Source organism: Ranitomeya variabilis, chromosome 4 (genome assembly GCF_051348905.1).
Source record: "Ranitomeya variabilis isolate aRanVar5 chromosome 4, aRanVar5.hap1, whole genome shotgun sequence".
NCBI classification, from domain to species: Eukaryota; Metazoa; Chordata; class Amphibia; order Anura; family Dendrobatidae; genus Ranitomeya; species Ranitomeya variabilis.
In genome coordinates, this window is record NC_135235.1 from 289661467 (window position 1) to 289917630 (window position 256164).

At 45.6% G+C, this 256164-nt stretch overlaps 3 protein-coding genes across 3 annotated transcripts; 2 read left to right on the top strand and 1 right to left on the bottom strand.

Moving 5' to 3' along the window:
* Positions 1–91625: 91625 nt before the first annotated feature.
* On the top strand, positions 91626–158971 carry VWA1 (von Willebrand factor A domain containing 1). The gene is made up of 18 exons (XM_077250145.1): positions 91626–92150; positions 128545–129111; positions 132587–132862; positions 134856–135131; positions 135631–135906; positions 137283–137558; positions 138025–138291; positions 140767–141042; positions 141529–141795; positions 144064–144339; positions 144791–145057; positions 146331–146606; positions 147071–147337; positions 150372–150647; positions 151951–152226; positions 153429–153701; positions 155398–155667; positions 156837–158971. The coding sequence occupies exons 1-18, from the start codon at positions 92078–92080 to the stop codon at positions 156887–156889; spliced, it is 4788 nt and encodes a 1595-aa protein (XP_077106260.1). The 5' UTR covers positions 91626–92077; the 3' UTR covers positions 156890–158971.
* Positions 158972–160737: 1766 nt separating this feature from the next.
* Positions 160738–175019, bottom strand: LOC143764522 (uncharacterized). The gene is made up of 5 exons (XM_077250148.1): positions 174842–175019; positions 169091–169230; positions 165547–166363; positions 164400–164573; positions 160738–162738 (listed from the first exon to the last, which is right to left on the bottom strand). The coding sequence occupies exons 1-5, from the start codon at positions 174895–174897 to the stop codon at positions 162573–162575; spliced, it is 1353 nt and encodes a 450-aa protein (XP_077106263.1). The 5' UTR covers positions 174898–175019; the 3' UTR covers positions 160738–162572.
* Positions 175009–229870, top strand: ATAD3A (ATPase family AAA domain containing 3A). The gene is made up of 16 exons (XM_077250147.1): positions 175009–175406; positions 177142–177218; positions 180597–180698; positions 188630–188689; positions 191326–191395; positions 192849–193014; positions 193101–193170; positions 206858–207013; positions 207540–207596; positions 208579–208704; positions 209815–209939; positions 210308–210359; positions 212261–212331; positions 213527–213694; positions 215579–215687; positions 229322–229870. Exons 1-16 carry the CDS (start codon positions 175214–175216, stop codon positions 229499–229501), a joined length of 1782 nt encoding a protein of 593 aa, XP_077106262.1. The 5' UTR covers positions 175009–175213; the 3' UTR covers positions 229502–229870.
* The last annotated feature ends 26294 nt before the right edge of the window (positions 229871–256164 follow it).

Below are 256164 nucleotides of genomic sequence, written 5' to 3' on the forward strand. Positions count from 1 at the left end.
CCACGGTCAGGAAATGCGTACATCCGCAGAATCTAACCCGCAGCGACCAGATGTTACAGCATAGTGGATTGGATTTCAAGAAATCCCATGCCCACTCTGCATGCTGAGACGCCTTCGGCTCACCTATGGAGACGGACATGCGGCGCGTCTTTCCAGACTGCAGCATTTCAATTTATGTAGTGGAGATGCTCAGTCTCCGCTGCGTAAATTACCCATACACTTTCACTAGATGTGGTAAAACTGCATTATCTTCCTAGTCACATGCGTATTAAGTGCAGGAACGCAACTTACTACGCATGTGTACTAATTAAAATAATGATGTACCTTGTTTTAGCCGGAAGTACACGTGCACTGCACCATGTGGCAGCACACAGAGTCCATAATACAGACCTATATTATGATGCAGAATATGTTGGTACTAGATGGTGGCCCGATTCTAAAGCATCAGGTATTCTAGAATATGTATGTAGTTTATTTGTGAAGTTTTCAGAATAATGCAATTTATACACAGGATTCGGCCGGCCGGGCGCGACCAATTAGCAAAGCGTGGTTCAAATTCCGCGCCAATTCACGGCCGGACTGCACCTGTCGCTGATTGGTCACGCCCGGCCGCGAACAATCAGTGAAGCCAGGGCCTGCTCCAGGTTTTTTAGGGCCCCGGGTGAAGGAGTCTCAGTGGGCTCCCCTCTTTAACACATACCACGATTCATGATGCACAGATACAGCAGAGAAATATAGCACAGCCAAGTAGTATACATCCCATGTAGTATATAACACAGCCCACGTAGTATATAACACAGCCCACATAGTATATAACACAGCCCACGTAGTATATAGCACAGCCCACGTAGTATATTGCCCAGCCACGTAGTATATAGCACAGCCCCCGTAGTATATAGCACAGACACGTAGTATATTGCCCAGCCACGTAATATATTGCACAGCCACGTAATATATTGCACAGCCATGTAATATATTGCACAGCCACATAGTATATAGCACAGAGATATAGTATATAACACAGCCCTTGCAGTATATAACACAGGCCACGTAGTATAGAGCACAGCGATGTAGTATATTACCCAGCCATGTAATATATACCACAGCCACATAGTATATAGCACAGAGACATAGTATATAACACAGCCCACGCAGTATATAACACAGCCCATGCAGTATATAACACAGCCCACGTAGTATATTGCTCAGCCACGTAATATATTGCACAGCCACATAATATATTGCACAGCCACGTAATATATTTGCACAGCCACATAATATATTTGCACAGCCACGTAGTATAACACAGCCCATGCAGTATATAACACAGGCCACGGAGTATAGAGCACAGCGATGTAGTATATTGCCCAGCCATGTAATATATATCACAGCCACATAGTATATAGCACAGCCACGTAGTATATAACACAGCTCACGCAGTATATAACACAGCCCACGTAGTATAGAGCACAGCGATGTAGTATATTGCCCAGCCACGTAATATATACCACAGCCATGCAGTATATAGCACAGAGACGTAGTATATAACACATCCCATGCAGTATCTAACACAGCCCACGTAGTATATAGCAATGTGGGCACCATATCCCTATTAAAAAATAAGAATTAAAATAAAAAATAGTTATATACTCACCTTCCGTCGGCCCCCGGATCCAGCCCAGGCGTTTAGCGATGCTCCGGTCCCAAGAATGCATTGCGGTCTCGCGAGATGATGATGTAGCGGTCTCCCAAGACCGCAATGCATGGACCGGAGCATCGCGAGGAGCAGCGGGAAAGGCGACGGAAGGTGAGAATATAATGATTTTTTATTTTGTTTATGATTTTTAAAATTAGATCTTTTTACTATTGATGCTGCATAGGCAGCATCAATAGTAAAAAGTTGGTCACACAGGGTTAATAGCAGCGTTAACGAACTGCGTTACACCTTGGCATAACGCGGTGTAACGCTGCCATTAACAATGTGTGAGAGCTGACTGGAGGGGGCACTGACAGAGAGTAGGAAGGGGGCGAATTCGCGGCCGGACTGTGCCCGTCGTCGATTGGTCGCGGCCTGCTGGCTGCGACCAATCAGCGACGTGGGATTTCCGTGACAGACAGACACAGACAGAAAGACAAACAGATGGAAGTGCTCCTTAGATGATTATATATATGTATAGATTGTACAAATACTGGAGAACAATGGAAGTTACTGTAAAATAAATCCCCAGTGATATTGCCCATTGCTTCCCAGCTGGACACATACCCGGTTTTGTAAACGAAGAGTATTATTTCAGATTTACAGATCAGAAAACAATTAACAGTAAAAAAAAATAATAATAGGAAGGAAAAGACTAACAGCCTGGACAACAGATAACACAAATCTATTTACTAGAGCTATTTTAGTACCAAACTCGTAGAACTGATTAATTTACACAGTCTTATCCAGAAATTAAAAAAAAAAATTACTTTATTTTACTTATACTTATAGCCCAGTAGTCGTCCTCCTCTGTCAAACTGCTAAAACTCATCTGACAAAAAATAAGACCAATATTACATCTCCACAACAAGTCGTCACTCAGCTCCGTACTGCAGAGCCTTGGGAGACTCTGTACGCCACTGGACGGTTGTAGCTCAGCTTTCCTTACTAGGGATAGGCAGAATAGCTCGTTGCACCCCTTCTGACAATATTTAGCACTAGAGGCATATTATGCTCCATGCTCCAAGAAAAGTTCTTATGACTGGTCCTGTAGGTCTTATTCAGAACATGCTTTTTTTATTACCTTTTATATCTGAGCCACATATCAGAATCAGAGTAAACTTGGCCCCGCATTTGCACATGTATGGTCTTTGGTCAACTTAAAGGATAATTCCACAAAAAAAAAACAAGTTATCCCATAGCCATTGGGTTCAACTGCTGGAACCCTTAGCGATCCCAAGTTAGAGCACAAATTTAAAAGGAGCAGTGGTATGCTTCCTTGACCTCTGCTCATGGCATTTGGTCCCCTGGTATCTGTCTGTGCTCAGTATATAATGTGTTAATTAATTAGTAGCTTATCATGAAGTGTCATCTTTCCCTGATTCAAACTCGCAACCCAAGGCATGCAGACAGAAACTTTAACAGTGATTCATAGGATACATTGCTAAGTATAGGAGGATTTTCTCTGCCTAACCATCTAAATATTAAAAAAAAAAAGAGAAACAAGGAGCACACATGAGAAGGACCTGTTATGAAAAGGAATTAGGCAAACAAAGGACAGCCAATGGGCCACTAACCGCCTGGTTAAGAGAGAGACGTGAGGGAAATGATTGCCCTTGTTCAGCGTCTGTTCCTGTTGCAGACCCAGAGGTGACCACTGACAGACGTTACTGGATCCACGCCGGAAGCATGTGACCGCAGGTCCTAGAGTCACTTGACTGCAGGTCCTTGAAATGAAAAGGAAATACTTGCTGCACCCAGAGCTGCTCCTGCCGTGTGCCCTCAACAGAGGGATATGAAGGAAGAGGAAAATATATCGTGGTCTTAAGAAGTCTTGAGGCAAAATGGGATAAGGCAATTAAAAATTAAAAAGCACAGACCTTTATTAAAACACTCCACTAGTGGAGTGTTTTAACCCCCGGAGCTTTTTTCGTTTTGAGTTTTCGTTTTTTGCTCCCTCCTTCCCAGAGCCATAACTTTTTTATTTTTCTGTCAATATGGCCAGGTGAGGGCTTATTTTTTGCGGGCCGAGTTGTACTTTTGAGCGACACCATTGGTTTTACCATGTCGTGTACTAGAAAACAAGAAAAAAATTCCAAGTGCGGTGTGGATCGCCCCCAGGCGCAGGGCAGTGGGGTACTCGGTACCGGGTCCCTTCTGTCTCGGTTCTGGGGATGTCACGGTGGCCTGGCCCGGTCCGTGGCCCTGCTAAGGGGCGCCCAATTAAAGGTGCAGTTAGTTGTTTGTACGGTGTTCGTGACGCCACCTGTGGTATTCGGTCAGGATGACCGACGCTGCTAGGGGTCCACTGGGGTGATGGAATGGCAGCTAGATGGTATACCTTCCCACAGGTGAAGTATGTCCCCAGGGCTTCCCAGTAGGTAGATGATGATGGTGTAGGTCACAGTAAATAACGAGGACACAGGGTTGCAGTTTCTTTACCTTTTACTGTAGACTTCAGCATCCACAATCCAGAGCACTGCTAACAGCGCTAGTTGAATCCGGACGGTTCAAAGGCACATCCAGAGTTCCCTTTGCAGGTGGAAATCAGTAGCCTTCCTACTAGCGCCTGTGTGTTGTAGTACTTCCCTGCTGAGCACCATGGGATAGTCCTCACAACTGTGGTGTATGTTTCTGATATTCTCTCTCTCTACATCCCCCAGATGATATGGATAGGATGACCCGTATGATGGGGTAGGCCTGGAGCTATTTTATAGGGACCCTAGAGATGCCCCTCTCCCACAATTTGTCTCCGTTGTCTTCATTAGGTTAAAGGTTGGTGTTATGATCCTGGTGGTTAGAACACATGAACTGACCTGATAAGTAAACCCAAAAATAAGGACAAGCTCTGGGAATGTGGGAACTTTACTGACCGCAATCCTGATCCTATAAACACACACTATAGGCAGCCGTGGAGCGTTCCTAACTAGGCCTAGACGCCTCGTTCACAGCCTGAGAAACTAGCTACCCCTAGAGAAAAACAAAGCCTCACTTGCCTCAGAGAAATTTTCCCCAAAGTGTAAGCAGCCCCCCACAAATAATAACGGTGAGTTTAAGGGGAAAACACAAACATAGAAATGAAAATATGTTTTAGCAAATGAGGCCCGCTAATAACTAAATAGTCAGAAGATAGCAAGGAATCTGTGCGGTCAGTATAAAATACTACAAAAGTATCCACGCAGAGAATACAAAAAGACCCCCACACCAACTCACGATGTGAGGGGCGCAACTCCGCACCCCAGAGCTTCCAGCTAGCAATCAAATAGCATATAAGCAAGCTGGACTGAACTCATAACATACTGAGAAACATTTTCAAATAGAAATGAGCAAAAATGGACTAGCATGAACTTAGCTTCTCCACGAGGAGACAGGTCACAAGGGAAGTCCCAGAGAGATCTGAACCAGTACTGAATACAACGACAGCAGGCAACAAGTAAAGGTCCAGATGGAGTTAAATAGGCAGCAGGCCTAGCAGGAAACGAGGCAGCTGGAGTCCAGCTACAGATCAGCCGTAACACTAAAAGCCACCAGAGGGAGCCCATGAACAGAACTCACAAAGTACCACTCATGACCACAGGAGGGAGCCCGAGAACGGAATTCACAACAGTACACCCCCCTTGAGGAGGGGTCACCGAACCCTCACCAGAGCCCCCAGGCCGATCAGGATGAGCCAAATGAAAGGCACGAACCAAATCGGCAGCATGGACATCAGAGGCAACAACCCAGGAATTATCCTCCTGACCATAGCCCTTCCATTTAACCAAGTACTGAAGCTTCCGTCTCGAAATACGAGAATCCAAGATCTTCTCCACCACATACTCCAATTCTCCCTCGACCAACACCGGAGCAGGAGGGTCAACAGAAGGAACCACAGGCACCACATACCTCCGCAACAATGACCTATGGAACACATTATGAATGGCAAAAGATGCTGGGAGGTCCAAACGAAATGACACAGGATTGAGGATTTCCAAAATCTTATAAGGACCGATGAAACGAGGTTTGAACTTAGGAGAGGAAACCTTCATCGGAAAATAACGAGATGACAACCATACCAAATCCCCCACACAAAGTCGGGGACCCACATAGCGACGGCGATTAGCAAAGCACTGAGCCTTCTCCTGTGACAACGTCAAATTGTCCACTACGTGGTTCCAAATCTGCTGCAACCTATCCACCACAGAATCCACCCCAGGACAGTCAGAAGGTTCAACCTGACCTGAGGAAAAACGAGGATGAAAACCAGAATTACAAAAAAAAGGCGAAACCAAAGTAGCCAAACTAGCCCGATTATTGAGGGTGAACTCAGTCAATGGCAAAAAAGTCACCCAATCATCCTGAACAGCAGAAACAAAACATCTCAGATAAGTTTCCAAGGTCTGATTAGTACATTCAGTTTGGCCATTCGTCTGAGGATGGAAGGCAGAAGAAAAAGACAAATCAATGCCCATCTTAGCACAAAAGGACCGCCAAAATCTGGACACAAACTGGGACCCTCTGTCAGACACAATGTTCTCCGGAATACCATGCAAACGGACCACATTCTGAAAAAACAGCGGAACCAAATCAGAGGAGGAGGGTAACTTAGGCAAAGGCACCAAATGGACCATTTTAGAAAAACGATCACAAACCACCCAGATGACAGACATCCTCTGAGAGACTGGAAGATCCGAAATAAAATCCATGGAAATATGCGTCCAAGGCCTCTTCGGGACAGGCAAAGGCAAAAGCAATCCACTGGCACGAGAACAGCAAGGCTTGGCCCGAGCACAAATCCCACAGGACTGCACAAAGGAACGCACATCCCGCGACAAAGAAGGCCACCAAAAGGACCTAGCCACCAAATCCCTGGTACCAAAGATTCCAGGATGACCCGCTAACACTGAAGAATGAACCTCGGAAATAACTCTACTGGTCCATCTATCCGGGACAAACAGTCTCTCCGGTGGACAACGGTCAGGTCTATCGGCCTGAAACTCCTGCAGCACCCGCCGCAAATCAGGGGAGATGGCAGACAAGATCACCCCCTCTCTGAGGATACCAGCCGGCTCAGAAACTCCCGGAGAGTCAGGCACAAAACTCCTAGAAAGGGCATCAGCCTTCACATTCTTTGAGCCCGGAAGGTATGAAACCACGAAATCAAAACGGGAGAAAAACAGCGACCATCGAGCCTGTCTAGGATTTAACCGCTTGGCAGACTCGAGATAAATCAAATTCTTGTGATCCGTCAAGACCACCACGCGATGCTTGGCTCCCTCAAGCCAATGTCGCCACTCCTCGAATGCCCACTTCATTGCCAACAACTCCCGATTACCAACATCATAATTCCGCTCGGCAGGCGAAAACTTTCTAGAAAAGAAAGCACATGGTCTCATCACCGAGCCATCAGAGCTTCTCTGTGACAAGACAGCCCCTGCTCCAATCTCAGAAGCATCAACCTCGACCTGAAAGGGAAGAGAGACATCAGGCTGACGCAAGACATGAGCCGAAGAAAACCGACGTTTCAGCTCCTGAAAGGCCTCAACGGCCGCAGAAGACCAATTAGTCACATCAGCACCCTTTCTAGTCAAATCCGTCAAAGGCTTAACCACACTAGAAAAATTAGTGATGAAGTGACGGTAAAAATTAGCAAAGCCCAAGAACTTCTGAAGGCTCTTCACCGATGTAGGTTGAGTCCAGTCATAGATGGCCTGGACTTTAACTGGATCCATCTCGATAGTAGAAGGGGAAAAAATAAAGCCCAAAAAGGAAACCTTCTGGACTCCAAAGAGACATTTAGAGCCCTTCACAAACAAGGCATTGGCACGCAGGACCTGAAACACCATCGTGACCTGCTTCACATGAGACTCCCAATCATCAGAAAAGACCAAAATATCATCCAGGTACACAATCATGAATCTATCCAGATACTCTCGGAAGATGTCGTGCATGAAGGACTGAAACACGGAAGGGGCATTAGAAAGCCCAAAAGGCATCACCAAGTACTCAAAATGACCTTCAGGCGTATTAAATGCTGTCTTCCATTCATCGCCCTGCTTTATACGCACAAGATTATAAGCTCCTCGAAGATCTATCTTGGTGAACCAACTAGCCCCCCTAATCCGAGCAAAAAGATCGGACAGCAGAGGCAAAGGGTACTGTAATTTGACCGTGATTTTATTTAGAAGGCGATAATCTATACAGGGTCTCAGAGAACCATCCTTCTTGGCCAGAAAAAAGAACCCTGCACCCAAAGGTGACGAGGACGGACGAATATGCCCTTTCTCCAAAGACTCCTTTATATAGCTCCGCATAGCGGTATGTTCTGGTACAGATAAATTAAAAAGTTGACCCTTAGGGAACTTACTACCAGGAATCAAATTTATGGCACAATCACAATCCCTATGAGGAGGTAGGGCACTGGATTTGGGCTCATCAAATACATCCTGGTAGTCCGACAAAAATTCAGGGACTTCAGAAGGAGTAGAAGAAGCAATTAACACCAAAGGAACATCGCCATGTACCCCTTGACAACCCCAACTTGACACAGACATTGCTTTCCAATCCAGGACTGGATTATGAACCTGCAGCCATGGCAGACCCAACACGACAACATCATGCAAATTATGTAACACCAGAAAGCGAATAACCTCCTGATGTGCAGGAGTCATGCACATAGTCACTTGAGTCCAGTACTGAGGCTTATTCTTGGCCAATGGCGTAGCATCAATTCCCTTTAGTGGAATAGGGAATTTCAATGGCTCCAAGATAAAACCACAGCGCCTGGCAAATGACAAATCCATCAAATTCAGGGCAGCGCCTGAATCCACAAAAGCCATAACAGAGTAGGATGACAGAGAGCAAATCAAAGTAACAGACAAAATGAATTTAGGCTGTACAGTACCAATGGTGACAGACTTAGCGAACCTCTTTGTGCGCTTAGAACAATCAGAGATAACATGAGTGGAGTCACCACAGTAAAAGCACAACCCATTCAGACGTCTGTGATTTTGCCATTCAATTCTGGTCAGAATCCTGTCACATTGCATAGACTCAGGCTTCTGTTCAGAAAACACCGCCAGATGGTGCACAGGTTTGCGCTCCCGCAAGCGCCGATCAATTTGAATGGCCAAAGACATTGACTCATTCAGACCCGCAGGCGTGGGGAACCCCACCATAACATCCTTAAGGGCTTCAGAAAGACCCTTTCTGAAAATCGCTGCCAGGGCACACTCATTCCATTGAGTGAGCACAGACTACTTCCTAAACTTCTGACAGTAAACCTCTGCTTCATCCTGACCCTGAGAGAGAGCCAGCAAAATCTTTTCTGCCTGGTCTACTAGATTAGGTTCCTCATAAAGCAATCCAAGCGCCAGAAAAAACGCATCCACATTTAGTAATGCAGGATCTCCTGGCGCCAGGGAGAATGCCCAATCTTGAGGGTCACCACGTAACAAAGAAATAATAATTTTAACTTGCTGAGCAGGGTCACCAGAGGAATGAGGTCTCAGAGAAAGAAACAATTTGCAATTATTTTTGAAATTCAAAAACCTAGATCTATCTCCAGAGAACAGCTCAGGAATTGGTATTTTAGGTTCTGACATAGGACTGCGAACTACATAATCCTGAATGCTTTGTATCCTTGTAGCAAGCTGATCCACACAAGAGGACAGACCTTGAATGTCCATATCTGCAGCTGAGTCCTGAACCACCCAGAGATTAAGGGGAGGAGAGAGGCTAAACACACTGCAGAGGAAAAAAAAAACCTCAGAGCTTCTCTTATCCCTCTTTTGCGATGCATTACCACTTTACGGGCCTGCTGTACTGTTATGATCCTGGTGGTTAGAACACATGAACTGACCTGATAAGTAAACCCAAAAATAAGGACAAGCTCTGGGAATGTGGGAACTTTACTGACCGCAATCCTGATCCTATCAACACACACTATAGGCAGCCGTGGAGCATTCCTAACTAGGCCTAGACGCCTCGTTCACAGCCTGAGAAACTAGCTACCCCTAGAGAGAAACAAAGCCTCACTTGCCTCAGAGAAATTTTCCCCAAAGTGTAAGCAGCCCCCCACAAATAATAACGGTGAGTTTAAGGGGAAAACACAAACATAGAAATGAAAATAGGTTTTAGCAAATGAGGCCCGCTAATAACTAAATAGTCAGACGATAGCAAGGAATCTGTGCGGTCAGTATAAAATACTACAAAAGTATCCACGCAGAGAATACAAAAAGACCCCCACACCAACTCACGATGTGAGGGGCGCAACTCCGCACCCCAGAGCTTCCAGCTAGCAATCAAATAGCATATAAGCAAGCTGGACTGAACTCATAACATACTGAGAAACATTTTTAAATAGAAATGAGCAAAAATGGACTAGCATGAACTTAGCTTCTCCACGAGGAGACAGGTCACAAGGGAAGTCCCAGAGAGATCTGAACCAGTACTGAATACAACGACAGCAGGCAACAAGTAAAGGTCCAGATGGAGTTAAATAGGCAGCAGGCCTAGCAGGAAACGAGGCAGCTGGAGTCCAGCTACAGACCAGCCGTAACACTAAAAGCCACCAGAGGGAGCCCATGAACAGAACTCACAAAGTACCACTCATGACCACAGGAGGGAGCCCGAGAACGGAATTCACAACAGGTTGGGCAGCCAACTTGGAATTAACTGTCCTGCCGTAGTTTGAAGTAATGAGTAGAGCCTATTACTCCCTCGGTGTTCCGGCCACCGGCTACGCGCCTCAGAAGGATGTTGCCGATCTTAGGGCAGGACTCCTCCTGGTATTATCTCCTTGTGCTCTGCTCTCGTTTCTCACTTCTCCACAATATACTCCACTTCTTGTCCTTTCTTAGGATGCTGCCGCAATGGAGTGCAGGCGCAGCTCCGTAACGTTCTATCTCTTGCTAAGTCTCTGCCAGAATCCCACCCCTGACAGGGACCTCTGTCTGCAGCTCAGATGTTCCTTCTTCTCCCCCTGTCTGCCTGACAGGTCTTTCCTGCGTCTCACCCAGTAGCGTTCTGACTCACTTCCTACCCAACCCACCAGTTTTACCCGTGTGTGAGGAGTGGCCTAGTAAATAGAACCTTTGCTCCCCCTGGTGGACTGGAGTGTGAAGTGTAGTGTGTGATTGTGATACCTGGTCAGGTGAACTCCTTTAGTGCCATCAGACATACCATCGCTCCCCCTGGTGGAAGAGCGACAATACTGCAACGACCAGGACTCTGGGGCGCTGCACTCCCCCCCCCCCATGTTAAATCCAGTACTCCCGGACTGGGAAAAGAAGAACAACAATACATGTTAGCAAAAGACATACAAAATTTTTGGAATGCTGTAAACAATTAAATATAACAGTGCTTCCCTTTATGGGAGGTGAGAACACTTGAACATTGCAAACAAAAACATATTTACATTGTGCTTAAGATTTTAAATAACACTTATTAATTAACTAACTATAAATAACTGTTATTACCCAGCCGGGCATACTATCTACTAAATGCAAATACAAAACGGTATCTCTCCTTTAAGGGAGTATACCCACTAAAGGCATGCTATAAAACTCACAAGTGCAAATTAACATTTTCTTTATTTTCTCTTTTACTTTCACATATGCAGGACTATCTGTCTACCCCTACGGGCCTACTGCATCTTTCTTCAGCTTTTCTCTCATAAAATCCTAGTAATTACTCTAACTTCAGTTTTATTCAAAGAACATTATCAACATTTCTATTCCTTATCACTATCTTTCCAACTACATACTACTACTATGTAAGAACATTATTACTTATCTATCTATTTAAGGCAACATTATCATGTTTTAAGCTAAGTGCAACAATTGAACATCCCCTTTTAGGGGAAACCAAGTCTCTTCTGAGGTAGTGCAAACCATCAATTTGCAAGTCAGTTTAAAGCAAGAACTTTCGCGCTGTAATCAGGAACATTCTCTTCAAAAAGCTCTTCTTCTTGTAAAACCAGTAGAGGGCACCTTTAAGAAGGTGCAAACTATGTACAGCAACAGTTTGTGAATCATTCACCGTCCATGATTCGGCAGTCTTTGATAAACGTAGAAAACTTGTGCAAAAACATCAAACAATAGGGATCCCGGGTCAACAACGGGATCCCTTTAAAAAAGTAACCCTTAACGGGTTTAGCAGCAAAACAATAGGAAAAGTTTTAAAATAACTATATACATACTCAGGTTTCCGAGGTTCATCCTCATAGTAGGTTGCAAGGCATCAGTTGATAGGGAACACTTCCTGACTGGGGAAGCTTCGGTTCCGTGTTTTCGTCTGATGCGGTGTCAGTGTCATTGGTTCATCTCTCAGGTGCGGCCAGGTCACTAGGAGTCTGGATTCGAATGTCAGTTTTGGTAGCCAGTTCAGTAGCGGCAATAATGCACACAGTGGTGGTAGTAGTAGGATTTGTCAATTCGGGGTTAGTCGTAGTCAGGACAGCAGGTGGCGCTACAGGAGGTTCACACTGCTTAGCATTCCGAGCGCACCAGCCTTGCGCACTCCAATGGCGAGTGTAGGTCACCTGGTCCCCTCTGTGTAAGATTCGGTTCCGATACCCATCGCGGTATTGGACCTCCACGTCATAGCTGGTAACAAAGACTTCAGTCGGTAGTCCCGGTTCCTGTATAAAGCCCCAACCCCGTTTCGGGTGAAAGGCTAGTACAGTTCCCTGTTTTACAAAGTTCTTAGTACCGCGTTCGGCCTTTGGTTTTTGTACTCTCGGTGGGTCTCATTGTTCTGTCTCTTTTCGTTTTTTCCAGTGTGAAATTAGGCATTGTTGGTACTGCTCCCAGGTGAGCGCAGCAATATAGATCCCTTCTTCCCGGGACCCGTCTGGTCTAGTCCTTGGTGCATCCCATTGGAAGATCACCCCCTCGGAGCTCACGTCTAGTGATTCTCCCATAGCTGTTGGTAACAGAGGCACTGTCTTCTCCACGGTGTCATGGGCTACTACGACGAGCTCAGCGGCGGGGAATCGGTCACTGCCTGGATGGGGAGCGGTCACGGGAGCAGGATCGGTCGGTAGAGCAGGGGCGCTTCCCATACCTGCGTCTGATGTGGTTCCACCGATGTCGATCTGTTCCATTGATGGGGACACTGGAATTGGCTGCGGCTCGGACCACGGGTCTTCCAATGCGACCCTCTGACACAGCTCCGACTTCCATTGCTTCACATCTGCTGGCTCCGCGTTCGGGATAGGTTGACTCGGCTCTTCTGCCTGCAGCTCCAAGAGGTTCGGATCCTGCAGCGGCGGTGGGTTCGGATCCGCCTCCGGTCGGCGGGGACAGTCCTGGATCGCTTCGTCGTCGTTCAGGTACTCGCTGGTCGCCCTCGTTGTTTCGAGGTCGGCGATCGCACATACACGCTGCTCCTCCATTTTCTGAGGGTGGAGCTTCTTCTTGTCCTTGTTCCCGCCATTTCAAATCAGGGGGCGGATCTCCTCCACTTCGGGGCACGTCGTTCTCTTGCAACAGTAGTCGGAGGGGGCGGTCGTCACTTTCGCAGCCACTTTGGTAGTTTCCTCCCATGGCACGCCCTTCGTCTCCTCCTGCGATCCTCGTGGCGCTACAATGGCGGTGATTTTGGCGGGAATTTTTGGTGGCAAGTGACAACACACAGTCTTTGCAATAAATCACAGTTCAAGCACAATTCAGACACAGTTCCAAGGCACACATGACCTGATTTTCAGGCTTAAGTAGATCCTGTTCGTGACACCAAAGCTGGATCGCCCCCAGGTGCAGGGCAGTGGGGTACTCGGTACCGGGTCCCTTCTGTCTCGGTTCTGGGGATGTCACGGTGGCCCAACCCGGTCCGTGGCCCTGCTAAGGGGTGCCCAATTAAAGGTGTAGTTAGTTGTTTGTACGGTGTTCGTGATGCCACCTGTGGTATTCGGTCAGGATGACCGACGCTGCTAGGGGTCCACTGGGGTGATGGAATGGCAGCTAGATGGTATACCTTCCCACAGGTGAAGTATGTCCCCAGGGCTTCCCAGTAGGTAGATGATGATGGTGTAGGTTGCAGTAAATAACGAGGACACAGGGTTGCAGTCTCTTTACCTTTTACTGTAGACTTTAGCATCCACAATCAAGAGCACTGCTAACAGGGCTAGTTGAATCCGGCCGGTCCGAAGGCACATCCAGAGTTCCCTTTGCAGGTGGAAATCAGTAGCCTTCCTACTAGCGCCTGTGTGTTGTAGTACTTCCCTGCTGAGCACCACGGGATAGTCCTCACAACTGTCGTGTATGTTCTGATATTCTCTCTCTCTACATCCCCCAGATGGTATGGATAGGACAACCCGTATGACGGGGTAGGCCTGGAGCTATTTTATAGGGACCCTAGAGACGCCCCTCTCCCACAATTTGCCTCCGTTGTCTTCATTAGGTTAAAGGTTGGGCAGCCAACTTGTAATTAACTGTCCTGCCGTAGTTTGAAGTAATGCGTAGAGCCTATTACTCCCTCGGTGTTCCGGCCACCGGCTACGCGCCTCAGAAGGATGTTGCCGATCTTAGGGCAGGACTCCTCCTGGTATTATCTCCTTGTCCTCTGCTCTCGTTTCTCACTTCTCCACAATATACTCCGCTTCTTGTCCTTTCTTAGGATACTGCCGCAATGGAGTGCAGGCGCAGCTCCGTAACGTTCTATCTCTTGCTAAGTCTCTGCCAGGATCCCACCCCTGACAGGGACCTCTGTCTGCAGCTCAGGTGTTCCTCCTTCTCCCTCTGTCTGCCTGACAGGTCTTTCCTGGGTCTCACCCAGTAGCATTCTGACTCACTTCCTATCCAACCCACCAGTTTTACCCGTGTGTGAGGAGTGGCCTAGTAAATAGAACCTTTGCTCCCCCTGGTGGACCGGAGTGTGAAGTGTAGTGTGTGATTGTGATACCTGGTCAGGTGAACTCCTTTAGTGCCATCAGACGTACCATCACTCCCCCTGGTGGAAGAGCGACAATACTGCAACTACCAGGACTCTGGGGCGCTGCACGGTGAAATTGCAAAAAAGAGCAGTCCCACACTTGTTTTTTGTTTGGCTTTTTTTCCAGGTTCACTAAATGCTAAAACTGACCTGCCATTATGACTCTACAGGTAATTATGAGTTCATAGACACCAAACATGTCTAGATTCTTTTTTATTTATTGAATTAATTCATGTGGCTATAATATATCTAAAGGCTTTATGCCTTTAGATATATTATAGCCACATGAATTAATTCAGTTATTTCTGCACTATGCACTTTATATCTTGTACTTAATTTTATCCATATCTTGATTTATATTGATCTGTGGTTTCTTATATACGGCATACCTTACATCCTATTTACGGTATAATCTGATTACTTAAACGTCCAGCATTTGCGTTTTTTCCATCACATGTATGGTTTACTGGCATTTCCGAATAACTGGTGGTCTGACTGCTGGGGGCCCGAGGCCCTCACCAATCCTAATAACTGGGGGTCTGACTGCTGGGGCCTTGAGCCTTGACCGATCCTAATAACTGGGGGTCTGACTGCTGAGGGTCCTGAGGCCTTCACCAATCCTAATAACTGGGGGTCTGACTGCTGGAGCCTTGACTGATCCTAATAACTGAGGGTTTGACTGGTGGGGGCCTGGGGCCCTCACTGATCCTAATAACTGGGGGTCTGACTGCTGAGGGTCCTGAGGCCTTCACCAATCCTAATAACTGGGGGTCTGACTGCTGGGGGCCTGAGGCCTCAGGCCCCCACCGATCCTAATAACTGGAGGTCTGACTGCTGGGGGGGCCTGAGGCCTTCACCCATCCTAATAACTGGGGGTCTGACTGCTGGGGGCCTGAGGCCCTCACCGATCATAATAACTGGGGGTCTGACTGCTGGGGACCTGAGGCCTTCACCGATCCTAATAACTTGGGGTCTGACTGCTGGGGGCCTGGCGCCCTGACCAATCCTAATAACTGAGGGTCTGAATGGTGGGGGCCTGGGGCCCTCACCGATTCTAATAACTGGGGGTCTGACTGCTGGGGGCCTGGCGCCCTGACCAATCCTAATAACTGAGGGTCTGAATGGTGGGGGCCTGGGTCCCTCACCGATTCTAATAACTGGGGGTCTGACTACTGGGGTCCTGGGGCCCTCACCGATCCTAATAACTGGGGGTCTGAATGCTGGGGGCCTGAGGCCCTCACCAATCCTAATAACAGGGGGTCTGACTGCTGGGGGCCTGAGGCCCTCACCGATCATAATAACTGGGGGTCTGACTGCTGGGGGCCTGAGGCCTTCACTGATCCTAATAACTTGGGGTCTGACTGCTGGGGGCCTGGCGCCCTGACCAATCCTAATAACTGAGGGTCTGAATGGTGGGGGCCTGGAGCCCTCACCGATCCTAATAACTGGGGGTCTGACTACTGGGGGCCTGGGGCCCTCACCGATCCTAATAACTGGGGGTCTGAATGCTGGGAGCCTGAGGCCCTCACCAATCCTAATAACAGGGGGTCTGACTGCTGGGGGCCTGAGGCCCTCACCGATCATAATAACTGGGGGTCTGAATGCTGGGGACCTGAGGCCTTCACCGATCCTAATAACTTGGGGTCTGACTGCTGGGGGCCTGGGGCCCTGACCAATCCTAATAACTGAGGGTCTGAATGGTGGGGGCCTGGGGCCCTCACTGATTCTAATAACTGGGGGTCTGACTACTGGGGGCCTGGGGCCCTCACCGATCCTAATAACTGGGGGTCTGAATGCTGGGGGCCTGAGGCCCTCACCAATCCTAATAACAGGGGGTCTGACTGCTGGGGGCCTGAGGCCTTCACTGATCCCAATAACTTGGGGTCTGACTGCTGGGGGCCTGGCGCCCTGACCAATCCTAATAACTGAGGGTCTGAATGGTGGGGGCCTGGAGCCCTCACCGATCCTAATAACTGGGGGTCTGACTACTGGGGGCCTGGGGCCCTCACCGATCCTAATAACTGGGGGTCTGAATGCTGGGAGCCTGAGGCCCTCACCAATCCTAATAACAGGGGGTCTGACTGCTGGGGGCCTGAGGCCCTCACCGATCATAATAACTGGGGGTCTGAATGCTGGGGACCTGAGGCCTTCACCGATCCTAATAACTTGGGGTCTGACTGCTGGGGGCCTGGGGCCCTGACCAATCCTAATAACTGAGGGTCTGAATGGTGGGGGCCTGGGGCCCTCACTGATTCTAATAACTGGGGGTCTGACTACTGGGGGCCTGGGGCCCTCACCGATCCTAATAACTGGGGGTCTGACTGCTGGGGGCCTGAGGCCCTCACCGATCATAATAACTGGGGGTCTGACTGCTGGGGGCCTGAGGCCTTCACTGATCCCAATAACTTGGGGTCTGACTGCTGGGGGCCTGGCGCCCTGACCAATCCTAATAACTGAGGGTCTGAATGGTGGGGGCCTGGAGCCCTCACCGATCCTAATAACTGGGGGTCTGACTACTGGGGGCCTGGGGCCCTCACCGATTCTAATAACTGGGGGTCTGAATGCTGGGAGCCTGAGGCCCTCACCAATCCTAATAACAGGGGGTCTGACTGCTGGGGGCCTGAGGCCCTCACCGATCATAATAACTTGGGGTCTGACTGCTGGGGGCCTGGCGCCCTGACCAATCCTAATAACTGAGGGTCTGAATGGTGGGGGCCTGGAGCGCTCACCAATCCTAATAACTGGGGGTCTGACTACTGGGGGCCTGGGGCCCTCACCGATCATAATAACTTGGGGTCTGAGTGCTGGGGGGCCTGGCGCCCCGACCAATCCTAATAACTGAGGGTCTGAATGGTGGGGGCCTGGGGCCCTCATCGATCCTAATAACTGGGGGTCTGACTACTGGGGGCCTGGGGCCCTCACCGATCCTAATAACTGGGGGTCTGAATGCTGGGGGCCTGAGGCCCTCACCAATCCTAATAACAGGGGGTCTGACTGCTGGGGGCCTGAGGCCCTCACCGATCATAATAACTGGAGGTCTGACTACTGGGGGCCTGGGGCCCTCACCGATCCTAATAACTGGGGGTCTGAATGCTGGGGGCCTGAGGTCCTCACCAATCCTAATAACAGGGGGTCTGACTGCTGGGGGCCTGAGGCCCTCATTGATCCTAATAACTGAGGGTCTGACTGCTGGGGACCTCACCGATTCTAATAACTGGGGGTCTGAAGAGCAGCTGAATGGAGTGGTAGTCGATCATTCATTCTTTTGTGAGTGCTGAAGATCAGCCAAGTGCAGCACTCCGCAATCTTCAGCTGTCGTATTAAGAATGAATGGAGTAGAAGTGCACATGAATGACCTCTGCTCTATTTTTCTGGGACTCTGAAGATCTCAAGTTTTTGGAATCGGTGGGGGCCCCAGTGGTTGGACCACCAGCGATCAGGAAATTATCCACTATCCCACAAATAGGAGATAACTTTCAAACTTGATGTTAATGAATTTGGCGCATCTTTTCGCTGCTGTGTACTACTGACAGAAATGTACTCCAGCTACGAACTAGAGTAGAGTTTCTATCAGAATTTACTACCCTTTTGTGGCGCAAACTATGAAGAATTTATCAGCACTTTCCGGCCCATCTCTCTCTTTTTCAAAAGGTTGGCAGAGCTGGAGTAAAAAAACATTAAAAGTTGCAACGTTTTTGCACAACTACGAGTTCAGCAATGAAATCGCAATTGTAACACCCCAGGTAACCGGTTGTTACTGTGATGTTGCCTTCCTTTCGGGAAGGGTAATATCATACTTGGAGGCAATGGAGTTCTCTTTACCAGGTAAGGCACCCACACACAACACATTCCAAATTAAGGCCAGAAGGGGGAGATCAGGACCCGGATTCAGGGGAGCTTCCCTTAGCTATAGGCATCCTGGTCAGTAGGCAGGAGTCTCCAGGAGGGAGAGATAGAGAAGGACGTTTGGGAGAGATGGGAGAGGCCGAGCAGCCACGTGGAAGCTGCAGCCTCTGGAAAGAGAGATAACCCGAGGGGTTGAATGTGGTGGAGCAACAGAGGAAAGGAGCAGAGGAGAGATAAAGGGCTCAGAGGGGAACTGTGCCCGGGCACCCTCAGAACCAGAGCGCATCAACCGGGCACCGGGAGCCCGAGGCTTTAGTGGGACTCTAGGACACTTAGCAGAACCGGAGTGCTAAAAACTTTAAGTGATCGGCCTGCACCACACCTGAGACGCAGCAGCACCTGAGGAGCCTGGGGCATAATAGAGTCCCGGTAAAATGCAGCGCCCCAGAGTCCTGGTCGTTGCAGTACCGTGGCTCCGCCGCTATGGGGAGCTATGGTGCGTCCGATGGCACTGAAGGAGTTCATCTGATCAGGTATCACAGACACCAATACATTTCACAGCCGGGCCTCCGGGGGGAGCTAAGGGTGCTATTCATTAGGCCACTCCCCACCATAGTGGGTTAACTGGAGGTCAGGCAGGAAGTTAGATCAGAAAGCTGACTGGGTTGGAACCAGGCAACACCTTGTGGCAGAGGGTGTTGTAGGGGAAGATACAGTAGGGTCTCTGTCAGGGGTGGGATCCTGACAGAGGCTTGGCAACGAGAACGAACGTAACGGGACCGTGCCTGCTCCGGGTAGCGGCGGTGCCCAAGAAAGGATTAGAAGAGAGATAGATTGTGCTGAGTGAGAAACGGGATCACGCAAAGGAGAAATACCAGTAGGAGTCGTGCTGTAAGACCGAAGCAACATCCTACTGAGGCGCACTACCGGTGGCCGGAACGCCGAGGGAGTAGAATAACATTCAGCTTCAAGCAATACTCCAAACAGCGGCAGGACAGTCAGTCTCAGGCGGGCTGTCTAACTCAAATCACCTATGAAGTCTTGGGAGGCAATTGTGGGAGAGGGGCGTCTCTAGGGTCCCGGAAGAACTCCAGGCCTACCCGTCAAACGGGTGCCGTTCCTACCCGAACCTCAGGGAGGGACGGAGGATTAGCAGAACATCATCTAATCGAGTTGTGAGGGAACATCAGAAACAGACACAACAGTTGTGGGGTACTTTCCGTAAGCACAGCAGGGAAGGACTACAACACATAGCGCTAGGGGGAAGGCACAGATTTCCTCCTGTGAAGAGAACTCTGGAAGTGCCATTGGACCGGCCGGACTTGCACAGCCTGGTGAGCCGTATTCTGGATTGAGGACTCAGAGATCTTCAGTAAAGAGGTAAAGAGACTGCAACCTGGTGTCCTTGTTATTTATCGCGACTTGCACCCCACAACTGCACCGTTACAACACCACTTATTTCACCGGACGTCCCCCACTGACAGACAGGGCCACGGACCGGGTCTAGCCACCGTGACAACCCCAGGACTGAGACCTAGAGGCCCGGCTCCGGGTACCCCTAGGCCCTGCGGCGGTGTGGGGGCGCTCCAACTTGGCGTCACGAACAGGATCTACTTAAGCCTGAGGAATCAGGTCATGTGTGCCTTGGAACTGTGATTTGTTGTGCTTGGACTGTATTTTATTACAAAGACTGTGTGCTGTGCCACTTGCCGCCAAAATCCGCCGCCATTGCAGCGCTGAGGAGAGCGCCGGAAGAGAAGAGGGGCGTGGAGTAGGCGTAGACAAGCTAGAGAGCGCGAAGAACAATGGCCGCCCAGTCTAAACATTTCTTGGTCCTGAGGACGTGTCCGTCAACAGCCGAGGTCCGCCTCCTAATCCTGTTTGGAGGGTGGAGACCATGGAGACGGGGCCGCCCACGAAAGAGACCGCGGGAAGAGGATACCGAAGGAGGAGAAAAGATGGCGACACCGAGAGCACCGCGTGGGACTGATCCGATCCAGCCTGAGGCTGCACCGCCCGACACAGCCCCAGATGCGCCAGCGTTGCGGGAGCTGACCCTTACGGAGCTACTGATGGGCCGATCCCCCTTGCCGCCGTCGGCGGAGTGTGTAGCTGCAGCCGAGGCCCGCCAGCTAGCGCGCCACGTGGAGGCCGAGGCCCGCGTGCTCGCTCAGCTGGGCCAACCCACGGAAGTCCGTCTAACTCCGGTGTCCCCTGCTCCTCCTGACCCGGCCGCGGCTGAAGGTGCGCTGCAAACACCAGGCCTGAAGATTATGCCAGAGGCCGAGCACCTGCGGCGCTTGATGGCTGCATGGCGGAACCGACCGCAATCGGCAGCCCAGATTGATTTGGCCACCGTTGCGGAGATCCCATCGTCCCACTGGGGTGTAGTAGTCTCCTTCAACCCCCGATATGGACGAGGGGTTATCCAGGAGATCGGGGAGCCGCTACAAATCCACGTGGACCGGAAGGAGGTCGAGCACTGCGGAGGAAGGTGTGCCCGCGACCTGGAGCCCGGTGATGCCGTGACTTACACCCGGTGGAGGAGAGCGACAGGTGAAGCTGGCTGGATGGCACGGGGCGTCCAGCGAAGCGTTGCGCTCCAGGCCGCCGCTGAAACAGCTGATGATGAACCTCCTGCCGAAAAGGCCAAAGAACCCGATCCGGTAGAGCAGCAGAGAACCCGGACCCACCATGTGCCGTGGGGGCGAGCAGGATCCTCGGTGAGGAGAACATCACGGCGGGGGATCTTGTCGTTGCTGGGACCAGAGCCACTTCCTGGTGAGGCAGCGCGGCCCGTTGGCCTGGTGAGGCCCGGAAGAAAACCACCTGCTGCGCCAAAAGAGTAAGCATGACTGCTTTAAGAAAATGTAAATAGTTCTTTCCTATAACTGTTTGTTTACTGTTGCTGCTAAACCCGTCCAGGGTTAACTCCTTATGGATCCCTTTGTTGACCCGGGATCCTTGTTGTTTTGTTTATTTTTTCTAAGTTTTTGCACCAGTTTTAAGAACTGCAGTAATCATGGACCGTGCATGATACAAACTTATTGTAAATAGTTGGCACCTTATTAAAGGCGCTCCCTACTGGTTTTACTTCAAAAAGGACTCTTTGTGAAGATACCACACTGGAACCTTTGCTGAGTAAGGACTGGTAGCTTGAGAAGAAATGCTACCTCGTAGAGACTTGGTCCCTTCTTAAAGGGGATGTTCAATTGTTGCACTTAAATGGTGATATTGCTTTAAGACGAGTAGCAATAATGTTTGATGAAAGAAAGTGATGATAATGTGTACATGAGAAAGTTATATGTATCCAACCAGTTAATTGTGAAGAAATGATGATGATGTTTCTCGGAAGAAAAGGAATGATTGATAATGTTGATAGAAACTGGGGATAGAAGGTAAACCCTGAGTCCTCCATAGAAAGTTAGTTTATTGTAAAGAAAGAGTTAATAATGTGTTACAGAGGACAGAAAGTGAACCCGTAGGGGTTAGGTAGTGAGTCCTCCTAGGAGCTATACGTAGATGGCTCAGTGCTTCTAAAACTGAAAGTAATGTTATGATCTATACTGTGTATAGAAGTCGAAAAGGCAGTAGGCCCTGGCTGAACGGGGCGGTCCTGTAACAGAAAGGAGAGGCAGTAGGTCTGGTGCCGATAGGGCCGGCGGTCCTGCAGATTTAAAGAAGGAGAATGAAAAAGTTAAAATTACCTTATAATGTGATTATAGGAAGGTCTTTAGTGGATACAGAGTGTATGTCCTTAAAGGCAACGTTAAAGTATTGTTCAGCAGTTTTTGCACTTAGTAGAATACCCGGTTGGGTAAGAAGAGTTATTTATAGCATGTTGCTATGTTATCTAACCATGTTTGTAACGTTCAAGTGTCCTTACCTCCCATAAAGGGAAGCCTGTTCAAGTATACTTATTGTCATTTGCACTCAACAAAATTGTATGTCTTTTTGCTAACTTGTATTGTTGTTTTCTTCCCAGTCCCGGAGTACTGTGTTTAACCAGGGGGGAGTGCAGCGCCCCAGAGTCCTGGTCGTTGCAGTACTGTGGCTCCGCCACTATGGGGAGCTATGGTGCGTCCGATGGCACTGAAGGAGTTCATCTGATCAGGTATCACAGACACCAATACATTTCACAGCTGGGCCTCCGGGGGGGAGCTAAGGGTGCTATTCATTAGGCCACTCCCCACCATAGTGGGTAAACTGGGGGTCAGGCAGGAAGTTAGATCAGAAAGCTGACTGGATTGGACGAAGCAACACCTAGTGGCAGAGGGTGTTGTGGAGGAAGAGACAGTAGGGTCTCTGTCAGGGGTGGGATCCTGACAGAGGCTTGGCATTGAAAAGAACGTAACGGGTCCGCGCCAGCTCCGGGAAGCGGCGGGACCCAAGAAAGGACTAGAAGCGAGATAGATTGTGCTGAGTGAGAAACGAGATCAAGCAATAGGAGAATTCCAGTAGGGGTCGTGCTGTAAGACCGGAGCAACACCCTACTGAGGCGCACTACCGGTGGCCGGAACGCCGAGGGAGTATTATAACATTCAGCTTCAAGCAATACTCTAAACAGCGGCAGGACAGTCAGTTTAAGGCGGGCTGTCTAACACATATCACCTATGAAGTCTTGGGAGGCAATTGCGGGAGAGGGGCGTCTCTAGGGTCCCGGAAGAACTCCAGGCCTATCCGACAAACGGGTGCCGTTCTAACTGTAACATCGGGAAGGGACGGAAGATTAGAAGAACATCATTTAATCGAGTTGTGAGGGAACTTAAGAAACAGACACAACGGTTGTGGGGTACTTTCCGTAAGCACAGCAGGGAAGGACTACAACACATAGCGCTAAGAAGGAAGGCACCGATTTCCACCTGTGAAGTGAACTCTGGAGGTGCCATTGGACCGGCCGGACTTGCGCAGCCTGGTGAACCGTATTCTGGACTGAGGACTCAGAGATCTTCAGTAAAGAGGTAAAGAGACTGCAACCTGGTGTCCTCGTTATTTACCGCGACCTGCACCCCACAACTGCACCGCTACAACACTACCACCTACATTTATTACTGTACGCCCCTCAGCAGGGTCACGGACCGGGCCTAGCCACCGTGACAACCCCAGAGCAGAGACTCACAGGCCCGGTACCGGGTACCCCTCGGCCCTGCGGCAGTGGGGGCGCTACACTTCATTCATCGATAACCACTGCAGCTAATCACTGGCCTCTCTGTGGTCATCTGCCAACCATGCTAGCATGACCGCTGAGTCCAGTGATTGGTTGTTGTGCTTAATTGCACATAATCATCACTGAAATGGGATTAAAATGGTAAGTAAAGGTTTGTTCTTCAATTTTATACAGTTTCTTTCTCAAATGGCAATTTTCTTGAAACACCAAAAATCCTCTTTAAGATCTTGACTTAGGGACCAAAATGAAAAAGTAGCTACAGATGAACTCCGGGACACCCTCTATAACTCCTTCTTCCTGATAATATATCATCTTCCTACTAAACTTGATCTTCAAGTGATAAGTCAGTGTCCACATTAAATAAAGTTATTGTTATTGCACTCAACAAAATTGTATGTCTTTTTGCTAAACTTGTATTGTTGTTTTCTTCCCAGTCCCGGAGTACTGTGTTTAACCAGGGGGGAGTGCAGCGCCCCAGAGTCCTGGCCGTTGCAGTACCGTGGCTCCGCCGCTATGGGGAGCTATGGTGCGTCCGATGGCACTGAAGGAGTTCATCTGATCAGGTATCACAGACACCAATACATTTCACAGCCGGGCCTCCGGGGGGAGCTAAGGGTGCTATTCATTAGGCCACTCCCCACCATAGTGGGTAAACTGGGGGTCAGGCAGGAAGTTAGATCAGAAAGCTGACTGGGTTGGAACCAGGCAACACCTTGTGGCAGAGGGTGTTGTAGGGGAAGATACAGTAGGGTCTCTGTCAGGGGTGGGATCCTGACAGAGGCTTGGCAACGAGAACGAACGTAACGGGACCGTGCCTGCTCCGGGTAGCGGCGGTGCCCAAGAAAGGATTAGAAGAGAGATAGATTGTGCTGAGTGAGAAACGGGATCACGCAAAGGAGAAATACCAGTAGGAGTCGTGCTGTAAGACCGAAGCAACATCCTACTGAGGCGCACTACCGGTGGCCGGAACGCCGAGGGAGTAGAATAACATTCAGCTTCAAGCAATACTCCAAACAGCGGCAGGACAGTCAGTCTCAGGCGGGCTGTCTAACTCAAATCACCTATGAAGTCTTGGGAGGCAATTGTGGGAGAGGGGCGTCTCTAGGGTCCCGGAAGAACTCCAGGCCTACCCATCAAACGAGTGCCGTTCCTACCCGAACCTCAGGGAGGGACGGAGGATTAGCAGAACATCATCTAATCGAGTTGTGAGGGAACATCAGAAACAGACACAACAGTTGTGGGGTACTTTCCGTAAGCACAGCAGGGAAGGACTACAACACATAGCGCTAGGGGGAAGGCACAGATTTCCTCCTGTGAAGAGAACTCTGGAAGTGCCATTGGACCGGCCGGACTTGCGCAGCCTGGTGAGCCGTATTCTGGATTGAGGACTCAGAGATCTTCAGTAAAGAGGTAAAGAGACTGCAACCTGGTGTCCTTGTTATTTATCGCGACTTGCACCCCACAACTGCACCGTTACAACACCACTTATTTCACCGGACGTCCCCCACTGACAGACAGGGCCACGGACCGGGTCTAGCCACCGTGACAACCCCAGGACTGAGACCTAGAGGCCCGGCTCCGGGTACCCCTAGGCCCTGCGGCGGTGTGGGGGCGCTCCAAAAACATCTCAAGCTGCCCATCATGCAGGTACCTATTCCAGGACAGGGGAAAAGAGGACTTTGCCAGCAAGCTTCAGGCAGCTCGGACTTCATACAACAGCGTAAGGAGGAAAGGCTCACGGACCTCAACTGGGAAGGAGATTCTGGCATTGCCTCTGAGCCGCCCGGACCACAGGACCCCTGTACCTGGTACCCTGACTACCTGTGGACTACTACCACCAGTAAAACAGGTAAAGACTTTACAACTCTGTGTCCTCCACTTATTCGTCAGTATACAACATCCTTGCCACACACCTTGGGAGCCCTGGGGACCCCGCTTCACCTGTGGGAAGTGTCACCATCCAGTCGCCATACCATCACCCCAGAGGACCCCTTTAAGTGGCGTCGGTCCCTACTGACCGAGAACCACAGGTGGCGTCACAAACAATAGACTTTATTCACAATTCCCCTTAAAAGACCATTCCTCTTTAATTGGGCGCCCAGGGCCACGGACCAGTCACAGCCACCGTGACATCCCCTTTAAGACAGGACCCGGCACCGAGTACCCCACGGCCCTGGCAGGCGACTCACAATATTTTAAACAGTTTTATGGCATATTTCTAATGTGGGATCAATTGTCCCTCAGGATAATGTAGGAAAAACTAATGTGGCAAAAATGAAAATTCAGCAATTTGGGAAGTGTTTTTCTTTATTACCGTGGGGGGTTGGAATCAGTGATCAGAGTGGGGTTGATTCCGAGTCTTGGGTTTGCCTGATTTCACACGTCTGTGGGAGTTTCCTTCCCACTGCCGTAAAACATTATGAGAATCAAGTATTCAATCTGTCAGAGAAAAATTCCAGATGGTTTCTACTTGAAATTCTTATCACTTAATAACCTTGTCACAAATGTCACAACACAATATTTTGCTTAAATCTGAAATGACTGGAAAAATTCCAAATCATGTAAAGACTCAACATTTCTTCTTCACTGGCAGCTGATAAGGATTAGGGCTCATGGACGAGGTAGAACCTGGTGCTTGAAACACGTACTGCAGTGCACAGAGACTATAAGGCTCCTCAATACAGAGTCACCACGCGTGTCAAGATGTTCAACCCAAGAAGCCTAGCATAGAGGCTCCGTGTACATCTATGGAAACTTGTGTTCTGTATAAAACAGACCCATGATAGGACCATGTGCATAAAACCGCCTAATAAATTTTGTGCATCTTTGGGCTGCCCATGTCCCAAAAAACAAAATCTAAGCTCATAGCCAGCTCATTTTTTACATTTAAATGGGCTATTCCGGTTGGAAGAAGTTATCACCAACCACAGAATAGGTGATTACTTCTAGACCGATGGTTGTCCGACCGTTGGGACCCACCAATTGCCATTGCAGGACATTTTGTATCCCAGTTAGAATGCAGTGCTTATGCTCAATCACTGCTCCATTCATTCTTCCAGTCATTTAGAGTATGAATGCCCAATTTTTCTTGGTCTCACCAGTTGGACCCCCACCGATCTAGAAGTTATCACCTATTCTATCAAACCAATACCCCTTTTAAGCCAGCTTTCTCCCATGCTAGGACTCTCCCGACCTTTGCATGACAGCTTCCTATATTTCTATGCAGCTGTCACGCTCGGGTCGGGAGAGCCGGTGGCCAGTCCTAGCATTGCTTTCCGATCTCATTTCAATTTGTATGTTTTTCCAGGAGTCTTTTGGAGCATTTCCTCATGGAAAATGCTCCAAACTAAGCACTGTCCAATCGAGAGATGCCAAAAAATTACGTTTTCAACTTGGGATTTTGGAGAGTCTGGAGCAGAAGCTGTTGCAAAGTGTCACGTGATCGATTGCAAACAGAGATCGGTTTGGCCAGCTCAATCCAAATGGGTTGAAATTAGCACTTTATTTCAAAAATTTTAAATTCACAGAAGATGGGTGAAAGAATAATGATCATCGACATGTTTCAAACGCTGTATGCGTTTTTAAGCATGATGAAAAATAAATGGTAGAACAAAAAAAACACCATCAACTGTTTCAACACCATTTTCAAAACAGCTTTAGGGCTACATGCCTACAGAGTCTTCTTGCAGAGTTTTTGGAGCAGAAACAAAATGGAAACGCCAAATTTTTGGGGAGTTTTGAGATTTGAAGGAAGATTTGGAGAGTTTCTGCTCCAAATACTCCCTAAAAAATTTTGTGCGCACATACCCTAGGAAAGAACAACTCCAAAAAGCCCCCAAGAAGGAGCATAAGTAACCTTGCAAGTATATGTCCATCAAAAGAAGTTGACTCTCCCCAAGGAGGAACGTTACCCCTTGGATACTGGTCAGACGCCTTTCGCCCAGCCAAACTAGATCTCACACTTTGCACTGATGAAGGGCAGTACCCCAAAACACAGTTTCTGCAAATTGAGATTTTGGTTTTGGCTTTTATCCTCAGTCAAGGCTCCTTAGAGAGTCGATATTGACTTTTAGGATTGACACTTCTTCTAGGTGGTGCTTGAGTTCTAGTCCTCCTTAGGGTACCGTCACACAGTGCCATTTTCATCGCTACGACGGCACGATTCGTGACGTTGCAGCGTCGTATGATTATCGCTCCAGCGTCGTAGACTGCGGTCACACGTTGCAATACACGGCGCTGGAGCGATAATTTCATGACGTATTTGCGATGTAGAAGCCGTAGGTTACTGTGCGCACATCGTATACAACCTGTGTCACACGATGCAATCATGCCGCCACAGCGGGACACTAGACGACGAAAGAAAGTTTCAAACGATCTGCTACGACGTACGATTCTCAGCGGGGATCCGGATCGCAGTAGCATGTCAGACACAACGATATCGTAACGATATCGCTAGAACGTCACGAATCGTGCCGTCGTAGCGATGAAAATGGCACTGTGTGACGGTACCCTTACTCTCTGAAGAGACAATTTGCATCAGAAGAGCAGAATGGATTTTTATCCCCTGGAAGTAACCCATAAAGATTCCGCAGCAGAACAGAGATTCTAGAAAGTGTTAATGATTGTTCCACAAAGTACATTGGCCAATAGAACTTTTCATAATAAAAATAAATAAATCTTTCCCAATCATTTTTTTTTTCTTGCTCTAAAGATACCATTTGTCTTAGCAGAAGTGGAAACTAACTTTGGACGATCCAATTTTCTTCAGCCGGCAGAGTTTGTTCTCGTCCTGTACGCGGGTTGTAAATTATAATGGAGTGTTTTATTGAACTCTATTTCATTCTGATTGCATTGTGTATTTAATTTAAAAACTTGAATGTCAAAACTGCGGCGCGAGACAAAAACAATCTATTCCCCCATAAAGAAGGACGTTTTAATAAGCCGGAGAGTGAGAAAAATAAAAGATCTAATAAATATAATGGCAGTTCAGCTTATTTACCGAAGTATGAGTATGTAGTCACCTAAAAAAAAACTAAAAAAAGTCCTCCAAACAAATAACATTCTCATATTCTATATGTTTTTATATTCAATCCTCCATTAAAATGAAAAAAAGATAGATAATTCCACAAATCCACCAGAAAATCCTTAAAATAACAAGCACACCGCAGGTTTGGAAATCCCCAGCTGTCCTAATTTGGAGCTTACTTTCTCCATAAAAAACATCAGTTTAGTTGATGTTGATGATAAAACTGTAAAGATGGACCTGTGAGAGATTTACTTTGTCAGCTCGCTACAAAGGTAAGAAGGCATTTTCATTTGATCAGAGTGTGAGAATAGTGTGATCCAATTTTCTCAGATGAGGAGAAGATGGCAAAAAAAATTTCTCCAATGTGTCACTCCATGAAAATTGGACCGCCTTGGGGTGTCATTCAAGTGCAGTCCAATTTTTTTGACGGACCCGTTGACTTGAATAGCTGAGTGCGATCCAATTTATGGATGCAAACCATGCATACTGCGATTGTGTTCCTCAGACAGACTTGACAAATATATCCATGGCCCCTTCCCCGGGTTACTAATATCAGCCCACAGCTGTCTATTTAGCCTTTGCTGGTTAGAATTTATAGGTGGACCCTACGTCATTTGTTTTCTGAGGTTCTCCTGTAAGCTAGCCAGTAAAGGTTAAGCAAACAGCTGTGGGCTGATATTAATAGCCTGGGAACATTTAGGGCTAATAGTCCCTTTCCAAGATTATTAATGTCAGCACCCATGGGTCAGCTTTCCCTTAGCTTGTTGTGGGAGCCATTTTCTTTTTCATTTATTTACACTCTAGACACACGCCGGCCGCCGATTACAACTATCATCAGCATCGCCTGCTCTCGCTGATCGCAGGGAGAGCAGGTGACAATGATGATACTTGTAGTTAGCGTTATGTACACACGCTAACCGCTGACTACAACAATCATCAGATATGCCTGCTACCGCTGATCGCAAGGAGACCAAATGGCAATGATCCGAGCTGTCTTCAGCACCTGGCCTGGGAACAGCGCAAACTGTACGGCTCTTCCCAGGTGCCGGTACGTGTCACATGGATGACATATGGATGTCATCCTTGCGCCATCAGTGTGCACATGTGCATTTTTTCAGTGGTGCTGGTTAAAAACGGACATGTCTGCGGGTTTTTCACAAGGACACACAGTTCACGTTAAAAACCTGACATGTGTGCACCACCATTGAATAAAATGGGTGTGCATGTGTCCGTACTTGTGTTCCTTAAAAACGGACATGTGAAGGAGGCCTAACACATGGATAACATCCAAGAAATATCCACCATTGGCAAAGTGTTGACAGACACCATAATAGCAGTCATTTTCATCAGTTAGATATTTGCAGGTTTCTGCATATTCTCCATAAATCAGTGATTGCAGGTCCCTGCATATTCTTGCTATAGGCTTCATCCATTATCTTCTTAATGTTCCTGCCAACAGAGCTGTGCCCATCCTTCATTGCTATAATGGATTAATAGAAGTATGCGATCTCTACCTAGCAGGCTGCCAGGATTATACATGTAAATTGCACATGAGCCCCTAGCAAAGTTTGTTCTTGTATATAGGAAAAAATAATTTCTTTAATGAAGAGCTAATGAGTTGGCGTAACGCCAGCCCGATCCGATTTACCTAAGATAACCCACAGCCCCTGGTGAGAGTCATTATCAGCAACAAGATCGGGCCTCCAAGGTAAATGTGCGCATTTTAGTTATATAGGGGCTGATTTGTATGCACAAGCTTATGTACTCATTATGATATATTCTCCAAAGCAGATTGTACTTTCTTTTATTTAAGAAGCACAAGACAGAAAAAAAACCCATAATTGTGTAGTAGTTTAATCTTTTTTTTTTCTTTGGAGATGAGATACAGCCTTAAACGTAACATAACGGGAAAACGGAAAATACTCACTAGATTTTATTACCAATAGGAGTAAAAGAAAACACAAAACTAAATAAAAAATAAACAACAGAAAAAAATGGAAAATTGGTCCATTACAGCAAATAAATTGATTTGAAAGTAAAGTAAGTTAAGGTAGACTTAAGCCATCTACCGGTAATTGGATAATAAGAAAAGTTTTTTACCTCCAGCAGCTAAATCAATGATTGCAATTTCGGGAGACCTAAGTGATGGCTCATCTCTTTATTTTTTTTTTCAGCAATATACATCCCCGGATGGTAGCTACACTGTTTTCTACAAAGTTCCAGAAGTTAGCTACTTCTTCCTTCACTTATATATTTCCAGCATTGCGGCTCAGTGGTCAGCACTGGTGTACTGTGCAGGAACCCTGGTGTCAAAAAGGACAAGGACAATAAGTTTGTATGTTCTCCATGTAGTTGTGTAAGTTTTGTTACAGGCTAACCTGGAGAGGTGGATTCTCTAAGCAGTAGGTTTGGGAGAGCAGCTCGGACCAAAGGCGACAGTGCAGTGGAGGTCTTGGAAGACAGCACGTGTATCAGCAAGGACCAGCACAGTAGGCAAACAAGGAGAGCAGGTAGCGTAGATGAAACATAACCAAGGGTGTGGATACACACAGGAACAGTAAGGGCTCATTCACATTTCGAAATTTTTCCATGTATGAGAAAAATGAACCAATTATGCTGATCGGAGTTTGATCAATGTGTGGTTTGAGGGACATCTGTTTTTCTCATAAATGGAGAAATAAAAATGAAATGTTCTCCACCTTCTCCATTCTTGCAGTCTGTGAAAATCAGATCGCACTCAGAAGTCATCTGAGTGCAGTCCGATTTTTCTTATGGACCCTTTGACTTGCATTGCCAATTTTGCCATTTTCAATTTTTATCTGACAAAAAAATTGGACATGTCTCCATGATTTTTTGCAGTGTAGGACATGGTTATAATCTAGCACTGCATGTCTCGATTAGATGTACCTGCCTAATTTTGACTAAAATCCAGGGCCTATGTTCACTAGATGTGTGCCACCAGTCTGCTAGTTGTTGAGCAAAGTTGAGTGTGCTGTTGGTGAGTGACCAGCCAAAATGTGAGCTATAGATGTAAAAGACAAGCCAGGGTCTGTCTTTGAATGGAAACTGCATGGGTGAGCTAAGAAAGCTGAGCAGTCGGTGTATTGAAGCTGCAGAGAACCGTGTGGAAGCTGCAGCCTGTTCAGTGTGAACTGAGCCTGGAGTTGAATACTTCTGTTTGGCTTTGGGAGCTGCTGGAGCTCAGGCTGAAGGGGATACCGAGACTGGTGGGATTGTGTCTCTTGTGTATGAAGTTTGCTCTGGGAGAAAGGACTGTAATCTGTTCGGGTGAGCCTGCACTGATATCTATGGGAGTGCTGAATTAACTCCTTCATCCTAGGCCCCTACTGGTATAATGGCCCCCATCCTTATACCAGGAAGGGGCTAATGTTCCCCGTCCTTGGCCCCTTCCGTTCTTCTCCAACACTTTTCAAAAAGAAATAAACAATTATTCTTACTTTCCCCAGCTCCCACGACATGCAGCATCCTCCTCTATAGCCGGCAGGCATGGGCAGCATATGACGCCAATGCCCATCACGGGCAAGCCGATGTTTGCTGCCAGCTTCTGATTGACCAGCAGCGTGTATTGCAGTGCAGGGAGCCAGTGGGTCTCCATGCCACAATAGGACGCACATTCAGGGGAAATTGGTGCTGGTGTCAGCAAGCCCATCTCCAGCACGGCCTTGTCGCACCCTCTGCAACCACGATCATTTCGCACCTGTATGGCTGTATTGGAATTATAATCCTTAAATGATTGGCCAACCAGCATCATACTGAATTATAATAGTTATGATGACCTTCGCACAAGAAAATAAACAAAAAAGTCCAAAAAATGTTTTTGTTTTTTCTACAACTTTCCACAATGTACTAAAGAAGATATTATTATAACCAATGCCATAAATAGTTGAACAATGTAGAATTCTTTTCAAATGGCTTTTGCCTACTTTTCTCTCCTTTTTAGTTACACCTTGTCCTGCCAGAAATGGCAGAAAATACTCTTGGAATCACTGTTTGCAAGAGTGATCGGGCTTAGCCAGTGATTTACTGACTGGCCAACCAGTTTGGGCCCTTTGGAAGCGAAAGAAAATCTCAGCTGGACAATTGTATTAATGCGCCTAAACACATTCGGGGGGAGGAAAGTCAACAGAACCTGACAGTTTTAGAAGGACCAGATTACTATTTTATATATGAGGACCTCTGGACTGGGAAGGATCAGGAATGTTGAATTGCAACTCCTGATCCTGTAACTTTTAAGGGCAGGTGCAGACGACCGTAGATTCTCTCATCTGAAAGAATCGGGTCGATTGTGCAAACGACGCTTTGATCTAACTCAAATGAGGAGAGGATGGAGAAAAAAAATGTCTCCATCCTCTTCATTCTCTCATTCCACAGAAATCGAACTGCATTCAGATGTCGGAGTGCAGTCCGATGCTTTCCACTGAGTCATTGAATTGCATGGCCGAATGTGATCAGAATATCAGATCAAGCTTGGGCATGCAAAGTTTGATCTGTCTAAGGAAAAAATCACGGCTTCATAGAGTAACATTGGTCCGTGTGCAATCCGATGTTTTGCCGGACCTAAAACATGGTCATCTGCACCTGCCCTAGAGGTGTGATTCAGTGCCTTTCACATTGAAAACACATGCACGCTCAGCTGAACCGAGTGTGCACGCATATCGGAATACATTAGTGGGCACACATATAATTTCTATTTTATGGGCACGTTCTAGAATTTCCGGCTTGGGCGCTAAAATATATTTTCCTGCTCCTGGTTCTACATTACATTATAAGTAGCAATGTGTTCTCCAAAAGTTCCATACCGGAGGCACCATACCGAATGTGTTAACAAGTAACTGCCCGTAGCTGGGAAGCTAAGACGGGAGCTCTCCAAATGTGAAGCTACTCATTAAAAGCTAGATCTTTCCATGCCTTAATGTATAGACACATAATACTGGAAAGGTTCCATGTAGAGTTAATGGCCCTCTGGACAGCCTTGGCAGCGGCGCGTTCCAGCGAAACAAAAAGCCTAAACATAGCAATTGGCCGTCTCTTTCTGCCGGTTTCAAAGCTAATCCTACATCAAGCAACGCCGCCTCGTATTGAGGAGGGAAGACGCGGTCTTCAGACTTGGCAGCTCCTTTTGTGATGTTATCGTCTTGAGAAACTTTCCTGTGCTGAAAGGGTTTGCACTTCTATCGCTGTTTTAGATCAGTTTCAGTAATGGAGAAATGGCAGAAGTAGTAAATGGATTCTACAGCCAGACCTTCAGATGAATTGCAGTTAATCACCAGATCCTGGCAGCGAGTGTTATTCTACATAATAAGACAAGTCTTCACCGCAAAGAACTATAACTGGGTCTTCTGATGCTGGCACTGCCAGAAAATTATCCCACAGCAGATGGGAAAGAAATCAGATTACTATATCTAAGTGTAATAAATAAAAAATGCAAATTGTCTCATCAGGGAGGATGGGGCTTCATCTCTAGCGCCACCTATTGGAAGAAGCAATCATAAAAGTCAATATCGACCATTTACCCAGCCTTGCCGCATGACTTAGGATAAAAGCCAGAACAAAAGCTCTCTTTGCAGACACATGTTTCAGGGTGTTGCCTCTCTTCAGTGCAAAGTAAGAAACCTGATTAGGCTGGGTAAGAGGTCTCTGACTAGTGTTTAAGGGCTAATGTCTCTCATTGTGGAGAGTAACATGCCTGACATGTCAGTGTAATGGGACTTATAGGCCATACAATTCTCCTCTGGGAACTTAAATATGCAAATTATCCTAAGACATCTGACAAGGCTCGTTAAAGGGTCAATATTGAACTTTTGGGTTGCTACTTCCAATAGGTGGCGCTAGAGATCAAGTCCTCTTCCTCTTCGAAGAGGCAATTTACATATTTAATCTCCCAGAAGTGCATTGCATGGCCTATAAGTCTCTTCGCACTGACATGTCAGGCATGTCATTCTCCACAAAGAAAGATGTTATCCCTTAGGCCCCAGGTAATAGACAAGTAAGATAATACCAGTACATGTTATATTATGCATTAAAAAATTGCTAAACAATGTCCTAATAATATTACGATATACTGTAATGCACATGTAGTCAATAGTCATTTCGCACTATTAAAAATTGATCGCCACATTTACACACTGGTTTCCGAGGTCGTTTTGAGTAACCAAGGTCACCAGTGCACAATTTTTTTTTTCAGTAAATATATTTATTGAAATTTTAATCAGGAAAAACAATAAAAAGAATCATTGCAATGTCCAGAGCTATACATTACGCCTCTGAGAACGCAGCACAAGTGTAGTTGAACAAGGACTCTGGCACATAAAGGGTACATGCTTCTCATCTTGAGAATCACCTCGGGACATGGACCTTATATACAGAATACAGAACCTGTAAGAAAAGCAATTGTAGAGACAGGAGAAAAGGAAAGAAAGAGAAAAAGAGAAAAAGAAAGGGGGGGGGGAGGGAGGGAATGGGGAGAAGGGGAGAAAGGAGGGAGAGGGGAGGGGGGGTTAAGGGAGACCCAGCAATGTACACGCCCACGCATTGAGAATTATGAGTATCTACGCAGCCAAGTCAGGAACCCTGTGCTCTCCTTGAAGGATTGCCAGAGGAACCAGGTGCGTCCCTGGTCATATGCAGCATCACCATCACCCGCCACCAGGGACTCCAGACGATGTAATCTATCCATTTCAGCTATCCATTCCTCCGTGGAGGGGACCTCAGTGGACCTCCAATGTCGGGGAATAACTGCCCTGGCAGCTATTAGGCAAAATTTCAGGATCCCCTTTTTAACGGAAGCTATCGAACTGGGTATCAGGGACAGTAGGGCCATTTGGGGGGAGGGCTCGTGGCGGACCCCAGTCATCAAGTGAAAGGCATCGAAAACTGAGTTCCAGAAGGGTTGCAAGCAGGGGTGGGATTCAAATTTTTAACAACAGGTCCTCTAAGTCGCGGCGGCCGGAATTTTGGCCACGCCCATTTTCAATAACCCCGCCCATACTAATAAGCCACGCCCAGTGGCACGATTCACATGATGCTCCATACTGTACAATGGCCACACATGATGCTCCATACTGTATAAAGGCCACATATGATGCTCCATACTGTACAATGGCCACACATGATGCTCCATACTGTATAAAGGCCACATATGATGCTCCATACAGTATAATGGCCACACATAGTGCTCTATACTGTACAATGGCCACACATGATGCTCCATACTGTACAATGGCCACACATGATGCTCCATACTGTATAAAGGCCACATATGATGCTCCATACTGTACAATGGCCACACATGATGCTCCATACTGTATAAAGGCCACATATGATGCTCCATACAGTATAATGGCCACACATAGTGCTCTATACTGTACAATGGCCACACATGATGCTCCATACTGTACAATGGCCACACATGATGCTCCATACTGTATAACGGCCACACATGATGCTCCATACTGTATAATGGCCACACATGATGCTCCATACTGTATAATGGCCACACATGATGCTCCATACTGTATAAAGGCCACATATGATGCTGCATACAGTATAATGGCCACACATAGTGCTCTATACTGTACAATGGCCACACATGATGCTCCATACTGTATAAAGGCCACATATGATGCTCCATGCATACTGTATAATGGCCCCCCCTCCCATCATGTATGCATGGCTCATCTCCCCCTCCCTATATGCATAGGTAACTCATCCCCCCCCCGTATGCGTGGCTCATTTCCCCCTCCCTGTATGCATGGGTGGCTCAGGCACTGGCTCATCTCCCATCCCCCCTGTATGTGTGGCTCATCTCCCCCTCCCTGTATGCATGGGTGGCTCAGGCACTGGCTCATCTCCCCCCCCCCCCCCGGCGTATGCGTGGCTCATCGCCGGCTCCCCAGTCCCATCTTGTATCATGGCTCCCCGTCCACCGCGGACCTCCTACATGCTCGCCGCCGGCTCCCTTCATCCTCCCTGGCTGCCTGGAATGATTCATGATTCATCCCGCCGCCCCCCCCCCATGCGTGGCTCATCGCCGGCTCCCCGACGCTCCCAGTCCCATCTTGTATCATTCCTGGGCATGGCTCCCCGTCCTGGCCGTCCACCGCGGACCTCCTCCTCCCCGCCGGCTCCCCCGTCCTCCCTGGCTGGAATGATTCATACTCACCTGAGTCACCTCACAGGCTCACACACCGCGTAGCAGAGGAACGGAATCCTCCACCTCGCTCTGTCCCTGCGCAGCACTGCACAGTCCTCCTCGTCCTGTGTGAGCGCCGCGGTCAGGTGGTAACGGTCATTTAAGATGATGAATATTCATGAATATTCATCACCTTAATGAGGCGGCACCATGTGACCGCTCACACAGGGCGAGCTGCAGTCGTGCAGTCGCTGAGAGCAGACCAGCCGGCACCGCTGGAGCAGGTGAGGTGAGTATGAGACAGGGAGCAGGAGGCATAAGCGGCGACGGGGGTGGGGGGGGCATTTTCAATTACCGGAACGCTGGCAGATAGAAATTTTAGTAAACGGCTGCCCCGTACCGGGTCGTACCGGCTGAATCCCACCCCTGGTTGCAAGGGACCACAGACCACCAAACATGAAGCATAGAGCCCGTGGCGGAGCCACATCTCCAGCAGGAATCCGAGATCTCCGGGTTAATCCTGTGAAGGGTGGGACACCTATACCAACGTGTCAGTAATTTATAATTCCTCTCCTGCGCCTGACTGGACATCGTCATCTTATGTGCAAGAGTGAAGATTTTTAGACTATCCGCCTCAGAAAAGGTGATCCCCTGGTCCCTCTCCCAAGCCTCCATAAATCCAAGCGTAGTAGGGGGAAGTGAATTCAAGACCAAGCCATAGAAGTGCACTATTTTGTTTACAGAATGCACCAAGTTGTTGATTGGGCAAGTCCTAACATTTCAGCTATCTCTCTCATAGATTTCTACCTTTTCAGCCTAATGATGGTGTTTCTCTCCATTCAGAGTTCCTTTCACCGCATGTTGTGGGTTCACAGCAACAGCTTTCATATGCAATTGTCACAACTAGAATCAGCTGGTATACAGACTGGCCTGGCAGAAACTGGCAGGTACAGCTGGTATACAGGCAGGCACAGCAGGTGCAGGCAAGTACGGCTGGTATACAGGCAGGCACAGCAGGTGCAGGCAAGTACGGCTGGTATACAGGCAGGCACAGCAGGTGCAGGCAGGTACGGCTGGTATATAGGCAGGTACGGCATGTGCAGAAAGGTACGGCTGGTATACAGACTGGCACAGCAGGTGCAGGAAGGTACGGCTGGTATACAGACTGGCACTGCAGTGCAGGAAGGTACGGCTGGTATACAGACTGGCACAGCAGGTGCAGGAAGGTACAGCTGGTATACAGACTGGTACGGCAGGTGCAGGAAGGTACGGCTGGTATACAGACTGGCACGGCTGGTGCAGGAAGGTACGGATGGTATGCAGACTGACACAACAGGTGCAGGAAGGTACGGCTGGTATACAGACTGGCACGGCAGGTGGAGGCAGGTACAGCTGGTACACAGACTGGCACGGCAGGTGCAGGCAGGTACGGCTGGTATACAGACTGGCACGGCAGGTGCAGGAAGGTACTGCTGGCATACAGACTGGCATGGCAGGTGCAGGAAGGTACGGATGGTATGCAGACTGACACGACAGGTGCAGGAAGGTACGGCTGGTATACAGACTGGCACGGCAGGTGGAGGTAGGTACGGCTGGTATACAGACTGGCACGGCAGGTGCAGGAAGGTACGGCTAGCATACAGACTGGCATGGCAGGTGCAGGAAGGTACGCCTGGTATACAGGCAGGCACGGCAGGTGCAGGCAGGTACGGCTGGTATACAGACTGGCACGGCAGGTGGAGGCAGGTACGGCTGGTATATAGGCAGGCACGGCAGGAGCAGGCAGGTACGGCTGGTATACAGACTGGCACGGCAGGTGCAGGCAGGTACGGCTGGTATACAGGCAGGCACAGCAGGTGCAGGCAGGTACGGCTGGTATACAGGCAGGCACGGCAGGTGCAGGAAGGTACGGCTGGTATACTGACTGGCACGGCAGGTGGAGGCAGGTGCGGCTGGTATACTGACTGGCACGGCAGGTGGAGGCAGGTACGGCTGGTATACAGACTTGCACGGCAGGTGGAGGCAGGTACGGCTTGTATACATGAGAAACACGCTTGTAGTTCCAGCTCCGTAGATTAAAATATTCCATATTTATTCTATTTCTATCTCCAAGCAATGTTTCTGTCCGAAACATCCCATAAAACATGGTTGGACGTCAAGTGTTGCTATAAATGTGGTACTACTAATACTACTAATTGTAAAACCTGTAGACAAATAATCAATAACACAACTTTCAGTAATCAATCATGATAACACATTAACATTTAATATAAAGGAATTCCTTAATTGCAATACATACATATAATGTTGTCTAGAAATTTGACAGTACTGCATATGTAGCGCCCCCACTGCCGCAGGGCCGAGGGGTATCCGGTACCGGGCCTCCGAGTCTCTGTTCTGGGGTTGTCATGGTGGCTAGACCCGGTCCGTGACCCTGCTGAGGGGCGTACAATGAAGGTGGAGGTATGGTGATGATGTTATGATGTGGTGCAGGCCGCAGTAAATAAAGAGGACACCAGGTTGCAGTCTCTTTACCTCTTTACTGGAGGCTTCAGGATCCTCAGTCCGGAATACGGTTAACCAGGCTGCGCAAGTCCGGCCGGTCCGATGGTACCTCCAGAGTTCCCTTTGCAGGTGGAAATCTGTGCCTACCTTCTAGCGCTTGTGTGTTGTGGTCCTCCCCTGCTGTGCTTACGGGATAGTCCCCACAACTGTTGTGTCTGTTTCTGAAGTTCCCTCACAACTCGATTATGATGTTCTTCTTCGTCCCCCAGATGATATGGCTAGGACGCACCCGTATGACGGGTAGGCTCGGAGCTCTTCCTGGACCCTAGTGTCGCCCCTCTCCTGTTGTTGCCCCCTATGTCTTCTTAGGTGATTTGGGTGAGACAGCCCGCCTATAACTGACTGTCCTGCCGTAGGTTTGAAGTTAGGCCTGGAGCTCTATACTTCCTCGGCGTTCCGGCCACCGGCTACGCGCCTCAGTAGGATGTTGCCTCGTCTTACAGCACGACTCCTACTGGTGTTTCTCCTTGTTGCGTTGATCTCGTTTCTCACTCAGCACAATAAACCTCGCTTCTTGTCCTTTCTTAGGGTACCGCCGCGATCAGGTGCAGGCGCAGTTCCGTAACGTTCTCTCTCAGTTCGCTAGGCCTCTGTCAGGATCCCACTCCTGACAAGGACCCCCCTGAGTCTCTCCCCGCAACACCCTCTGCCACAGGATGTTGCCTGTTCGATTCCCAGTCAGCTTCTGTCTAACTTCCTATCTAACCCCCAGTTTTACCAGATTGTGAGGAGTGGCCTAATACATAGCACCCTTAGCTCCCCCTGGAGGCCAGACTGTGAAGTGTATTGGTGTCTGTGATACCTGGTCAGGTGAACTCCTTCAGTGCCATCAGACGTACCGTAGCCCCCCTTAGTGGCGGAGCATCAGTACTGCAACGACCAGGACTCTGGGGCGCTGCACATATATTAAGGCTTATGTTGGCTGCACATCCTAAAAATTTAAGACACGTATCCCTGATCACTTATATGACATCTCCAATGGGGTGAGTAATAACACAAATCGTAACATTTCATCAGTTGCAAAACACTTCATTATTCATCATTCTCGCAACATTGCCTCTTTAACCCCTTACTGACGTCAGATGAGATAGTACGTCCAACATCAGTATCCCCAGCAATGAGCCCACCTCAAGCTGGGACATGTCAGCTGTTTTGAACAGCTGACATGTGCCTGCAATAGGCGCGGGCGAAATCGAGATCCGCCTGCGCCTATTAACTATTTAAATGTCGCTGTCAAACTCTGACAGAGGCATTTAACGAGTGCTTCCGGCTATTGGGCCAGAAATACGTGCACCGCTGACCCCCGTCACGTGATCATGGGTCATCAGTGCATCAGCATGACAACCAGATGTCTCCTGCAGACCTCTATGGTTTTTGATGCTGGATTGCTGTGAGCGCCACCCTGTGGTCGGTGCTCATAGCAAGTCTGCAATTCTGCTATATAGATGCGATCTGAGCATCGCCTGTATGTAGCAGAGCTGATCAGGCTATGCCAGCTTCTAGCCTCCCATGGAGACTATTGAAGCATGGCAAAAGCAAGAAAAAAAAGTGTTTAAAAATATGAAAAAAATAAAAAAAACATAAAAGCTCAAATCATCCCCCTTTCGCCCCATTCAAAATAAAACAATAAAAATAAAATCAAACATATACATATTTGGTATCGTCGCGTTCAGAATCGCCCGATCTATCAACAAAAGAAAAGGATTAACCTGATCGCTAAACAGCGAAGCGAGAAAAAGAATCAAAACACCAGAATTGTTTTTTTTGGTCACCGTGACATTGCATTAAAATGTGTGATCAAAAGTTCATACCTGCACCAAAATGGTATCATTAAAAATGTCAGCACGTCACGCAGAAAATAAGCCCTCACCCAACCCGAAATCACAAAAAATGGAGATGTCTCAGGAATTGGCGCAATTTTTTTTTTTTTTTTTTAGCAAACTTAGGAATTATTTTTCACCACTTAGATAAAAAAGAACCTAGACATGTTTGGTGTCTATGAACTCGTAATGACCTGGAGTTTTAGCATTTAGTGAACCTAGCAAAAAAGCCAAACAAAAAACAAGTGTGGGATTGCACTTTTTTTTGCAATTTCACTGCACTTGGAATTTTTTTCACGTTTTCTGTTACAAACATGGTAAAACCAATGGTATCCTTCAAAAGAAGAACTCGTCCCGCAAAAAATAAGCCCTCACATGGCCATACTGATGGAAAAGTAAAAAAGTTATGGCTCTGGGAAGAAGGGCAGCGAAAAACAAAAATGCAAAAACTCCAATCTTAAAGAGGTTAAAAGTATTTGGATTTGACCGAGTTAATAATCCGTTGCGAGGTGGAGATATTAGACGCTGCTTACTTACTCGGTAAGCCTACTGGATCTATAATCTAGGTACCAGGTTTCCAAATGGTCTAAAGAGACCTAACAAAAAAATGTTTCATTACTAGGATTGCATCATAGTATTTACATGTTTTATTATTTCTGATATTATCTTGTATGTATTATGTCAATTCTTTATTCACATTTTTGTATTTTTCTTTGTATTTTGTCTGTTTTCTCATGGCTACCAGGACCTTAACATCATGGGATATGTCTTAGACAATTGATTTTCTTATGGGTCATTTAAAACATTTATGCTTTCCAGGTGTGGTAGCTTTGATAAAGATTGCTGCTGCAATTGAAATCGTCACTCTCTGTCCTAGTGTGCACTACAGTACGGTCTAGGAGCTTTTTTCATGTTTCATTAATTCAAATAAATTTGGAACATTTTAACCTAAGGAGCTGGAACTACAAGGGTGTTTTTTTATACTTATCTACTTCTCATCAGGACGGAGTTCTGTGCATATGCTACAAGATTGGTGAGCTGTCTTTTTCTGTTTCTTTTTCACGGCTGGTATACAGACTGGCACAGCAGGTACAGGTGGTATACAGGCAGGCATGGCATATGCAGGCAGGTACAAATGGTATACAGACAGGCACGGCAGGTACAACTAGATAATGGAAGATATACTAGAACAGGGGACCTGAGAATTAGCAAGCATGCAAACAAGCAGAGTCAACACGTTGCTTAGGCAACTCCCAACAGGTGGAGGTGCCTTAAATAATAAGTGTCTCCTATCCATTGGCTGGGTAGACTAGTAGGGCATGCATTGTCTTTTTAAGAGACCGGGAGCGCTCGCATGTAAGTCCTAAGTGCAGTGTTCGGTGATCTGCCAGGCGTGCGCAGACCCCAAGAGGCAGGAGCAGGAAGAGGAAGTGAGTCAGCGATTCTGCCTTCCCTGGGTCTGACATCAGGCTCTGGTGCCAATTGTCTTGTGGGGGGGATGTGGCCGCTCGTCTAGAATCTGGTAAAGCAGTATGAACTATATTGTACACCATGTACAGAATTAGGCCACGTTCAGTATTTGGTTCGAATTTTACATCAGTATTTATCAGCCAACACCAGGAGTGGAACAATCAGAGGAAAATTATAGAAGAAACACATCACCACTTCTGTATTTATCACCCACTTCTGGTTTTGGCTTATACTGATGTCAAATACTGACCAAATACTGAACGTGTGAACGTGGCCTTACCTGCACTGCAGCAGTATTAACTCCAGATAAAACTATTTCATATTTATGTGAAGTGACAGGTTTCCCTTATAGTCTGGAGATTGAGGTTTGCCCTTCATGGATCTTGTTCTTGTGCATGTAGGATTTTTGCTATTGTCTGTTGGTCTTGATCCTGACCTCGGCCTTATGTCCTGACTATGCTCCCACATTGATTTTTTTGAGTCGACATCTGGTTCTTGTAGCTGTACTCCTGGACCTGATTCCTGGCATTTCATGACTGCTTTGCACTTTTTGGATCGCTCTTCTCTTCCTTGCCCTGACCTTGCTCCTCTCTCATCCCTTGGCTTTTTGCATTGTGTGTGTGTACGCTCCTGCTGCCAATCACTACCTGATCAGGGGATCAAAACCTGCTGCAACATCCCTTCCTCCTTGTGGATAAAAGATTAAAAGCTGTGTGTTCCTTAGACTCCATACACCATATAGCCTGTGTTACAAGAGTTATTGCTTATAAAGTCCACATTCTAGTACATGATATGTGGCACCCCAGGAGTTCGGGTACCACAGTAGTGCTGCCTTCCTCTCGGGGAGGGTAGTGCTATGCTTGAAGACAAGAGGAATCCCTTTGGCAGGTAATCTCACAGACAACACCTTCTGAATCCAGGCCAGGATGGGGAGCTCAAAACCCGGTTTTAGGGCAGCTTGCCTGAATAAAGATCCTGATCTGGAGGAGGAGTCAGACAGTTGGTCCAGAGAGACCAGAGAGTTCAGTTCAGTCTGGAGCAGGCAGGAAAGGAGCAGAGGAGAGACTGAGGGCTCAAGGAGGCGACGATTAGGCCCCTAAGAGCCAGAGCGCAGAAACCGGGCACCGGGAGCCTGAGGTTGTGGATAGCTGTAAGGTCCACAGCAGAGTCGGAGAGCATAGGATTATAAGTATACTGCCCCTACCATACCTGAGGCAAGCAGCAGATAGAGCCTGGAGTCACCGCGTCAGAGACCCCCAAGAGTACAGCTCAAGCTACCTGCCATGCAGGTTCTGTCCCAGGACAGGAGAGAGAAAGGAGTACTTTGCTAGCAAACCACAGATAGCAAGGTACCAGAAACCCAGCGCATAGAGGAAGTGCCTAGAAGAACTGAAGAAGGCAAAGGGCGATCACCCCAAATACTAATGTGATTTAGATTTCTCTTTTATTCATTCACTTTGCGTTTTGCTAATTGATACAAAAATATACTATTAACACTTCTAATGTTCTTGCTCTGCAGCATTTTTTGAACATCTGCCTATAAATTTGGGACAGTCCTGTATCTAAGTCCTAAAATCATCTTTTACCACAATTCTAATCTATAACAGGATCCCCACCTGCAGTTTGTCTTTTATGCTATTTGTGTATTGTAGAAGAATGAAGATGACCCGAGCCGGAGGGAGGAAATCCTGGTACTGCAGAGATCAACCATTCAATTTAATGGGGCTGGTTGCAGTCAAAGCACAACGGGTATTTATCAGCAGCATTGTACAAGGATAACCTAGAAGGGAATGCAGCTCTAAACCAGTGCACAGCCCCCCCCCCCTCTTTATTTTCAGAATAAAGTGAATATCCATTGACATGCCATCTATTTATATAATTGCCCTGTAATGTTTTTATTTCCTGTTCTGTCCAGATGTCACCGCATCCCATAATTCCAAGTGGAGGAAGTTCATTGACCGCCATATTTGGACACCCAAGAAATGGGTGTCTCAATATGGAAATTGCTGCTGGTACCAACCTATTTTGCGGTACCACCAGCAGAACACCGTCGCACCACACACTCACACACACACTCTATACACCGTACGCACCACACACACACTCACACACTCAAGCAGCCTCTTGCGCTGTACCACCAGTGGAACACCGCTGTCAGATTCCTACTCCACACTGATGAGGGGCAAATACCCCGAAACAGCTGTCTGTGGATGGATACCATGCTTGGCATAGGTGGTTTTCCTGAATTGGATGTTTTCCTTTATTGGATGCTGCCCTTCCCGTGGTTGTTCCTTCCCAGGGAAAGGCCTGGCTATTCACTGCTTGCGTTGAGAAACACGTGATGGTGTCTCCGCAGCTACTTTACACGCATTTGCATATTTCCCATAAGGGATGGGGGCAGTGTTCTGGATCACTGCGTTGAGAAACACGTGATGGTGTCTCCGCGGTGTTGGATGTTTTGGTCTCCCCGAGGCCAATCATCTGTGCCTTTACACGTAGTATATAGCACAGCCCACATAGTATATAGCACAGCCCATGCAGTATATAACACAGCCCACGTAGTGTATAACACAGCCCACGTAGTATATAACACAAGTCACGTAGTATATAACACAGCCACGTAGTATATTGCCCAGCCACACAGTATATTGCACAGCCACGTAGTATATAGCACAGAGACATAATATATAACACAGGCCACGTAGTATATAACACAGCCCACGCGGTATATAACACAGGCAACGCAGTATATACCACAGCCCACGCAGTATATTGCACAGCCACGTAGTATATAGCACAGAGACGTAGTATATAACACAGGCCACGTAGTATATAACACAGCCCACGCAGTATATAACACAGGCCACGCAGTATATAACACAGCTCACGCAGTATATACCACAGGCCACACAGTATATAACACAGCCCACACAGTATATAGCAATGTGGGCATAGGCAGCATCAATAGTAAAAAGTTGGTCACACAGGGTTAATAGCAGCGTTAACGGATTGCTAAAACCCTATGTGGCCGCTGACTGGAGGGGAGTATGGAGGGGCACTGACTGGAGGGGAGTAGGGAGGGGCCAATTCGCGGCCGGACTGTGCCTGTCGCTGACTGGTCACGACCGGGATTTCAGCGACAGACAGACTGAGGTTAGAAACAGACGGAAGTACCCCTTAAGCCCCCGTCTCACTAAGCGAGATCGCTAGCGAGATCGCTGCTGAGTCACAAGTTTTGTGACGCAACAGCGACCTCAGTAGCGATCTCGCTATGTGTGACACGTAGCAGCGACCAGGCCCCTGCTGTGAGATCGCTGGTCGTGTCGGAATGGCCTGGACCTTTTTTTGTTCGTTGAGGTCCCGCTGGGTAGCACACATCGCTGTGTTTGACACCTTACCAACGACCTCGTTGATGACTCAGACACTGAATCGTCATAATAGCTCCCATGTGACATCGTTGTACAGGTCGCTACAGGTCGCTGGTGAGATGTCAAACAGTGAGATCGCAGCAGCGATCGTTGGGAAGATCTCACTGTTTGACATCTCACCAGCGACCCATAGCGACGCAGCAATGATCCCTGACAGGTCGTATCGTTGTCGGGATCGCTTTAGCGTCGCTAAGGCTACGTTCACATTAGCGTTAAGCTAATGTGCGTCGGGTTTGCGTCGGCGACGCAGCGGCGACGCATGCGTCATGCGCCCCCTATACTTAACATGGGGGACGCATGCGGTTTTTTTTGTTGCGTTGTGCCACACATGCGTCTTTTTTGCCGCAAGCGTCGGACCAAGAAAACGCAACAAGTTGCATTTTTCTTGCGTCCGATTTTCGGCAAAAACCGACGCATGCGTCGCAAAACGCAGCGTTTTTGCGTGCGTTTTGCCGCGTTTTTGCGTGCGTTGTGCGTTGCGTCGCCGACGCAGCGGCGCACAATGCTAGTGTGAACGTAGCCTAAGTGAGACGGGGCCTTTAGGCAATTATATATATAGATTATAGATAAATAGATACATAGATATCGGCTGGATCAGCTGACAGTCTGATCTACAGTGGGGAAAATAAGTATTTGTTGCACTGCTAATTTTGCTAATTTTACCACCTACAAAGAATGGAGAGGTCTGTAATTTGTATCATGGGTACACTTCACCTGTGAGAGACAGAATCTAATAAAAACCAGAAAATCACATTGTATGATTTTTACATAATTAAATTGCATGTTATTGCATGAAATAATTATTTTTGCTATCTCACCTCACTTGGAATTTTTTACCATTTTCCAGTACACAATATGGTAAAAATCAATGGTGTTGTTCAAAGTACAACTCCCCCGCAAAAAAACAAGAACTCAAATGGCCATATTGAAGGAAAAATAAAAAAGTTATGACTTTGAGAAGAAGGGGAGCGAAAAAAAAAGAAAATCCCAAGGTGGTAAAGAGGTTAAAGTTTGGTCAACAACATTTAGACAAGCCTATGAAATACTGGGAGGATATAGTCTTGTTACATGAGACAAAAATTTAATTATTTGGATGCCAAGTTTGGAGGCCAAAAGGCACTGCATATCATCCCCAAAACACCATACCAACAGTAAAGTTTGGAGGTAATGTGTTCAATAGTTATTTCACCCGCTGTAGATAGATAGATAATAATCCACTGATATCTTATTTATTGCAAATTATACTTCTGAAACACTGACGTGACCCCAAAAAGATTTCATAAATCTGCTCCTTATTTTCCACTCCTGACTTTCTTCTCCTTTTAATCTCTTGTGATTAGTGAAGAGCTGAATAATTGATTGTCACAGCGGTTTCATAGGGCAGACGGTTGAATTTTCATCTGATCTCAGCCACACACGCCATGTTGGAGATTTCATAAGGTCAGCAATAATTGCTGTCTTCTTCTTAATGGCCCCAGGGCTACAATAAAGCATCTTAATAGGACAGTCTCTAAAGCTTTGAGGTACTGAAGTGCACATGCTGATTAATGACATCTCCATGGGGAGAAGCAACAGGTAGAGTCTTTATCCCGCCAGTTATGCAGCGAGCGCACAGCGCTGCATCTTCACTCCGCCAATTAAGGCGGCAAAATGACTAACGCTGGACCGTTTGACAGCATCAGTTGATCAGAAAGAGGCTTAAACATTGTTCTTTTATGTAACAGTCAACATGGCACATTTACTGTTTGTTTTCCAGAGATGTGAATTCAGCAGAGGAGGGCGGAATACGTCTCATTAGTCATGGTAAACGCTAGGTCTCTGACTACAGGACCCTTAAAATGATTGTCCAGACAAGTGTCGGCTTTACTTCTCCTTGAAAATACCGCCTAATTGGGATCAAGGCTTGGGAGACATTCCTGATGGGCCCCCTGCACTCTCCATTTTACCTCCCCTCCTCCCAAGAGTTATGACTATTTTACTTTTTGGTCTTTAGAGTTGTATCGTCTTGTTTTATTTGCTGTAAGTGCTATCTTTACTAAATTGGGGTTCATATGAAATTCTGATTTTTTTTAAATATTAATTTGGTTGTTTTTTGGGGGGTCAATTTTGCTATTTTTATTCTTTTTTTTTCCTTTATGTTATTCACCATATGGTATAAATGACTATATTTTATCTATTTGAAGAGTTGCGCATGCGGCAATATCAATTATGTTATTTTTAGATTTTATTTACAGTCCACAAAATAGAGTAGACTTTTTAGATTTCAAAAATATATATTTTTTGTCTTTATATTCTTTTATTGCAATTTTTAGAGTTCAAAACACCCTTTTTAAAAAGTTATCTGCCTAAATTCACTGTAGCAGTATTGATGATGTCATACACGCCACCATTCCGATCTGAGAATCGTAAACCTATCATCAACCTGACCGATTTATCTAAAATGGCTTGCAAAATTTACCCCCTTGGCATTCACAACCTGGAATTTCACAGTTTTTCTGAGGGTTTGCATCAGTCCATGTAAAGCCTTACAATTTTTGAGTAATGCCCTCCTTGCTGGCACCAGCAATTTTTAGGGGCTTCATAGCAAAAAGGGTGAATACATATTCACAAGCCAATTTTTAGTTATTTTATCCCATACATTTAATTTATGCCTATATTTTTCTCACTTCACCAACTTAGATTATTTAGTGCTGATACATTACACACAAATCACATTACAAAAATATTTAAACACAGGTTGTAAAGTAACAATATAGGTAAAAAGCCAAGGGGCGAACACTATTGCGAGCCAGTGGTTTACACAGTTTCGATAGGAGTGTCGGGTGTTAGACCCCATCGATTTGATAATGATGAGGGGTTTTTTTTAAAGAAAAATCCTCTTTATCCCATATATTTCAGATATGTTGACCAATAAGCTGACAATGATATACGTAAATAAAAATAGTTACTTTTTTTGTATTTTTTGCAAATTTTTTTTTCTAACTCAGATTTGATTGTGTCCCTGGTTTAATACTGCACTACTGTATTACCGTCCTTTATTTCCGTGATAACACAATCTTTTGATCCTTTTTTCCATTTATGTGCATTTTTACTCCTGGTCGTTGATTTGTAAGAAATACATTCTAGAAGAAAATGAAGGAATTCAGAGACTTTGAACCAAATCTTCTCCAGACCTCAGGTTTCCTGCACCTGTTCCTCTCGGTGAGATTCGTGTTTGCTTAGTAAAATCTCTTAAGAGATTCTATAGAAGATAAGTTAGAAGGAGCAGTGTGGGTTCCATCTGTGAGAGAAGATATTCTGATGTCCACCCATGACTGGTCGAGGTCGTGGGGATTGTGCCATTCATAGTACCAGATGCATTAGCTTTCCATGGAAAATCTCCTTATAATTCGCCCTTTTAGGATTATCCGAAAAAACTAATATTTTAAAAAGGAAATGAGATTTGGATGGTACAGTTGGTATCGCCATATATCCCGGGCAGAATAATAATGTCGGATAGTGATAATTATGGATGCCCTACTATGTTATAATTACAGAAGTGTAAATGAGAAAGGATGAAAGAATCCCAGCTCCCACGATCCAATGTAGTTAATATCGCCATTTATTAAATAATCCAAGAGAAACAAATGCAACTCGGATCACTCATTATCCTACGTCATAAAAATTCATAGCATTCATTTGCTATGAAGAAGGATCATAAGTGATCCGAAACGCGTTGCAGTTTTTGCATTTGCGACTTGCTTGTTGGATATTTTAATAAACCATGATTTTAACTACATTGGATGGAGGGTGATGAAACTCTTTCATCCCATCTTATTTGCTGCACACGTAAATGAGTCACTATTCCAAATTTGTTGATATAAAGCTAAAATTACGGATTAACGATTAAGTTATTCGGTTGGGTTTCAAAGCGGGTTTTTTCTTCAACATCATGAAAGGATATCAAAGAATTGTTTATGAAAAGTCTTGATGAAATTCTGACAATGAGTCTGTGGATCCTTCCACTAAAAAGCTCATTCTGTGTACCCTACTAACCCACTTTTCCAGAATGTCTGCACACTTGTAGAAAAATCATACCTTTCGAAGCATAATTACAAGGATTATACACAATATTACCATACGTCACCTTATAACCTTCCCATAACAATGTTATACGTTGTCGCCACCACCAAAACATCAGAAATAATATACTCTACAGTACAGTGTTTCCCATACTCCAGATATCACGGCCCCCCAATCGGTCAGCGTTTTAGGATTTCCTCTATGTTCAGGTGAGAGAACCTGTGGCAGTTTCTAATGCCTTGATAAAAAATTCCGTCACCGTTGTAATACTAAGAAAATCCTAAAAACATGACTTGTTGGGTGCTAAGAAGACTGGAGTTTGGGAAATATTGGTCTACAGGTTCCAAGTATCAATGTCACATAACGTCAGTCAAGTAAAACCAACTTACACTCTTAAAATAATAAAATAATACAAAGCCCTAGTGACCAGCTCAGTTCCATACATTAAAATTCTAATAAGACTGATATTTATTATTTTATATAACAGCCTTCAGCTTGATCACTAGCCATGACGACTTGGTCTACTCATCCTTTATCTTGATAGAGTCAAGCCATCGGGTTGCTGGTCTTCATCTTTGCCTTATTCCTTTTATTCTTCCGACCATTATGTCCTTCCATACAGGGTCTTCTAGGTCTTTGGTCACACCGGCATCAGAGCCTTTGCTGATAACCTTGGTAGAGTTAATGGAAACAATAGGAGCACTGTTCTACCTGAAAAAATCTACTTAACCATGACTAGTCTCATAGACCTCATAGACAGCAGTGCTCCCCTTATAATAACCTTGTACAAAAAACTACATAATTAGCAAAGAAGAGGGTTTGAAATGTGAAAGAACATGGGAAGTGAAACATACACCAGTTCCTTCTGGGTGGCAAGTCCCAGTACCATTCTAGTGAGTTTGACATTTATTTTGGTGTCCACATTTTTTTCTCTTTACATACCAGTTTGGAAGAATCCCAGAGTTCTTCCCGATGTACTTTTGGTATTTGTTTAAAGACATACAGGCATTTGCAGTCATTGAGTTCTTTAGCTTTTGTTCTACCCAATATGCCCAAAAAATGTATTTATAATACCATATGGCATTTTAATCAAAGACTCCTTTGTATCATCTTTGTAAGAAAGCCAAAACTTTGTGAGAGCTTCAACTGTTGTAGAGTCAGAAATGAGAGACTATTCCAAATATGTTGATATAAAGCTAAAATTATGGATTAACGATTAAGTTTTTCGGTTCGATTACAAAGAGGATTCTCATAGAGACAATGGGAGCTAAGAAGAGTCATGAAGATTCTTCAATATTATGAAAGGATACCAAAGAATCCTTTATGAAAAGTCTTGATGAAATTCTACCAATGAGTTTGTAGATCCTTCCGCTCATTCAATATACCATACTAACCCATTTTTTACCCACTTTTCCAGAATGTCCGGACATTTGTAGAAAAAAAAAGAGAGACCTCCCAGTTGGGATGCCTCATTGTGGCCACAGCAGCCCCCCAGAAGACAGATCGCCCCAAATCTTTTTCAGCAACCAAAGGCACATTCAGGAGGTAGTATGGGTGTGGATGGGTTGGGGCCTACACCTTGGGTGCATGGCCATCGAAATGGAAATTGCCCACACACTTTGTACACCACAATCACTCTACTCCGAGAAAGCGATTTTGAAAAGTTGGCTTGTGGTCCAGAACTATTATACACCACCCAAGGACGTGAATGGTGACATCTTGCCCATTTCTTCCATACAAAAGAGCGCTCGTTTGGTTGAGTGCTCCTGTGCTGTCTGTGAAAAAGACACCGGCTAACATATCAGTTGGTGGCTTATCTCAGGGAGAGCAGTGTACTCAGCCGTCCAAAATTGGACATGCCCAATTGACTTCGCTCCTGACCATCAGTTGGCCAGTGCCACCATACAGATTAGACTGTCAGCCGAACCTGTCGATATCAGTGGATTCAGCCGACTCAAATATAATGTGTATGGGGGTCCTAACAAAGCAGTTAAAGAGCCATAAGGGGCACTCTGCGTCCTTAGCAGGCTCAGGATATTGCGACAAGATTGTGGTGGCTCCATATCAAGTAGTTTACAGTGGGCAGTACGATACCAAAAAAGGCCAAAGGAGACGGTGTGAATTATGAGCATGTAGAGTATTTAAGAAGAGTCCCCAATACTCAGAAGAAGGAAAGGTTTACCCCCTCCATAAATATTTGTAAATTCAGATTGTAACACCACATTTTGATAAGGTTGGAATGGTCATGTTTGGCCAAGCAAGATGAGCCGAAAGGCAGGTCATGACAGTCAGTCAACCTATCCAGGGACAAAAGTGTCCCAGCAATGGGACAATCTGCAATCTCCGCAGCCTTTGTTCTCCCAGTTGCCATCTAGCCTCCACATTCTCCGTGGCTGCCTTATGACTGCTCACCTTAACCGAGGGCTTAGAGGATCCACCACATTAGGTGAGACGTAACATATACTCGAACCTTTAATCCCTTGCTGGATGTAACGCTACCATTTTGGTGGTCTCTACTTACTTGTGCAGCGCCCCAGAGTCCTGGTCGTTGCAGTACTGTGGCTCCGCCACTATGGGGAGCTATGGTGCGTCCGATGGCACTGAAGGAGTTCATCTGATCAGGTATCACAGACACCAATACATTTCACAGCTGGGCCTCCGGGGGGGAGCTAAGGGTGCTATTCATTAGGCCACTCCCCACCATAGTGGGTAAACTGGGGGTCAGGCAGGAAGTTAGATCAGAAAGCTGACTGGATTGGACGAAGCAACACCTAGTGGCAGAGGGTGTTGTGGAGGAAGAGACAGTAGGGTCTCTGTCAGGGGTGGGATCCTGACAGAGGCTTGGCATTGAAAAGAACGTAACGGGTCCGCGCCAGCTCCGGGAAGCGGCGGGACCCAAGAAAGGACTAGAAGCGAGATAGATTGTGCTGAGTGAGAAACGAGATCAAGCAATAGGAGAATTCCAGTAGGGGTCGTGCTGTAAGACCGGAGCAACACCCTACTGAGGCGCACTACCGGTGGCCGGAACGCCGAGGGAGTATTATAACATTCAGCTTCAAGCAATACTCTAAACAGCGGCAGGACAGTCAGTTTAAGGCGGGCTGTCTAACACATATCACCTATGAAGTCTTGGGAGGCAATTGCGGGAGAGGGGCGTCTCTAGGGTCCCGGAAGAACTCCAGGCCTATCCGACAAACGGGTGCCGTTCTAACTGTAACATCGGGAAGGGACGGAAGATTAGAAGAACATCATTTAATCGAGTTGTGAGGGAACTTAAGAAACAGACACAACGGTTGTGGGGTACTTTCCGTAAGCACAGCAGGGAAGGACTACAACACATAGCGCTAAGAAGGAAGGCACCGATTTCCACCTGTGAAGTGAACTCTGGAGGTGCCATTGGACCGGCCGGACTTGCGCAGCCTGGTGAACCGTATTCTGGACTGAGGACTCAGAGATCTTCAGTAAAGAGGTAAAGAGACTGCAACCTGGTGTCCTCGTTATTTACCGCGACCTGCACCTCACAACTGCACCGCTACAACACTACCACCTACATTTATTACTGTACGCCCCTCAGCAGGGTCACGGACCGGGCCTAGCCACCGTGACAACCCCAGAGCAGAGACTCACAGGCCCGGTACCGGGTACCCCTCGGCCCTGCGGCAGTGGGGGCGCTACAAAACTTGGCGTCACGAACAGGATCTACTTAAGCCTGAAGAATCAGGTCATGTGTGCCTTGGAACTGTGACTTATTGTGCTTGGACTGTACTTTATTGCAAAGACTGTGGATTGTCACTTGCCGCCAAAAGTTCGCGCCAAAAGCCGCCGCCATTGCTACGCCAGAGAAGAAGGAGGGCGTGCCATGGGAGGAGACTACCAGGGTGGCGCGAGAAATGGCTACCGCCCCCTGCGCTTCTGGCTGCAAAATGAGGACCTGCCTTCAAGCAGAGGACGACCCCCTGATTTGCAACAGCAGGAAGCCGGAGATGGAGAAGCTCGGCCCCGGAGAAATGGCGGAGTCCGATGCATGCATTGCCGCCGAATGCCGGACAGCGACGATGAACAGCAGGCGCCCGAACAACGGCGGGGTGATCCCGGTTTGTCCTCACCCATCAGAAGAGGACTCGCGTCCACCGCCGGCGAGGGACCTGGACTCCTTGGAGACACCAGTGGAGGAGCCGAGCCTGCCTATCCTAGTCACGGAATCATGGAGGGCGGAGTTACGTCAAGAGATGACTCCGGAGGAGCCGTGGTTCAGGCCGCAGCCGATTCCAGTGTCCTTGTCAACGGACCGGAGCGACATCGGTGGAATCACATCAGGTGCAGGTATGGACGACATCCCTACTCCCCTGGTCGATTCTGCTCTCCCGACCGATCCGGCTCCCTTGATCGATCCCACTCCCGTGACTGCTCCCCACCCCGGCAATGATCGTTCCTTCTTGGTGGAGCGGGTTATCCTCACCTCCAACGCGATGGGGAAGCTAGTGCCTCCTCTACCAACCGAGATGGGAGAACCCATAGGTGTGGGCCTAGATGGGGTGATCCTTCGGTGGGACACCCCCTGGACAGGGCCGGGTGGGGCCCGGGAGGACGGCCTCACCCTTGCCGTGCTCACTTGGGAGCAATATAAGCATTGTCTAATCCACCACTGGAAGGATCGCGACAAGGTTGAACAACCTGATACGCAGCGCAGAAAGTCGGTGCGGGGCAGGAAAGGCGTGGTAAAGCGGGGGACTGTGTTGGCCTTCCACCCGAAGAGGGGATGGGGTTCCATACAGGAGCCGGGGCTACCCACTGACGTCTTTGTTACAAGTTATAACGTGAAAACTCCCTGCTGCGACCGGAATGGCGATCCACTAAGAACGGGGGACCAGGTGACGTACACCCGTTATAGGAGCGCACAAGGATTGTGTGCTCGGGATGTCCGGCGATGTGAGCCTGAGGGGGCGTCACCTGCTGCCCCGATCATGACAGATCCAGATTTGCCAGATCTTGTGACCATCACCACCGTACGCGTAGTAGCGGCTACCGAACTCGCAAGCAAGGTCAGCCTTCAGATCCAGACACCGGGTGGCCTGATTGCCCTTGCGGGACCTGCTACCGGCGCAGATGCCGCAGCGGTCAGAGGTCAGGGACCAAGGCCACCTGAGCAAGAATAAACCTCGAAACCATGATAATGTAAATAGTTCTTAACTGCTTGTTCCTGTTTTTGCTGCTGAACCCGTCTAGGGTTAACTTTTAAAGGGATCCCTTTGTTGACCCGGGATCCCAATTGTTGGTTTGTTTTTCCACTTTTTGTTTCCTGTTGTCAAGAACTGCCGCAATCATGGACCGTGCATGATACAAACTTTTTGTAAATAGTTAGCACCTTATTAAAGGCGCTCCCTACTGGTTTTACTTAAAGACTCTTTGCGAAGATACCGCACTGGAACCTTTGATGAGTATGGACTGGTAGCTTGAGAAGATACGCTACCTCACAGAGACTTGGTCCTCTCTTAAAGGGGATGTTCACATGTTGCACTTAGAGAAATGGTATTGCTTTAAGACTGATAGATAAGAGAAAATGATGATGCTTACATGTAAAAGTTATATGTACCCAACTGGTTAACTGTAAAGAAATGCTGATAATGTTCCTTAGAAGAAAGATTGAGAGACAGAAGGAAGATGCAGTAGGCCCCTAGGGGTAGACAGAGTGTCCTGCATAGTCGGAAGTAAGAAAGTATTAATGAAGGTTGATGATCTAAGAAGATAGTTGATGATGTTGATAAGAAATGGGGATAGAAGGTAAACCCTGAGTCCTCCATAGAAAGTTAAGAAAGAGTTAGTAATGTGTTACAGAGGACAGAAAGTGAACCCGTAGGGGTTAGGTAGTGAGTCCTCCTAGGAGCTATACGTAGATGGCTCAGTGTTTCTAAAACTGAAAGTATGTTATGTTCTATACCGTGTATAGTAGTTGAAAAGTCAGTAGGCCCTGGCTGAACGGGGCGGTCCTGTAACAGAAAGGAGAGGCAGTAGGTCTGGTGCCGATAGGACAGGCGGTCCTGCAGATCCAAAGTAGGAGAATGAAAAAGTTAAAGTGCCTTATAATGTGATTATAGGAAGGTCTTTAGTGGATGAAGAGTGTATGTCCTTAAAGGCAAAGTTAAATTATTGTTCAATAATGTTTGCACTTAGTAGAATACCCGGTTGGGTAAGAAAAGTTAATTATAGCATGTTGCTATGATATTGTTGCCATGTTTGTAACGTTCAAGTGTCCTTACCTCCCATAAAGGGAAGCCTGTTCAAGTATACTTATTGTCATTTGCACTCAACAAAATTGTATGTCTTTTTGCTAACTTGTATTGTTGTTTTCTTCCCAGTCCCGGAGTACTGTGTTTAACCAGGGGGGAGTGCAGCGCCCCAGAGTCCTGGTCGTTGCAGTACTGTGGCTCCGCCACTATGGGGAGCTATGGTGCGTCCGATGGCACTGAAGGAGTTCATCTGATCAGGTATCACAGACACCAATACATTTCACAGCTGGGCCTCCGGGGGGGAGCTAAGGGTGCTATTCATTAGGCCACTCCCCACCATAGTGGGTAAACTGGGGGTCAGGCAAGAAGTTAGATCAGAAAGCTGACTGGATTGGACGAAGCAACACCTAGTGGCAGAGGGTGTTGTGGAGGAAGAGACAGTAGGGTCTCTGTCAGGGGTGGGATCCTGACAGAGGCTTGGCATTGAAAAGAACGTAACGGGTCCGCGCCAGCTCCGGGAAGCGGCGGGACCCAAGAAAGGACTAGAAGCGAGATAGATTGTGCTGAGTGAGAAACGAGATCAAGCAATAGGAGAATTCCAGTAGGGGTCGTGCTGTAAGACCGGAGCAACACCCTACTGAGGCGCACTACCGGTGGCCGGAACGCCGAGGGAGTATTATAACATTCAGCTTCAAGCAATACTCTAAACAGCGGCAGGACAGTCAGTTTAAGGCGGGCTGTCTAACACATATCACCTATGAAGTCTTGGGAGGCAATTGCGGGAGAGGGGCGTCTCTAGGGTCCCGGAAGAACTCCAGGCCTATCCGACAAACGGGTGCCGTTCTAACTGTAACATCGGGAAGGGACGGAAGATTAGAAGAACATCATTTAATCGAGTTGTGAGGGAACTTAAGAAACAGACACAACGGTTGTGGGGTACTTTCCGTAAGCACAGCAGGGAAGGACTACAACACATAGCGCTAAGAAGGAAGGCACCGATTTCCACCTGTGAAGTGAACTCTGGAGGTGCCATTGGACCGGCCGGACTTGCGCAGCCTGGTGAACCGTATTCTGGACTGAGGACTCAGAGATCTTCAGTAAAGAGGTAAAGAGACTGCAACCTGGTGTCCTCGTTATTTACCGCGACCTGCACCCCACAACTGCACCGCTACAACACTACCACCTACATTTATTACTGTACGCCCCTCAGCAGGGTCACGGACCGGGCCTAGCCACCGTGACAACCCCAGAGCAGAGACTCACAGGCCCGGTACCGGGTACCCCTCGGCCCTGCGGCAGTGGGGGCGCTACACTTCATTCATCGATAACCACTGCAGCTAATCACTGGCCTCTCTGTGGTCATCTGCCAACCATGCTAGCATGACCGCTGAGTCCAGTGATTGGTTGTTGTGCTTAATTGCACATAATCATCACTGAAATGGGATTAAAATGGTAAGTAAAGGTTTGTTCTTCAATTTTATACAGTTTCTTTCTCAAATGGCAATTTTCTTGAAACACCAAAAATCCCCTTTAAGATCTTGACTTAGGGACCAAAATGAAAAAGTAGCTACAGATGAACTCCGGGACACCCTCTATAACTCCTTCTTCCTGATAATATATCATCTTCCTACTAAACTTGATCTTCAAGTGATAAGTCAGTGTCCACATTAAATAAAGTCAATAAAGGTGCTGACAAGGCAGACAACTTTTTGCAAAAACTTGCATCATGTATTGCTTAGGGTACTGGCTAGTTTAAGAGGAAGTTTGAAGAGTAGCCTGTTCCGTTCATAATATACGTAGATGACAGACTTCTAAAGGTGAAAATAAAGATATCAATTTGATAGCCACCAATGTTTACAATGTGGTTATATTATTCAGGATAACTACAAACCAGGTCACTGACACCCCCCAAAAAAAAAAAATTTGGAATGAGATGAGTCCATGATCTTTATGACATATGGTATAGCAGCCCATATTATGAATGCCACCCATGTCAGCCTCCGCTGATGGACAGAGGGAGCTGTCCGATGTGTAGGATGATTTACTTTCCAAGTCTTTAATATATAGTCAGTAAGGTGCCATATGAACTGCATAGAAGTCTACATGAATATATTATTTTTTTCCTCTTTCTGCATTTCCCACTAGACATGATTCTTTGGTCTCTGCGCTATTATAAGCAAGGGAAAAACATATGAAAGTGACGGGATGAGGTACCCAAATGACTGGCTAATTAGAAGCTAATTATAAAGGGCGGTCGTTAGCAGAAATGGCTCTCGATGATTATATATCCAATCTTTTATCTTACAAATCTGCTAATCTGCAGACTGCAGGAGAAAAGCATCGATAGAAAGTGAAAACATTTCATTGTCACTCGCTTCTATGGCTTTATTGTGGAGTAAAGCACCCTTATTATACATGTAGTTCTATAATGAAATATATATAAAAAATATTCTTCATTCATAATATAATCCATTACTGGAGCAACAGAACTAGAAGCTCCGGCAAAGAAAACTAGAGGGATGGAAGGGTAGAGTCATTAATATATAAAAAAAAAAAATAAAGGAGTAAATTATATAATTACTCACCTTTCCTGGCTCCAATGTTAGGCTCTCTATCCTCCCTGTGCTCTGGCAGCCTCATTTTTTTCTAGAGGTTATGCTTTTAAGCTTTATAAGCTGACTCAACTCAGGCAGCTGTACATCACCTGAGTGTTCAGGTAGTTGACGTCCACACTTCTACTTTGGACAGCTTCCCTGTGCTGGGCTCTGCTATATTGCGACAGTGTGCCTCCTGAAATACCCAATTCTGGTGGGCTCTGTTTCATCACTACAGAGATTCACTTGACCTACTTCAGTGAGTCTCCTGATCTACTCCACTCTACCACATCACCAAGCCATCTCTGCTGTGCTGTTTACTATACTTTCCTCCATCGGACTCCCTACGTTGTGTGCTGCAATCTCCGCAGCCTTTGTTCTCCCAGTTGCCATCTAGCCTCCACATTCTCCGTGGCTGCCTTATGACTGCAGTGCTCACCTTAACCGAGGGCTTAGAGGATCCACCACATTAGGTGAGACGTAACATATACTCGAACCTTTAATCCCTTGCTGGATCTAACGCTACCATTTTGGTGGTCTCTACTTACTTCATTCATCGATAACCACTGCAGCTAATCACTGGCCTCTCTGTGGTCATCTGCCAACCATGCTAGCATGACCGCTGAGTCCAGTGATTGGTTGTTGTGCTTAATTGCACATAATCATCACTGAAATGGGATTAAAATGGTAAGTAAAGGTTTGTTCTTCAATTTTATACAGTTTCTTTCTCAAATGGCAATTTTCTTGAAACACCAAAAATCCCCTTTAAGATCTTGACTTAGGGACCAAAATGAAAAAGTAGCTACAGATGAACTCCGGGACACCCTCTATAACTCCTTCTTCCTGATAATATATCATCTTCCTACTAAACTTGATCTTCAAGTGATAAATGGGTATAAAAGTATAAAAAGACCTATCTACGCACTTTCTTTGTCCAAGACAGGAAGTGACTCCCATCTAGGGAGGAAGTCGCGCTCCTATTATAGGTCCCTCGATCTTGGGTCACTTCCTTCTATTTATCTCTGCACTCATAATGAATTATTGCGGCCTGTTTATTTGCCATCAGATAAATATGGAGATCAGTCCATTCTGTCAGAATCACGTAATTTATTCTGTGGTTACATCGCACAAGAAGTCTGGCTAGAAAGGCTAACAATTAACTAAGCATCATTTGTCCAGTAACTGGCAATGGTCCTGGATGTTGTCAAGATAGAAAATTGTTTTACTGAAAACTCCTCCGGAGATAAACATTTTTTACACAACTAGGGCCGCCTAATAATGCCATACCCGTGGAGGTCTATATTATTGATTATTGCGGGAGGTTTATCAAAACTAGAGACAAAATTGAAAAGTTTCCAGCACCCATTCATTTTGATCATTTTGATCTTTTGGCACACAATGTCTCTGCAAGCTGATAGACACAGTGTGCCACCGTATGCTGCACTGCTTTCTGGGATAGAGGCCTAGATAATACAACCTGCCAGAAAAAAAAATCTCTCTGCCTTCTTGGAAATTGAAAGACCGTAAGATGTACAGTATTAGCTAATAGCAGCCTGTGGACATCGTACTAAGTATCTAAAGTCACAAGTTACTGATTTTGCTTCTGCGTCCCAATGAACTGATCTTGTGATGTTTACATGCCAATTCCTGAATTTGCTGGGACTATTTTAAACATAACTATCCTCATCCTGGGACTAGCCTGATTTTTTGTTAATAGTGCTACATATCTGTCCCAGATCGGGGATTTGCTTCCCTCATCCCAGTCCTCTGAACTCTGTTGTGCTCCATGTCAGGCTTTGCAGATCCCATGTGATTGTCTGCCTAGGCCTATATAAGGCCTACAAAGATACACACCTGTGTCTTGGTATTACGACTTTTAGTGTTCCTGAGTCCTGTCTGCCTGTAGCCTCCAGTACCTCTGCTACCTGCTTCAGAGTCTCCTGTCTGCTGTCTCCAGTACCTCTGCTATCTGTCTACTAGTCTGCTGTCTGCCTGCGGCCTCCCGTACCTCTGCTACCTGCTTCCCAGTCTCCTGTCTCACTGGGGCCTCCAGTACCTCTGCTACCTGCTTCAGAGTCTCCTGTCTGCTGTCTCCAGTACCTCTGCTATCTGTCTACTAGTCTGCTGTCTGCCTGCGGCCTCCCGTACCTCTGCTACCTGCTTCCCAGTCTCTTGTCTCACTGGGGCCTCCAGTAGCTCTGCTACTGGTTTACCAGTCTGCTGTCCGCCTGCTGCCTCCAGTACCTGTTACCTGCTTTCCAGTCTCCTGTCTCTTTGTGGCCTCTGGTACTTCTACTACCTGCTTTTCAGTCTCCTTTCTGCCTGTGACCTTCAGTAACTCTGTTACCTGCTTCCCAGTCTCATGTCTGTCTGCAGCCTCCAATACCTCTGCTACCTGCTTCCATATCTCCTGTCTCTCTGTGGCCTCCAGTATCTCTGCTATCTGCTTCCAAGTCTCCTGTCTGGCTGCGGTCTCCTGGACTTCTGCTACCTGCTTCCCAGTCTCCTCTCTGCAGCTTCTGGAACCACTGTTACCTGCTTCTATGTCTCCTGTATCCCAGCAGGCTCAGGTACCTCTGCTACCTGCTTCACAGTCTTCTGTCTCTGAGCAGCTTCCGGTACCTCTGCTATCTGCTACACAGTCTCCTGTCTGCCTGAGGTCTCCAGCATCTCTGCTAACTGCTTTGATGTCTCTTGCCTCTCTGTGGCCTCCAGTACCTCTGCTACCTGCTTCCATGTCTCCTGTCTCTCTGCAGCCTCCAATACCTCTGCTACCTGCTTCCATGTGTCCTGTCTCTCTGCGGCCTCCAGTACCTCTGCTACCTGCTTCCATGTCTCCTGTTTCTCTGTGGCCTCCAGTACCTCTGCTACCTGCTTCCATGTCTCCTGTCTCTCTGCAGCCTCCAATACCTCTGCTACCTGCTTCCATGTCTCTGGTCTCTCTGCGGCCTCCAATACCTCTGCTACCTGCCTCCATGTCTCCTGTCTCTGCGGCCTCCAATACCTCTGCTACCTGTTTCCAGGTCTCTCTGCGGCCTCCAGTACCTCTGCTACCTGCTTCCATGTCTCCTGTCTCTCTGCAGCCTCCAATATCTCTGCTACCTGCTTCCATGTGTCCTGTCTCTCTGCGGCCTCCAATGCCTCTGCTACCTGCTTCCATGTCTCTGGTCTCTCTGCGGCCTCCAATACCTCTGCTACCTGCTTCCATGTCTCCTGTCTCTGCGGCCTCCAGTACCTCTGCTACCTGCTTCCATGTGTCCTGTCTCTCTGCGGCCTCCAATACCTCTGCTACCTGCTTCCATGTCTCCTGTTTCTCTGTGGCCTCCAGTACCTCTGCTACCTGCTTCCATGTCTCCTGTCTCTCTGCAGCCTCCAATACCTCTGCTACCTGCTTCCATGTCTCCTGTCTCTGCGGCCTCCAATACCTCTGCTACCTGTTTCCAGGTCTCTCTGCGGCCTCCAGTACCTCTGCTACCTGCTTCCATGTCTCCTGTCTCTCTGCAGCCTCCAATATCTCTGCTACCTGCTTCCATGTGTCCTGTCTCTCTGCGGCCTCCAATACCTCTGCTACCTGCTTCCATGTCTCCGGTCTCTCTGTGGCCTCCAATACCTCTGCTATCTGCTTCCATGTCTCCTGTTTCTCTGCGGCCTCCAATACCTCTGCTACTTGCTTCCATGTCTCCGGTCTCTCTGTGGCCTCCAATACGTCTGCTACCTGCTTCCATGTCTCCGGTCTCTCTGCGGCCTCCAATACCTCTGCTACCTGCTTCCACGTGTCCTGTCTCTCTGCGGCCTCCAGTACCTCTGCTACCTGCTTCCATGTCTCCTGCCTCTCTGCGGCCTCCAATACCTCTGCTACCTGCTTCCATGTGTCCTGTCTCTCTGCGGCCTCCAGTACCTCTGCTACCTTCTTCCATGTCTCCTGTTTCTCTGTGACCTCCAGTACCTCGGCTACCTGCTTCCATGTCTCCTGTCTCTCTGCAGCCTCCAATATCTCTGCTACCTGCTTCCATGTGTCCTGTCTCTCTGCGGCCTCCAATACCTCTGCTACCTGCTTCCATGTCTCCGGTCTCTCTGCGGCCTCCAATACCTCTGCTACCTGCTTCCATGTCTCCGGTCTCTCTGCGGCCTCCAGTACCTCTGCTACCTGCTTCCATGTCTCCGGTCTCTCTGCAGCCTCCAGTACCTCTGCTACCTGTTCCATGTCTCCGGTCTCTCTGTGGCCTCCAATACCTCTGCTACCTGCTTCCATGTCTCCTGTTTCTCTGTGACCTCCAGTACCTCTGCTACCTGCTTCCATGTCTCCTGTCTCTCTGCAGCCTCCAATATCTCTGCTACCTGCTTCCATGTGTCCTGTCTCTCTGCGGCCTCCAATACCTCTGCTACCTGCTTCCATGTCTCCGGTCTCTCTGCGGCCTCCAATACCTCTGCTACCTGCTTCCATGTCTCCGGTCTCTCTGCGGCCTCCAGTACCTCTGCTACCTGCTTCCATGTCTCCGGTCTCTCTGCAGCCTCCAGTACCTCTGCTACCTGTTCCATGTCTCCGGTCTCTCTGTGGCCTCCAATACCTCTGCTACCTGCTTCCATGTCTCTGGTCTCTCTGTGGCCTCCAATATCTTTGCTACCTGCTTCCATGTGTCCTGTCTCTCTGCGGCCTCCAGTACCTCTGCTACCTGCTTCCATGTGTCCTGTCTCTCTGCGGCCTCCAGTACCTCTGCTACCTGTTCCATGTCTCCGGTCTCTCTGTGGCCTCCAATACCTCTGCTACCTGCTTCCATGTCTCTGGTCTCTCTGTGGCCTCCAATACCTCTGCTACCTGCTTCCATGTCTCCGGTCTCTCTGCGGCCTCCAGTACCTCTGCTACCTGCTTCCATGTCTCCGGTCTCTCTGTGGCCTCCAGTACCTCTGCTACCTGCTTCCATGTCTCCGGTCTCTCTGCGGCCTCCAGTACCTCTGCTACCTGCTTCCATGTCTCCGGTCTCTCTGCGGCCTCCAATACCTCTGCTACCTGCTTCCATGTCTCAGGTCTCTCTGTGGCCTCCAATACCTCTGCTATCTGCTTCCATGTCTCCTGTTTCTCTGCGGCCTCCAATACCTCTGCTACCTGCTTCCATGTCTCCGGTCTCTCTGTGGCCTCCAATACCTCTGCTACCTGCTTCCATGTCTCCGGTCTCTCTGTGGCCTCCAATACCTCTGCTACCTGCTTCCATGTCTCCGGTCTCTCTGTGGCCTCCAATACCTCTGCTACCTGCTTCCATGTCTCCGGTCTCTCTGCGGCCTCCAATACCTCTGCTACCTGCTTCCACGTGTCCTGTCTCTCTGCGGCCTCCAGTACCTCTGCTACCTGCTTCCATGTCTCCTGTTTCTCTGTGACCTCCAGTACCTCTGCTACCTGCTTCCATGTGTCCTGTCTCTCTGCGGCCTCCAGTACCTCTGCTACCTTCTTCCATGTCTCCTGTTTCTCTGTGACCTCCAGTACCTCTGCTACCTGCTTCCATGTCTCCTGTCTCTCTGCAGCCTCCAATATCTCTGCTACCTGCTTCCATGTGTCCTGTCTCTCTGCGGCCTCCAATACCTCTGCTACCTGCTTCCATGTCTCCGGTCTCTCTGCGGCCTCCAATACCTCTGCTACCTGCTTCCATGTCTCCGGTCTCTCTGCGGCCTCCAGTACCTCTGCTACCTGCTTCCATGTCTCCGGTCTCTCTGCAGCCTCCAGTACCTCTGCTACCTGTTCCATGTCTCCGGTCTCTCTGTGGCCTCCAATACCTCTGCTACCTGCTTCCATGTCTCCTGTTTCTCTGTGACCTCCAGTACCTCTGCTACCTGCTTCCATGTCTCCGGTCTCTCTGTGGCCTCCAATACCTCTGCTACCTTCTTCCATGTCTCCTGTTTCTCTGTGACCTCCAGTACCTCTGCTACCTGCTTCCATGTCTCCGGTCTCTCTGCAGCCTCCAGTACCTCTGCTACCTGTTCCATGTCTCCGGTCTCTCTGTGGCCTCCAATACCTCTGCTACCTGCTTCCATGTCTCTGGTCTCTCTGTGGCCTCCAATATCTTTGCTACCTGCTTCCATGTGTCCTGTCTCTCTGTGGCCTCCAATACCTCTGCTACCTGCTTCCATGTGTCCTGTCTCTCTGCGGCCTCCAGTACCTCTGCTACCTGCTTCCATGTGTCCTGTCTCTCTGTGGCCTCCAGTACCTCTGCTACCTGTTCCATGTCTCCGGTCTCTCTGTGGCCTCCAATACCTCTGCTACCTGCTTCCATGTCTCTGGTCTCTCTGTGGCCTCCAATACCTCTGCTACCTGCTTCCATGTCTCCGGTCTCTCTGCGGCCTCCAGTACCTCTGCTACCTGCTTCCATGTCTCCGGTCTCTCTGCGGCCTCCAGTACCTCTGCTACCTGCTTCCATGTCTCCTGTTTCTCTGTGACCTCCAGTACCTCTGCTACCTGCTTCCATGTCTCCTGTCTCTCTGCAGCCTCCAATATCTCTGCTACCTGCTTCCATGTGCCCTGTCTCTCTGCGGCCTCCAATACCTCTGCTACCTGCTTCCATGTCTCCAGTCTCTCTGCGGCCTCCAATACCTCTGCTACCTGCTTCCATGTCTCCGGTCTCTCTGCGGCCTCCAGTACCTCTGCTACCTGTTCCATGTCTCCGGTCTCTCTGTGGCCTCCAATACCTCTGCTACCTGCTTCCATGTCTCCTGTTTCTCTGTGACCTCCAGTACCTCTGCTACCTGCTTCCATGTCTCCGGTCTCTCTGTGGCCTCCAATACCTCTGCTACCTTCTTCCATGTCTCCTGTTTCTCTGTGACCTCCAGTACCTCTGCTACCTGCTTCCATGTCTCCGGTCTCTCTGCAGCCTCCACTACCTCTGCTACCTGTTCCATGTCTCCGGTCTCTCTGTGGCCTCCAATACCTCTGCTACCTGCTTCCATGTCTCTGGTCTCTCTGTGGCCTCCAATACCTCTGCTACCTGCTTCCATGTCTCCGGTCTCTCTGCGGCCTCCAGTACCTCTGCTACCTGCTTCCATGTCTCCGGTCTCTCTGTGGCCTCCAGTACCTCTGCTACCTGCTTCCATGTCTCCGGTCTCTCTGCGGCCTCCAGTACCTCTGCTACCTGCTTCCATGTCTCCGGTCTCTCTGCGGCCTCCAATACCTCTGCTACCTGCTTCCATGTCTCAGGTCTCTCTGCGGCCTCCAATACCTCTGCTACCTTCTTCCATGTCTCCTGTTTCTCTGTGACCTCCAGTACCTCTGCTACCTGCTTCCATGTCTCCGGTCTCTCTGCGGCCTCCAATACCTCTGCTACATGCTTCCATGTCTCAGGTCTCTCTGCGGCCTCCAATACCTCTGCTACCTGCTTCCATGTCTCCGGTCTCTCTGCAGCCTCCAGTACCTCTGCTACCTGCTTCCATGTCTCTGGTCTCTCTGTGGCCTCCAATACCTCTGCTACCTGCTTCCATGTCTCCGGTCTCTCTGTGGCCTCCAGTACCTCTGCTACCTGCTTCCATGTCTCCGGTCTCTCTGCGGCCTCCAGTACCTCTGCTACCTGCTTCCATGTCTCCGGTCTCTCTGCGGCCTCCAATACCTCTGCTACCTGCTTCCATGTCTCAGGTCTCTCTGCGGCCTCCAATACCTCTGCTACCTTCTTCCATGTCTCCTGTTTCTCTGTGACCTCCAGTACCTCTGCTACCTGCTTCCATGTGTCCTGTCTCTCTGTGGCCTCCAATACCTCTGCTACCTGCTTCCATGTCTCCGGTCTCTCTGTGACCTCCAGTACCTCTGCTACCTGCTTCCATGTCTCCGGTCTCTCTGCAGCCTCCAGTACCTCTGCTACCTGCTTCCATGTCTCCGGTCTCTCTGTGACCTCCAGTACCTCTGCTACCTGCTTCCATGTGTCCTGTCTCTCTGTGGCCTCCAATACCTCTGCTACCTGCTTCCATGTCTCCGGTCTCTCTGCAGCCTCCAGTACCTCTGCTACCTGCTTCCATGTCTCCGGTCTCTCTGCGGCCTCCAGTACCTCTGCTACCTGCTTCCCATGTGACTCACATGCCTGCCGCACTGACGCTCAGGACCTGTGTGTGCACACAGCGCTTGGGCTTCCACCTCACCAGGTGGGCCAAAACAAAGAGTATCAAAAAATGTGCAAGGTCATGGGCTGAAATGGTGGGATTTACAGAAACGCTGCCCATCAATGGGTGTCCATGGTCAGGACTGTAGTTGTTCCAGGTGGCAGTGGAGCAGGAATAAAGATTCCCTTAATTGCCTGAAATCTCACCATACATCACAGTACAGTGACCATATAATGTGTGGCCTTGAGGTATAACACTATTTCTTGTATCCTGAATTTTTAACCCATTCTCTCTTCTCAGACTCTAGTCACTAAAAACCTCAGCGTTCATTCTTTGTTTTTCTACTTCTGTTTCCCTTCTGCCATCCACTTTTAAAAGCAGAAATTGTCATTTGATCTCTCGCTGCAGACAGAACTATAGACAAATTCGAGCAGTTTGTGAGAGTGAATTATTAGTGCGCTGATAACTGATATAAGAGGGGTTTTTCTCTCATCAGATATTATACATTTCCTTATACTATTGATTTAATAAAAAAAATATAAGAGTAGTTCCTTTATAAATAGAAATTGAAAGTCTACCATGAAAAGAGCCACATGAAGCTCCAGGGCCACAATTCAAAATCTGTATAAAGCCGCCATCCTCCATCTGCCATATATAATACTGATGTCTTTTTAAAAGCAGGATTTATTTAAAGGGACACCATGAACATTGACACACCTCATGTTGCCTCCACATCTGCGCTCTCGCTGTCCCACGCACGTCTTCGATGTGTTATTTCTGTAACGCTCTAATGACGGAAACTGAGTCACACATTTAATTGGCGGAATCTCCTTTCAGACGGACAAGCTGACACAAACTCTGCAACTTCAAACACGATCCACACCCAGAGAAGCTAAATCAGTCACTGAGTCAAGTACACAAACCTAATCCAATGGCTGCAAAGGTTCCTCGAGGTTGGTAAACAGAGGTGTGCGGCCGGCAGAAGACACGGCTACCGCCATGACCGAGCCGCAGCAATCCCAGGCAGGACACAGATATTACTACTATGATATATGGGGATAATGCCGTATCCCGCTCATTGCATTATTATAGTGAAACGCTATTTTTAACAGTATTTTAGAGGAAATTAATAACCAACAATTGCCTAATATATTTCTGCAATTTCCTAAGGTTGGCACATACCACCTGCTCCCTGTGATAAATACGTGTCTGTTAGCACAAAATGACTGTTCAAACAAAGCAGCGGTGCTCGTGACCCCTTGTTATGGCCAAACAGCTCAGTGCACCTACTTGGTTTCCATCTATCTTTTCCATCCTCTTCCTTGATTGACAGCTGTGGCTTTATAGGAGCCAGAAAAGGGGGAGAAAGAAGGAGATCAAGCATGTGGGCAGGTGTACTGACCTGTTTGGCCACGTCAAGGTTAAGCATCGGTGCTTATTTTGAACAGTCATTTGTGCAGGCAGATTTCCTTTAAAGGATCCTATACTGTTTCTACCATGGTAAGTGATGGTATATCAATAGAATACAAAATAATATCCTGATAAGTATGGGGAGTCTGATTTCCAGGCCTTTTTTATGTTAAGTACATCCAAGAAAATTGAAGGAAAGTAGCACTAACCAGGTATGCGATTCAGGAGTTCTTTATTTCCGGTACATTGTGTGCAGCAGAAGGAAAGAGAACGACGGGCGTTTCGCACAGCTGCGCTTCAAGGGGTTCAACTGGTTTTATGTTTAGTCATTTAGGTAGCGCCATCATGTTCTGCATCGCTGTACAAGGATCGTCATCAATCACACAGGTCCTCGTTCTCACTGTGGTTCACAATATCAATCCCATCTCGGCCGAACAGGGGAGAATGGCCGAGATGTCTGCTGGCAGAAGTATCATTCATCCAACAGCCATCTAAGGCCTCTTTCACACTTCCGTCGGCAGCGTCCCGTTCTAATGCGTCGGGAAGACGTACCGATGGATGTTTATAAAATAGTGATACAACGGAGGGAACGCATCCAGTGTTATGACGGATGCGCCGCCTGAGTTTTTCTAGTGTAGATGTGGGAGTTCGTATTCCGAGAGAGAGAGAGAGACTTTTCCCCGGGTTGGAATATGCTTCCAGGCATGCTCAGATGTAAAAACAGGATCCGTCACTGGATTCCTGCGTTTCACAGTGTGCGCAGGATCCAGTGTCCATAGGCTCCCATTCTGTGGAACGACATATGCCGCAGGAGGCGTCGGGGAACGTTTTTCCACTGCAGACAAAAATCGTTTCATGGAACGTTTTTTTGAAAAGACAGGCCGTCAAATTCCGCAGGATCCAGTGCATGACGGACGAAACGTGTGGCCATCACTAATACAAGTCTATGAGAAAATGCAGGATCCTGTTTTCTCAAAAAAATGACGTATCTCGACGGGACTACAAAGACGGAAGTGTGAAAGAGGCCTAATGTGTATGGAGACTGTAAGGCTAGAGACACACAGCATTTATGGCCACTGTTGTGCACATACAATCCAGAGGTATAGGACCGACAGTGGCCTGATTCAGAATGGATGCCTTGCCATCCGTCCACCATAAGGACCCATTGTATCAAAATATATACAGTACCACATCGTATATGATTTTTTGCAGTGTTTAAAAATAATAATCTTTATTTTTGTATAGCGCTAACATATTCCGCAGCGCTTTACAGTTTACACACATTATCATCACTGTCCCCGATGGGGCTCACAATCTAGATTCTCCATATAAGAAAACACAATCTGCTTCCCTTTCCCATACAATGAAACAAATGATCTGGATCTGCAGATGCATACCGGCCAGATGAAGGACACGTTTGGCCTTCTGCCTGCTGAATGGGTATTCGCACTAAACAGTCAATCACTCATCTGGCATCATATGTCTCATTCATTATCAGACCTCATCCTATCAGACTTTTACAAGGCTGATCTGGAAGTGCTATCTTATCATGAAAGATGTTTTTATGGATTTTCCTTTTTTCTTGTTCTACGGGTATGTCAGGAATTGCATTTGAGTCCTATTGAAGCAGATCCTGATGAGAATTAATAGATATATGTTTATCAACATTTCAATAAGCAAAAAATGGATATTCAAGGCCCCTAAAGTACAAAATTACACCCCCAAATTAGCACTTTTTTGGGGGGGTTCATAGACCCCACCCATCTAGAGCTGCAGTTTTCCGGATTATTCAGGCAAAATTGTAATTCTTGGCAAGTTTGCAGATACAGCCTATTCTGACTCCATAACTAGACTGCAAGTGTGGGGTTCCTGAGACACCCATTTCTATGGATGTCTTTATGGCCAGTACTCGCACAAAGTGATTTCATCAGATAGCTCGACTCGACTGCAGAGGAATGTATGAAGATTATAGAAAAACATTTATTTTCAAGCTGAATTCTTATATTATGCACATTTGCTGTAGGTAAAAAAACTTCTGAACCAGGGGTGTATAGAAACGATCCTCAGTCGAAGATGGATGACAAATACAGGGACAAGAGGAAGAAGGCAACTTACATCAGAGCTGAGCTACAGGGAGAAAGACGGAACAAACCTCTAAATGACTCCATAGTAGTGTAACAGCAACAAACAATGATCATACACTACTGAAAGATTCGCAAATCGTGGGACATGAAACTTTTTTTAAAATCCCAAGAGACCCCTTTACTGATGAGATTCACTTCACAAGTAAAGTAAAACTTACAAAATTTAAAGGTACATTTTTACAAATATTTTTTTTTCCGTAAATTCCCTGCAGAGAAGGTCCGGGTTCTGAGAACCCCCACTAATCATTCTAAAGTGCATTCAGAAGCGCGTGCCGCCTGCCAGGGAGGACCACACACCAAGTGAGTATGGACCAAAAAGCAAGTCTATCCTCCACACACCTTCTGATGAATCCATACCATGCGCTTCTGCTTCCTAAACTAAGCTCTTCTGGGCAACCTTTTGAGCGATCAGTGGGGGTCTTAGAACACAAACCCTCATTGATATGCAAAAAATTAATGTTCTTAAAATTTTTTAAAAAATTATCAAAGTTTAGTTACTCTTCCAGAAGAAACCCCCCCTAGAAGTGCTGGTAATTAGTGTTGAGCGATACTTTCCGATATCGGAAAGTATCGGTATCGGAAAGTATCGGCCGATACCGTCAAAATATCGGATCCAATCCGATACCGATACCCGATCCCAATGCAAGTCAATGGGACGAAAATATCGGAATTAAAATAAACCCTTTATAAACTTGTAGGTTCATTCTACATGAAGGAAAACAACTAAGAATAATGTAGGATGTATTGGGGGACGTGGCGGAGATATTAAAGGGACAGAGGTTTAGCCCAATGTAATAGAATAGCAGGATTTTTAATTTTTTTTTATGAAGTTCGGCGTTAGAAAGAATTTGACTATGTTATTTTTTTTTTTTTTTATGTCAGATATTGATGTTTCACTACTTCCACGCCCTTCACCTTCTTTTTTACTTCTCCCACGCTTTCTTCTTAATTATCCTCATCATCAGCTTCTTTGACATCAACTTCTTCACCTTATTCATCTTCTTCTTCATCTTCTACCTATTATTTTTTGGGTTACATTGTTCATATTCTTTTTATTTTACTATTATCTTCATCATATTCAACTTCTTCATCATATTCTTATTTGTGACAGGCATTCCCGTAGTTGTTATCTATAAAAGTTTGAAGATTACACCTTCCGTTCTGCCTGTCACAAAAGAGTTACATTTGTCCGCGTTCAGTTTGGCCTGCAGCATCAGGCTTTATCCAGGGGCACCACGAGGAGGAACGGACTCACCCCCATACACTGCTTAGTCTTCTTCTGCTTATAATTTACATAATATTTTTTTGCTCTGATATTTTGTGTTATGCTTAATGTCCTTCTGCTCTTTGTTCTGCAGCCTCTTGTTCTTCTGCTTCTCGGTCTTCCAGGTCGTCGTCGTCTCCAGGGTCGTCGTCTCCGGGGTCGTCGTCATCGGGGTGGTCTCCGGGGTCGTCGTCATCGGGGTGGTCTTCAGGGTCATCGTCTCCAGGGTCGTCGTCATCACGGTGGTTGTCGTCTCTGGTGTCGTCGTCATCTTAGGGGTGTTCTTCCGGGTCATCGTGTTTAGTCTCTTGAACTTGGAAATGTAGCAGAAGGTACAAGAAGGCTGAGAAAATGCCGAGAACCAGCTGATGGAACTGGAACTCGGATGGCTACCCGAAGGTCCAAGAGCCAATGGAACTACCGAGGACCAGCTGACGTTACTGGAACCCGGTTACTAAGCAGGAGGTACCCGTGCCTGAAAGCACTACCAAGGACCACCTGACGTTGGTGGAACTCGGATACCCAGAGGGAGGCACCTAAGCCAAAGGCTCTGCCCGGAACCAGCTGACGGTACTGGAACCAGGATGGGGAGCAGAAGGTACAAGAGCAAAAGACACTGCCGAGAACCAGCTGACGGTGCTGGAACCCGGATGGGTAGCCGAAGGTCCAAGAGCCAATGGAACTACCGAGGACCAGCTGACGTTACTGGAACCCGGTTACTAAGCAGGAGGTACCCGTGCCTGAAAGCACTACCAAGGACCACCTGACGTTGGTGGAACTCGGATACCCAGAGGGAGGCACCTAAGCCAAAGGCTCTGCCCGGAACCAGCTGACGGTACTGGAACCAGGATGTGGAGCAGAAGGTACAAGAGCAAGTGTCTGCGTGGCTTTTGCAGGACACGTTGCCGGCTGCACAGCAGGGGAACAGCTGGCGGTGCTGGACCCCACTGACACATTGGCGAGGTGTTTGGCTCTGTGCAGCCAGCACTTCCGGACAGCAACGAGCGGTGTTGTAGCCCGGGCTCTGCAGGGGGAGCAGAGTGTAGGCCGAAGCCTACTTGAACCAATTTCAAAGGTAACCTTTAACCCCCCCTCAGGGGTTACAAAGTAGAAGAGCCACAGCTTATGCAGCAGCAGTGCTGCGCAAGTCAAAGGTTGCTCTTGTAATTTTTCTCCTTGCACACGCTGAATGGAACACGTATAACATTTAGCCCTTTATACAGTCAAACTGTGTAATGGAGGCGAGAGTTCCCTTTGTAATGAGACGCAGCACAGGTGTCAAGAATCCCACCTTGGTGCTGGGTGCAGCCTCCCGAGCGTTGTTATTTGCTGTACAGGAGTCTGCGCTGTCGTGTTATCCCCTGGCCTAGCGCCGTTAGCGCTGCCCATCTTCTGACCTCATTTAATGTTGGCCGGTGCGGTTCGCGATGACCATGAATCCCAGCCCCGCAGTGTCTTAACATTGTTAAAACACTGCGGGGCTGGGATTCAGGGCCTGGCGCAGCACATATGTTCGCCTCTCGCTTGGGTTCTTACACCTGCTTCAGACTATGTGGCGTCAGCTGATCCCTTATCGCATGCCACGGCCATGAAGCCGCACAGTCCGAAGAAGGCGGAAGGAGAGGAGGGACAGGCGAACTGATGCACTGATCCTGCCCATCAATCACACCCTCGCAGTCCCAATAAATAAGACACCGAGGGGCGTTGTGTGGGTCAGGGCGGCCGCAGAGGCGCAGGCAGCCAAACAATGATGCCAGAAGACGGGCAGCGCTACCAAGGGGGTTGCAGCGTGTCATTACAAAGGAAAGTCACACCACCGGGACGGTTAAATGGTCACACAGAGGACACATTGCAGACGTGTTTTCAGTTCCACATGTGCGAGGAGAATACGTTTCTGAGCCACCTTGCACACATGCAGCATTACCGCTGTACAAGGTGGCTGGATAACGTAAAAACGCCTGGGGGAGGGGGGACAGGTTCCCTTCAATTTCAGTTCTTGTGTCTGCGTGGCTTTTGCAGGACACGTTGCCGGCTGCACAGCAGGGGAACAGCTGGCGGTGCTGGACCCCACTGACACATTGGCTGGTGTTTTTCTCTGTGCAGCTAGCACATCTGGGCAAAAACTGGCGGTGTGTTAGAGCCCAGGGACAGCAGGAGGAGGAGCAGGAGGAGGAGGAGCAGGGGGAGGGGAGTGTAGGCCGAAGCCTGCACAGGCGGCAGCTTTGGGTGTGTTGTGTCTGCGTGGCTTTTGCAGGACACGTTGCCGGCTACACAGCAGGGGAACAGCTGGCGGTGCTGGACCCCACTGACACATTGGCGAGGTGTTTGGCTCTGTGCAGCCAGCACTTCCGGACAGCAACTAGCGTTGTTGGAGCCCGGGCTCTGCAGGTGGAGCAGAGTGTAGGCCGAAGCCTAATTGAACCGATTTCAAAAGTCACCTTTAACCCCCCCTCAGGGGTTACAAAGTAGAAGAGCCACAGCTTATGCAGCAGCAGTGCTGCGCAAGTCAAAGGTTGCTCTTGTAATTTTTCTCCTTGCACACGCTGAATGGAACACGTATAACATTTAGCCCTTTATACAGTCAAACTGTGTAATGGAGGCGAGAGTTCCCTTTGTAATGAGACGCAGCACAGGTGTCAAGAATCCCACCTTGGTGCTGGGTGCAGCCTCCCGAGCGTTGTTATTTGCTGTACAGGAGTCTGCGCTGTCGTGTTATCCCCTGGCCTAGCGCCGTTAGCGCTGCCCATCTTCTGGCATCATGTAATGTCGGCCGGTGCGGTTCGCGATGACCATGAATCCCAGCCCCGCAGTGTCTTAACATTGTTAAAACACTGCGGGGCTGGGATTCAGGGCCTGGCGCAGCACATATGTTCGCCTCTCACACTCGGGTCCTTACACCCGCTTCAGACTGTGCGGCGTCATCTGATCCCTTATCGCATGCCACGGCCATGAAGCCGCACAGTCCGAAGAAGGCGGAAGGAGAGGAGGGACAGGCGAACTGATGCACTGATCCTGCCCATCAATCACACCCTCGCAGTCCCAATAAATAAGACACCGAGGGGCGTTGTGTGGGTCAGGGCGGCCGCAGAGGCGCAGGCAGCCAAACAATGATGCCAGAAGACGGGCAGCGCTACCAAGGGGGTTGCAGCGTGTCATTACAAAGGAAAGTCACACCACCGGGACGGTTAAATGGTCACACAGAGGACACATTGCAGACGTGTTTTCAGTTCCACATGTGCGAGGAGAATACGTTTCTGAGCCACCTTGCACACATGCAGCATTACCGCTGTACAAGGTGGCTGGATAACGTAAAAACGCCTGGGGGAGGGGGGACAGGTTCCCTTCAATTTCAGTTCTTGTGTCTGCGTGGCTTTTGCAGGACACGTTGCCGGCTGCACAGCAGGGGAACAGCTGGCGGTGCTGGACCCCACTGACACATTGGCTGGTGTTTTTCTCTGTGCAGCTAGCACATCTGGGCAAAAACTGGCGGTGTGTTAGAGCCCAGGGACAGCAGGAGGAGGAGCAGGAGGAGGAGGAGCAGGGGGAGGGGAGTGTAGGCCGAAGCCTGCACAGGCGGCAGCTTTGGGTGTGTTGTGTCTGCGTGGCTTTTGCAGGACACGTTGCCGGCTACACAGCAGGGGAACAGCTGGCGGTGCTGGACCCCACTGACACATTGGCGAGGTGTTTGGCTCTGTGCAGCCAGCACTTCCGGACAGCAACTAGCGTTGTTGGAGCCCGGGCTCTGCAGGTGGAGCAGAGTGTAGGCCGAAGCCTAATTGAACCGATTTCAAAAGTCACCTTTAACCCCCCCTCAGGGGTTACAAAGTAGAAGAGCCACAGCTTATGCAGCAGCAGTGCTGCGCAAGTCAAAGGTTGCTCTTGTAATTTTTCTCCTTGCACACGCTGAATGGAACACGTATAACATTTAGCCCTTTATACAGTCAAACTGTGTAATGGAGGCGAGAGTTCCCTTTGTAATGAGACGCAGCACAGGTGTCAAGAATCCCACCTTGGTGCTGGGTGCAGCCTCCCGAGCGTTGTTATTTGCTGTACAGGAGTCTGCGCTGTCGTGTTATCCCCTGGCCTAGCGCCGTTAGTGCTGCCCATCTTCTGGCATCATGTAATGTCGGCCGGTGCGGTTCGCGATGACCATGAATCCCAGCCCCGCAGTGTCTTAACATTGTTAAAACACTGCGGGGCTGGGATTCAGGGCCTGGCGCAGCACATATGTTCGCCTCTCACACTCGGGTCCTTACACCCGCTTCAGACTGTGCGGCGTCATCTGATCCCTTATCGCATGCCACGGCCATGAAGCCGCACAGTCCGAAGAAGGCGGAAGGAGAGGATGGACAGGCGAACTGATGCACTGATCCTGCCCATCAATCACACCCTCGCAGTCCCAATAAATAAGACACCGAGGGGCGTTGTGTGGGTCAGGGCGGCCGCAGAGGCGCAGGCAGCCAAACAATGATGCCAGAAGACGGGCAGCGCTACCAAGGGGGTTGCAGCGTGTCATTACAAAGGAAAGTCACACCACCGGGACGGTTAAATGGTCACACAGAGGACACATTGCAGACGTGTTTTCAGTTCCACATGTGCGAGGAGAATACGTTTCTGAGCCACCTTGCACACATGCAGCATTACCGCTGTACAAGGTGGCTGGATAACGTAAAAACGCCTGGGGGAGGGGGGACAGGTTCCCTTCAATTTCAGTTCTTGTGTCTGCGTGGCTTTTGCAGGACACGTTGCCGGCTGCACAGCAGGGGAACAGCTGGCGGTGCTGGACCCCACTGACACATTGGCTGGTGTTTTTCTCTGTGCAGCTAGCACATCTGGGCAAAAACTGGCGGTGTGTTAGAGCCCAGGGACAGCAGGAGGAGGAGCAGGAGGAGGAGGAGCAGGGGGAGGGGAGTGTAGGCCGAAGCCTGCACAGGCGGCAGCTTTGGGTGTGTTGTGTCTGCGTGGCTTTTGCAGGACACGTTGCCGGCTACACAGCAGGGGAACAGCTGGCGGTGCTGGACCCCACTGACACATTGGCGAGGTGTTTGGCTCTGTGCAGCCAGCACTTCCGGACAGCAACTAGCGTTGTTGGAGCCCGGGCTCTGCAGGTGGAGCAGAGTGTAGGCCGAAGCCTAATTGAACCGATTTCAAAAGTCACCTTTAACCCCCCCTCAGGGGTTACAAAGTAGAAGAGCCACAGCTTATGCAGCAGCAGTGCTGCGCAAGTCAAAGGTTGCTCTTGTAATTTTTCTCCTTGCACACGCTGAATGGAACACGTATAACATTTAGCCCTTTATACAGTCAAACTGTGTAATGGAGGCGAGAGTTCCCTTTGTAATGAGACGCAGCACAGGTGTCAAGAATCCCACCTTGGTGCTGGGTGCAGCCTCCCGAGCGTTGTTATTTGCTGTACAGGAGTCTGCGCTGTCGTGTTATCCCCTGGCCTAGCGCCGTTAGCGCTGCCCATCTTCTGGCATCATGTAATGTCAGCCGGTGCGGTTCGCGGTGACCATGAATCCCAGCCCCGCAGTGTCTTAACATTGTTAAAACACTGCGGGGCTGGGATTCAGGGCCTGGCGCAGCACATATGTTCGCCTCTCACACTCGGGTCCTTACACCCGCTTCAGACTGTGCGGCGTCATCTGATCCCTTATCGCATGCCACGGCCATGAAGCCGCACAGTCCGAAGAAGGCGGAAGGAGAGGAGGGACAGGCGAACTGATGCACTGATCCTGCCCATCAATCACACCCTCGCAGTCCCAATAAATAAGACACCGAGGGGCGTTGTGTGGGTCAGGGCGGCCGCAGAGGCGCAGGCAGCCAAACAATGATGCCAGAAGACGGGCAGCGCTACCAAGGGGGTTGCAGCGTGTCATTACAAAGGAAAGTCACACCACCGGGACGGTTAAATGGTCACACAGAGGACACATTGCAGACGTGTTTTCAGTTCCACATGTGCGAGGAGAATACGTTTCTGAGCCACCTTGCACACATGCAGCATTACCGCTGTACAAGGTGGCCTTAAAAACGTACAAACGCCTGGGGGAGGGGGGACAGGTTCCCTTCAATTTCAGTTCTTGTGTCTGCGTGGCTTTTGCAGGACACGTTGCCGGCTGCACAGCAGGGGAACAGCTGGCGGTGCTGGACCCCACTGACACATTGGCTGGTGTTTTTCTCTGTGCAGCTAGCACATCTGGGCAAAAACTGGCGGTGTGTTAGAGCCCAGGGACAGCAGGAGGAGGAGCAGGAGGAGGAGGAGCAGGGGGAGGGGAGTGTAGGCCGAAGCCTGCACAGGCGGCAGCTTTGGGTGTGTTGTGTCTGCGTGGCTTTTGCAGGACACGTTGCCGGCTACACAGCAGGGGAACAGCTGGCGGTGCTGGACCCCACTGACACATTGGCGAGGTGTTTGGCTCTGTGCAGCCAGCACTTCCGGACAGCAACTAGCGTTGTTGGAGCCCGGGCTCTGCAGGTGGAGCAGAGTGTAGGCCGAAGCCTAATTGAACCGATTTCAAAAGTCACCTTTAACCCCCCCTCAGGGGTTACAAAGTAGAAGAGCCACAGCTTATGCAGCAGCAGTGCTGCGCAAGTCAAAGGTTGCTCTTGTAATTTTTCTCCTTGCACACGCTGAATGGAACACGTATAACATTTAGCCCTTTATACAGTCAAACTGTGTAATGGAGGCGAGAGTTCCCTTTGTAATGAGACGCAGCACAGGTGTCAAGAATCCCACCTTGGTGCTGGGTGCAGCCTCCCGAGCGTTGTTATTTGCTGTACAGGAGTCTGCGCTGTCGTGTTATCCCCTGGCCTAGCGCCGTTAGCGCTGCCCATCTTCTGGCATCATGTAATGTCGGCCGGTGCGGTTCGCGATGACCATGAATCCCAGCCCCGCAGTGTCTTAACATTGTTAAAACACTGCGGGGCTGGGATTCAGGGCCTGGCGCAGCACATATGTTCGCCTCTCACACTCGGGTCCTTACACCCGCTTCAGACTGTGCGGCGTCATCTGATCCCTTATCGCATGCCACGGCCATGAAGCCGCACAGTCCGAAGAAGGCGGAAGGAGAGGAGGGACAGGCGAACTGATGCACTGATCCTGCCCATCAATCACACCCTCGCAGTCCCATTAAATAAGACAACGAGGGCTGTTGTGTGGGTCAGGGCGGCCGCAGAAGCGCAGCCAGCCAAACAATGATGCCAGAAGACGGGCAGCGTTACCAAGGAGCTTGTTGCGTGTGTCAATACAAAGTCAAATCACACCTGAGGGACGTTTTAATGGTCACAGAGGACACATTTTAGACGTGTTCACTTCAACATGGGCAAGGAGAATAAGTTTCTGAGCCACCTTGAACACATGCAGCATTACTGCTGTTCAAGGTAGCTGTAAAACATAGAAACACCTGGGGGAGGGGGGACAGGTTCCCTTCAATTTCAGTTCTTGTGTCTGCGTGGCGGTCGCAGGACACGTTGCCGGCTACACAGCAGGGGAACAGCTGGCGGTGCTGGACCCCACTGACACATTGGCTGGTGTTTTTCTCTGTGCAGCTAGCACATCTGGGCAAAAACTGGCGGTGTTAGAGCCCAGGGTCAGCAGGAGGAGCAGGGGGAGCGGAGTGTAGGCCGAAGCCTGCACTCGAGCAAGTTGAAAGGAAACCTTTAACCCCCCCCCCCCCCCAGGCGTTTGTAGCTGAAAGAGCCATTGTGTACAGCACTAATGCTGGAAAAGGTAAACTTAGCTCTTTTAATTATGGTCCTTGTACATGCGGAACCTAACATTTATGAAATGTGTCCCCACACAGCGTTAAACCGTCCGGTAGGTGGAACTTTCCTTTGTCGTGTGACGCAGCACAGCCATCATTTTTACCCCCTTGTCGCCGTTCGCCCCCTCCTCAGCGTTGTTTGAATCTGTCCCGGAGCCTGCGCTGTTAGGTTAGCCCATGGCCATGCACACATGTTGCGCTGCCCGTCTTCTGACCTCATTTGGTGTCAGGCTGGCTGCGCCTGTGCGGGTGCGCTGGCCGAGATCCCGCCTCGCAGTGTCGTCTCATGTAATCCCACCGCGGGCCTGTGATCCGTGCCCGTGCGCAGTGCATATCCTCTCCTCTCACTCCCCTCCCTACGGCTTTTTCAGACTGTGCGGTGTCACGGCCGTGGCATGCTATTAGGGACCAGCTGACATCGCACAGTCTGAAGAAGCCGTAGGGAGGGGAGTGAGAGGAGAGGATATGCACTGCGCACGGGCACGGATCACAGGCCCGCGGTGGGATTACATTAGACGACACTGCGAGGCGGGATCTCGGCCAGCGCACCCGCACAGGCGCAGCCAGCCTGACACCAAATGAGGTCAGAAGACGGGCAGCGCAACATGTGTGCATGGCCAAGGGCTAACCTAACAGCGCAGGCTCCGGGACAGATTCAAACAACGCTGAGGAGGGGGCGCACGGCGCCAAGGGGGTAAAAATGATGGCTGTGCTGCGTCACACGACAAAGGAAAGTTCCACCTACCGGACGGTGTAACGCTGTGTGGGGACACATTTCATAAGTGTTTGGTTCAGCATGTGCAAGGAGCATCACGAAAAGAGGCACTTTTTCCCTTTGCATCATTACTGCTGCACAAGGTGGCTCCTTCAGTAACAAACGCCTGGGGGGGGGGGGGTCAGGTTCCCTTACATTTAACTTGTTGTGCCTGCGTGGCGGTCGCAGTACACGTTGCCGTATACACAGCAGGGGAACAGCTGACGTTACTGAACCCCAATAACAGAGGAGGGACTGTTGACTGTGCGTACAGCACTTCTGGACGGCAACTGGCGGTGTTGGAGCCCAGGGACAGGTGGAGGAGGAGGAGGTAGGAGGAGGTAGGAGGGATTGCCACACACACAGCAGGGGAACAGCTGACGTTACTGAACCCCAATAACAGAGGAGGGACTGTTGACTGTGCGTACAGCACTTCTGGACGGCAACTGGCGGTGTTGGAGCCCAGGGACAGGTGGAGGAGGAGGAGGTTGGAGGAGGTAGGAGGGATTGCCACACACACAGCAGGGGAACAGCTGACGTTACTGAACCCCAATAACAGAGGAGCGACTGTTGACTGTGCGTACAGCACTTCTGGACGGCAACTGGCGGTGTTGGAGCCCAGGGACAGGTGGAGGAGGAGGAGGTTGGAGGAGGTAGGAGGAGGTAGGAGGGATTGCCACACACACAGCAGGGGAACAGCTGACGTTACTGAACCCCAATAACAGAGGAGGGACTGTTGACTGTGCGTACAGCACTTCTGGACGGCAACTGGCGGTGTTGGAGCCCAGGGACAGGTGGAGGAGGAGGAGGTAGGAGGAGGTAGGAGGGATTGCCACACACACAGCAGGGGAACAGCTGACGTTACTGAACCCCAATAACAGAGGAGGGACTGTTGACTGTGCGTACAGCACTTCTGGACGGCAACTGGCGGTGTTGGAGCCCAGGGACAGGTGGAGGAGGAGGAGGTAGGAGGAGGTAGGAGGGATTGCCACACACACAGCAGGGGAACAGCTGACGTTACTGAACCCCAATAACAGAGGAGGGACTGTTGACTGTGCGTACAGCACTTCTGGACGGCAACTGGCGGTGTTGGAGCCCAGGGACAGGTGGAGGAGGAGGAGGTTGGAGGAGGTAGGAGGGATTGCCACACACACAGCAGGGGAACAGCTGACGTTACTGAACCCCAATAACAGAGGAGGGACTGTTGACTGTGCGTACAGCACTTCTGGACGGCAACTGGCGGTGTTGGAGCCCAGGGACAGGTGGAGGAGGAGGAGGTAGGAGGAGGTAGGAGGGATTGCCACACACACAGCAGGGGAACAGCTGACGTTACTGAACCCCAATAACAGAGGAGGGACTGTTGACTGTGCGTACAGCACTTCTGGACGGCAACTGGCGGTGTTGGAGCCCAGGGACAGGTGGAGGAGGAGGAGGTTGGAGGAGGTAGGAGGGATTGCCACACACACAGCAGGGGAACAGCTGACGTTACTGAACCCCAATAACAGAGGAGCGACTGTTGACTGTGCGTACAGCACTTCTGGACGGCAACTGGCGGTGTTGGAGCCCAGGGACAGGTGGAGGAGGAGGAGGTTGGAGGAGGTAGGAGGAGGTAGGAGGGATTGCCACACACACAGCAGGGGAACAGCTGACGTTACTGAACCCCAATAACAGAGGAGGGACTGTTGACTGTGCGTACAGCACTTCTGGACGGCAACTGGCGGTGTTGGAGCCCAGGGACAGGTGGAGGAGGAGGAGGTAGGAGGAGGTAGGAGGGATTGCCACACACACAGCAGGGGAACAGCTGACGTTACTGAACCCCAATAACAGAGGAGGGACTGTTGACTGTGCGTACAGCACTTCTGGACGGCAACTGGCGGTGTTGGAGCCCAGGGACAGGTGGAGGAGGAGGAGGTAGGAGGAGGTAGGAGGGATTGCCACACACACAGCAGGGGAACAGCTGACGTTACTGAACCCCAATAACAGAGGAGGGACTGTTGACTGTGCGTACAGCACTTCTGGACGGCAACTGGCGGTGTTGGAGCCCAGGGACAGGTGGAGGAGGAGGAGGTTGGAGGAGGTAGGAGGGATTGCCACACACACAGCAGGGGAACAGCTGACGTTACTGAACCCCAATAACAGAGGAGGGACTGTTGACTGTGCGTACAGCACTTCTGGACGGCAACTGGCGGTGTTGGAGCCCAGGGACAGGTGGAGGAGGAGGAGGTAGGAGGAGGTAGGAGGGATTGCCACACACACAGCAGGGGAACAGCTGACGTTACTGAACCCCAATAACAGAGGAGGGACTGTTGACTGTGCGTACAGCACTTCTGGACGGCAACTGGCGGTGTTGGAGCCCAGGGACAGGTGGAGGAGGAGGAGGTTGGAGGAGGTAGGAGGGATTGCCACACACACAGCAGGGGAACAGCTGACGTTACTGAACCCCAATAACAGAGGAGCGACTGTTGACTGTGCGTACAGCACTTCTGGACGGCAACTGGCGGTGTTGGAGCCCAGGGACAGGTGGAGGAGGAGGAGGTAGGAGGAGGTAGGAGGGATTGCCACACACACAGCAGGGGAACAGCTGACGTTACTGAACCCCAATAACAGAGGAGCGACTGTTGACTGTGCGTACAGCACTTCTGGACGGCAACTGGCGGTGTTGGAGCCCAGGGACAGGTGGAGGAGGAGGAGGTTGGAGGAGGTAGGAGGGATTGCCACACACACAGCAGGGGAACAGCTGACGTTACTGAACCCCAATAACAGAGGAGCGACTGTTGACTGTGCGTACAGCACTTCTGGACGGCAACTGGCGGTGTTGGAGCCCAGGGACAGGTGGAGGAGGAGGAGGTTGGAGGAGGTAGGAGGGATTGCCACACACACAGCAGGGGAACAGCTGACGTTACTGAACCCCAATAACAGAGGAGCGACTGTTGGGACTGTGCGTACAGCACTACCAGGCAACAACTAGCGGTGTTGGAGCCCAGGGACAGGTGGAAAAGCAGAGGAACACAATGTAGGCCGAAGCCTGAGAAAGTCGAAAGGGAACCTTTAACCCCCCCCCAAGGCGTTTGTAGCTGAAAGAGCCAGCTTGTGCAGCACAAAAGATGCAAAAGGAAAAGGTGGCTCTTTTCATCATGCTCCTTGCAAACACAGAACTAAACACTTATAAAATGTGTCCCCTGCAACCGTAAAACCGTCCCGGAGGTGGGACTTTCCTTCGTAATGTGACGCAGCCCAGCCGTCATTCCTACCCCCCCGGCGCCGCGCACCGGCTCCTCAGCGTTGTTTTATTCCGTCCAGGAGCCTGCGCTGTTATGTTATCCCGTGGCCAGGCACACTTAGCGCTGCCCGTCTTCTGGCATCATTTGGTGTCTGGATGGCTGCGCCTGTGCGGCCGCGCTGGCAGAGAGCCCGCCTCGCAGTGTCTTCTGATTTAATCCCACTGGGGGCCTGGGATCCATGGACATGCGCAGTGCATATCTGAACCTCCACCTCTCACTCATCTCCCTATGGCTTCTTCAGACTGTGCGGTGTCACGGCCGTGGCATGCTGTTAGGGACCAGCTGACACCGAACAGTCTGAAGAAGCCATAGGGAAATGAGTGAGAGGTGGAGGTTCAGATATGCACTGCGCATGTCCATGGATCCCAGGCCCCCAGTGGGATTAAATCAGAAGACACTGCGAGGCGGGCTCTCTGCCAGCGCGGCCGCACAGGCGCAGCCATCCAGACACCAAATGATGCCAGAAGACGGGCAGCGCTAAGTGTGCCTGGCCACGGGATAACATAACAGCGCAGGCTCCTGGACGGAATAAAACAACGCTGAGGAGCCGGTGCGCGGCGCCGGGGGGGGTAGGAATGACGGCTGGGCTGCGTCACATTACGAAGGAAAGTCCCACCTCCGGGACGGTTTTACGGTATCAGTGGACACATTTTATAAGTGTTAAGTTCTGCGTGTGCAAGGAGCTAAACAAAAATAGCTACCTTTTCCTTGGGCAGCATTACTGCTGCACAAGGTGGCTCTTTCAGTAACAAACGCCTTGGGGGGGGGGGGACAGATTCCCTTACATTTCAGTTGTTGTGTCAGCGTGGCGGTCGCATGACACATTGCCGGCTACACAGCTGGGGATCAGCTGACGTTACTGAAACCCAATAACACTGGGTCGTATGTTTTGACTGTGCAGACGGCACGTCTGAGCCTCAACTGGCGGTGTAGGAGCCCAGGAATTTAAGTTCAGGTGGTAGAAAGATGAACACAACAGGAGACCTGGATAACGTATACAGTGACCTAATTATTCAATCAGGAGGAGGAGTGGCAAATTCCGGCGAGATCCAGGCCTTGTTCATTTTCAGGAAAGTAAGCCGGTCAACGTTATCGGAGGATAGTCGCATGCGACGGTCAGTTAGTACACCACCTGCAGCACTAAAGACACGTTCCGATAATACACTGGCCGCAGGGCAAGACAGCACCTCCAATGCATACTGGCTTAGCTCTGGCCATGTATCCAGCTTTGAGACCCAAAACTTGAAAGGGGAAGAGCCGTCTGGGAGTACAGCAAGAGGGCAAGACATGTAGTCTGTCACCATCTGACGGAACCGTTGCCTCCTGCTGACTGGAGCCGTCTGTGATGGTGTAGACTTTTGTGGCGGGCACAGAAAACTGTGCCACAGTTCGGCCATACTGGTCTTGCCTTGGGCAGAGGCACTGCTTCTGCTCCCTCTTTGTGCAGAGCCTCCACCACGGCCTGGACGCACTGAGCTGCTTTGGAATGCACTAGCAGCACTTCTCTCAGTTGGAATGGAGAAGATGATGGAATTGACCAGTGTGTCTTGGTACTCCCGCATTTTTCGCTCCCGGTTCAACGGTGTGATGAGGCTTTCTACGTTGTCCCGGTAGCGAGGATCGAGGAGGGTGAACACCCAATAATCAGACATGTTGAGAATGTGGGCGATGCGGCGGTCGTTTCTCAGGCACTGCAGCATGTAATCCACCATGTGCTGCAGACTGCCAACTGCCCAAGAAACGCTGTCCCCTGCTGGAGGCGTGATCTCTGCCCGCTCGTCATCACCCCACCCTCGCTGTACACACTGAGTACTGGACAATTGTGTAACTCCCTCCTCTGGACGGATGTCTTCCTCCTCCATTGACTCCTCCTCATCCTCCTCACAAACGGTCCCCTGCCTACGCGTTTGTGAGGAACCACGTGGCGCTGACTGTCCAGAAGATGATGGAAATGGTGAATCCTCATCCTCCACCTCTTCCACAACATCATCCCTTAGCGCTTGCAGTGATTTTTCAAGCAGGCAGATAAGGGGGACAGTCATGCTGACTAGTGCATCATCTGCACTCGCCATCCGCGTGGAATAATCAAAGGGACGCAAAACCTGGCAGACGTCATTCATAGTGGCCCACTCTGTGGTTGTGAAGTCTGTACGGCGCTGACTGCGACTTTTTTGCGCCTGAAGCAGCTGGTACTCCATTACAGCTTGCTGCTGCTCACACAACCGCTCCAACATATGTAACGTGGAATTCCACCTGGTAGGTAGGTCACATATGATGCGATGTTCCGGCAGGCGGTGTCGGCGCTGCAGAGCCGCAATGCGCGCTTTTGCCGTGCTGGAACGCCGCAAGTGAGCACACTCTAGGCGGACCTTGTGCAGCAGTGCATCAAGATCCGGATAGTCCCTCAAAAAGCTCTGCACGACCAAATTGAGCACATGTGCCAGACATGGGATGTGAGTGAGGTTGCCGAGGCCCAGAGCTGCCACCAGATTTCGGCCATTATCACACACTACCATGCCTGGCTGGAGATTCGCTGGCACAAACCACACATCGCTCTCCTGCTTGATGGCATTCCAGAGCTCCTGCGCTGTGTGGCTACGATTCCCCAAGAAAATTAATTTCAAGACGGCCTGTTGACGTTTGGCCACGGCTGTGCTCATGTCGGTCGTAACAGGTACACGTTCATCACGGGTCCATGTGGAGGTGGACTGTGACGGCTCCTGCAGCGATGATTCTGAGGAACTGGTGTAAGAGGAGGAGTCAATGCGTACAGAATGGATTCCTGCAATCCTTGGAGTGGGCAGGACACGTCCTGCGCCACTCGCACGGTCTGTACCCGGCTCAACGACATTAACCCAATGGGCAGTGAGGGAAAGGTATCGCCCCTGTCCATGTTGACTGGTCCACGCATCGGTGGTGAGGTGGACCTTGCTACTGACGGCGTTCAGTAGCGCGTGTTTTATGTGTCCCTCCACATGCTTCTGCAGGGCAGGGACGGCTTGCCTGCTGAAGTAAAAGCGGCTGGGCACATTGTACTGTGGGACTGCCAATGACATCAAGTCACGGAAGCTGTCAGTCTCCACCAGCCTGAATGACAGCATTTCCAGTGACAGAAGTTTGGCAATGCCTGCAGTCAGAGCCTGTGCTCGTGGGTGGTTTGACGAGAAAGGCCGCCTTTTCTCCCATGCCTGTACTACCGATGGCTGTAGACTGGGCTGGGAGTGTGTGGATGACTGGGAAAGTGGCGCTGCGGGTGGAATTACAGCGGGTCTCTGGACAACAGGGGCAGAGGTTCTTCCACGGCGATCCTGGGAGGACGCCGAACCAGCTGCGTGTGAGGTAGAGGAAGAGGCAACACGAGCTGAAGAGGTGGTAGCTGCCGCTGTTGGTTGGCCTACCTCTTCAGTGTGTTTTTCTAACTCCGCCGGGTGCCTGTTGCGCACATGTTTCCACATGTTGGAGGTATTGAGGTTGCTGACATTTTTCCCTCTTTTGACTTTTTGAGGACACACGTTGCATCTGACATAGCAAATGTCATCTGCAACTGTGTCAAAAAAGGACCAGGCACTGCAAGTCTTGGGAGCGCCCTTTTTGGCTTTTGGAAGAGACATGCTCCTAACGGGTGCCAAAGCGGAGGCTGCAGGATCCGCAGTCTTCCCCCTCCCTCTCCCTCTTTGGGCCGTACGGGGAATCTCTTCCTCAGAGCTGCTCCCACCACCTTCCTGTCCCTCACGCCAAGATGGGTCGAGGACCTCATCATCTACACTACCCTCTGCCCCCAACTGCTCCTCCTGGGTAGTCTCAGCAGCAGAGCACGCACCAGTAAGTGGCACCTGAGTGTCATCATCAGCTGATGCGGCCTGCGATGTGGTGACCGGAGCCACTGGCCCACCCGCCTCTTCAGAGGAAGACAGAAAAAGCTGTTGGGCATCACTGCACCCTGCCTCTTCTTCCATTTCTCCAATGCTGCTTGGCTGGCCCCCTGTTTCCAAGCCAAGAGATTCAGAGAACAGAAGTAGAGACGGCTCCTGTCCTGGGCTCTCTGTCTGCCTGGGCAATTTGGCAGGTGGTGAAGAGACAGATGGCTGCTCTCCAGTGCTCTGTGTCTGAGAGGATGTGGCACTAATGGAAGTTGATGCATTAGCTGCCATCCATCCGACAACAGCTTCAATTTGTTCTTCACGCAGCAGCGGTGTACGGCGCTCGGACACAAAGCTTCGCATGAACGACTGTTGCCTGGTGAAAGTGGGTGCTGATGAGTCACCGGTGCCCGCAGCAGGCACAGAATCCCCACGTCCCCTCCCTGCTCCGCGACGGCTCCCACGCCCCCGTGCCTTACTCACTGCCTTCTTCATCTTGGTTGACTGATAAAGATAAGCAGAAAAGTACTAACGGATTTGTGTGCTTATTCCTGAGCAACTCCTCCTAACAGGTATAAGAAGCACTAATTATCTAAAGTGTGGACTAGGCTTTAATATGAGCTAATGTGGCCTACAGAAATGTAAAGTGGTGTAACTGGTGTGTTTGGTGAACTTTATTATTTATTTATTTTTTGGGGGCTGAACTGACAACAGATAGAGCTGCAGTCACACGGAGACCGTGCAGACAGACGTAAACGGCGCTACAAGGCCCAAAAACCCTCCTCTACTTTATCCTATGTAGTGTTTTTCCACAAATTAGCTGGAGACGGGTGGAAAGACACTAATAGGATTTTTTTTAAATTAATTAGCAGCAGACTACACTACTTTGAAAAAAAAGAAAATTGATTTGGCGGTATGACGCAGTGAAAAACCCTGAGCTGGAGACAACCAGGCTACAGCTGCTCACAGATTACAGGGCGAGCTGCAGTCACACGGAGACCGTGCAGACAGCCGTAAACGGCGCTGCAAGGCCCAAAAACCCTCCTCTACTTTATCCTATGTAGTGTTTTTCCACAAATTAGCTGGAGACGGGTGGAAAGACACTAATAGGATTTTTTAAAATTAATTAGCAGCAGACTACACTACTTTGAAAAAAAAGAAAATTGATTTGGCGGTATGACGCAGTGAAAAACCCTGAGCTGGAGACAACCAGGCTACAGCTGCTCACAGATTACAGGGCGAGCTGCAGTCACACGGAGACCGTGCAGACAGCCGTAAACGGCGCTGCAAGGCCCAAAAACCCTCCTCTACTTTATCCTATGTAGTGTGTTTCCACAAATTAGCTGGAGACGGGTGGAAAGACACTAATAGGATTTTTTTGAATAAATTAGCAGCAGACTACACTACTTGGGAAAAAAAAAAAAAAAAGGAACAGTATGAGGCAATGAACCACCCTCCCTGAACTGAATACAACCAACTATGGATGGCCTATGTGGCTGCACTCAGACTGGAGACTGGGCTGCACTCACACACACACACACACAGACCCTGCAGATCGCTGTGAAAACAGCGCTACAAGGCAAAAGCAAGGTGAATAGTAGGTGAACACAGCGGTTGCTAAATTAGCCTTTGGAAAGCACAAAGAAGCAAATCGCTATCTCTAAACTGTCCCTCAGTCAGCAAACAGCGTCCTGTCACTAACTGAATTCACAGCAGAGTGATCGCAAAATGGCGCCAGCGACTTTTAAACTGCATCATGACATCATTACACCAGCCAATCACAGCCTTGCCAGTAGTTTCATGCCCTCCATGCTAAACAGGATGTGCCCACACTTGGAATCATTCTCATTGGCTGAATTTCTGCTTTTTGAATCTTAGAACTTCCGATTCCGGTATCCGATACGCGGCAAGTATCGGAATCCCGGTATCGGAATTCCGATACCGCAAGTATCGGCCGATACCCGATACTTGCGGTATCGGAATGCTCAACACTACTGGTAATATATCATCAGTACAGGCCAGCAGCTCTTCTCCCATGTGTCCAGCCTCCATAGGAGCATAGTCAGCTTTGTAGGCCTCCATTATTTTGCCAGCAGATCTGAAGAAGGGGTGGCAGCCCCAAAATGCATTATTTAATGGACTTTTGTATGACGCGTAGGAATATACCGGATTTATAAATGGTCTATGGTAGGGGTCCTGTTACAGATTCTTGCAAGCCTTTGTAGTTGAGTAAGGGAGGGGGGAATGGCGTATAATAAAGGTTCCTTTAATATGGAATATCTGACATTTCAGCTTATAAAAGTTCTTTGTATTCCGCAGCTTTAATGTCAATACTAATCACAGGATTACCGAGCCACGCCGCCGCAGGTAAGGAAAACTTTCATATCACTTACAAAAGTTTTCCGGACACTTTGTCTCCTAATATGTGAAGGATTAACCAAAAACTCGGCAGGATTTGCTGACTGGGGGTGGCTGTAAAAAGGAGGGATGTCACTTTACGACGTTTGTCTATGGAGATAATAATCCATCTGTGTCTATGGAAATCCACAAATGACGAGGGGACAAAAATTACATTTTTTAGGGAAAAATATATATTTTTTATGTAAATGCGGCTTTCAAATAGTGAGAACTTTTGAGGTTTTAACAGCTAAAGGCAAGATACAGTCTGATTTATGGAATCTAGAAAATACGAGTTTGTATTTTCGGGGAACTATTGGGGAATGGTGGGACCTCCCAACCATCCACTATGTATAAAGGGGCCTCCCGGCTCTACCCAGACAGATGATGTCAGGGTAGAAAAGGATTCGGCATGTCGAATTAAATCCTTTACTTATTGAAGGTGTAAACTGACCCACGGTGCGTGTTTCCAATCCACAACATGTCAATTTCTCTTGCGGATACGTTGAGTTTTCTGTGCAGATTTTCCCCATAGACTCAAATTAGATGCAGAAAGTCTGCAGGAAAAAAAAAAATGCACATATGCTTTTAGTGAATTTTTGTGGCGGAAATGCATCAAAAACGCATATAATTCGCACCTGACTGTAGCAATAAAGCCAAATACCTGTAAGTATCAAAAGCAAAACAGCTTTGCTTAAAACATGACAAACCAAAAAGACAAAAAACGCAGCATCAAAAACGAGAGTAAAAAAAACGCACGTAACCTACCGTAATTTACTTAGTAGGTGCAGAAATGGTGCCGAAAATCTGCAATATGGAAAAACTCACCTAAAGCTCATAGTGGGAACGTAGCTTTATTTTTTTTATTATGCGTTTTTTTCGGGTGGGGCTCATATCAAAACACCGTAAGCATCAAATCTGCTTGCAATAAGCTTCCTATTCATCAAGCTTTCCAATCACACATTTTTTATGCTTTTTTGGGGGGCAGAAACCTAACCAAAATATTTTTTGTTTTCTAAGTGGTTTTTAGATATTTTTAGATTCCAAAAAAACTCTGTGTGACTATGTCCTAAAGAGTGAGGGCGCTGACACTTACGCATCACGTAGATTTTTGTATAGTAGTCAGATTTAGTGATGAGCGAATGTGCTCGGATTAGGTGTTATCTGAGCATGCTCGGGTGCTAACAGAGTGTCTTCCGCGTGCTCGAAAAATACGTTCCAGTCCCCGAAGCTGCATGTCTCGTGGCTGTTCGACAGCTGCAACACATTGCGTAACAAACAGCCAATCCCTGTATATGTTGTCTGTCGAACAGCCGTGAGAAATAACATATTATTCGAGCACACCGAAGACATTCGGTTGGGACCCAAGCATGCTCAGATAACACCTTATCCCAGCACGTTCGCTCATTACTAGTCCCTGACATCAGTGACGGATGTTTATGTAAATATTTACTGACTTTGTTTATAAATATTATTGAGGAATATCCCAAATAATAAGAACAAGCATGACAAATAAATTAACTAAAGCACATAATTAACATGGAAAACCCCTTTAAATCACTTGACTCAGAGGTCAATGTAATATTTTTCTGTTCTGAATAGCAGAGACACTTGTTGTTTCCTGTGTGGTGACAGTAGAGAGCTGCAGGCTACAGTTCTGCAACACTTCTCTTTGTGTCCATAGTTTCTAGCAGTCTGGTGATACATGTGTATCCAGCTGTTGCTGTCACAGCATAGGACTCCTCCAGTTACAGCACTGGCTATAGGACCCTGCAGAATCCCTGGAGTCCACAGAGGGTGTGTGAAGAGCCTGAAAAAAAAAAATCTAACTTTTGCTTTTCCTTCCATGTGGGGAACAAGAAGCTTTGGATGACTTCATTGCTTGTCTTTGTAAGTTGCTGCTGCAACCTGCCTCCCCCAACCCTGGACTCCACACAAGGAGACCTTGCATTCCTGTCCTCACATGGTTAAAGCTGGAGAAAACTTTGCAAGTGGGTGCAGCAAGAGTTCTTCAGGCACTACAAGGGTGTCAGGCATGAATTAAACTTGACCTATGAGATACCCCAGAAGTTGAGATCCTTGGAAGAAGCTGTGATGACCCCTGCTGAAGGGGACTATGCCTGATCTGGAGGAGAAGTTTTGGTAGCACCAAGTTTCAGCCACCTGCACTTTGATATGTTTGTCTTGCTGCTCTTCTACCTGCACTCACTGCTGTCTTCTGCCCTAGGACAGACTATCCCCAAAACAGGTAAGTGGCCACATTAGGCGATCCATTCACACCCAATAAGGTACCTGTGTGGATCTTCAGGTGGAGAGGAGAACATAACCTGTCTGGTGGCATTATAGTCCAGAAGTAATAGGACACCTGTGAATAACTGCGTAAGTCCATAGTAAACTAGTAATAAATGCATAATAAGGGTGGGAGCTGTGCTCCAGGAGGGTGAGAATCAACATTCCTAGCAGATTAGATCTTGGCAAGGATGCTGAGAGTTTTACTTCTGGAGCAAAAAGATGGGACTCCACTTTAGTGAATATGTTGCAACAAAGGCATCGGACATGTTATTCTGTACTTGTGAGGTTGAAATATGCTTCTATCTGTACCAGGAATAATTCATAGAAAAATAAATGGGATTTTTTTTTTTTAAATTAAAAATGTAGCACACCTGTATCAATATTCAACGACGTTCTCATGTACACGTGTGCACAGAGGAAACATTGTGATAATTGTATTTATTGTAAATATGGATTATTGCTATCTGAGGGTGCTTGGGTAAGCGTGGTTGCCTAAAATGCTATTAATTGACTTAAAAAAAAAAAAAAAAAAAAAATATATATATATATATATATATATATATATATATATATATATATATATATATAAAGGTTTTTAATGAGATATTGCAAAATGTTTTCAAATATTAGGGAATGTTATAAAATTAGGAAATATCCCCAAATTCTCTGGTGCTCCAGAAGCACTCTTCGGTGGTCCCCAGCGGTCCACTGACATGACATCCCAGCCATCATTCACCTCCCTCCTGCAGCCAATGACTGACGTGAGCGGTGACGTCTGCAATGTATGGCACATGATCGCTGCGGCTGGTGACACCATAAAGCTTGTTCTGTCATGTGTGGCAAATTATAATTCCATTATAAACATGTTGCATGCTCCGGGTGCCGGCCAAAAACCTTTCATTTTTAGTTTTATTTAATGTTTAGTTTTATAGATGCAGGCATTTATGGCATCTCATAAGGGAATAATCATGGTCCTCGGTGTCTGCTGTTCCAAAAACTGTCAGAACATTTTAAGACGGCAAAAATATCCTAATATGTTGTATTATTTGAGTAGATGCTTCCTTTGGATCTGAAAATCATTTATTACTATTGGGTAGGTTAGGACCACAAGTCAGTGATCTTGGAATGCCTATCGGTTAGTGATTTATTCTGTTAGTTCCTTACTCAATGACTGTATCAAAAAATAATTAAAGAGGTTACTAGAATTACAAAAACATGGCTGCTTTCATTTATAAACAGTGCCCCACATGTCTACAGGTTGTGGGTGGTATTGCAGCTCTTCCCCCATGCAGTTCAATAGTGCTGAACCGTAATACTGCACACCACTCACAGACAGCTATAGCACTAAAATGATTCATTGTTTCTCTAATATGGATTGCGTCATTATGAAAATTGAGTTTGTCTATGATCAAAGTGATGCAAGAATCAGTAATTATTTGCTTGGAAAGATAAATGCCTTATAAAAGTTAAATGCCTTATTAAAATCTCTAAGCTCTCCTGATTCTGACATTCTTTTCCGTTTTGCTCAGCGTCGCTCCATTACAGAGATATTCATATTTGTCTCTTCTGGAGCGCAGTATGTGAAATCTCTGCTTGTAGTCCAACCGGGCTTTTCTTCAGAGTCTTCTCTGTGGGCATGTGCCTTCACTTCTTCCTCCTAGATTCTGCCAATCACAGCTCAGCAACTGATAGACTACTACAGTACTAGGCATTGTCTGGAATGAAGGGGAGAAAGTGCACGCCCAGAGAGAATAATCTTAAAAAAACCAAGTTGGACCGCACTCGGAGATTTCACATACTGCGCTCCTGAAGAAACAAACAAATGTGAATATCTCTGCAATGGAGTGACACAGCACAAAACGGAAAAGAACTTCAAAATCAGGGGGGTGTAGGGAATTTACAAGGCAGTTAACTCATTTTTTTCAGCAAGTGACAGGTCATCTTTAAATATTGACCTCTTGCGTAATCTTGCATGTTTTAGTTTTAATACAGCCCATGCTGCAGATCTATTGGTTATTGCCACTTTCCACAATATCCACTTCCTCCCTTCCCTATATTCACAAATTGTGAAGAAAACAGAAATGTTATATAATAGCTAGACCACTTTCTTAAAAAGTTGGGACCACCAACTAATAGACTATATATTAAGGAGGCACAGTCACAACAGAACCCATAAGGTCCAGCAGAGGATAATCCCATTTTCTGATCATGTTCTCCTATTATTTAACACCTTCCGTAAAACCATCTGTAGACCGCAGAATTTTGGGGTTCTTGCCTCTCATCTGTACAGGACAGGGTATTGGTTGGATGCATGAGATACTTTACAAGAGTTTAGAATGAATCAAATGTGTTTTCGTTATATACCGGTAACTGGAGAGTGGTCCTCAGGATAATGTCCTCTGGAGGGACCAAGATACTTCAATCTCATCCTGCTACTTGAGAACCTTGAGCTCATCTTATTATACATCGCTGAGGTCTACTTGTATGATCAGGTACACAACAACCTTTACCCTTCCCTATGTGGCTCCACCACTATGGCTGGAGATCCATGAATGAGGTTGATCTTCTCCTGGTTTGAGTTTAGTTCTTCTCCTCTAATGATTTACACCTCTCCATTAGTTTTTCTCCTCTAATGATTTACACCTCTCCATTAGTTCTTCTCCTCTAATGATTTACACCTCTCCACCCAATCTATGACATTAAGCTGACAGATATCTACTCAGGCAAAACAATCCTGGCCAACAATCCCTTTGCTGACAATTCACAGCTTGGAACTATGTGGTGGTGGATGCAGACACGCAGCCATGGATAGAAAGCCTTGCAATGTGTATCGTGTTTTCATAACTGCTTCTGGGTTGCTACTCATGAATGTTTCTACTTTAACGTATCAGCCCATAAAATGTCCATATACTTTAGATAACTGTTAGACAAATTCAGATTTTGCCAAACGCTATCTTCCGACTCGACAGTGCGCATGAAGATTCGACTTGGCTGAGCGTCTGCGTGACTTCAGTCAGTAAAGGCTAAAGACATCGCCAGGCTTCTTGTCTCCTTTGAGAAGACAAGGATTAAGGAACCGTATGCTGATTTTATGCACTTGGTAGGGGCTAAAATGGCAAATTGATAAGGTTGTGAGCTTCTCCAACTTTTTCCCATGGATTGGATAAAAAAGAGGATACCACCAAAGTATCTTTTTAAAGACCATATAACTTTTATTCTTAGTAATATTGGAAACATTCTGCACCCTGGTACAGAGACCTAACTTGAGTATATGTAATAAAGACTGTTGACGAGGATTGCTTCTCAAGCTGCAGCAGCCATAGTTAAAAGACACCTCGGGGTCCTATATATTTGAACTATACCACTGTGATATCTTGCGTTGCCATGATTATATCACCTACATACTAATTTCCTTCTTGCTCTCCCAGCCATTCATCTTGGAGTAAAATATAATGTCAAGATTAGTTTCTCCATTCTCTCTGATATTAAAAAACATAATAATGATTATTACCCACAACTCTAGTCTGTCTGTCTAGAAGCTTATGTATTATTATAACATAAAGCAGAATCTGCCAGGGGCGTAATAAAATAAAAATTACAAAGAATCATTGAAGCAGGATCAGATAATAAAGCTCAGAATCGTCCTGATGAAATTGTTTTGTGTTCTCACTAATTACCCTTTGTGGTTTTCGTCCACCCTCAGAACGTAATGATGCATTGGTATACTAAGCACTCTATACCTTGTTTGGTGCTAACAAGCCTTAGCCCACTTAAAGAATTTTCCGGATAAGGAAGGAACTACATTTTTAGGTAATACTACACTATAGTTAGGCTAAACCACAAGATTCAGTTAGCTAAAATGTATCCATGGTGTGCCAAATAGCTAATTATGATTGACTGATTTTGATGAATTCTGTGCAATACTTTTTCTCTCCTGTGGAGGTGCTGTGGAAGAACTTATCACTTGCTGTGCTGACTGGCTCTTTCGCAGATCACAGATGATCGCTGAGGATCCAAGCAAACAAATACCAAAAAAGGTACCAATCTAACAAAAATGGATTGTTAACCAAGGACAACACTTTCAATGTGGCCACTGATATGAAGATAAAGCTGGAGATCTGACCACTGTCTCATAGATGTAGTTATAATCTATGTAGACTGCACCTACATCTATGCCAGGAATGCACAAGTTTTATGGTCTAAAGCCAAAACTCAGATTTACATAGTTTCATGGAACACAATGTAATTTAAAGGGCTATTCCCACAATAGCTTTATTTTTCGCAGAGCACAGTACCAGCTTCCTCCGCTAATGTGTTCTCCTAATTAGCCCCACCTCTCTGAGTGATCATCAAGCTAATTTAAGTGTAGAATTCACCTTATGATTCTTTTTACTCTCCTGCACTGGACCCTGCCTGACATATTTTATTTTCTGCCATCTACAGCAGAGTAGATGCCGGTGTGGTTTTTTTCATCATTGGTACCTGATTTTGAACAGAGCTCAACTCTCCTGCACTCCTCCACAATTAAGCTTCCAATCAATAGAGTTCAACTGTATCTGTTGCCTGCAACTCACACATCAGCAATGTGAAACTGCAAATGCTGCTTTATTGATGCATATGGCAGACAATTATCTTCTGCCCTATGCATCAACAGAGCAGCATTTACAGTTTCACATCACTGATCTGTTAACAATAGGCAATAAACACAGCTCAGCTCTGCACTATTTATTGCAAGCTCAGTTGTGGAGGAGTGCAGGAGAGTTGAGCTCCGCTAGAAACCAGCTAACAATTATATAAAACCACAAAGCTATATTGACATAGATGGCAGTAGATGAAAGGAGTCAGGCAGGGTCCTGTACAGGAGCAGACAGCTAGAATACATTTTGTCAGTGCTGGAGGCAGAGCAAAGCAATACTGGCAGGAATCCATCTCTGATAGACTGCACTGCACATGATCAACCAGGAGGACTGGAACCGCAGCAGGACTGCTCAAAAGCAACCAGAGAGTAAATAGAGCCTAGAGGGTCATAATAAGGGGATGACAGGTGCAAAACAGGGCAGATTTATAAAGGAATTATATTGGTACAAATCTATATATATAATTGTCTAAGGGGTACTTTCGTCTTTCTGTCGGCAACTTCCGTCACGGAAATCCCGCGTCGCTGATTGGTCTCACCAGCTGCCTGTCATGGCTGCCTCGACCAATCAGCGACGGGCACAGTCCGATTAGTCCCTCCCTACTCCCCTGCAGTCAATGCCCGGTGCCCGCATACTCCCCTCCAGTCAGTCACCGCTCACACAGGGTTAATGCCAGCGGTAACGGACTGCGTTATGCTGCGGGTTACGCACTTTGTTACCGCCGCTGTTAACCCTGTGTGACCAAGTTTTTACTATTGATACTGCCTATGCAGCATCAATAGTAAAAAGATCTAATGTTAAAAATAGTAAAAAAAACAAAAAAAACCCTGCTATTCTCACCTTCCGTAGTCCGACGATGCGCTCGTGCCTGCAGGTTCCGGTGCTAAGGATGCTGTGCGAGAAGGACCTGCCATGACGTCACGGTCATGTGACCGCAACGTCATCACAGGTCCTGCGTGCCTGCGCGAGAAGGACCTGCCATGACGTCGCGGTCATGTGACCGCGACGTCATCACAGGTCCTGCGCTCATACCAACCCTGGGACCGGAAGCTGCCGCATGCACCGCACACAGGCGACAGGACTACAAGGGGACCTGGGAAGGTGAGTATATGTTTATTTTTTATTTTTTAACCTGTGACATACGTAGCTGGGCAATATACTACGTGACTGGCCAATATACTACGTGGCTGGGCAATATACTACGTGGCTCTGTGCTGTATACTACGTCGCTGTGCAATATACTACGTGGCTCTGTGCTGTATACTACGTCACTGGGCAATATACTACGTAACTGGGCAATATACTACGTGGCTGGGCAATATACTACGTCACTGGGCAATATACTACGTTACTGGGCAATATACTACGTGGCTGGGCAATATACTACGTGGCTGGGCAATATACTACATGGCTGGGCAATATACTACGTGGCTGGGCAATATACTACGTGGCTGGGCAATATACTACATGGCTGGGCAATATACTACGTGGCTGGGCAATATACTACGTGACAGGGCAATATACTACGTGACTGGGCAATATACTACGTGGCTGGGCAATATACTACGTGACTGGGCAATATACTACGTGACTGGGCAATATACTACGTGGCTGGGCAATATACTACGTGACTGGGCAATATACTACATGGCTGGGCAATATACTACGTGGGCTGTGCAATATACTACGTGGCTGGGCAATATACTACGTGACTGGCAAATATACTACGTGGCTGGGCAATATACTACGTGGTTGGGCAATATACTACGTGGCTGGGCAATATACTACGTGGCTGGGCAATATACTACGTGGGCTGTGCAATATACTACGTGACTGGGCAATATACTACGTGGCTGGGCAATATACTACATGGCTGTGCAATATACTACATGGCTGTGCAATATACTACGTGGCTGGGCAATATACTACATGGCTGGGCAATATACTACGTGACTGGGCAATATACTACGTGGCTGGGCAATATACTACGTGGTTGGGCAATATACTACGTGGCTGGGCAATATACTACGTGGTTGGGCAATATACTACGTGGCTGGGCAATATACTACGTGGGCTGTGCAATATACTACGTGGACATGCATATTCTAGAATACCCGATGCGTTAGAATGGGGCCACCATCTAGTAAGTAAATATATGTGTACATTATTATAACACTACATGCTTGAATCACGGGGTATATATATTTTTTAAAATCATTTAGCTGTGTTTGTCCCTGGATATCCGATAAAAAACAAGGCAGGTAGTCTACGGTCAGCTCTCTCCAACATAGTATCATCGCACTGCCAGAAACCTCCATTTGCACTCATTTGTACTGCAGATCTATAGCTTTGTTAGTCAATGCAAAGAATTCAGTAGTGACAACTGTTTCCCTTCAATGTCATGGAAAACATGTCTACATTGCACAAATTCTGCCTACAGCAGCTTAAATCTTTCCATCATGAACCGCTCTGACTATTACTAAAAGTGAGTGATATCGTAAGCTTATTTTTTTACATTTTGAGTGGAGGTAAAACATTTTGTACATTATAGCCATCTCCACATCTGACCATACATTGCAGTATATAGTAATATGCGTCAGCCATTCAGGGATTACTTCGAATGTAATATACCGTATGTAAGGGTCAGGTGTGCCAGACTGAGAGTCTCCTTTTGCTAACCTGAGGTTGTGAGAAAAGCCGCCTTAAAGGGTTAAATCTCTTTTTCCATATTTAGGAGCACGCCCTTCTCTAACCTCCTGGCTTCCTACTTACCAGGGAGCTGTGTGCTCCTCACTGATTGACAGCTTGGACCAGTATTAGTCTTGTCTTCCATATCCAGGAGCGTACTGCTCCCCAGCCTCAAGGGTTTTATGCTTGCCGGGGAGCTGTGTGCTCCTCACTGATTGACAGCTTGGACCAGTTTCAATCTTGTCTACCATTTTCAGGAGCGTACTGCTCCCCAGCCTCAAAGGTTTTTTGCTTGCCAGGGAGCTGTGTGCTCCTCACTGTCAGTTTGGACCAGTATCAATCTTGTCTTCCATATTCAGGAGCGTGCTGCTCCCCAGCCTCAAGGGTTTCTTGCTTGCCGAGGAGCTGTGTGCTCCTCACTGACAGTTTGGACCAATGGTAATCCTTTCTTCCATATTCAGGAGCGTGCTGTTCCCCAACCTCAAGGGTTTCTTGCTTGTGGAGGATTATGTGCTCCTGATTGACAGTTTGGACTAGTGACATCATTGAGCTGCTGGTCTAAAAGATTTACTCTTTTTGCAAGCAGAGGAATCTATGCTCTTGCAGCATCGGAGGACCTCAGGGGTCCAGTGATCCAGCCATCTTCAGAGGAGCGTTTACAAACTCAAGAGAAAAAAAATAAATAAAAAAAATAACTTAAAAGGCCATGTTCACACTTTGTGGTTTTTACCGCGGAACCGCCGCGATTTTGATGCTGCGGGTCCGCAGCAGTTTCCATTGCGTTTACATTTACATGGAAACCCTATGGAAACCGCAAACCGCTGTGCACATGCTGCGGGAAAAACCGCGCAGAAACGCAGCAGTTTACATTCCGCAGCATGTCACTTCTTTGTGCAGAATCGCTGCGATTCTGCACACATAGAAATGCATTGAACCGCTTACTTCCCACATGGGGCTGTGCCCACGTTGCGGGAAGTAAGCGGATAATGTGCGGGTGGTACCCGGGGTGGAGGAGAGGAGACTCTCCTCAAGGCCCTGGGAACCATATTTGGGGTAAAAAAAAGAATTAAAATAAAAAATCATGTTATACTCACCTCTCAGCGCTGCACGCGGCCGGCCGGTCAGAGTTGCTGTGCGAACAGGACCTGCGGTGACGTCGCGGTCACATGACCGTGACGTCACGAAGGGTCCTTCTCGCACATCATCTTTGGAACCGGACCGCCGGGTGCAGCGCCGAGGAGATCGAGACGTCAGAGGGTGAGTATATAAACTTTTTATTTTATTTTAACATTACTATTGATGCTGCATATGCAGCATCAATAGTATAGGAGTAATCCCGCAGCGGAAACCGCGGAACAAACCGCGATAAATCTGCAGGGATAACCGCAGCGGTTTTGCCCTGCAGATTTATCAAATCCGCTGCGGGAGAACCCGCAGAGCACACCGCAAAGTATGAACATGGCCTAAGCGCTCTGCTCTTTGCCTAGGAGACCAGCCACCGCTGATAAACTACAATGGCTTGTGTAGAATTATAAGTGAGGCAAAGAGCAATAAAATTATAAAATTAAAATTCTAGCCATTCTTGGGAACAAATATTAGATTACAAAGATGTTTGTTTGTTTGTTGGAATTTTACCAATAAAAGAATTTGAGAATAACCCTATGTGATGATGTGATATGCTATGTGGGTATCATTTTTGTACATATTTCTATTTTACTTATTTTCATGGTGTTCTCTTGTAGAAGGAGTTATTTGCTAATTGATGAATGGCTGTTGCTGCCATCTGATATCAGTCCCCACAGTATTGTTTGCAAATATGCTATGACATATTGACCTAGCTTGTTGAAAAAATGAGTCCCTGCGACCCACCCCCCTAACCTGTGAATGAGGAGAGGGACTTGTAAATATAAGGGAGGTGACACAACGATCAGTCCTTTGTGGAATGATGATGTGAACACAGCACGTCAGAGAGAAGGGGAAGCATATGGACCATTTTTTATCCTCGGCCTGCTGGATTATTGGACTCTCATCTCCTTGGACATTAATCCAGTTACTGAACTGCATTCGGCTTCTGGACTATCTTATCCTTTGTGTGGTGGATTGTATATGGACCTTTCGTATTTTTGCCTAAATAAAGGTCTTGGGATTGTTCACTCTTCACTGGCTCTGTTGATTGTGTGGTACCGGAGAAGGACCCCGTGACACCCTATAACCAACCTTATATTTAGAACCTCGTCATGAGAATTTAGTGGTTACCATGAAGACTTTACAAGATCGAAAAAACCCTCAAAGACAAATGAAATAATCACAATGTAGTGTAATGAGGAGTCTATAATCATAGATAACATATGGACAGAGTTCTCAACCAAGAACTTGTATCTGGTGTGTCTTGGAGAACAAGGAGTTGTTGAAGGGGAGGTTTGCTGCCATGCATGGTCTAGGCTTTGAGTTGTCCTCATATGAATAATATACAAGCTCGATCACTTTATCTGTGTTCCTTTTTTTGTTACTTTTGATATATTTCATTTTTATGTGTTGCACCTTTTCTTCTTGAATACTGTATATTCTCCGGATTTGGCAGGATACTATTTCAATATGGTAAATAAGTGCATACTGTGATGGAAGTGAGAGGTAAATGGAGGTTGCAAATGCTTATGTGATCAGCCGGCAAATATTTAGTACCGTAAATCTTTGCATGTAGGATGAGATGGGTTTTCGATTGCCCATCTGTTTTCCATTTATTTGGTCAGGTTTCTATGGAGTGTAAATAAAAGTGTTAGCTCTTTATATAGTATAGTGATACATGTTCATATAATAGTATACTTCATTAGTATCGTTGCCTTACAAAAAACAAAAGTAGTGCTTTCGCCATAGAGACAGACTACTATGGGACCACCTGTAATGCCCCATTGGCTGTTACAGGAAGGAATGGGTCTGGTTGATACTTGGGAAAAATTCTAATTCAGCCTTCACAGGAATGTGGGTTTTTGAAAGAGGGTTCAACCAAAGAACATTAACCAGTTCAAATAGGGGAACCCTGAATTGACTTTAGCACTTAGATTTTCCTCTTTAGGGTATGATTTTGGCAACATTTAATATGACAACCAATCATAGTGCAGCCCTATAAATGCATCATTACATGGCCTTGCTATGACTGGCTGCCAAGGTCAGGTGATGGCTCAATGAACTTACTGCCACTCCCCCGAGGACCGGTGGCATTGGAAAAATGAGACTCTTATTATACTATTACTAAACGTATGCTTTTATTATATTACGGGCAACATTGTTTTGCTATTTTAGGAACATTTTTGTTTCCATGCAGCCAGATTTTTAAAATCTTTCCAAATCGACTATTCACTGCAAAATCCTAATTGTGAAAAAAATCATAAGAAAAAAATGCAAGCTCTAGTTTGCCTTCTTATGTTACTCCTGATCGTTCTTCTGGTTTTAGCTCTTGCCCTCTCTTAAGTTCCCTTTCTCTTGGAAAGTGTCCAACTGACTACTATTAAATTCTAAGGTTTCATCATATTCCCTCCATTCTTTTTTTCCAAGATATTAAGTTCCCCCAAGTATTTCCAAATATGTGATATCTCCAAGACCTTTACTTATGCCGTAAATCCAACCAAATATTTCTCCATATTACAGATACCGTCAGGGATATCAACCTTATCATATTTCTTTGTATCGATCTTAATGTGAGACTTCATTTAAAAATGGAAAAAAAGCTCAAGAGCTTTTGCTTTTTAGAAGAGGAAGATACTGAGGTTTGGATATTTTGACCTTTACCTTTTTCCTTTTAACCCTTGCCTCTTAAAGCACGGTCCGATTTTCAACATCTGACAGAATGGAGAAGGTGTAAACTTTTTTTGTTCTCCTCTCGATCTCCGAGAAAAACTGATGCCACTCTATTAAAACTCTGATCAAACTCTGATCAGAGTCTGTTCAGAATAATCACACTGTTTTTCTCGGATGCAGATAATACGGTCCTGCGACCCTACCCAAATGGTGAGTCATGTCCATTTCTAAAGAACGTGGGATATTTTCTTGTCAAGCTCTTAACATGGTCTTTGTAATTTAGCGGTTAAAGGTGAAATACTCTATGGCTACAGGAGTAACTGGAGTATCAGTAGATATTTGCTAATGGAACACACAGACTAATCTGTAAGAGCAAAGATCTTCCAAATATGACATAGATCAGTGAGCACGGAGAAACCACTTGGAGTTGACCACCCAAAATTGGATTAAAAAGTGGTCTTCTACAAGTTGTGCCCTTCTCATTGGCACATCATTGGGGAAGAGATGTCAGGATCATCTATGAAGAAGGCATGGCTGTGGAATATGTCCACTAAGTAACAAGTTAGGTCACATCATCTCCATTTTTCCTGTCCAAACTACGAGAACCTTAGTAGAACCCAACAGACAGACTTATAAGTCAATGGATTCCGCTGTGCCAGTGGCGCTAGTTGGGCAATGAATCTGGCACTGTGTTTTGCTTGTAGGGAACACCTGAGTAAAGCATTGGTAGCTATTTCATCACAGTCACATGTATTTAATCCTGGTAGATCTCCCCCAAAAAATTGTTTTGACCACTATAGACTGCCTCTATAATCCTAGAAATATTGGTAGACAATCCAGTCTTTGTGTGCTTTTTGTAATATACCTCGGCAGTGGTAAACCCAAGGTGGGAAACGCAATCTGTAAAATACATTGAGATTGAACTATTTCTTATTAAAATAAGCTGTGAGCGCTGGAATCCATCCCCCGAAGCTTGTACTTGAGATCTGTCAGCTTTTTATAGCCGTCTCCATTGTGCTGTGTATGGTGAGTGACACTGTCTTATTATGGGATTTAACTTGACATACATATTATTAGCACTCATTGAAGGTTTTATTGCACAGCTGAAATTCTGTAGATTTCACAGCGTATGCATTTTATGATACAAGTTTTACAGGGGGGGTCCCCCATGCATATAGGAGGGGTTCTTCACTTTGGATAATCTCTTAATTGTTAGAAAGGTCTCATGACCATAAGCTGATAAATCAGTGTTTCCTTACTGGGACCCCCAACAACGAGCTATAATCAGTGGGGAAACCTAAAAGTACGTTCTCAGCTTCCATGCTTCACCATCACATCGGAAATGTACAGGTCTGTCAATGGAGCAGATGCTCTTTGCAAAAACTGTTCTCTCTGGCCATGAGATGAAAATCCTGAACAGGTTCCATTCCCTTTCTTTGCTAACTCCAAATAGTATATGAGAAAGTAGATTTTCGAAAGTGGACCAATGATAAAAGTTGGCCATAAAGTGGTCTTCCATGTTGTCACCTACTCCATTTGAGCATATAGCCTAATCTCCGCCACTGCACTATTTTCGAAGACTTGGAAAATCAATCTACCCATTTTTTTAATCTAATGACAGATCACAGGATCGGGTTGATTTTTTTTTTTTTTTTTACGTGAACGAGGAAAGGACGTTTAACCATTGTTCGGATCCCAACAGATCTCCAATATTCCTTAAAACCAGGCATCTATTTCACTTGTACAATGTGTAGGATGAGTTGCTCGGCACAGCCTATCTCAGGTTCTGAGAACATTGACGGACGGGTATGAGAATATAGTGTTCATCTAAAGTCAAACCAAATTTTTTTTTTTAAGTTTCAAGTAAATTACCGTAAGTTTTCTTACACCCAAATCCAAACCAACTTACAAAGAAGAGATGGGCACCTAGCACAATCAGAACGGGCCTAAGTTTTGCTAATATGGACAACTGGACTTAGCTTTTGCCTTTCCCTCCAACTCCTTTCCCTGATCCACTGGCTTATTATCCAGCCCCTTATAGAATTGCAAAATGCTGATACTCTGCAGAGGAGAGAAGTCTTCAGCAGGTTTATATCACCCTTTAGCATAGGGGATGTAACCATCTGGAGCTGGATCCCCTTTTTCTAGGATGCTATGGTCTGCATCTATGGCAGGGGTGGGAATATCATTGGTGCAACCTGTGAGGCCTGCAGGAGCCCAAGAGGTAAGTTGGCCATTTCTACCTCCTGAATTGTGCGTTATGAGGAGCTCTTGGGCTGCAAATGGTCCATATATTGTTCTTGCACAGGGACCCTCTTCTGTCTGTGTCCTCTATGGTATTTACACCTTCAATTATTTACCTGCAATTCTGGTTCACACCTCTTTATTTCCATTAATATTGGATATAGCAAACATGACAGAATCTTAAAGTGAATCGTGTACTCCAAGAAACCTTGATTATTCATACATGGGGGCATGTGCTCCTATAAATATCACTTGGAGTTTGGGCATCTCTGCTATTTTCGAGCTGCTGGTTTCCCAGCAATGAAGGGGTTTCTTCAGCCGGTCTTTGTGCCACTTTAGTCACAACAGAGCTTTGTATTCTGAGCCTGCCAGTAATGAATGTAGGGTACTTTTTCATTTGCAATGGAAAAATCTTGCTGGCATTTGCCACTTCACTTGCCAGTATAATAGATTCACGAAGAACACATCCTTAAAAACCAGGATGAGAACTTTCCTACGTTTTACTGGAAGCTAAGGTTGAAAGTTCCCCTGACAGATGGACTCTGCCATACATTTCCTCATATGCATTGAATGTGATGTATCCAGCCAAAGTTCCATTCTCATATTTTACTGTACTGTTTATGTATTACTGTTCCACGAGCCTAGTTTACACCCACTGGTATTGGAGCGCGGTGGCTTTTAGCACTAGATGATTACACCTTTTCGCAGTGCCTCCTCTTAGTGTGTTCCAGATTTACACTCTGGAAAGTGACCGGGATAATGAGAAGAAATATTTTGCAATGCGCAAAATATATTTAATGAGCAAAGCAACAAATCAGTTTGTTCTGTGCAGCAAAAAATATATAAGGCAAGAGTTATGGCCTGAAGTTATCTTGCATAGACTCTGCACTTTTCTGTGCTAATGACATAATGTTTGTCTTTGTGCCATGTGTATCCTTTGGGTACTGTAAGGGGGTATGCTGTAGAAGATGAGATTCCCCGGGGCTGTGTGGCATGTGTCCGAAACCTGCCACCTGCTGCCCAAGAAGGACCCTATAAAACCAACAGAAAGGGGAAGAGTTTCGGGAAGAGTTTAGACGAGGCACCGGGGGGTCAGGTGACATAAATGATGCAGTTTCCTAATATAAAAAGTTGGAGTGGCAAGGTGGGAAGAGATTTGGTGCCAACGATTGAGACCATGCAGAGAGGGACATCGGAGCGTGTCAGGAGAGTCGAACCAGTGAGCTGTTGCACTTCTGTATTCAGAGTTTAGATGACTCTGGTCAAGATCTGTAAACCAGATCATGCTGGTCAAAACTTGAGGCCCAGATCCACACTGGTCAAGATCCGTGAACCAGATGAAGCCAGTCAAGACTCAGAGTCCAGCCCTCATTTGTCCACCACCAATACACTACCCTCGCAGGTCAAGCACCAAGGACTCCATGAGGAACCTGATCCAGAAGCGAACGTCTGCCATGGTGGACTGGAGGATTGAGTGACCCGGGCCATCACTTCCAGGTCTGATGTATGGTACAGGGTTCAGGCTGGGATAGTGCAACAGACTGGATGAGGATCGTCCCATGTGTCAAAGGTCCAGAGACCATTGATAAACTTTGTCAGAAGGACCTGTGACCTAGCAGGAACAACCAGAGACCTCTGCTAGGGCCTGTAATTAAGAGAAACTTTGCTTTGACGCCCTGGTGACTGCATTCCGCTGTCAGCAGAAGTTAGTCAGCTAGCATAGAGAGCTTGCCATAAGAGTTATTAAGTAACAGACTTGTATTTGGTATGCTGTAAATCCTCTGTGATCATACACTTGTCCTTCTGTTAAAGAAATATCCTACCCCACTCCCAATGAGAAAATAAATAGCTAAGTTGGTTACTTCCGCCTTGTCCCTGTCTGCGTGTTGCATCTGGTGACCTGTTTACAGGACCTTAATGGTAGTGACCATTTACTTACATGTATCCACTCTAGCATAAATACATACTATACTTTATATATCTCAATATCCGAATCTAAAATCATTCCTGATCTGAAAATCAAATTATGAAAAACTGGAATTTTTACATTTTTAAAATTTCTCTATTCTTCAATCAGTACCAAGTGTGAGCACCACGTGTAGAAATCCCAGCACTTACAGACTTGACTGCTACCAATGAGGTCATTAATGGTCGTGTGAGGAATGTTATGCACTTGGGCAAATCATCATGATCCACTGCTGGAAGCTTATTTTGTAACTACCGCCAATGACATCCCAGATATATCCATATCTCACCATCCACTACTGCTTTGAACATGAAACTACCATCATGTTTGAAGCAATAGTGGGCCTTGGGTAAAAGAGTCTTAGTGGACCCCTTTAACATATAGAGCCCTAGAATGTTAGAGTTGGAAGGGACCTCCAGGGTCATTGTGTCCAACCCCTGATCAATGCAGGAGTCACTAAACCATCTCAGACAGATGTCTGTCCAGCCTCTGTTTGAAGACTTCCATTGAAGGAGAACTCACCACCTCTCGTGGCAGCCTGTTCCACTCATTGATTGATCACCCTCACTGTCAAAAAGTTTTTTCTAAAATCTAATCTATATCTTTTCCCTTTCAGTTTCATTTCACTGCTTCCCGTGTTTCATACCACAATTCATGATGCACAGATACGACAGAGAAATATATGTATAGTACAGTATAGAATAAATATGACCACCCATGCTGTGCCCTAAATAAGCCCTACATTATGCCCCGGAATAATTAATTGCCTCTCACTGCGCTCCTTGCACAAAAATTACTCCAGGTTGCCTCTCTTATGCTAAATGGTGTCCACACTGTCCCCTCCTATAAAATAACCCTATCATACTGTTCCTTGTTTTTTTTTACTATGACTACCACCATACTGTATGCCTTGGTGAACTACAATTGCCACATTCTCCTTCATTATCAGATATATGCCATACATCTTCATTCTTTAGGAACTGTGACCTCCACATTGTTTTCTCCCAATTCTGATCCCGACTATTCTTTCAGTCAATATTGAGCCCCCTCTTCACACTGTCTCCCACTCCTTACTGAGCCTCCTCTTTATACTGTCCTCCTAGGACAGGTGACGTGAAGCAGAACTACCATTATGTGAGAGTGATAAACAGTTATGTCATAAATATTGGAACAGTTCATAGATAAGGAGTGTGAATGTTTTATGGTCCTCTGAATGGGTCTGGTTCTGTGTTGTGATGACCCCAGAAGGTCTGAAGAGCAAATTCCTTAATTCATGTAAAAATACATAAATCCATAGTAGTTTGCTATATATGCTGGGCCATTGCAAGTCTTGAGCAAGGCAAAGTAGCAAAGAGCTTCATGGCATGGGTTTCCATAGGCGAGCTGTATGTATCCCTACGTCATCAAGCACAGTATACCAAGACATTTCTGACTCTTGTAGCTTCCAGCTTTGTGGGAACTGTTTGTGGAAGGCTCTTTTCTGTTCCACATGACATTCCTCAATGCGCAAGGTCCATAAAGACATGGATAGAATCATAGAATGTTAGCGTTGGAAGGGACATCAAGGGTCAACGTGTCCAACCCCCTGCCCAATGGTTGGGGGAGTTTGGTGTGGAAGAACATGACCGACTGCAAAGAACTCAGACCTCAACTCCATCCAACATCTTTGAGACTAATTGGAACAGAGATAGTGAGCCTGGTCCTGTCCTCCAACATCAATGTCTGACATAACAAAGGCTCTTCAAAAGACCCAAAGACACCTCCAAAATCTTGTAGAACGTCTTTCCATAAGCTGTTATACTCTATATTAATGCTTATTGATTCAGAATGGAATTCTAAAAAGCTCATATAGGTGGAATGCGGAGGAGTCACAAAACCTAAATCCATATAGCGTGTCATCAATAAGATCTAAGAGGTTAAGAAGTAGATCAAGTGGTTGATTCCATAGTTACCTTGAAATGGGGTTGTCTTCTGCTGGACCTTTTTATATTCCTGTAATGTAATGGGCTTTTTATTTTGTCCAAACCAGGACTCCCCCAGAGGATCCGACAGTGGCCTGATGGGCCAGTCTGACCCTGACTATGATTTATTTGAACACATTTACAGACTCTTTTTGGCATACGTCGATTCGATGAAGCCGTACTGAAACATTTATTGCATTAAGGTCCATGCCCCTTGGTTGGATTAAGGTGATTAAACTATTTGTACATCATAAATTCTGTGGGGAACAAAAATGATAACCACTAATCTAATCCATAGAAGCCACTTGAGTAGTGAAATAAGCAATAAAATAGGACTTCTCAACATTTTCCACCGAATGAAAAGCTTTTAAGAGTTGTACAGGATTAGGGAAACATGATTGTTTTTTTTTCTAAAATGGCACCATGTTTTTCTGATCTTGGACAATCCCTGTAATAGTCCTTGGATGAATAATTGCTGCCGCCAGTAATTTGCCCTGTGTGCCAGTCCTCACCGCCATTATTTACACAGTGATAAAGAGGTCTCTTTGGCTTGAGATGACGGTGTCCTACAGATCTTCATTGAGAGTTATAGAGGCAGCTAAGCTTCCTGGCAACAGGCGGTCACGGCTCATTTAAAATCTTTATCTAACTTGGGGGAAATTCAGGTCACCATGACGCTACATAGAGGAGGCTAAGAGGGCGACTTTGGAGAAAGACTTGGTTAGAATGGAAATGGGAAGAACTTTTACTAATTTTACTACATTTGGTTGAGAAGACCAATAATCCATATTTTGTGGTTCTCGTCATGACCTGACAGTCTGGCGGTTCCTTAGACAATAAATAGATCATGAGCGACCATCACTCCATTCCAGCAGAACGTTTCTGAGGCCCGTTCTTGGGATCGGAAAACATCTCAAAAACCTAGCTTTCAATGTTGGGAATATCCCTTTTACATGAAAATAAGATTTCTGATTCTTTCAGCTCAGCTACTGCTTGTCCTAAAGTACAATCATGTGTACATGTAGATAGATGATACATACGTGTAGACGTCTGGCATTGGGGAGACCAGATGTGCGTCCTGGAATGTGCAACCATTGTGGGATTTTTTGCAGCAAAATACTGTCTTCACCATTCGTCAAGCTTTGTCTTCTTCCTGAGCTACAAGGTCAGGTCTGTTCTTTTGGGAAAGAAAATTGGATCCTACAATGTAAATTTTATGGTAGATTAAAATTAGATTCAGATTTGAGATAATTTATCCATAAACTAGTTAAACACCTGGTTCTAGGTTTGTATGTTTATCCATAGTGACAGACAACAAACAAGGCTTGTGTAGTCTGATCCAACTAATGTAAGAGGACCCACCGACTACACACAGCTTGTTTGTAGTCTGTAATCATGGACACACATTGCTCTGCATACGAGCTGCAAATAAATGGTAGAGGATTTTCAATCAAGACCAGGGACGTAACAATGTGGAGTCAGGGAGCCAGCCAACGCCATAGTTGTGTTTAGCTGAATGTGCATCCTAGGGTCCCTGCATGTAATACAGGCCTCTGGCCAATCAGAGGTCGGCAGCTGACATTGGCGTTGCAGGTAGATTGTGACATCACTGCCATGCGCCACCTGCCCACGTGGACCAGTTATGGAGGATGAAGTGGGCACAGCTCACCATAGGAAAGAGGAATAAGTGAGAGGAATTTAAAAAAAGTGTTAGAGGATGAGGGACATTATTACAGGAGGGGGCCAGGATGGGGGATATTATTACAGGAGGGGGCCAGGATGGGGGATATTATTACAGGAAGGGGCCAGGATGGGGGACATTATTAACAGAAGGAGCCAGGATGGGGGACATTATTACCGGAAGGGGCCAGGATGGGGGACATTATTACCGGAAGGGGCCAGGATGGGGGACATTATTACAGGAAGGGGACAGGATGGGGGGACCTTATTACTGGAAGGGGCCAGGAAGGAGGGCTTTATTACAGGGTAAGGGCCAGGATGGAGGACATTATTACATGCAGAGGCCAGGACAGGGGACAGTATGGAAGCAGATGCCAGGATAGGGGACATTATTACAGGAAAGGAGCAGGACGTGGGACATTATTATAAGAAGGTGCCAGAACTGGAACATTATTACAGGATAGGGAACATGACAGGGGACAATATTACAGGATAGATGTCACGCTGGAGGGTGTGGACCCACTGTGACTGAGGAGAACCTGGAGAGGCGTGACAAAGCCACCATCTGGTTCTTCACTAGAGCCCCAGATGGTGTGGTTAGACTTGAGCCACAAGTGGTCGCCAGGACAGACCCCGAAGCCATAGCTGCTGACTCCAGGAGCAGACTTGGAGTCCAGATATTGACACTAGTTCAGACAGAACGGATCCTGGTATTGACAGGACAGCTAACAGATTCAGACAATCACTCAGTCTAGACAGGTACAGGAATAGACAGGACTGGCACAGGTACTGGAACACAGGACAGGTGCCGAATTGGTGACCTAATAATGAACTTGTAGGTTGGGAAACACTAATGTTGCTTAGGCACCTTCCAACAGGTGAAGGTGCCGAAAAGTACTAAGTGCCTCTCAGCTATTAGCTGGGGACAAGTCAGGTGCATGGGCTGTCTCTTTAAGAGTCAGGGAGCATGTGTGTGCCCTAAGGGCACTGCCAAGAGACCTGCAAAGCATGCACAGGTCCTGGAACACAGAAGGCGCGGTGAGACCCGGAACATAGGACTCGGCTGGATGGCTGCGGTGGTGAATTAATCGACGTCCCTGCTGGCCTGCTGGGGGGAAGCAGCATGTAGGGACATGGCATTACAACAAGGACCAGGACGGGGGACATTATTACAGGCAGGGGACAGGAAGGGGGATATTATTACAAAATGTGATCAGGATGGGGAACATTATTACGGGATAGGGGTCAGGATAACTCACCAATATACTGGTGGGGGCCCAGGTCCAAATTTTGCACCGAGACCCATAGAGCTCTAGTTGCGCCCTGTTTTAGACTTTTTGCAAACTTTCTTATTTTGTTTTTCTCTCTAGATGCTTTGAATTCCATAAATAACATTATTGCAAAAATGTACACGCTTCATATCTTTACACAGTGGTGTATGAACCGTAACGTAAGATTTCTTCTTTCATTCTTCATTGCACTAATAAATGAGATCTCTGATCTAGCCAAGTTCTAGGAAATAATGTTATGAGACGCGTCATTACCAAACATTTACCAAATGAAGCTCAGAAGACTTGATGTTTATCTACGTGATGACTTGTATAAGCCCAGATCTTTGCAGAGTATATACAGCAATGACTGATTGCAGGGATGGGACTCGCTGTTCCTTTGTTGTGTTCTTTGCTTCCAGTAGGTGTTGAAGCAGGAAGATGAAAGCAGAGTTAATTGTTGCCTTGACTTTATGGGTGGCTGGGAGTCTTCCCTGTTATACTATAACACCTCCTCAGTAATAAAAATACCAACCATTTCCTTAGAAACCTGGATCCCTTTGGAAACTTTCCTAATTCCTAGACTACTTTCTTATGGAACTGGATAGCAATCTGATTGTTTTTCCTACTAGTTGGCTTTAATAACTTTAAACTAAATTTTCACCTTCCAACTTTGGCTTTATTTTTATTTTTGAATAGGTTTGAAATGATCAAATGATGCATTTTTTAAGCAGAACTCCAATTTCATGACATATATGGTTCACTTGTGTATGGAGCTACTGCCTACTGTCTATACATTGACATGACTATTAAAGGAGAACCTGTCGCTTGTTTCATTCTGTGCAAACCAAGCGCAGCATGAATCAGAGCCTGGCATTTCGGAAAAATATAGTTTGAGGAGACCAGTCCGACGCCACTCCCAACTGACTTCTCACCGCACCATTATAATTGATTGACAGGTCTCTCCTATGTCTCTGTATAGGGAGAGACCTGTCAATCACCTGGAGCGGGGTTAGTAAAAGCCAACCGAGGGCGGCACTAAACCGATTTCTTCTCTCTGTACAGTCCCCTGCCGAGTCTTCAAACACAAGAGTGTTTCAGAGAAAACCGCTATGCATAGTATGAACAGCATGAATTGAGTGACAGGAGGGATCCCTTTAAGACCGTATACTGTTAGCCGCAGCCACTATTCCGTCGACGGAGTTGTGCTGTGTAGCTCGGTAACTGAGAAGTTCTAATCACCACCGAAACCGGGAACAGCTAATCATCAGGGGGGTGCCGGGGTCACCTTCACACTGATCAGACATTGATGACCTATTCTTAGGATAGGCTATCAATGTTAAAGTCCTGGACAACCCCTTTAAAATAATAATAAAGTATACAGTTGACTGAAAAAGTGTTTGCCCACTCCCTGATTTCCTATTCCTTTGCATGTTTGTCACACTTAAATGTTTAAGATCACCAAACAAATTTAAATATTAGACAATAAGAAGTTTTTAAATGAAGGTCTTTATTATTAAGGGAAAAAATCCGAACCCACAGGGCTCTGTATGAAAAATTGAGTGCCCCCTTAAAACATAAATCAACTGTGGTTTATCACAACTTTGAGAAGCTGAGTTCAAATTCCCTAGTTGAACACAGGCCTGATTACTGCCACACCAGTTCTCAATCAAGAAATCACTGAAATAGGACCTGCCTGACAAAGTGAAGTAGACCAAAACATCATCAAAAGCTAGACATTATGCCACAATCCTGATAAATTCTGGAACAAATAAGATACAAAGTATTTGAGATCTATCAGTCTTGAAAAGGTTATACAGCCATTTCTAAAGCTTTGGGCTCCAGCGAACCACAGTAAGAGCCATTATCCACACATGGCGAAAACATGGAACAGTGGTGAACCTTCCCAGGAGTAGCCAGCAGACCAAAATTACCCAAAGAGCACAGCGACAACTCATCCAAGAGGTCACAAAAGATCCCACAACAACATCCAAATAACTGCAGACCTCACTTACCTCATTTAAGGTTAGTGTTCATGACTCCACCATAAGAAAGAGACCAGTAAAAAATGGCCTGCATGGCAGAGTTCCAAGACGAAAACCACTGCTGAGCAGTAACAACATAAAGGTTTGTTATAGTTTTGCCAGAAAACATCTTGATGATCCCCAAGACTTTTGGGAGAATACTCTGTGGACTGACAAGATAAAAGTTGAACTTTTTGGAACGTGCATGTCCTATTACATGTGGCGTAGAAGTAACACAGTATTTCAGAAAAGGAACATTACACAAACAGTAAAATATGGTGGCAGTGTAAAGGTCTGGGGCTGTTTTGCTGATTCAGGATCTGGAAGGCTTGCTGTGGTAAACGGAACCATGAATTCTGCTGTCTACCAAAAAATTCTGAAGTAGAATGTCCGGCCATCTGTTCGTGACGTCAAGCTGAAGCTCACTTGGGTTATGCAGCAGGACAAGGACACAAAACACAACAGCAAGTCCACCTCTAAATGGCTTGAGAAAAACAAAATTAAGACTTTGACGTGACCTAGTCATAGTCCTGACCTTAATCCGATGGAGATGCTGGCATGACCTGAAAAAGGCGGTTCATGCTCAGAAACCCTCCAATGTGGCTGATTTACAACAATTCTGCAAAAATTAGTGGGCCAAAATTACTCCAAAGCATTGTATAAGACTCATTGCCAGCTATCGCAAACACTTGATTGCAGTTGTCACTGTTAAGGGTAGCCCAACCAGTTATTAGGTTTAGGGGACAATCACTTTTTCACACAGGATCCTGTAGGTTTGGATTTATTTTTCTCTTAATAATGAAAACCTTCATTTATAAACTGCATTTTGTGATTACTTGTGTTATCTTAGTCTGATATTTACATTTGTTTGGTGATCTGAAACATTTAAGTGTGACAAACATGCAAAAGAATAGGAAATCAGGAAAGAGGCGAACACTTTTTCACACATCTGAATTTATACAAGTTTGTTCTTTTCATATTTGTACTGACGTGAAAAGCCATACTGCCTGGTCACATTTACCAAATAATGAACGCTGCAAATATTAAACCAGAAAAAATAATGTCGGCTTTGCAACTTTGCATGTCATTTTCATTTGTAATTTTTTTTTTTTTTTTTTCATTTTTCAGGACATTACATTGTAAAAAAATGAATTCCAGCACTCTGACGTGGAGAAAATAATTTCATGGCATTATTTTTCCAATATGATAAAACTCAGTACAGGCCGGTCTGGAAAACACCCTAAGAAGGTTCAAATAACCAAATTATTCTTAGCTGTAACCAGAAGTCGTGGCCGCCACTAAGAACAAATTGATTGTTCAAAAAAACAGTAAATCTGTGAAATTATTTTATCCACGTCAGAGTGCTGAACTTCACTAGGACTATTTTCTGCCGCTACTTAGATGCCGGCCACAATCCAACATCAGAAGTGAGCTCGCTTTTCTTCTATTTGCCAATCAAAACTAAAACTTGTCCCCCCCAAAAAAAAAACAACCACTCAATTGGCTATGTCATTGGAAAGATGTTTTATTGTAAGGGTATGTGCACACGTTGCAGATTTGCCTGTGGAATTTTCTCTGCGGATTCTGCATCTCTTGGAAGAAAACGCTGGTCAAAATCTGTGTGGTTTTTTTGCGGATTTTGTGCGTTTTTGTTGCGGATTTTCTGCGGATTCTGTACGGATTTCATGCGTTTTTACCCCTGCGGATTTCAATTATGGAATGGGTGCAGAAACGCTGCAGATCCGCACAAAGAATTGACATGGTCCTTTTTTAAATCAGCAGCGTTTTCCGGGCGGAATTTTCCACACCATTAGCACAGCATTTTTTATTTTCCCATTGATTTACATTGTACTGTAAATGACTTGCGGATCTGCAGCGTTTCTGCTCGGAAAAAAACACTGTGGATCTGCAGGAAATCTGCAACGTGTGCACCTACCCTAAAAGTTATGCCTTTTGGAAGAAGAGGAGAAAAAAAGTGAAAACGCAAAAGCAAAAAATTGCCGTCATGAAAGAGGTTAGAGGGAGGCTAATCAGTGAGATAGATAATAGATAGATAATAGATAAAGGGATGGATTGATATAAAGATGGAGGGATGAATAGATAGATGGATAGACAGCATGTGGGTTTGAAATAAAACCACATTTTTTCATTTTTTCACCTTTAAGCTATGGAGTGCTGCCTGCATTTATTCCTATGTCTAGACAGAGGGATGGATGGATAGACAGGTAGATGGAAAGATGGGTGGATAGATAGACAAATAAAGGGATGGATGATTTATAGAAAGATGGATGGAGGGATGGATACATAGAAAGTTATATGTAGAGATAGATAGATGGATAGATAGATGGATGATTGGATAGATGGATGGATAGATAGATGTAGAGATAGATAGAGGGATGGATGAATAGATGGGTAGACAGATATCATGAAGGATAGTTATGTGGGAAAAGAGATAGATAGATAGATATATGGAAAGATAGTCAATGGATGGATAGACAGGTAGATGGAAAGATGAATGGATAGATAGATGGGTAAAGGGATGGATGGATGAATAGAGAGATACATGATAGATAATGGGATGGAGGGATGGATGAATAGATAGGTAGAAGATAGATAATTGGATGGGCGTATGCATAGATAGACAGATACATAGAAATATGACCAGATAGGCAATGGAAAGATGGACGGACAGATAGACAGATGATAAATAGATAGATGATAGATAGATAGATAGATGATAAATAATAGATAGATGATAGATAAGAGATAACATAGATAATAGATAGATAATAGATAGATGATAGATAGATAATAGATAGAAGCAGATACTTTAGACTTTCTGTTCCCTTGTGCTAACAGCATAATCTTTTCTGAACCTGATGGATTCCAGGCTATAATAACATCAATGAAGAACATGATCCGTCACATTTATTGAACTTTCGTTTGAAGAATTTTCCATGTTGCCATAACTCTACATTATTCCTGTAAATGCAGCGGAGTCTTCCTGATTTATGAGCCCTGATAATAGCGATATCTTCGATTATTTGTCCATTCTTCCCCCGCCTTTGTCTGTCGCAGCGACTGAAGTCATTAGTTTAATCTATCAGCTCAAATAGCTGGCAAATGGGAAGATGGAGCGCAGGGCTGGATATGTAGCAGAATGTGCCATTGGGTTCAGACAGCGCACAATGAAAGATGTTCTAATATTGTACAATCAAAGGACAGGACAGAGATTGATGTTTGTGTCTCCTGCCGTGAAGGATGACTGGAATGATAAGCAGGTGTATACGGCTCGGCTGGAGGAGAGGAGATACGGGATAACTGGTTCACCTTTTCTGATATTTCTCTGATTGATGCTAACCTGAAAATTTATTTCGCAAAAATTTCGAAATGTTTTCAAGTACAGGAAATAAAGGTTGTGTACAGATGGAGTAGTGTTTAGTGTAATTATACAAAAAAAGTTAAATATTCTAAAGAAATAATTTTTTGCAGCTGAAATTAAATGTTTAGTGGGTATATGAGATTAGGAAAACCTGACGGCACCACTATTGGCCATGGGATGGCAGCACAAATGAATGGAACTGAGCTGCAATACCAGACACCACCCATAGATACAGGGCCGTATTTAGGGTTTCTGCTGCCCTAGGCACTTTTAGTGCTGCCTCCCCCTTTGGTGAGTATGACACTATCGGCAGTGACTTTAGCAAGAATCGCTGATGTGAAAATCGCCTTTTGCAGCAGATTCGGCAGTTTTTCTGCATGTGCCGCGTAACGGATCACTTACAGCAACACTGCGTTCGTCCTCATTCATTCCCAATGGGATTTGCGGCACTTGCCATGATCTGGCAAATGCGGTACCATACCTCCCAACTTGGGAAGGAGGTATAAAGTGTGCAGCGCTCTTAGCGCGCCGCGGCAAATTTTAGGCCACGCCTCTGACCACACCCATTTCACAACTAGTCACACCCATATCCACGTCCCAACCACAGCCATTTAGCACTGCTGATCACACTGTTTTATATACAATAATTATAAACGAAACAATATGGCCACAGTGCTCCATACTGTATAATGGCCACACATGATGCTCCATACTGTATAACGGCCACACGTGATGCTCCATACTGTATAATGGCCATTGGCCATACATGATGCTCCATACTGTATAACGGCCACACATGATGCTCCATACTATATAATGGCCACACATGATGCTCCATACTGTATAACGGCCACACATGATGCTCCATACTGTATAATGGCCACACATGATGCTCCATTCTGTATAATGGCCACACATGATGCTCCATACTGTATAATGGCCACACAGTTCTCCATACTGTATAATGGCCACACATGATGCTCCATACTGTATAATGGCCACACAGTTCTCCATACTGTATAATGGCCACACACAGTTCTCCATACTGTATAATGAGCCCCACCCGTATGCATGGCTCATATTCACTCCCCCCTGTATGCATGGCTCATATTCCACCTCCCCCCTGTATGCATGGCTCATCTCTCCCCCCCCTGTATGCGTGGCTCATCTCCCCCTCCCTCCCTGTATGCATGGTGGCTCTGGCTCATCTCCCATCCCCCCTGTATGCGTGGCTCATCTCCCCCTCCCTCCCTGTATGCATGGTGGCTCTGGCTCATCTCCCATCCCCCCTGTATGCGTGGCTCATCTCCCCCTCCCTCCCTGTATCCATGGTGGCTCTGGCTCATCTCCCATCCCCCCTGTATGCGTGGCTCATCTCCCCCTCCGTGTATGCAGGGGTGGCTCAGGCTCATCTCCCATCCCCCCCTGTATGCGTGGCTCATCTCCCCCTCCCTCCCTGTATCCATGGTGGCTCTGGCTCATCTCCCATCCCCCCTGTATGCGTGGCTCATCTCCCCCTCCCTCCCTGTATGCATGGTGGCTCTGGCTCATCTCCCATCCCCTCCTGTATGCATGGCTCATCTCCCCCTCCCTCCCTGTATGCATGGTGGCTCTGGCTCATCTCCCATCCCCCCCGTATGCGTGGCTCATCTCCCCCTCCCTCCCTGTATGCATGGTGGCATTGGTGGCTCTGGCTCATCATCTCCCATTCCCCCCCATGCGTGGCTCATCGGCTGCCTGCCCCGCCGCTCCCCATCTATCTTGTGGCTGCCGCCTGCCGGGCTCCCCGATCCTCCTCCCCGGCTCCCCCCGTCCCTGGCTGTCATCATACTCACCTGGCTGTCACCTCACACCGCGCCCGGGGGCAGAAGAATGGAATCCTCCACCTCTGTGCTCTGTCCCGGCGCAGCACCCTCGTCGTCCTGTATGAGCGGTCAGGTGGTACTGCTCATTTAAGGTCATGAATATGCACGCATATTCATGACCTTAATCAGCGGTACCATGTGACCGCTCACACAGCGAGGGTGCAGTCACTGAGAGCAGACCAGGCGTCGCTGGAGCAGGTGAGGTGAGTATGCATCAATCATACTGTGCATGGGCAAGGTGGCGGCGGCGGCGGCGAGGGGGGGGGCGGGGAGGCTTAAGCCTTAAGGTGACCCCACCCGGACCGGACTTTACAAAAAAAAAAAAAAACACACACACCTGCTCAGGTGCCGTTCCCCCCGCATGGCCCCGCCCTAGGCACGTGCCCTCAAGTGCCTAGTGGCAAATACGGCCCTGCATAGATACGAGAGGCGCTATTTCTGGAAGGGAGCACCAATGGTTTATTTGTAATGTTACTCAATGCCTTTAAAGAATCAGAAGTTTCTGTTGTCAGACAATATTTCTGTACAATCGTCAGCCAAGGTCTAGGGCGAGCCTTCACCCCAACAATGGACTGGAAGACCTTGGAAACAAATGCCATGTACCAGAGAGCTAGGCATGACTGGGATTGGAGTTGTTGGCAGTCTAGGGGTTAAATAAAGTATAGGATTGGCCATAGGATGGAGAACGTAAGTAGTAAACAGATAGGGATTGGCTACAGGAAAGGGAGGAGTAGCCGGTAGGAACAGGATAGCGGGGGTCTTTGAGCCAGAACAGCAACAGCCCTTCCATTTTTGAGAAGTTTTGGTAGGTCATGATGATTTAGGGATTGTTCCTTCGTACTGATTGTCTGTCATTGTAGCCTTCAAAGAAGAGGTCATGGATGATCCTTATTGAGGGCCTTTCAGAAGAATTGTAAGCGCTTTAAATAAGTGGTATGTGGATGGTTGTGTTTTCCCAGTGGGGCCATCACAGGGTACTGGTTCTAATGGAACCAGGAGGCAATATCTGCATAGATTGGTCACTCACAAGCCTGGGTGGTACAACTGGGAACTTCTGGTACTGCCCAAAGAGGAGCCATCCAAGACCTTCTCCTTGACAGTCCATCTTGGATGTCCAAGGAAGGATGGTTGTCCCACTGATATTCAGCACTAGAGATGAGCGAATCTGATGAAATTCAAATTTGGCTGCGAAATTCGATATGGATCCATTGTTTCTCAATAATAAACACTGTCTTCTCCACCACCTCGAAACTCCCCACTCTGGTCCTCCTGTGGTTTTCTGTCTTCACTTTGGTCTTCAGCTCCTCCAACGTTGACTAAGCCTCACATGTTGTCTTGATGTTGCTAGACCTAGTCAGCGCCAATGGCACCAAAGACCATTGTGAAAACAGAAGAGGACCAGAGAAACCTAGAAAAGGACCGGAGGAGAGGACCAGACAAGGAGTCTGACAGGGCTACAAGTATTATATTTTTTATTCTTTTTAACCCCTTTTTGGATCTTTAGAAACCAGATAAAAGTGTCCAGCCTGCTGCCCTTTTGCTGGATTCGCCAGCAGAAAATTGTAAAAGAACATTTGGATTCCGGGTAAAATTTGAAACAATTTCAATTAGCCTTGAATCGTTTTGCTTGTCACTAATCAGCAGCAGGAGGAGGCCGCCGTTTAGATTCTTGCTCTTTTTGGAAGAATCACTAATTGGGGGGAGAATTTAATGAAATGGTTAAACATTCCCATTCCTCCTTTGCATAAACAATAATGTAAATATACTGGAAGTGAGCAAGAAAACAAGACATCGCGAGCGGGAAACACTAACCAATACACAAATGTCTCTCATTGTGACCTTTTCAAGTGGACAAGTGTATAATGCAGAATAAACAATGTGATATTTACAAAATGGAAATTCCCCCAGAGCGAGCGGGATGATAAATGTCTGTGTATTCCGCATGCAATGTCTGGAAATGCTGACCTCACTGCAGAGCATCGCTCCTTCCATTGGGTCCTATGACGCAGATCTGTTCCTTATAGCTTGGGCATTGGTGCTGCGTACTCTGCCGGTATATACAGAGCTCTGTGTTCTGTCCGGGGTGGATTGTATTCATATATTCACAGGCCTGATACTTCTCACAGCTGAGCATTTGCTATATAGATCAGCCAGTCTGATAGTTTGCTACAATGTATTAGTGCAGGTAGAATGTATCAGTCGGGGCCCAGGGAGTTGATAAAGGATTGTTTACACGACATGTATCCAGAACTGGCTGCAGAGGGTTTGATGTAAACCAGTGTTCTCATTCACTGGCAGCTTCCAAGGACCTTCAAAATGAAATATGTTTCTACTTTTTAACTAAGAATTAGCTCAAAATAAATAAGACAATGTTTGTACACAAAACCAACAAAATAGTGAGTGCAGCTCTGGGGTATAATGCAGGATGTAACTCAGGATCAGTAATGTGATGTATGTACACAGTGACTGCACCAGCAGAATAGTGAGTGCAGCTCTGGAGCATAATACAGGATGTAACTCAGGATCAGTAATGTAATGTATGTACACAGTGACTGCACCAGCAGAATAGTGAGTGCAGCTCTGGAGCATAATACAGGATGTAACTCAGGATCAGTACAGTATCATCTGCTAGCCAGCATAAGTACATGTGGGGACTCCCTAGCAACCAGGCAACCCCCACATGCACTTATGCTGGCTAACAGATGTAAATCATTCAGCTGCGGCAAGAAAAACTAAATCTTCGAGCACTAAAAATACTCGGAGGACCCCCGAGCGTGCTCGAGAAATCTCAAGTAACGAGTATATTCGCTCATCACTACATGCAATCATTTTCAAGATGAATAACCCCATTACTCTTTATACCTCGGTGATATATAAATGCTGCTTTCTCCATTGCATTAGCTCCTTCTGCTGTGGAGCTTACAGTCTAGTAACCTATTAGCTGTTATGGTTAATATCACATCCAGGCACGTAGACGGGGCAGTGCTGTGATTCATGTCTATCGCTCCAGCAAGGTTATTGGCAAGTAACAGTCAACATATCTCTGCCTCGGAGACCTGACATGTCGTGTATGAATAATAATGGTCTGATAACATCAAAGAGCAACTGGAATAAATTTACATTAAATATTAATATTAATCCTTCCTATAGAATATTCTCTTTGTGTCCATATTGTCAGGCTACGCGGGATCTCTTGGGATCATTGGATGCAGCGTTGTGGTATTGTTGTACCACTTCTCCTAGATCAATCCCAGTCCAGCGCTGGTGAGATGCAATGTGACCTCATCTATGTCCATGAGGGTCAGAAGACCCGCGGCCGGTCTGGTCATCGCGGTCCATACCCGAATCGTGAACGTTGGACATGTGAAACCTGCCTTTATTGCAGAGCACTTGTTGACTACTCAACATTTCTCCTGCTCGCCCAATTTGGAAAATAATCCATGTTTCCATTTCAAAACAAAGTTAATAATGTCAATACAACAGATGCAGAAGTCATGGGGGCACGTCATACAGACATACCAGACATACAGATAACACCCGCATCACTGTGAACTGTGTAAATGGATACAGACACTTGTGTGATAGGAATCTGCTTCTAATGGGACCAATAAACGCATGGCAGTCATCTTTTATAAAAGTCATAAAAGTCTGTCTGCAACAGTCCTTGTAGAGACTTGTGACAGATAACATGATCAGACATGGAGGTGTAACGGTCCGGTCCCATACAGGAGTCTGCAATGGGTTCTTCAGTCTGCCACCTTCCAAATATTACCCCCAAACCCTTCTGCATCATCCTATGGTCAACAGTAATAGTGAATCATGGGCATCTTGTGCTCATGGACCCGTGCCCTGCACTACCTACTGTTGGCATTATTTTCTCAAGTTTTGTACAAATTGCCTCTTCAGAGAGGAAGAGGACTTGAACTGTAGCGCCATCTATTGGAAGAAGCAATCCTAAAAGTCAATATCAACCCATTAACGAGCTTTGCCATATGAATTAGGATAAAAGACAAACCAGAATCACATTTTGTACAGTGTTTCGGAATGTTGCCCCTCATCAGTGCAAAGTATGAGATCTGATTTGGCTAGGTGAGAGGCTCTGGACTGGGATCTAAGGGGTAAGGTTTCTCCTTGTGGAGAGTGACATACCTAGCTTGAATAGTTATTTGGAGGCACCACCAGATGATATAGGCACTGGCATTAGCGTGCCCTCCTCCTGCATGAGTGCGGTCATGGTGGCACCCTCTGCAATCGTGATCCTTACGCCACTTCTGACCTGCTGTAAGAGACTCAGGGAATGCTAACCTTCCAAAAGTTAGACCTTGTAAAATACTTTCTTTGCCCTTGGCTCTGAAAAACTCGTTCGGCTCCATTGCCAGGTAGAGTATTGGCACAAAGGCTTCTGGCCGTTTGAATGAGGCCTTAGTACAAGTGTGTGCGGAGGCTAATAGTTGGACCACATGGGACTGATATGCTGCAGATTTATAATGTGGTCGTGTTTTTATAATCTGGGTCATCCCTTTCCACCAGAGCAAGCGTCATAGGTAGACCTGATGTGTAACCCTACACACCGCAGTGATCACAGCTGACAATGAACCCTCAGCTCGCTCCGACCTGCCTGCCAGACTGACACTTCCACAGGTCTCTTCAGGCCAGGCTGTTTTTAATCCCTGGCAGGATGTGTCTGTTTTTGCCAGAGTTCCTGGGTGTGTCGGGTTTATTGGCACACTTTTGGCTAGGAATGCGTTTGCTCTTGTTCTTTTTAACCCCCTTAAACTGCCGAGATGAAGATGCCTTCCTGTGTCTGCTGCGGAAGCCACCATCGAGCACAAATCTCAACTTTACAAAGGGCATTTCCTCCTCATATACCTGCCAAGTTTTATACTAAAAAAAAAGTCAGAGGCTCCCGGGCGCCAATGCAAAATCTGAGACAGGTCTCTACACATCAGGTGTGATTTATCACTCTGGGGTCCACCCTAGACATCCACCACCACTGCACCCACTTTGGCTTTGCGCCTGCCTTTTTCCTAGCAGACAGATTCATCCATCATTTGCGTTATTGCAGTTCTGTATGTTTTACTGTGAAAGTTGTGACTTTTCAGATAAAAAATACTTTGAAAATCCAGCCGGGGACAAAGTGTCTCAGTTGACTAGTCCAAGTCCGATGCCCGGTGGCTTCTCCCTGCCTCGCTCCACTAGACTGACCTAGGTCTCTCCTTATACTCACACATAGGGAGGGACCTGCCAGTCATGTGGATCAGGACAGGGATTAGTCATGTAGGACACATGGTCCTCACCGGCTTTACCAAATATGTTTTAGCTGAGATGCTGCAGTACTTCCAGAGTAAACCATACATGGCTTCAATAACGCCACCGGACTCTGAATCATGCCACCCGTGGCTCCTCCAACTTGGATCTGCTGTCTGGTTCCCTTGAAATTGTATATTCATCTCTTTTAGCTACATCTATTTGTGCAAAACCTGGTGGCAACCAATATGGCTCCCATTTTGGCTTTCACGGGAAGGGGCAGCAATGGCCACGTGACTCCCAATAGTAGAGGCTTTGGTGCTCCGCATGTGCCAATACCTAAGCGTTCAGATTACCTCGACTCCATTTTACTTATCCCTACGAACCAGAAATTTTTCAATAATTTTGCATGTGTTATAGCCCCTGTTCAGTACAGATGGTTATAGTGGATCCGGTCTTGAGACCACCAGCGATTCAATCCTAGTGAAGAGCGAGCATGCTCGGATAAGGTGTTATCTGAGCCTGCTCTTGTCCTAGTTGAGTATTTTTTGCATGCTTGAAAAAAAATGCTCAAGTCCCCCCGGCTGCATGTCTCGTATCCACAGACAGCCGCAACACATGTAGGGATTGTCTAACAAACCAGCGTCACCAACGGTCAGGAGCGCTCAGTCGATGCTCAAGTCCAAATGTTAGACTACTTATTGAGCCCTTACACCATTTTGCTGAAAATAAGCTGAGCTTCTTGGCCACTAGGTATGAGCGACTGGTGGGGGATCTCAGGATCAACTTTACAGAACTGGAGCTAAAACATCAAAAATTATGCAAATTTTTAATAACACTTTGAAAAAATTGAGCAATTTTGCAAATAGTCACAATGAAAAGAGTATCCTACAGAATTTCACACGGCTCCTCTGCAGACCTAATTTTCTCCATAGTTCCAGACTACAAACCCTGTGTTCCGTAGTTGTCCTACTTCCACCTTTCACCTATTTTTCCCTTGCACAGATTGATTGATGCAGGGACATGGAATCATTATGGAGGATCCGACATACTCCAGATTGTAGGTTGTTTGCTGATGGAGGACAGTGGATAAACTATATATATATAATTGGAGAGGACTTTGTTCAGGTGTAAAAACCATCTTAATTCATGATAAAGAATGACGCCCCTCCTCCACCATATCCAGGAGAGATGTGTAAGAAAATATGTCGTTCTTTTGGGGTCAAGGTGCAGTTGTTTGCGATTTACATGACATTTTATGATGCAGAGAATTGCTGAAGGATGAGGTAAGACTCCGAGCTTGAGATTTATGTCTACAATGATGTCTGTCAAAAGACACGCACGTGGCTAATCTGAGGTTCTTCATCCGTGGACTGGGCTATCTAGAGAATTCAGATGCAGATGTTTCCTCTGACAGGAGATTCTTGCATACGCTCTGATGTTGCAGCACTCTGAAACTTTATGGCGATTCCTAGAAAACTTTAAAGAGTCAGCAGGAGACCATGTGTTTCATGATCAATCCGAGGCCGGTACCCGCTCTCCTAGCCTGACAAGTCTCTCCTTATACACACACATAGACAGGGCCCTGTCAATCATGGGGACTGGGCCGTGAGCATGGAGCCTGCTACATCTCACTTGTTAGGATCACTAGGTGAGGTGGATCCTCAAAGCCCCAGGTACGGGTGGGCACACATGCGTTAGTGTAGCAGGCAGTTGAGGCATGGCGGAAACAATCTAGCAGAGGTCCTGGAGACTGCAGAAAAGTAGCAGAGGTCTGGAGACCGCAGGCAGGTAGCAGAGGTCATGAAGACCGCACACAGGTAGCAGAGGTCTGGAGACTGCAGGCAGGTAGCAGAGGTCATGAAGACCGCCCACAGGTAGCAGAGGTCATGAAGACCGCAGACAGGTAGCAGAGGTGCTGAAGCCCACAGAAAGGTAGCAGAGGTCCTGGAGACCACACACAGACAGGTAGCAGAGGTCCTGAAGACTGCAGACAGGTAGCAGAGGTAATAGAGACTGCAGGAAAGGAGCAGAGGTCCTATAGACTGCAAAATGGTAGCAGAGGTCCTGAAACCCCAGACAGGTAGTAGAGGTACTAAAGACTGCAAACACGTACAAGAGGTCGTGAAGATTGCAGTCAGGTAGCTGAGGTCCTGAAGGCCACAGACAGGCAGCAGAGGTCCTGAAGGCCGCATACAAGTAGCAGAGGTCCTGAAGGCAGCAGACAGGCAGCAGAGGTCCTGAAGGCTGCATACAGGTAGCAGAGGCACTGGGAACTGCAGAATGGTAGCAGAGGCCCTAAAGACCACAGACCGGTACTGAGCAGGTCATAGTGTAGGGGCAAACTAAAAGTTTTAATACCAAGACCCAGGTGGGTGTCTGGGGAGGCGTTATATAGGCCTAGGTATATGATCGTATGGGAGCATAGCAGGCTTCTTGCAAAACTCAACGTGAAGCACAAGAAAGTTTAGTGGACCTGGGAGAAGGAAACAGAGCCCAGACCTGGGACAGGGGTGTAACTTCTCTCGATGCAGATGGGAATTAATTAAGATAGGGATACAGAGGGACATGAAGATAACAATGTTGTATTAATTCATCACTTGTAATGATTGTCTACATGGTTGTGTTTTGGTGACATTTCCAACTGCAGTATAAGCTAATGCCCAAAATCCAAAAATTCTGGATTTTTTGACACAAGTGGCAAAAACCTTGTCCATCATAGCCCACAATGTCAATCACTTGTGAACCGTCCATGACTTGGTTGTTTTTGTAGCTCCAAATTGAAATTCTAAAATAGTTCATGACAGCAAATCATTAACTTTTTGGTTGTGTGACTTGAAAGTCACCATGTAATCCTGGCCTAAGAAAGGTTAGGCATTACTGACAGATCCTCCAGGGGACCCAGGCCTTGATTTGGTAATTGGTTCTATCCTCAACAGGCATTCTTATAACATAAAACATTTGGGACACTTACATTTAATCCAGGACTAAGTACTAACAGGCAGATAATTGCTTCCCACCTGCCTGTTGTGCCCGGAGCCAAACTCCACTGGCACAGAGCGGTCACCGACCACTCCTGCCGGCAATTCATCGGCTTCTGTTGATGTCACATCAACAAAGCAGCTCTTCCTCTTCCAGGCTGCTCTGTTGACGGGGTGTGACTGTCGACATCATGCCAGTTGACAGCCAACTCCCACCGCCTAACCAGCTATCAATCAGCATGATGTCGGCAGACATGCCCCATTGACAGAGCAGCCCAGAAGAGGAAGAGCTGCTCTGTTGACATGGAGCCGCTGAGGTCTGTAAAGCGCTGTGGAATATGATCGCACTTTATGGGTAAGAATAATAAATAAAGCTAGTCAATTAGATTTTCTGGTGACCCACCACCTGTAGACATTATATTTGTGACATACTAGTAATCTTTGATACATTATCCATCTCCCAAGGCATCTTCAAGGGCAGTGGTTCTGTGATAGACAGATTTATTATGTACCATTGAGCTAGCAATTTATGAGATGGTTAGTTCCCAAAATAATTTTTCAAAGGGTTTTACAATTTTTGTAAATTAATATATATATTTTTTTCCCTTTCAGATCATCCAAGCGTCATCCCGGATTTAGAAGGAGACCTTTTCTTCCTTCTGGACAGTTCGGGAAGTGTCACCTATGATGAGTTTTCCAAAGTCAAAAAGTTCATTGAGGATCTTCTTCAACCTTTTAAGTTTGGTCCACAGGACGTTCAAGCTAGTGTTGTTCAGATCAGCACCAACCCTACACTGGAATTTCCCTTGAACCAATACAGTTCCAGTAAAGATGTCCAAAATGCCATCCAAAAAATAAGACAACGCATGGGGGACACAAATACAGGCAAAGCTGTTAATTACGTAAAGGAGAACCTTTATGCAGAAGACTTTGGCTCTAGGAGTGACGTCCCAAAAGTTCTGGTGTGGGTGACTGATGGATTGTCCACTGATGACATCTCTTGGCCTATGAAGCTCCTCAAGGACATGGGCGTCTCAATATTTATTATTTCTACAACTGGTCGAGGAAATTTCCGGGAATTATCTGCTGCAGCCAGTGAACCAAATGAGAAATTCCTAAAGTTTGTGGATAAGGATGATCTAGGCATCATTACGAAGGAACTGAGGAACTCAATTATTGGTAGGTGGATCTACCACACATGGTGTATGAAACACTAGGGTGTCCTAGGTTTCTTCAACTGGTGATATTAGTGGTCGGACTACAAAAATCAGTAAGTTATCACATATACAATGGTTAGGTGATGACTTGTCTTCACCCCAAAACCCCTTTAAAATGTCCAATCCTTTTTTCTCATAGGAGAAAAGTCAACACCCAACGTATCCAGCTACTGTCCCCCTCCCAAATGAGAACATGTGAATATATATATATATAAGTCAGTATTAGTTTTGTATTTTGGTTACTTTTTACTATGGGGTTTTTCTCCTTCGTATTTATTTACGGTAGGTGTCTCTTACATTGTTGGATGTAAATTATGACACAGCAGCAATTTTTATCTTTAGACCTGAGTAAGATACGCCTGTGGTGACGAGACACATATCAGGTTTTTGTAACATTGGCTGGCGCTGAGATGTCTATGACACAGCGAGATCTAAATCCGGCTAAACACTGTCACTTCTGAGTCACAGAAACTAGGAAAGTCATAGTCAGGTCTCACCTCTCTCTGCATGTTGTGGGCAGGGGTTCAACTCTTCGGCTCTATATCCTTCACTATCATTAATTTAATTTAGCAAATGGATTTTGCTCAGTGACTAATTAGAATTAGATTTCACATGCATTGTACTGTATTTCGGGAGCAGCTTTCCTTCTGTACATAGTCAACCCCAATGGCCACTCCAATTGTTTGACCAATCATGGGGTAGCACCTTTAAAATTTGATGCATTTCTTCCTTGGATGTCACTTTCAAACTCATGCTGAATATTTTCTTGACATAGTAGAATATGTTAATTACACGTTTACTAACTGCTAAAATTCTGCCTTTTAAGGGGGACTTTTCATTGAATTTGTTTAATTTAAAATGAGTCCGTCCTTCAATTGCCAACACTCCGCTGATTCTGGAACAGTTTTTCTTTTTCTTCTGTGCCCCTCTGTTCCAAAGTTACGCCACCGGTGATAAAGGTGCAAATTTTCCCTTCAACCAACTGGACATACATCACAGAACTCCTCTGTGGGCGTGGCTGTGTTCTGATTGGCCAGCATCAGAGGAGAAAAATGCAAATGCCCCCTGTGGTATACTCCCACGTGGTTGAAGAGAAAATTTGCTTCTTTATTAACGGGAAATATCTTTGGAACAGAGAGGCACAGAAGAAAAAGAAAAACTGTTCCAGAATCAGCGGAGTAGTGACGATGGGAGGAGGTGCTCAGTTTAAATGTAAAAAGCCAATGAAGAATCCCCTTTAAGAGCATCAAACAAAGAACTCTGCTTAATGTATGGATCTCATCCAAAGTATAAACATGGTCATTTAAAAGGTACTCAGAAGGTAGAGCAAAAGCCACATTTTGATACATTTGTTTTATTTATGGATATATTGCCATTTTTCTGTTTTGCTTCAGTGGCCATTTTGAAAAATTGATATTGAGAAGTGCAGCCATATTTGATGTCCCCTTTTCGTCCCGGAAAATGATGATCAGCTTTTATTTTGTCAATCATTTTACAATTTAAAACCAAAGTGACTTTTATTTTACCATCAGGGGCTGAAAAGCTAATGCAAAGGTGGCATCCAAAATGTCAGAACTTACCGTGGCTATTAGCTAAAGAGAAACATTGGCTTTTCTGGGATATATAAAACCAACTGAGGCCAATTTAATACTCTGGTACTTTACTCTGTAAGTTTTGCCAGTCAGATGTGAACCTAGGAAAGATCTTCACAGGTCACTCAACAAACAGCACTGACAATCTACATAATGCACTGCACTACATAAGTATTGCAGTGTATAATCAGATGAAAAGCCCCACAAAAATACAAAAAACTATGCCACAATTGACTTTTTTTTATCCTTCCATGCACAAATGACATAAAAAATGATAAAAAAAAGTCATATATGTTCCAAAAAAACAATACCAATAAAACCCACCTTGGGAAACAAAAAAGCAAACCCTTCTAAAGCTCCGAAAAAATGAAAAAGGTATGCGTCTAAGAATATGATGACAGAAATAAATAATTTATTTTTTTATAAAGTTATTTTCTTGAGCAAAAGTAGTAAAATGTAAAAATAAGTTACTAATTGGATATTAACATAATCATATTGACCCATGGTATATACTAATTTTTCTAGCAAATATAATACAAAAACAATTCTAGAATTGTTGATTTTGGTTGATCTAAAATTATAAAAAAATAGAAGAAAATTTGAACAAAATGCCACTGAAAATTACAGCTTGATGGGGAAGGGGGGGCTAGCAAAAATTTGTCCATAGAATAAAATTAAAAGTTATGGGTCTCAATAAAATAATTTTTAAAGTGCTTTTTTTATGAAATGTAGAAAAAAAACATATTTAGTATTTTCCTTATTATATTGACCTGCATAAGAATAAATAGCGTTGCAACTGTGCAGAATGGTGAACAGTGTTTAAAAAAATACATTGTTCCATTTTTGTGCATTTCAACTTCCAAAAAGTGTATAAAAAGTGATTTAAAAATTCATATGTACCCAAAAATGGGACAAATGAAAACTGCATCATATCACACAAAAAAAGTAACCCTCCTATAGCTCAGTTGATGGAAACTTGTTAAAATTTGGTCTCTCTGAATAAGGAAAATGCTATTTTTTTGCACAGTATTTTTTATACAAAAAATAATAAAATTTTAAATAAAACTATATACGTTTGATATCACTATAATTGCGCTGATCCGCAAAATAAAGGCGATACTTTATTTGTTTAGCAAATTAAAAACATAACATTTTTCAAAACAACAACCTTTCCCATAAAGAGTTATTAAAAGTTAGGTATTATGTTATATGTGCACTAAAATGGTGCCACTGACAAATACAACTCATCCTGCAAAAAACAAGGTATTGTGGAGACAATAAAACACTGGAAAAAAAAAATGTCTGGATCTAAGAGACAAATTAAGTTTAGTTAATAAGAAAAAATGTCCTTTAACAAAAGGATAAATAAGATAATGAAAATAAAATAATATTAGTTGTTGTTATTAGTATTAGTATTATTATTATCATACACCAGTTTTACTTTCTAAGAATGTTATAGTCAGTATATTAAACTGTGTCAAAGTAAGTGGCACTAATATAAAATATGAAAGAAAAGCTCTAGGTAATTAATATTCTTTTTAAAAAAATCAATTTTATTTGTAAAAAAAAATGTAAACCCACTTTTATGATGTATAGAGTTTTGCAGAAAGTCAGAAAGAAAAACTTTGTTTTCCTAATTAGGAAAAAGTTTACAGAAACAGAATATTGAATAATGCTGCCATCTAGTGTTTACTTTTAAGTACTGCGGCCATAGAAAAATCTACAGTACTTTATATAACACCCCAAAAAAAATAAACATTTGTTATTATTTTTTATAACATTTTTAAATAGGATTCTATATATGTACATTATATGATTTTATCATTTTCTTCTCAACACATACAGAACTGATTAAAGCAAAGAGACTTCACGCACTGAATATAACAACAACAAGCTTTCTGCTGACCTGGCCCAGGTTACTATCTAAAGAGATTGGCCATTATGTTTTGGAATACGCACCAGTAGCAGATTCAAAGAAGATACGGCGCACTCTGCAGGGGGATCAAACAAGTTTAGAGATTACAGGTTTAACGGCAAATACCACATATGAGGTCACACTGTACCCCGAGTCGAATGTTGAGTATCTCCAGCCTCAAACGATAAAAGTCTCGACTCTGCAAGGTAAAATTATTGTGGTAAGGAATTAAAAATGTACAAAATAATGTAATATTGCATGTGCGAAGTACAAACGTAGATAATATGCCTGAAGAAAGACACAGATCCATCAAGTCCAACCTATAATCTACAGTACTGATGAAAGTTTGACAAGTGGGTGGGTTGTGGACCCACCATGCCACAGGGCGGGCTTACTCTGGAGGGGCATGGCTAGGCAGCTACCTGATGTTCACTGGAGCTCCTGATGGTAAAGTCAGGCTTAAGCTGTAGGTGGCCACCAGGTACCACTCCTAGGCAGTCCCCAGGACTGCAGAAGCTGACCCCAAATATCAGAAATACAGGTACGGACTCGGAGTGCAAGGCAGGACCGGATGCTGATGCTGGTTCAGACGATGCGGATCCTGGAACACTTGACATGACGGACACTAGTGTTGGTTCGGACAGTGCGGATCCTGGAACACTTGATAGGATGGATACTGGTGCTGGTTCAGACAGTGTAGGTTCTGGAACACTTAACAGGTTCAGGTGTTAGTTCAGACTTGATGGGCTCTGGTTCAGGAATTCAGGTTCAGGAACAGACAGGATGGATTCAGGTTCAGGTACAGACAGGACAGGTTCAGGAGGAACAGGTTCAGGAATTCAGGTTCAGGAACAGACAGGACGAATTCAGGTTCAGGTACAGACAGGACAGGTTCAGGAGGAAGAGGTTCAGGAATTCAGGTTCACAAACAGAAAGGACAGGTTCAGGTACCGACAGAGCATTTTCAGGTTCAGGTACCATAGAGAGGGTTCAGGGACCGACATGGTGGATTCAGGTTCAGGTACCGCAGAGCGGTTTCAGGTTTGGGGACCGATAATGCGGTTTCAGGTTCAGGTTCAGGCTAGCCGAGTACTGGACAACAGTACTGGAACAGAGACCTGAAAATGGCTTAGCAGGTTGCAGACTAAACACAGATGTTGTGCAGGCACCTCCCTACAGGGGAAGGTGCCTTAAATACTCTAGTGCCTCCCAGCCATTGGGTTCAGACACATCAGGAGTGCACATGCTACCCCTTTAAGAAACTTGGAGCGTGCACCCTAAGTGCACCGTAAGGAGACCTGCACTGCTTGTGCAGATCCAGGAACCACAGCAGAGGACACACAGCTGGGCGGTGGAGGTGATGAGCATGTCGGTGTCTCTGCCAGAAGCAGGGAAAAATCATGCAGGGACGCCTGCATTACAGTCTATTGTCTCATATTAGGGGAAAATTAATAGACCATTGAACATGATGTGGCAGAGAAGTCCATAGTCTCACTGCACATACACTAAATAATCCATAATCTTACTCTTCGTACAGTAAAGAAACCACAGTCTCACTGCTCGTACCATAAAGAATCCATAGTCTCACTGCTCGTACAGTAAGAAAATAATTAAGTAGTTGGTTTATTTCACCCCACTCGGATTTGTTTTCCCATATTTCAATACAAATACAATACAAAATAAAATGAATGGTGTCATTCAAATATAAAACTCATCCTTGAAATAAACAAGCCCTGATACAACTATGTTGATGGAAAAATAAAAAACTTATAGCTCATGGAAAGGAAAGAAAAGATGAAAGAGCAAAAATGAAAAATTCCTGGCTTTTTAAGGTGTTAAGTTATCCTCCTCAATGTTGTTTCTACACCATAAACCCCCAGCAATGTAATTATTAAAAATATTAAAATTGAGAGGGCCCAATACTGACCCCTGTGGTGCCTCATTGGTAACTGTGACGCAATTGGAGTGTTTTCCTATATTAACCATTATTAATGACACCCATTGAATACATAAAGGACAGTTTGCCAGAGTGGAAGATCTTCTTTCTCATGGGTTATTCACTTTGGTTAATAGCAGTGATGAGCATGGGACACCTGACATAAATAATTGGGGTCTTTGGCTGAGACGACCTCTGTAAGTTATTAATTTAGTAGAAAGCTTTGGATTTGCAACATATATAAGAAATTTTTCTTATTTTAGAGGTGAAAGAAGAGAGGAACCTGGAAGCCCTGGATATAACAACTACAGGATTTGTGTTGAGTTGGACAAAGTTATCTGGGGATACAGGGGTGTATGTCGTGGAGTATTCATCGCTGTCTGACCCAAAAAGCAAGCTACAGAAGATGACATCGGTGGAGGAGACTAGTGTGGTCCTTAGTACTTTAACCCCAAATGCCACCTACCAGGTCACACTCCTACCTGACTCCAGTGACCCCAATATGCAGCCCGAAACAATCCAAGTGTCCACGCTCCCAGGTGTGTCTTCTGCTTCACTATTACTATTGCTGTTCTCCTTTGTGCCATTATAGTAGAGTATGTTGTTGTTAAATGAGACTTTCCACAAGGAGAGAACCCTTTAGGTTGTGTTATCTGTGGGAAATATTCTTAGTTCAACCTTGGACTTTGCACCCTCCCCCCAAAAAATTAATGGCAGAGTTAGCTTTATGGTAACTTCACCTCCCAAAAATGAAATAAAAAGAGATCAGAAAGTTGTATAGATTCCAAAATAGTAATTATAAAAATTACCGCCACTAAAACAACAAACCCTCTATTGACTTAAAATTAAAAAAAAGTTATAGCTCTTGGAAAGTGAAGAAGGAAAATCGATAGCACTGAGGGGCCCAATGGGACGCTGTTGGTTAAGAACCCACATAAACCTGTAGCAGGCCCTGGTAATCCTACTAATCTCTCCAAGCCAACCAGCCGATCACAATCTATCACACTAATCTCTTTATTTCTAACCTTTGTTCTACAGATTATATCCAAGAAAGAAATCTACAAATTCTAGGCATCACATCCACCAGTTTTAATGCCTCCTGGTCCAGGTTGATAGGTGATATGGGACGTTACTTTCTGGATTATGCTTTACTGTCTTATCCAAGGAGAAAGACAAGGAAGACTTTGTATGGAGACCAGACCAGTGCAATGGTCAGTGGGCTAATACCAAACACTACCTACCTGGTCACGTTCATTCCTGAATCCAAACTGGAGGCTTTACAATCACAGACGCTCCCGGTCTCCACTCTACCAGGTAGGACGTCTTTTCTCTATCATTATTAATAAGAGCCTGAAAAAATACAGCACACAATGACAAGGAATGCCCTAGAAACTGCTGATCCAACCATTGGTAAAGGCATTAGAATGCTTGGGAAACCCTATGTAAGTGTATTTCAAGATAATGGATGGCTCTCATCCATATAATCATACCAAGCAACAGCAAACTTGTGAAATTGATCTCAATAGACTTATGTTCTGGGCCATATGGAAGGAGGTAATGTCCTGAGGCTTATGGAAGGAGGCAATGTCATGAGGCTTAAGGAAGGAGGCAATGTTCTGAGTCTTATGGAAGTAGGCAATGTCCTGAGGTTTATGGAAGGAGACAATGTCATGAGGTTTATGGAAGGAGGCAATACTATGAGGCTTATGAAAGGACGCAATGCCATGAGGCTTATGTTAGGAGGCAATGTCCTGAGGTTTATGGAATGAGGCAATGTCATGAGGTTTATGGAAGGAGGCAATGCCACGAAGCTTATGGAAGGAGGCAATGTCATGAGGCTTATGGAAGGAGGCAATGTCATGAGGCTTATGGAATGAGGCAATGTCATGAGGTTTATGGAAGGAGGCAATGCCACGAAGCTTATGGAAGGAGGCAATGTCATGAGGCTTATGGAAGGAGGCAATGTCATGAGGCTTATGGAAGGAGGCAATGTCATGAGGCTTATGGAAGGAGGCAATGTCATGAGGCTTATGGAATGAGGCAATGTCATGAGGTTTATGGAAGGAGGCAATGCCACGAAGCTTATGGAAGGAGGCAATGTCATGAGGCTTATGGAAGGAGGCAATGTCATGAGGCTTATGGAATGAGGCAATGTCATGAGGTTTATGGAAGGAGGCAATGCCACGAAGCTTATGGAAGGAGGCAATGTCATGAGGCTTATGGAAGGAGGCAATGTCATGAGGCTTATGGAAGGAGGCAATGTCATGAGGCTTATGGAAGGAGGCAATGTCATGAGGCTTATGGAAGGAGGCAATGTCATGAGGCTTATGGTAGGAGGCAATGTCATGAGGCTTATGGAAGGAGGCAACGTCTTGAGGCTTGTGGAAGGAGGCAACGTCTTCCTTATGGAAGGAGGTAATGTCCCAGAGCTTATGACAATCTCTCATTTCAGAGATTGGATGTTTAGGGACATGTTCAGGCTCATGTTGTGTTGACATAATTGGTCTGACAGAGTGCATTGGAAAATAAAATTTGTGTTTTAGGACCTCCCTGTCCTCATGTACTCCCCACTGAAAATGTTGTTTAATTTTGAATAGTTTTGCTTGTTTAGCTGAGATATTTTACTTGTCATGTTATATGAGTTTTTATAATCTAATTTTATATGTGACGATTTGTTTTTTTCCCACTAGATCACACACATACAAGAAATTTGCAGGCTCGGGACATCACAAGCTCTGGATTTCTCCTAACCTGGACTAGGCTGCCTGGAGACAAAGGGCGCTATGTTTTGCAGTATATTCCCGTTTCTGATCCAGGGATGATACAACAGAAAATTGTGCATGGAGATGAGACCAGTGTGGCTGTGAGTGGCCTAAAATCAGGTACCACCTATCAGATCACATTGATCCCGGAGCACAGTGCAATGTTTGCTCCTCCTGAAGTCATCATGGTCTCCACTCAATCAGGTAGGTGAGGCCTGAAGTAGCAGGGTGACTATCACATCCAATCAGTGTCCTTTAACTCCTCCTTTTGCTTCCTGTAGCCTAAGTGGGATGGATCTGAAGCAAAGCTGTGCACAACAGAGAGGCAGTCTCCTGTATAGTAGTACATTTCTAGCAATATAAGCTGAAAAAACTAAAAACTGTAAAATAAATTACAATGGAGCTATAAAAAGGTATATATACAGTACGTAAAGGTATATATACACATACATCAGGGGACATTTTAAGCCCTATAGCCATAAAGAGACCACTTTAATGAAAAATGAATAGTCCTTGTGAAAAACATTTTGGTTTGCCCCCATATTACCTAGATACAGGCTCCCCTTTTTTTCTTGAGGCCTCTATCCTGATTTATGGTCTTACTCCCATACCATGTCCTGTGTTAGTTTACACAGATTCCCCGAGTAACGATAACCCATCTTCTTTTTAGAACAAGTACATCCAAGGAATTTTCACGTGATTAATGTAACAGCGACAAGTTTTTCGGTGACCTGGTCCAGGACCCCTGGAGACTGGGGCCGTTACATTGTGGAATACTCTCCTGTGTCGGATCCAAGTGGAACATTACAGAAGACTTTATCTGGGGATGATAATACGGCGTTGATTAGTAACTTAGCCCCCAATACCACCTACCAGGTCTCCCTTACCCACGAGTCCGGGGTCCAGTCTGGAAGGATTCAAGTGTCTACTCTCATCGGTAAGTTCACTGGGGTGACGTTTGAGTCTAGTCTTGATCTTATAGGGATATTCTGAATACTAAAAGTTTATACAGCTGAATATGTAAACGGTCTACATATAAAGTGGAACAACTCTGTAACAAAATGTTCTGTCATTTCTGTATTTACATGTATTTAAAATTGAAATATATACAGCTTACTCATATACATGAATTAAGGAAGATGTCAGGGGTCATTGGCATCTCCACATCTGGCTTGGATGTGATACAGGAGAGAGCTTCATGTGTCGGTATGTGACCTGTGTTGTATGTGAAGGGGGCTGGCTGCTCATTTCAGAATCTAAGCCAGACCCCCTTTTTCTTAGCTGATGCATAGTGAGAGAAGCTGGCTAGCTCATGCCTTGCAATGAGCAGTCAGCCAGCCCCCTTTACATGCCACACTGGTAATGTGCCGACACTGATGCTCTCACTTGTGTGGTATCTAAGCCGAATGTGAAGCTATCGGGTCCCTGGATCAACACTGATATCTAAAGATTAGGCACCATTTTTGAAAGGGTTGTCCGGTCACAACATATTGACCCATAGCATAGGTCATCAATATCAGATCCATGGGGGTTTGACACCCACCCGGGACCACCATCAATCAACTCTTACAAGCTGCAGTGGTAGCTGAATGTAAATAGTTTTAACAGAGCTGCAAAACGCAGCTCCATTTAATGTGTAGCAGCCGCGCTGTAGATTTTTTTTCCTGCTATACAACCCATTTAATGTCAAATTACAGGCTATATTATAGACCAGAGCTGTAATCACAATTCTGCCAGTTTCAGAGGTGAAATTTTCCAGCATTTTTTGCTGATTTAGTGCCTTCAATGAAAACCATAAAATACATAATGGACACAGTTTGGCAAAAAGGAAAGTGTTCCTTCTCAAGGGTCATTGGTGTTGGTTAATAGAGGTGATGCACAAAGGACACCTGAAATAAAGAATTGGGGTCTTTTGCTGAGATGCCCTTTATGAACTATTGATTTAGTAGAAAACATTGGATTTAACAAATGCAAAATCAGAATATGTCCTGAGGCTAAAGGAAGGAAGCAATGTCCTGAGGCTTAAGGAAGGAAGCAATGCCCTGAGGCTTATGGAAGGAAGCAATGCCCAGAGGGTTATGGAAGGAAGCAATGCCCTGAGGGTTATGGAAGGAAGCAATGCCCTGAGGCTTATGGAAGGAAGCAATGCCCTGAGACTTATGGAAGGAAGCAATGCCCTGAGACTTATGGAAGGAGACAATGTCCTGAGACTTATGGAAGGAGGCAATATCCTGAGACTTATGGAAGGAGGCAATGTCTTGAGCTTTATGAAAGGAGACAATGTCCTGAGACTTATGGAAGGAGGCAATGTCCTGAGACTTATGGAAGGAGGCAATGTCCTGAGGCTTATGGAAGGAGGCAATATCCTGAGGCTTATGGAAGGAGGCAATGTCCTAAGGCTTATGGAAGGACACAATGTCCTGAGACTTACAAGAGGAGGCAATATCTTGAGGCTTATGGAAGGAGGCAATGTCCTGAGGCTTATGGAAGGAGACAATGTCCTAAGACTTATGGAAGGAGGCAACGTCCTGAGACTTATGGAAGTAGGCAATATCCTGAGGCTTATGGAAGGATGCAATGTCCTGAGGCTTATGGAAGGAGGTAATGTCTTGAGGTTTATCAAAGGAGACAATGTCCCCAGACTTATGGAAGGAGGCAATGTCCTGAGACTTATTGAAGGAGGCAACATCCTGAGACTTATGGAAGGAGGCCATGTCCTGATGCTTATGGAAGGAGGTAATGTCTTGAGGTTTATCAAAGGAGACAATGTCCCCAGACTTATGGAAGGAGGCAATGTCCTGAGACTTATTGAAGGAGGCAACATCCTGAGACTTATGGAAGGAGGCAATGTCCCGAGACTTATGGAAGGAGGCAATGTCCTGAGACTTATGGAAGAAGGCAGTGTTTGAGACTTATGGAATAAGGCAATGTCCTGAGGCTTATGGTAGGAGGCAACGTCCTGAGGCTTATGGAAGGGGGCAATGTTCTGAAGCTTATGGAAGGAGGCAATGTTCTGAGGCTTATGGAAGGAAGCAACATCCTGAGACTTATGGACGGAGACAATTTCCTGAGGTTTATGGAAGGAGGCAATGTCCTGAGACTTATGGAAGAAGGCAGTGTCCTGAGACTTATGTAAGGAGGCAATGTCCTTAGGTTTATGACAATTTCTTCTCTCAGAGATTGAATATTTTGGGACAAGTTCAGGCTCAGGTTTTGTTGACATAATTGGTCTGAGAGAGAGTGCATAAGAAATTCAGTTTTTGGATTTGATACTTCCCTGTCCTCATGTACTCCCCTCCGAAATGTTTTTAATTTTGAAACGTTTTCATTGTTTAGCGGAGATATATTACTTGTTGTGTTCTGAGTTTTTATACTATATTTTATATGTGATGGTTTGGTTCTTTCCCAATAGATCACACACATACAAGAAATTTGCAGGCTCGGGACATCACAAGCTCTGGATTTCTCCTAACCTGGACTAGGCTGCCTGGAGATGAAGGGCGCTATGTTTTGCAGTATATTCCTGTTTCTGATCCAGGGATGACACATCAGAAAATTGTGCATGGAGATGAGACCAGTGTGGCTGTGAGTGGCCTAAAATCAGGAACCACCTATCAGATCACATTGATCCCGGAGCACAGTGCATCGTTTGCTCCTCCTGAAGTCATCATGGTCTCCACTCAATCAGGTAGGTGAGGCCTGAAGTAGCAGGGTGACAATCACATCCAATCAGTGTCCTTTAACTCCTCCTTTTGCATCCTGTAGCCTAAGTGGGAGGGATCTGAAGCAAAGCTGTGCACAACAGAGAGGCAGTCTCCTGTATAGTAGTACATTTGCAGCAATATAATCTGAAAAACTGTAAAACAAATTACAATGGAGCTATAAAAAGGTATATATACAGTACTTAAAGGTATATATACACATAAATCAGGGGACGTTTAAAGCCCTGCCCTGTTTTTCCAATGAAGCCCTCTACAAGCCACAGAGACCACTTTAATGTAAAATGAATATTCCTTGTAAAAAAAACATTCTGGTTTGCACCCATATTAGCTAGATACAGGCTCCCCTTTTTTTCTTGAGGCCCCTATCCTGATATATGGTCTCACTCCCACACCATGTCCTGTGTTAATTTACACAGATTCCCTGAGTAATGATAATCACATTTTCTTTTTAGAACAAGTGCATCCAAGGAATTTTCACGTGAATAATGTAACAGCGACAAGTTTTTTGGTGACCTGGTCCAGGGCCCCTGGAGACTGGGGCCATTACATTGTGGAATACTCTCCTGTGTCGGATCCAAGTGGAACATTACAGAAGACTTTATCTGGGAATGATAATACGGCGTTGATTAGTAACTTAGCCCCCAATACCACATACCAGGTCTCCCTTACCCACGAGTCCGGGGTCCAGTATGGAAGGATTCAAGTGTCTACTCTCATAGGTAAGTTCACTGGGGTGAAGTATCCGTGCAGTATTAATCTCATAGGGATATTCTGGTAATAAAAGTTTATTCAGCTGAATATATAATTAGTTTACATAAAAAGTGGAGCAACTTTGTAACAAAATGTTCTGTCATTTCTGTATTTACATGTGTTTAACATTGAAATATATACAACTTACTCATATACATGAATTAAGGAACATGTCAGGGGTCATCAACATCTCCACATCTGGCTTAGATGTGATACAGGAGAGAGCTTCATGTATTGGTATGTGACCTGTGTTGTATGTGAAGGGGGCTGGCTGACTGCTCATTTCAGAATCTAAGCCAGACCCCCTCTTTCTTAGCTGATGCATATTGAGCGAAGCTGTCTAGCTCATGTCTTGCAATGAGCAGTCAGCCAGCCCCCTTTACATGCCGTACTGGTAATGTGCCGACACTGATGCTCTCACTTGTGTGGTATCTAAGCCGAATGTGAAGCTATCGGGTCCCTGGATCAACACTGATATCTAAAGATTAGGGCACCATTTTTGAAAGGGTTGTCCGGTCACAACATATTGACCCATAGCATAGGTCATCAATATCAGATCCATGGGGGTTTGACACCCACCCGGGACCACCATCAATCAACTCTTACAAGCTGCAGTGGTAGCTGAATGTAAATAGTTTTAGCAGAGCTTCAAAATGCAGCTTCATTTATTGCCAAATTACAGGCTATATTATAGATAAGAGCTGTAATCACAATTCTGCCAGTTTCAGAGGTGAAATTTTCCTGCATTTTTTGCTGATTTAGTGCCTTCAATGAGAACCACAAAATACATAATGGACACAGTTTGGCAAAAAGGAAAGTGTTCCTTCTCAATGGCCATTCGCATTGGTTAATAGAGGTGATGCACAAAGGATACCTAAAATAAAGAATTGGGGTCTTTTGCTGATATACCCTTTATGAGCTGTTGATTTAGTAGAAACATTGGGTTTACCAGATGCAAAATCAGAATATGTCCTGAGGTTATGGAAGGAGGTAATGTCTTGAAGCTTTTGGAAGGGACAGTGTCCTGAGGCTTATGGAAGGAGGCATTGTCCTGAGGCTTATAGAAAGAGGCAATGTCCTGAGGCTTTATGGGAGGAGGCAATGTCATGAGACTTACGGAAGGAGGCAATGTCCTGAGGTTTATGGAAGGAGGCAATGTCATGAGGTTTATGGAAGGAGGCAATGTCCTGAGGTTTATGGAAGGAGGCAATGTCCTGAGGTTTATGGAAGGAGGCAATGTCCTGAGGTTATGGAAGGAGGTAATGTCTTGAAGCTTTTGGAAGGGACAGTGTCCTGACTCCTGAGGCTTATGGAAGGAGGCATTGTCCTGAGGCTTATAGAAAGAGGCAATGTCCTGAGGCTTTATGGGAGGAGGCAATGTCCTGAGGTTTATGGAAGGAGGCAATGTCCTGAGGTTTATGGAAGGAGGCAATGTCCTGAGGCTTATGGTAGGAGGCAATGTCCTGAGGCTTATGGAAGGAGGCAATGTTCTGAAGCTTATGGAAGGAAACAATGTCCTGAGGCTTATGGAAGGAGGCAATGTCCTGAGGTTTATGGAAGGAGGCAATGTCCTGAGGCTTATGGTAGGAGGCAATGTCCTGAGGCTTATGGAAGGAGGCAATGTTCTGAAGCTTATGGAAGGACACAATGTCCTGAGGCTTATGGAAGGAGGTAATGTCCTGAGACTGACGGAAGGAGGCAATGTCCTGAGGCTTATGGAAGGAAGCAATGTCCTAAGGCTTATGGAAGGAGGCAATGTTTGGAAGCTTATGGAAGGAGGCAATGTCCTGAGACTTATGGAAGGAGGCAGTGTCCTGAGACTTATAGAAGGAGGTAATGTCCCGAGACTTATGGAAAGATGTAGTGTCCCGAGACTTATAGAAGGAGGCAATGTCCTGAGGTTTATGACAATTTCTCCTTTCAGAGATTGGATATTTAAGGACAAGTTCAGGCTCAGGTTTTGCTGACATAATTGGTCTGAGAGAGAGTTTAAGAAATTCATTTTTTGAGACTTCCCTGTCCTCATGTACTCCTCTCCGAAATGTTTTTAATTTCTAAAAGTTTTGATAACTTGTAACTCTGCACCTGGCACACCCACTCCAACACACACCCAACCCCTCCCTCCTCTATCTTCAAAAAGATTTGTGATGTCATGTTTAGCTGAGATATATTACTTGTTATGTTCTGAATTTTTATACTATATTTTATATGTGATGATGTGGATCTTTTTCTTATAGATCACACACAGAAAAGACATTTGCAGGCTCGGGACATCACAAGCTCTGGATTTCTCCTAACTTGGACTAGGCTGCCTGGAGACGAAGGGCGCTATGTTTTGCAGTATATTCCCGTTTCTGATCCAGGGATGATACAACAGAAAATTGTGCATAGAGATGAGACCAGTGTGGCTGTGAGTGGCCTAAAATCAGGAACCACCTATCAGATCACATTGATCCCGGAGCACAGTGCAACGTTTGCTCCTCCTGAAGTCATCATGGTCTCCACTCAATCAGGTAGGTGAGGCCTGAAGTAGCAGGGTGACAATCACATCCAATCAGTGTCCTTTAACTCCTCCTTTTGCTTCCTGTAGACTAAGTGGGAGGGATCTGAAGCAAAGCTGTGCACAACAGAGAGGCAGTCTCCTGTATAGTAGTACATTTCTAGCAATATAATCTGATAAAACTGTAAAGTGAATTACAATGGAGCTATAAAAAGGTATATATACAGTAATACAGTACATAAAGGTATATATACTGTACACATAAATCAGGGGAGATTTTAAGCCCTATGGCCATAAAGAGACCACTAAATGTAAAAAACATTCTGGTTTGCATCCATATTACCTAGATACAGGCTCCCCTTTTTTTCTTGAGGCACCTATCCTGATTTATAGTCTCCCTCCCATACCATGTCCTGTGTTAGTTTACAGATTCCCTGAGTAACGATAACCCATCTTCTTTTTAGAACAAGTGCATCCAAGGAATTTTCAGGCCATTAATGTAACAGCGACAAGCTTTTTGGTGACCTGGTCCAGGGCCCCTGGAGACTGGGGCCGTTATATTGTGGAATACTCCCCTGTGTCGGATCCAAGTGGAACATTACAGAAGACTTTATCTGGGAATGATAATACGGCATTGATTAGTAACTTAGCCCCCAATACCACCTATCAGGTCTCCCTTACCCAAGAGTCCGGGGTCCAGTATGGAAGGATTCAAGTGTCAACTCTCATAGGTAAGTTCACTGGGGTGAAGTATCATCTAGTATTGATCTCATAGGGATATTCTGTACACTAGTAGTTTATTCAGATGAATATATAATCAGTCTACATAAAAAGTGTAGCAACTTTGTATCAAAATATTCTGTCATTCCTGTATTTACATGTATTTAAAATTGAAATATATACAACTAACTCATATACATGAATTAAGGAAGATGTCAGGGGTCATCATCATCTCCACATCTGGCTTGGATGTGATACAGGAGAGAGCTTCATGTATCGGTATGTGACCTGTGTTGTCCGGTCATAACGTATTAACCGATAGGATAAGTCATCAAGATCAGATCCAGGGGGTTTGACAGGAAGCAATTTACTGAGGTTTATGGAAGGAGGCAATGTCCTGAGGCTAATGGAAGGAGGCAATGTCCTGAGGTTTATGAAAGGAGGTAATATCCTGAACCTTATGGAAGGAGGAAATGTCCTGAGGCTTATGGAAGGAGGCAATGTCTTGCAGGTTATGGAAGGAGGTAATATCCTGAACCTTATGGAAGGAGGTAATTTCCCGAGGCTTACAGAAGGAGGCAATTTCCCGAGGCTTACAGAAAGAGGCAACGTCCTGAGGCTTACAGAAGGAGGCAATGTCCTGATGCTTACGGAAGGAGGCAATGTCCTAAGGCTTACGGAAGGAGGCAATATCCCTAGGCTTACGGAAGGAGGCAATTTCCCCAAGGCTTACGGAAGGAGGCAATTTTCCGAGGCTTGTGGAAGGAGGCAACGTCCTGAGGCTTACGGAAGGAGGCAACGTCCTGAGGCTTACGGAAGGAAGCAACGTCCTGAGGCTTACGGAAGGAGGCAATGTCCTGAGGCTTACGGAAGGAGGCAACGTCCTGAGGCTTACGGAAGGAGGCAATTTCCCAAGGCTTACGGAAGGAGGCAATTTCCTTAGGTTTATGGAAGGAGGCAATGTCCTGAGGCTTACAGAAGGAGGCAATATCCTGAGGTTTATGGAAGGAGGCAATATTCTGATGTTTGACTGTTTCTCTTTTCAGAGATTGGATATTTAGGGACAAGTTCAGGCTCAGGTTTTGTTGACATAATTGGTCTGAGAGAGTGCATAAGAAATTCATTTTTTGCATTTGAGACCTCCCTTTACTCATGTACTCCTTTCCGAAATATTTTAAATTTTGAAAAGTTTTGATTGTTTAGCTGAGATATATTACTTGTTATGTTCTGAGTTTTTATACTATATCTTACAGTATATGTGATGATTTGGATCTTTTCTTATAGAGCACACACAGAAAAGAAATTTGCAGGCTCGGGACATCACAAGCTCCGGATTTCTCCTAACCTGGACTAGGCTGCCTGGAGACGAAGGGCGCTATGTTTTGCAGTATATTCCCGTTTCTGATCCAGGGATGATACAACAGAAAATTGTGCATGGAGATGAGACCAGTGTGGCTGTGAGTGGCCTAAAATCAGGTACCACCTATCAGATCACATTGATCCCGGAGCACAGTGCAACGTTTGCTCCTCCTGAAGTCATCACGGTCTCCACTCAATCAGGTAGGTGAGGCCTGAAGTAGCAGGGTGACAATCACATCCAATCATTGTCCTTTAACTCCTCCTTTTGCTTCCTGTAGCCTAAGTGGGAGGGACCTGAAGCAAAACTGTGCACAACAGAGAGGCAGTCTCCTGTATAGTAGTACATTTCTAGCAATATAAGCTGAAAAAACTGTAAAGTAAATTACAATGGAGCTATAAAAGATATATATATATATACAGTACTTAAAGGTATATACACACATAAATCAGGGGACATTTTAAGCCCTATAGCCATGAAGAGACCACTTTAATGTAAAATGAATAGTCCTTGTGAAAAACATTCTGATTTGCCACCATATTACCTAGATACAGGCTCCCCTTTTTTTCTTGAGGCCCCTATCCTGATTTATGGTCTTACTCCCATACCATGTCCTGTGATAGTTTACACAGATTCCCTGAGTAACGATAACCCATCTTCTTTTTAGAACAAGTACATCCAAGGAATTTTCACATGATTAATGTAACAGCGACAAGTTTTTTGGTGACCTGGTCCAGGGCCCCTGGAGACTGGGGCCGTTACATTGTGGAATACTCTCCTGTGTCGGATCCAAGTGGAACATTACAGAAGGCTTCATCTGGAGGTGATAATACGGCGTTGATTAGTAACTTAGCCCCCAATACCACCTACCAGGTCTCCCTTACCCACGAGTCCGGGGTCCAGTATGGAAGGATTCAAGTGTCTACTCTCATAGGTAAGTTCACTGGGGTGAAGTTTGAGTTTAGTATTGATCTCATAGGGATATTCTGTAAATTAAACGTTTAATCAGAGAAATAATCGGTCTACATAAAAAGTGGAGCAACTTTGTAACAAAATATTCTGTCGTTCTTACATGTGTTTAAAATTGAAATATACACACCTTACTTATATACTTTGGTCCAGTTTTACCATTACATTCATGACAACCTCTAAATCATCTCTAGAGAGGGGACGAGTCACCCTCCTATTGAGCATAGAAGCATAAATTGTAAATGAAACAAAAAGAGCTAACACTCCATCTGATCCCTTTTACTCTACAAACCCCCCACTTTTAACAGCTAAGTGAAGAAGGTTATCTGATGGAGTGTAAACATGGAGTCTGTACAATAGGCTGTGAGATGATACTTTTCTCTCCTGTGTAGATAGGTCTTCCTGTCTTCAAAAAGCAAGGATGGCAGACTCATCTGCATCGGATGTCAGATATGAATATTGGGGTTTTTGTGACAGATGTAGGTTTTATAGTTGTTTTTGACATTGTGGCATAGTGGCGAACATAACGCATGTACTTACATTTCTGTGAGGTCTGCACATCAGCCCTAAATTAATATCAGCCAGATGAATAACGTTATGTATGCCATGTTTCATATCTATAGAAAGCTAAAATCACAATAGGAAATTTGCCATTTCTATCTCACACCTGGGACCTTCGAGGGGAAGATATCTTTAAGATTGGGGATCTGATAATTTTAGGGTCCGGGTTGCATCTCATTTAGCTGCCCCCATGTGAGGTCACAAGGCGTGTTAGTTACTCTTTCCTGGTAAAAGTAGATTCTGACTTGAAGCCATTGTTCAGTGCTGGGAGATACAGCTTGCTGTAAGACAGCACCATTTCCTAATTGGAGTCCCCCATTCCTGTGACATCAGGTCTAGTAATTTTCTTTTGGTTATGCATTTTATTTTTATGTGCCTGTATATTCTGTATTGTCTTGTTCCCTTTGTGATATATTTTGTATATCTTTATAAACACTGCCTATTTGCTGGAGTAAATATATAAAATTTAATAGCTCCGTTCCTTTTGTTCTATAAACTGCACCTTTGAAGCCTCGTCAGGCCCCACGTTCCCAGTAACAGAGACCAATCAGCCCGTATAAACGATTGATGGTGGCAGAAAGTTTTGTCTTTGGTTATTGCGGAGCTTGGCAGTGACCGTACTGAAGTATTTATATATACCCGTGTTAGAATTGGATGTGTATATACTATACATTCACTGTGAAAGCACTAGTAGATAATGCAGCTATTGCCTCATCCATCAATTGTCAGTCAATTGTGTGATTGTCCTGATGATTGTTGGCAGTGGAGTGCTGTTTGTGACATACTTAAATTTAGAAAGATGTCAGGGGTCACCCGCAGCCCCACATTTGGTTTCGATATCATACAGGATAGAATTTCATGTGTCAGTACATGATCTGTGTTGTGTATGAAGGGGGCTGGCTGCCTACTCATTTCAGAATCTCAGCCAGCCCCCCTCTGTCTTAGCTGATGCCTTGTGCTTTACAATGAGCAGCCAGCCAGCCCCCTTTCTGGGCCGCACTGGTACTGACACCAGATGTTCTCTCTTGAGTGGTATCTAATCTGGATGTGGAGCTACCGGGACCCTTGACCAACAATGATATCTTGAGATTTGAGCACCTTTCTTTAAAGGGTTCTCCGGTCACAACATATTAATCCATAGCTTAGGTCATCATGATTAGACCCGTGGGGTTTTGACACCCACCCGGGACCCTCATCGATCACTTTTACAAGCCGTATCGGCGGCTGACTGTAATCACTTTTAACAAAGCTGCAAAGCGCAGCTCCATTCAATGTGTAGAGGCCAACATGTAGATTTTCTTACTGCTAAACAACCCATTTACTACTGAGTTACTGCCTATATTATAGTCCATAGCTGTATTTACAATTCATAAATTTTCCAGCATTTTCTGCTGATTCACTGCCTGCACAGAACATGTGTCACGGGTTTACTGTGACACAGAGGAGACAGTAGACCTCAGCATCTGATTTCTCCTATTCCTGCATTGATTAGAAGCACTTCGCCTTCATATTAAACGGTGTAAATTTCTTATAGCAGTGCAGGAGTTAATCTGCTGTGTTGAGAGCTCCTGGAAGTGTTTCTGCATTAAGGCTCTCAGCTGTTCACTGTTAGCCACTCCCATCTTCTATATAAACTGGGTCCTGGCTAGCACTCATTGTCAGAAACTGCTTATGCTGCATGGCTGGAAGTTGTTGTTGGTTATTATTGGAGAAGGCGTTTGGTAGTTTTATATGTGACTGTTGCTAGGTTTTGAGTGTGTCATAATTCCCTTTCTTCTCCTACTTTGGTTTTACCCCATCTTCCATTCCCTAGTGTTTGCCTCTGTTGTTTATGGGAGAATATTTGTATGATTGGTATTTTCCTTTATTCCTGTTTGTATTACCTTGTTAGCCTGGTTGATGTGTTATGTAAAAATACTACTCCCCTCTTCCCTGGGTGGAGGAAGGGTACAGACTGAGGGCGAATTTAGGAGCTAAGGCAAGGTATGTGGCCCTGGCGTCTTCACCATCAGAAGTAATCTGGGGAACAGGGCGAGCTAGGTCTGCCCCTAGCGTTAGGGACAGAGAAGAAGCCCCTGGTCCCAGGACACCTGACAACAAAGCCATGAAAACATGCTTTGATTGAATTCTAGAAAGTGTAGTTTGGTCACTAGTCACTGTATAGTGTATGAAAAAAACAGCCAGGGATATTTATGTTAACGAGCTTGTCAATTCCAGCAGAATTATGAATGCAGCTCTGAGATCAAATACAGGTAGTAACATTACAAGATAATTGCTGCTCATGGAGATCACAATCACGTCAAGAGATTGCAGATTAGCGCACATCCCAGATTACAAAATAAATGCAGGGAAGTACGGTACGTCAACTACGTCACAGTGATCAGTGGCGCTATATAAAGACATAATAAAGGTTACAACTGACTTTTCTATGTTTGCAGATTTAATTAAGGCAAGAAACCTGCATGCACGGGACAGAACGTCCAACAGCTTCCAATTGTCCTGGTCCAAACTGCCCGGAGACACAGGACGCTACGTGCTGGAATATGCACCATTAAAGGATCTAAGCAAAGTTATAAAGAACATTTTGTATGGGGATCAGACCAGTATGATATTTCACAACCTGGTGCCAGATACCATATACCAGGTCACCTTTAGTCCTGACTCCAAAGGGCAGATTAGCCAGGTGCAGAATATCAGGGTCTCCACGCTTCCACGTAAGTCCATATAACCCATTCTGTGACCTTATACACTGAATGGATTGCAAAGTTTCTTGTTTTTTACACTTTGGAATTATACCATTTATGAAGATGACACCGCCCCTTTAAAGTGAATGTTAACTTTTTAACACTATATCTTAGGGCCAAACTTCTGCACTGATTATTATGTTTGGAATTATTATCAAAATAACAGTCAATGCTTTTTTTTAATATGGACTTCCAAATCCCCAGCAAGGCCATAGATGTGATATATAACGTTATCTTCCTGCTGCCACCACCAGAGGGAGCTCAGGAGCTTTCTGCATACTGTGTTTTTTTTAGTCATTATTTAGTTAAAGGGATTATCCATTACTTTGACAGCCTTTTTTTAAACTCTGTATATTCACCTCCCGCACCTCTGCCGTTATAGTCATAGTGGTGCGTGCTGTTCTCTCGCTCTCATGACACTGTTATACCATACCACGTGAGCGCTGCAGCCAATCAGCAGCCGATAATGGGCTGCCTCGCTCACACGTCCTTTGGACAAAACTTGGACATGCGATGAAAGTGTGAGAACCGCAGCCTATTGGTGGCCGCTGATTGGCTGCAGCTCTTACGGGGCAGAACAAGGTGACGCAAAATATTTTTGGGGAGTACAGCTTTTAAAAAGGGGTTTATAGCAGAAGAGGATAACCCCTTTAAATATATGACTAGCATCCTGAAAGCTTCCTCTAGTGATGACTGCAGGTAGTAGCATTCTATAATTTACATCTGTGTCAATGCAGAGAATTTACAGGTACAGAGTTCGCTCACTATGAAGAAATAAATGAAAACAGAATTCTAAATTTATCTAACTATATTCTAGATTTATCTAATTTATTTATTTATCTAAATTTTATCATTTAGGCTGGGTTTCCACTTTGCAAGTTTTCCTTATTTTTATTACAATTTTTCTGCGATTTTTGCTCGTTTTTTTTAATGCAGGAAAAACGCACACTATAATATTTTTTTTTTTTTTCTAAATGTTAGATTTATAAAAAATAAAATTTATAAATTTTATATATTTTATATTTTTGTATATAATGTTTTAAATTATTTTTTATTTTGAAATGCATGTGTTTTTCTGTGCATTGGTTTTGCAATATGTATATTTTTGGCATTCGGTTTTTACAAGTGAAACTATTTTTTTTTTTTCAAAAACAAATTTTAATTCCCTGTTATAAATGGCTCTTCAACACAATAATTCAATTTGCTCTGGCAGTAAGAAAGATTTGTACCGCTCAGTATGAAGCAGAAATAACCCGGCCGCTTATCTTCACAGAACTCGCTCAGCAGAGATCGGTATATGCTCGGGATATCACAACCTCAAGCTTACAGCTGGGCTGGTCACGGATGCCCGGAGACAAAGGCCCCTACGTAGTGGAATTCGTATTAGAATCCGACCCCCGGAGGAAACTTCGGAAGTCTTTGCCCTTTGACGAGACAAATATTATATTTAGTAATTTAAGCCCAAATACTGAATACCGGGCCGTTGTGTTTTCTGAGTCCAATATTCAACACGTCCCACCAAACAGCATTCACGTTTCAACACTTGAAGGTAAGAAGCATAGAAACATCAACCTTTACCAAAAAGTAGGGGAGAGAAGACATGGCCAGTCAGATGGACATGAGTAGCTGACTACAAGTCAGATTTATTACCCTCTTTTCATCTGGTAGTGAACGATACCTCATGAGGGCCATGTGGTGGCTTTAAGGCTTTAACGAGGACCGGTCACTTGCCTCCAAGTTCTCCGGGTTTTTTTTGGTCCTGCTCCTCTCTGTTCCCGAGATACGGCCGCCTCTTCACTACATATGAATCTAGTGTTGTTAGCCAAGTGGTTTTGGTCCTCAAGTCTTCTCTATGGGAGGTGTTCTTAAGGACTGTAACTCTGGTGGGTGTGGATCCTTTGCGCCATGGGCCGGGCTTACCCTAGAGGGGCGTGACTAAGTGTCTAACGGGTCTTCACTAATGCCTCTGATGGTGAGGATAGGCTGGGCAGCCCTTAGACAACAGGGATCACCACTGCAGGACAGTCCTGGGACTGTAGCAGCTGACAAGAAGGTCAGAGGTGTGGGTACAAGGTAGACGAGGTAGAAGACAAAGATGTGGTCAGACAATCCAAGGTCGGGGCAGGCAACAAAGGTTTGATACATGTAGGAGAGGTCAGACAGTATGGGTGAACAAGCCGGGTCGATAACTGGAGACAGAATATGGAGGAATGCTTAAACAAGGTGCTAGCAGGCTAGGAACCAACGTTGAGGTGAGGGATGGAGGGTGGAGCCCCCTGATACATCATCTCCTAGCAGGTGATAGGCCCAGGGAAATAAATCTCTGCAGGACAGGGTGGATACAAATTCCTGCTACCCTTTTTGACTCACAACCAACACAAGGCAACTCAAAGCAATGGTTTGTGCATAAGTCGCAATTTCCAGACCAACGAACAGCCTTATATATGAGACTGTTGCGTCAGGTCAGGGACCCGTGGCCGGTCTGGACCATGAAATTTGGAAGTGTGAAGCCAGCCTTAGAAAATATCAAGTGTGTCTGATATTGCTATCCCACTAATGGTGGATGGTTTGGGCCACCCAGGTTTAAATGTCAAGGACCCTTTACCAACCACTAAAATTGGGTCAAAGGGGTTGCCCAGGATTAGAGAGGCGGTCCTTGTTTCTTCATTCCAACAATATATTATTCTCCATGTAATTTACCGAATGTGGAAATATGTTTAGCATAATTCACATTGTTGGTTTCTTTTACAGAACAGCTTTCTCCAGCCCACATCCTAATTTCTGACCCTGATGCACACAGTTTCCGGGTGAGTTGGGGTCCCAGTCTCGACAGTGTCGCTGGATATGAAATTCAGTATGGACCAATGGCCAGCAATATCGTACGGACCTTGCAGGTGGACAGCAGGGTGAACAGCACCGTTCTGGAAAACTTGAAGCCCAATACAACATACCTGGTTACAGTGTCGGCCATATTTAAATCTGGCGGTGAAAAGGCCTTGTCTGCCATAGCGTGCACAGAACAGGGTAAGTGACCGTATGGGAATTGATCATGAGCTCCTGGCGCATGTGCTCGCTACATGTCGTATTTATACTTTTTTTTTTATACTGTTCAATATACCAGGTTTTGAACATAAAAATGTAAAAATCAATTTTCATCTTCATTACAAAAATCACCCAAAAATACCAATAACAATTAAAAAAAACTACAATGCAAGCAGATCCTCAATAAAAAAATATGTATATAAAAGGGGTAATAAATTACATAGCCTATAAAAAGGTCAAAAACTAATATTTTGCATGATTATATATGAATTAAGCACAGCTAATCCAGTATATTGCTAATGTTTTTAATAATCATTATATAAGATTATAAGATCTAATAAATTATATATATATATATATATATATATATATATATATATATATACAGGCTAGAAATAATCCAAAATGAAAGTTTTAAAGATACTATAATACTTGCTAACATAATAAAACGTAGTGTTACCCCTCTATAGCAAATATCACCTCAACGTGTGTTTCTGTGTTTCGCAGTCTTTGTCAGTAGCTCCTAAATGGATTTGGATGAATAGACTCTTGAGAATTTAGAGAGAAAAAAACTCTAGAGTTTAGAGAAAAGACCCTTGTTCATTTAGAGAAAGAAATTGAAATCCACAAAGAGTAATCGAAGAGGGATCTAACAGTGAATCTCTTAAGAAATTTTTGGTACCACCTGAAAAAGATTGCGGAACGCATGTCAAGGTGGTATTTGTGATTGAGGGGTCAAATAACTTGCTATTATGCCATCAGGTAAAATCTTCCCTATAAAATCTTAGTTTATATATATAATTTATTAAATTTTATAATAGGTGAGATTTGGGAGTGTTATCTCACAGCCATGGGTTATTCCACTCACTAGTGCCAACCTTCAGACAGAAGGTGGGGATCATAACTAACACATAAGTGCAGGATCAGTTTACACCTATGGCTCGTTTCTAGTCTAGAACCGAAATGTCACAAAATTGTTCAAAAAAAATTGAATGGGATCAATAAAGTCCAAAAACAAATTGTGACGGCATCCAGGTGGTTACTCAGACAATTATCCAAACTTTATTCCATCAGCAAGCCAGAAAAAAAACACGTTTCAACCTTTATAGGGGTCTTCTTTATCTCTTACTTGATAAAGACCATAGTGAAGGTGGAAACGGTGTAGGCTTTTTATGACCTGTTGATGGAATAATTTGTAGATAATGGACAATGAACCTTCTGAATATCATCAAACTTTTTTAAATTAGGAAAATAAAAGTATTTTCCACCACATGTTCACCCTAAAGTTAGTATCTATGCCAGGAAACCTCTCCATGTCCATGCTATCCATTGGCGAGATGGAGGCCAAAACAGTGTCTTTTTAGCACCTGCTGGACATGCTGCAGTTTGGAATAATGAAGTAGACCAAGATGGTCCATAAATGAGATCCTGTAAAAAAAAAAGTCTATTAGAAGGGATTTATCATCAGAGCCATTCATGGGGATTTTGGTTTTCGGCATCAACTAGAGGTCAGTGCTCCAGAAGCAGCTGAGAGGTCAATCAGGGTTACCCTAAACCCTTACCTATAACCCCCATTAAAAGAGTTACTGGAACTCATACTGTATTACGAGGGGAACGTCTCACGATGATCTGTATACCTTAAACAGAGGCCATTGTGAACATTTTTTCCTTTTCTTAGATGACACAAAGGTGAAGTTCCTTCATTTCAAAGACCTGGGCTCCAACAGCGTGACGGCCACCTGGGGGTCCGCAGATGGGGAAGTACAAGGTTATCGTGTGCGGTGCCGAAGGCAAGCAGGACGCTCCTCGGTTATCAGTGTAGCGCCGCAGACTCACAGCATACATTTAACAGATGTGGCCGAAGGATCCATGAACAAGATCTGTGTCGTGCCGATTTATAAGAACGGAGAGGGCAAAAACCTGTGCCGAAAGATTCAGATACAACCAGGTAGGTGACAGAACCAATGGAGAAACCTTACTGAGCTCCTCAAGTCTAAGGACTTGTCCAAAGGATTACGACTTTTGTCCATGGGCTGTGTCCAGTATAAAGAATCTCCCCAAGCAACAAACTACTAAGAATAGAAATGCTTCCAAGTCTTCAGACAAACCTAATAATATTGAGTGAGATGAGCCGAGAAGGTGAGAGATTCTCTCCGAGCTCTTTGTATGAAATTACGGCCCGTCCTTGAGGATGGAACAGAGATAGGAGGCAATAAGCAATTACACTCAGCGTTCAATATGATTAGGGATCAAGCCGTGTCCTTGATAAATGCTGAAGGTTCGGGCCATGAAATGGTATCTCTGCATTTAGCTAAATGGGATTCATCAGATTTTCATAATGAAGGATGATCTGACTTCTGCTGATGGTGTAAATGCATGCACAATGTCTGCCATCCGCTATTTATGCAGAACATGGACAGTAAAAAGTATAAGAAAGTTGGGCTGTCAATAAACTGGAGATGTAAAATAAGAAAATTGCTCACTTTTCAGTAGAACTACTTTTTTTTTCAGGCAGATTCTGTCTGGAATCCGCCTGTAAAAGCATTGCGAAACCACAACCAAAAAAAAATTCAACATAATGCACAGCAATGTCAAAGCGGTATTGCTGTGCACATGTTCAGTCTTTTGCTACTTTTTGTCAGCGCTTCAGGATTCAGAAATCTTGAAGCCTTTTAAAGAAGCAACCTGTTTATTCTCTCTCCCCACTATAATGGAAAGTACTGAGAGAAGATTCTAGAGGCAGAGTCACCCCAAAAAGCGATGGCACAGACACCAGCGACTGGGGTTCCCAAATTCCAGCTATAGAAGGGAATGAAGCGTTGGCCAGGCTCTAATGTTGGTCAGGCTCTCTTCTCCTGGTGCTTTGCACTTCTGCTCCATTCGCTCATGGGACTCCCCTTTCTTCGATCGGTTTAGGTCCCAGCAGTCAGACCCTCAGCACCTACTCTGCAGTTAGGAGATAACTATATTAGCAGGATATGTAATCGCATGGGGTGCCTGGGGGTCTATAATAGGTACTATAAATGTTGAGACTTCATATGGCTCTGTGGACCAAGCCATCCCAACGTCAATGGAAAATGTCACAGTTATTAACAATGCTCTTATTTTTTTCTTAAGGAACATCAGCAGACAGTTATTCAAGAATATCAACTCCGGTAAAAGAAGGTTAAAGAGATGCCATGATGGCCGACATGGATGAAACCGGACAAAAGCCATGAGGATGAGAAACATTTACTATCTGGAAGAAGAAAAAATGCTAAGAAATTGGGAGAAGAACTCAAGTGTGTAGACCTCAAGAAGAAGAAGCGTAGGAGATCATCTTGGGATAACCCATTTTAACATCCGTGTGGTCAACATAATAACGAGCCTGTGACCACTGCAGACTTGATCCTAACACATCCATTTACAGGGGTTCTCCTAAACTGGAAAATGACCTGTCCTAAGAATAGGCCATCGGTGGTGATACGACTCCCGATATCCCGGCCATTGGTTGGACAGGGCAGGATGGTCCGATGAGCTCTGTGGCCCCAGCTTTGTTTACCAGGCACACCTCCATGCTTCTAGTCTTACTTAAAGGCCATGGACATCTCTGGGGACATTTTTTTTTTTACTTAAATTCATGCATTTTTGTCTAAAAAGTCATTTTTGCAATTGGTGTTCATTAAACATTTTGCTGCATTTACCTTCTCTAGTCTCGATGTTTCGCCTATTGCCGGCTGCAGAATGAGTTCACCGAGAACTCTTTTATCTGTCTTTCTCTGAGCTCCTCTCAAATAATTTATGACAACAAACATCATTTAAACATCCATGGGCTCGGAAAAAGACAGATAAAAGCGTTACATACTTTCAAAATGAGCTCACCGATGGATTCTTAGACAACTCATTCTGCAGCCAGGAATACACAGTGCAACACAAGAGGCTATAGAAGATAAAAGGTGCAAAATTTTAAGTGAAAACCAATTTGAGAAAAAAATAAAATAACCAAAAATACATAAATTTAACTTTAAAAAATGGCCATATAGTTTATGGGTTCTTCTCAAGTTAGAAAGTCACATAGGGGATAGTTTTCTGATTACTGGTGTCTGACTGCTTTGGATCCCCTCACCAATCCTGAGGACCGGAGTTAATTTTCCTATACATGTAAATATCCAAAAATTAGGAGATTTGTTACAAGAGGAAAAACCGGTGTCCAAATATCATGGGGTTGTCCAGGACTATGATAATGATGATCTATCGTCATGATATGGATGTGCTATGCTTGTCATCAATATCAGATGGGTGGGGGTCCAACACCCTTTGCTCCCCACCGATCAGCTGATACCTGGCAGAACTAAACAGTGTATGGAGCCCAAACACTTCCGTTGATCATGTAGTGGCCATTCTCGGTACTGCAGCTCAGCTTCTATTGAAATGAATGGGAGCTGAGCCGCAGTGTACGGTGCTGTGGTTGTCAACTCCATACAATGTTATATTGATACTGGAAAACCCGTTTTTATAGTCGGCAAGTTTACTTTAAGATTCGGAGTCAGCAGCTATATGACGGAGATGCGGGAAATTACAGGTGACAGTGGCATCATTGCAAAAAATGCAATTTTTGGAAATATCATAAGTAATAAAACACTAAGGTAACGTCACTGTCACACCAATCTAATGCCGCGTAGGTACACCTTACAAGGTGCGGTAGACTTTTTTTGTTGTCACATCTGCAGCCCTAATTTTCGGCAAAATGTCCTTAATTTACAGAAGGGGCGGAAAAAAGCCACACACTGACATGTTACAGGACTGTGCATAGGAGAGAGCGCTGTGCATAGCCAGTGCACGGGTTACCATAACTACACGCAAGCAGCAGTACCATCAGCAACATGGAGATTCTGAGAATCGGAAGAGGAGGAACGCCTAGGGAAAGATCTGGTGCACATATGATACTTATGGAGAACTACCATGTTCAGTGCCTTCTTCTACTATGTCCCTTAAAACCAAGGAGCCGCAGGGAAACCAAACTCCCTGCAGATTCTACATCGACAGTCGGTAGACTTTGTGATTATTTTTTTAAGTTTTTTTACTAACTTTTTATATTTGTTTGCTGCACAATACAAAGTTACAAAACAGTAAAATTGTTAAAAATTGTTAGATAAGTTTCTTTCGAAGCACAGAACTTTTTTTATGAATAGTAATAAATTTGCATCTGCTGCCTATAAAGATATAATAGGGATTAAAAGGGGCTGTCCACTACTTGGACAACCTCTTCTCGATTCCTTTGTCTCCCCCTTGCAAAATAATGACCCCTATACTCACTTCCGGTGCTGTTCCAGCGGAGTCGGCACTCTCTCTCCCGGAGATCACGAGACATTGTGTCATGCCATCCCTGGGGCTGTGTCATGCCATCCCTGGGGCTAATCCCCGCCTTCAGGCAAATCACATACATCGCAGCATCCCCATCCTCTACTTACTGTTTTATTCTAAAGGGGTTTTATTTAGAGTCTGGGGGAGTTTTTGACAAATTACAAAGCAATGTCAGTATGGTAAGCAGTGATTGCAAGTCGTAGGAAGGTGAAGAAGACATGAAGCCCATTACACTAATAAGATACAATGCAAAATTTCATATACTCGTTGCTCCACAGGAAATGTTTCCACTGCTCCAGAGTCCAGTAATGGCAGCTATACACCACTTCATCCGACGCTTGACATTGTGCTTGGTGATGTAAGGCTGCATGCAGCTGCTCGGCCATGAAGCTTCCAGTGGGGACATAGTGTTTGTGCTGATGTTAATAACAGAGGAGTTTCTCAATAATATCATTCACAGGCGATGAGGGAAGATTTAGCAGGGGAGAAATGTAATGACCTGACTTGTTATATCAGTGGCTCCGATGGATGTTATACACTGGGGGGGGGGGGGGGGGCGAGGGGCCGGATGTTAGACATTGGGGGGCAAGGGGTGAAATGTAATACACGGGGGGGGGGCGAGGGGCCGGCGGATGTTAGACATTGTGGGGCAAGGGGTGAAATGTAATACACGGGGGGGGGGGGGGGGGGGGGCGAGGGGCCGGATGTTAGATATTGGGGGGTGAGGGGCCAAATGTAATACACTAGGGGGGGCAAGGGGCCGGACGTTAGACATTGGGGGGCGAGGGGCCGGACGTTTGACATTGTGGGGCAAGGTGCCAAATGTAATACACTGGGGTGGGCAAGGGGCTGGATGTTAGACTTTGGGGGGGCGAGGGGCCAAATATTATACACCAGGAGGCAAAGGGTTAGATGTTAGACATTGGGGGGCAAGGGACCAAATGTTATACACAGGGGGGCGAGGGGCCAGATGTCATACAAGGGTGGGCAGAGGTCAAATGTTATACACCATTGGGAGAGGGGTCAGATGTCATACACCAGTGGGTGGGGGGCCGGATGCTATACACTGGGGAGGTGTGAGGGATGAAATGTTATACAAGGGTGGGCAGGGGTAAAATGTTATACACCATGGGGAGAGGGGTCAGATGTCATACACCAGTAGGTGGGGGGTCGGATGCTATACACTGGGGGGGAGTGGAGGGACGAGATGTTATAGATGGGAGAGCGAAGGGGCCAGATGTTATACAAGGGTAGGCAGGGGTCAAGTGTTATACACCATGGGGAGAGGGGTCAAATGTTATACACCGCTGGGTGAGGGGCAGAAGGTTATACATGTGAGGATGTGGGGGGGAGAGGCCGAATGCTATACACTGGGGGATGGGCAAGGGGCCAGATGTCACTCACCAGTTGGCATGGGGTCCAAATGAAAAACTGGATTATATATTTAGCCAGACGGCCCGTAGAAACAATGCTGGGGCCATGGCACTTGCTGGGGTTACATATGTGGGAGATGGTTGTATCTGCAGCATTTCCATGCACTTTGTGGGACCCATCCACATGTGTGGGACAATCTCAGTATTTTCTACAAAAAAACCTCCTTGTAGGAATGAATTCTTACTTATCAGTGATTTTCCCACGACGGTTTGATAGATAACTCACATTCGATGACGGAGAATCGTTGTGTGAAGGTCATTTATTAGGAGGAGATAGATACAATTACAATTACACAGACACAGCACCAACATCAACCATGAAGAATAGAGACCAAGGAATCTGCGGCAAAACTTCCAGAAGATGCCCAGATTGGGGTCGGACATGACAGTGGATGGTTTCTCTTCCATCTTCGGGTACGTCTATATCTCGATATGTTTCTAAACAGCCATAAACAGCCACAAATAGGACTTACACAATACCCGTGTGGCTACCCTAATGCCAGTGTGACTACTGCAGAATTAAAGGGGTTGTCTCAACTTCTTAAATGAGTAAAATTTTTAAAGTTCTTGTAAAAACAAGCAAATTTACAATTTACCTCTGATGAAATATCTTCTCTGAGGGATATCTAATTCTATTGTCTGCAACTCGTTGCCTTGGTTACCGGCCACCACTGCAGTCCACCAGTCTTTCAGGAGCGCAGCACTTGGAGGCTCTTTGCTATAGAACTTGCAAGCGCTGCGCTGAAGCTGGCTGCAGTGACACAGAGGAAATGCTGCCTCTGCTTGTAACATGGCAGAATACACAGCTCGGGTCAGCAGCTCAGCCATGCCGTTGGTCTGCACTGTCAATCGTTAGGAGTGCACTGCATGCCGGGAGGCAGGGGAGCGGTGCGCTCTCGAGATAGAAGTCAAGAATAACCCTTTAACTCATGGCTCTGATTTTGGCTGATCAGTAGTGGCATACCTGTTGGTATGAGCAGGCGATATGGAGTCTGTTGAGGATCACTGAGAAAAGAGAAGACCCGTTATGGATCTAGTGCAGCAGATCCAAACCTTGGAGACTGATGCGGGACAATCCTAAGGGCTTGTCTCAGCACAGATATTGGACTGCCGGGATGGGCCATCAATGCCTGACTGGTAGACATTAGTGATGAGAGAATAAGGTGCTATCTGAGCATGCTCGGGTGCTAACAGAGTGTCTTCAGAGTGCTCGAAAAATATGTTCGAGTCCTCGCGGCTGCATGTCTAGTGGATTTTCGACAGCCACAACACATGCGGGGATTGCCTGTTTGTTAGGCAATCCCTGTCAGCAAACTGATCTGCAGACCATGAAATGTCCCCTGGTCTCTTGCTGGCTCTGCTTAGGCCCGTTATGGTCAACGGCTGCAAAAGGCAGCGCAGACAAAGTAGTATATAGTTTCCTAAGGGTTTCCAATGGGAAATTGGTGGCACATCTACTTAGTATGTTGCTGAAGTCCACGCTGGGACAACCCTTTTTGATTGAAAGATTTTTTTGGGGGGGGTACGTCTAGAAAAAAATTGCAGGACCCTGTTCCAGTGGCCACGTCGGTGGTCCGTGGCCGTAAGATTAGAGCCTGCGAACCTTCTGCCGGCATCCCCGGCTTCTTCTCTGATTAGTAGGCCTGATGCAATGTTGCATCACAATGATGACGTCAAGACGGGTCTATTAATCAGAAGAAGTGTCGTGGAGGCTCGAAACCGGCGGCTACAAACTACCGAATGGCCGCTGGACCACCAGGGTCCTGCACATCATTTTTCTTAACTCTGTTCATATCAGATGAGCTGCACGTCCTGTAGAAAGTGATAATTGGACTATGACACGTGCAAGTTAGAGGTCGGGTACAAGCACATACTCCTGAGTTATTGGAATACGTATAGAGGCTGTACCCCAGGTACCTTCACGTACAGATCTGAGTGCAGACCTCCAGGACCTCGTTTTATGTAACACCCCCACCCCTATATAAATATTAGCACACTGCCTCATTACCATCCCCCATACATCTACATAGGCGCAGAAAGCTCAAAACACAGCAATTTCTGCCAGCGGGGGTTCAGCTTACACCGGCTCCAGGTGTGACATCTGAAAGTGCTCCTGAAAATCCTTGGATGAAGTGGCGAGATCCTGCCGGTAATTGAAGATGGCCTGGTAATCCTTGCTGGTCTTCAGTAGCTCATTATTCTTGCGGGCTTCATAGTGGAACTGCGAGTTCTTCATCTCGTACCTGCAAGGTAAAAGGAGGACTAGAAGATCATTTGTCCTATTCATGAATTCAGGCAGCGTCCCTTTTTTCTGGTGCCTGATGGAGTATGTAAAGTGGGTGCAGGTGCAGGCATGTCTCTTTCATCAGGACAACCCTGGACATCATCGAAGGCGTCTCTGCCAGATCTGGCTTGTGTATGCCGGACGTAATCTGCCATTCATATATATGACGGACAGGTACAATCGCCTTATTGCTCCTGTTGAGATCTCTTGGCTGCCAGGGGTTAAAGGGACCTGTAGTATTTAGCTGATCCTCTAGGTGCCTTTTGCTTAAAAAGTGACACCTCTGCCCCCTGTACGGTATTGTGTCATAGCTAAATTAGTATACAAATGTGTTAATAATAAATGTGTTTGAGGATATCCTGATCGTAAAAAAAAAAAAAACATTTGAAAGTGGCGCCTGCTGTGTGTGCGCAGTAGCAGCTATCGTTGTATATAGAGGTGATCCGATAGCTGCTATTGTGCAGGTGCCAGTGGCGCCATCTTGGAGGAGGACATCTTTTTATCTCTAGCAAGATGGCACCGTCTACATTATGAATACCTAATCAGAGCACCACATGAAGACACCCACAGGCTGCCCCGGAGCATGAGCATATCATTAACTAAAAACTGAAAATAAAGATTAAACAAGAACCACAAGAGAGATTTCATCACCGGGTATCAATGTAATCAGAATAACGGCGCTGACCTGACACTGTAGGTTACTGAGCCTACAATCCTTTAAAACTACAATTTAACCTCTGTCCGTGCACCAAAAGTTGGCTTATCAGAAAGTTGATCCTAGAGAGGAGAACAATTATCCGCGGTGCCCAGGGTCTGATCCTCTGCCGGCATCCTTCATCTGGCATTTCGTGGACACCTCCTTTGCTATACAGGCGGCGCGGCGTCATGATGTCACAGCGTGATGCATGATATGATGCTGTGTGAGGGTTAGTGACTAAGCCACATACAACGTTATGATGTCACAAGGTGTAGGAAGCGGCAAAGAACTACCAGGACAAGGATACCAGCTCCAGAAGTGACGTCTCCTGGGCACGAGCCTCTGTCGCTTTCTGTAAGGTTATGTCCACATGGGACTTATTCACTGCTGACTTTCTGCAGCAAAAAATCCACAGCATCAAAATTATCAACAAAAAAAATTCAGAATTTCTCGTGTCTATGGAATAAGGTTTCTCCTTATGGAGAGTGACAAACCAAGCCTGGCATGTCAGAGTGAGGAGACTTATAAGCCATGCACGCTCCTCTGGGAAATTAAATATGCAAATTGTCTCTTCAGAGAGGAAGCGGACTAGAACTCTAGCGCCACCTATTGAAAGCAGCGATCCTAAAAGTCAATATGGACTCTTTAGGGAGCCTTGCAATATGACTTAGGATAAAATGGTGTGGATTTTCTGCAGATTTCACCCCTTGCATTGCAAAGGATGAAATCAGCAGCTATACTAACTAGTATCTTGTGGACATAAAATCCACACTGTGGGTCAATTTCCACTGCAGATTATTTTTTTCGCTGATGTTTGGTAAAATATCATTCAGTTTGTTGTGTCAGTAAAACACTACAGATTGTCCGACGGCAAATACTATGGAAAAACTATGACTTAAGACATCAGAAGTCCACAATCTCACCACTTAAGCTTTGGTCCTCGGGTCCTTTCCAGCTCTTGCTGCCTTTTAATCTCCAGCAACAATTCCTCTTCCACACGGAGCCGCTCCAGTCGTAACCGAGTGAGCTCCTGCTGATAGGGAGATGCTTCCACTACAGATATACTAGCGTCTGCCTTGGACAGCGTCTTCAAGAATCTAGAAAAGTAAACAGGAGATCCCTTGGATTAGCAATGTGTATAGCACAACCTAAATGAGAAGAACATGGGGGTCTATGAAGAGCATGCCAGAACCAATACTACGAAGAAAGGGGCTGCATTGTAAATCGGACATCTGCAGCCCCTTTTGCGGCACCCCATTGTTTGGGGGTCTTTAGTATAAATATATGTGCAGTAGGGGATTGCAGACGGGACTGTAGTCAGGGGTACAAGCTGGTATTTCCGATGGAACCTGCACCTTTAGACTGCACTTTTAGAAAACTTTGACATGTCAGGGAATCATAAAAAGTTTTCATTGGTGGGGTCTGGGTGCTGGGACCCCCCAACAATCACTAACACAAAGTAGCAGCCGATCGCTACTTTCTTCCGAGACTGAATATGAACTTAAAGGGGCCGATTTAATTTAGTCATTTAAAAAAATGATTGGAGTAAATTGTGCCAAATTTATTAAAAGCCATGAGATAATTAATAAATTTGGTGCAGTCCTCAAGTCAGAAAATGAAATTATGCTATGAGCAAGTGCAGATCTGTGCCAAAATCTGTAAAATTTTCTGCCAAATAGTTGTTGGGCGAACCCCTCCTGGTGCTCCATGGGTCACAAGGATCAAAAACTGAGCGCAATGGGATCGGTTACGTGAAAAAATGGCCTAAATTACCCGGTAAATTTGGACGTTAGGCTTTCTATGGAGCCACGCTTCAATTTTGGAAAAGAGCAGCAGTCTGATTTCTGCTTTTGCCATTTTTTGGGAGTCTCAGCAATTGGACACCTATTGATCCAAACTTCTGAGAAGTCTTTATGACATGTCAAAAGTTTTCTCAAAGTGCGGTCACATTTTAATCAAATATTCCAAAGGTACTCAATAATTACCAAGACGGCAATTTTGCTGCATTACGGCACTTAGCATTAGACTGTACGGGGCCCAAATATTTCATAAAGCAAGTAAAGTCTCTACCTGTCACTGATCTCCTCTGCGGTTGGCGCGGATATTGCAGGTGATGGGACACTGTACGGAGACCATGAATAGTTCAGGCTGCTTCTGATCTTTCTCGGAGGAGTGAAGGACCTTGTAAGAAAAGTTCCTGGTCTGTAGAACCGTGAACGTGACTGCCGGTTGGAAGAGGATGTCTTGACACTGGATTTCAGTCTTGGCGGAGGTTGGGCGCAGGCATTGGCTTTGGCAGAGTTTGGTCTCCAGATGGGTTTTGGGGATTGGGAGCGTGATCTCAGCCATCTGGCTTTCTTAGAGGCGGGTGAAAATGAGTGGGAACGGTCCAAGGACTGAGATCTTCCTCTTACTGTTGAGGCTCGAGTTCTTTCAGGAGAACGGGATCGTACAGCAATCTTGGGAGGTAATAAGGCTTTGACTCCAACAATATGAGGAGCCCCGAGCTTCACGGGGATGGATTCTCTATAAGTAAGGTCCGATTGGGTCAGAGAGGAAGATTTGGTATTCATCACACCTGGACGAGTAATGGAGAACTTTGAAAAAGCTGGCACGCCAGAACTTTGGACAGCAGAAAATATCTCACGTGGACCATTCAGATGATTTGATGTTAAAGACCAGTGAGACTCCGGCCCGGGATCAGGGCTGCCATTGTACAAGGAGTCCTCCATCTTCTTTGACCATTCATGGTTATTGGTGTTTGATCTCTTGCTTTCAAAACTTAAACTAGAAGCCAAACTATCCACCTGGACCCTCAGCTTCCGCAGGTTCTCCTCCAGGTCATCGATGGTGACGTTCTCTTTGGTGTATGAAGACAGCGTGTTGCCTGGTTTTAATGTAGGAGGTCTGGTTAGAAAGATTATCTTTTACATTTCCAGTTTATCTGAACAGCCCATGTGACGTCTCACCTTTAAAGGGACCGTCTGATTGGAAAAAGACCAATGATATTTTTTTTGCGATACATATTTTTTTAAATATTTGGTCATTTTTTTGTTTACTGGGCCTGAACTAAATTTCTGCAGTCACTTTATGGGATTGTAGATTGGAAAATACAGACTGTGTGAATTATACACACTGTCAGGATTCATATCAGTTGCCGGATCAAGTGGGTGGTCAGATGACCACCAGTATGAGAACTGGATATAAGTGGTCCTGTGGCGACTACATTCTTATCCGCTTCTTTCAATAGATTACTGAAAGAAGCAGATGAGAATCAAGTGGGCACATAGAGTGACTTCAGAAAGATCGCTCTATTCCGGAAAACCCCTTTAATGTTCCTCATCTCTATCTACATAAAAAAAAAAAAACAACAAATGCTGAAATCTTGCAGTTTCGTCATGAAGTCTCATAATAGGCTGACACCTCCTGCTCTATAGGGATCACTTCTCAGCAGCCATCTCATTATCAATCACAGACAGGATTGCAATGATAGGTATCACCTCATTCCCAATTGGTAATGGTCACGGCTCACCTTCTCCCCCTCTCTGCATAATGACCTTTGCTCAGATCAGAACATGCCTAGAAAACGCTACCAGAGAAGTCAAAGGGGCTGATTTACCATTTGTGCTTTTGAAAGTAACTTTCTATTGTCGTATGGGATTGATGGATGAATAGATGATTGGAAGGAAGAAGTGATAAAAAGGAGAGGACAAAATAAAATGAAGGAAAATAAAAAGGAAGGAAGAAAGCGAGAGAGAAAAGGGAGAGAAGAAAGAAAAAAGATGGAAGAAAAACGGAAGGAAGGGGAAAAAGGAAGGAACAAAGAGAAAAAAGGAATGAAGGAAGAGAAAAATGAAATTAGGAAGGGAGAAAAAAGAGAGAGAAAAGGGAAATAAAATAAAAATGAAGAAACAAGAAACAAAAAAGAAGAAACAAAGAAAAAACAAAGAATGAAGAGAGAAAGGGGAAAGAAAAGAGAGGAAGGAAGAGAGAGAGAAAAAGTAAGAAAGAGAAAAGGGAAGAGAGAGAGAAAAAGAAAAAAAGAGGAAACGGAAGGGAGAAAAAGGAAGAAAGAGAGAAAATGGAAGGAAAGAAGAAAAAAGGAAAGAACAGAGAAAAGGGAAGAAAGAGAGAGGAAGAAAGGAAGGACAAAAAATAAGGAAGAGAGAAAAAAGGAAAGAAGAAAGAAAAAGGAAGGAAAGAAGAGAAAAAGGAAGAAACAGAGAAAATGGAAGTGAGAGGAAGAAAGGAAGGATGGACAAAAAGGAAGGAAGAGAGAGAAAAGGAAGAAAGAGAGAAAAAGGAAGGAAGAAAGAAAAGGGAAGGAAGATACAAAATGGAAAGAAGAGACAAAAGGGAAGGAAGAGAAAAGGGAAGGAAGAGAGAAAAAGGAGGAAAAGAGGAAACGGAAGGAAGAGAGAGAAAATGGAAGGCGGAATGAAAAAGGAAGGAAAGAAGAGAAAAAAGGAAGGACCAGAGAAAAGGGAAGAAAGGAAGGAAGGCCAAAAAAGGAAGGGAGAAAAAAGGAAGGAAGATAGAAAACTTTACCAGAGAAGTCAAAGAGACTATTTTATCATTTGTGTTTTTGTTTTGTTTTTTTTTAAGTAACTTTTCTTTTGCCCTATGGCATTTCTTGCTGCTTTTGGGACAAATTCTTCAAAGTGTGAATGATTTACGCAAACTCAAAGATGCTCTTTTTTGTCTTTTACTTATTTGCACCTTTTTTTGAGTAAAAAGTTGCACAAATGTATAAAATGTTACATGTTAGCCTTCCATTGTGCAAAAAGAAAAATTTAGATGGATTATTTACTCCAAAATTGGAGTACAATTTAGCAGCATTTCAAAACAGCAAATGTTGAGTTAGGGCTCATTCAGAAGTCCAATTTTTACATACGCGTACTAGCCCTGTTTTTCACGGATAGCACTTGTACCTGTTGTAGTCTATGGGGCCATCCTTATGTTCGTGATTTTTCATGAACTGAGAAGTCTGCAGCAAATCGAGGAGACATGTCCGATTCTGATCAGAGGGTCAAATCAAAATCGGCAATGCAAGTTAATGGGGCCGTGAAAATATCGGACTGCACTCAGATGACATCCAAGTGTGGTCCAATTATCACAGACCGTCAGAATGGAGAAGGAAAAATTTTTATTTTTTATTTTTGTTATTTCTCCATGTACGAGAAAAACAGATGACACACGGAGCAAACTGATCAAAGACTGATCAGAATAATCAGTCTGGAAAAATCGGACGTGTGAACGAGTCCTTAGACTAAAATATCTGAATGATTAAAACCATGGAAGTTATGAAGAATAAAAAAATTGACAAACCTAGTAGTATTAACTCAAAAAAAAAAAACAATAAGGAGCAAACATAAAAGATGTAACGGCAATGATGAAGTGAGGAAAATTAGTCAAAACCAGTCTATGGTAAATATGGCTGCTGGAAAGTGTACGGTACGTCTAAATACTCTTAGCATAATCATGTAAAAAAAAAATCTACATTATTTATTTATTTTACATTTTTACCCTTCACAGGATATATATTTATTACGTAGACTTAATAGAAAAAAAATACAGTCCTGCTGAAACAGACACGGGTTTGGCTTGGACTCACCGTTTGGTTCATCGGGATACACCAGTCCTCCTCCTCCTTGGCTGCTGTGTGAGCTGCGGATGTTGGCAGACCCTTGAAAGCTAAGATTATGGGTACTGGTGGTCTTTTGCGTATTGCTGAGGAATTCATATGGCTTCTCTCTAAAAAAAAAAAAAAAAAAAAAAAGAAAGTTTTAAAGGCCTGAGAACAAGGCAGGAGACTAAAGGAAAGAGGCGATGTCCCTTCCATATTGTTCCATGATCATCGCTGAGCCTCCTGCATCGCTGCCATCTATGGCTTTCATTATTACCTGTGCGCACTAGTGCCAAAATACTCAGTCACTTCCCCTTTAAGGTTGGTCATTTTTTTTCACTTAAATGCATGTATTTGGGGCAAAAATTATTTATTTCATCATGATTAACATTCCCTACTACAGGGACAATTACAAGATATTCAGTACATTCCTGTATTTGAAATTAGTTAATTAAATTTAATGCTTCAATTATTTTGGAAAATTTGCTGTTTGCAGGTGAATTTCCAACTAGAAGGCAGGATTTGCTCCCACAATATAATTATGATGTGCGAGTGTCAGTCCCGGGATCTCGGTAATCTCCTCCACTTGCTCAGTTCTTGGGGATGTGTGGGACGCCTCCGAAGGTTTCCATGACAGCGAGCAGCCCCCCAGACAGGTCCCCCTACTCACAAGAATACATTGTCACTGACAGCATGAAGAAGCGATGAGAAAAAAGGAGAAGTGGAGCTGGAGGAGAAGAAGAGCCGGAGGAGAAGAGAAGCCGGAGGAGAAGAAGAGCCGGAGGAGAAGAAGAGCCGGAGGAGAAGAAGAGCTGGAGTTGAAGAGGAGCTGGAGGAAAAGAGGAGCCGGAGGAAAAGAAGAGCTGGAGGAGAAGAACAGCCAATGGAGAATAGGAGCCGATAGAGAAGAGGAGCCGGAGGAAAAGAAGAGCTGGAGGAGAAGAACAGCCAATGGAGAATAGGAGCCGATAGAGAAGAGGAGCCGGAGGAGAAGAGGAGCCGGAGGAGAAGAGGAGCCGGAGGAGAAGAAGAGCTGGAGGAGAAGAGGAGCCGATGGAGAAGAGGAGCCGGAGGAGAAGAGGAGCCGATGGAGAAAAGGAGCTGGAGAAGAAGAGGAGCCGGAGGAGAAGAAGAGCCGGAGGAGAAGAGGAGCCAGAGGCAAAAAGGAGCCGGTGGAGAAGAGGAGCCGGAGAAGAGGAGCCGGAGGAGAAGAGGAGCCGATGGAGAAGAGGAGCCGGAGAAGAAGAGGAGCCGGAGAAGAGGAGCCGGTGGTGAAGAGGAGCCGGTGGTGAAGAGGAGCCGGAGGAGAAGAGAAGCCGGAGGAGAAGAAGAGCCGGAGGAGAAGAGGAGCTGGAGGAGAAGAGGAGCCGGAGGAAAAGAAGAGCTGGAGGAGAAGAATAGCCGATGGAGAATAGGAGCCGATAGAGAAGAGGAGCCGGTGGAGAAGAAGAGCTGGAAGAGAAGAAGAGCTGGAGGAGAAGAGGAGCCGGAGAAGAGGAGCTGGAGGAGAAGAGGAGCCGGAGAAGAAGAGGAGCCGGAGGAGAAGAGGAGCCGGAGGAGAAGAGGAGCCGGTGGTGAAGAGGAGCTGGAGGAGAAGAGAAGCCGGTGGTGAAGAGGAGCCAGTGGTGAAGTGAAGAGGAGACGAAGGAGAAGCGGAGTCGTCGAAGAGGAGACGGAGGAGAAGAGGAGTCGTCGGAGAAGAGGAGTCGTCGGAGAAGAGGAGTCGTCGGAGAAGAAGAGCCGAAGGAGAAGAGGAGTCGAAGGAGAAGAGGAGCCGGAGGAGAAGAAGAGCTGGAGGAGAAGAGGAGCCGATGGAGAAGAGGAGCCGGAGGAGAAGAGGAGCCGATGGAGAAAAGGAGCTGGAGGAGAAGAGGAGCCGGAGGAGAAGAAGAGCCGGAGGAGAAGAGGAGCCGGAGAAGAAGAGGAGCCGGAGAAGAGGAGCCGGTGGTGAAGAGGAGCCGGAGGAGAAGAGAAGCCGATGGAGAAGAAGAGCTGGAAGAGAAGAAGAGCTGGAGGAGAAGAGGAGCCGGAGAAGAGGAGCTGGAGGAGAAGAGGAGCCGATGGAGAAGAGGAGCCGGAGAAGAAGAGGAGCCGGAGGAGAAGAGGAGCCGGTGGTGAAGAGGAGCCGGTGGTGAAGAGGAGCCGGAGGAGAAGAGGAGCCGGAGGAGAAGAGGAGCCGGAGGAGAAGAGGAGCCGGAGGAGAAGAGGAGCCGGTGGTGAAGAGGAGCCGGTGGAGAAGAGGAGCCGGAGGAGAAGAGGAGCCGGAGGAGAAGAGGAGCCGGAGGAGAAGAGGAGCCGGTGGAGAAGAAGAGCCGGTGGAGAAGAAGAGCCGGTGGAGAAGAAGAGCCGGAGGAGAAGAGGAGCCGGAGGAGAAGAGGAGCCGGAGGAGAAGAGGAGCCGGAGGAGAAGAGGAGCCGGTGGTGAAGAGGAGCCGGAGGAGAAGAGGAGCCGGAGGAGAAGAGGAGCCGGAGGAGAAGAGGAGCCGGAGGAGAAGAGGAGCCGGAGGAGAAGAAGAGCCGGAGGAGAAGAAGAGCCGGAGGAGAAGAAGAGCCGGAGGAGAAGAAGAGCCGGAGGAGAAGAGGAGCCGGAGGAGAAGAGGAGCCGGAGGAGAAGAGGAGCCGGAGAAGAAGAGGAGCCGGAGAAGAGGAGCCGGTGGTGAAGAGGAGCCGGTGGTGAAGAGGAGCCGGAGGAGAAGAGAAGCCGGAGGAGAAGAGGAGCTGGAGGAGAAGAGGAGCCGGAGGAAAAGAAGAGCTGGGGGAGAAGAATAGCCGATGGAGAATAGGAGCCGATAGAGAAGAGGAGCCGGTGGAGAAGAAGAGCTGGAAGAGAAGAAGAGCTGGAGGAGAAGAGGAGCCGGAGAAGAGGAGCTGGAGGAGAAGAGGAGCCGATGGAGAAGAGGAGCCGGAGGAGAAGAGGAGCCGGAGGAGAAGAGGAGCCGGAGGAGAAGAGGAGCCGGAGGAGAAGAGGAGCCGGTGGTGAAGAGGAGCCGGAGGAGAAGAGGAGCCGGAGGAGAAGAGGAGCCGGAGGAGAAGAGGAGCCGGAGGAGAAGAGGAGCCGGAGGAGAAGAAGAGCCGGAGGAGAAGAAGAGCCGGAGGAGAAGAAGAGCCGGAGGAGAAGAGGAGCCGGAGGAGAAGAGGAGCCGGAGGAGAAGAGGAGCCGGAGGAGAAGAGGAGCCGGAGGAGAAGAGGAGCCGGAGAAGAAGAGGAGCCGGAGAAGAGGAGCCGGTGGTGAAGAGGAGCCGGTGGTGAAGAGGAGCCGGAGGAGAAGAGAAGCCGGAGGAGAAGAGGAGCTGGAGGAGAAGAGGAGCCGGAGGAAAAGAAGAGCTGGGGGAGAAGAATAGCCGATGGAGAATAGGAGCCGATAGAGAAGAGGAGCCGGTGGAGAAGAAGAGCTGGAAGAGAAGAAGAGCTGGAGGAGAAGAGGAGCCGGAGAAGAGGAGCTGGAGGAGAAGAGGAGCCGATGGAGAAGAGGAGCCGGAGGAGAAGAGGAGCCGGTGGTGAAGAGGAGCCGGTGGTGAAGAGGAGCCGGAGGAGAAGAAGAGCCGGAGGAGAAGAGGAGCCGGAGGAGAAGAGGAGCCGGAGGAGAAGAGGAGCCGGAGGAGAAGAGGAGCCGGAGGAGAAGAGAAGCCGGTGGTGAAGAGGAGCCAGTGGTGAAGTGAAGAGGAGACGAAGGAGAAGCGGAGTCGTCGGAGAAGAGGAGACGGAGGAGAAGAGGAGTCGTCGGAGAAGAAGAGCCGAAGGAGAAGAGGAGTCGAAGGAGAAGAGGAGCCGGAGGAGAAGAGGAGCCGGAGGAGAAGAGGAGCCGGAGGAGAAGAGGAGCCGGAGGAGAAGAGGAGCCGGTGGAGACTCGGCACAGGAAGCTACTTTTCAAACATTAATTTGGAATCTCAAGAAATAGTTTTAAATTTGAACAAACATTTTTTTCTTTGTTTTTCCATCAGTGAAAGATCAGAGAATATTGTGTCCGTCTATATGAATTCTGTATACGGCCAATATAGCTGTGAGAGATCATAGGACAGGGAAATGGAGAAGGGAAACGCACAGATAGATGTGAGGGAAGGAAGAAAAAGGGAATAAAGAAAAGGGGTGACAGGAAGGAAGAAGAAAAGAGAGGAAGGAAGGAAGGAAGGAAGGAAGGAAGGAAGGAAGAAAGAGAAAAAGGGAAGAAAGAGGAAGGAAGAGAGGAAGGAAGGAAGGAAGGAAGGAAGGAAGGAAGGAAGGAAGGAAGGAAGGAAGGAAGGAAGGAAGGAAAAAAGAAAGGAAGAGAAAAAAGACAAAAAAGGAAGCGAGAAAAGGAAAGAAGAGCGAAAACGGAAGGAAGAGAGAAATGGGAAAAAAGAGAGAAAAGGGAAGGAAGAAATAAAAAAGAAAGAAGTGAGAAAAAGGAAGGGAGAAAAAAGGACCTGAATATGTGTTCCACCTTAGATTTCTCACAGTCCCCCTGTGTTACTCTGATGACAGCCTTACACCTCCCCTTGACATTCTCACCAGCGGCTTCATCAGGTCATCACCCGAAATGGCTCTAACAGTCTTGAAGGAGTTTCCGGAGATGCTGCCCACTCGTTGGCTGCTTTGCCTTCACACTGTATCCAACTCATCCCAAACCACCTCAACCAGTTGGCCACTTGTGGAGGCCACGTCATCTGATGTAGCCTCCATCCATCTCCTTGGACACTTAGCTCTCTCATAGCCTGGAGTGGTAATTGGATCATTGTCCTGTTGCAACACTAATGGTCCCACTGAGCACAGACCAGATGGGAGGGAACATTTGTGCAGAATTCTGTGGTAGCCAGACAGGGTACTGTGCCTTTCATGTAGAATAAATCATCAATAGTGTCACCAGCAAGGAACCTCCACCCCACCATACTTACCCCTCCAGGCTTCACGGTGGGCCCCACTCATGTACAAGACATCTGTTCAATTTTTCTACGTCCTCACAAAGACATGATTGTTGGTACCAAAATGTTCAAATTTTAGCTTATCAGATCCCAGCACAGATTTCCACTGATCTGATATTGTCTTGTCCTTATGTTGCTCGGCCCAAATAAGTCTCTTCTTGATCCTCATTAGTGGCTTCTTTGCAGCAATTCAACCATAAAGGTGGCTTCTCTCAGCCTCCATGGACAGATAATGTTGAGTTGTGTCTGTGAATCATTTATGAGGGCTGTTACCTGAGGAGCTATCAATATGCAGTTTGTGAGGCTGGCAACTCTGATGAACTTATCCCCTGCAGCAGAGGTCATTTTTCACCTGTGAAGGGACTGGGAAGAATCTAAGGGGTAACACATATCATCTGCTTCATGTGTTTCTTCCTGGTTTTGGTGTCCAGTCTAAATCTACAATGTGCACATTCTAATAATAGTGGGCTGCAACATTTCGTCATACAGCGGTGTGTTCCGGGGGTTGGGGTCGCGCCACAGGACCGGGGGTTGGTGTCGCGCCACAGGACCGGGGGTTGGTGTCGCGCCACAGGACCGGGGGTTGGTGTCGCGCCACAGGACCGGGGGTTGGTGTCGCGCCACAGGACCGGGGGTTACTATGGACAAACTTTCACTACACCCAAGAGGATAATTACCAGCAGTCACCTTAATTCTTGGACATCCCCTTTAACAGTGTATGTATCATCACTAAAGCTGGACCCCAACCATTCAGACTTCCATAAATGTCCATTTAGCGCATTAGTAAGTCTTCATTCACATAATGGCCTCTCTATGGAGCCCCCACACCCGCATCCACCAACCTGAGCGCCGCTTTCCTCCCGTGCAGGACGAACGCTCCCTCCGCTCTCTGAGCCATGGTGGCTTTTCTCTTTGCTTCTAGTCTATGTAACTAAGGGAGGAGCCAAACAAGACGTTGCTAAGCGGAAGTCTCCATCTTCAACAAAACTTCGCTTTCTGAATACTTTTGATCCTTTGCGCTATCCTTCCTCCGGAAACTGAATGCCGGTCAGAACTCAGCCAATAGCATTCTGGTGTGTCCCGTGACGTCATCAGCTGGGCAGGGTTGTACGGAAAGTGACCTTGTCACAGAGGGTGACGCGCATGCGCGTTAGTCTACTATCTACCCCACGTGTGTCAGTGAGAGGAGAGCAGAGCGCCCGCTGTACGGTGACATGTCCTGGCTATTCGGGTATAACAAGGGGCAGCCGGCGCCACCGGACGTGCCAGGTCTGCCAATGCCCCCGCCGCCCCCTGGAGGGGACGGAGATGGGGGGGACAAGAACAAGCCCAAGGACAAATGGAGCAACTTCGACCCCACCGGACTGGAGAGGGCGGCAAAAGCGGCCAGGGAGCTGGACCAGTCACGTGAGTGCAGGGAGATGGCTGCTGCAGGAGTGGGTGCTGGGACTTGTAGTTCTCCACTACAGATCTCACTGGCCCATAGTGTTACATGTCACCTCCAGACTTTTGGGAGGAAATCACTCACACATTCCGGGTCCTTGTTATTTTAGAGGTACCTGGGTAAAGGGTTTTTCTTTTCCAGTTTTGGAAACCTGCCGCCCCTCTTCAAGGCTGTAGTTTGCCGATATAAAGTTACTCCCCTTCCCCAGGTCCAGCGCCGAGCCTCCGTCGCTGGTCCGGGAATCTATTATTTCCTGCAGCGCTGCAGCCAGTCACAGAGCTCAGCGGCTCTTGCCATCGGCATCACTCACTGGCTGCAGCGTTACACACACCAAGAACAATGACGGAGGCTCAGAGCAGGACCTGGGGAGGGGGAGTAAAGCATTTTTTTTTTTATCAAACTGCAGCTGGGGGACAAGGATTGTCTGAAACTAGAAAACCCCTGTAAGCTATATGACTCCTTTAGCAACTTTTGTAATTGGTGCTACTCCGAGTTAGGTGCCATGCTGGGAATTGCAGTGCACCCCTCTTGTACTTGTGCACCAATAACCTCACTTTCCTCAATGTCATCACCCGATGTAATGTCCTTGCCTGTTGTATCTCTGTGTCCCCCGCTCCTCTGTGCTGATCTCCCTGTTTACCCGAGCTTGCATCATCGCTCTCGGTCTGTGGACTGTAGATCACATGGGCTATCGCATTCTGGTTGCTGCAATATTGAGTCACTACTGGATATACAGAATTCTTCTCAATAAATAAATATATATATATATATATATATATATATATATATATATATATATATATATATATATATAATATTTTTTTTTTTTTTCATTTACATTTTTTTCCTTGAATTTTAGATATTTTTTTATTCAATTCCTTGATTTTTTATATATATATATATATATATATATAATCTATCTCAAGGAATTGAATAGAAAAAAATATATATATACAAATATATATATTGAAAATAAAGAAATTGAGTTAAAAGATGTTTTTTCTTGATTTTTAGATATTTTTTTAATTCAATTCCTTGATTTTATATATAGTGGGGTGTGTGTGTGTGTGTATATATATTTAGTTTGTGGCACATACAAAGTAGCCAACTAGCCAATAAAAGAATAATTAGTACATAGTCGCGTCGTATGATGTCCGGCAGCATGGTGCCTATGTTGCTGTAACTACCCCATTGGCATACTAGGTGTTGGGGTGAGATGTACATTAAGGCTGACACATTGTAACAAACCAGCCAGCTATGTTAGAACATGGCCGGGATCTCTTCTTGTCTTTTGACTGTAAATCAGAATATGTCATTTTACGATCAGCCGGCCGAGATCCTGGACTCTCGTCATCAATGATGTTGGTGACTGTGACCCCACAGATCTCTACAAAGTTTCACTGCGGCTGCTGTTGACTTCACATCAGTTTTTCTAGTTGGAAAGTGTCAGATCCCATTGATTAGTAGTTAGTGGCACTAACGCTCTATTCTAGCGGAATAAAGGTCCTGCTTTACGCCAATCGGTGCAGGTCTCAGCAATCAGAGCCCTGCTGATCAATAACGTATCACCTGTGGATAGGCTATGTCTCATTTTCACTGGAGATCCCCTTTAAGCCTTATATGACCCACCGTGAAATGGGTAAGCCACAGGAGTTCTGCCTCCTGATCTGAACCCCGTGTTCATCTTTTGTTTTTCAGGACATGCCAAAGAAGCCCTTGGCCTTGCCAAGATGCAAGAAGAGACCCTCCATATGGAGCAGCAAGCTAAGATTAAGGTACCGCAGTAATGAGGATAGTGTCACCTATACACCGAGCTCCGTACAGAAGATTGATGTCAGAGAGACTATAATCCCTTTTGCACAGGCCAACAATCAGCTGATCGAGCCTTCACAAGGTCACACATTCCCGACCGTTGGCCCTTTTAAAGATGGCAGCGATCCAACCGTGAACACGCCAAATAATCTAAACATTATTATTATTTCTTCCCCATACAGTTTGCATCCGCTTGTCATAAACGAGCGGGTTTCATTAAAATGTAAGGACCAGTGTCTTTGAGGAGTCGCTGGAGAGGGGAACATTACCTCCTTCTATGAGGGAGGCCATTATTGTGGTCATCCCTAAACCTGACAAAAATCCGCGGCTGCCGGAGTCATATAGACCAATATCACTCCTAACAGCAGATGTTAAGATTTTGGCTAAAGCCTTGGCGAACAGACTGACCCGGGTGATAGAAAAAGTGGTTCACTCGGACCAATCGGGCTTTATGCCTAATAAATCCACTGCCATCAACTTGAGAAGGCTATTTCTCAATATGCAAATACCGACAGATAATGTTGGCAGGAGGGTGGTGGTTTCCCTCGATGCACATAAGGCCTTCGATAGTATAGAATGGCAATACCTGTGGTCGGTGTTGAGTCGCTGTGGGTTTGGGCCAGTCTTTGTGTCATGGGTGAGACTCCTATACTCCTCTCCAGTGGCTAAAATCAAAGTGAACAATGCGCTGTCAGACAGCTTTCAACTGTTTCGAGGTACACGACAGGGGTGCCCGTTGTCCCCGTTGCTGTTTGCCATAGCGGTGGAACCACTGGCAGCGGCTATTAGAAGGTCACAGATAGTGAAGGGGTTTGTGTATGGGAAAATGGAAGAAAAAGTTGCTCTGTATGCTGATGACATCTTGCTTTTTCTTGAGGGCCCTGGGGAACCTTTAAGGAATGTAATATCATTAATTGAAAGATTCGGGCAAATTTCAGGGTTAATTATCAATTGGGATAAATCGAGTGTTTTACAGGTGGACAGAGGAGTGGATTGTACGAGGGAGGTGGAAGAAGACACAAAATTAAGGGTGGTTTCACAATTTAAATATCTAGGGATCCATGTAACTCTCCCCTTAACAAGATTTGAGGAGCTTAATCTTGAGCCATTAATAACTAAATTACGCGCCAAAATCTCAGCTTGGAGTAAGCTGCATTTGTTGGTGGTGGGTAGAGTAAATCTCCTCAAGATGGTTGTGATGCCTCAGATTTTGTATATTTTGCATAATTCTCCGGTATGGATCCCACTGAGCAGATTTCGTAGACTAAGATCATTATTCGGAGAGTTGGTGTGGGGTAGGAAGAGTCCAAGAATTAGGCAGGAGATCCTGCAGAGACCTAAAGACGAAGGGGGGCTTGCCCTGCCTAATCCCTGGTTATATTTTTTGTCTGCGCAGAGCCAACATCTTAGGGGTTGGGGGAAAGGGCTCGAGAAGGGACAGGGTCATAGCAGTCTGGTATATATTATTGGAATATGGCCCTTGAGCCGGGGTCTAGAAGCAGGACTCTTTAAGAAATTGGGGACTTGTCTTCACACCATAAATTTAATTCATAAGGTATGGCAGACGCTTAAACGAATCAGGGGGGTTGTGAGATTCACTGAGTTTTCTCCTATTTGGGATAACCCCTCTTTTCAAGAATTCAATCATATGGAAGGAATGGGAGAGTGGAGGGAAAAAGGCATTGGGTTGATAGGTCAATTGATTCATAACAGGAGTCATCTTATGATATGCTGCAGCAGGAATTTCAGTTCCCAGGGCTAAATTTATATCAATATAGACGGGTTCAGCATGCATTCCAGGCACAAAAAAGGAGAGGGCCTATAGTGATACAGACGGATCTCATGTTGGACTTTATATTAAATAACAATGGAACAAATGGGGCAATATCGGAAGTGTACGGTGATCTGCTGCACACCTTTCTAGTAGATCACCCTATTAAGGCCAGAGGGAAGTGGGAGGCTGAGTTGGGGGAAATAGACGATGATAGATGGGAGTCTATTTTAGAATACGTACCCAGGTTATCAATGAGTGAACCTGGGAGATTGTCGCAACTGTATGTGATAAATAGGGCCTATAGGACACCTGATATGTTGTTTAAAGCTGGGTTGAGATCTGATTCTGGGTGCCCTAGATGCTCCCAGTCTCAGGCGGGTATACTGCACATGCTATGGCTTTGTCCCAGACTATTTTCGTATTGGGTTGCTGAACCAAATTGGGGTGATTTATGGGTGTTCGATTCCCAGGGATCCGGTGGTTTGTGTACTTGGGTATGTGGAGGAAATCTTGGCCGACGAAACTGCAAAAATGGCAATTGCTAGATTACTGTTCATTGCGAGGAAAGTGATTGCAAGGTATTGGATTAGAGAGGAACCTCCAACCAGACGAGAGTTTATTGCGCAAGTGAATCATATTGTCCAGCTCGAAAAAAGTATATATAATAAGAGGAATAGGATGGGGTTTTTTCAAAAGCTATGGCAGCCATGGCTGGATGGGAATAATTGAGGGACTGTGGTAAACGATGCTAATGGTCTAACATGTATGTAATGTTTAATATCTTCTTTCCAAGAGTATTGTATGGTCGGTGTTGGTCTTTAGGGGGGGGGGGTTATTTTCTTGTTAATCAAAAACACGAATGTACTTTGTTATATGAGTGGATACCATTTATTATGCTCAATAAAAATCTATCTGATTTAAAAATAAAATGTAAGGACCATCTGGCTTCTGCAGCCTCAATGTATCATCATACATATCAGACGGTAAAATGTAGAATGAGTTATCTGTGAACCCATCAGTGATCTACTTTTGACAAGGTGTGTAGGATTTCTCTCCTTCTCTTTCCAAACTTTCGTCTGTGCTAACCACCCAACACTCTTTATGCCCTATCCTAACAATATGTGATCAGTAACACAAAGTTCGGACAACCCATTTAACTCATTCTGCAGTCTATGTACAGTGGAGCTTAGAGGCTGTAGAAGCCAAACAGTCCGAAATGTTTCGTACAACCCTGTTGCAAAATTTTAAGCTGATAATCCATGCGCTTAAGTAGAGGAAAAGTGTCCATATTCTTTCACTGTCTTCTTACAATAGATGCAGACAGATGAGAGGTTAGCTGTGTGTAATGACAGTCAGCAGGCTTATGAATGCAGCTCTGGAGTATAAAATACAGACTGTAGGTGTGAGCGCGCAGCTGTGCTGTCTGCGCAACCCTGGCTCACAGTCAGGCAGCTGCGTACTGGACAGACGAGCATAGAGCCCGACAGTGTAGGTCATAAGAGTGCAGATACCACGGTGCTCGACATCCTGTCTCCTATTCATCTTATTCTAACCCTCCTTTTTCTAGGAATATGAAGCCGCCGTAGAACAGCTGAAAAATGAGCAGATCCGAGTGCAAGGCGAGGAGCGGAGGAAAACCCTAAATGAGGAAACCAAGCAGAACCAAGCGGTGCGTTGGTGCACAGCTCTCCGTATAGAGGGGGCTGCAGTACTGTATACAGTGTATATAGGTCACTACAGTCTCTGTATAGAGGGGCTACAGTACTGTATACAGTGTATATATGTCACTACAATCTCTGTATAGAGGGGGCTGCAGTACTGTATACAGTGTATATATGTCACTACAATCTCTGTATAGAGGGGGCTGCAGTACTGTATACAGTGTATATATGTCACTACAATCTCTGTATAGAGGGGCTGCAGTACTGTATACAGTGTATATAGGTCACTACAATTTCTGTATAGAGGGGGCTGCAGTACTGTATACAGTGTATATAGGTCACTACAGTCTCTGTATAGAGGGGGCTGCAGTACTGTATACAGTGTATATATGTCACTACAATCTCTGTATAGAGGGGCTACAGTACTGTATACAGTGTATATATGTCACTACAATCTCTGTATAGAGGGGCTGCAGTACTGTATACAGTGTATATAGGTCACTACAATCTCTGTATAGAGGGGCTGCAGTACTGTATACAGTGTATATATGTCACTACAATCTCTGTATAGAAGGGGCTGCAGTACTGTATACAGTGTATATATGTCACTACAATCTGTATAGAAGGGGCTGCAGTACTGTATACAGTGTATATATGTCACTACAATCTCTGTATAGAGGGGGCTGCAGTACTGTATACAGTGTATATATGTCACTACAATCTCTGTATAGAGGGGGCTGCAGTACTGTATACAGTATATATGTCACTACAGTCTATAGAGGGGGCTGCAGTACTGTATACAGTGTATATATGTCACTACAGTCTCTGTATAGAGGGGCTGCAGTACTGTATACAGTGTATATATGTTACTACAATCTCTGTATAGAGGGGCTGCAGTACTGTATACAGTGTATATATGTCACTACAGTCTCTGTATAGAGGGGGGCTGCAGTACTGTATACAGTGTATATATGTCACTACAGTCTCTGTATAGAGGGGGCTGCAGTAGTGTATACAGTGTATATAGGTCACTACAATCTCTGTATAGAGGGGCTGCAGTACTGTATACAGTGTATATAGGTCACTACAGTCTCTGTATAGAGGGGGCTGCAGTACTGTATACAGTGTATATAGGTCACTACAATCTCTGTATAGATGGGGCTGCAGTACTGTATACAGTATATATGTCACTACAATCTCTGTATAGCGGGGGCTGCAGTACTGTATACAGTGTATATAGGTCACTACAATCTCTGTATAGAGGGGCTGCAGTACTGTATACAGTGTATATAGGTCACTACAGTCTCTGTATAGATGGGGCTGCAGTACTGTATACAGTATATATGTCACTACAATCTCTGTATAGCGGGGGCTGCAGTACTGTATACAGTGTATATAGGTCACTACAATCTCTGTATAGAGGGGCTGCAGTACTGTATACTGTGTATATAGGTCACTACAGTCTCTGTATAGAGGGGGGCTGCAGTACTGTATTCAGTGTATATATGTCACTACAGTCTCTGTATAGAGGGGGGCTGCAGTACTGTATTCAGTGTATATATGTCACTACAGTCTCTGTATAGAGGGGGCTGCAGTACTGTATACAGTGTATATATGTCACTACAGTCTCTGTATAGAGGGGGCTGCAGTACTGTATACAGTATATATGTCACTACAGTCTCTATAGAGGGGGCTGCAGTACTGTATACAGTGTATATATGTCACTACAGTCTCTGTATAGAGGGGGCTGCAGTACTGTATACAGTGTATATGTGTCACTACAATCTCTATAGAGGGGGCTGCAGTACTGTATACAGTGTATATATGTCACTACAGTCTCTGTATAGAGGGGGCTGCAGTACTGTATACAGTATATATGTCACTACAGTCTCTATAGAGGGGGCTGCAGTACTGTATACAGTGTATATATGTCACTACAGTCTCTGTATAGAGGGGGCTGCAGTACTGTATACAGTATATATGTCACTACAGTCTCTGTATAGAGGGGGCTGCAGTACTGTATACAGTGTATATATGTCACTACAGTCTCTGTATAGAGGGGGCTGCAGTACTGTATACAGTATATATGTCACTACAGTCTCTATAGAGGGGGCTGCAGTACTGTATACAGTGTATATGTGTCACTACAATCTCTGTATAGATGGGGCTGCAGTACTGTATACAGTATATATGTCACTACAATCTCTGTATAGCGGGGGCTGCAGTACTCTATACGGTGTATATAGGTCACTACAATCTCTGTATAGAGGGGCTACAGTACTGTATACAGTGTATATATGTCACTACAATCTCTGTATAGAGGGGGCTGCAGTACTGTATACAGTGTATATAGGTCACTACAGTCTCTGTATAGAGGGGGGCTGCAGTACTGTATTCAGTGTATATATGTCACTACAGTCTCTGTATAGAGGGGGCTGCAGTACTGTATACAGTGTATATATGTCACTACAGTCTCTGTATAGAGGGGGCTGCAGTACTGTATACAGTGTATATATGTCACTACAGTCTCTGTATAGAGGGGGCTGCAGTAGTGTATACAGTGTATATAGGTCACTACAATCTCTGTATAGGGGGCTGCAGTACTGTATACAGTGTATATATGTCACTACAGTCTCTGTATAGCGGGGGCTGCAGTACTGTATACAGTGTATATAGGTCACTACAATCTCTGTATAGCGGGGGCTGCAGTACTGTATACAGTGTATATAGGTCACTACAATCTCTGTATAGCGGGGGCTGCAGTACTGTATACAGTGTATATAGGTCACTACAATCTCTGTATAGAGGGGGCTGCAGTACTGTATACAGTATATATGTCACTACAATCTCTGTATAGAGGGGGCTGCAGTACTGTATACAGTGTATATATGTCACTACAATCTCTGTATAGAGGGGGCTGCAGTACTGTATACAGTGTATATATGTCACTACAGTCTCTGTATAGAGGGGGCTGCAGTACTGTATACAGTGTATATATGTCACTACAGTCTCTGTATAGAGGGGCTGCAGTACTGTATACAGTGTACAGGTCCTTCTCAAAAAATTAGCATATAGTGTTAAATTTCATTATTTACCATAATGTAATGATTACAATTAAACTTTCATATAATTATAGATTCATTATCCACCAACTGAAATTTGTCAGGTCTTTTATTGTTTTAATACTGATGATTTTGGCATACAACTCCTGAAAACCCAAAAAACCTGTCTCAATAAATTAGCATATCAAGAAAAGGTTCTCTAAACGACCTATTACCCTAATCTTCTGAATCAACTAATTAACTCTAAACACATGCAAAAGATACCTGAGGCTTTTAAAAACTCCCTGCCTGGTTCATTACTCAAAACCCCCATCATGGGTAAGACTAGCGACCTGACAGATGTCAAGAAGGCCATCATTGACACCCTCAAGCAAGAGGGTAAGACCCAGAAAGAAATTTCTCAACAAATAGGCTGTTCCCAGAGTGCTGTATCAAGGCACCTCAATGGTAAGTCTGTTGGAAGGAAACAATGTGGCAGAAAACGCTGTACAACGAGAAGAGGTGACCGGACCCTGAGGAAGATTGTGGAGAAGGACCGATTCCAGACCTTGGGGAACCTGAGGAAGCAGTGGACTGAGTCTGGTGTGGAAACATCCAGAGCCACCGTGCACAGGCGTGTGCAGGAAATGGGCTACAGGTGCCGCATTCCCCAGGTAAAGCCACTTTTGAACCATAAACAGCGGCAGAAGCGCCTGACCTGGGCTACAGAGAAGCAGCACTGGACTGTTGCTAAGTGGTCCCAAGTACTTTTTTCTGATGAAAGCAAATTTTGCATGTCATTCGGAAATCAAGGTGCCAGAGTCTGGAGGAAGACTGGGGAGAAGGAAATGCCAAAATGCCTGAAGTCCAGTGTCAAGTACCCACAGTCAGTGATGGTGTGGGGTGCCATGTCAGCTGCTGGTGTTGGTCCACTGTGTTTCATCAAGGGCAGGGTCAATGCAGCTAGCTATCAGGAGATTTTGGAGCACTTCATGCTTCCATCGGCTGAAATGCTTTATGGAGATGAAGATTTCATTTTTCAGCACGACCTGGCACCTGCTCACAGTGCCAAAACCACTGGTAAATGGTTTACTGACCATGGTATTACTGTGCTCAACTGGCCTGCCAACTCTCCTGACCTGAACCCCATAGAGAATCTGTGGGATATTGTGAAGAGAAAGTTGAGAGACGCAAGACCCAACACTCTGGATGAGCTTAAGGCCGCTATTGAAGCATCCTGGGCCTCCATAACATCTCAGCAGTGTCACAGGCTGATTGCCTCCATGCCACGCCGCATTGAAGCAGTCATTTCTGCCAAAGGATTCCCGACCAAGTATTGAGTGCATAACTGAACATTATTATTTGATGGTTTTTTTGTTTGGTATTAAAAAACACTTTTATTTGATTGGACGGGTGAAATATGCTAATTTATTGAGACAGGTTTTTTGGGTTATCAGGAGTTGTAGGCCAAAATCATCAGTATTAAAACAATAAAAGACCTGACAAATTTCAGTTGGTGGATAATGAATCTATAATATATGAAAGTTTAATTGTAATCATTACATTATGGTAAATAATGAAATTTAACACTATATGCTAATTTTTTGAGAAGGACCTGTATATATGTCACTACAATCTCTGTATAGAGGGGGGCTGCAGTACTGTATACAGTGTATATATGTCACTACAGTCTCTGTATAGAGGGGCTGCAGTACTGTATACAGTGTATATATGTCACTACAGTCTCTGTATAGAGGGGGCTGCAGTACTGTATACAGTGTATATATGTCACTACAGTCTCTGTATAGAGGGGCTGCAGTACTGTATACAGTGTATATATGTCACTACAGTCTCTGTATAGAGGGGCTGCAGTACTGTATACAGTGTATATATGTCACTACAATCTCTGTATAGAGGGGGCTGCAGTACTGTATACAGTGTATATAGGTTACTACAGTCTGTATAGAGGGGGCTGCAGTACTGTATACAGTGTATATATCACTACAATCTCTGTATAGAGGGGCTGCAGTACTGTATACAGTGTATATATGTCACTACAATCTCTGTATAGAGGGGGCTGCAGTACTGTATACAGTATATATGTCACTACAGTCTCTATAGAGGGGGCTGCAGTACTGTATACAGTGTATATATGTCACTACAGTCTCTGTATAGAGGGGGCTGCAGTACTGTATACAGTGTATATGTGTCACTACAATCTCTGTATAGAGGGGCTGCAGTACTGTATACAGTGTATATAGGTCACTACAATCTCTGTATAGAGGGGGCTGCAGTACTGTATACAGTGTATATATGTCACTACAGTCTCTGTATAGAGGGGCTGCAGTACTGTATACAGTGTATATATGTCACTACAGTCTCTGTATAGAGGGGCTGCAGTACTGTATACAGTGTATATATGTCACTACAATCTCTGTATAGAGGGGGCTGCAGTACTGTATACAGTGTATATAGGTTACTACAGTCTGTATAGAGGGGGCTGCAGTACTGTATACAGTGTATATATCACTACAATCTCTGTATAGAGGGGCTGCAGTACTGTATACAGTGTATATATGTCACTACAATCTCTGTATAGAGGGGGCTGCAGTACTGTATACAGTATATATGTCACTACAGTCTCTATAGAGGGGGCTGCAGTACTGTATACAGTGTATATATGTCACTACAGTCTCTGTATAGAGGGGGCTGCAGTACTGTATACAGTGTATATGTGTCACTACAATCTCTGTATAGAGGGGCTGCAGTACTGTATACAGTGTATATAGGTCACTACAATCTCTGTATAGAGGGGGCTGCAGTACTGTATACAGTGTATATAGGTCACTACAGTCTCTGTATAGAGGGGGCTGCAGTACTGTATACAGTGTATATGTCACTACAATCTCTGTATAGAGGGGCTGCAGTACTGTATACAGTGTATATAGGTCACTACAATCTCTGTATAGAGGGGGCTGCAGTACTGTATACAGTATATATGTCACTACAGTCTCTGTATAGAGGGGGCTGCAGTACTGTATACAGTGTATATATGTCACTACAATCTCTGTATAGAGGGGGCTGCAGTACTGTATACAGTGTATATAGGTCACTACAGTCTCTGTATAGAGGGGGCTGCAGTACTGTATACAGTGTATATATGTCACTACAATCTGTATAGAGGGGCTGCAGTACTGTATACAGTGTATATATAGGTCACTACAATCTCTGTATAGAGGGGGCTGCAGTACTGTATACAGTGTATATATAGGTCACTACAATCTCTGTATAGAGGGGGCTGCAGTACTGTATACAGTGTATATAGGTCACTACAATCTCTGTATAGAGGGGGCTGCAGTACTGTATACAGTGTATATATAGGTCACTACAATCTCTGTATAGAGGGGGCTGCAGTACTGTATACAGTGTATATAGGTCACTACAATCTCTGTATAGAGGGGGCTGCAGTACTGTATACAGTGTATATAGGTCACTACAATCTCTGTATAGAGGGGGCTGCAGTACTGTATACAGTGTATATATAGGTCACTACAATCTCTGTATAGAGGGGGCTGCAGTACTGTATACAGTGTATATAGGTCACTACAATCTCTGTATAGAGGGGCTGCAGTACTGTATACAGTGTATATATGTCACTACAATCTCTGTATAGAGGGGCTGCGGTACTGTATACTGTGTATATAGGTCACTACAATCTCTGTATAGAGGGGCTGCAGTACTGTATACAGTGTATATAGGTCACTACAATCTCTGTATAGAGGGGCTGCAGTACTGTATATAGGTCACTACAATCTCTGTATAGAGGGGCTGCAGTACTGTATACAGTATATATATAGATATAGATATATATATATATATATATATATATATATATATATATATATATATATATATATATATATATATATATATATATAGATATATATGTCACTACAGTCTCTGTATAGAGGGGGCTGCAGTACTGTATACAGTGTATATAGGTCACTACAATCTCTGTATAGAGGGGCTGCAGTACTGTATACAGTATATATATAGATATATATATGTCACTACAGTCTCTGTATAGAGGGGCTGCAGTACTGTATACAGTGTATATAGGTCACTACAATCTCTGTATAGAGGGGCTGCAGTACTGTATACAGTATATATATAGATATATATATGTCACTACAGTCTCTGTATAGAGGGGCTGCAGTACTGTATACAGTGTATATATGTCACTACAGTCTCTGTATAGAGGGGCTGCAGTACTGTATACAGTGTATATAGGTCACTACAATCTCTGTATAGAGGGGGGCTGCAGTACTGTATACAGTGTATATATGTCACTACAATCTCTGTATAGAGGGGGCTGCAGTACTGTATACAGTGTATATAGGTCACTACAATCTCTGTATAGAGGGGGCTTCATTCATTACCCAGGGGACTGCCAGAAATAGCAGAACTCCGTTCTAGACTGCAGTCCCATAGGCAATGAATGGAGCGGATGTTGGACAATCTCCGCTCCATTTGAGTAGTGGCTGCAGACAGACCCCTTTCTTGGAATAGCTGAGGTTGCCAGTGGCCGGACCCCCAGCAATCAGTAACTTATCCCCGGTTATAAAGATAACAGATAGCTAACTATCTTGGGAATGATCCTTTACAAATACGTGTATAAAATGTTAATTTATCATTGGTGTGCCAAAAAATGCTATTTTTCCTGCTTCGAGGAAGCTGTTGTGAAGCCACGTCTGAGGAACAGTGAACAAAATTCTGAAGTCCCGAGAGGCCCAGAAACAGCTGGTATTAAGGGGTTAGGAAGCGGGAAGTCGAAGTGTGTTTTGCTCAGTTCTCTGGATGTTTTCTCTATGATGATTGTGTCTTTGCTTGTCTTCTAGAGGGCCCAGTACCAGGACAAACTAGCAAGGCAGCGGTACGAGGACCAGCTCCGACAGCAGGTGAGTCCTGTGCCACCTGTGGGCTCTGCGGGTCCAGCTGCTATGGTCCCCAGCAGTCCGAAGAACAGCAGTCGTCCCATAGACGATGAATGGAAGTCCATCCCCATTCTAGCTGGGGCCGCAGAGCCCTGTGCCCCATTACTGTGGGGTAAGCGTGTTTTTTTGGTGGGTGTTGAGACCCTTTAATGACTGCAGAGAGGCAATCTCCCCTACTAAATATGAAGAAATAGGTAAAATACCGGGCCTAGAACATGCCTTCCTGTGCCTTGCCTTTTACTTTTGGGCACTAGGGGGCAGTGTTGTCCGTGCGAGCGACTATGCAGGGGTTTGTGCTTTGCGATGGTGCATTTATAGGGTTGCATCCCCTCCCTGCAATCCTGTCCTGCTTCTCTCGGCCATGTCGTCTTACAATTAACAGCACAAAAGATTTTTGGATTTCTCCTCCAATGTATTGAAAATGATGCAGCTTTGCAAATATTATTGATTTGAAAAGCTCCTTTTTGTGTCCATAGCATGATTATAGGCAACGGCGGCACCAACACATCGATATTGGTGGGTTCAACCTACATTTGCATACTGTGTACAGGGGCAGTACTCTCCTTAGTCCCCCCTTACACGGGACTGCTCGACAAGGGCTTATCTCCTGGAGAGCAGAGGGTTCGGCCATCAGAAACGTGACAGATATTGATCCTTTGTTTTATGAGACCTCCATGTACAGTGGGGAAAATAAGTATTTGATGCATGGACTATTTTGCAAGTTTTCCCACCTACAAAGAAGGAAAGGTCTGTAAATTTTATTGTAGCTACACTTCAAATGAGAGAGAAAGATTGTAAAAAAAAAAAAACTGCAGAAAATCACATTGTATGATTTTTATATAATTAAAGTACATGAAATAAGTATTTGATCACCTACCAACCAGCAAGAATTCTGTCCCTCACAGACCTGTGAGTTTTTCTTTATAAAGCCTCCTACTCTGCACTCAGTACCTATATTAATTACATCTGTTTGACCTTGTTACCTGTATAAAAGACACCTGTCCACATACTCAATCACACTCCACCATGGCCAAGACCAAAGAGCTGTCTAAGGACACCAGGGACAATAGTAGGCCTGTACAAGGCTGGGATGGGCTTCAGGACAATAGGCAAGCAACTTGGTGAGAAGGCAACAACGGTTGGCGCAATTATTAGAGAATGGAAGAAACAAGATGGCTGTCAATCTTCCTCAGACTGGAGCTCCATGCAAGATTTTGCCTCGTGGGGTAAGGAAGGTTCTGAGAAAGATTAGGAATCTGCCCAGAACTACACGGGAGAACCTGGTCATTGACAAGAAGAGAGCTGGGACCACAGTCTCAAACACTACTGGTAGTAATACACTACATCAAAATCTTGCAGGGCACGCAAGGTCCCCCTGCTCACATCAGCACATGTCCAGGCCCGTTTGAAGTTTGCCAATGACCATCTGGATGATCCAGAGAAGGCATGGGAGAAGGTTATGTGGTCAGATGAGACCAAAATAGAACTTTTTGGTATCTACTCCACTTGCCATGTTTGGAGGCAGAAGGAAGAATGAGTCCAACCCCAAGAACACCATCCCAACCAAGAAGCATGGTGGGGGAAGCATCATACTTTGGTGGTGCTATTTTGCAAAGGGGACAGGACGACTATCCAGGGAGGATGGATGGGGTCATGTATCGCACGGTTTAGGCCAACGACCTCCTTCCCTAATAGCAGTGAAGATTGGTCGTGACTGGGTCTTCTAGCGTGAAAATAACAGAAAACACACAGTCAGGACAACGAAGGAGTAGCTCCGTAAGAAGCATTTCCAAGGTCCTGCAGTGGCCTAGCCAGTCTCCAGACCTGATCCCAATAGAAAAGCTTTGGACGGAGCTGAAACTCAATGTTGCTCAATGACAGCCCAGAAACCTAGAAGATCTGTATGGAGGAGTGGGCCAAAATCCCTGCTTCAGTGTGTGCAGACCTGGTCAAGAACTACAGGAAACATCTGACCTCTGTAATTGCAAACAAAGGTTTCTGTTCCAAATATTAAGTTCTGTTTTCCTATTGTATCAAATACTTATTTCATGCAATAAAATGCAAATTATGTAAAAATCATACAATGTGATTTTCTGGGTTTTATATTTAGATTCTGTCTCTCACAGGTGAAGTGTACCTATGATAAATATTACAGACCTCTCCATTCTATGTTGGTGGGAAAACTTGCAAAATCGGCCGTGTATCAAATAGTTATTTTCCTCACATCCGATATCCAGTTGGATTGACGTTAGTGTAATGTGTAGGGGGTCTTTAGTTTGAACCATCTGCCCCATTTGCTTTGTAACCTGTAGACTATGGGTCAGATGCAAGAGAGATGCACATGACTGCAAAATCAGGGTCTGTATGCAGCTATGGAAACACATACGTTTGCACAGGAGCTGTGTACACAATGGTTTATGCAGAGTGTTGTTATATATTATGATCGGACCCCTCTGATCTGATATTGATGTGATAGGTGGAGGGTCCGCAGTATAACCCATTGCCACCCTCCATTTAAAACGATAGACAACTTGGCGTTAACCTGCGTCTGCTTTTATTTTCATAGTTAATATTTCAGTTTTCTGTTTCTATCTGTAAAGCAAATGCTGAATGAAGAGAATCTGCGAAAGCAAGAGGAGTCCGTCCAGAAACAGGAGGCCATGCGCAAAGGTAAGGAGCCAGTCCTCAACACGTCTTACATTTTATTCTTAACTTCAATTACTAATGTTCAGAGCGGATCTGTCACCAGATCTCACAGTGCAAACTGTATACATTGTAAAATGGAACTTTTAGACCTGATGAGGCTGTTGTACTTGCTTTGAAACTTGTGTAAGAATGGCTGTATAATCCTGATAATTAAATCAATATTTCAAGAGCCGAATCCATAAAATCTTCATTTTCATATTGACAAAGGATTGTACAGCTGTTCGGTATGGGTTTCCAAAGCAAGTACACCAGTCTCATCAGGTTTGATAGATCTATTTAACCCCTTTTTGACCTTGGAAGTACTCGGTACTGAAGAAGTCCAGGTGATTTTTGCGTGCACAGAGGCGCTGTGCGCGTAAGATCGCTGCCTAGTATCGGCTGATTCTCAGCCCCCGCACTTCAACCCCATAAGTGCTGCGATCACCGAGGGTGAAAAAAGCTCCCTTGCCCTTGAATTGGAGACCCTGCAATAGACCATCGTGGTGTCCCGATTGTCTGCAGGCTACGGCAAGTCCCTCAGGGCTTGTGTCAGTGCAGCACTCACCTGTATAATCCATTGCAATAGATTATAACAGGGATCAGGCTGCTGGAAGTGAAAGTCCCATAGTGAGAAAAAGTAAAAAAAATAAATAGTAAAAATATTTTTTTTAAAAACTACACAACCACCGACATGGGAGACTGGGTTCAAATCCCGGCTCTGCCCTGTTGGAAATAATATACCAGTAGTTGTATAGTAGTAGTGTAGTAGTGACCCAATGTCATAAAGTGAGAGCTATTCTCACAAGTTGAGATGGATCCTCATTTATCCTGCGCTCTCCGCTGAGCGCTTAATTACAATGTAAGTCTCTGAAATATGTGACTCAGACGGAACCCTCAGCAAACATTCCCTATAAGGAGGCAGATGGAGGCACCGTGGCCACCATAGGACTTGTGATACAGCAGTGTCCATCTTTTTAGGGTTGCATAAAAGTGCCGTCGGCCAGAGTTTTGTGCAGACGGAGTCCAGAGTAACTCTGCTGCCTCATTATAGTGAGTGGATCCCTCAGGGGTTTCATCTGAATCACGTCACTCAGAGATTTAGATGGAAACCCTGGACACTTGAACATAGTATTCGAGCACACTGAAGACACTCGGTTAGCGCACAAGCATGCTCAGATAACACCTTATGCAAGCACGCTCGCTCACCACTAGTTAATAGCCTTTTGCACGGTCCGGCGGTATAGCTAGTATTACTGATCCTGGAACCAGTGATGGGCGCTGTGTGCAATACCCAGAGGCCTGCTCAATAATAGGAGAGCACAGGACAGTGTTGCTTTCCCTGCACTACAGGACGTGCGCGGATGACTAATACAATGTACCCTGGTAAGTCAGCCATGTTTGTAGCTCGCCAGTGACACGCTTTGTGCTTTCTCTTCAGCTACAATCGAGCATGAGATGGAGCTACGGCACAAGAATGAAATGCTCAGGATAGAGGCAGAGGCGCGGGCACGAGCAAAGGTGGAGCGCGAAAACGCAGACATCATCCGGGAGCAGATCCGCCTGAAGGCGGCAGAACATCGGCAAACTGTTCTGGAATCCATCAAGTACGTGGAAGGAAATTCCCGCTGTAGGAGATGATCTTATTATACCTGGGACGGTTGCTTACATAGGCGCGTGCTTCTTCCTACAGGACGGCAGGGACTGTGTTCGGAGAAGGCTTCCGGGCCTTTGTATCAGACTGGGACAAAGTGACCGCCGCGGTGAGTATTCCACAGCTGATGAAAATTTTGCAAAGTTAAAGGGGTCCTCCATCCCCAAACTCGTGTACCGTGGCTAGATCTGAAATATTTCAGCTTTGCTCTCATTGTAGTGACTAAATGAAAGATGTTGTACATTATGGGTGAAAACGTGGTTGCTTTCTTCCAGAAACACTAATATCTGTCCCTAGGATGAGTCTGGTACTGTTGCTCATCAAAACTGAGGTGCATAGAATTAAGCTGCAGTAACTCTTAACCTGTGGACGGGCGTGCTGCTGGTTTTGTGTAAAATACGCAGTGCACACACTTGTTGAATGTGGGGTGCAAATGGAATAAGTGCAATATCCACTGAGTGTGGCGCTCTGGTGTGCGAACATCGTGACGTTTTAATTTGAGAAACAGTCGCTAAGAAAGTCAAATAACTATACAAGAGCGGGACATACAGGGCCTATATGAAGTTACATTGTACAAACACAACGTGGGGTACACCAGGGGCCGACATATCATTACTGGGGCCCAAGAGATAAGTTGAAGGCCACTTCTGTCTCCCAAGCAGGTGCAGTTGTACATTATGTTGATATATTGGACTTTTCTTGCTCAGGGGCATCTTCTGTGTCCACCAGTGGGGTACATATTTATATTATGGGTACTAATGCGTTTACATATCTGTGCAATATTTACATGTATACATACAAAGGGATTTAATGTCCCAGGTCAGCTAGTACAATGAATAACTGATGTACATCGTACTAGGGGGACAGTGGAGGAGAATAGCCAAAGGGCAAGACACTGCTGTCAAGAGGTCAGTATGGGTAAGGGGACCTGGCGGGTACACCGGTGGGAGGGGGGCATGGGTAGGATGATAGGCAGAGTAAGTGATCAATAGGAGATGAAGCTTACCTGTGTGGAGGGCACTCGTGGGCATGGATGTCTCCTAGGGCTCTGGTGTATAGGTTAAATGGCGCCAAATCACATGGCCAAAGGTAGGGAGGATATGGCCAGTAACGTGACTTCGGCGGTGCTGGTTTTGCAAGTTATGGCGAGAGCAGGATGATTAGGGCAATGAGGACCAGCGTCCATGGGTATGAGAACGATGCCCAGAGGAGCTGTGCCAACCACAGGGGAGTCAGCGCGTGGCGTAAGAAAAAATGTTGATTTTAAGAAAAAAAAAAAAAAGGTTTTCAGATACATACTGACTTCCAAACTATGTGCAAAAAAAATTAAAAGGAATAAAAATGAGAAATCTTGCAATCTTCAGACTGGGCACAATGAACAGACCCTATCTTTTATATTAACGCATCGAATGTGAAGGGAGGGGGAGAAGGTGAGCTGCAACATCGCCTATTATAAATGGATCCAATTTTACGTGTCAGGAGTTATGTTTTGACTGATCGATAGGGGTCTCCAGACCCCCGCTGATCACTATAATATATAAAGAAAGTTTTATAAATTGATAGTTACACTTTACAACAATGAAAAACTTTCCTGTTGGTCATGAGTTGTCAAATGGCACCAAACTTCTCAAGGAGGTGCACACATTATATGTTTGTGTGTAGGGGGGCTCATTAGAGAAGGTTGTCTGACGTGATGCATTTGGAGCATTTTTCCCCCCTGTATACTGTTTTATTGTTTCCTGTAGCATTTATCGTCCTAGTTTAGTACATGGCAGCAGTGATTCTTGGTCTCTAATACCAGGGAAGCTGATCTGGTTGCACCAGGAGGCCGATTGCAGTTCTGTCTTTCTACCAGACGATGGGGCTGCAGAGCTTGGGATTGGCTGTTATCTGCAGGCAGCGGCTTTCTGCGGATAGGGATTTACTGGTAAACATGGCGGATTCCTGCGTTGCTGAATGTCTGTAGTGCAATGCAGAACTCATCCACGGTAACATTCGGCCCGCCACGCTGTGTTCTCTGGGAGTCCGTGCAAAACAAGTCCTATATATGCATAATATTTCTATTTCTTGCATTTAGTTAGTATCTCAGATCATTTTTATTCTGCGGCACTGGTTCAAAAAGCAGAGTCTATTGCTCCTAGCAGAGCTGAGCTCCCAAATGACCCCGTTGTGTGCACCAATATCTCAGGGGTTGGTAAGTTTTGCTACGCCTTCCCCCCCCCTCCACTAAGTGTACTCCCAGCAGACAGAGGTGGCTTTTTCTTTTTTGATGTTCTTTTGAAGGATTATTCCAATCCTCGTAGATGGATAGTGCTTGTAAAATGCACTTTTTTTTGCCATTTACAGCTTATTAATATTTGCATCCGTTCTTGAGATATTAACACTTATTTTGTTTCCAGGAGACCGACCACCGCTGCCGTCTGCGCTGAAGCTGGCCGGGGGTTAGGAGGTAACTTTGCACTCCAGCTTCGAAACAGCGCTTACAAACCTAATGGAAAAGAGCTTGTAAGCACTGCACGCGTTCTGCTGTCTAACAGCTGTGGTCGGTCTCCAAGGCAACGAGCTTTAAACAAAAAGAAAGTGTCAATATCTCAATGTAATACATTTGTATTTACAAGCATTTATCCGGCAATATCCTTCTCTGAAGATGGAAATATGGTTCCTAGCGAAACCTCATTTTAGTATCTTGCACGTTAGAGTAATCTGCTGCCTTTTTTTACACCTCTGACCCCCATGGTAACACTTCCTGTCATGGCTCTGACCTGGTTCGTCGCATAGAGACTCTGATCCGAATCACCAATCCTCTCCATGAACCTGTCCGGGGACTTGGATAGCTGTCGTGAACCTTTCCAAAGTAAATACTCGCAGCACATGGTATATAAGGGGGTCCAATGAATACTGCAGTCTTGGTAAGTGGTACCATATAGCTAGAGTATGACTTATCGATCACTGGGGGGTCCAACCTATGTGCCCCCAACTTCCTTGTTGCAGTGATTGGCTGTAAATTGTCCCGGAGCATAAAATCTGCAGCCCCTTCATTCTCTGGATCGGTGGGGTGCTACAGGTGGGCTCCCCAGCAATCATGGTTGTGATCTGCGATCGGCCATCACTTGCTGAGAAAGCAGAAGATGGGTGCCACCTCTCTAACGTCTGATTTCCGAGAGATTGCAGAAGCCATGTGCCGTATTATATGGGGGGGATGATCAAATCTATAGTATCCTAATTGGGGGTATGCATAGGGGTCCTCTCCGTGAGACTACCCCAATAATGGGCACCAGATTGGTGGTGACGCCTGACAATCCTATCGATCGGCCGTATGTTGAATGGAGCTGCAGCTATGTCCTTGATCGGTGGGCTGCCATGAGTCGGACCCCCATTGATAACCTATCTTAGGGACAGGTCGTTAATATTAATGTCATGGAAAGAACCTTTTAAGAAATTTGTCCCAATGCAATAACCCAGGAAAGTTCACGTAAGGTAAGTGAGGAAGCGCTGGGCAGATATGGAGACTGATGGGTGATGGTATCTCGCCTGTAGTGCACATCAATAGCCCAACATAGCAATTTATATGGTCGTTTGGGTTTTTTTTTTTTTTCTTTTGCATTTTGCTTCTCGTCAACCTCGAGAATTTCCAACCAAACAATATAGATCTCAGTTGCAGATAAAACCCGGTCTCCGGGCGCTCGGCGCTGCCTTTGAAAAGTGAGTTTAATTCCCCGCAGTTCCCCCGCAGCTCATTCTGTTAATGGAGAACCTTCCAAAGCAAAGAGGACGTGAAGTTCGATTTTGATGAGCACGTAATTGTCTGTTTCCTAATGCAATGCACAGATGTCAGATGCGGAATAAAAGCTCCGTTCCCTCCCGGCCCCCCCTGCGCCAGCTTAAAAAAAGAAACGACTCGACAAAGCAAAATGTCATTCTCATGCCAGTGATCGAAGTGGAAATTCTATTGATTGAAGCGAATGGAGATAATTAGTCGTCATGATGCCAACGCACAGGTGCTCCCGCTGCACGGACTCATAGGGCGAGGAGATAATGCATCACAAGATGGGACAGCTTACATCATAATTATGTAGGTGCGTCACCTAACTTCACCCTTCTCCAATCCAGGGTCGCCTGGACCTGCACCATGAAGATATTAAATGACTTATGGGAGAGTGTTGTGGACATGCTCTGTGACCTGTGCAGAGCTGATTGTGCAGGGAGGGGGAGGAGGCGAGCTGTGCCCATCACCTAATGTGAATGGAGGATCCTAATGATATGGAGGTGTCACCTTTTAATGTGATCATGGAATGATAATGAAATGAATGCTGAGAAGGGATCTCTGCAGAATGGGTGATGACTGCTGAGAAGGGATCTCTGCAGAACGGGCGGTGACTGCTTAGAAGGGATCTCTGGAGAACGGGCAGTGAATGCTGAGAAGGGATCTCTGCAGAAAAGGTAGTGAGTACTGAGAGGGAATCTCTGCAAAACTGGTAGTTGGTCCTGAGATTGGATCTCTGGAGAATGGGTGGTGACTTCTAAGAAGGGATCACTGCAGAACGGGTAGTGGCTCCTGAGAAGGGATCTCTGCAGAACGGGTGGTGACTGCTGAGAAGGGATCTCTGCAAAAAAAGTGGATCTCTGCAGAAGGGGTAGCGACTGTTGAGAAGGGATCTCGGCAGAACGGGTGGTGACTGCTGAGAAGGGATCTTGGCAGAACGGGTGGTGACTGCTGAGAAGGAATCTGCAGAACGGGTGGTGATTGCTGAGAATGGATCTCTGCAGAACGGGCGGTGACTGCTGAGAAGGGATCTCTGCAAAACGGGTAGTGACTTCTAAGAAGGGATCACTGCAGAACGGGTAGTGGCTCCTGAGAAGGAATCTCTGCAGAACGGGTGGTGACTGCTGAGAAGGGATCTCTGCTGAAAAAGTGGATCTCTGCAGAAGGGGTAGCGACTGTTGAGAAGGGATCTCGGCAGAACGGGTGGTGACTGCTGAGAAGGGATCTCGGCAGAACGGGTGGTGACTGCTGAGAAGGGATCTCGGCAGAACGGGTGGTGACTGCTGAGAAGGGATCTTGGCAGAACGGGTGACTGCTGAGAAGGAATCTGCAGAACGGGTGGTGATTGCTGAGAATGGATCTCTGCAGAACGGGCGGTGACTGCTGAGAAGGGATCTCTGCAGAACGGGTAGTGACTGCTGAGAAGGGATCTCTGCAGAACGGGTGGTGACTGCTGAGAAGGGATCTCTGCGGACGGATAGTGGTAGTTTATTATGAGGCTCCATTGTCAGAGGGGAAACCTGCAAGATTTTAGAACTTTTTCTTATTTTTTTTTTCTTCCACGTGGTGACAAAGAAAAAAAATAAGTATTTTTTTATTGATACATTGCATTTAAATTGGGTTCTCATAAAATTATCACTTATCTTTAGTATTTGTTATCAGTGTCTTATAACTTGAGGTCTCACTTATCAGGAGAATGGGGGTCCTAAGCATGCGGAGTGCTGTAACAATTGATCAAGAGCTGTACTGGGCTCTCTCCATCAGTCCCATAGACCATGAATGGAGGTGCAAAGCATTATGATGGAGGGGTACACAGGATCCCATTCTCATGATTGGTGTTGGTCCCAAGCATAGAGAGCAGACCCTCAGACATTGAGTGAGAGGGACCTCCCCCAAATAATAGGGCTGATGGTGGACATGTTCAGGCAGTTAAATCCTGTCTTAGAAACTGAAGGCAGGAGAAAGTGGAAAGGACTAAGATATGGGAGTTTGCAGTGATTCATTTAAACCTACAAGACATCTATCAGACACTGAACCAGCAGAGGAGTTGGTGATGTTAGGTGACCTGAGAACAGAGTTGTGAATAAGGCTGGATTCCGACATCCATGAAATGGGGTCTGAGTGCAGAATGTGACTTCCAGACCGGTCGGAGGTTGCCTGACTCGAATTCAGTCACCTCATTTATGCCTATGAGGCTGTTGAATCTAGGTCAGAAGATCCGCGGCCGGTGTGGAGGTCAATGTCCGAACTACCATAGCAACCAGTCACAGCTCTTGAAAAATTAAAGCCGTTCTATGGTTGCCCCCGGTAACAAAGTCTCTCTTGTTTTCTTCTACCCTTGACAAACCAGTCATAGTGGAGCTTTCATTTTTGAAGAGCCCTGTAGGAAGTGAAATCTGTGCTGTGATTGGTTGCTATGGACAACAAATGAAGGCCATTTCAGAAATCTCCCCCAAAGTTTTGTCAAACTTAAATTGTGTCTATGAGCTTTAAATGAGGGATGTAATTAGGGAAGACGCTGCTTTGAGAATGAATTTCCGGGTAGAACCCTGATTTTTGACATGACTAGCCAGGCCACTGCAGTATTACATGGCATCCAGTCAGGTAAGTGACTGTCCATGTAATGCAAGGGCGACTAGGCCAACAGAACGGTAGTCGAGGTTTCCCAGTATGGCTCAAATGGAGGCTCCCTCTATAATGTCCATACAGTCATGAGCCCTTGAAATTGTTCTAAAAAAATGGAAGTATTTCTCTCACAAAAATTATTTGGATTACACGTGTTTTGTTATAAGAGAAACAAAAGACAAATTGGACATAATTTCACTCAAAACCCCCAAAATGCGCCAGACAAAATTGTGGGTAAACAACTTTGTATCAAGCGGGAGATGCTTGTTCAGACTCACTTGTGGCAAGTAACAGGTGTGAGAAATATGAAAATCACACCTGAAACCAGATAAAAAGGGAGACGTTCACGCAATCTTTGCATTGTGTGTCTGTGTGTACCACACTAAGCATGGAGGACAGAAATAGGAGAAGAGAACTGTCTGAGGACTTGAGAACAAAAATTGATGAAAAATATCAACAATTTCAAAGATACAAATCCATCTCCAGAGATCTTGATGTTCCTGTGTGCAACATAACCAAGAAGTTTACAACCCAGCACTGTAGCTAATCTCTTTGGACGTGGACAGCAGAGAAAAATTGTTGAAAGGTTGCAATGCAGGATAGTCCAGATGGCGGATAGGCAGCCCCAATCAAGTTCCAAAGAAATTCCAGCTGTCCTGCAGGCTCAGGGTGCACCAGTGTCAGTGCGAACTATCGACATTTGAATGAAATGAAACATTATGGCAGGAGACACAGGAAGACCCCACTTAAGACAAAAAGATTTAAAGCTAGAATCCAGTTTGAGGAAATGTTTTAGTGAGTAATCTAAAATACTTCTGGGAAAGTGTCTTGTGGTCAAATGAGACAAAAGATAGAGCTGTTTGGTAAAGTACATCCTTCTACTGTTTACCAAAAATGAAAAGAACACACTACCTACAGTCAAATATGGTGGAGGTTCAAACATGTTTTGGAGTTGTTTTGCTGCCTCTGGCACTTGGTGCCTTGACTGTGTGCAAAGCATCATGAAATCTGAAGATTACCAAAGGATTTTGGTTCGCAGTGCAGTGTCAGGAAGCTGGGTTTGCGTCCTAGGTCATGGGTCTTTTAGCAGGAGAATGACCCCAAACATACTTCAAGAAGCCCCCAGAAATGGATGGAAACAAAGTGCTAGAGATTTCTGAAGTGGCAGCAATGAGGCTGGATCTAAATCCTATTGATCACATGTGGAGAGATCTTAAAATTGCTGTTGGGAGAAGGCGAATTATGAGAGACCTGCAGCAGTTTGCATAAGAAGAGTGCTCCAAAATTCCAGTTGAGAGGTGTAAGAAGCTTGTTGATGGTTATAGAAAGCGACTGATTGCACTTATTTATTCCAAAGAGTGTGCAACCAAATATTACGTTGAGGGTGCCAACAATTTAGTCCAGCCGATTTGTAAGGTTTTATGTGAAACTGTCAAATATACACACAGAGGAAATAAACATATGTATAACAAAATGTGTAATTGCAATAATTTTCTGGGAGAAATACTTCATTTTCTGGAACAATTTCAAGGGTGCCAACACTTTTCTCACTTTTCTATCTATTTATGCGCACTTGTGTGTGTGTGTGTGTGTGTGTGTGTGTGTATATATGTATATGTGTGTATATATATATATATATATATATATATATATATATATATATATATATATATATATATATATATATATATATATATATATATATATATATATATATATATATACACTAGATGGTGGCCCAATTCTAACGCATCGGGTATTCTAGAGTATGCATGACCACGGAGTATATTGCACAGCGATGCAGTATACAGCACAGAGCCACGTAGTATACAGACTTAAAATAAAAAATAAACATATACTCACCTTCCGAAGGCCCGTTGAAGTCCTTGACTTGTGTGCGGTGCACGCGGCAGCTTCCGGTCCCAGGGTTGGTATGAGCGCAGGACCTGTGATGACGTCGCGGTCACTTGACCGTGACGTCATGGCAGGTCCTTCTCGCATACCATCCTTGGCACCGGAACCTGCCGCTTGCATGGAGCGGTCACCGGAGCGTCGCGAGGAGCGGGAAAGGCGGCGGAAGGTGAGTATATAATGATTTTTAAATTTTTTTATTATTTTTAACATTAGATCTTTTTACTATTGATGCGGCATAGGCAGCATCAATAGTAAAAATTTGGTCACACAGGGTTAATAGCGTTAATGGAGTGCGTTACACCGTGGCATAATGCGGTCCGTTAGCGCTGCCATTAACCCTGTGTGAGTGCTGACTGGAGGGGATTATGGAGCGGGCACTGACTGCGGGGAGGAAGGAGCGGCCATTTTGGCGCCGGCCTGTGCCCGTCGCTGATTGGTCGTGGCTGTTTTGTCGCGACCAATCAGCGAGTTGGATTTCCGTGACAGACAGAGGCCGCGACCAATGAATATCTGTGACAGACAGACAGAAGGACGGAGAGACGAAGTGACCCTTAGACAATTATATACTAGATATATATATAGGTTTGTGTATGTATATTTATACACACACACATGATCTCCATCCATCATTTTAGGCTCTGCTGTATTCTCACACGTATGACGTACAATTCTCATAACTGGGGTTAATGTTCCTGAGGTGTTCTACCAATATGAATGTTACTTTTCTGCCATAATCAATATGTAGTCCTTATAAATATTCAATCTCGGCCATTCTGCCCTCTGTTACCATGGAGATACGAGGATGATATTGCCATTTGCTTCACAAATTTATACCTAACCAGATCTGTATTCAAATGAGGTTCTCCTAAAACCAGATGGTTTGTGCCCATCACATATCGCAAAGTTTATGCATCCTGTCCCCTCTTCCTAAATGTAATTGTATGGATTTGCATATTAAGTAATATATAATATATATACTGTGTGTGTGTGTGTGTGTATATATATAATTATATTGCCAATGTCAGACTCCCTCTGTGAGAGAATTTTCTGCCCTTATTTGTGCACCTTTTATACACTTTTTTTTTTTTTTAATGCAGAAATGCACCAAAAATGTTGCTGATCCAGTGGGTGATTTCAAGCCCCCATTGAAATGATTGAGGAAAATGCTAACCACAAAAGTTGTTGTTTTTTTTTTTTAATCCTGTGTGTCATCCTCGTCCTCCGCTGCTGACCCATGTTGGGCTCCTGCGGCTGATTTTCTGATGGCTCTCTATTCCGGGTTCTCCTGCGCCCGGCGTCTCGGGATGCCAGTGTCCGGTGATTTCTCGGCGGTGCTCTGTGTCCGTGCTCTCGGCCGCGGTGACACGTCCCTAATAGCAGCTGTCAGTTTCCCCCTCGCCTCTGATTTTTCCTGGTGAGTGCAGGATGATTGCCGCTTGCCAAGCAGAGATGGCGGCTTCTGTCACCGGGAAAGTGGCCCATTTGTCTTCTGTCTTTGCAGAATAATCTGCAGTCGTGATCTAAATTTAATCTGAACAGCAGCTCGTTTCCTGCTCTCCGCGGTGGATCCCTGGGATCTTCCTGCCGACGTCAATATTCTTCTCTTTTTTTTTTTTTTTTCCTACCGCTTTGGCATCCTTTCTTGGCATCACCTGGGCTGCCATATTACAGTTAGGTCCATATATATTTGGACAGAGACAACATTTTTCTAATTTTGGTTATATACATTACCACAATGAATTTTAAACAAAACAATTCAGATGCAGTTGAAGTTCAGACTTTCAGCTTTCATTTGTGGGTATCCACATTAAAATTGGATGAAGGGTTTAGGAGTTTCAGCTCCTTAACATGTGCCACCCTGTTTTTAAAGGGATCAGAAGTAATTGGACAATTGACTCCAAGGCTATTTCATGGACAGGTGTGGGCAATCCCTTCGTTATGTCATTCTCAATTAAGCAGATAAAAGGCCTGGAGTTGATTTGAGATGTGGTGCTTGCATTTGGAAAGTTTTGCTGTGAAGTAAACATGCGGTCAAAGGAGCTCTCCATGCAAGTGAAACAAGCCATCCTTAAGCTGCGAAAACAGAAAAAACCCATCCGAGAAATTGCTACAATATTAGGAGTGGCAAAATCTACAGTTTGGTACATCCTGAGAAAGAAAGAAAGCACTGGTGAACTCATCAATGCAAAAAGACCTGAGCGCCCACGGAAGACAACAGTGGTGGATGATCGCAGAATAATCTCCATGGTGAAGAGAAACCCCTTCACAACAGCCAACCAAGTGAACAGCACTCTCCAGGAGGTTGGCGTATCAATATCCAAATCTACCATAAAGAGAAGACGGCATGAAAGTAATTACAGAGGGTTCACTGCACGGTGCAAGCCACTCATAAGCATCAAGAATAAAAAGGCTAGACTGGACTTTGCTAAAAAAACATCTAAAAAAGCCAGCACAGTTCTGGAAGAACATTCTTTGGACAGATGAAACCAAGATCAACCTCTACCACAATGATGGAAAGAGAAAAGCATGGTGAAGGCGTGGTACAGCTCATGATCCAAAGCATACCACATCATCTGTAAAACACGGCGGAGGCAGTGCGATGGCTTGGGCATGCATGGCTGCCAGTGGCACTGGGTCACTAGTGTTTATTGATGATGTGACACAGGACAGAAGCAGCCGAATGAATTCTGAGGTATTCAGAGCCACACTGTGTGCTCAGATCCAGCCAAATGCAGCCAAACTGATTGGTCGTCGTTTCATACTACAGATGGACAATGACCCAAAACATAAAGCCAAAGCAACCCAGGAGTTTATTAAAGCAAAGAAGTGGAATATTCTTGAATGGCCAAGTCAGTCACCTGATTTCAACCCAATTGAGCATGCATTTCACTTGTTAAAGACTAAACTTCAGACAGAAAGGCCCACAAACAAACAGCAACTGAAGACCACCGCAGTGAAGGCCTGACAGAGCATCAAAAAGGAGGAAACACAGCGTCTGGTGATGTCCATGAGTTCAAGACTTCAGGCAGTCATTGCCAACAAAGGGTTTTCAACCAAGTACTAGAAATGAACATTTTATTTAAAATTATTGAATCTGTCCAATTACTTTTGGTCCCTTTAAAAACAGGGTGGCACATGTTAAGGAGCTGAAACTCCTAAACCTTTCATCCAATTTTAATGTGGATACCCTCAAATGAAAGCTGAAAGTCTGAATTTCAACTGCATCTGAATTGTTTTGTTTAAAATTCATTGTGGTAATGTCTATAACCAAAATTAGAAAAATGTTGTCTCTGTCCAAATATATATGGACCTAACTGTATATAGCATTGATCAACCTTTCTCACTCCAGCTTCTGTGGAACTACAACTCCCATCATGCCCCAGCATAGTCACACAAGAGCTGGAGTGCCAAAGGTTGCTGATCCCTGGCGTAGCGTGGAGAGGACCAGTATTCGTCATAGTGTTGGAGCATCTTTTCTTAGATCTTCTCTTTCACTCCTGGAAAAAGTGAATAAATAGAAAACTTTCCTTTATCATTCCCTTTGTCCATACATATTTTGACTTGGCGCTGATTGGACAAACACCCTACATTTGACGAGGAGACAATTATATCCCAGTTGTTGACATTTTTTAATTTTTTATTTTTTCATGCATTTCATAACAAGGGAAAAGCACAATGCTTATTTATAAAAAAAAAAAAAATATTCTGCATTATTTCATGAAGAAAAATAGAATTGGGGTAAAGGCTGCATGTAATGTAGTGTCCTCATTGATACACCGTGCACAAAGCATTGTATAATTGGTGATGAGCGAACGTGCTGGGATAAGGTGTTATCTGAGCATGCTCTAGTGCTAACCGAGTGTCTTCGGCGTGCTCCAATAATATGTCAGAGTCCCCGTGGCTGCATGTCTCTCGGCTGTTCGACACATGCAGATTTGTTAGGCAATCCCTTATGTGTTGTGGCTGTCTAACGGTCGGCTAGCACTTGAGCATGCTCAGATAACATAACACCTTATCCGAGCACGCTCACTCATCACTGATAACCACCTATAGAACATCTTTTTTTTTTCCAATATTTTGGCATCCACTGGACCTGTGACATGGCAGATCATTTCTTTTATCAAGATTAGCATCTAATAGCCTAAAAAAGCCATGCAATGCATGATAATAACACTTTTATAGGGGTTTTTTCTTCCAGTGAATGATAACAGGGGTCCGTCCTGGGGGACAATCCTGAAAATTAAGGGGCCTCAACGCTGCATCGCTTTTGGGCCATGGTCCCACATATTAAAACTCTGCTTTTGCTTCTGCACCAAAATACTTAATGGCAATCTGCTCTGAGCCTTGCCTCTCTTTTTTTTTTTTTTTGCCCATTTTTTATATATTTTTTTAAGATGCGTTTTAACACTTTTTTTTTTTTTTAAGTACAAAAATGCTGGGATTCTGCACTTAGAAATTCAACTGCTTTTTATTTTTTTTTTTCTCAGGCTCCCCATAGGGCAGCATGGTGGCTCTGTGGTTAGCACTGTATGGTGGCTCTGTGGTTAGCACTGTATGGTGGCTCTGTGGTTAGCACTGTATGGTGGCTCTGTGGTTAGCACTGTATGGTGGCTCTGTGGTTAGCACTGTATGGTGGCTCTGTGGTTAGCACTGTATGGTGGCTCTGTGGTTAGCACTGTATGGTGGCTCAGTGGTTAGCACTGTATGGTGGCTCTGTGGTTAGCACTGTATGGTGGCTCTGGTTAGCACTGTATGGTGGCTCTGTGGTTAGCACTGTATGGTGGCTCTGTGGTTAGCACTGTATGGTGGCTCTGTGGTTAGCACTGTATGGTGGCTCTGTGGTTAGCACTGTATGGTGGCTCTGTGGTTAGCACTGTATGGTGGCTCTGTGGTTAGCACTGTATGGTGGCTCTGTGGTTAGCACTGTATGGTGGCTCTGTGGTTAGCACTGTATGGTGGCTCAGTGGTTAGCACTGTATGGTGGCTCAGTGGTTAGCACTGTATGGTGGCTCAGTGGTTAGCACTGTATGGTGGCTCAGTGGTTAGCACTGTATGGTGGCTCAGTGGTTAGCACTGTATGGTGGCTCAGTGGTTAGCACTGTATGGTGGCTCTGTGGTTAGCACTGTATGGTGGCTCTGTGGTCAGCACTGTATGGTGGCTCTGTGGTCAGCACTGTATGGTGGCTCTGTGGTTAGCACTGTTACTATTCACTGCTGGGGTCCTGGGTTCAAATCCCACCAAGGACAAAGTCTGCAAGGAGTTTCTATGCTCTCCCCGTGTTTGCGTGGGTTTCCTCCGGTTTCCTCCCACATTGTAAAGACATACTGATAAGGAATGTAGATTGTGAGCCCCAATGGGGACAGTGATGGTGTCTGAGAAGGCTTAGGAAGGGAATGCCCTTATAATCCGAATTTCATGAAAAGACCCTTACTTGTGTCCTGTGTTCTATGTATGTTCCGTATGTCTGACCGGCCATCGTTCTCGTTCCTGCAGGCGGCCGGGTTGACGTTACTCGCGTTGGGCGTTTACTCTGCCAAGAACGCCACTGGTGTAGCCGGACGCTACATAGAAGCGCGCCTTGGAAAGCCTTCATTGGTCAGAGACACCTCTCGCATCACAGTCGTGGAGGCGGCCAAGCATCCAGTGAAGGTAAGTGGGGGTTACCCGTGTGAGACGTGTAATGACTGACAGTCATAATGTCCTGATCTACATGTCTCACACTGGTAACGCCCCCTTTCATTTACAATATGCTCTGGAGGTGGAGTCTCAGGGAGATCTATGTCCACCCCATAGATCTTAATGACTAATTTGCATATTAAGAAAAGCGTGAATTACTCTGGAATAAAAGATCATATTGCAGATATCAAGGTCTCATTTTATTCAGCTTCCTAAGACCTGAGTTCCCGTACAGACGGCTTTTTGGCTGATCCTACTGACATACCCTGTAATATAGGAGACGCTTCACTATGTGATGATCTATAGATAGGAGACGATATATTGCAGGGCTCTATGTATGTAACACATATATCCACTGTAGATCACACTTTGTACCACAGTAGTGGGTTTAACTATTGGAAGGTCCAATCATCCACACGTTCTGAAAACTGAAGAAGACATTTAGTGTACAGGTAACTACTTCGTATTAAGTTAATTTACTTTTTTTTTTTATTAATAGGTCACTAAGCGCCTTTTCAGCAAAATTCAGGATGCCTTAGAAGGGGTCGTCCTTAGTGTAAGTACATCTGGTATATTGAGGCTATTGGCCATTGGGGGGCACATTTAGTTATTGATGGGGTCTTACATTGCCCCCTTTAAAGCATAAGTTCAAGACCTACATAATTTACACCCGATAATCTTCTATGTAGCTTGTGGAGTCCATGGCTATTTAAAGGGGATGGCCACTACCCGGGCAACTCAGTCTTAAATTAAGTGGTCCCCATTCTAAAATAAAAATGAACAGAAACTCTCCGGCTGTTACAGCGACGCCAGGGCTCGCCTGACATAGTTGTGCCCCATCGCTATTGGGCTGCTGCGCTCTCACTTTCTTCAGATGAAGCGCGTGGCACACCGATAGCGGTCGATGATGGCTGCCGGACTCACGTGGCGTAAAAATGTTTAAGTCCAGCGCCGGAGGTGAGAATCTGTTTTTATTTTACAAAGGAGGACTACTTAATTTAAAATGTGATGCCCCGATAGTGGACAACCCCCTTTTTTAAGAATTCTTAAGCAATCCCTGCTGACTCACTCCGGTGCATGCTCCTGCCAAACTCCGTCCCAAGGGCCTCAGGAGCTCCCAATCAGTCATACCCACCAGTTTAATATTCATCACCTATTCATTGGGTAAATGATAAATGTGAACCTGCGCATTAAATAACAAAGTAATAAAAGCTACTACCCTGGGCAGCAATTTGTCTAGCATTTCGCCATTTGCTCGCTTCTCGTTCCCCCTGATCCCGGACCCTTGCACTAAGGTCGTCCTTGTGTTCTGTACTAAACAGATTAATTGGATGAGCGAGTCCTTCCGGCCCCTCTAACAAGCCCCATCTCGGTAAGCCCTGCCATAAAACAAGCTGGCGTTTTATCTTTTGAAGTGGTCTGCGCCTGCTATTGATCGAGCCATAAAGACCGGCGCCGTCCCCTTCTGTCATTTAATGGTCACCCGTCTGTGGACGCATCCTTAGGCGCAGAGTGATCTATTTCTCTTATGTTTTCAGCCCAAACTGGAAGAACGAGTAAGAGATATTGCAATTGCCACAAGGAACACGAAGCAGAACAAAGGACTATACAGGAATATATTAATGTACGGTCCTCCAGGGACGGGGAAGACGCTGTTTGCCAAGGTAAAGCAGCCAGTTTCCTAATGGACCGCAACATAGTTGGATTATCGAAGATAGTTACCCAACTGGCTGGAAAAGATTATTTTTGAAAATAATTTTCCAGATATAAAAATTCCCTGAATCAGTAAGTTATGCATCTTATTAATATGCGTTTCCCCTGATCTTCAGCTACAAACGCTGATACCAGCAGGTCCTTGTCCATAAATGAGGTCCTTGCTTTAAAAGGGTACTGATATCTCCAAGATCCCATCTCAATATATAGTAGGTGTAATAATAATATTAGCAAACACCTCCAATTAGAAATGTAGTATAGTTCTTCTGATAAGCTATGTCACTTCCCCATGTGCAGGGCATTGCAGTAGCTTAAGTATCCATGGTTACGATCATTATCACAATATGAATGATTGTAACCCTGGATTCCTAAGCTTCTGCAATGCCCTGCACATGGGGGAAATGACAGAGCTTATCAGAAGAACTATACTACATTTCTAATTGGCGGTATTTGCTAATATTTTTTTACCTACTACATATTGAGATAGGATCTTGGAGATGGCAGTACCCATTTAAAGCAATGGCTATAAAAGTAAGTGACCTCCTATAAAATCAGTGAAGAGCAAGTGCAGGGGGAATAGTCAGAAACCGGGAAATGATGCACCGAGGGGTTAAGCCTCTGTGATTTTTGGCGGATCATTTTCCTGTGTTGTGTCTGTGCGATCCTGGAGCTGCCGCCATCGATCTGCGGGCTGACAATGCGGAGCCAAGTTTAAAGCCAACATCGGTCGTCTCCCTAATTGAGAAATGGGCTATATCGATGTGACGTGCACGCAGCAGGTTACTTGATGGGATTAATAGCTATCCCCAAAAAGAAAGATATATGCGATCGCTCCCTGGTGGGCATTAGAGAATGTTTAACAAGATCATCGATGGAGGCGGCAGCAATAAATAAATGGCTTTCAGGATCAAAAATCTCTTCCCGAGTCTCTCGGCTGTCCGGGATCTATGGCGCGTCCCCGGCCGTGGTACCTTGTCATGTGACCGGATTGCTGTGTTTGGTTCACCAGTGTGATGATGTCTCGGGTTTATTTTATTCTTATTTTATTCTTATTTTTTTAGAAACTCGCCATGCATTCCGGAATGGATTACGCCATCATGACCGGTGGTGATGTCGCCCCCATGGGGCGGGACGGAGTTACAGCAATGCATAAAGTTTTTGACTGGGCGAACACCAGCAAGAGAGGGTGAGTGATGTACAATACTGTATGCAAACACTATAGGGGAAAAAAGTATTGGCACCCCCTCAGCACTCAGTGATCCCGATCTGTATCTTTACGGGGTCACTGAATTAGAAACCCAAATGCCATGATTAATACGTGTGACCCAGCATTTGTGTCTTTATAGTGTTTTTTGATTAAAATATGACTAATTGTGAATAGAAACGTGCGGTTCTCTGCATTAATGTGATTTATCAGATGCCCTGTATATATGGACAGACATTGTATAAGACGGATGGAAGAAAATGGACTTCAATAGATTTTGGGGTTGATCTAGTTGGACAATAACGATAAATGAATGAGATTTTCCCTATAATTCTTCTCTTGTTTTTCAGACTCTTGTTGTTCGTGGATGAAGCTGACGCTTTCTTGAGGAAGAGGGCCACGGTATGTAATCACTCCTCCGTCTACGCTAACATGGGCCACTAACCCCCAATCTGCAGGTCATATAACGGCGTCTTAGATAGTGCAGGGGCGTATGACCTATTCTGCTCGGACGGCGTCACCATCGCATTGAGCCAAGGCTTCTAGTAAGACTTAAAGGGACAGAATGACTGACCAAACCAAGAACAGGCGCTCGGTGCACCCTTGGTGTGGCCAAACGTTTCCCTGCACCTTCCATCTACAGCAGAGGTGTCAAACTGCATTCCTCGAGGGCCGCCAACAGGTCATGTTTTCAGGATTTCCTTAGCATTCCACAAGGTGCTGGAATCATTCTGTGCAGGTGATTAAATTATCACCTGTGCAATACAAGGAAATCCTGAAAACATGACCTGTTGGCGGCCCTCGAGGAATGCAGTTTGACACCTTCCATCTACAGTAACTCCTCCGTTCTCTGGCTCTGTGTGTACGAGGTCCTAAGGAGAGAGCGTGAAGGTGGACGGTGTTCTCCAAGATTTCAGTAGTCTCAGTACGTTTCTTTTGGCATAAATCTGCACCAAATAATGGGGCATGTCTTTAAGTTTGGCTTATTTTTATGATTTGTCTTGGGTACCTCCAGGTTTACCCGCAACAGGGTCATGTCTGTGAAGGTCACGAGGGTGCGATCTCTAGAAATCTCTGTATCTCAGGTCCTTAATTTGAGACGGCCTGATATAACCGTTTTTGTCTAGCGCTCTCCCTTAAAGATGCATCATACTCCTTAGATGCCGACTTCCTCCATCGACAGTCAGGATCAGGCATGTTAAAATCCAGCCTGTCTGATCTCTCCTGACGTTCCTCTGGGTATGGATCTCTGCCATCATACATAATTACTGTAACACAGGCACAAGTAAAAACCTGATAAAGAGAGTAAATTCTAAGCCGTGTCTGGTATCTCCAATGTCCCTGTCAGTAGGTGAGCCACGGCTCAGAGTGCAGATTTCGGGGCAGTTTTGCCCCATCAGCGGTCCATGTGCTCCAGTTGTAAGGTCTAATTAGGCCCGTCTCGGCCAGGTTGAGCAGACACATGACCGCCTTTCGCTTAATTAAGTGGCTCCACGTGCAGATTTAGATTTCTCCTTATAAATCATTATTGGCATTAAGAGATCTTCAGGCTTGGCTCCCATCCTGCCCCCTCATAATCAGTCCGAGGACCTAAAATCCCACGTCGGCCTCCAAAATTGGATTTTAGGGAAGTTTAAAGAGAGGCATATAATTGCTTTTATGGGGGGTATTTCCACTTTATAGCTGTAGGTCCGATCTCCGGAACCCCCATCGATCCCGGGAACACAGAGGCTGCAGTGCTGCAGACCCAGCTGTAAATCATCGCAAAGTGGGGATGCTGCAGCACCTCTTCATTCAAGTAAATGTCACCATGCATGTAACTAGATCACACCAAATTTGGGATATATGGTACAATTTTTCCTAATGCAGAGCATAAGGTGAGGTGCATGATGCAAGGATCCAAAGAAGACCACCCCAGGATCATACGTCGGACCCGCAGATCCTATACTAGATAGTGTATACATTTGCCCGGAGTGTTCCTTTTTAATTATTGATCTTGCTTTTTGCATATTCCTTTGCAAAATATATGCAAGTAACACATAAGTGAGTGCACGGTGTGGAAATGTGAGCTTCTTGGCTCAGCGAGGAGAGGTGTCATGGCAGAATACGACATACTGCCATTCCCGACCCACGTAGAGTGCGGAGATCTGCAGTGTAACATGGGAGAGTAACGAGGGACCCAAGGCATGAGCCCAGTGATTGAGTGCTCCAGCCGGGCCGTTATACAAGGCTGGATAGCAGGCGTCACCAGTTAATAAAGACAGAGGTGATTGGACAGCTGCCTCCTCTGCTTTATTTTACAGGAGAAAATCAGTGAGGATCTGAGAGCGACACTAAATGCTTTCCTGTACAGGACCGGGGAGCAGAGTAACAAGTGAGTTCTGTCTGTCGCCACTCGAATTTCTTATTTAAGGGTTAATTCACATTAGTCCAAGATTGTTATAACGCCATGTTTTCCTGCATTGACACTTGCTCCGAAGCCACGATCCAGCAAATACCTCTATACGTTCACACAGTGAATCTGCAGCGGAACATTTCTGCAGCACCTTTAGGGCAGATTTGCCTGCAGCTCCTTTACTGCAGATCGGGTACAATCATAAATAAAAAGATACATATGTAATATATTTTACGTTCTCTGGTGCTCTTGTGGTAATGGTTCCCTTCCACTGGTTTCTGGATCTCGCCCTCCAGTAATAATGTCTGTGGTTGACTCCAGCAGGCGCATGAAACGACAGATGGTGTATTTTTCATTTTCTGAAGTTGCTGATTTTGCAGCAGATCATCTCCAATAATTGGTCGTTATTATTGCACATTTTTTACTTTCCTATCGAAGGGTTAAATCCACACTTTAAACTGACACGCTGCGGTTTTCAACATTTTCTGCCCAGGGAATTTTTTTTTTTTTGTCAGTTGGAATATCCGCAGCTGTTTTCATTATGCACAAGTGCGCCAGATGTTGTCAGCCGCACCTCGCGTTTTGGGTGCGTGGGATATTCCGCAAGTGACCTGTAAATGGTTAATGGAGCCCGTCTGTGCTGCCGCTGCCTGCGGAGTAGATTAATGTCTTGTGATAAAGACTTTTTGTTCTGTAATGAGCAACGCTAATGGTCCGGCTTGTTAAAATGACATGTTCACAGTGTGGGAGGGGAAATACACAGGACAAATAAAAACCTGATGAGATGCATTTCTTTTGAGATTTTTGGAAAGTTTTGGGGTCTCTTTAGGTCGGGTGATATGTGCAATGATACGGGCTGTCATTAACCTATTATACTCAGGCAGCCGTCCTAATACTTATATATAATCCTGGGGTAGTCCTCAAGCTCTGCCCCGAGATCCCAAGCAACAATGTGGCTTCTGACAATAATGCCCAATTATTGGAGATGATCTGCTGCTTCGGACAGAAGGACACGTGCGATTATGGTATAGACAGCGCAGCTTTTCGGTGGCGGTATACAGTACTGAAGATGCTTTTTGTAACCTATACAGCAAGCAAAGGGTCTTAGCGCAGTGTGAACAGGGTCGCACTCTGGTAATATGATGTGATAAAATGTGTCCATTTCTCTCTCCAGATTCATGTTGGTGCTGGCCAGTAACCAGCCAGAACAGTTTGACTGGGCCATCAACGATCGAATAGATGAGATCGTCAACTTTGCTCTCCCGGGACTAGAGGAAAGAGAGCGCTTGGTCCGTCTGTACTTCGATAAATATGTCTTACAGCCTGCAAGCGAGGGCAAGCAGTAAGTCCGCTTTGGTGGTACTTGTATTCTCATCATGAATGAAACCATGAAAGATCAAACAAAACGTGCTCGATTCTGGCCCGTGTCCCACTATGGGCTGAGGACAACAACGGTCTGTGTCCCACTATGGACTTGGCCCCATAATGGGCCGCGTATCCACTATGGACTTGGCCCCATAATAGGCCACGTACCCACTATGGACTTGGCCGCATACCCACTAAGGACTTGGCCCCATACTGGGCCACTTATCCACTATGGACTTGGCCCCATAATAGGCAGCGTACCCACTATGGACTTGCCCCCCATAATGGGCCGCATACCCACTATAGACTTGGCCCCATAATGGGCCGCGTACCCACTAAGAACTTGGCCCCATAATGGGCCGCATACCCACTATAGACTTGGCCCCATAATGGGCCACGTACCCACTAAGAACTTGGCCCCATAATGGGCCACGTACCCACTATGGACTTGGCCCCATAATGGGCCGCGTACCCACTATGGACTTGGCCCCATAATGGGCCGCGTACCCACTATGAACCTGGCCCCATTATGGGCCACGTACCCACTATAGACTTGGCCCCATAATGGGCCGCGTACCCACTATGAACCTGGCCCCATAATGGGCCATGTACCCACTATGGACTTGGTCCTATAATAGGCAGCGTACCCACTATGGACTTGGCCCCAAAATGGGCCGCATACCCACTATGAACTTGGCCCCATAATGGGCCGCATACCCACTATGAACTTGGCCCCATAATGGGCCGCATACCCACTATAGACTTGGCCCCATAATGGGCCGCGTACCCACTATAGACTTGGCCCCATAATGGGCCGCGTACCCACTATGAACTTGGCCCCATAATGGGCTGCGTACCCACTATGAACCTGGCCCCATAATGGGCCACGTACCCACTATGGACCTGGCCCTATAATAGGCAGCGTACCCACTATGGACTTGGCCCCATAATGGGCCGCATACCCACTATGGACTTGGCCCCATAATGGGCCGCGTACCCACTATAGACTTGGCCCCATAATGGGCCGCGTACCCACTAAGGACTTGGCCCCATAATGGGCCACGTACCCACTATGAACTTGGCCCCATAATGGGCTGCGTACCCACTATGAACCTGGCCCCATAATGGGCCGCGTACCCACTATAAACCTGGCCCCATTATGGGCCACGTACCCACTATAGACTTGGCCCCATAATGGGCTGCGTACCCACTAAGGACTTGGCCCCATAATGGGCCACGTATTCACTATGAACTTGGCCCCATAATGGGCCGCGTACCCACTATGAACCTGGCCCCATAATGGGCCGCGTACCCACTATGAACTTGGCCCCATAATGGGCCGCGTACCCACTATAGACTTGGCCCCATAATGGGCCACATACCCACTATGAACTTGACCCCATAATGGGCCGCGTACCCACTGTGAACTTGGCCCCATAATGATCATATCCAAAAAATCTTTTCTGTGACGCCTAAGTGGTTCATAGGCATATTTTACTTTTCACATGATTCCCCCCCCCCCCCCCCCCTATCATGTACTGCTGATTATTATTATTTTTATTTATTTTTTTTTAAATTGGGCTCATTTCACCCAAGTGTTTTTCGGATCCGTCATATCCTATCTAAATTCTTGTTCATGGCAATTTCCGGCCCTTCTCCCGGTTCAGTTTCTGCCTTGAGTCTTTTAGAATGGATATGTAACGTCAGTGGACAGTAAATGAGAGGCTTCATGTGACCAGACGGCGGTCTGAGGGCGGTGGTCCGGCTATGCATTAGCTCTGTGTAGGAGCCATTGTCCTGCGCTGCTCCATTAGTCCATGTCTCCAAGCTGTTACAATCTGGTTTCATTATTTTGATTTAGGCGGCTGAAAGTTGCACAGTTTGACTACGGGAAGAAGTGCTCCGAGCTGGCGAAAATTACCCAAGGCATGTCTGGCCGAGAGATCTCCAAGCTGGGTGTTGCCTGGCAGGTAGGTTGGCTTGTTTGGAGGGGGGCCTTGGTGTGAAATAGACCTTTTTAGAAGCATTTTTTCTTCTTAAATGTATTGATATATAATATAAATTCTAGTAGGGGAGGTGCGATATTAACGCTGGGGGTGCTCGGCCGTGGAGATGGGTCACCTTCAACTTTCAGATTCATCCAGGGTGTTCCAATATGGAGTTTGTTAGATGAACTGTTGTTCATTAATTTCTGAATATCTCTTTATAAAGGTCGCCGTTAAATTTGTACTTTTAAGGACGTATAAATTCCCTCCTTCCTTTTATAGAGTCTTGAAATGAAAAGGTTTCTCCAGAACAATTTGTTAAAAAAATTTGTTATTATGAGCCTAAAAACTAACAGGTTCGGTAAGTATCTGCCTGCTCTACCCGGCACGGAGAGGTCACTTCTCAGCTTGATGGGGCGTGACCGCTGTCGTCATGCTGATTGACAGCCAGATCTCCGCAGTTAGGCAGCGGGGACCCAGCGGTCCATCAGCATAACATCAGCCATCCCATCAACAGAGCAGAAGAGAAGCCGCTGTATCGCCTGCAAAAGTAGTCTGCGACCACTCTGTCAGCAGAGATTGCCGCCGGCTACAACACAAAGGTAGATGGTGAATACCGCTCAGAAACCAGCGAATCCGCACAGAGCGTGATCTGGGGGGATTCATAAGCCTAAATAATTCCGAAAAAAGTATGCGACACTCACCATGGCAGCTTGAATGAAAAGTCCTTTATTTCCTGACTTTCATCTTAGATGGTAAGGTGCAGAGGGGTGCGGGGAGAGAGGAGAAAGGATGACGGCCATTTCGGGTTACCACACTCCAGTGGGTCCAGGTTGATCCATTATTTTCCAAGGCCTATTCCATACAGGGCAGGTGCGGACTGTGTTATACAGACAGCACCTGCCTCTAACGACAGTGATCAGAACCAGCTCTAAACCCTTAAGAAAGACCATAAATAAAAAGCATATTTGAGGTCGCTGCTAGTGATGAGCAAACGTGCTGGGATAAGGTGTTATCTGAGCATGCTCGGATGCTAACCAAGTTACTTCGACATGCTCGAATAATATGTTCGAGGCTCCTCAGCTGAGTGTCTCGCTGCTGTTCAACAGCCAAAACACATTCAGGGATTACCTAACAAACCGGCAATCCCTGCGTGTGCTGCAACTGTTGAACCGCCGCGAGACATGCAGCCGTGAGGACTCGAACATATTTTTTGAGCGCGCCGAAGACACTCGTCTAGGACTCCAGCATGCTCGGATAACACCTTACTTGAGCGCTTACCACTAATCGCTGCATTCCAAAAAAATCTGATTTAGCAAAATACACAATTAATTTACCCCTAGGATAAATTCTATTAAAATCCCCACCACCAGAAAGAAATAGTGAGGCTATGTGCACACGTTGCGGATTTTGCTGCGGATCCGCAGCTGTTTTCCATGAGTTTACAGTACAATGTAAACATATGGAAAACGCAATCCGCAGTGCCCATGCGGAAAAAAACGTGCGGAAACACTGCGGTTTACATCCCGCAGCCTGTCAATTCTTGGTGCGGATTCCGCAGCGGTTTACACCTGCTCCATAATAGGAATCCGCAGGTGAAATCCGCACAAATTCCGCATAAAAACCGCAGTAAATCTGCAGGTAAAGCGCAGTGCCTTTTACCTGCGGATTTATGAAATCCGCTGCGGAAAAATCCGAAGCCCTCAAAAATACGTGTGCACATACCCTAAAAGTAATGAAAGAAAGAAAATTCTGGCTCTAGGAAGAGGAGAAATTAAAAAAAAAAAAAAAAATTAATAATGGCAGAAATTAAAATATTAATAACCCGACGGTAAGGGGTTAAAGCTATCTATATCCCTGTGATGTCTTAGAGGATTGTCTCTCGTCCCTCCAGGGAGGCCGGAGGACCTTTCTGACCTGAGCGCCCGTGCCTGGCATTCCTCCCGTACAGCACCCCGACGCGCGTCGCCCTAATTAGAATCTATTTGCTGTCGGATCCCGGCTTTCCCCATTATTTCTGCATGTTTTAATGTTTTTTGTAGAAAAAAAAAAAGAATGCAGAACTAAATACTGGTATTAAAAAGGGGAGAGGGAAGCGCAAAACGCTGCCGTGACGCCCGATTGAGCTCAGGCGGCTGAGCCCGTGTGACAAATTGCAGAAAATGACTGCAGAGCAGAGTTTCAGGCCCATTATCTCCGCTGGGCGGATAACCATTTGCATTAGCGAGGGCCAGGGAGCAGGAGGCCTCAATGCTACGGCACTGAGCGAAAGCGTTTACATCGACTCTCCCCAGGATGGAGATTGCTGCCTTTTGTCTGGATTGTTTATTCTCCCCTTCTCTCCTTACATCGTGGATACGCAGGTCCTAGTACAAGGGGGGCACCTGCAGAACAAAACAATAGAAGCCCCTCTGTGTCTTCACTAGGGTCACCCATGAATGGGCTAGCTTTCTTCCACCGTTTATTGAGGAATACTTGGAGCCATTGTTGTCCCCTTTGTACCCTTTGCATTGGGGGATGGGAAGGTACTGCAGTTAGGGGGGTGTTGTTTCTGTTTTCTCATCGCCTTGTAGCTCACATTATCAGAATCCTATCGTTTGGGATAGTATGGCACGTTTCTATAACTTTCAGAAAAGAGCAGCCCCCACAAGGATGGGGACACTTACTTCGACTCCCCAATAAGCACTTAGCATGTCATAAACATTTGCTGGACTTTAGGGCAGGATATGCTGTAATTGAATAGTTGGGTGTGGGGGGAGTCCTGTATATTGGACCATCTTGTATTGGGAGAATAGAGATCCCACTGTTCCCAGTTTGCACACTCCTCCCCTCCTATATCTCATAGACATCACTGTAAAGAGCTGCAGTCGTGCACGACTGTTACCAAAGTGGGATTTTTCTGGGGTTTTCCAGTTTCAGAAAACCCCTGACCCCGGTGGCAGTTTTGTTATAATAAAAAAAAAAAAAAAAAAAAACATTTATTTACTCTGCCTCCTCCGGTCCAGCAATAGTCAAATGGGCGTGTACCTACACAGTGTGACACTTTCACCCCTGATTGGACAATGTCAGTGTGTGTAGGGACACACCCCCATCTAGTACCCACTCTCTCACCACTGATTTGACAATGTCTGCGTAGGGACACACCCCCAACTAGCTTTCTTCGCACTGATTGGACAATGATAGTGTGTGTAGAGACACACTTGCAACTAGTACCAACTTTCTCAGCCCTGATTGGACAATGTGTGTGTGTGGGGGGGTTATGCCCCCAACTAGTACCTGCTCCCTCACCACTGATTGGACAATGTCTGTGTAGGGACACACCCCCAACTAGCACCAGTTCTCTTAGCACTGATTGGACAATGTCAGTGTGTGTGTAGGGGACACACCCCCAACTAGAACCCACTCTCTCAGCCCTAGTTGGACAATATCAGTGTGTGTAGGGTTACACCCCCAACTAGAACCCACTCTCTCAGCCCTAGTTGGACAATGTCAGTGTATGTAGGGGACACCCCCCCCCCCCCCCCAAACTAGAACCCACTCTCAGCCCTGGTTGGACAATGTCAATGTGTGTAGGGACACACCCCCAACTAGCACTAGCTCTCACCACTGATTGGACAATGTCAGTGTGTGTAGGGGACACCCCCCCAACTAGAAGCCACTCTCAGCCCTAGTTGGACAATGTCAGTGTGTGTAGGGGACCCTCCCAACTAGAAGCCACTCTCTCAGCCCTAGTTGGACAATGTCAGTGTGTGTAGGGGACACACCCCCAACTAGAACCCACTCTCTCGGCCCTAGTTGGACAATGTCAGTGTGTGTAAGGACACACCCCCAACTAGCACCAGTTCTCTTAGCACTGACTGGACAATGTCAGTGTGTGTAGGGGACACCCCCTCAACTAGAACCCACTCTCTCAGCCCTAGTTGGACAATGTCCGTGTGTGTAGGGGACACCCCCTCAACTAGAACCCACTCTCTCAGCCCTAGTTGGACAATATCAGTGTGTGTAGGGGACACCCCCCCAACTAGAACCCACTCTCTCAGCCCTAGTTGGACAATATCAGTGTGTGTAGGGGACACCCCCCCAACTAGAACCCACTCTCTCAGCCCTAGTTGGACAATATCAGTGTGTGTAGGGTTACGCCCCCAACTAGAAGCCACTCTCTCAGCCCTAGTTGGACAATATCAGTGTGTGTAGGGTTACGCCCCCAACTAGCACCAGTTCTCTTAGCACTGATTGGACAATGTCAATGTGTGTAGGGGACACACCCCCAACTAGAACCCACTCTCTCAGCCCTAGTTGGACAATATCAGTGTGTGTAGGGGACACCCCCCCCAACTAGAACCCACTCTCTCAGCCCTAGTTGGACAATATCAGTGTGTGTAGGGGACACCCCCCCCCCCCCCAACTAGAACCCACTCTCTCAGCCCTAGTTGGACAATATCAGTGTGTGTAGGGGACACCCCCCCCAACTAGAAGCCACTCTCTCAGCCCTAGTTGGACAATGTCAGTGTGTGTAGGGTTACGCCCCCAACTAGCACCAGTTCTCTTAGCACTGATTGGACAATGTCAGTGTGTGTAGGGGACACCCCCCCAACTAGAACCCACTCTCTCAGCCCTAGTTGAACAATGTCAGTGTGTGTAGGGACACCCCCCCAACTAGAACCCACTCTCTCAGCCCTAGTTGGACAATATCAGTGTGTGTAGGGTTACGCCCCCAACTAGCACCAGTTCTCTTAGCACTGATTGGACAATGTCAATGTGTGTAGGGGACACACCCCCAACTAGAACCCACTCTCTCAGCCCTAGTTGGACAATATCAGTGTGTGTAGGGGACACCCCCCCCAACTAGAACCCACTCTCTCAGCCCTAGTTGGACAATATCAGTGTGTGTAGGGGACACCCCCCCCCCCCCCAACTAGAACCCACTCTCTCAGCCCTAGTTGGACAATATCAGTGTGTGTAGGGGACACCCCCCCCAACTAGAAGCCACTCTCTCAGCCCTAGTTGGACAATGTCAGTGTGTGTAGGGTTACGCCCCCAACTAGCACCAGTTCTCTTAGCACTGATTGGACAATGTCAGTGTGTGTAGGGGACACCCCCCCAACTAGAACCCACTCTCTCAGCCCTAGTTGAACAATGTCAGTGTGTGTAGGGACACCCCCCCAACTAGCACCAGCTTTCACCACTGATTGGACAATGTGCGTGCGTCTGTGTGCATGCTTACAAACCCTCAACTTGTACCAGTGCTCTCACCACTGATTGGACAGTGTCTGTGTAGGAACACACTCTCACCCGATCCCAGCCCAGCTGCCAATTTTTTCTTAAATTTCTAGTAGGGATAACAGAGGAATGTACAACATCGAATGTCCCAAAAAATTATTTCATGGGAAATACAATTATTTCATAAAACATACCAATCAAGAATATTTACAGGTCCAAATTAAAGAAAAAAAAAAACCTTTGCTATAAATAAGTGTGGCACCCTGAAAGCGATCCGTATCCCGGTGTCCCTCTGCGCCATGTTTTATAGCCGGCACAAAGTCTTCTGATAGGTAGTGTTTTATTAGGTGGGGATGGCTATAGATGGCAGCCTGGGACAGGGAGCCGCTTCTAATATTGCTGATTCAAGAGCATTAAAGGTTTAGGGTTGTGAAACCTGCAGGAGATGGATGACACCAATTTATATCACATCCCAGCTGGAGAGAAGGTAAGATGTGCCGCGTTTTTTAATGGAGGCTATTCCGCTTGGGCCACTAAATGCTGCATTATTTAGGAGCTCTCGGAGAATGACGGAAGAACACATGGTCGCCCGTGCAACCTGCAGCGAGGCGAATCTGTCCTAGTAAACGCATGAACTCTGTCACTGTAACCCCCCACCGTCCAGCGCCCGCCGAGAGGGTCACCTTGTTAAAGGGTATCTCGCCTCCCAGCTCGGCGGAAGACTTGCTTTGTCAGCCAAGTCTGCGGAAATGGGTTAACGTGTCCGCAGGGGGGGATGAGGGGTATGAATATGAATGAGACGGGATGCTGGGTTTTAGTACGCCAGCAGCTCTCAGCAGGGACTGCCGCTCGCGCTCTTCCTCCGTCATCTTTCCTCATTCCTCTTCCCATTCTCCCCCACCCACCCAGCCATCCCTTTCACCTCCCCTGACAGGCAGGGACCCCGCAGCTTGGCTATTTTTAGAAAGTCATTCAGAAAAGCAGCCAAGCGCAAAGCATTGCAGTATTCGAAGGCGGTGGCGGCATCGAGATGCAGAGATTTTTTTTGGGGGGGGGGTGGGGGGGTGATAACTTGCGAGGGATGAACACTTTGTAGGTATTAAGCGCCGGTGTTAACGCTGCCAGACACTGCAGCAGCAGCGCCGATAAATGGAGGCTTTAACCCTTGCGTTGCCAGAAAAGAGGTTAACTGGGGCTTTCTAATCTAATTTAATCCCCCCCTTTCTCCTCCTCAAAGCCCTAGACCTTGCCCCATCTTTGCTGACTGGTTAATTTCAAGGGCATCTCGCGGCGAGGCTAGGAATAACCTTGGCGAGCTTTCATACGTAACAGACGAGGTTCCAACAAAAGCCACATTGAGCGGGATAGTGTCGCCGGCGGTAGTTTCTACGGTCTGCGAAGGGAATTTTTTTTATTTTTCTTAAGTTGTCACAGTTTATTAACCTTCAAGCCGTCGTCATTAGGCGTGTTATTAGATGCCGCATTTTGGATTTTTTGTTTTTTTCTTCATCCTATTTCAAGAGTCATAACATTTTTTTTTTATGGCAATAGAGCGTTCCAGGTTATTTGTTTTATTTATTTATTTTTTTTCTTTTTGCAAGATTCGTTGTATATTTAGTTAACACCATGATGGTTTTTATAGACAGAGCAATATGAAATTTGGGGATTTGTTTAACGTTTTGGCCATACAGAAGTGTTTTTTTTTTGTTTTTTTTTATGTTAAAAATGTTTTTTCCCCCCAAAAAAATACAATATTGATTTTTATTTTAAAATTTTATTTAGCCCTACTATAGGATTTCACCCGCAAAATACACTTCAGTCTTGCAGTGTGTTACACCTGTTGAAATTGACAGGCACCCAAGTAGGCTTGTAGGCTTTTTGTAAGGCCGGGTTCACATGGCATTTTAGCCTCAGCGGCTCCATTTGGGGTTTGTCAGAAGCCCTAGAAAACGGGGTTTGGATGTATGTGCTGACATGGGGGCCATTGACGGTAATGATGCAGATGGAGTCGCTGTGTGCTCCGTCGGACAATATTTTCAGCCTGGAGGTCAACTGCGTCTTCGAGTCCACCTCAAATAAGCGTTTATGTCCGAAAACGATGTCAATAGACCACACACTGACTCCATCTAGTCAACTTGTGAATCCCATTTTCTGTAAGCCCCGATGGAGCCATTGACGTGAGGCTCAGACACAATACGAACACAATGAGGCCTCCACTTGCCCTAACCCAAGAGAGCGAACATCACCCCACCATATCTTTGCAAGTCTTGCCTATCTGGTGACGCAGGCCCTTCCCGCGCTGTCTAACCGCTTAGATGCTGCAGTGGCTGTAGACCCCATTGCATTGATTTAGAGACCAATGGTTACTGTGCCTTCTATTTACGCACCAGGGTGACAATTGGGCGTACTTTTTATTTTACTCCTGACAACTCCTTTAACGAAGTAAACATTTGAGTGATGTCACCTGTGAGCCATATTGGTGGCTCAGTGGTTAGCACTTGCAGCACTGGGGTCCTAACTCTAAATCCAACCAAGGTTGTAATCTGGATTGAGATTGTATGATCCCCCTCGTTCATGTCTCCAATTTTTTTGCCATTCGTACCCGCTACCATCAATTGACCCCTCTTGATGACCGCTACGCAGTTCCATGCATTTCTTTTCCTAAAAGTTTCCACCAACCGTTAGTAGTGTGCCCCCTTATTGTCCCGCACCATTGGCCATTGCCGGTAGACGGCTTCGCAGGTAATGGCCAATGCCTTTCTAATTGGTTTCTACATCAATACATGATATTTCGGAGGCGAGGATCCCTAATCCCTGGTGTGGGGCAGGTTCCTCATAATGTTACTCCCATGTACTTATCCGTATGTTATTTTTTTGCCCTTCCTATAATCACCACCACTTTCCACTAACCCTTTAGGCGATGCTTTTCAGATTGGCCCCCCCACTAAACCTTGCAATGGCCGCCAGCTGTTTTGCAGATTTTGAATAAAAAACATGCAATTACCTCTATCGGATCGCCGCCTCCAGCTCTTCTCGTGTCATTTGTAAATGTTTAATGGTAATTAATTTTTAAACTCGTGATTAATAATTAAAAATGAAAACACGGTTTGTCGTATGCAGGAATGAAGACTTCTGGCCTGAACGCTTCCTCGGATTTTTCTTCTCTGATATTGAGAACGATTTTCTTTGGTTGATGTCGTTATTTTATTTTTTTTTTTAAGTTTTTTTTTCTTGTTACTTTTAGTAAGGGATGCAACTATTTTGTAAGCTCAGAGACTTTGCGTTTGATTGATAAACTAGCACTTCTCAGAGGAATAGATGTAGCGGTCTGTTAAGGTAGTTAAAAAACATAGCTGCTTTCTTCCAGAAATGGTGCCTCACCTGTCCGAGGTCTATGATAAGAACTGTAGCTCATCTCCATATACATTCACTTTACTAGAGCCAAGCTGCAATACCAGACACAGCCTTATCGACAGGTATGGCGCTGTTTCCGGAATAAAGAGGCCATGATTTTCTGACCTTCACAGGCAATTTTCATTTTTAAGCTTTTGGTTTTTTTCCTCCGCCTTTACTGAGAACCACAACTCTTTTTTTGTTGTTTTTTCCGTTGATTGACCTGTTTGAAGGCTTGTTTTTTGCATGGCAAGTGTACTCTTTTATTTATACTATTTGATGGTGTATATAATGTTTTGATCGCTTATTATTGCATTTTTGGGGGTATAAGAAGGGCCAAAAAGCATTAGTTTTGCCTAGCAACACATCAACATTCGCCTGTTGCGTTGCACCAAATGGTCCGTGTGCCAATCACTTCTGTTCGAGGCGAATGCCAGCTGTATTACACCACAAGCATCTGCCGCCCGTGGCACAGGACACACATAAAATGCTAGGAAATGCCCGTGTGGGCAATCACCGGCCGCAGCAGTGACCTCTGCACGGAGTTCTAGACATGAAGAAGAACCCTTCAGGTCATTCCTATAACTAGAGATTGTGTTACTAAAGATAATCAAAGAATCTTTTGTAACTTCCCAATTTTTCCTTCTAAGATGGACCAACGCCCTAAATTGCCAAGTCCTTAGAGTTAGTCTTTTCTATGGTTTCTGTAGACACTCAACATTATGTATTTGAGAGTAGGTCCACCTCGGATGTCCAAGGCTTTCTCGAGGCAGCTGAACAGCCATCAGAAATGAGTCTCAAGACATTGTTCCACACTGTGGTGTTGGTTTTGCTGCACTTTTAGGGGTTTTTTAGGTTCTTGTTTGGATATGTTGTAGTTTCTGCATGAAATTTTGACTCGATGGAGGCCATGTCTAATCTGCTAGCAGCCTACATAGCTGTAACTAGAAGGTTGAATCGACGTTGTGTCCCAGTTACCCCTGAATTCCTCGATGTTGAGTTCTCTTGTGTTCTTTCAATGCTTCTCCTCGTTCCTTTTGACCTTCAGCCAGAGATGAGAGGACGCAGAACTTCTCCCTCTCCAGTTAATCTGCATTACACGGCCGCTGCGCTGGAAAATCCCTCAAAAAGCAGTTTGCGGGGAGGATGGGCCTTTCACCTGCCAGCTGCCGAAGTCAAACTGCTCTCGCTTAATGGCTGTCGGATGCGAATGCTCCAACGTCTCGGCATTCATGAATAGAAATGGGGCTTCAATTTCATGAGCTTGTGTTTCACTTTTACTGCCGGCTCAGCTTATTTCCCCATCGTTAACCCCTTTAGGGTCTTCCGGTCTTAAAAATCACGATTTGACTAATAGCTTGAAATTGAGGACACCACAGTCATCAGAGATAGTGATTAGTGACCGTGCTGGGATAATGTGTCATCTGACCATTCTTGGGTGCTAACCGAGTGTCTTCGGCATGCTCGAAAAATATGTTCGAGTCCCCGCTCTTACTTTTCTCACAGCTGTTCGACAGATGCAGGGATAGCCTAACAGCCGCGATACATGCAGCTGCGGGGACTCGAACATATTTTTCGAGCACGCCAAAGACGCTCAGCACAGAAGCATGTTCGGATAACACCTTATCCCAGCATGTTCACTCATCACTAATCCGAGACCCTATGACCGTAGGGTATCATTGTGATGTTTATTACTCCATTTTATCACCTTTAAATAATTTGGTGAGGACAAACCTTTTGTTTGATGTCCTCCTTTCCAGATTGGTGTCCTCCATCCATAGAAGGGGCTGAATTGACACACGTTTGTGCCGGAGCAATTAAAATATTCGTTAAATGGACAGAAAATGACAACCATGTTTCTGAACTAGAATTGTGGTCAGAGAGGTTTTTGCCTCCTTTCCCTCATTCTTTTCGACTATACAGAGGCTGATAATGAGCACCTTAAGATTAAAAAAAACATGACCGCTTTACTGCGGAGCCAGCAAACACGGCTCATCTATGGCCATTTCTTAAGTAACCTGCACTGTGCCGGGATGAAACAAGCCATGGTTTTTTAGACTATCCCTTTACGTCACACATCAAGACAAGAGCCCAAAGTCGTTGATCTGTGTGAGACATTTAGACATACCCACTGCTTATGTCTCGCACAGGGTCTCGTCTTGGTCGGCTGTGGGTACAGTGATGGCCTGGCATCCACGGCGCTGTCTAATACTTTGTATAAATGTTCCAAAAAAATGACAGAACAAGAGTATTCTGCAGTTTTCGGAACTCCAAATTAATCGAGAGAGCTGCACATGCGCGGCCATTTCTCTGCTCACAGTCGTACAAGGCAGTCCTCATTCTCAAAGTAAAAGTGCAGCAGTTTCATGTTTCCATAAAGAAGGTCCAAATTTTGCCGCTGAAAAATGTTGAGCAATTTTTCAATCTGTCATTGAAATCAATAGAGAGAGCTGCGCATGCGCGGCCACTACTCAACTCCCGAGTGTGCACAAGGTGGACCTGTTCTCAAGGTGGAGTCAAGTGAGACCTTCCTTTATTGGACATTTAGGGCATATCTTGTAGATATGAAAAATTGGGAAAGTTCACATCTGCTCCCCAGTGTGGACATTTATCCTCAATGGAAAGAATCCTAGGTCCGGTTCCTAGATAGAACAGTCAATATGAATGAAACCGGTATCCAGCTACCACCAAAAACTCATCATCTTAAGACCATTATTTATTGATATTCTTTAAAAATCAGAATAGATAAAATAGAAAGACTTGTCCTACGCGTTTCGAGCATTGGCTATAACTAAGAGCTTAGGCCAAGTGTTTCTATTTGATGTATTCTGATTTTTACATCTATGGATTTACGATAACATGTTTTTGGCGGTAGCTGGATACCTGTTTTGTTAATTTTGATGTCGTGTGGATATTCTATACATTTTTCAAGGTAGGAATACCCCTTTTAACTGCTGCCAGACTGTAAAGAATTAAATTAGTAGATCAGTTGGTGCCAAAATTAAAAGTTGCTGATGGAGCTCTACTCCTGCTTGGTCACCCCACCACCACCATCTTAGTCCCCCTGCTTGACTTTCGAGGAACATGTAAATGTCCCTTTGAGCTCCCCATTTCTAGGACCCTGGCTTTGGAGGTCGGGGACTGCTGTACGTGTTTCCTAGCCACAAAAAAAAAGTATGGGGAATCCCATAGTATCTCCACCTTGTATGCACTTTTCGTGATCATTCACGTCTGGTTGCAGTATAATGTTACCCGAGCCTGCATCGGCTCCACGGTCCTTGTTCCTGCTGTAACCGATCACGCATGAAGCCGATACACTACACTGGATACAAACACCTATTTTCAGCTCGGGAAGACTTGTCACTTCATTTCTATAACATTCGTGACCCGAAGCTGAACGCGCGCAGTCAGCACGAGCCTCCCCTCCCAGCCCCCGCACCATTGACATTAGGGGGGAAGTGAAGAGAGACGCTTATATATATTAACGAAATACATCCCATGGAGAAAGGACGCGTCAGCAAAGCCGTCAGAGAATTGGTGCGTGCCGATGTGACATGTATTTGGTATACAATGAAGAAATGAGTGCAAAAGACGATAGCAAAGCGGAAGTCTGCTTTAATGGCGTCTACGCAGAAAAGATGGAAGCGATTAACATTTACGTGTAAATGTAGCATTAATGATCACTCTGGAGCATCTTTTCTTAAAATTCTGCATTTTGATGGGATTCTGGTATTCTTTCCAAAATGGTAGCAAGGGCATAAGGTGTTGTGCAGAGAGCCCTCCTGGCTCCCTGCACCACCACTGAATTATTCAGACGCAGATACAATTCATTGCATCGACTTTGTGCGTTGCGCCGTCACGTCACTTCCGCATCAAGATGATGCTGGCAGCACAGCGCCGCCTGCAGGTAAGCGTCAGAGCACAGGGCTGATTAAAGGACCATGTGTCTCATGTCAGGACTTCAAAAGGAGATGGATACTGGGCCGTCACGTATGGTTTTACGTATGTGTTCTATCCAGATTTTTCACAAATAGAACTCGTCCCCATTCTGGTCTTTGGGGCTGTTCACACGTCTGTGTATTTTTGCAAAACGAGTGGTCCACACCAAAACACGGATAAACCAGTGATCCAAACTCGCTAATGCAAGTCCGTGAAAAAATAAATTAATTGGCCATCGCTATACCATCCTAGTTGCATCCGAGTGCTGTTCAATTTTCATTATTGTTTGAGATGAGAAGCTCAAGAAAATGTCCCGTATGCAAAAAAAAAATAAAATCTGATCCAAAAGTCTGATGTAAATCAAAGTTGTTGGGGTTTTTTTTTGTTTGCATTCTAAAAAAAAAAATCACTTGGCGTCTAATGGTGTGTACACCCGAGTTTTTTTTGGGAGGAATTTTTCTGAGTGGAAACTGAATTTGTGCACACGCAGTCTTTTTGCTGAGTTTTTAAAGCCAAAATTTAAGTTTTATGGGGAGTATTTGGTAAGTTTCTGCACCAAAAACTACTAAAAAAAACTGTGAGTGGAAACTCCCCAAATCCTACTCAAAAATATAACATTTCTGCTCAGTTTCCTGTCCAAAAACTCCATAAAAAGACTCTGTTCACATGCCCTAAATGAGGCCTTACACAGAAAAGGAATACATTTTTGGGAGACACTGTGCAATACTTAATTTCCCCTGTGGAAGCGCTGCAGAGAAATTTCACACTTACCACCTGGTTTTCCCACAGATTACTGATGATTGTTAACGTGAACCAGCAGAGGAATCACCTTATGATCAGAATTTTTGGGAGCCTTCTATCAAATAGGGTTTTCTCAATGTGGAGAACCCCTTTTAAATGTAAATAGGCCAACAGCTACCTATAGGTTTTATGTTTCTACAGGATTCTCCGGAGTTTCCTTTGTAACCGCATTCCCCTCCCACATGACGTTCGCGTCTGTCTTCTAGAACTCTTGTGGATCTGCTTTCCTTCTAGTTGTATAACTTTCAGTATTGTCTGTATTCCAGGCTGCCGCGTACGCCTCAGAAGATGGCATCTTAACAGAAGCCATGATTGATGCCCGCGTGGCCGACGCAATCCGGCAACACCAGCAGAAGATGGAATGGCTGAAAGCAGAGGGCAAGGAAGAGGGGAAAGACCCTGGAAGAAACCCTCTGCTTCCTCATCTAGAGGGAACCCCTGTATGAAAAGCTGGGAATGTCTCGGTGACCAACGAACACCAGATTAGCCAGCAGCTGCCCATGACCCGGTCAGCGGCATGCCTTCTCTGTATCCGTGAGGACAAAGTGGAGCAATGGCTACAAATCCCACAGCTCTTCCATTCAGGAAACGCCATGTCGTCTTCACCGTTCATTCCCTATCGAACTTCTCTTTTTTTTTTTTCTTTTTTTTTTTTTATATTTGTTTTAGGACAACCATAATTATTAATGTTTTCTAGAAACGTCTGACATTGGTTTTACTCTGAATGATGCTGCTGTAAAGGATCCCTGTCGAATGTAGAGAATTATGTCATTCTAAAGAATCGAGAGGCTTCTACATAAATAAGATGAACTCGGCCACTCCGAGCGTCTCTGTATTATTCTATTATAGGCCAGTTAGTCTAACTTCTATTGTTGGTAAAATATTTGAAGGGTTTCTGAGGGACGTTATTCTGGATTATCTCAATGAGAATAACTGTTTAACTCCATATCAGCATGGGTTTATGAGGAATCGCTCCTGTCCAACCAATCTAATCAGTTGTTATGAAGAGGTCAGCTATAGACTGGACCATGGTGAGTCATTGGACGTGGTATATCTTGATTTTTCCAAAGCGTTTGATACCGTGCCACACAAGAGGTTGGTACACAAAATGAGAATGCTGGGTGTGGGGGAAAATGTGTGTAAATGGGTAAGTAACTGGCTTAGTGATAGAAAGCGAAGGTTGTTTATAAATGGTATAGTCTCTAACTGGGTCACTGTGACCAGTGGGGTACCGCAGGGGTCGGTACTGGGACCTTTTCTCTTCAACATATTTATTAACGATCTGGTAGAAGGTTTGCACAGTAAAATATCGATATTTGCAGATGATACAAACTATGTAAATCAGTCAATACAAGAGAAGATAGTATTCTGCTACAGGTGAATCTGGGTAAGTTGGAAACTTGGGCCGAAAGGTGGCAGATGCGGTTTCACAATGATAAATGTAAGGTTGTACACATGGGAAGAAGGAATCAATATCACCATTACACACTGAACTGGAAACCACTGGGTAAACCTGACATGGAGAAGGACTTGGGGATAATAATAATAATCTTTATTTTTATATAGCGCTAACATATTCCGCAGCGCTTTACACACATTATCATCGCTGTCCCCAATGGGGCTCACAATCTAAATTCCCTATCAGTATGTCTTTGGAATGTGGGAGGAAACCGGAGTGCCCAGAGGAAACCCACGCAAACACGGAGAGAACATACAAACTCTTTGCAGATGTAGTCCTTGGTGGGGTTTGAACCCAGGACTCCAGCGCTGCAAAGCTGCAGTGCTATCCACTGAGCCACCGTGCTGCCCATATCCAAGTTAATGATAAACTTACCTGGAGCAGCCAGTGCCAGGCAGCGGCAGCCAAGGCAAACGGGATCATGGGGTGCATTAAAAGATGTCTGGATACACAGGATGAGAACATTATACTGCCTCTGTACAAATCCCTGGTTAGATCGCACATGGAGTACTGTGTACAGTTTTGGGCATCGGTGCTCAGGAAGGATATAATGGAACTAGAGTGAGTACAAAGGAGGGCAACAAAATTAATAAAAGGGATGGGGGAACTACAATACCCAGAGAGATTAGCAAAATTAGGATTATTTAGTCTAGAAAAAAGACGACCGAGGGGCGATCAAATGACCATGTATAAGTATATAAGGGGACAATACAAATATCTCTCCGAGGATCTGTTTATACCAAGGAAGGTGATGGTCACAAGGGGGCATTCTCTGCGTCTGGAGGAGAGAATGTTTTTCCACCAACACAGGGCACTGTTAGGGTACCGTCACACATTGAAATTTTCATCGCTGCGACGGCACGATTCGTGACGTCGCAGCGTCGTATAATCATCGCTCCAGCGTCGTAGACTGCGGTCACACGTTGCAATCACGGCGCTGGAGCGATGCCGAAGTCCCCGGGTAACCAGGGTAAACATCGGGTAACTAAGCGCAGGGCCGCGCTTAGTAACCCGATGTTTACCCTGGTTACCAGCGTAAACGTAAAAAAACAAACAGTACATACTCACCCGTCGGTGTCCTTCAGGTCCCTTGCCGTCTGCTTCCTGCTCTGAGTGCAGCCGTACAGTGAGAGCAGAGCGCAGCACCGCTGTGATCTGCTCTCACTTTCCGGCCGGCACTCAGAGCAGGAAGCAGACGGCAAGGGACCTGAAGGACACCGACGGGTGAGTATGTACGGTTTGTTTTTTTACGTTTACGCTTGTAACCAGGGTAAACATCGGGTTACTAAGCGCGGCCCTGCGCTTAGTTACCCGATGTTTACCCTGGTTACAAGCGAAGACATCGCTGGATCGCTGTCACACACAACGATCCAGCGATGTCAGCGGGTGATCAAGCGACGAAAGAAAGTTCCAAACGATCTGCTACGACGTACGATTCTCAGCAGGGTGTCTGATCGCAGTAGCGTGTCAGACACAGCGATATCGTAACGATATCGCTAGAACGTCACGAATCGTAACGTCGTAGCGATGGAAATTTCAATGTGTGACGGTACCCTTAGGGCAGTGAGGATCTGGAATTCCTTGCCTGAGGAGGTGGTGATGGCGAACTCAGTCGAGAGGTTCGAGAGGCCTGGATGTCTTCCTGGAGCGTAACAATATTGTATCTTACAGTTATTAGGTTCTTTAGAAGACGTAGATCTGGGGATTTATTCTGACGGAATATAGGCTGAACTGGATGGACAAATGTCTTTTTTCGGTCTTGCTATGTTACTATTGTGCCGTCAAATTTCTTTTTAAAGGGGATTCCACATTTTCTTACTATGGGTTAATTAGAGCCATCACATCCACTGCACAAGCTTTAAGATCTGCTTTACAAATTCTGTCACTGAGTGGGGTTTCAGACACACAGATAAAGGCAGGTAGACGCTACTTCACAAGAAGCTCGCCTTTCTATCCTTGGTGTTTTAAAAGAAACCTGTTACTTAAAAATGTAATTTTTTGACCTGGTGTAAATGCCGCTGTTCTACCGAATCCGGCATTGTTTTTTGTATGATCCTGCGCCTCTCCAGTCCTGAGACATGGCCTCCTCTTCAGTGTGAGAAAATCTAGTCTTGCTAGCCAAGTGGGCATGGCTATTAAGGAGGCGACAACAAAAGAGATGGTGACCACTCCTACTTGGCTATAAAGACTAAAAATTATATACTGGGAAGAGGAGGCCATATCTCGAGAATGGAGAGACGCAGGAACAAAGGAAAAACATCGCCGGATTCAGGAGAACAGCGGCACTTACTCCAGTTAAGAATAACAGTTATGGCATGTGCCAGGTGGTTTTGTAAACATTTGCCTGTAGTTAATAAACCCCTACTATTAAAACATGTACTATTAAAACATGTAATTTGGTTTGCTAAATGTGAACCCATCCTATAATGTAGTAGATGCCCAAAAAAATCCCAGCCGTTCTTGATTTCACTATGCCCTGCTCCAGTCAGAACCATCCAAAATCCCAGGTCACACTGGTTGGTTGGCTAAAGTGGCTAGTGCTCTCTCTGAATCAGTGTTATATACCTATACTGCTCAAATGTTTGGGAATTTGCAGAATTAAGAGACTTCTGACCTTTACCCCAAGCAGCCAAGCCTCCTGCACCCTTTTGTCTGCGCTCTATATAATTATGTATGCAGTGAGCTCCCCCTTGTGGCAGCTACAAACAGAATGTTATTTACTAAAGGGAATAACTCCGCTGCCCTTTTTATGGCTGCACCTTTGCTGTTGATGAAATGTCATCTGAGCATGTTGGATGAGTTCAAGTACAAAAACGCCATTCTCGTCTGAATTCCATAAGTATTATAATTCTAATCACTGATGGCACATCCCAAATTAAAAATTTATTAACTCATCTCCTTTTATTGAATAGTTAATCGTATCTGCTCTACAACTCCTGCACACCAAAGACTGACGTGCATCACTTGTATTTAAGACAATTCTCAGGCCCATACTTGGGTGGTAATCCTCTAGTCTACCAAATAGGTGGGCACGCCAAGAACTTTTGGCACAAGATGACTCTTCAAACCAAACGCAGGCACTCGGTGCACCTTTGACGTGGCCAAGCAGTTAAGTGCACGATCCCACCCACTTGATTTCAATCGGTGTCCTTCCTCCTCCGGCTCTTGTCAAGCTAGAGCTGTCACTCAAAGAAGAGGCAAGCGGAGATAGATGGAAACCGAATAGGTGGGAGGGTTCACTGAACTGTTCAGCCTCTGCCTAGTTTGAACAATCATTTTGTGCTCAGAGACTCGCTATAAAGGAGAGCTGCTGTTGCAGAGTATACACCAAATTTATCCATAGGGTCCCATTTACCCGTTGGATGCCAACACTGTCCTTTTGGGAAAACTTGAATGGGATAAAAGTGCTTAGATAGGTCAGTAACGAAACAAACAAAATGGCAATGAGGGTGATGGTAGCACTCACCGGAAGGAGTTGTGTAAGGAAACAACACCTGTAGAAGCCTGATGTTCTGTAGCCCCGCCCGCTGGGGTAGAGTGTTGTCCAGATAGTAGTTTTATAAAGTAGAGATTATCACAATGTGAGGGTGCCGTTCATGGAAAGGATGAGATTTGGAGAGTATAAGCAAGGTTTTTTTATTCACTCCAACGTGTTTCATCCCCTTTCTCAAGGTAGAAAAACTAATGTTGAAAAAGGTGCCGAAACGCGTTGGTGTGTATAAAAATCCCTGCTGTTACTCTCCGGATCTTCTTCTCTCCAGGGGTTGATCGTTTTACAGATGTTTATATGAATAGGATGCCTATTGCATTGTCCCTATAATGCAGAAAAACATCTGCTTCCTGGGCTTGAATGTACGTACCCAAAGTCTGCTAATTTCTCATTATTGTATCTTAACACTGGTGCTTTTTGTTTTTAAGATTCGCCTTGTATCTCATTATAGACTTGAAAAATGAGGAATCCTCTATAATATATATGTGGAAGAAGAAACAATAAACGTGGCAGCACTCACCGATCCTTTTAGTTCAAGTGTCCTTTATTGAAACACGCAACAAGGCATCTTCACGGCTCGGGGGAGTAGAAGGAGTGAGGAGTGTGACGGGCGAGACAACGGCCGTTCTACGGGTCCCGTAGAAGCGCTCGGTGTAGCGCGAAACGGCCGTTGTCTCGCCCGTCACACTCCTCACTCCTTCTACTCCCCCGAGCCGTGAAGATGCCTTGTTGCGTGTTTCAATAAAGGACACTTGAACTAAAAAGATCGGTGAGTGCTGCCGCGTTTATTGTTTCTTCTTCCACATGATTGATACTTTACTCCACGCGTGCACCTCTGCCCTTGCTGCGGACTTCCTAATGCTTCAGTGCTGAGCACCGTGAATATCTCCGGACATTTGGCTGTGCTGCTGCTGTTTTTCCTTTGGTTACTGATCTATAATATATATATAAACATGTTCCCCATTGAAGCCCTTAAGAGCGTCTCTATCTCTGGAAGACCCGGGATGTGTAATACTTACTTCCCCCTGCAGTGGTGCTGCGGAGGAATTGAGTTGTAGCTGTCAGGTTCTTCTTTACCACCAATCACAATTGATCACTGCGGTTTTAAGCAGCAGAGCAATCAGTGTTCATCCTATTTTAAATTTACCCTTCTAGCGGCACAGGGTTATCGAAGTAGAGGACTTCCTTTAATGTTTTACTTGCCCGTTTCTAGAAACCATTTCTCTAGCTGATATCAACCAGTTTTTCTAGAATCCAGAATGTCCAATGTACCTGTCAGGGACTGAAGTGACAACCCCCACTGAGGATTCAGCGGCACACTCGCGGTTGTCGGCAAGCTTTCTCGGATCGGCATAAACAGCTTTGTAACCACATAAGGCGGCTGAATAATTTATATTTGCTCAATGTATTGGAATCTGTTTTCTGCACTTTTCTATAGAGATTTCGGTGACTCATTCCTATTTGAGTACCGGAATCTCCGTCAATTGCTCCCCCATCCCCCCTTCCTCCATAGTCGCTGCCCAAATATTCATCCACATTCAGACAGCACTGCCAAATGAAGACAAATCTCTTTATTAACACCAGTAGCGGCCCTGGATTCCTGGCCTTCAACACACATTGCTCATCTAACCCCTACACAAGTCTTTCTGGCATCTTATTTCATGCCCCAGTGGCTAGTGAGAGGCAGATCAAGTTGGTCAGGGTGACAACTAAATGAATCCGGCTCTATTTTCTGGAAAAAAAAAATGGAAAAAATGCTTTCCAACATTTTTTCCTTCTATTTTCTTGTATATACAGGTGCTTCTCACAAAATTGGAATAATCAAAAAGTTAATTTATTTCAGTTCTTCAATACAAAAAGTGAAACTCATATATCATATAGAGTCATTGCAGAGTGATCTATTTCAAGTGTTTTTTTTCTGTTAATGTTGATGATTATGGCTTACAGCCAATGAAAACCCAAAAGTCATTATCTCAGTAAACTAGAATACTTTATAACACCAGCCTGAAAAATGATTTTAAAATCCGAAATGTTGGCCTACTGAAAAGTATGTTCAGTAAATGCACTCAATACTTGGGCCGGGCTCATTTTGCATCAATTACTGCATCAATGCGGTGTGGCATGGAGGCGATCAGCCTGTGGCACTGCTGAGGTGTTATGGAAGCCCAGGTTGCTTTGATAGCAGCCTTCAGCTCGTCTGCATTGTTGGGTCTGGTGTCTCTCACCTTCCTCTTGACAATACCCCGTAGATTCTCTATGGGATTATGGTCAGGTGAGTTTGCTGCCAATCAAGCACAATGATACTGTTGTTTTTACACCAGGTATTGGTACTTTTGGCAGTGTGGACAGGTGCCAAGTCCTGCTGGAGAATGACATTTCCATCTCCAAAAAGCTTGTCTGCAGAGGGAAGCATGAAGTGCTCTAAAATTTCCTGGTAGACGGCTGCGCTGACTTTTGTCTTGATAAAACACACTGGCTCTACACCAGCAGATGACATGGCTCCCCAAACCATCACTGATTGTGGAAACTTCACACCAGACCTCCAGCAGCTTGGATTGTGGTATCTCCACTCTTTTTCCAGAATCTGGGACCTTGATTTCCAAATGAAATGCTAAATTTACTTTCATCTGAAAACAACACCTTGGACCACTGACAACAGTCCAGTTCTTTCTCTCCTTGGCCCAGGTAAGACGCTTCTGGCGTTGTCTCTTGGTCATGAGTTGCTTGACATAAGGAATGCGACACTTGCAGCCCATGTCCTGGATACGTCTGTATGTGGCGGCTCTTGAAGCAATGACTCCAGCAGCAGTCCACTCGGCGTGAATCTTCCCAGAATTTTTGAATGGCCTTTTCTTCACAATCCTTTCAAGGCTGCGGTTATCCCGGTTTCTTGTGCACCTTTTTCTACCAGACTTTCCACTCAACTTTCCATTAATATGCTTGGATACAGCACTCTGTGAACAGCCAGCTTCTTTAGCAATGACCTTTTGTGGCTTACCCTCATTGTGGAGTGTGTCAATGACTGCCTTCTGGACATCTGTCACATCAGCAGTCTTCCCCATGATTATGGAGCTACTGAAACAGACTAAGGGACTCTTTTAAACACTTAGGAAGCCTTTGCAGGTGTTTTATGTTAATTATTCTAATTTACTGAGATAATGACTTTTGGGTTTTCATTGGCTGTAAGCCCTAATCATCAACATTAACAGAAATAAACACATGAAATAGATCACTCTGTTTGTAATGACTCTATATATTATGAGTTTCACTTTTTGTATAGAAGAACTGAAATAAATTATCTTAGTAGTTTCATGACAGGCGGCTCCAAGGAGATGTGAACCACTAGTGAAGAGCATGAGGATATCTGTAGAATTACATGGATCCACTGCCTGCACTGTTCTAGTGATAAGACGATATGTTTATAATTGCATTTCTCACCCTAATGATCTGTGTCCGGACTCGTGCAAGCAGCCATAATGCAGCCTTGGAGCATGTAATATGGTGCACATAGGGGTCTACAATGCTGTACCCCTCAAAATGCCTTATTCTTATGCAATCAGGCTGAAAAAAAACACCAGATGCAATATTAATGAGGTATGGTGGGATATGTCTGAAATACATGATTGTATGGTGCAGTGGTGGACACAGAAAAGAGCGCCTGTGTAAGAACAGTATATGGGCCCTTTGCAATCCAATACTGCTGTGACTGAAGCTCCTTGCTGCTTTGGCGGTTCTAGTGTCCTTTTCTCCTGAGGCCCTGCAACAATGATCTGTTCGCCCTTGGTATGACTGTTCACTCACTGTTTACTGTTCCACAGTCCTGAGCTATACTAGCTCGAGACCCAAGAAAAAATGCGGCCCGTGGGCCAAATCCATCCCTCTGGCACTTCGTGTGGCCCATGAACAGACAAGAACTGACTATATATGGAGGCTATGTGGGGTTCACACTGTATATATGAAGGCTATGTGGGGCTCACCCTGTATATATAATAATAATCTTTATTTTTATATAGCGCTAACATATTCCACAGCGCATATTATCATTGCTGTCCCCGTTGGGGCTCACAATCTAAATTCCCTATCAGTATGTCTTTGGAATGTGGGAGGAAACTGGAGTACCCAGAGGAAACCCACGCAAACCCGGAGAGAACATACAAACTCTTTGCAGATGTTGTCCTTGGTGGGGTTTGAACCACTGCGCCACCGTGCTGCCCTTATATGGAGGCTATGTGGGGCTAACACTATATATGGAGGCTATGTGAGGCTCACTATATATGGAGGCTATGTGGGGTTCACACTGTATAGGAGGCTATGTGGGGTTCACACTGTATAGGAGGCTATGTGGGGCACATTCTGTGTATAAGAGGCTGTGTGTGGCTCACACTGTATAAAAGGAGGCTTTGTGGATCTCATACTGTACAGTGGCGTAGCATTTTTTTGTTTTGCTACCTCACAACCTGGAATTTCACTGTTTTTTTTTTTAGGGTTTTCATCAGTTCAAGTAAAGAACATGGCTACAACTGTGAACATTTATTTTTCTTTTTCTTCTGAAGCAAACAACAAATAGGACAACATTTGTGAAAACTTCATTGTGCATAACTATTCACCCTCCTAAAGTCAGTACTTTGTAGAGCCTCGTTTTGGGGCAGCTGCAAGTTGCTTTGGGTAAGTCTTTGAGCTTTCCACATGTCAGCACTGGGATTTTTGCCCATTCCTTAAGTCAAAACTGTTTCAGCCCCTTCAAGTTAGATGGTTTCCTCTGGTGAACAGCAAACTCCAAGTCTGACCACAGATTCTCAATTGGATTAAGGTCTGGGCATTGACTAGGCCACATCAAAACATTTACGTTTCCCCTTAAACCACTCGAGTGTTGCTTTAGCAGTATGCTTTGGGTCATTGTCTTGTAGAAAGGTGAACTTCCATCCCAGTCTCAAATCACTGACCGACTGAAACAGGTTTTGCTCAAGAATATCCCTGTATTTCCTATGTATATAGGAGGCTATGTGGAAGGCTCATACTGTATATAGGAGGCCAATGTGGAGGTTCATACTGTATAGAATACTATGGGCTCATACTGTATATAAGAGGCTATGTAGGGGCTCAGGCTGCATAGGAGCCTATGTGAGGGCTCATTGTATACAGAGAGGCTATGTGGGGGGCTCATACTATATATAGAGGGCAATGTGGGGCTCATACTGTATATAAGAGGCTATGTAGGGGCTCACGCTGCATAGGAGCCTATGTGAGGGCTCATTGTATACAGAGAGGCTATGTGGGGGGCTCGTACTATATATAGGGGGCAATGTGGGGGCTCATACTGTATAGGAGGCTATGTGGTAGCTCATACTGTATATATGAGGCTATGTGAGGGCTCATTGTATACAGCGAGGTTATATGGGGGCTCATACTGTATATAGGAGGCTATATGGGGCTCACGCTGCATATAGGAAGCTGTATGGGCTCTCTTACAGTATATAGTGTGTGGGGTCCTGCTGCCTGAGTATATAGGAGGCTATGTGGTGGGTTGATACTGTATATAAGGAGCTATGTTGGGGCTCATACTGCATAGGAGGGTATGTGGGGGCTCATACTGCATATAGGAGGCTTTGTGGGGGCTCTTGCGGTATATAGGGGGGCTGTGTGTGGACTCATACTGTGTATATAGGAGGCTATGTGGAGGTTCATTGTATATAGAGAGGCCTTGTGGTGGGCTCATACTGTATATGGGAGGCCAATGTGGGGGTTCATACTGTACAGGTCCTTCTCAAAAAATTAGCATATAGTGTTAAATTTCATTATTTACCATAATGTAATGATTACAATTAAACTTTCATATATTATAGATTCATTATCCACCAACTGAAATTTGTCAGGTCTTTTATTGTTTTAATACTGATGATTTTGGCATACAACTCCTGATAACCCAAAAAACCTGTCTCAATAAATTAGCATATTTCACCCGACCAATCAAATAAAAGTGTTTTTTAATACCAAACAAAAAAAACATCAAATAATAATGTTCAGTTATGCACTCAATACTTGGTCGGGAATCCTTTGGCAGAAATGACTGCTTCAATGCGGCGTGGCATGGAGGCAATCAGCCTGTGACACTGCTGAGATGTTATGGAGGCCCAGGATGCTTCAATAGCGGCCTTAAGCTCATCCAGAGTGTTGGGTCTTGCGTCTCTCAACTTTCTCTTCACAATATCCCACAGATTCTCTATGGGGTTCAGGTCAGGAGAGTTGGCAGGCCAATTGAGCACAGTAATACCATGGTCAGTAAACCATTTACCAGTGGTTTTGGCACTGTGAGCAGGTGCCAGGTCGTGCTGAAAAATGAAATCTTCATCTCCATAAAGCATTTCAGCCGATGGAAGCATGAAGTGCTCCAAAATCTCCTGATAGCTAGCTGCATTGACCCTGCCCTTGATGAAACACAGTGGACCAACACCAGCAGCTGACATGGCACCCCACACCATCACTGACTGGGTACTTGACACTGGACTTCAGGCATTTTGGCATTTCCTTCTCCCCAGTCTTCCTCCAGACTCTGGCACCTTGATTTCCGAATGACATGCAAAATTTGCTTTCATCAGAAAAAAGTACTTGGGACCACTTAGCAACAGTCCAGTGCTGCTTCTCTGTAGCCCAGGTCAGGCGCTTCTGCCGCTGTTTATGGTTCAACAGTGGCTTTACCTGGGGAATGCGGCACCTGTAGCCCATTTCCTGCACACGCCTGTGCACGGTGGCTCTGGATGTTTCCACACCAGACTCAGTCCACTGCTTCCTCAGGTTCCCCAAGGTCTGGAATCGGTCCTTCTCCACAATCTTCCTCAGGGTCCGGTCACCTCTTCTCGTTGTACAGCGTTTTCTGCCACATTGTTTCCTTCCAACAGACTTACCATTGAGGTGCCTTGATACAGCACTCTGGGAACAGCCTATTTGTTGAGAAATTTCTTTCTGGGTCTTACCCTCTTGCTTGAGGGTGTCAATGATGGCCTTCTTGACATCTGTCAGGTCGCTAGTCTTACCCATGATGGGGGTTTTGAGTAATGAACCAGGCAGGGAGTTTTTAAAAGCCTCAGGTATCTTTTGTATGTGTTTAGAGTTAATTAGTTGATTCAGAAGATTAGGGTAATAGGTCATTTAGAGAACCTTTTCTTGATATGCTAATTTATTGAGACAGGTTTTTTGGGTTATCAGGAGTTGTATGCCAAAATCATCAGTATTAAAACAATAAAAGACCTGACAAATTTCAGTTGGTGGATAATGAATCTATAATATATGAAAGTTTAATTGTAATCATTATATTATGGTAAATGATGAAATTTAACACTATATGCTAATTTTTTGAGAAGGACCTGTATATGGAAGGCGACTGCATAGGAGCCTATGTGAAGGCTCCTTGTATACAGAGAGGCTATGTGGGGGGCTCTTACTATATATAGGGGCAATGTGGGGGCTCATACTGTATAGGAGGCTATGTGGTAGCTCATACTGTATATCGGAGGCTATGTGAGGGCTCATGTTATATGGGGCTCATACTTTATATAGGAGGCTATGTGGGGGCTCACGCTGCATATAGGAAGCTGGGCTCTCTTACGGTATATAGTGTGTGGGGTCATACTGAGTATATAGGAGGCTATGTGGTGGGTTCATACTGTATATAGGGAGCTATGTGGTGGCTCATACTGTATATAGAAGGCTATGGGGGAGGCTCACACTAGATAGGGGCTATGTGGGGGCTCATACTGTATACAGGGGGCTATTTTGGAGCTTATAATGTATATAGGAGGATATGTAGGGGCTCATACTGTATATAAGGGGCTGTGTATGGGCTCCTACGATATATAGGGGGCTCTTACAGTATATAAGGATGTCAGCATCCTTCATTCTGCTCAATATTTTGATACAATTACCGGTAATATGAATAATTAATGTTAATATTGAGCAGAATTAATTTCAGTCTATTGGTTCGGCCTCCACAACAATCTCTGTCTCTTATGTGGCCCCTTGGGAAAATTAATTGTCCACCCCTGCTCCATGGACCTGATTGGAAGCCCAGTATGGCAAAGCTACATTCACATAGCCGTGTCTGTTTTTACATCCTTGATAGACTATTTTTCAGCCATTTTTTATTAAAATAAATATTTTTCACGAATACAACATGTACACATTATAATCTATGGTCTGTTCACATGGGCGTGTATTTTCATGGACCGTGTGTCTGTGCAAAACCCGAGGAGAAATATCCTTTTTTTTTTTTTTTTTTCCCAACAGCCCGGATGACAAAGGCCAACACAAGTCTATTTGTACATGCAAAAGACATACAATACTTGGACGGCATCCGTGTACCAGCCGTGTGCTTTATGTGTTTAATATTGTATAGTATAGAAGAAGCTTTGTAATTTATTTCTTTATTACTCTGTGAAAAACACTGATCAAATTGATGGTAAGAACGGACACCCGGGCCAAACACTGATGGTAAGAACGGACACCCGGACCAAACGCTCATGGTAAGAACGGACACCAGGGCCAAATGCTGATGGTAAGAACGGACACCAGGGCCAAATGCTGATGGTAAGAACGGACACCCGGGCCAAACGCTGATGGTAAGAACGGACACACGGACCAAACACTGATGGTAAGAACGGACACCTGGGCCAAACACTGATGGTAAGAACGGACACCTGGGCCAAACGCTGATGGTAAGAACGGACACACAGACCAAACGCTGATGGTAAGAACGGACACCCGGGCCAAATACTCATGGTAAGAACAGACACCCGGGCCAAACGCTGATGGTAAGAACGGACACCCGGGCCAAACGCTGATGGTAAGAACGGACACCCGGGCCAAACGCTGATGGTAAGAACGGACACCTGGGCCAAACGCTGATGGTAAGAACGGACACACAGACCAAACGCTGATGGTAAGAACGGACACCCGGGCCAAATACTCATGGTAAGAACGGACACCCGGGCCAAACGCTGATGGTAAGAACGGACACCCGGACCAAACGCTCATGGTAAGAACGGACACCAGGGCCAAATGCTGATGGTAAGAACGGACACACGGTCCAAACACTGATGGTAAGAACGGACACCCGGGCCAAACGCTGATGGTAAGAACGGACACCCAGGCCAAACGCTGATGGTAAGAACGGACACCCGGGCCAAACGCTGATGGTAAGAACGGACACACGGACCAAACGCTGATGGTAAGAACGGATACCCGGGCCAAATACTCATGGTAAGAACAGACACCCGGGCCAAACGCTGATGGTAAGAACGGACACCCGGGCCAAACGCTGATGGTAAGAACGGACACCCGGGCCAAACGCTGATGGTAAGAACGGACACCTGGGCCAAACGCTGATGGTAAGAACGGACACACAGACCAAACGCTGATGGTAAGAACGGACACCCGGGCCAAATACTCATGGTAAGAACGGACACCCGGGCCAAACGCTGATGGTAAGAACGGACACCCGGACCAAACGCTCATGGTAAGAACGGACACCAGGGCCAAATGCTGATGGTAAGAACGGACACACGGTCCAAACACTGATGGTAAGAACGGACACCCGGGCCAAACGCTGATGGTAAGAACGGACACCCGGGCCAAACGCTGATGGTAAGAACGGACACACAGACCAAACGCTGATGGTAAGAACGGACACCCGGGCCAAACGCTGATGGTAAGAACGGACACACGGACCAAACGCTGATGGTAAGAACGGACACCCGGGCCAAACGCTGATGGTAAGAACGGACACACGGACCAAACACTGATGGTAAGAACGGACACCTGGGCCAAACACTGATGGTAAGAACGGACACCTGGGCCAAACGCTGATGGTAAGAACGGACACACAGACCAAACGCTGATGGTAAGAACGGACACCCGGGCCAAATACTCATGGTAAGAACAGACACCCGGGCCAAACGCTGATGGTAAGAACGGACACCCGGGCCAAACGCTGATGGTAAGAACGGACACCCGGGCCAAACGCTGATGGTAAGAACGGACACCTGGGCCAAACGCTGATGGTAAGAACGGACACCTGGGCCAAACGCTGATGGTAAGAACGGACACACAGACCAAACGCTGATGGTAAGAACGGACACCTGGGCCAAACGCTGATGGTAAGAACGGACACCCGGGCCAAATACTCATGGTAAGAACAGACACCCGGGCCAAACGCTGATGGTAAGAACGGACACCCGGGCCAAACGCTGATGGTAAGAACGGACACCCGGGCCAAACGCTGATGGTAAGAACGGACACCCGGGCCAAACGCTGATGGTAAGAACGGACACCTGGGCCAAACGCTGATGGTAAGAACGGACACACAGACCAAACGCTGATGGTAAGAACGGACACCCGGGCCAAATACTCATGGTAAGAACGGACACCCGGGCCAAACGCTGATGGTAAGAACGGACACCCGGACCAAACGCTCATGGTAAGAACGGACACCAGGGCCAAATGCTGATGGTAAGAACGGACACACGGTCCAAACACTGATGGTAAGAACGGACACCCGGGCCAAACGCTGATGGTAAGAACGGACACCCGGGCCAAACGCTGATGGTAAGAACGGACACACAGACCAAATGCTGATGGTAAGAACGGACACCCGGGCCAAACGCTGATGGTAAGAACGGACACACGGACCAAAGGCTGATGGTAAGAACGGATACCCGGGCCAAATACTCATGGTAAGAACAGACACCCGGGCCAAACGCTGATGGTAAGAACAGACACCCGGGCCAAACGCTGATGGTAAGAACGGACACCCGGGCCAAACGCTGATGGTAAGAACGGACACCCGGGCCAAACGCTGATGGTAAGAACGGACACCTGGGCCAAACGCTGATGGTAAGAACGGACACACAGACCAAACGCTGATGGTAAGAACGGACACCCGGGCCAAACGCTGATGGTAAGAACGGACACACGGACCAAACGCTGATGGTAAGAACGGACACCCGGGCCAAACGCTGATGGTAAGAACGGACACACAGACCAAACGCTGATGGTAAGAACGGACACCCGGGCCAAACGCTGATGGTAAGAACGGACACACGGACCAAACGCTGATGGTAAGAACGGACACTGGGGCCAAACGCTGATGGTAAGAACGGACACCGGGGCCAAACGCTGATGGTAAGAACGGACACACGGGCCAAACGCTGATGGTAAGAACGGACACCGGGGCCAAACGCTGATGGTAAGAACGGACACACGGGCCAAACGCTGATGGTAAGAACGGACACCGGGGCCAAACGCTGATGGTAAGAACGGACACCCGGGCCAAATGCTGATGGTAAGAACGGACACATGGGCCAAACGCTGATGGTAAGAACGGACACACGGACCAAACACTGATGGTAAGAACGGACACCCGGGCCAAACGCTGATGGTAAGAACGGACACCCGGGCCAAACGCTGATGGTAAGAACGGACACACGGACCAAACGCTGATGGTAAGAACGGACACCCGGGCCAAACGCTGATGGTAAGAACGGACACACGGACCAAACGCTGATGGTAAGAACGGACACCCGGGCCAAACGCTGATGGTAAGAACGGACACACAGACCAAACGCTGATGGTAAGAACGGACATCCGGGCCAAACGCTGATGGTAAGAACGGACACCCGGGCCAAACGCGGATGGTAAGAACGGACACCCGGGCCAAACGCTGATGGTAAGAACGGACACCCGGGTCAAACACTGATGAAGATAACCAATTTTTCATGTACGTGTTTAAACACAGACGTGTGAATCAGGCCTAAAGCTGGTTAGACAAAATAGATGTAGATCAACAGGACTGCGGACCGGCCGTGTAATATCTATAGGGGCCTCCATGCTCCTCCACACTTGAATGTTATGCACGCTGCACTATTTTTCTGATCAAAATTATGGCAACCCCAGGGACTCCTTTCTAGGCAATGCAGTACTTTGGGTGCCATTAGTTTCCGCCATGTGCGATTTCCGGTTCTGCCAACATTTGTGTATTTCTGTCTTGAAAACGACACAGAAATATCCACATAACAAGTGCGGGTGTGAATGGGGCCTAAATTTGTCCATTGTTCAGTGATGGATGCCACTGAGAATTGGCCTCGTAGATGGAGCGCCTGGGGACATCTGCTCCACAAGCCGCAGGTCTGCTCATGATGTTGCTCCGTCCAATTTCTCATCTTGCGTCACAGTAAAATTGCATTTCAAACTCCATTAATGAATACTTAGAAATAAATTCCAGCAGCGCCAACAGTTTTCACAACTCAAATTCTAGGATTCGGGAATGCGAATTTAACACTTTAATTAAGAAATTCTTCACAGCTTTGAACTGGGTCGTCCTAAATTTTCGGAAGATTTCTAGCACTTCTAAAGGAAATCTTCTCCTTAAAGGAGCATTCCAGCCAAAAAATTATACGTTGTGTCATGCTTGATGCAGGACCTGAGGGGGCGGAGCACATGATGCTGGAGTTTTCTCATTGGTGGTCTTTAGAGTATGTGTCATGTCCACCCACACTCCCTGGACCGGGCATATCACGGTCTATGATGATGTCACTTGTGGAAGAGGAGCAATACTACCTTAAAATTAGGTGAAATCCTATTAAAATTTCTGTATGGCAAAACTGGATGACGACCAATAACTGCTGCGCCACATTGCAAAATATATTTGCCCCCCCAAATATTACACTTACAAAACTTAGGAAACCTTTTGTGTCCCCTCTGTTTTTCGAACCCGTGTGCCCCAGTAACCTGTGGGCCACCTATAATTACATCCCTAGTGACAAAGACAATTTGCAAATAAGTTTTAATGGAAATATACCATGCCTTAAAGGCAAGGCGCCTTAAAGGCACATCTATGGTGGGCGCTGTTAGGTTTTGCATTGTGAGCCCCCCCTTAAGCTTCATGTTATACCAATACTTAAAAGGGTACATATGCAAATAAAATTTCATTGGAAAATCTGCACGAATAGATGCAAATTTTGCTGGGAAAATACTAAATTGCAAAGGGTGAAATCTTCTGTAAAAATTACTAACCTGCGGATGTCATATCTGCAATGCCACTTTATGCTGCTGATCTTCTCCATAGCGCATGGAATAGATTTCATGAGATCTCATCCATTAGGGAGGAGTCAGACAGCTGCATAACTCGGACGGGGATGGAATCACAATGCTTGGACTGGCCGTTGGCTCTCCTCACCCAAGTATGTCAGCATGTATTTCTATGCAGCTGCCAGGCTTGGGTCGGAAGAGCCGACCGGCCAGTCCGAGCATTGCATTCCGATCCTAATCTGAGTTATGCGGCCGTCTGACTCTTCCCTTACCTGCGTGTGCAAAGCCAAAGACATTGCACAGGGTAGGAAAAATTGTGCCACAACTGTCCACAGTCTTGAAGAAGATATGGACACCTTTTACTTGGGAAAAAAACTATTTTTTACAGAGCGGTTACTTCTAATTAATAAACTGCAGACTTCATTTCTTCATTTTTTTTCAGATCATTCCCCCAATATGTCGTTTTCATCATTCAAGATTCAGATTTTTATCCTTGGGGAATGTCCCTCCTAGTAATACAGGCTGGATGTGAGGTTTGTGTGTATTTCCAGGGTTTTGCCATCTTAACTTACCTGTATCAGCACAGCTGTAATACTATACTTTCCTCACCACGTAGGCTGTTTTCTCTGCCTTCCCTGATATACTTTCTCCCCTCTCCACTGCAGATGTGTGCAACCCCTCTTTCCCTACCTCTTGTTATCTCTAACACTAAGAGAATGGAAAACAAAGAGTCCTTAGAGGCAGGAGGCTCTGATGGATTAAAAATATTTCTGCGAAAGACAAAGGACGTGCAGACACCGCGCTGCAGCACAATGGTACAATATTTTAAACTTTGATTTTAGGAAATAAAACAATATAGAAAAAGGGAAATTGTACATATTCTTAAAAAAATACATTAATTCCAAAGGAGCACAGCCGCAGTACCAGGCTTAATCCAGGGACAGGTGTGGCGCATGTTCTAGAAAAAAAAATGCATGTTCTAATCCTGTAAACCTCTTTGCTTCAGAGGTGTAGGACTACAATTTTCAGCATGCCCTGACACAATTTGGAGACCACAATATCCATGCATATAAATTGGAAGAACTCTTCAAGTGTGAACAAGCGTCAAGTCCAATGGCGAAATAGTAAACAACAAGCAAAAAAAAATAAAAGCACAAACATCCAAAGAGCAAAAACCTCTTTTTATTACGGTCACATTTCCACGTGGTTTTGTTTGAACAATAGTTTTGTTTCGGGCAAATTCTTACAGTATTGAGGCTACTCCTGCCACACATCCTCCTGTGCCCCCCGTTTGCTTTCCGGGGCCACTGGATTCAGAACGGAAGGACAGACATGTTCATCAGTAACTTTGGAGAGGGGGGAGACAATAAAGTTCAATGAGTAAGAAGTGTCACACTTTCCATTCCGCTGTAAAACAACCACTTTGATCATTTGGAAAATTCCCCCGTTTTGTGTTGGTTCACTTTTTAACCCTTTCTATTTCACATGGGATTAACCAAAGTAAATGTAAAGAACATGCAGGTTAACCACTGGGACCATTGCTTTTATTCCATTCACTTGGACTAACTAATACTCCGCATTACATAAGGGCAATTGGCACCAGATCAGAACATTTATAAACAGCTATTACCCAATAACAGTCATAAAGGAGAATAGGTTATAAGAAGGATTAGTTGGGGTGGTGGCAACAAAAAACATCGGGATTTTGGAATGTGTATGACATAATAAAGGTGTAACAGAAGTTTCGCCTTATGGCCAACTTCAGGGGGTCTGCGAAACAAGGTCCAAGCACAGACCGCGAAGTCCAGGGGTCTCTTGATCCTAAAGTTCATATCAGGAGACCCGCGACCAGTGCATACTTGGACTGTGTCTCACAGATGTCTAAATTCAGTCTTAAAGGGAACCTATTTTTTGCCCTCTCCTCCCAAAGTACCACCAATACCATACTTTTTTTTTTTACTCCATCACTTTCTAAAAACATAATTATTAGCTCCATCATTGGCCCAATCTTGTTAAAAGAGTAAAATAAAGATGGCTTGTGCCATATGCAAATTACTATTCTGCAGTCAAGGAGGAGGCGGCCAATAAGTCCCGCCCAATTCAGTACGATTGATGAGCGCAAGCCTTGGGATAACATAACCTATCCTCAGAGATGTCAATCAAACCAGATTGAGCATGACTATGCCAACCACCACTTTACCAGGAAGCGTAGGTGTAAGTGGATGGAACCAGCACCCAAAGAGGGCCCATTTTGATTTATAGCTATGATGCATAGTAAAAAGAAAAAAATACTAAATGATAAAGACTATATCTATAGATGCAGTCACAAAAGCTCTGCAGTTTATCCATACATGACCAATCCATGAAAAAATAACAAAAAAGGAAACTCCTCCTACAAGTTTGATTCTAAATCTTCTGCTTCCCAAGAGGTCTCACGGGATGCCATATTGGGGACAGGGACAGTTCATGGTCTTGGGGCGCAGTCAGATGGCCGTATACATCAAACTGAGATCAAAACGCAAAGCTTGGACTGGCCGGTGGCTCTCCCGGCCCGAGCGTGACAGCTGCTTAGAAATATATGAAGCTGACACGTTAGGGTGAGGAGAGCCGCCGGCCAGTCCGAGCACTGTGATCCGATCTCGGTCCGATTTATTCGGCCGTCTGACTCTACATTTATGATAAGTCACATCCAGCGACCACCAACAAGAGTCCGGTCTCCAGCAATCGGGTGGAATTTCGATTCGAATCAATATAATAGGAATGAGAATGATAAATATAATACTACAATGACTCATCAGTTAAGGACATTCTCTCCTCCGGCTTTTATACTTTACATCTCACAGTATTTAGCTCTGAATTCACATATTTATCTCTTTTTGTTTACTACAAAAAGTAAATAACCTAAAAGTAAAATCTTAAAATAATCAGGTTTATTCTATAAAGTGCCATTACGTTCGTGCCACAGAGGCTTACTAGATTTTTCAAGCAAATATATAAATATTCAGCTGATTCCTAAGCCTAAACCACTGCAGCAGGCATTCCTTTTTTTACTGAGTTTTTGGAGTTTTCAAAAGATTTCAGCTAAAGGAAGAGTTTAGAATTTTTTTTTTTCTTTTTTGCAGTCTTTTCATGTGACAGTGCCTAGTTTGGAGTAGATTCCATTAGGATCCAAAAAAAAAAAGTGACATGTTCTAGGTGATATTCAAAGCCTCTTCAGGAAAAAATAAAATAAAAAAAACTCCCCATATGAATAGCAAAGCGTATTTTAATAATGTTGCCCCTTATGGAAAGTTATGAAACTTTGCAACTCACTTTATTTGTAAATTATTCTTCATTCCTGTTTTTTTTTAATGAAAGTTTAGTAACTCTTAATATTAAATAATTGTCGGCTGAAGGATCATCGGACCAACAGTTCTCCCAACTCCCCCATACACAGCTCAGCCTTCCTATTTTCTGTTTGCTGCTTTCTGCCTCCCAACAAAAAGATCGGCCATTTAAAGTCAACAGGTTGGATCCTTCTCTGCACCGACATGATCTGTCGGGGAAGAGTCGGGAGACCCCAACATAAAGATTAGATGATCATACAATCGTGCCGTAATCTGCAGATTAAGCTGTATGGGCAGCCTTTATACCTGAATCCCTATGACAACACTTCCGGTCTGTGCTCTGCCCTTACCTTGTATTGTTATTGAGGACCCATATTTGAACATTTTCTGGCCTACACGGTAAAAGAATTGCTGGACATGTTTAGATGCTGGAATATTGTGATCTGTCAACTCTCCCAATATGTCTAACCAAGCGACTACTTGTTCACACTCGTGGTCCAATCAGTGCCAGTCTGTAGAGGTAACACACCCCTTTAATAAGGCCTCATTCAGACATCCGGTCGTCTCGTACGAGTGCTTCCTGTGATTTACATGGATTGTACTCATACCTTTGATAGTCCATGGGCCATTCTTGGGGTCATACTTGGTCCTTCATGGGGTCATAATTGGTCATTCATGGGATCATACTTGATTTTTTGGCAATTCAAGTCTATGGGTCCATGAAAAAATTGGACTCCACTCTGATGATTTTCACAGACTGTCAGAATGGAGCAGGGTAAGAAACTTTTTTTTTTTCTCTCCAAGTATGAGAAAAAACAATGACACTTGGACCACAATCTGATCAAAGTAATCTGGTATGTGGGAAAAATTGAGGCTTAAGGCAAACGACAATTGTCAATTCAACCAAACTGTTCCAGGAGGAATAACAGAGGAACATTGCACCATGGAGTTATTGGAAAAAGTTGTTCCAGGATTTTTATGTTCTTATTAAGATAGACAAGTCAGGAGCAGTGACAGATCAGTGATGGATGCAGAGCGGTCCATATCTTATGAATAGGTAAAACACATAGCAAGGATCCGAGTGATACAATTCCCACAGCTGCTCTATTTTAGAAGATAACTGGAGCAGGTCTATTAATAATTTTTAATTAGGAATTTGCTAATTAAAGGAAAACTCCATATTTGAACAAAATCTTTACAAAAGCGGAAAAGAAAAAAAAACTCTGGATAAAAAATGCAGTAATTTGACCAAGGACTTTATCTTGTACTTAAAAGAGTATTCCCATCTCCAAAATCCTATCCCAATATGTAGTCGGTGTAATAATAATAATAATATCAGCAAATACCTCCAATTAGAAATGTAGTATAGTTCTTCTGATTCGCTGTCTCTTTCCTCATGTGCAGGCATCGCAGGACCTTAGGTATCCATGGTTATGTCCACTGATAAAGTAACAGTTATTTAGCTAGTTTCTAGTGGTCGTAACCATAGATACCTAAGGTCCTGCAATGCCTGCACATGAGGGAAGAGACATAGTGCATCAGAAGAACTATACTACATTTCTAATTGGAGATGTTTGCTAATATTATTATTTTTACACCTACTACATATTGGGATAGGATCTTCGAGATGGGAATAACCCTTTAATTTCATGTTTTCTTTTCCAGTAAAAATCCGACTACTGTTGGTTTTCAAAAACCAGTGCATTGCGGGAGCTTAGATGACAGTTAAAGCTAAGCCATTGGGTCACCCGGAACTCAACTGTTGTCTGTTTCCAAGGGCAACCGGCAGAATTCTAAAACATCTATGGTTATGAATGGAGGAACGACAAGGAGCTGAATGTTGGTAGAAAACTGTAAATTAATGGGGTTGTCCGGCTTTGAGGCACAAGTCTGCGTCACTGTGCGAGAGGGAGGACTCTCCAGTGCTGGCACCGGGAGCAGACGGTCATGTGACTGCAAGTATGCGATTTGCATAATTCCGACCACATTCCAACTAGACGTATCTGGCTTCACTCAATTCACTTGCATAGAGTGAGGCTGCGTACGACTAGTTGGCACGTGACCGCATGTATGCAAGTCACATGCCTGATGCTCCTGGCGCCAGTATCGGAGAATCCTGACAGTGCGCAGTGTGACTGCAGACCCCTACCCTAAGGCTGGACCACCCCTTTAAAGTATATGTAAAATTCCTAAGCTTTTATTGTACATGCTGTTAAAAGTGGAGTTGCACTTTAAAGAATTGCCTAACATTTTAAATGAGGTCAATGACGTGTGTCTGGTACAGCAGCCCAGCTTTAGTAAAGTAAATGAGGATAAACTGTAATACCACACATGACCTGTGAGCAAGAGTGGCACTAGAAAGCAGCCATGTTTTTCTAATTTCAGACAATCCCATTGAGCAAATTATATCCGAACATAGAGATACTCTACATCTGTTGTCATAGTTAGTTTAGTTGAAAAATAAAGTGAGGCTAAATGAAACTTGTGTAGGCCCATGTGTTATTATTTTTGCGTTTTGATCCTCTGTGACTTGCATGTTTTACTGTGATTTTTTTTTCCACAAGGGTTGCCTCATGAAGACAAGTAGCTCTTTAAAAAAAAGTCATCCCAGAAATTAACGGATTCATGTGGGCGTGGCTCTTGATTGCTGATTGGCTGATATTGCTACAGGCAAACCTACCGCTGGGCATATGTTTTACCCACAGTGCCACCCTCAGGGCAAATGTGGTATTACAAGACAACCATTCAATTGAATAGCTGATCAAGACAGGCCAGGATCACAGTAGTGAGGGTCACTTTTAGTTAGAGGCTCTGAACTCTGGGGACCCCCACTCTGTGATGTTCTATCACCCTATGGAATTGGGTCTCCTTGATCAATCTCTGCTGTATGAGACATATTTGTAAAGTAAGAACTCATTTTAGGCTGTCGTGCAGGTTTTGGTGTGTAGGATCGGTCCTCACCTTTGTGACTTTTCTCGGACTGACAATTTTCATTTGTTTAGAACTAGTCAGTGTCAGTCAACTCCGAATTACATCTAATCCATTATGTAATTAGCCACTGAATTCTACTAATTAGTGAGTAATTACCTGACTGTAAACCAGCTGCACTAACCTATGGCAATTTCGCTGTGAGCCAAACAGTGATCTAGCAAGTGGAGCAGAATTAAGTGATGCTGTCTGACTGCCCAAAATTTCTGCAAGGTAAAAAAGAAGATGACTTTAAAAAAAAAAAAAAAGGATCATCCCCAAGATTGTAAATCATCCCCTATTCATGGGATAGGAGATTATTTTACTGATTGCTGGGGGTCTCGAAAATGGGGCTATGGGACTTTCCAACAGTCTCATAGTCAATGAATGGAGTGTAAGGTGTAACCTTCAAGATGGGGCTCAGCAGAACATGGGTTACCAAGTTCCTTAGCCCGTTCTTGAACTTGAAAAGTCTAGGAGTTAGGAGCCTATATTTGCCACTATGTTGGCAATATATTTAATACAATAATGACCCCCAGGTTCTGCTTTCATAGGGCACAATTAGGGCCCCAGTATAAAAGGAACTTTTTATTATAGGGAAAATGTTCCTTTTAATGGCTCACAAGTACCACAGTGAGAGGCGAATTATTCCCGATTTGCCCACAATACTTTTCGGATTGGAAGACAAAAGCTAAATTCATACAAACAACGCCAACTTTTCCGAAATGCGTTTCTACTAGGACAACCTGTCATGATATGCAACTTTTATCACAGTGATAACAGAGAATCCAGCCAAACCCGGCCACAAAGGCTGAAACCATTCACTACATAGTGCAAAAATACTAATGTGTGCAGATCGTTAGCTGAAACGCCTCTCCAGCCGAAGTATCCACAATCAATCCTTCATCCCATGGTCCCTCAAGTCTCACGTCAATAACAGGACACACAAGATGTTTTTGTTATTCATGGGTAAAAAGCAAGTAATATTCATTTAAAGGGAGATTCTACAAAATTGTAGACTCCCGCTAATCAGAACTACCAGCAGACACCAGCAGGGGGTGACATCACTAATTCTCCACCATGTATGGACATGAGGTGGGCTTATTCCGCGTAGAGCAGAAAGGCTGGTGGCATTGATATGCTCTCACAGAATTCTGCAATGAAAAAAATATTGAACATTTTTCCCCAAAAAAAATAGTTAGGACATCTCCTAGAATGGTACTTAATGACTAATTTGGGACAGTAAAGGAGTTGTCTGCTTAAGACAATTACTTTTTGTTAGAAGGGTCCCTTGAAATAAGCCACACCTGCCAACTTTTACAGAAGTCTTTCTGGGAGGTGGTAATTGTGAGGCAAAGGTTTTCCACCCAAGACTTTGTTTAAGCCATGTCATCTCTACACCACCCACGTTTCCTTCACGGCTTGTTTTATGCCCCGAAAATGTCCGATGATAAAACATCTTGGTATCATTCACAAGAAACCTCCTGGAACAGCAGCTTTCCAAGATGTTCTGGTGGCGCTTGGGAGATTGGCCAACTCTTCTGAACATTAAGGAGGTCCTCAGGAAGAGTTTGCAAGAATGTAAAAAGTTGATCATTGGGTTTTGGGCAATCAGCTGAAATCTGTTGGAGAACCAGGCAGCAAGTGTGTAATTTACCTGCTTGCTCCCCCCAGGAGAAAATAGGCATTACAAAGTTCTTATTAAAAATAATGTAATGCATGGGTATGGTGGGTCCCAAGAGCATAACGATCATGGTCGCAGATAGTGAGACAGGGCCCGTGCAGGAGGTTGGCCAGTGTTGGCTGTGCCTAATTCACCTGGATGTGTGACCTTGGACGCACATTCAGTTGAAATATATTGCAGAGCAGAGACCCACCAGACACCTGCACTGCAATACACGCTACCAGCTAATCAGAGGCCAGCAGACGACGTTGGTTTGCCTATGACAAGCGACACATGGCAGTGATATCATGCATTGCCTGTGCCGATACACTGAAGTCAACTGTCGGCTTCTGTGGCAGCTATAGAGGAGGGCACCACACATCCAGGATTGGGGGCATTATACCATGAAAGGGCCTAGGATGACAGACATTATACCAGGAAAGGGCCCAGGATGGGGGTATTAAACCAGTAAGGATTCCATGATGGAAACATTGTTATAGGATGGGGCTCAGAATGGGGGGCATTATTACTGGAAGGGATCAGGACAATGGGAGTTTCCCAGGATGGGGACACTTATAGGAAGGGGCCCAGGATGGGGGTCATTATTAAATAAAGGGCCCAGGAGGGGGGACATTATAACTGTAAGGGGGTCAGAATATTAGACATTATTACTGGATGGGGCCAGGACAGGAGACTTTATCGAATGGGGGAAATCATGTTTGTCCTTACAGGATCTAGAACGTTACAAGGGCCCATACATCAGACTAACATGTAGGTGGGGGCCCAGGTTAAAATTTTGCCCTGGGGCCCATTGACTCTAGCTACGCCACGTTGGGTCCCACAGAGTAAGAGACACTGTTTTGTAGCCGCTGCCCGCTCAAGAAAAAAACAAGTAGGTCCTGAAAACAATCTAAATATCGCAGACACAATACACATGGTCTAAGTTGCCAGTGCATATCTTGCTCCATCACATTACCATCGTAGTATGCAGGAATATCTATAATATTCCTGTATACTACAATATCTATATACAACTATAACTGTACAGAAAGTGACAACATGGCCACATAGGATCCAACACCGCAAGCAACAAAAATCTACTTGTCAATGAAATTAAACAAAAAGTG

Excerpts from the sequence above, each read along its gene's own strand:
- LOC143764522 (XM_077250148.1), bottom strand. The coding sequence starts at position 174,897 with ATGGCTCAGAGAGCGGAGGGAGCGTTCGTCCTGCACGGGAGGAAAGCG. Across the intron at positions 169,231-174,841 it reads GGGAGGAAAGCGGCGCTCAG|AGAGAAGCCATATGAATTCC; the intron begins GTTGGTGGATGC and ends TTTTTTTTTTAG. Across the intron at positions 162,739-164,399 it reads CGAGGACCAAAGCTTAAGTG|GTACGAGATGAAGAACTCGC; the intron begins GTGAGATTGTGG and ends TTTACCTTGCAG.
- VWA1 (XM_077250145.1), top strand. The coding sequence starts at position 92,078 with ATGTTTGTCTTGCTGCTCTTCTACCTGCACTCACTGCTGTCTTCTGCC. Across the intron at positions 147,338-150,371 it reads TCAAGTGTCTACTCTCATAG|ATTTAATTAAGGCAAGAAAC; the intron begins GTAAGTTCACTG and ends CTATGTTTGCAG. Across the intron at positions 155,668-156,836 it reads AAAGATTCAGATACAACCAG|GAACATCAGCAGACAGTTAT; the intron begins GTAGGTGACAGA and ends TTTTTTCTTAAG.
- ATAD3A (XM_077250147.1), top strand. The coding sequence starts at position 175,214 with ATGTCCTGGCTATTCGGGTATAACAAGGGGCAGCCGGCGCCACCGGAC. Across the intron at positions 191,396-192,848 it reads ACAGGAGGCCATGCGCAAAG|CTACAATCGAGCATGAGATG; the intron begins GTAAGGAGCCAG and ends CTTTCTCTTCAG. Across the intron at positions 207,597-208,578 it reads TAGAAGGGGTCGTCCTTAGT|CCCAAACTGGAAGAACGAGT; the intron begins GTAAGTACATCT and ends TTATGTTTTCAG.